Below are 288,358 nucleotides of genomic sequence, written 5' to 3'. Positions count from 1 at the left end.
ATCCTTTGACCTTTATCCTATGTGTATCCCCTCGTTTCAAATGTGTTTCTTGTAAGCAGCATATTGTTGGATTATGGCTTTTAATCCATTCTGCTATCCGTCTCCGTTTTATGGGAGAGTTCATTCCATTCACATTCACAGTTATGATTACAATCTGTGTATTTCCCTCCAACCTCTTTCCCACCATTTGTGCTTTTAGCTCTCCCGTCTCCCTTCCCCTCCTCAATAGTATTCACTTTTCTCCCCCTCCTCCTGCAGCCTTCCCCTCCTTCTTTTAACCCCCCTCCCTTTTACTCCCCTTTACTCTTATTGCTTCTTTCCTCCCTTTTAGCCACCCTCCCCTTTCTTCCCCCTTCCCCTCCTACTACCTATAGAGCTAGTTAGGATTATCTACTTAAGATTATTGTTCCCTCCTTTGAACAAATCAGATGAGAGTACCTCTCAAACAATGCTCATCTCCCTCCCCTCCTTCCCTCTACTATAGTTTTGTACTTCTTCCTGTGATATAATTTGCCATTTTCTGCTTCCCCCTTTCCACACCTCCTATTACATTCCCTTCTCATACTTAAATCATATTTTTGACATGACATCATTTACTTTATGCCCGTTCCCTCTACATATATCCCTTTTATCATAATAGCTGCACAGTTCTCAAGATTAACAGGTATCATCTTCCCTTATAGGGAGGTAAACAGTTTGCCCTAATTGAGTAGCAAGTTTTTGTTTTTGTTTTTTCCCCCCGTTTACCTTTTTATGATTCTCTGGAGACCTGCATTTGAAGATCAAATTGTCTATTGAGTTCTGGTGTTTTGGTCAGGAAGCTCTGGAAATCCCTTATTTCATTGAATGACTTTCTCCTTGCCTGAAATGTTATGCTGATCTTTGCTGGGTAGTTGATCCTTGGTTGAAGTCCCAACTCCTTTGCCTTACGGAATATTGGGTTCCAATTCTTTCGATCTTTTAATGTAGAAGCTGCAAGGTCCTGTGTGATCCTGACTGTGTGTCCTTGATATTTGAATTGTTTCTTTCTGGCTGCTTGTAGTATTTTCTCCTTCACTTGATAGCTCTGGAATTTGGCAACTATATTTCTTGAGGTTTTGAGTTTGGGATCCCTTTCGGGAGGGGAACGGTGGATTCTTTCAATGACTATTTTGCCCTCTGAGTCTAGTACTTCTGGGCAGTTTTCCTTGATGATTTCCTGGAAGATATTGTCCAGACTCTTTTCTTCATCATGGGTTTCTGGCAGGCCAATAATTCTTAAATTTTCTCTCCTGGATCTATTTTCCAGGTCAGTTGTTTTTCCAATTAAATATTTTACATTTTCTTCTATCTTTTCATTCTTTAGATTTTGTTTGACTGATTCTTGTTGCCTCATTGAGTCATTAGTTTCTACTTGCCCAATTCTAATCTTCATCATATTGTTTTCTTCAGTTAGCTTTTGCATCTCCTTTTCCATCTGACCAATTTTTCCCTTTAAGGAGCTATTTTCTCCATTTAATTTTTTGTACTTCTTTTTCCATTCGACCAATTTTCCCAGTTAGGTTTTGGGTTTCCTTTTCCATCTGATCAATTTTCCCAATTAGGTTTTAGGTTTCCTTTTCCATTTGATTAACTCTTCCTTTTAGGGAATTATTCTCTCCAGTTAATTTTTGAACTTCCTTTTCCATTTCTTCAATTTTCTTTTTCAGGGTGATGTTCTCATCAGTGAATTCTTTTTTTATAATTTTAAAATCATTGGCCAGTTTTTCTTTTATATCCTTCTTCAGATGTTCCAGGTAATCTAGTTGTGCTTGCGAGAAATTCATAGTCCCATCTGAGGTTTCAGATGGAAGTACAGTCTCAGCTCTGACCTCTTTGGTGTTTGTGTTTTGGTCCTTATCCCCATAGAAAGATTCTATGGTTTTTTCACTTTTCGTCTGCTTTTTCCGATTCATGATGTTGGCTGAGTGTTGTAGCTTTTGGTTCTTTCAGTCAGAAGATACAGATCTTTTAAGTTGAGTTGATGTGTGTCTAGGCTGAAAGCAGGCCTTTTTAAGGGAAATATCTTTATCATTGTTTACCAGTGTTCCTTGGTGCACTAAAAGTTTAAGGGACCTGTCCATGGTCACTAGTCAGTAGGTACCAGAGGAAGGACTTAAATTCAGGTCTTCCTAGACCCAGAACTGGCTCTCTGTCCATCATACCAGGCTATGTCTCATAGGAAATTTTTAAAGTTAGCATGTTGTTTGGTGGTTAATTATGTTCTCTTGAGTGTCTTTTTATTATCGATGTTCTATATACTTTTCTCCACTATTTTGGTAACTCCTTGAGTTATTTCATAAAATAATCTTTCTTTGGTATTGATCCTGTATTAATCTCTGTAATCTTTATTTGTGCTATATTCCCCCAAATATATACTCTGGCAAATTAGGGGCCAATTCTTATCTAATAATCCAACATTTATTCAGTGCTTAGCACACAATAGGTCCCTCAAAAAAGGTTGTGGCTTTGACTTAAATAGTATAGATACCACTGGAGCCAGTCATTAAATCTATCATCTATTACTTCAGGATTTTTTTCATAATCATATGTAACAGTGTCAAAACTATAGGTCATTGTTCAACTACTACCCCACTAACTACAAGGAAGATGAGATGAATAGCAAGGGGAAAATCATTAATGACTTCTTTGCCAGTCACAAACCAAGAAGTACAGTCCCTAATAAAAGATCGTCATTAATGAAGAAAATGGCCCCTAGTATACATGGCTATAGCCTCATGGTAATTGTTATTTTATATACAATTTGTCAGTCATTTCAGTCATGTCCAACTCTTTGTGACCTCATTTGAGGTTTTCTTGGCAAAGATACTAAAGTAATTTGCCATTTCCTCCTCTAGCTCATTTTATACAAGAGGAAACTAAGATAAACAGTGTTAAGTGACTTGCCCAGAGTCATGTAGCTAAGAAGTATCTGAGTTCAGATTTGAACTCATGAAAATGAATCTTCCTGATGCCAAGCTCAGTGCTCTATCCATTGTGAAAACTAGCTGCCCTTATACAGAGTACTCAAATAATTATTTTAAGACATCTGTGATATATGTGATGTGATTATTGCCTCCTGTTACACCTCACAATATCTCCACCTGTTAAAAGTGACTCTTTAAAAGTCATTGTAGCCAGAACAAACCTTCGCCATATGACTAGTCTCTGAAGGTAAGTCAAGTCTCCCTAAAGCTGTGTTGGCACTGATGGAAATGTAAGTCCATTACTAGGCCCATACTCAAAGCATTTTCAGCTTGGTGAGACCCAAGAGAACTTATATTCTGCTGCCACAAACTTAAAGAAACCTGGAGTCCTTTTATGTTCCTAATAAAGAGTAAATATATATGGACTACAGTGTGTGTGTGTGTGTATACGTGTGTGTATGCATATATGTATGTATGCATATATATGTATATGTATGTATATATAGTGTATTTATATACATATATACATACATACACATATACATATGGGGTGGGGTATGCATGTACATGTGTGAGCACATACACATATGTATATATACAAATGTGTGTATATATGTTACACATACATATATACATATATGTACAGTAAATATTTCAAGTATTTGTATTTTTTGAGTATGGAAAGTCCCTCTAACCCTGCAGAGAGCAACTTGTCTATAACTTACTGTACTAAAAAGTTACCTAAGATTCACAGGGGTTGTTACCTGCACATGGTCACACAGCTCATTAGTATCAGTTGTTGAATTTGAAGTTATGTCTTCTGGTTGCAAGTCCAATATCCTATCCTACCAGTTGCTATTTATAAATAAACAGCAAGAATTAAATTAAATTTTATGTAGGAAAGTGTTTTACATTTCATGTTAAATCCAATATCACAGTCATCTTTTTTTTATTTTTTAGAAATATTTTTAATTGGAAAAAAACTTATTTTATTTCTTTAAAATTACAAACATCCTTTAATTTCTATTATTAATTCTGGAGGTGCTCTTGACTCATTTTGAATTGCCTGAAACCTTTGACAAGATAAATAAGGAGGAAATTTTGGATAAAACAGCATTTATCTTCTTGTGAAGATTTGTCTTACAATGTTCTTAGAATATTTTAAACATACATACACACACACACACACACATGTGCACACACACACACACACTAGCACCACCAGGACCAATTTGCCAGAGTCACACTTTTTCTCAAATGAATGTGTAATATATCATCTTCAAAGTCTCTCTGTGAAAACAAACACTTTCTGTTCCATAAAGGCTTTCCTCTAAGGCACAGAGAATCACAACAATTTTCAGAAGATCTAAAAAATGCATTATCAATCTTTATCAAATATCCCCTGGGTTGCAATAATATCAGGAAAGTAGAGACATATAAAAGTGCTCTAATTGCCCTAAGCACTGATGATTACACTCAAGCCCTGGGAGCCAAGACAGGGCAGGAGTGGTTAGAAAGAACCAACAAGTCAAGGCAAGTGGCTTCCAAAAAAGCCATTCCCCATAAAATAAAACAACAAAAGACTTCTGGGAGCTATCCTCTTCCACCAATACTGAGACTTGGCAGAGCAGTTATGACAACTTGAGAGTGGTAGCCTCAGTACCCAACCTCATTAGTGCTAAATGAAGCAAGCGGTACCCACTGTTGTGTCTGTGCAGAGAGGTGTGACCTAGCAGAGAATCTTACTGGGAAGACTTTGATCAGGACATCTGCAGCCAAATCACATAGATCCAGATGGAACAAGTGCAGATAGGAAGTATCCATTGTGTCACATTTCTTGAAATGGTCAGATTTAGGGCTGAAAGACATGCTCTGTTGTGAGCTCCTTCATCATTCTGTAACTGAATATTATCCAGCTGGTATTCAGTGTTCTTGAAAAGTTGAGTCTTCAGGTAGTATATTTATTAGTCTGCATTTTTTGAACATCAAGTATTGAACACATTTGGATGCTACACAAAGATATTGAGAAATAAATAAAAGACCATCAGAGGTTTTGAGGAGTTACAGTCAAATGTAGTAGACTTTGGAATAAGACAGGTTCACAGTCATGTCATCTTTAACTTCTCTATTAAACACACAGGCAGTATTTTGTAAATAACAGAGAGGTGTCAGTGTTTTGTACAGTTATTCCTTCCACATCATGACTTTCCCCATCGTGATTTCAATATACCACCAATCAGCATAATTAATTAAATGGGAGATTTGGGGGAGTTTTACAGAAGCCACAGATGATCCATAAAGGCCAGAAGATGACACAGAAAAGGTTTAGGAACTCTGAAATGCAGAATTATTTTTCTATATACATTGAATCTTTATTTCTTCTCTCTTTGACTTCCCCAGGGGTATATGCCCAGCAGTGTGATCACTGGGTCAAAAGGTTGAGATAGATGAACAACTTTCCTTGCATGATAAAATAGATACCCTAAACAGTGGGACATACTCAAACTCCACTAACTCAAAACTCTGCTGTGTTTGTCTTATACTAGCCCCTCCAACATTTACTATGCCTTTCTTTTGTCATCTTTGCCAATCTGTAAGGTATGAGGTGAAACATTTGACTGTTCTATAGTTTGCAAATTTTCCTTTCTGAAAAATCTAGACATTTCCCTTTCTCTAGTCCTGAGGTTACCCTTTTGTTCTCTGTGGCCTTTCTAAGATTAGTAAAAGTGGCCTAGTAATACATTCACCAGTATCCTGAAATATATGTCATCTGGGCCTGGAGATTTGAATTTATGACTGTTTTCTTTGATCTCTGTGTATGTTGGGCTTCAAATTCATTTTCCCCGTATCATTTCATATCCAAAGATCATTCTCTTAGAGAGGGCAAAAGGCAAATAAGAATTAAGTAGCCTTATTTTTTGCCTTGCATCCATCACCAACATCCCATCTATCCTGGGAAAGGTCCTATCCCTCCTTTAATCTCCTTTTCCCCAGTCTGGAAAAATAACAACTCATTTTGTTATTCTAAGTTTTCACCATCAGCCTTTACTCATTCTGAGCTTTGGTTTTCCCAAGAATATTCTTTTTATTTATTTAGAAATTTTAAGAATTTATTTATTCATTTATTTGTTTGTTTGTTTGTTTGTTTGTTTATTTATTTATTTATTTTTAGTTTTCAACATTCATTTCCACAAAATTTTGAGTTCCAAATTTTCTCCCTATCTCTCCCCACCCCAAGATACCATACATTCTGATTCCCTTCCCCCTTCCCCCAATCTGCACTCCCTTCTATCACATCCCTCCCTTCCCTTATCCCCATCTCCTCTATTTTCTTGTAGGGCAAGATAGATTTCTATATCTCATTACCTGTATTTTTTATTTCCCAGTTGAATGTAAAAACAATTTTTAACACTTGTTTTTAAAACTTTGAGCTCCAACTTCTCTCACTTCCTCTCTCCCCACCCATCCCCTCTGAGAAGGCAAGCAATTCAATATAGGTTATACATGTGTAGTTATGCAAAAGACTTCCATAATAGTCATGTTGTGAAAGACTAACTATATTTCCCTCCATCCTATCCAGCCCCCCATTTATTCTATTCTCTCCTTTGACCTTGTCCCTCCCCAAAAGTATTTACTTCTAATTACCTCCTCCTCCCATTTGTCCTCCCTTCTATCATCCCTGCATACCCCACTTATCCACTTCTCCTCTACTTTCCTGTAGTGTAAGATAGATTTTCATACCAAATTGAATGTGCATGTTATTCCCTCCTTAAGCCAAATGTGATGAGAGTAAGTTTCACTTTCCCCTCCCCATCTCCCCCCCTTTTCCCTTCCATTGAAAAAGCTTTTTCTTTCCTCTTTTATGAGAGATAATTTGCCCCATTCCATTTCTCCCTTTCCCCTCCCAATATATTCCTCTCTCACCCCTTATTTTATTTTTTTACATATCATCACTTCTTATTCAACTCACCCTGTGCCCTCTGTGTATATGTATATAATCCTTCCAACTACCCAAATAGTGAGAAAAGTCTCAAGAGTTACAAATATGATCTTTCCATGTAGGAATGTAAACAGTTCAACTTTAGTAAGTTCCTTATGATTTCTCTTTCCTGTTTATCTTTTCATGCTTCTCTTGATTCTTGTGTTTGAAAGTCAAATTTTCTTTTCATCAAAAATGCTTGAAAGTCCTCTGTTTCGCTGAATGACCATTTCTTCTCCTGAAGTACTATACTGTTTTGCAGGGTAGGTGATTCTTGTTTTTAACCTTAGCTCCTTTGACTTCTGGAATATCATATTCCAAGCCCTTTCATCCCTTAATGTAGAAGCTGCTGAGATATTTCACATTGTCTGCTATTTTTTTGTTCCTTTGGTTTTATTTTATAATTTCTTGATTTTTCATAAAGTCATTAGCTTCCATCTGCTCCATTCTAACGTTTAAGAAATTATTTTCTTCAGTTAGCTTTTGGATCTCCTTTTCTATCTGGCCAATTCTGCTTTTCAGGTCACTCTTCTCCTCATTGGCTTTTTGGATTTCTTTGCCATTTGGGTTAGTCAGTTTTTTAAAGTGTTATTTTCTTCAGCATTTTTTTGAGTCTCCTTTAGCAAGTAGTTGACCGTTTTTCATGATTTTCTTGTATCACTCTCCTTTCTCTTCCCAATTTTTGCTCTACTTATCTTACTTGATTATCAAGGCCTACTCAGTTCCTGTCTGTGCTGGCTCAACCCACACTGGACTGCGCTCTGCTCCTAGCATGGTGTGATAGACACTTTCTGGTGACCTTCCAGGCTGTCTTGGGCTGGAGATTTCCTTCACTCCGTCATTATGTGGGTTCTGCAGCTCCAGAATTTGTTTAGAGCCATTTTTTTATAGGTATTTAGCTGGGTTTGCTGAGAGCACTCTAGAAAGTCCATGCTGTCATCTTGGCTCCACTCCTCAGGATTATTTTTTTAAAAAGATATTCCAGTAGATTTTGGCATCATACAAGAAAAGGCTATGTTCTTACATGATTTCCTAAAGGAAAATGAAGGTCAAGGGTCTACAAATATGAATTTTATGCACATTTTCCAGATCACGAGGGCACTGCACCCCTAATCTCTGAGATGTGAAGGGATAACTTTAGTGCTTAGAAACATACCCTTGATGCCCCCAAAGACTTGAGTTCAAGTTCAACCTTTGACACATACTAACTGGGTGATCCTAGTCCAATCCTTTAATCTCTCAGTGTGCTAGACAATCCTCTAGTACTATAAGTTGCTGGGTAAATGTCATCCTGCTTTGGTAGAGTGAATTTACTTACACTGGAATTACCTGTTCCAATGAAATCACAGATTCGGTCCCTCTTTCTATCCCTTGCTAGAGCAGATCACATCTTTATGGTTGTACAAGTAACTGAAAGGAACAGAGAATATAAAGTTCTTCTTTATGCATTTTTGTTTTCTATAAACAACTTTGACTTGGTAGAAAAAATGCACAGAATTGACCTTAAAAGGTATAACATACTTGACAATTCTCTTATTATTGACATAAAAAAAAACACAACACAAGGAGATCAGCGATGAGCAAAGGCATCTACTGTAGTTGTGGAAATTGTTCATTGAGAAGCCCAAAGGGATGAAGGATTCCCAATAGATGATAAGATATTACAGATGCTCTTGTTTGTGGGTGACATTGGACTTGTCACTTCTAGAACTGGAACAAAACAGAGTTTCCTAAATGAGATCTATAATTACTGAAGAATTTGGATAGACTATCCACACAGGTGAAAACAAATGGAGGAAGAATTCTTTTATTCAATCATATTAAATTATATGGATAACCCATAAAATATCAGTACTTAACATCTCAGACTGACATGCCATATGGACAATGAACTGAACTCCAAAATGAATAGGAGGAGAATAGGCTAGATTGTATTTGGAAAGTTATAATTCTTTTAATTATCCAAAACTTCTCCTTGAAACAAAGATCCATCTTTCTGACATGAATGTTCTCTCAGTGATTCTATATAGCTACAAATATGATATATCATGATCTTCAAAATGGTAAAGATTTCCCTTACTCATTGGCAAAGGAGAGGCACATAGTAGGTATGAGTAGGTTGTAAAAATAAAAAATTGCCCAGAAGACTTAGCCTAAAAGACACTAAGAAATTAATGCCAAGAAAAAGGAAGTGGGATAGTCCTAAAATTAAAGTGATGAATAACTGAGGGATGGTATATGTATTTCTATGCAATATCAAAAGATTTAGAGAAAGGTCACTAGCACAAAAAGTGGACTCCCATGGATGATTTATAAAAGAATATGGAGGAGAGTTGTACAAAAAGAGAAGGTATGGAGAGGTTACAATGTATAACGTTGGAGCAATCAAATACTTCATTGAGATCACTGATCCATCTAAGTATCCAAGCATGGTGTACATAAGAATGTATAAATTCAGTTCTCTGCCAGATGGCTACAGTTATAATCTTTGCAATAATTCCAAAGGAGACATATATTGCTTGATGAGTTACTAATATCTTCCCTGGATATACACTAGGTTCTTTGGGGAGTTCATTAACCATTTTCCACAATGACCTTGTTCTGAGGGTTAGAGAATCAAAACAACCCCCTACATATCTGACCATTATATTGAAAAGTGCAGTGTGAATCTGGCCATTATCCAGTTCTATACATAGCACAGAGAAGGACATTGGGTAATTCTGAGTAATTAGTAACTTGGTCACACACCGTGGGAAGCTTTGTAGTTAACAGGAGCAGTTATTCCTTTCAGAAATATTTTTAAGAGGCCAAGATCTTTTAAGAGCAAGAATTCTGACATTATTAAATAAAATCTATAATTCAGTTTTTTAATAATTATAGAGTTTATTTAATAATGTTAGTTTTATCATCTTATAGTACATGAAGAAACAGTAGAACTAGGTATGGTAAAAAGTTACCTAATAGAAGCATCATTTGTAATGATTAAAGAGGAATAAATAGTTTATTATAGGCACATAACAGGCATAACTTGCTTTTTCAGGATGCATAACTGTACGTGAATAGGACTTCACTCAGTCAATCAACAAATATTTATTAAATCCCTTATTATTCTCCAGCCTACTATATACTAAGCTCTGGGGACACAAAGAAAGCTTAAAAAAAATAGTCCCTGCTCATGCTCTAATGAGGGAGATAATATGCAAACCACTATGCACAAACCAAAGATATATAGGTTAACTTAATTACCAGGTGAGGTACTACTAATGCAGGTTTGCTGCTTCATTGCAACATCTAGTCTTACAGAAGAGCTAGAACCCTGGGACATGTCAGGGTCGTATGTGTCAGAGGCAGGAGGTTAACCTAGAACTTCCTGGTCTCAAGGCTGGCCTGGAGCAAAGTTTCTGCTATGAATAATAGCAGAACTTTAATCTTAGACTCTTAGCTATAGATGAAAACTGGATAGATTTCATTGAGTCAAATCTCTACATGAAACATGATCCCATTTTATAACATCCCACACAAGTGGTCACCTCACCTCTGCTTGAATGCTGCCGCTGCTCTCCCAAAGCGACCCATTCCACTTCTATGAGCCTCGTCTTCAAGCTGAAACTCAGTCTGCCTGCTTGTCATGTCTACCCCAGATGCTCTCTGAGGCCCAGAAGAATAAGACTAATGTAAAATCAATATAGTATTCAGTGCTTCATATATAGTATATCTATATGTATATATAATAATATAGTAATATATTCAATATAGTAATAATTCACCTATTGGAGATGGTGATTGTGTTTCCCCTGAGACTTCTATTCCTCACAATAAACATGGCTTCTCTCATCATCCTGATTGCTTCTTCTTGACCCATTTCAGCTCAGTGAGTCCATTGTCTTATTGTCTGGGACATTCCTACCAGCAGAACAGACCACATCTCCTCTGTGTCTGTTCATTCTGTCACTCTTGTTTGTATCTTTGTAGATATCCAAAGAGGATCTCCATTATATATTGAAGACTTTTTTATTCTCTTAATTTTTCTTAAAAACAGTACAGGATGTCTATTATTAATTTTCATTATATGATTGGTCCATATGCTTTACTAGTCATTAAGGGTAGTAGTAGTATAGTAACAGGAGCAGAAGTATAGTAACAGTAGTAGTAGTAATAGTGTAGTAGTGTAGTAGTAGTAGTAGTTGTAGTAAAGTAGTAATAGCAGTAGGAGTATAGTGGCAGTGGTAATCATAGCATAGTAGTAGTAATAGCAGGAGCAATGTAGCAGCAGCAGCAGTAGTCGCAGCAATAGTTGTAGTAACAGTAGTAGTAGAAGTAACAGTAGTAGTAGTAATAGTAGTAGTTGTAGTAGTAGTAGTAGTAGTTAGTACTAGCATCAATGATAATAGCTAGCATTTATAAGGTATTTTAAGGATTTTGAGGATACATTTTTATATTATTTCTTGCATGTCATCATTAGTAATATATTGCAGACTATATCCACCATGAGTCTTTCTCAAAGTCTCTTTGATCTATCAGATTGAGAGCTGGTCTTGAAGCCAGCAAGACCTGAGTTCAAATTCTACCTCTATCACATGCCAGCTATGGGAATACCCTGGGCAAGTCACAGAAACTCTTAGTGGTCTAGGCAGCTTCCTAAAACTAAATTGCAGAGAAAGTATTGATTCTTTTGGCAGAGGGAATTTTCTCACCTGAGAATTCCCTACAGAACAAAACCACAGTCCATTCTCTGTTCTATAAGTCTTTCTATTGTACTTTAGATCAGTCATAATTTAGATTCTTTGGAGAACATGCTGTCTCCTGATTCATAGTCCTATGTTGTCACCCATTTGTCAAATGCCCTCCCTAAGATGTGGGGCCCAGACTGAAGCAGAATACTATTTCCAACATGTCTGAGCGGTATGACTATTACCTCCCTCATTGTGGACACCATACTTTCTGTCAAAGATTACCTTAGCATTTTGGCAGTAAATATCACAACATTTGTAGTTTGGGAGCAGTGAGGTGACACAGTGAATAGAGCTCTGTACCTGGAGTCAGAAAGACTCATCTTTCTGAACTCAAATCTGGCCTCAGACATTTATTAACTGTGAAACCCTGGGCAAGTCACTTAACTCTGTTTGCCTCAGTTTTCTCATCTGTAAAATGGCAAATGGCAAACCATGTATCTATGGTAAAAAACCAAAACAAACCACTAAATGGGTCATGGAGATTTGGATATGACTGAAAAGTGACAACAACAGGATTTGGATTTGTTGTTATTTACTACCTATGTGACCTCTGACAAGCTCCTCTTCTCTAAGTTTCAATTTACTCATATGTAAAATGGGGATGAAAAGTGGGTGAATCTTTGCATTTCCTTGCTGATTCAAATTCCATGATTCTGTATCTATTAGGCAAGGTCAAAGGACAGAGCCTTCTGACCCTATATAGGGTGGATCTCACTCAAAGTGAGAGTGCTATAAGACCTTACCTTGAAAGGACCAGGGTCTCACATTGCATCCTGGGCCATCTCCAGCTGTCCTGATGAATACTATGCTACTGGATCCAGATGGCTCAGGAGAAGAAAGTAAGGTTATGACCTTGCACAGCCCTTCCTCACTCAAATCAAAGTCATCTTCAAGTCATAGCATCATCTTGATGTCATCATCTTCAAGAACAAAGGACAAACACAAGGCATCCTTTCAAGTTGATCCATTGATTTCCACTGTGGGCCTCTGGTCATTCATCTAGTTCCAAATTCATCTAACTGTATTATTATCTAGCCTACATCTTGCCCACAAGGATATCCTGAGAAACAATCATGAAATGCTTTGATGAAATCCAGATAAATTATCTCCACAACATTTCTCTCATCTACCAGTCTAGCAGCTCTGACAAAAAGGAAAATGAAGTTAGTCTGGCATAACATGTCCTTGATACACTCCTGCTGATACTTCCTTTTCTAAGTGCTCCCAAGATATCCATTTAATAAACTATTCTAGAATTTTGCTTGGGATCAAGGTCAAGCTATGTCCAAACCCTGCCCTAGTCTGCAGTTTTAAAAAGTGATGCCCTTTTTCCATTTGAAAATTAAAACATTTGCCCACTTTTCCCATTCTCCTAATCCAATCGATTCCACCTTTACAACATCTCTCACCTTTCCCCCTCCTTTCTAGTCCCACTGGCATCCCCAGTTAATATCAACCCTTCCTTTCAAACTTCATGTAGCACTTTGTATTGGAACTGTTTAAGGCACACATCATATGCTTTGTCTTATGTAAGTAACTACATTTGTGTCTTATTGTCCTATCAGATTGTAAGACCAAGAAAGAAAATGGTCTTGTCTCATCTAAACTTTGATTACTGAAGTTGAAGTTGGAGGGCACTTTAGAGATTTTCTAGTCCAATCCACTTATCTAGCAAATGAAGAAACTGAGACCCAGAGTTGTTGTGACAATCAAGTTCATCCAGGTATCAAGTAGCAGAGCTGAGAATAACATGTCCCCCTATAGCTAGAATAGTGCTCTGTATACAATTGGCTGTTCAGTTGTTTTAGACTCTTCATGATCCCATTTGGAGTTTTCTTAGCAAGGATAATGGAACAACTTTTCGTATCCAGCTCATCTTGTTTCATTTCATTTTATTTTGGTAGGCAATCAGGGTTAAGTAACTTGCCCAGGGTCACACAGTTAGTAAAGATCACGTGTCTGAGACTGGATTTGAACTCAAGTTCTCCTGACTCTATCCACTTTGCTACCTAGCTGCCCCTCCAACTCATTTTACAGATGAGGAAACTGAGGCAAACAGAGTTAAGTGACTTGCCCAGGGTCACACAGCTAGTAAGTATTTGAGGCCAGATTTGAATTAAGGAAGATGAGTTATCCTGACTCCAGACCTGATACCCTTAGCTGCCCTTCTGTATGTAATTAGACTGAATAAGTGAATGATTGAAATTAGCGTTCCCTCAGAGATGGTGCTTAATGAATGGTGATTAAGCAACCATGTATTAAATTTGTTGTTGTTTTCTGTACCTTGGCATAAATTTGAACTAATTTAGAGGAGCTAGATGCTCTCTTTCCCTTGCCTTACCTATCTGGGATTTTAATTCTCATAACTATTTCTGATGTATTTCATTTTAGTCTAAAGATCTTTTGCCTTGAGATATAAAACTGAAACAAAACCAGAATCTAGTGGGGGTTTTTATTCTCTCTGCTATCCATAATCATTATTTCATACACTCCAAGTAGAGGACTTTAATTTTCTTCTTGCTCCTAACAGTCCTTCATAAAAATCACATTTTGCAATTCTCTGCATGTTTTAAAAAGCATTAGTTCATTCAGGTCTTTTTTCAGGATCCTAAAAGTTCTGATTGTCAGGAAGTACCTGTGACATTGGAACTCCCAAGAAAAGTGTAAAGGTCTCCTGTCAAGGAAGCATTCTCTTCCATTGTAATACAGGGCCATTGCTGCAGTCTGGTGTATGATATCCCAGATGACCTCCAGCAGCTGTACTGCATGAGAATCTCCACCATGACACCCTACAGAAGGGAATACTGACCCAGACCAACAAGGCAAAACAGCTAGGCAATTAGCCTTCTCAGCAGCACTGCTTTGCCACATAGAGGTACCACCTGCCTTTTCTGATGTCCTTCTGACACACAGCCTGTGTTGAAATATGAGAGCAGGTTTGGAAACACCAGTGTGGTAGCCTGAATTAGTTTGCCTTATATAGACTAACTACAGGAAGTTTCAGAGTGGGAAAGTTGATGCTTTCATTAGAGATGCTGGTAGTCCCTATAAGTCTACTTTCCTGATCTGCCACCCTACAGTCAACTTTTCTTATTATAGTAACATCAACAGACTTCCTTACATTATTGCTACAGGTTTGTGGCAAACTTTTGTATTCATCTTTGGGTAGATCTGAAGGCAAGAAGATTGGGATCTCAGGAGAAAGACTAGAGCCCCCTAACCACAGTTTTAGGCACTAGACTAACTACTGAAAGGATCTTGGCCTCAAATACCAGACCGTATTTAGGGCTAAAGGTATGCTCCACAGAAGGGAGGTATGCTGCACCTGAGGATGCAACTGCTGAGCTAGAAAAATATGAGTACAGTCCAATCTGGGTTAACCCAAATCTGGAGCCAATGCCTCTTACCATCACTATCTACAAATATTCTCAGCAGAGATACAATGCCACAACAGAGACCACAGAGAAAGGATGCACCAACAAAGATGGCATTGCTAGAGCATAATAGCAGATACAAGTGTAATATCCTCAGATATTGCATACATACAATAGCATCAGTCCTTCTGCAGAGTCAAAGGAATGAGTTTCTCTGATCATGTGTGTGATCTGGCCTCCTAGCTTTTCAACAAACAAGGCACTCCATGTCTTAGCTCAGGGCATTGTCTCTGCCTGCCCCCATACCTGCAATGTTCTCCCTCCTCCTCTCTGACTACTGACCTCTAATCGGCCCTCAAATCAATCACTAAAGTGATTTTCCTAAAGCTCAGGTATGATCATGCTCACACATACACACACACACACACACACACACACACACACACACACACACACTCCACATATTCAGTAAAGTCCAGTGGCTCCCTAATGTCTCCAGAATCAAAATCAAAATGTTTGACAGGAACTCTCTCCTTTCTCAATTCTGCTCACTGACTTCCCTGGTTTCTTTTAAGCATCAACCCTAATCTCAATCCCCTTTTAATAATCTTCCCTCTGTTAATTGTTTCCTACTTGTCTTATATATAACTTGTTTTGCATTATTTGCTTGTATGTTGTCTCTCCCATTGAGGGCAGGGACTCTTTTTTGCTTCTTTTTGTATCCCAGGTCCTTAGCACAGTGCCTGGCATATAATAGGTACTAAATAAATATTTATTGATTGATCTAACTTCAACTTACCTATCTAGATTTATAGTATGTCATTTCCCTTCACATGCTCTATACTCCAGACAAACTGGATGTCAACTCTATGTGTTTGTACCAATCAGTCGTTGTTTCTGACATGAATTTTCTTCTCTTAGAATTCTCTCTTCTTTCAAGTCTAAGCAAACACTCCACTTTTAAAGGAAGCCTTAACTGATCCCCCTGTTTGTTAGTACTCAATTCTACCTCTTACTTTTCATATTATGCCCTTCCAGAAAGTTAGCTCCTTGAGGGTATGGTCTTTTCTTTATCCCTGTCTTTGTATACCCAAAATCTAGCACAGTGCCTTGCTCATAGAAGATAATAAATATTTGTTGGAATGTATTAGATTAAAAGTCAAAGCCCATGAAGGCAAAATGGCTCATTCAAAGTCACAAAACCACTTAACTGATATGCCAGCCCTACAATCCAGTTTAGATGACCCCCTAGCACAGAACCTTTCAGACTACAACATGCAATGGAATTCCAGTCATAAGCAACATTAAATCAAAGAATCTGTATTAATTTAATGAGATTCAAAGTCTTGCACAAAGAATCACTTTTCTCAGGAAATAGCTTATGTAATAGTATTTTGAATAATAACCTTGGTCTTTGATCACGTTATGAAGTAACATTTGGGGGATAGGAAGCTTAAAAGTATAATTCCAGATATGAATTCTCCTTCCAGCTGAGCTTGAAAACTGTACAGAAATATAACATTGTCCTATGTCTGGCATGCTTTTAGCATTTCATATCAATGACCCAGAAGACAACTGAGGTTGAAATGATTATTTACAAAGCCTCCCCATCCTACTGTTCCATGCTAATGTACTGGATGACACTATGCCTGAATTCTCAAAGGCTCCTGGCTCAGGCAGTATAGATAGATATCTCTTTAGCCCATCTACCATCCCAAATTGAGGAGTTCTTTCATTGTCCTTTGGCTCTCTTTCGCCCTAGCTCTTTGTGCTCACTGGGGCAGCCACCATGGCCTCTGATCTCCACATCTCTCTTTCCTCTCCTCACTGCTTTTCTTTCTTCCTGTCTCTGCTTATCACCTGTTTCTTTTCTCACATTTCTCAGCCTCACCAAAAAAATGAGAAAAAAGATGCCAACCAATAACAGTACTGCTTTTTTTTTCCACACAATGAGTCACAGTATACTGGGTCTCAATCAAGTCCTTGTCTCTTCTTAACTGTGTTCACTTGTTATTGGGTCTTTGGGAACTGATATTTTTATGGCAAACAGACTTTGTTTTCGTTATTGTTCCCTCTACCAAAATCAAATCTCAAGTTGTTCCAGAAAACTGGAAGTTCTGGAAGCTTAGTATCTCTGTAGCTGAGTTTTTGCTATACTACTAGAAAACTTTAACATAGTTCTCAAAATAAATACCTCGTTCAACAATCTTATATACACTAGTTATTTTTTTTACTTGCTTAAGGAAATAAGTGAAATACTTAAGCACAAACCTATTTTGCCATTTAATAGGTGTATGTCTTTAAGTAAACCATGTAAGATGTTTATCTCTTTTGATTACCTGTTTCCTTCTCTGAAAATGAAGGGGGGGGTGAACAAAGTGATCACAGAATCTTAGAGTTAGAAGAGACCTCAGAGGTCAATCTCATCCAATCCTTCTCTGAACAAGAATCCCTGCTACAATATGACCCAATGCCACTCATCCTTCAACTGAAGTCCTTTATTGAGAGGGAATCTTTTAACTCTAAAGTCAAGCATTTTACTTTTGGACAGCTTTAAAACATCTTACTTTTTAAAATTGCTTAATTTGCCCTTCTCAAACTCCCACTTACTGCTCCTAGTTCTGACCAAAGAGAAAAACTTGAATCCTTCTTCTACGTGGTAGCATTTTAGTGTCTGAAGAATGCCATTATACTCTTCCACCTTCCAAATCTTTTCTTCTCCAAGCTTTCCAGGTCATTCAATTGAACCTTGTATCTTATGATCTTAAAGCAGTTCACTATCCTGTCACCTGTATCTAGATACTTTCCAATTTATTAATGGCCTGTCTAATGGAGGGAAATAGAGGAGTTTTGTGTTAGCAGAATGCATCTCAAATGCCAGGGATTTTATATTGGTGACAGAGAGATATATGTCTGTATAGATATCTATAGAAACACACACATATACACATACATACTTTTACATATAAATGTATATGTACATACACAATCATACATATACATATGTGCACATATAAATGTGTGTATATACATATACAGAGATAGATATGAAAACCAGGTATAGATATACGCATAGATAGATGTAGTTATGAATAGCTCCTATGTTGAAACTTATATAGCTAGGGTGCAGAGTGTGCTCAGGTAGGACCAGTACCTTTGGTGTAATGGCTACCAAGCCCTTTCTGAGGCTCTTTCCACCTTTGGTGTCCACCTCTTCCACTCAGCTCTCACCTGTGGCTCCAAGAAGCTGCAGCATGTGCAGTGGCCACAACCCAGTAAACCGTTTTGGCAGATAAGCCAAACCAGTTTGAGGATAGCCAAGGAGTCTCAAACCCATTGGTTTTGGAGAGTTAGCAGGGGTCTACCCCACGCACGTGAAGACTTTCTCTTCTGGTGGAAGAGAACAATTAGATGAGAACAATTTGTTCCAACGGCCATGAAGGTAGATGAAGCAGGTGATGTGGAGTGCTTAGAGCTTAGTTGGACACCGAAGACACCAAGGTCATCCATTGCGTCCTGAGCTGTCACCAGCTGTCTTGACACTGTCCTGCCACTGGATTATGATGACACCAAAGGAGAGAGTGAGGCTGATAACTTCGTGCAACTGTGCCCCACTTAAATCCAATTTACACGTGAATCAAAAGACATCACCCATACCATTCTACTATTATGCCTCAAAGATAAAGCAGCAGGTGTGGATAAACTGGGAGCTGTAGTCACAACCCTACACACAGGCAGCCCAGACCATAGGGTCATTTCTCACTGGAAGCAGCAGTGGGACATGGCACCCCCCTGGATGTCTGATCAGCCTTTTAAGGATCACACTGCTCACCTCCTGGTGTGAGGAAGGGAGCTAGAAAAGGTGCCTTAAACATTGTCTGCTTACCTAACCCTGGCCTGTTTACCACAGCAGGTGGGGAATCCCACTATGTGGTCAAAACACAAGAAAAGGTACAAAATGTACAAAAATATCTGTAAAGATGATTCCACTCACCACTGGCACATGGAACATATGTACGCTAATAGACAACACAAAATCCAGTAAACCTGAAAGAAAAACTGCCCTTGTTGCAAGAGAATGTAACAAGTATTGCATCTAAATAGCATCCCTGAGTGAAATAACATTGACAAATGAAGATCAGCTTACTGAAGTTGGAGCTAGATACACATTTTTCTGGCGTGGGCACAGTGAAGGGGAACACCATGAAGTTGGCATGGATTTTGCAATCAAAACTAATCTAAGCATCAAGCTGGCATGCCTGCCAAAAGGAATGAATGACAGGCTCATGACAATGCAATTGGCACTAGCAGGAAAATGCCATGCCACCATCATCAGTACCTGTGCTCTCACCATGACAAATCCTGATGAAGTCAAAGAAAAATTTTATGAAGACCTAGAGACCCTTATCATCAATGTGCCAAAATAGTACAAGTTTATAATTCTGGGTGACTTTAATGCTAGAGTAGGCGCAGACTTGGCAGGGAGGCCTAGGGAGTAATGCAGTTGGAAACAGCAACAGCAGTGGTCATTTACAGCTGAAGACTTGTACATCACATGACCTTCTCATCACCAACACTGTTTTGCATTTACCTAAATTCAATTAAACTTCATGGATGCACCCTTGCAGCAAACATTGGCATCTAATAGACTGTGATCATAAGGAGAAGAGACAGACAAGATGTAAGAGTGACAAAGGCAATGTATGGTGCAGAGTGCTGGACTGATCACAGACTCACCCTTTACAAGCTAAATATTTGCATTCATCAAAAGTGCTGCTTCCAAGGCAAAATGACTGCCAGAAGAATTAATGTCAACAAATTAGAGCTCTTCTCTGAGTGTGAACAGTTTGCTGCTGACTTGGAGGGAAAGTTGAGCCAACACACACTTGGCAACAGTGGAGCAGAAAAGGTGTGGGCAGCTCTGAGAGATTTGGTGTACAGCATTGCATTTGCTCATCTGGGTCAGAATGCTCATAAACCCCAAGACTGGTTTGATGAAAATGATGAGGAAATTCAGAAGATGCTAAAAGAAAAACGTGAACTCCCCAGGATTTACCAGCAGGATAGTGCATCCACCTCTAAGAAGGCAGCATTTAATTCCATCAAAAGCAAAGTACAAGCAAAGTTTAGAGAGATGCAGGATTCCTGGATCAGTAAGAAGGCAGATGAAATTCAGTTTTATGCTGATAGTGACCATCCAAAGCACTTTTATGATTCCCTGAAAGCTATTTATGGACCAAAAACCTATGGTGTATCACAACTACTCAATGCTGATGGAGTCACATTTATTAGTGATAAGGACATGATCCTAGAGAGAGATGGGCTGAACACTTTTATAGTGTCCTCAACAGACCATCATCAAATCAACGATGAGGCCATTGACCATTTACCTCAGGTTGAGGTCAATCCCTCCTTAGCTGAACTTGCAACTGAAGAAGAGGTTTTGAGGGCCATTAGGCACCTTTCATGTGGCTAAGCAGCTGGTGCTGATTCTATTCCAGCTGAAATTTGCAATGTAGGGGGGGCCATTGCTCATACGAAAACTGACTGAAATTTTCCACGTTATATGGCAAGAGGAGGTTATCCCCCAGGAGTTCAAGGATGACTCCATTGCCCATCTCTATAAAAGTAAAGGGAGTAGATTGTCCTGCAACAATTATGGGGGTGGCGGGTCCTCTCTCTTAGTCATTACTAGCAAAATTCTTGCTAGATTCCTCCTTAATAGGCTGATTCTTCATCTGGAAGATGGTCATATATCTGAGAGCCAGTGGGACTTTTGGAAGGGCCAAGGAACAATTGATATGGTGTTTGTTGCCCGACAACTCCAGGAGAAATGCCAAGAGCAGAACAGAGGTTTGTGCTCAACATTTGTAGATCTGACCAAGGCCTTTGCCACTGTTAGTCATGAGGGCTTAAGGAAAATTATGTGAAAATTTGGTTGTCTGAAGAAATTCATCAATATTGTATGTCAATTTCATGATAGCATGTTTGCTTGGGTTCTGGATAGTGGACAATGCTCTCCTGCTTTGCCAGTCACCAATGGAGTGAAACAGGATTGTGTGCTTGCTCCCATGCTTTTTAGCATGATGTTTTCAGCCATGTTGTCAAATGCTTTCAATGAGGATGAACTTGGCATCAAGGTCAACTACCATACTGATGGTAAGTTCTTAAATTTGAAAAGGCTACAAGCCAAAACCAAAGTGGAGGAAGTGTTGGTGCATCATTTTCTGTTTGCAGATCATTGTGCACTCAATGCAGCCTCTGAAGCTGAGATGTCACAAAGTATGGATCAATTCTCTGCTCCTTGTGCTAATTTTGGCCTAAAAATTTACACCAAGGAAACATAGTTGCTCCATCAGCCACCACCACACCATCCATGCATGAAACCATTGGTTACAACAAATGGAGAAGTTTTGAATGCTGTGGATAAATTGACTTACCTTGGTAGTGTGCTTTCCAGGGATGTACACATTGACAATGAGGTTGGTGCATGCATTTCCAAAGCTAACTCAGTGTTTGGGAGGCTCTGAAGAAAAGTTTCGGAGAGAAGAGGTATTAGACTGATTACCAAACTAAAGGTCTACAGAGCTGTTGTGCTGACCTCATTATTGTAAGCCTATGAAACATGGACAGTCTACCAGTACCATGCCAGGAAACTGAATGGCTTCCATTTGAACTGTTTTGGGAAGATTCTGAGCATCACCTGGCAGGATAAGGTACTAGATAGTGAAGTCCTTGCTTGAGCTGAACTGCCAAGCATTCAAACTATGCTTCAGAGAACATAACACAACGGGATAGCCACATTGTTTGAATACAAAATGTACACTTGCCAAAAAGACTATTTTATGGAGAACTCATATAGGGCAGGCAATCACAAGGAGGTCAGAAGAAGCAGTACAAGGACACTCTAAAGGTCTTTCTCTAGAACTTTAGATTTGATTGTGCAATGTGGGAGACACTGGCACAGGACCGTTCAGCATGGCATGCCTACATCCGAAAGGGTGCTGTGCTCTATGAGCAAAACAAAACTGAGACAGCGCAATGGAAATGTAGTATGTGCAATTTTGGAATATCCACCCCAAATTTACACATAGACTATCTGCACCCAATCTGTGGTAGAGCATTCTTAGTTCATATTAGTCTGATCAGTCACAGTTGGATACACTGAAATTTCACTTTATCATGGTGATATTTTTGGTCTTCTTGGAGAATGAAGGACAACCAATTTGAAGTCTACATAGCTAGGAATGTGGGTTGGGAAGATGGCAGGCAATGATCTTGTTTTCTTTGATTAGCTTTCTTCTTGCTCAATATTATTTTCACTCCAATAATTGGGGATCTTAGGAGCGATGTAGGCTTTGTAGCCCCAACCTCCCCATAACTACTCTGTGTTTACTGGAGCAAGGAACCACAGGAGATGGACAGATTTCCTGAAATGACTTCAAATGACAAGGTTATCCATCAAGGGTTAAATAGGACTTACAAGGCCTTTCTTCACACTAAGTCAAATATTTGTCTAGGAACACAGACTTTGAATAAACACCAGACACTATAGCTCACAAGAATAGACTTAATTTTAGCCTGTGATACTCTGAATTGTTTGGTTTTTTATTTGTTTTACTGCAGTTCTTAGCTAGGTGTGATTGTTCTTAGTCTTGGTTGTGGACTGAAGACATATATGCTTTGTCAAGGATAAACTTTCTAGTTAAAAATCCTAGCAGTTGGGATCTAAGAGCTAAGGGCCCAGGAGGCAGTAGTGTAAGAAAAGCTAATGATAAGAAAAGTACTATAGATGATATGTTCAGTGGAGAGCAGAAGAGAACAGTGTAATGATACTGCCAAAAGACATTGGTAGCTCTATTGAGATGGCAGTGTAAATTGCCCTGGTTACACTTGCTCCCTACATCAGTGCTTTCCATGGATGCACTCTGGCCACATGACCACAGGATGTACTCTTTTGCTTATAGTCCTTGGCTACGCATGTTCCCTATACATGTGTTCCACATATATTCCTTGGTTATATATATTTGCGTGCACATGGTACTGTGAGAATGTATCCCATATTGATGTGGGGGTGGAATTTATTTTGTCACTTTGGTCATTTTAATTACTATGTAGTTTGATTAAAAATCTTTTTTTATTTTAGATTAATGTATCCTCTGACTCAATGATAAAAGTAAGCAGATCATTAAGGACTCATGAGTTATGATTTCAAGAGATGGTGACTCTCTGAGTATCTCAAATCTGAGGTAGATTCTCTGGGAACTCTTATGCTTGAAAGCACCTACAATAGCTACAATAATAGTTCCTACAATAAAATATGAACTGATGATAATGGTCTAGAAGTGATCTGACCATGGCAGTTTATTGAGATATTACTAACTTTTGCATTAAAGTCTAATATCGCGTTATTGTTTTGTTTTGTTTTTTGTTTGTGGATGTTATGTTATACCCTTGTTACATTTTGAATTTGCAGTCCATTAAAACTTCCAGACCTTTTTTTCACATACATGGTTATCTAGCCAAACTTTTCCCAACTTGTTTGGTGAAGTTATTTTTCTGGACCTCTTTGTAGGACTTAACATTTATCACTACTGAGCAGAAAATTCCTAGTGTACCCTGACGCTAGTAAAACATTAGTCCTTAAAATTCTCACTCATAAATCACTAAACAGCAGTGACTAACCAGAGTTACATACATACATTGGCAAATTCAGTTGGATTCCTAAAGTGTTAGAGCTGAAACTTTAGGGATTCTTAACACCACCTCTGTTTTATAGCTGAGAAAAATGAGACCAAGAAAATTTTACTTGGTTGTCTAAGTAATTGGTAAATTGTTACAAAATCTGGAACTAGACTTCAGGTTTTTAGGCTTCCTAGATCCAATGCATTTCTGTTATAGTGTATTCTCCCAATTCAATTCAGCAAAGAACTTTTCTCAGCTAATAATGAAAGGGTTTATTTAGACAAAGTTGTAGATAAGAAATATGAGCAAGAAAAATGATTTGCAAATGGCTTAAAGATAGTGTTTCACTTAAGGTTTTGTTTTTCATTCTTGTTTCAAATTTAAGAATTAAGAACCTTTGGTTCAAATAAAGAGGAATCAAGGAGCTAGTATAACCCTAGGTCATTACTCATATTTACTCACAGAGATAGAAGCAAAGTGAGGAGAGGCAGGCTTTCTCTATTTAGATAAGGGAAGGACAGTTAATGTGAGATAACAGAATCCAGGTTGGAAGATTAAGAAGTAAGAACCTGGTTTTTCCTCTTTCCCAAAATTAGTCAGTGGGAGACAGCTGCTTTTCTTTCAATACAACTTTGTCTGTCTGGCAAAGATAAATTCATGCTATTTAGAAAAACTTTGGTCTATACTTTGGCTGATGTTACAAAACACGGAGGGAAAAAGTGGTGGAAGGAGGTGAAGAGGAAAGATAATTTTCTTTTTCCTAAAGATAAAAACAAAAAACAGGTGAAAGAAACATGAGAGAACTGCATCAGGAAAATATAAATTAATTAGACTTTACTGCATTGAAACATGGCTGAAGATGGACTTGGAGAACTTAGTCAAGGACAAAAGGTAGCTACGATAAGCAGGAAATGACATCACTCCAGGGCTTTGGAGAACTATCGTTCTTTCTGTTCTGACCAACAACGATTATTCTAACAGGCATTTATGCACTTCCCATGAAGACACAGAGTCAGTACAGCCTTGAGCTGTACTAAGGAAAGGGACAATCGCATATTTCATTGTGTGGCTCTCTCTGACATGACATTTTCTTTGGGGGGAAATTTCATGATTACATTTGATGATTGCCTCCATTTTCCTCTTAGCCATTGTGTTTCTTGCAGCCATTCATCAGAGTGATATCCAAAAGAGACTTTACCTAAAATAGCAGAAAAACACTACAGTCTATCAGTTACCTTCTGTCAACAGTCCAATTTGAAACTCACTGTTTTCTAAGAGGCCAGAATGAATTGCTAATATTTTTAAGGAACATGATGGATTACAGAGAGCATCCTAACAAAAGGTAACCTAAATAAAACATTCACTTCATTTCCATTTCTGGGTCTGAGAGAAAGAGAATAGAATAGTACTATGAACAGTTCTACCTCAACCTTATTTAGCCTTCATTTTGGAAGGAGAAAGAGGCCGGTCAGAATAAATTCCAATCTGTCACTTGAAAATATAGCTACAGGCATTTGTTACTGATATGTCATTGCATCGTGCTACATGATAAAATTTAAAACATATTTCTGTTTCCCTGAGCCTGAGTTAAGGTTGTCTGCCCAGAACTCCTCCAGGGCAGCTCCCTCAAATGGGACTTTTTCTTTCAGTCTTCATTTTTCAAGGAGTGTGAAGTTGACACTTAAATTGCACAAAATTTGGCCTTGAATACACAGGCAGAAGAAAATGGATAGTATCTGCAATTAATTTCCTCTCCTGTGTTCCCCATCCCAACAACTTTATACCAATTCTTTATCTCCTTGCCCCTCTGAGATTCAGAACTACTCTCTCTCAGAGACCTGACTCCTCAATGGCAAAGCTGACTATCACCTGTAGTTCTGTCTTATTCAATCAATCAAACCAATAAGCATTGGAAAAGGGCTTCCTGTCTGCCAGGCTCTGAGCAAGGTTTGCACTGTGTGGTGATGGAAAGTCTTTCTGTTGGTGGCTGAGCCAGAACTCTGTGGATACACTAAAAGGGGTGACCTTCCCACAACTCCTCTTCCTTTTCAGTTCTGAAGTGTGAGGATTACTCCCAGTTGTGTCTAGAAGAGTTGGGTGGGAGAAGAGAAGCATTATCCTCCACTTGGCCTCTTAAAACTTTGAGCACATATCCTATCCACGCAAGCCTGTGCCAAGGATGGTGCACATCTCTTTTCCCACATTTCCTTCCCCTACTAGTTAAGTAGCAAGACACCTGTGAGTCTCAGAAGATCCTGGGAAGCCAGAGAAGTACTAGTTGCAGTTGATTATGGTTATAGCAGCAGTAAGAGGAGTTGACTGGCACCAAAGAAGTGAAGAAAGAGAAATGTTCCCGGAAAAGAAGATCATATTTGGATTAGACTTTACATCTCATCAGACTGTGCTCAGTAGAGGTAGCATGTAAACCAGCTAATGAGCAACCTTGCAAAAACTGCTTATATCCCAACAAGCCTTGGATATTGGCTTCCCAACTGTTTATGTGAGTACTGATAAGTTAACTAATCATGCAATGAATCTTTATTGCTTAGAATTCCCTTTTCTCTGTGGGAAAAAAAAAAAACTATCTGTTCCATACCTAATTTGTGTTTTTACATTGTGTAAGTTTTTAAAATGTTCCCCTTATGCTAAGGACAACAGGACAACTCTTGGACTTTGAGCCCACAACCACTTTTATAAGTAACAATTTTCCCTAGCATAGTTGATGTGGTGGTATGGACCTGATAAATATCAAAGATGGAGCGTCTATTCCAGCGGTCATGCTCTCTGGAGAGGAATTTCATTTGTACTCTTAAATACATAATACATGTAAATTTCTTTTTTTTCTTTTTACTTCCCTCCCCCTATCCTGCCCTAGAAATGAGTTATTTTATACACATATATGCACATGTATATACACACTCATGTGTGTATATCTATTTTATATGTATACACATATGCATATTTATATATCCATATACACACACATATACTCACAGGTGGGCTTCTATGCGGTAGGATCTTTTAAGAACACTATAATATTATTAGCCTTGTCTGTCCCAAAATCTCTCTGCTACTGGCATTAATCCCCTTTACTGTGGCTTGAAATCCCTACTATTAAGACAATTAGAAAATTGATCTAGAGCTGAATGGTCCAATCCCTTCATTTTACAGGTGAGGGCCAAAAAGGTGAAGTAACCTACTTCCCTTCCTTCAGGTTAGAAATGTAGTCTTCAAGAGCATCCAGTGAAAATGCAGCTGTTGCTGACTGATGCTTTAGAATTCCTTCTGGCTATCCTGGCCCATTAATATAATGGAATAGCTAAGTAGCTGTGATGGCAGACAAAGGCTATAGATTGACAAACGTCACTAGCACAGGGGCCTCAGCAATGCAGTGCCCCTACCTTTTATGGTTGATATCTTGTCATGTGCTGATATATGAGAAAGCTGACATACCATTTTCAGATTCTGTGATGATGCCCTTGTACAACTAGACCTTAGGCAAGTCTGAAAGGTCTTTAAGGAGAGCTTCTTTAAAGGTTTTGGCCAGACTCTTGTCCTCTAAAAAAACACCTGTATGGTCACTCAGTCCATCTCATTGTTACAAGCAGTATGACATAATGAAAATATTATAAGATTTGGAACCAGAAGTTCAGTGTTGGAATCTTGACCCTGTTGCTTAATACCTCTTTGACCCTAACCAAGTCATTTAATGTGACAGGGCTTCAGTTTCCTTATTTGTAAAATGAAGGACTTGGATTGGATGACTCCTAAGGTTTTGTCATGCTTTCAATATAATTATCCATTTCAAGAAAAGAGATTGTCTCCTACAGCATGAATGGATGAATTTTTTCAACCTCCTCACTTCATGTTTCCAAATCTTGATGTTGACTAATTGATTCTTTCCTTTCTATTACAATTTAAGCCTAATTCCTACATACCCTTGAAGAAAGGAGAGAATAACCAGTTATCACACTCCCTATAACAACCCTGCATTAACATCAGATGCCTTCTTGATTTTCTCTTCTTTAGGCAACATATACCCCTTTCATCAACTTTTCATTTCAAATTTTTTTTGAAATCATTCTAAGAATTCTAATTCCACTGAGAGGTTTTATCATTACAAATCAAGGTGTTTCCCATTGTTTTGTAGATTTTAGTTTGCCAGGCTAGCATTTTAGAGGGCATTTCCTACTAGTTACTATGTTTACAATTCATGCGAATAGTGGTGCTTCATTTATGACCCTATGCACCATCCATATAGTCTTTTCCCAGGACTGAAAAAATGATTCAGTCAATTATATGTCTTCTATTTTTAAAAAACTTTATTAAGATAATTTACATTCTTAATAACTAATTTCATTATTAATTTTGCAAAATGTTTTTCAATAAGACCAGATTGTGCACATTTAAAGAAATACAAACACACATGAATTTTGGTGTTACAGTGCACTTTAGGTTTTGTGATGCTGTCTACTTTTCTGAATCTAGGTAGAGTTTGGTGCCTTCCTAATTAAATCTAATCTGTTAATAACTACTCTAACATTAATAACTAATCTTTAATTTAACTACATTTATTTATTATTCATTGAATAACCAAGTAAACTTGAATTTTTTCTTAAAGTAAAAAAAAAAATCTGTCATCCAACACATGAATTTCTGCCTCTTGGTGCAGTGTGTCAGAGAGTCTCCTGGTGAGAAAAGATTCAGTACCTTGATTCCTTTCTATCAGAGTATCCTCAGAGAAGATGTTAAGATTTTGCATAACACGTATCCTCCTATTCCTTTATACAGAACAGAAACAGACTTTCCGCTCAGTCTGACTTTCTGCTTCTGTTGGGATAAGATTCAAAAAAGGAAAATTATTACCTCATGTATATGAATGTTCCTATCATGTACCCCATGAAAATCTTTTTCTAATGAGTTTTTTTCTACATTAATCCTTTTATTTCTGATTCACATTCTAGAGCCCAGAAGTGATTTTAAAAGTTACTTTGAATTAAATATCAAAGATCTATTAACCAGTATAACAACCTCTTCCTTTCTTTCAAATACTTCTATTAGGGGTACATATCATTTGTCTTTGGAGGCTGTATTTTTTTTCAAATCCTTCACAAAAATTCCACTCTAATGCTTTGTTGTGTCATGAAGGTGACCTTGGATTCTTAAACACTACTCTGAAAAGTTCCAACAAGTTAGAATAGCTTTGAAAGTGGGTCCAAGGAAAGCCTATGTGTCTTTTCCAAGGGTCACCTAGAAAGTCAAAGTCTCATCATAAGATGGTTGGTCAATATGATAATGATGGGTTTTTTTGTTTTGTTTTGTTTTGTTTCTTTGGTCATAGCAAAGTGTTAGATAGATGTAAACACAAAATGGCTCTCAGTTTTATGCAGTCCCCTTCTGTTTCCTCAGCCACTTAGCAGCTGGATGACCTCGGGCAAATCATGGAACCTATTTTGACTTCAGTTACATTTATTACGTTCGTCTTTACATTTAAGATGATCTCGGAGGTGCCTTCCACATCCAGTACTCAATGATTCTGAGCTTATTGTGGAATGGCAGAAAAAGAACAAAAAATGAGAGATAAGAATATCTCCTTGGACAGTCTAGAAGCATTGCAAGTAATCTTGACCAAACAGCTCATAAATAGCTTTTAAATAGAGACATACAATGGCTTTCTCACACAAACCAGTCAAGTGAGCGTGGATAACTTTATAGCCAGACAACATGTCACTTTTAGGGGTTAATTAAAGGTGACAAGGAAACCTAAATATATTATGTCACTAATTACACAAATCTCTATCTTTCAGCACAAAGGATTTCAGGGATATAATGTTATTCTTACCAAGAAGGAAAAAAAAATCTCCCCTTCAGGACAAATCAATTGTTATTTTCATCTCATAAATAGGAAAAGAAAAAAGTCTTTTAGAGCATGGTATGTAACTCTGACATGGGTCACAAGGACTAAAACTTTGCATGTTTCATTTTTTTTATTCCATCTAGCCTAAAGCTGAGTCTTTACCAGAGGGCAAGCTTACTGTGCTTCTACAGAACATGTGCTCTTGGCAACATGTCACCTGATTTGTTCCTGATTCACCACTGTCTTTTCAATGGTGGGTTCAACAGCACATAACCTTCTTTGAGTTTTCTATTAAGTATTAGTGTTTTGTCAATTGTTTCTGAAACACTTTAAGAATCATAGAAAGAAGTGCTAAATACACAGGCCTCATGCTTAGCTCAGGTCCAACTTGACATCTCTTGATACTCTCAAACTTGTGAGACATGTCTGGCCAACGAAAATCTGTAGTGCCGGAGTTTGACAACATTCTGATAAAGATTACAACCTCTTTGTAGTTAACGTTGCCTATGTTACTGACCATTCATGAAGTATTTCTCTTATAGAGCCCTACCTTCACCAACTAGTCCTTAAATAACCCTGAGTACTAATAACTTCCTATGGACCTACCTTCAACCTAAAGACAAGATGTTCTCACAATCCACTAGGAAAGAGGGATTTGCTGTCCAGTGCTGAAAGTTACATTAAGTTGAAAAAGTCTTAAAATTTCTGACCTCTCGTTTCCCTTCCACACCCTCCTTTTGTCATCTATAGGGAATGAAGACTGAACTCACACCTTCTTATAAACTCCAAGTCATTGTTATAAGAGATTAGCATTTTGCAGGGATTTTTGTCAAAGCTTTCATTGTTGGTGTTGGTTTTAGTTATGTCTGACTCTTTGTGACCACTTTTGGTTTTTTTTGTTTGTTTGTTTTAGAAAAGGTATTAAAGTTGTTGGCCATTTGCTTCTCCATTTCATTTTACAAATGAAGGAACTGAGGAAAATAGGGTTACGTGACTTGCCCAGGATCACACAGCTAGTGAGTGTCTGAAACCAGATTTGAACTCAGATCTTCCAGACTCAATACTATCCACTGCACCACCCACCTGCCCTGGAAGCTGATGTAGCAAATGTACTCTAGGATTATACTCCCTGTGGAGCCTAGCCTTACTCCATTTTGGTGATTGACTTTTTTTTCAAATTGCTGCTTGAGTCAATTTGTCTTTTTCCTTTCTGGGGTAAATGTGTTATATGTATTTATGGGAGAATAAAGTTTCCCTAGTGTAGACCCACTTGCACATGTCTGTGTATATCTAGGAGAACCAAGAAATGATCTCTGGGTGAATTGCTATAGTGAGGCCTATGATCTTATCATTTTCATGTTCAAAATTCCTCAAAAATTCAGGTTGTGAATCTTATTTCTCTAAGACCCCACCACCCAATTTAAGAGAACATCCCAAAAGAGAAACAAGAGACGTGGGAGATATTTGACAAATGGTTCACAAATGGTTCCTGTATGCTATACATCCCATCACCAGTAAGCCTATTTGCCTACTATTCCAGAATCCTCTTCAATTCCAGATATTACTCTTCGACATCATCCTATATAACAGGTTACTCTCCTTTTCCTATTTTGGGACCATCTTGTTAATAGCTCTTCATGTCAAAATTCATTTTTGTACTGGATGTCAATCCTAGTCTAATGGATATATAGATCTTTTAGATTAACCTTTTCTGATGTGCTGGCTTATGTTATCAAAGAAGTTGAATGTCCTTGTATCGATCATATATCCCATAATATTTCCTTCTTCATGAAATATGGATTCTATCCCAAAGTGCTTTCCTGCCCCTATACTGCCCCTATAGATCACAATTTCAGTTGCTGATGAATAATTAGCGGGAACTTTAGGCTGAGCAGCACGTCATATGGACCACCTTAGAAGAATTATTCTACAACCAAGCAACTGATTATCACCAGACCCAGGGTAAAGGAACTAGCTCTCTCCAGAACCCTTGTTCTAACCATCCCTCTAGAAAATTATACCACTAGACCTTTCCCAATCACACAAATTGTAAATCTAGACTTCTACATTAAGTTCCTCACCTTCTTGTGTGTACTTTCAGTATTTCATCAGTCTCCATTATGTAAAGTATATCTAAATACTCATCTTCACCTACCATTTTCCAACCCATTTCAACTTCAAAGAGAGCACCAGAAGAAGTTCCTAATGATTTAAGTGTTAGATTCATGTCAGTAATGAAGTAACTCCAATTTTTCATGACATAGAATTGTCCAAATTTATGATTTGGACATCCATACTTAGAAGTACGTTAGTAACTTCCAAACCTCAACAGAAACTTGCAATCCTTTGTTAAAGGCATTGTTAGCAATATTCCCAAATAAGACTGTTCCTCAAACCTAGAGAGGATTAGTAGAGGAAGAATTGGGTAGTAACCCTGGTCAGATGACCTTTTGAGAACCAATGAGAACACTCACATAAAATAAGTATTAATTCAATTCAGAAACGGAAGCAGTCTTCATCCTTGAAAGCAACCCTTTGTAGTGCCAAGGCAATATTCACAACACTGGTGGTAACTATGAATGTACCAGTGTAGTTCTCAATCACCAAGTATAAAAGACTCCATGTAGAAGGCAGAAGAAAAACATTTATTTAAACACCAAAAGCCAAATCACAGAGCCAGAAAGAAAAGTCCGTCATGGTAACCAAGAAGTTAATAACCATGATCACAGCAGGGGGCAAAGCCATTCTCAAACCTCCCCTTCCCCAGCCAGGGCCTTCTCACTCTCAACTGTCACAATGTGTCAGTTGGCCTGTGTTCTTCCCTTCTGACCTGGCCCCACTCACTCACCCACTCCTGGTTCTGTTCCACCCTTCCTGTTCCGTCCCTTCAGCAAGCTCTTCCCACCACATGTGACCCAGGCTTCCAGGTGATTTAAGCAGATCATATGGGCCTATTAATTAATGAGAAAGATCTTTCCATTTAAATTACTATTACACTCCTGCAGATAATACTAATAATACTTAGCATTTCTGTAGTACATACAATGTGTTAGACGCTTTACAAATACTGCCTCATTCGATCCCTACAACAGCCCTGTGAGATAGATGCTATTATCATCTCCCTTTTATAGTTAAGGAAAATGAGACAAACAAAAGACTTTATCAAGGTTACACAGCCTGTCAGTGTGGGAGGTTGGATTTGAACATGAAGATGGGTCTTCCTGACTCCAGGCCCAGCCCTTTGTGCTCTATGGCACCACCTAGCTGCCTCTATGGTGATATAACCCGGCAACTATTCCAGTGCTCCAGCCACAGCTACTAAAAACCCAGAAAAGACAATTCTTCCCCCAAAATCCTTGATACCATCAAACAACTCAGCATCAGAATCTGTATGAATTTATTAGAGGAAATGACAATAAAGAAAAGACATTTTCCTCTACTTTGCACTAACCTAATGACTATGGGTTCTTTATCCCTCACTTGTAGCTGAGATCTTCCATATGTATTGTTTCCCCAGCTAGAATGCGAGTTCCACAAGAGCAGAAACTTCCATACTTTTCTTTTTGTACTCCAGTATTTAGCATGGTAGGGGCAGCTAGGTGGCACAACAAATAGAGTGCAGGGCCTGGAGTCCAAAAAACTCATTTTCCTTACTTCAAATCTGGTCTCAGACCCTTAGCTGTGTGACCCTGGACAAGTCACTTAACTGTTTTCCTCAGTTTCCTCATCTGTAAAATGAGCTGGAGAAGGAAATGCCAAACCATTCCAGGATCTCTGCCAAGAAAATCCAAACAGGGTCAATGAAGAGTCAGGCATGACTGAAACGGCTGAACAACAACAGAAATGTAGGAGGGGTTTATAAATAAGTACTTGATAAGAGTATTTTTATTCATTCATTTACTCCACAAGAATTGACTAAGAACCTATTTGATTGAACCCTTGTTTCTGGGGATACAAATTCAAAAACCAAACAAGCTCTCTCCTCAAGGACCTTGCATTACATCAGGCCACTTGGCCATAGATAAAAGCAACTTCCTTTTCCCTGGAATTAGCAATGCTCTTTAGTCATTGCCAACCCCAATGCTACAGCTGTTGCAGATCTCTGAGCCTCTCTGGTTTAATTCTTGTGAACTACCGTTCAAAGCACCCCTTCAAGTCCTTGGTTTATGGATTTCTCCTGTCCCTCACCCCCTGTAACTCCCCAGGAAGTTGGGATGTCTAGCTTGATTTTCATAGATGGCACTTTCCAATAACATCTTTGAATCTCAGTGTTTTGTTTGTATTGAATGACTGCTCCTACTCAGGTAACAGAATATATCTAGTATCTAAGAATTCTCAATCATAAAGAAAAAGAACCTGATTATTCCTAAAATTCTCTCCCTCAAACTTAATCCCCAAACATATCAAAAGTAATTTTATTCTTAGCCAGATGGAGGAGATTCTTGGGTGTGAAGGACTCATGGAAAAGAGATCTGTACTTTATCCCATTTGACTCTTATTTTCCCTCTAAAATGCCACTTCAATCAGAAAACAATCTCAGACACAGGTCTTCCACCAACAGCACATAATAGCAATATCTGTTATTCTTGGTCCCATCAATATCTGGTGGAAGATACTATGAATGAACCATTTTTCCATTGTTGTTCAAGTCATTTCAGTCATGTCCAACTCTTCATGACCCCATTTGGGGTTTTCTTGGCACAGATATAAGTGGTTTGCCATTTCCTCCTCCAGTTCATTTTACAGATGAGGAAAGTGAGGCAAACAGAGTTAAGTGACTTGCCCAGAGTCACATAGCTAATAAGTGTCTGAGGTCAGATTTGAACTCAAATCTTTTTGACTCTAGACCCACCACTCTATCCACTGTACCACTTACCTGCCCTGTGAATGATACCACTCACAAAAGAAAGATCTTATTCCATTCTTGATTTTCCATGTCTTGATTTATTCCATGTCTTGATTTTCAAGCATCAGTAGTTTGTAAAGCTTTTAGAACACAATTGGACCTTTTTGTGTTATAGATATATATACACCCTGTTAAGATCCAGATTTTTTCATAGCTTCCCTGAAATATGTATTTATTATTCAGATTCCATGTTCTTATTTTCCTTAGTGTTTTGAGCATATATCAAATACATTCATTTGCATAGATTAACGTGTTAGCCCTTGAGCAAACCCCCCCCACTTCCTTCAAGACTCACCTCATACAACACCTTCCCAGACTACCTAGTGTTTATATATGCATATACATATTATACATATACACATATATATTTATATACATAATACACACACATATAAACACACACATATATGGATAGATAGGTGGATGGATAAATAAGTACTGTTGTCTTCCCTGATTGAATGTAAACTCCTTGAGAGCAAGGATTATTTCATCTTTTTTCTTCTATAGCCCCAGAGCCTAGCATGTCAAAAAGCATTTGGTTAATAAATCATTATTGATTAATTTTCTCCTCCTTGGTTAATAATAGCTAGCGTTTACATAGGGTTTTAAAATTTGCCAAATGCATTTATGGCATGCCCTTATACTATCACAACAACCCTGTGAGGTAGGTGCTATTATTATCCTCATTTGCTAGTGAAGAAACTGAGTCTAAAAGAGAGTAAATGACTTGCCCAGAGTCACACAGCTACTAAGTGTCTGAGGCAGGATTCAAACATGGGTCATTGGGATGTCAAGTTTAGCACAACGTCCATTGGATCACCTCTCTCCTTCCCTCTCTCCCTCCCTTCCTTCCTTCATTCCTTCCTTCTTCTTTTCCTCCCTCCCCTCTTTCCTTTCTTTATTCTGTCCCTTCTTCCTTCCTGCCTGTCTCCTTTCTTCTTCCCTTCCTGCTTTCATTCCTATCTTCCTTCTTGGATGCTTGCCTACTTGTCTTCCTTTCTAAACATTGTTAGGCATCTGTAACATTCTATGAATGATTCTGGGCTAAAGGCCAAAGGCTATACAAAGGTAAATAAGACCTGGTTCCATCCTCCACTTCCCCACCCCACCTCTCAATGTATTTATCATTATCATGGACAGTACCATGATGATACAATAAGTGTTATCCTGGAAAAGTGGACTTTAGTCCAGACTCATATTAAATTGTATAATTTTAGACAAGTCATGACTTCTCTTATCCTATTTTCTTATTTGTAAAAGGAGAAAATTGGAGTTCTACCAACCTTTGGAGCACAGTAGACAGAATGCTAGACCTGGAGTCAGGACCTTTGTGACTCTGGACAAGTCAGTTAACATCCCTCAGCCTTATTTTCCTCAGTCGTAAAATGAGGATAACAGCACCACCTCTCTCCCAGGTTGCTGTGAAGGTCAAATAAGATAATATTTGTAAAGGTCTGGGTGCAGTCCTTGACACATAATAGGCACATAATGGCTTGTTTCCATTCTCCTTTCCTATTCCATGTATTCTGCTCTCCATCAGTAGTGTACAGTAGTTAGAAATCTGGAGTCCTTCAGCAAAGTTTCCAAAAGTTTCCTCCCCTTTTCATTTACTTGTAAAATAACCTCTTCTAACCATTCATTCTCATAGGACTGGCATTGGGGAAGCTGCTTGGGCATGCTTTTTCTTAAGAAGAAGGAAACAATTAGTAGGCACTTGCTCCCTTACTCTGACTCCAGCTTGCTCTCCATTGCCTTCTGCACTTCAGCCACACAGAGCCAAATAGGTAATTGCATATTCTACCTTGCCAACAACTAAGGAATTCAATGATATTGAACAATAGATGACTTTTTCACATTTTGAGGATTTATATGAAGTAAATATCATATCCAAACACAACCAAAGTCAAATGACTATAGATACTTGTTCACACACTTTTCTCCTAGAAGAGGCTAAAAACTTGAATGCCAGACTGCTGCAATAAGCAGCGTGAAACTTACCACCTTAACACTCTTTCCATCTGAGCATGGGGTAAGGGTGGAAAAGTTATTTTCATTGAATTCAATGGATCTGTCCTGTATCTTGGATGGCCTCAACAACATCAGAAAACCCATTCTTTACAGGATATTTTTCCTACTTGCTTGTTTTTTACCTCGTTATCCCTTCTTGATAAGAGTCAAAGCCATTGTATAAACATTCTCTTGTGTAAGCCGTCTTCTGGGTCTAGACCCATCTGGCCAGTTCCTGATGCAGAATGACCTGCCTTACCAATCCAATCCATTAAACATTTATTAAGCACTGATGATGTATCAAGTACTGTGCTAAGCACTGGGGATACAGTAATTAATTAATAATGGTAAAACTAATGGTTTTAATTAATTAAATTAATTATTATTTATCTGTAATTAATTATATTGTTAATTAGTTATAATTTTAATAATGTTTAATATTAATACTAATACATATTTAAATAAATAAGTGTTATTCATTATGCATTAAATTTATTTAAATTAATGAGAATATAATAAGCAAAAGTAATGAATAAAATAAATAAAAAGAATGAAAACCCCTGCTCTTAAGGAACTTACAATGAAAAGGGGAAAGAAAATACACAACAGAAGGGAGGAAAGAAAGGAGTGAATGGGGGTATCGTTCTGGGAAATTGAAACTAGGCAGAGCAGCAAACATAAAGTGGAAAGAGCTTAGAGTCCAGTTTCTGCTCTCTGTAAAGGGAGACACTGGGAAAAATTTGGTTCTCCATCCTCTAGCTCTCCAATCAGAACAAAAAGGAGGCCAAGGGAGGTAGAGTCAGCCAAGCCTAAAGTTAGCAGCTTGCTTTAGAAGCTCTGAGCTTATCCTAGGAGAAGCGCCTTGTTCCATGGACTTGAAACCAGGCAGACCAGGTGTTGCAACACAAAAAGCTTGTTGGGTCTCTCTATAGGACCCTAGGCCCTCATAAAGTTGTGTGACTATGAAGGACTGTGCCAGCCACTGAAGTCCTTCTCTGATGCTTGACAATGTTCTGGAGGTGACCCTGAGCTTATAAAATCTATACCAGCAGAGCCTAGGCTCTTGAAAGCCTTAAGTAAAGGTCCAGAGATATCTATCATCTAAGAATCAGTATACTTCTATTTAGAGAGGCTAAGCATCATGTTTGTCAGATGATCAGAGTTTTTGTTTGTTTGTTTGTTTGCTATAGCGACTCATCAAGACTTAACAAAGCATAGAAGAGTTGCTGTCTTCACCACTGAAGGGACAACTCACGTGATAGACTCTATCCCCAGTATCCCTGCTCTGCCCTCTCTCCCTACACACACACACACACACGTACACACACACACACACACACACATACACACACACACACACACACACACAGAATATAAATCCTCTGAAAGTTGGAATTGCTGTCTCTGTATCCCAACACCAAACAGTACCTAACACATGACAGATATTACTTGTGGATTAATTAATCCATTAATGAAATTATGCATCTTTTGAAAAAAAGTTTATGATACCAGGGGAAGGCCCACAGTGCCTTTCCTTTTTCATTGACTTCCTTAAAGAAGAAAGAACAGAGATGAAGTAGAAGTAAGTATACAAAGGGAATACTTAATTGTGGGTTTTCAGTTATGTAAATGTCAGAAAATATAAGTAATGGTTCCCAGAGCAAATATTGCTGAACATTTTGCACTTGTAGAATAGAATATTAATGTCATATATGTTAATGGAAATACTAACTATTTGCCAGGGTGTCTGACTGTAGTTGTATTGGGAACTGCAACTTTAAGTTCTTGCCTTTTGTGTGATTAAAATCTGTTTCATATTAATTTTGTCCACAATTCGCTCCCATCTTGTGAATTGTTCTAAAAATGAGCCATTGTTACCTGGGCTTAAAATACTGCAAAAAATTGCATGAAAGCATTATTGACTCAATTAGCATTCATAAAAGACTTAAAAACAGCTTAAAATAACAGGGAGATCGCACAGTAGGACTTTATGTTGTCAAACCCCAATTCACACCTGGTGTTAGACAGACATTTAAAATGGCATATTTAGCCATTTTGTTGAGTAATAAGAGTTTATCCTATTGCAGCTATTTTTTGGCAGCTTTGCTACCTAGGCAGATGTGCCATCCATCATAGTACTGATTAAACGCTCTTTCATTTGGTGTGGGAAAGCCACTGATAATAGTGCTTTGAAACTTCTCTATTATATTGACCCCTGGAATCCTGCAGCTTACTGATGGCAGATCTATGTCAGTCTTCTGCACCAAGAGAACACACTCAGTTTTCCATTCCTATATCAGAAACAACTGATTTCAACACACAAGTTGACCAAGTTGAGAAGTAAATAGACTTCTGGAAGAACCTTGGATATTTGCTCTTTCTGATGAAAAATGAGAGCCAGCACAGCCAGGCAGGCAGGCAGTCAACATTTATTGAACCCCTACAGTGCCATACAATGTTCTCAGCATTGATGATACAAAGAAAGGAGACAGTCCCTGCCCTGGAGGAGCTCACAATATAATAGGGGAAACGACATTTAAACCGTTAGGTACAAACAAACTATATGCAGGATAAATAGGAAACAAGCAACAAAGTGAAGTCACTAGCATTAAGAAGTTGGGAAAAGATACTTGTAGAAAGCAGTACTTGAAAGCCAGGGAAGCCAGGAAGGGAGATGAGGAAGGAGAATATTTTATTTATGAGAGAACAGGATGCGAAAATGACTAGTCTGGAGAAGAAATGTTCTGTTTGAAGACCTGCAAGGGAGCCAGTGTCACTGAATGTGTGTGTGTACATGTGTGTATGGAGCGGGGAGATGTAACAAGTAAGAAGACTGGAAAGGTGTGTGTGTAGTGGTGGGGTGAAATTCTAGGTTATAAAGTCTTTTGAATACTAAACAGAGGATTTTATATTTGATCTCAGAGGTGATAATGATGGCATAGTAGCTAGAGGGATGGCCTCGTGGTCAGGAAGTTCTGGGTTCAAATCCTCTGAAACAATATGTGAAGATGGGTAAGTTACCTAGTCTCTTGGTCCCCTAGAGAATTCTGTAAGATTACATATTATAGATGAGTCATCTCTCTGCTTTGGGGAAGAGAATTTCCACATGAGAATTTCCCTGCGCAGATGAAATCACAAGACTGGACAAATGAACTGATGAAAAAAATACATAGATTATCACCAGTTCCTATCGAGTTTGAAGGCTGTGAGATTTTCCAAGTATCCTCCCCATCATGTGGTCTTCTAATGTCCCAGGCTTGGTTTCATAATAGACGAGGAAGACAAGTAACAAAATAGGGACTGTATCTCAATGGTGCATGCTGGTAATTGATTTAATGAAGGTTTGACAGGTTTCTGTGGGTCCCCAGGAAACTTGGCAGAAGGGATTGTGTTTATAATCCTCTTTAATCAGCTTTAATCTGTCACCTCAGTTTCACCAAGAATTAAGTGATTGATTTTTTGGTCTCTTGAAAGGAAATAAGGACCTCCTGGGATGGATCTTGGCAGCTATCCAAAGACAAAAGGAAATTAAAGGCTAATGGTATTTCTGCTTGGAGGTAGGCAAACTTTCTTAGTTTGAAGCAGACACCTTTCCTCCCCCTCCCACTTGCCCACCTATGCTCTGGTGCAACTTAAATCCTGGCTGGCTAATAAGACTTCTTCATTTTGAGGAGACCTCAAGCCATATAGCTTACCTTGGCAGGGTCACAATGACCATTGTGAATTCAAGTTGCATTAAGAGTTTCAACTCACTGAGACACTTGCCCTGGACATTGTGGTAAAGCAAGTAACCCGTTTTGTTCAGCACCTGTTTTCATTTGTGGGGCTTTCACACTCAATCTTTCTTTCCTGGACTGATGCTGGCCTGGTGTTTTCATGCTTGCCTGCCTGGCAAGATCAAAACCTTCCTTCCTGTATCTCCTCTCTCCAGGGGCCCAAATGTGACCTAACTAATCAGATAAGCACAACTAGGTTAATGCATAAATGGAATAAGACTTTATTGTGCGTTAATAAGGAGGTACTTTAGAAACAATGTCTTCTTATTTATCCCATTGATGACACAAATGGTAGAATTTTTGATATCTGAAGAAGATATTTTGGAAAAGGTTGATCTTCCAATCTTCTTCAAATTTGCCGCTCCCCAAATTCTCCTGAAAATTACTCGTCAAATAAAGTCAAATCAAGGCAACAAGCCTTTTTTCAGTGTTTGCTATGTGAGAGGCACTGAGGTAAGCAATGGGAATACAAAAACAAGAAGCTATCCCTGCCCTACAGATACCTACATTCTAATGGGAGAAGAAGTCATATAAACAGAAGCTAAAAATGGGGAGAGATGCAGTTACCTGGTGAGAGAAGCTATGATAGAAAAAGTTCAGAAAGTGAAGCATGCATATAGCCTGAAGACGTGGCTGGCCAGGGACCCTCCTTGAATGGAGGTTCTGGGAGGAACTAGGCTGCAGTAGTGCTGGGTTGGGAGGGAAGGGAGGTGTATTTCCAATGAGAAGTCTTAGTGTAAAGTGAAGTTACTCTTTGCCCTCATCCTGACCTCCTCTTGTCTCTTGACTCTTTCTTAAGTTTCTAGTCCATCAGACCCATTTGGGTTTCACTTACTTGACTAACCAAACAGACCAGATAACTTGCCATTTCAATGGCGCCTTCTCCAACACAAAAAAATCATTCTCCTTTCCCTTTGTGACGTCATCTGTGTCAATATTCAAATCTAGATAACTGACATAATCCATTTTCTCTGCTCTTATGAAGTTCTAAGCATTGCACATGAAAATGTCACAAGCCTTGGAGCATTATATCCATTCTAATAATTTTACCTAATTTCACCTGAGTCCTCAATTCTGTTTAACTAACATTTTATCCACGAATAAATTTCCTGTGACATTTTCCATAGTATCTATATCAAATATCTTCTATTCCATTCCAATCCAGCTGCCATATTCAAACCATTAACTTTCAGCTAACAGTCCCAACTCCCTCCTATTCTACTTCCAAACCATAAGTCCTCTCTTTAAACCTTGTAACTGAGCTTTGGCCCTCACCACTCCACGGAATTTGTTCTCTCAATAACCTAGTCAGCAATATCTAAAGAATTTTTTCCTCTAGATATTCATGCTTGTTGACTCCTCTGTAGCCTTTGACACTATTTTTGTTCTTTTTTCAAATATTGACTGCATATTACATAATATGTGATTATCAATCTTAAGAATGAATTACGTTGATGCATTTTGCTTTGATACATTAAAAAGTATACTGATAAATAACCACTATCGTACATTCCCATTTAAAAATTTAAGCAAAATGGTCTAGTATAAATATGGAGATTATGACTGGCAGTACATATTTCTCTAATGGATCATTTGTTAAGAGAAGAAAGTAGGTTTAACCTCAGTCACTTGGAACCAGCACTGGCCATTGTATTTGACCTAAATTCTGCTACCTTTTATTGTTTATTTTTTTACATTATTGCTGTCATTTTGTATGTTGTTCTTTGGATTCTGTTTTCTTCCTTTTGCAACAGTGTCAGTGCAAGTCTTCTAATATATGTCATTCCCATATGGTGTATTATTTCATCACATTCATACAGTTATATTTGCTCAGTCCAATAATTGGGCTAATAGTTTCCATCTTATTTCTATTATGAATAGCAAATAGCAGCATTTGACTTTGTTGATCATCCTTTCATTATCAGAATTTTCCTCCTTTGTTTTCTCTGACACAACCACCTCATGGTTCAATTCTGTTGAGTTGAATAAATATCTGTTAAGTACTTTTTATATGCCAAGTATTGTGTTGGTTGCCGTGAATACAAAAAAAAAAAAACAAACAAACCAAACAAACATGCCAGACAGTCCTCCTGACCTGCTACGTTCTGTCATGGATGCAAAACACAAATAAGTAACACTGTTGAAACCCATAGTGTGTGCTAAATAAATGTTTTTTAAATGGATCAGTTAATGAGGATATGAAAGAGAGCAGGTATGTTTAATTTGGAGAAAAGAATATTTAGAAAGAACATGCTAGCTGTCTTCAAGTATATTTGAAGGACTATCTTGTGAAGGATGAGGAGCAATGGTTGAAATTTTCAGAGGTGATTTTAGGAACAATGTTGGGAAAAACTTCAAACTTCTTAACAGCTACTGTGTTGTTCAGTCATTTTCAGTTGTTTCTGACTCTTTGTGACCCTATTTGAGGTTTCTTTGGCAAAAAATACTGTAGTGGTTTGCCATTTCCTTCTCCAGCTCACTTTACAGATGAGACTGAGGCAAACAGAGTTAAGTGATTTATTCAGGGTCACACAGCTAGTAAGAATCTAACTCTATCAACTGGACTACCTGGCTCAAATAAAATTCATTCAAATGTCTTGTTTTAAGTATCATTGCAACTGATGGTCCAGATTCCAAGTTCTACATTTATACAGATTGAGTACAATCTCTGGGACTTCCACAACTTATTCTTTGATCTCCCCCTGGAGGATGGATGATTGCTACCCAGATAAGCACCTACTGCATACAAGACAATGTGCCAGGCACTGGAAATATGAGGCCCAACATGAAATAATCTTTGTCCCCAAGGAACTTAGATGCTGCCAAGGAGATGTAACAGTTATACAGGTAAGAAAATATGAAGTAATTTGAGGTGAGAGAGAAAACTAGAAACCTCAGGAAGCAAAGGAAGCTTCTTAGGGGAGGTAGCATCTGAACTAAGCCTAGAATGAATGAATGAGCATTTTTTAAGCATGTATTAGATATCCAGCTAAATGCTGGGGTTAGAAATTTGTAAAAAGTGAGCCACTTCATGTTCTCAAAGAGCTTGCACTCTGATTAGGAGAAGGCAGCACATCTAAGATGCAGTCACAGAGTCAATGGAAAGTCCAAGAATTACTAAAGTCTCTTCAGAAGAACAGATGGCAAAGCCCAGGCATTCTTCACCTATGTCAGCAGGTCAAACAGCAGTGCTTCAACTCTGCAACTTGCAAAGTCAGGACACGTTGGAAGGCCTGACAGATGTTAGAATGCAACTGCAGGACAAATAGTAAGGGCTAATGATTCGCAATGTTACTGGAATGAATGGGGTTGGTGATTCCCATCTCATCTGAGTCATGTGAGCAGTTAAGCAGACAGCACCAAACTAGGGGAAGAGAAGAGAAGGGAAGGCTTGGAGGGTGGTACTCTTAGTGACAATACATCTTTCAGCTTCCTAGCTACCTTGAAGGAATTTAGGGCAGAGGCAAAAAGAAGTACATTCAAGGTATAGGGATTATTGTTCATCCCCTGTTCTCAAAGAGGACCAATGACATCAGGAGGGTGCTATCTTGACTGGCAAGTGAATTGTATCTAAGTGAGGCAGAGCTGTGGAGGGTCATCAGCCTCACTCTCCTCCTGAATTATCTGAGTTTAATTCAAGACATAAGATGTCTTGATGACTAGAGATGCCCCCCTCCAAGGTATAGGAAATGATTTATGTGATTATACTGAGGTATGAAAAAGAATATCAAGTATGGAGGATGGCTGGTAAAATGTGTTTAGCTATAGAGTATGTAAAGGAAAATAATATGAAAGAAGGCTAAAAAGAAAAAAGTAGACTGTAGATTGTGGGGGTCTTAAACCAGGCTGAAAGGATTTTATCTCTTATCCTAAGGGTAATAGGGAGCAATTGAAGGTCTCTGAGCAAGAAAATCACATAGTCAGGAAGATTGTTTTGGCAACTCTGTGTAGAATAGATTGGTGGAATAAAGGAGAAACTAGAAGCAAGGGGGTGATTACAAAAATCCAGGAAAAAAGGGATAAGCCCCTGAAGTGTTTGAAATGTTGTCCTCTGGAGCACAGGACAAAGAAAGAGGGATCACACTTGCTCCCCTTGATTCTAGAGGGAAGAACTAGAAGCGATCAGTGGAAGTTGTCGAGAGACTGATTTTTGGCTCTTTGTGAGAGAAACAAATCTTTCTAACAATAACAGCTGTCTTGAAGTGGGATGAATTGTCTCATCTGTGAGCTTTCCCTCTTACTGGAGATTTTCAAGCAGAAGATATTATTAGTGATAGACTAGATGGCCTTTAAAGTTCACCCTAATTCTAAGATTGTATAATTCTGTGAATTAATGAGACAGGCTTTTGAAATCCTATTCAAGCCTGAGCATTTCTTCCTTCTCTACTTGATTCAGTCTTTCCCAAATGACACTCTCTTGGGTGGTAGCCTCTCTTGGGCAGGGAAGGGGGGGGGGGAGTGGGAGGGAACTTTCTTGCAGCCATGAGTCCCCTGTTCCTATTGGGGGGGATTCCCACTTTGTTCTGTTTAGCATGGCTGAGACATGTTCTGAGTCATTTACTATAATGGGAGGTGATAAATGCTTGTTGAATTGTTTTATATTGTGACATATGAAAAGTCCAAGAGATAACTTCTGGATAATTAATTATTTCATTTATTACAGCTAGTGAATAATTAATGAATAAAAGGATGATCATCTAACTTTCTCTCCTAAACGAAAAATGAATCATGGAGGTCTCCCAACGCTTGTTGTTGTCTATCCTTCATTCTTGAAGAGGATCATGGCATCAGGAAGGAGATGCCATGACTTGCAAGTGAATTGGATTTAAGTGAGAGAGAGCTGTGTAAAGTCACCAGCCTCACTTTCTCCTCCAGAGTCATCTGGGTCCAGAGGCAAGATATAGATGAGGATGACTGGAGATGGCCCTGGATGCAATGGGAGACCTTTAGCTTTTTAAGCTAAGGCCTTTCCCAGGTCTCAGTTTGACTGACTTCTTAATGTTTATATGCCCTTGGAAGAGTAGGTGTTCTCAACAGGCAGCAATCAACTCTGACTGTTTAACAATGAGAGAATGGTAATTATAGTGAGAGGTGGACCTATGGTAATGAGGGGCTAGGGGACAGTAACTTTGATTATGGCCCTCTTACACCTCTCTATACAGACCACCCTCAATAGCAATCTCCTTGAGAGACTGGATTTTGAATGAGGAAATAGGAAGAAAAAACACCTAGATTCCTCCCCTCCCTAGTATTAATTGGTTATTAATACAAAAGAGAATCATTTCTCTCATTCCCCTATTTGATTCTATTGAGAGACTCATTCTCCTCAACGAAAAAGCAAAAATTTATTGAGCACCTAAGGCAGCTATGTGGGATAGTGAATAGAATACCAGCCCTAGAGTCACAAGGACCTGAGTTCAAATCTGACTTCAAATACTTGACTATGTGGCCCTGGGCAAGTCATTTAACCCCAATTACCCTGCAAAAAAAATTATTCAATGACTACTATGTGCTAAGCATTGTGCTAGATGCAAAGGATACAAAGATAGAGAATGATTTAATCTGGATCTTCAGGGAATGTACATACTACTGAGCAAAACTTCCCCATGCTGAAGATACCTGTGTCTGTAAATATCATCTCCCAAAAGTCTAGTGCAACTTTAAGCTCTTAAAATTAAAAATGCACTAAGATTTTTGAGACACTTCATATAAGGGAACTATATATAATATTCCACCCTACTTCCACCTAACCAGCACTTAGACTTGGTCTTGCTAAGTTCCCAGCTGCCACTTTAAAAACCTGTAACATTTTCCTTCCAGCTATGCCTCCAACCCAGCTCCACTGTCTTTACATTTCAGATGTGGTTTTCTTCATGGTCCTTCCCATCCACTTCATGGGTTAGTTGTTACAAGTGCTATCAGTTCTCCAGATTGGCTACAATTTTGGCCATCAGTGATAAAGGAAGAATCTTTTTTTTTGACAAGTCCCAAATCCATTCCTTCAGTTCTAACTTTTTTTTCTCAAGTTGGCTCCAGACTCACTTTGTAAAAATTGTCTGCTGGAGACATTTACTGTGATATTCCACCAGAGAATAAAATTCAACAATTTTGAAATCAGGGCTGTGCTGGTAAATGCTTAACAACCAGCTCTCTGTATACATGACACATTTTTCAGTTTAGTCTGCATTTCTTCACCACTGTCTTAAGTCTACAACCAACAAAAACATAAATCAAGCCTTGATTTGTAATATTTGCCCATTTCTGAGTTGTAAATGCTAATACTGAAGATTTAACAATCAGCCAGTTCAAACCAGCTTTCTTTCATATCTCTAAAAAACCAACCTTATCATCTCTTTGCCTTCCTCCTTCCTTAGACTTCTTTATTTCTCACCACCAAAGTCCTTGGCAGTGTCGATTCATACAACATCAGAAAAGCATATGGTTTTATTAGTAAAAACAATGACAGTAAAGAATATGCATTACCACCTCTTTTGCCCCCATATCTTAAGAATTATGGTCCTTTTCCATCTAACTTGCGGCTAAAACCTGCTGTACATACTTTCTTCACCTATTAGAATGTGCACTTCTTAAAAGCAGAGATTTCCTAAGTTTTCTGTTAGCGTTAGTTCTTAGCAAAGTGTTTTGTACCTAGTAAGCATTCAGTAAAATTTTTTTCATTCATTCGTTCTCCATATAACTCCATCATTCTCCTAGTTCCCTCATACTTTTGTAAACAAACAAAAGCTTCCCTCTCTGATCAGAAAATGAGGCTCATTATTTTCTTATATCTAGTAATATTTCCCTTTCATAGGTATGGAGCAGAGTTGAGGTTCACCTAACAGAATGGAAATCGCTGACATTAGAATGCAGCTGAGGACATAGCATTCATAGCTTTCAGTTTCCTATTCTAAATGTTAGGCCAGATGGCCTGAGGAGGAGTGGGAAGGAAGTGGGAAGGGGGATAAGAAGAACACAGCCATAATAGCATTCTTTTTTTATTTGAGAGAATGGAAAATAATCAAAGGCCACGGTGTCTATTGCTTGTCGTAAAGCCCAGGGCCCATAGCCTGGGCATTGTCTTTATAAAAAAGGAGGACTGACCTATGTTATAGCATAATTCAAAGCAAAGAGAGCTGTTTTGTTACTGTGTCACCTCAGGTCTGGAAGTAGGCTGATCAAGTTTATGTCAGCAAGACTTAGAGGGCCAGCCTCAAGTGTATGGGCCCTGACAGGCCTTTGGTTTGTATGTGACATTTTAATGCTGAGAAGAAAGAAACATGCCAGAGTAGAAAAGTCAGAAGCAGGTGTTGTTTTAACAACTGCATAAACTGAAATGAATGAGAGTAAGCCCAAGGGAAGCATTCTACCCCTTTGCTATCAGACAGAGCATCCTCAGGCAGGCAAGTATTATCCACTCTGGGTTTATAATGCCAGCAAAAGTATTCAACCTCAGTCTGCTCCTACTTTCTTTTATAAAATCATTATTCTAGGCAAAGACTATTACTGGTCTTGTGGTTCCCATAGAGTTTCAAAATATTCCCTACACATGAACACTAACTTATTTAGGGACCCCTGCTGGCTATAGAACCCAGTCAAATCATGTCATCCATTGGAGATACCTTGTGACACAAGCACACTCTGATCACAGGCTCTTAGTTCCTGGGGAAGCAATAAGATGATGGTGACACAGGAGGCTTCCCGGGAAATCCAATATCTGGACACAATATGAGATTGGAGTCACAACTGAATGAGGACAGATTCATTTTGCTTTATGTCCCACTTTGTCACTTGCTTCTTGGGGAAAGAAAAAAACAAACCCTAAATATGATCAATTGGAATCTGTGGCCCAGCTCTGCATACAGACTGGCCAATATTCCTCTGAAGCTCTGCACCTTTCATTTGTTAGTTAGGTGAACTCGTTAGGAAGGAGGCTGTCTGCTGTCCTTTTCTTTTTATGCCATCCCCAACATAGACACCTTTTTTTTCAATACCCAGTATTTCTCAGATTTTAACAAAATATTTTATTGAGAACTTAATTGTGACTTCTTAAAAATCAACAAACAGATAGAATTCCTAGTAGATCAGAGCTATAGAACAGGAACAGACCTAAAAGGCACAACTCAATTTACAGATGAGGAAACTGAGACTCAGCTACCTGCCTAAGTTTCCCCAGGTAGTAAATAGCAGAGCTAGAATTTGAACCCACAAAATTAGTAGGAATTTGTATGATTACTCTATATGAGATAGATTTGCCCAGAAAAATCACAACCATCACTTAAAAAAGCTAAAAAGGGGGGAAAATAGCACAAATGCTATCAATATAATATAGGAGATACTCAATACATGCATATGAATGCCTCTCGTGCCTGTCTCTCTTAAGAAGCCTGATTTTTAGTAAGAACTTGTCTGATCCTGCATTGACTAAGATGGGGAGAATGACAATCCAAGAATTTTTTATTAGCAAATCAATGCACTCATTTTTCAATTTATTCATTGCCAAACCAACATTTTTTAGTTCTGTTACTTCTTCTTGTTGTTGAATTTGGTTTCGTTTAAGGTAGAGCTTTTTAAAAACTACTTTAAGAGATTAAAGAAAACTGAGCAAGCACTTCTTGTCAACCCAGTTGTATGAGGCTAAAATTAATTTACTGTGACATTGATTTTCAAAGAGCTGAAAAAGGCCTCCACAGTTTGGAAAAATACCTTTGGGATTTCAGAGTGCATCTACCAGAATGAAGATAATCTGTAGTTAATTTATTATAATTTTCTATTTTTCCCCCTACGCCTAGTTAACTAGTATATATGCCATCATCCATTTAACAAATATTTATTGTACCTACAATGTGCAAAGCATTGTGGAGAATACAAAGAATGAAGCATGGTGCTAGCACTCATGCAACTGACATGTATTGAGTGATCAAATTATCTTTAATTGAGTCATAAAATGATACAACTATAAGAGATGATAGAAATCACATAATCTAAACTCTTTCCTTCACCTATTAGAAAACTGAGTTTTAGAGAGGATATGACTTAAGCATCGCAATTAGTTGTTAAGCCAGAATTAGAACCTTGAACTCCTGGCTCCCAATTCAAACTTTCTTTGTTTCTGTATTTGACCTTTCCACAGCAAATAACATATTAAAAAAAAAACAACAAAATGTGCTTTTTCCAAGTTGCTGGTGCTCTAAACTCAAGTTTGTGCCTGGAAATCACTCTGACCACCTTCTGCTTTGTATGTCTCTACCAGCATTAAGGAATAGAATGTAGCTAGGCAATTTTGTTAATGATGGATGATGGGACCAAATAGAATACATCATTTTTCCATAGCTCTTTTGATTCTGCACAGTTGATAGGAGTGGGGAATAATAAAATCAAATTCTCTTTGATCAAGGAATAAAAGCATAAATTGAACAGAAAAGCATGTTTTTGCAAAATATTATTCTTATGACTTGAAAAACATATAAAACAGCATCATGCATTCATTATTCATTTATAAACTAGTAAAATGATACTCCCTTGCATCTGAGTATTGCTTTAGATGTAGATAGCACTTTACTTGGTTTCATAGAATGTGATTATTCAGGGTTGTCCCAAATGACTGAATTAACCTCCAGTAAAAATGTTTCTCATGCACTCTTCAGGAGAGTACACTTCACAATGACATTGTAATAATGACTTGTCAGGTTGGGAGGTCACCTTGTGTACTCTTGTATGTGGGTAGACAAAAATATAGGTATATGCATATGCATTAGCTCTCTTTCAGGTTCCAGCCATCAGTCGGCTTCTTCTCTCTTACTTCCATAGGAGACAGTGCCGTATCTGAAACTGTATAGGAAAGAAAAGTTTCCATTATCTGCTCCTGTTCCCCAGGGAGACAAATGCTCCCATTAATTATAACCTTCTGGTCGGGGGTTCTTAACCTAGAATTCATGGCCCTCCATCCATTAATAAATTTCAGAGGGTCAATGAATTTTGAAACTTGGATGAGGAAAAGAAATACATCTTAATTTTGACTAATCTTTAAATGAAGGCTAGTATTTCCTTAAAAAAACATGTATATGTATAAATATATATGTGTGTATGTACACATACATATGCGCACACATATATACACATATAAACATATATATACATGCATGCATATATACATGTACACATCGAATATATGTATAGGTGTACACACACACACAGACAAAACCCTTATTCTGAGAAGGGGTTCATAGGTCACCCTACAAAAGGAGTCTGTGACACAAAAAAGGTTAAGAACCTTGCTTTAGATGGTCTCCTCTTTTGAGTTAATAGCAATCAGACCTCTGAATGTGGGTCTTGGAGCTGAGTTCAGTGTTATTTCCTGTAATGGGTTCTCGAGGTCAGAAGGAGGTATGGTTCAGGGGTTCATCACGATGATGCCTTACATTAGTCTGCCACACTCTTTTGAGGATGTCTGCCTGGGTCAGTGGTTCTAAAAATGAGATGAAAGTGACTAAGGCTAGAATGCACAACATGAGGGCACTTGGTGATTTTGTTTGTTTTCAGTGATATCTTCAGTAGACAGCCGATGTGCCAAAGCCAAAAAAATGAATCGGCACAACTTAGCAGATAAAAAAACAGGATCGTCTCTACTAAAGAGTATAAAATCCCTTTTCAAATCTTCTCTCAATGGCTAATTCTTAACTGGGGCTTATCCACCTATCTTCTAGTGCCTTTCCTCTGAAATTATTGCATGTTTACCTTGCATTTATTTGCTATCAGGTTGTATGTGTGCATGCTGTTTTTTTTAGCTGTATGGAAGCTCCTTGAATTCAGAGATGATTTCATTTTCATCCTTCTATCCCTAGCACCTAGCACAGTGCCTGGCACATAGTAGCTACATATGTTAGTTGAGTGACCATGCACAAGTCATTGAACCTGTCTACCTTAACTTACTCAGTGATAACATGGGGATCATAATAGCAACTACCTTCTGGGATTGTTGTGAGAATCAAATGAGACAGTATCCCAGAAGTGCTTAGCGGGGTTCCTGGCACATCAATCTGCTTGATTTCTCCCTTCTTTAAAAGTCTCAGCCTTTAAGCAATTCACATTCTGTTATTCTAAGTTAACCACAAAATATGATGAAGACGTCCTCCAAATATGTTCACTTCAAAATAAGTTTGCAGCATTTTTTTTAAACCACAGCTGGGTTACAGTATTGAAAAGTGTGTCCAGGAAGTTATTATAAAAAATAAACTCTCAAACAACTAATAAATAACGATTTAGGCTAGTACTGAGCAGTAGTCCTTTGCTGAGTTTATTCAAATAGATAGAAAATTGGGTAGATCCTGGCCTGATTCTGACTTACCTAGGGACTTGGGTAAAGGATGTTTATCTGTAGGATCTTCCCGTAAGATGATTGCCTATTCTCAATGGGGGAGAGGGGAGAGAAAGGGGGAGGGAGAGAATTTGGAACTCAAAATTTGAAAATAGAATGTTAAAATCATTTTTACAGGTAGTTGGGGAAAAATAATTTTTTAAAGATGGTTGATTCTCTTGACAAATGCATTCTGAGGCAAAATCATTATGGAAAGCATTTAGGTAACACATGATAAAATCACAATCCCTAGGAAGTCAATAGGCAATACCCTCCATATCATTAGAATTTTTGACAATCTGTGACTCATGGTAGTAGGAAGCAAATCCTGCCAATGCCACCATGTGGATAATAGGATTATAAAATTAGAGTATAAATTATATACAATTATAAAATTAGAGTACAATTATAAAATTGTAGTACTGTCATACTACAAATGAGGAAACTGAGACCCAGGGAGGATAAATAATTTGTCCGAGAGAGTAAATGATAGAGGTGATTTGAACCCAGGTCCTTTGACATCAAATCTAGTTCTCTTTCCTCTCCAGTACATTGTCATGCTAGGATTTACAGTTTATTCACAAAGAACTTTTATACTCATCTCATTTGACCCTACTAATAACCCTGAAAGGTGGAAAGTTAAAGTATTATCCCTACCAGGCATGCTGATGAAGAAATTGCATCTCAAGGTCAAGTGGTGGGTGACAAGATTAGGTCTTCCACCTAGGTCTCATAACATAAATTCTAACACTGTCTTGCATAGTTTTGGGAGTGTTTTAGTTCAGGACTGGGATTTCATAAGTGTGGAAATTCCCCTCATCTATAATGATGAGAGTTGTTTGTGACACTAAGAGGTCAAGAGATTTGCTTGTGGACACATAACTAGCTTGCATCAGACACAGGACTTGAATCCAGGTCTTCCTGACTCCAAAGGCTAACCCTTTATGTGTTTTATATACGTAAGTACTCCTTTCCTTGCTTTATCGTTTTTAAATGTATCTCACCTCCTCAATTCAACTGCAGAACTCCTTAAGAATAGGGGTACTGTGTGTAAGGCATGGCACTAAAGTGCTGAAGAGAAGAGACTATTTAGAGATGGTCCTTGACCTCAAGAAGTCCAGAATCCAGCAAGTGAAGATGATGTATACTGTGCTTCAAGGCACTGATGATGCTACCCTGTCAGGATGTGGTTGAGAATAAGAGCTCAACAAACTGATATTCCTAAAGTGAAGGTCCTTGAATAGGTTTTGCCTCAGACAAACTGAGATCTGAGAAAGACCTTAGTTTAAAAAGTCCAGCGTCGCCCACTGCATCTTGGGCCATTGCCAGTCGTCTTGCCTTTTGTCTTGCTACTGGATTTCAATGACTCTGGAGAAGAGAGTGAGGTTGATGACTTTGCACAGCCCTGCCTCACTTAAATCCGATTCATGAGCAAGTCAAGACATGGCCCCTGTGAGGTCATTGGTTCTCTTCAAGAATGAAGGACAAGCAACATCAGCAACCATGTTACCCTCCTACTCAGGAAGTTCTAGTAGCACTCTCTTCCTTCTTGGCTAAAATATAAATTCCTGTTTGGTTGTTAGAGACCTTCACAAGCTAAATCCAGCCTACTTTTCCAGACTCGCTATATATTACTTTCATTTATATACTATGCATTCCAGTCAAGCTAAACCTACTTTCTGTTATTCACCCATGACATCCCATTTCCATGTCCTCGTGTAGGTTGTCCTTCATGCCTGGAATGTTCTCTGTGTCACCTCAGTCTCTTAGAGTCCTTGCTTCTTTTGAGGCTCAGCTCAAGTATCACCCCATATTTGAGGCTGGTCCCAATTAGTGCAAATAATGAATCCACCTGGAGGTAGCTAGTGGCATACTGGACAGAGTCCTGGGCTTCGAGTCAGAAAGACCTAAGTTCAAATCCACTCTCAGACACTTACTAGCAATGTGACCCTGGGCAAATCTTCTGCCTCTGCCTCAGTTTTCTCAACTGTAAAGTGGGAATAATAATGATGATAGAACATACCTTCGGGTTGTTTTAAGGATCAAATGAAATACTACTTGTAAAGTTCTTAGTACAGTGTCTGGCACATAGTAAATGCCCAACAAATACTCCTTTCCTTATCTGAAACATCATGTCATTTGAATATGAAATGCATATTTCCATTGGGCTAGAACCAATTACCAGATTTTACATACTTGTAAATTCGAATAGTGTGAATTTAAATTTATTCAGTAACTTAAAGGGTTTCATTATTTGCTCAAAACAGGTCCTGCCTGTGATTCTAATCCCTTCCACACTAAAAATTAATGTGTATTTATTTTACATGTATTTGGTATTTACCTCTAGCTGTACATATTGTTTCTCATACTAGACTGTGAGCTCTTTGAAGGGGGGCAATATTGTGTTTCTGTCTTCTTATATCTATTACCTAGCATAGAACCTGGTACATGGTAGACATTAACACATGACTGTTTATTGATTGATTGCCTTGTTGGAATGCAAAAACTTGAATAAGTAAAGTCGATTATCATTTTCATTAATTATTGATTTATGATTAAGCATCAAAGGCAGGCCTGTGAATGCCCTTTTTGCTCACTATGTTCAAATGTTATTTCTTTTTTCAGCTTCCTGTTTCTGGGCTTGTTCTCTTCTCCCTGGAGACAAGTGCATGGTGGTAGCATTTAAAGACATTTTGTCCAAAAAATACAATCATGGCTTGCCTAGAGCAGAAATTATGTGTGCTCTTGCTTCTCTTTGTAAATAATTGAATTTGTCTCTTAAGTTCAAGAAGTTCAAGATTCCTTTTTATATGTGGAGCTGACTGGTTCTGTTTTCTTCATATATGCACCAGACTGTAATCTAAGGCAGAAGAAATAATGTGAGACTGAAATTTTGGTGAACAGGAAGAATGATAGAGGAGATTGACATGTCTTCCTTAGAAAAGTTATTTTTAAACCTAGAGAATGCCTTTTCTCATGCTGAAAAGACCTTTAGAAAATACTACTGGGATTGAAAAGTCGGTGGGTGAAATTCCCATCACCTGGGATACTTGCGAGTGTGAGTTGTTGGTGCCATCTGCTGCTTGCAAACAGTTACTGAGGAGCTGCCATTTGAATTATGAAGAGGTAGAAACACACTGCATGTACAGGAGTTTGAAAAACTGGGCTACTAAAGAAGGCCCAGAGGCAGTATCCCATCATTCCAAGCCATGGACATTTCTAGGGATAGCAGATGATTGCCATTTTCTTCTTCACTCAACCCATACCTCTCTGCTTCACCAATGAGAAGGCCCCCCCCCCCCACCCCAAGTCTTTGCCTATAAATTACTGAGCAAATGTCTTTGATAGTCTAATGCTGATTAGAGACAGTCCTTGGTTTTTCTTTTTCTTTTCTTTTTTAATGAAAAATGAGTCTCAGGATTTTTTAACAGAAAGTTGGCTTTTTCCTTTTACTCAATTTTTCAGAATATTTTAAAAAACAGAATCATAGATTTGGACATTAGAGGTCATTGAACCCAACCCTCTCATTTTACAGATTAGGAAACTGAGGCTCAGAGAAGTTAAATGACTTCTCAGGATCACATCCTCTGACTCTGAGTCCAGAACTCAGCCCTCCTACTCCATATTGACTCATATTTTAAGGACTGGCCTAGCAGGGGTAGGGGAGAGACTGATGAAACTTAGATCTTGGTAGGTTTCTACTTTTGTGGATTCATCAAAAGCCAAAAAAACGTCGTTATCTCCAATTGATATAACATTATGAGGTTTATAAAGAGAATTTGGAGTTACTTTCTAAAACTATACATTGCAAAGTTTCAGAGAAATTGGCAATCTGCACTGGTAGGAGCTGGGTTGTTGTTTTGCGTTGCTGTGGTTTGTTTTATTTATTTGTTTTTTAGGTTTCAAAAATTCACTTTATTCCTATGGGAAATGAAAATGTGATGGCTTAAAAGTATGAAAAGCAAGTTCTTGATCAGCCTGTGGAGACAAACTCACACCCACTGTCTCCCAATTGTTCTCAACACACTGATTTTTGAAACAATGTGGTTGGATAAACTGGACCTGTTAAGACCCTTGGTCCTAGGGCTTCAAATGAGGAGGAAAAGGTAGCATTGCACATACTCAACCACCATCTTAACATACACATCCAATTTATAGGTCATTTTCCCAGCTCCCTTTAATGCTTCAATGGGAAGGAGGTAGGCAAGCAGGCTGCTAGGGAAAAACAGAGGGTGGCATTTGAGACTATGCAAATCACAGGCCTTGCCAAGGGGGAAAATAGCCAAACTGCTCAAAAGTGTAGCTTCATTAAAATGCCTGTTATTTTCAGATAGATTTGAAAAATAAATATGATTCTGTCAAAATTAGCCCAGCTTTTTTTTTAAAGCAGGTATAGGATTTTATTTGGAAAGATTATTCAAACAGTAAATGGAGACAAATATCTTCTTTTAGCCTATGACTTTGCTTACCTCCCATCCAAGCTTTTATCCCACTTGGAAAACTTAATAGAACTGTTGTGAACTGTCAAATTTTATTATCATTATTATTATTACTCACAATAATGATTATAATGTTAAAAATTAAACAAATACTAACAAACATACCAAGTACAGAGTAAATTGCCAAATAAAACCTAGCATTTGAACTATTTGTGTTTTATTTAAAATAAATATTACAGTCAATATTTTATACTCTGTAAAAAGGAGAGACTAAATTAGCCTAGAGGCTCCATGGAACACACTCAGAAGTGCCATTGTTGGTTCTGATGGGTAATACTGGGCATGCTCCGTGTAACGGTACCTATAGTACATCTCACTAGAGTCTAGAATTCCGATGGACCGATAATCTCATGGGTGCAAATATTCCTTTCAATGGTATCCGTATCTATTGCTTCTCAACATGAGAGATTCAGGTTCATGTTCTGCCAACTCTTATATGTTTTGTGAGCACTAGTCCACCTGTTATCCCTCATTTATACACAACCAGAAAGCCTCCTTTCCTGATCATCTGTTTCCTGAATGATATCTTCTGTGATACTTCTTTCCTGCCCATCATTATTGCCAATATGTTGCCCTTTACTAATGCCCAGTATGCATCTCCCCCATTACTCTTTGGATCACTCACAATTTAATTTTTTTCAGGTTTGTATTCCATGATCTGCCACCATATTTGAGAGCAGTTTTGGAGCAACAAGAGAAACATGCTCATCAACTGGGGCATGATTAAGCTAATTATGGTATATAAATGCAACAGGCTCCTGTCATGCAGAGGTGTCAAACACATGATGTATAAGTCACATGCAGGCCATAATACTCCTGAGACTAGCCTAACTCAGATTAAGATGTAATTGAAAAGTATTTAACAAAATAAGTAATAATGTGAGACATAGATAGTACTACATTTTAAAACTATGCCAATACATGGCCTGGAGGAATCTTTATGTAGTATTTCCCATTTCTATTTGAGTTTGACACTAGTGTTATAGTACTGTAAGCAATAAAGTGGGTCATTTCAAAGAAATCTGAGGTTTTATATGAACTGATGAAGAGCGGAGTGAGCAGAGCCAGGGGAACAATTTATTCTATAACATGAACATTGTAAAAATGAACAATTTTGAAAGACTTAAAAATTGTGATCAGTAAAATGATCAACTGTTCCACAGGACCAATGATTAAAAATACTATCCATTTTCTGAAAGAAAAGTGATGAACTAATATATAAGGTGAGATATACATTTTTGGATATGACCAATACAAGGATTTGTTTTGCTTGATGGCCAACTTATTTTTTTACAAGTGTTTTCTTTTTCTTTTTTTTCAGTTGGATTGGGGGAGGAGAAAAAAGCAATCCTTGATAACTGAAAAAAAAGAAGTTAATCTTAAAAATCACTGTGGGAGAAATATTGAATTAGTAGTCATAGAATCATAGAGTTTAGAACTGGAAGGGTCTTTAGGTTTTATCAGCTAGGCAAAGGTATCCATGACACAGGAAAGGATCAGAACTCCTGCTCTAGTCCCTCCTCTCCATCTTGCAGAAGAACAAGCTCAGAGAAGACTTGCCTAAGGGCACACATGGTAGTTACGTGGGTGGTATAGTGGATAGAGTGTCAGCCTGGAGTCAGGAAGACTCATCTTCCTGAATTCAGATCTGGCCTCAGACACTATATGACCCTGGGCAAATCACTTAACCCTGTTTGTCTCAGTTTCCTCATTTGTAAAATGAGAAGAAAATAGAAAGCCATTCTGTTATTTTTAGCAAGGAAACCCAAAATGGAGTCACCCAAAGCTGGATACAAGTGACCAACAACAAAGGGCACACAGCTAGTAAATCACAGAAACTCAAACACAAATCCAGGGTAAATTCATCCTCTTTTCTGCTTTTAAGAGAGCTGTGTCCTTCTCTGTGCAGCTGGGGAAGTCACTTCATTTTTCTGGGGTTGATTGTTTTCATCTTTTTAATAGCTGAATGAACTAGGTGATTCCTAAGGTCCCATCAAAATCTAACATTCTATATGCCTACTTAAAATTTGTATGAACAAGGAAACCCTTCTGTGGTAATACTAGTAGCCAGAGAGTATGAAGAAGAACCTGAGGATAATATTTGAACACTTGCTCTTTGGGGGCCGTATGATGGAGGCTTCATGCCATCCTTTCAGCCCTAGCTCATATTGTAGTCCTGATACATAAGATGGACAGACATCTCTTCACTTCCATTCTAGGAAGTGGAGTAGGGGGAGGAGGAATAATGTAGGATCAAGGGGAAAACTAACACAATTCAATTTGAAGGAACTCTTCCCATAGGATGAGAATTTCCATTAAATAGACCATGTCTAAATCTACAAAAAGGTAGTAGAAAGAGTGGTAGATTTGGAATCAGGACCTGAGTTAAAATCTCAATGCAGAAGCTTCCTACCTATATTAACATAGGCCCTTAACCTCTGATTTTTGTCTCTGCATTTTTATAGTGAGCATAATAAATTTGTACTATCTATTTCACAGAGCTGTATGGAGGAAAATTTTTTCAAACCTTTATGTTTTATATAAATAAAGGGTCTTATGACATCATCAGTATAAGGGTTTTTAGATGAGAAAACTAACTACTCTTGGTGTGGACTGGCAAATGTCACATGTCACAGACTGAGAGAACTGCTTGGGAGCCCTGAGAAGGTCATTCATGTGTCAATATTAGTCAAAGGAAGGAACTGAACCCAGGTCTTCCTGACTCTGCATCCATCTCTCTGTCCACTCTGCTATCCTGTCTTGCTTTACACTTCTCTATAAATATGAATTGCTATTATTTTTTGGACCAGAGTTGTGATTTCTTCAATATTGGAAACTCTAAATGAGGAAATTTCCTATATTGGAAGGTTAGCACAAATGTATATAAAATGCAATGCAACTGAGCATTAACTATTGACTTCCTTGCCCTCCATCAGGCATTGTGCTTGGTGCTGGAAACAAAAATGAAAGTCACTGCGTTCAGGCAGATTACATTCCATTGCATATATGTTGGGGGAAAGTCTCTAGCAATTCTTTCCTTCTGCAGGTGATTTGTTCTGTTAACCTTCCACTGGATTGAATTAATGCAACACTATACAGAAAAATTTTTGTTATGTAGCTATAAAGATAGCAGATTTACTTTTCAATTGTGTAATTCAGAAAAATTGGTTTTTGTAGAGTTTTTTGGTTTGTTAATTTGATAGCATAGCTAACAAATTGGATAGGTGATTTATTAATGGAAATATTATTGCACATAGATGACTTAAAAGAGACAATATAGCTCAATAACCACATGCCTATATTTTAGTTAAGAGAGTCATTATAAAATTGTTTTCCTGGATTTTGAAGAGGCTATACATAAACCTGGAAGCTAGATGGCACAGTGGATAGAGTGCCAGACCTAGAGTCAGGAAGACTCATTTTTCTGAGTTCAAATCTGACTTCAGACATGTACTAGCTGTGTGACCCTGAGCAAGTCCCTTAACCCATTTGCCTCAGTTTCTCCATCTGTAAAATTAGCTGGAGAAGGAAATGGCAAATCACTCCAGAATCTTTGCCAAGAAAATCCCAAATGAGGTTGCAAAGACCCAGACACCACTGAAAAATGACTGAACTATTTCAGGTAGTCCTACATCAGTTGATAATGACTCTAATGTCTTTTAAAAATTGGGGACAATTTTATCTTAAGTCACACAATGTCCAAATTTGAAAGGAGCAAAGGACTTGAGCATCTATTTAGTCCAACCCACAGAGCAAAGGAACCCTCATTACTGCATTCCCAAGTGGTTGTCCAGCCTCTGCTTAAAAACTAGCAGTCTCAAAGTAGCCAGTTCCACTTTGGTGCAGCTATAATTGTTAGAAATTTTTCCTGACATCAAGTTTAAATCTGCTTGTTTGCAACTTCCATTCATTTTACAATGTTTTGCTCCAGAAGGCCAAGGTGAATGTCTAAACCTTCTTCTGTATCATGACCCTTCAAATACCTGAAGAAACATATAGTAATATTTCTTTCACCACCCTCTCTAACCCTCATTTCCATCCACTCTACCTTCTCCAGTTTTCTGTTCTCTAGTCTAAGTATGCCCAGATGCTCTAAAAAAATTTTTAAATTAACATTTTTTCTCCTTTCTATCTCCCATCGAGGGAAAAAAAGAAAAAAACTTGTAATAAATTCTCATAGTCAAACAAAGGAAAAAAAAACCAACTATGTCTTATTCTGAGTCTTGAATCCATTACCTCTCTAACAAGGAAGGTGAAACAGAACAAGCATTTATTAAGTGCCTACTGTGTGCCAGACATTGTGTTGTATTTTATGGATATTATCTCTGATTCTTGCAACAAACCTTGGAGGCAGGTGCTATCATGATCCTTTTTTATACTTGAGGAGACAGGCAGACAGAGGTTAAGCAACTTGCCCAAGGTGGTACAACTAGTAACTGTCAGCGGCTGGATTTGAACTCAAATCTTTCTAACTCCATGTTTCTCACTCTAACTACTGTACCATCTAGCTGTCTGACAGGATATAGACAGCATGCTTTGTCATTAGTCTTCAGAATCATGGTTGGTCATGGCATTTATCAGATGGTTTCAGAGAAACCTGTTAAGACTTGAATAGACAGATGTAAAGTGAAGTGAGCAGAACCAGTAGAATAATTTTATATAGTAACAACATTGTAAAGACAAATGACTAATCTTCATGTGACATGAACTCAAAACCCTTCTACTTTCTGGTTCCTCTCCTATGGATATTATCCAGCTTGCCAATGTTTTTTTTAAATCATAACATCCGAAACTGAACACAATACTCCAGATGAGATCTGATGAGGGCAGAGTACAGTCTATTTCAAACTTGGTTTTGTTGAGTTAGTGACCCCCTTTGGGGGTTTTCTTGGCAGAGATACAGGAGTGGTTTGCCATTTCCTTCTCCAGCTCATTTTACATATGTGGAAGCTGAGGCAAATGGGTTAAGGGACTTGCCCAGGGTTAGTCACACAGTTAGCAAGTGTTGGAGGCTGCATTTGAACTCAGATCTTCTCGGCTCCAGCCCCGATTCTCTCTCCATTGTGCTTCCTGCCTACATTATTTTTTCACTGTTATTTCCCCATATTTTTTCTGCTGTCCACCAAGGACCCTGGATCCAGAACTGGAGTGGATTTTAAATGTTATCTAGTCCTACCTCCTCATTTTACAGATGAGGAAGCTGAGACGTAAAGAGATTAAATGACTTACCAGAGTAACCCAGGTAGAATGTGGCAGGGCTGGTATTTGGACTTCAAATTGAGCACTCTCTCTGCTATACTTTGCAACCTGTCTTTTCTCCCATTCCTTTGCCAGGAGCCATGTACCTTAGTGGCAAGAGTTCTAAATTTGAAGTCAGAAGATCTGAATTTGAAAGCTGGCTCAGTCACTTCCTGTCTTTGATACCCTGGATAAGCCATTTAATCCCCTTTGACTTCAGTTTTTCTAACTTTAAAATGTTAAAGCTTTTGCTCAGAAACCACTCTCGTCTTAGACAGCCACAGGCCTATCTAAGAGGATGTGTAGGAGTGGGGCAGGCTGGGGATTTCCGTTAAGTCTAATTTATATAATGGTCACTGCACGGTGACAGAGGCTAGACTTAGCTCTAGAAATTCTGCTCTATATTGACCACCAGCCAAGGAAGAACTATCTTTCTTGGCATAAAATGAGAATAATTTAGGAGAATGAATGAGAAAAGTAGAATGGAAAGTCTTCTAATCATTGCACTCTTGGCCAATTAATATGTTCCTACAAGAAGGGGGGAGGGTGGATGGGTGTAATCAAATCTATAAATCAGTCTACCATCTCTTGTTGCTAGCAGACTATTTCTTTGTAATTTTGTACCCTGTAGCACTAATGCATTTTAAAATTGGATTCTTTTAGCTCCTAGATATAGGAGCTATATTCATGATTTCATGGGTAGAGAGAACTGCCAGGTGAAGAAACTTCCCCTACCAATGCAAGTCAGCACCATTTCTACAAAAGTTACAGCTTTAGAATGTTGCCTAGAGCACTGAGAAGTTCAATAGCTCATCTAGAGCCGCATAGTCAGTGTGAAAAGAGACTGAATTTGAACCCGGGTTTTTCTTGGCTTTGTGTTTAGGTCTCAATCCATTATACCACACTGCCTTTCCTAAAGAAAAAAAAGTATGAAAAATCAAACTGGTTCAGTTACTATGCATGGTTTTCCTAGCTTATTCTTATTTCTTTATTATATTTATATTCTTATTTTCTAATTTCATGTTTTATTTAAATTATTATTAAATTGTAATATATATGTTATGTTATATCATATTTGTCTATTATATATGTCTTATTTATTTTTATTTATGCATTATTTTATTCTTATTCTTCCTATTCTTATTTTCTTGATTGTCTTCCTGGCTTAATTTTTAAGAAACTCCCTTCGCTGGAAAACTTTGTGTCTTTCTCCTACAGGAGAGAAATTCTGGACAACACCCAAAAACATACCCACAAGCTGACGAGCTCTTTCTCAAAAAGATTGTGACTTTTTAAAGTAATTTTTCCTTGTAACTTTTGTTTTTAGGTCACAATCCTTTCTGCATGCCTCTTCCCCCTCTCCAAAGTTGAACAAAGTAAAGTAGTGAAGTGAAAAATCAGCTGCAGTATTAAAGACTTTGGAGATGTCAGTCTTGCCCTGTAGACCAATGAGTGGAAGGACGTAAGACGAGGACTTTGATCACCCTCTTATGGAACCTTATGCTTTCACACTTACTAATAAGAAATAAACCTCAGCTACAAGCCACATAAGCTTCCTGTCTAGTGCTCATTTCCTGGAGCATTGCCAAATGATAAACAGCTTCTTACATGTCATGTACTTAAGGTATATTTTTCTTGTACGGAACAAATTATTTTAGTTTATTTCCTCTAGTGGAAATAACCAATTCACTCCTATTACCATAATGGAACTACTGATGTAGGCTGCTTCAGACACTATGGAGAAGAAATGGACATATGGAGTTATCTATTCATTCATCCAGATACATCTTGTCTGGGGTAAGCAGTACTTTGTTATCAGATGGCTATTTTTATTACATTTTTTAGGGCAAATGTTTATTTGCCTTTTACCTTTGTTTATTTTTTTAAATAACCTGTAAATGTCTATTAAAATAGGTCACTAAGAAGAAAACCATTATCAACATCTTTAAGAGTATATATTTTGTGGTGCAGTGGACAGTCTACTGGCCCAGGAGTTAGGAGGACTCCTCTTCCTGAGTTCAAACACTTACTAGCTGTGTGGCTCTGGGCAAATCACTTAGCCTTGCTTGCCTCAGTTTCCTCATCTGTAAAATTAGCTGAAAAAGGACATGTCAAACCATTCCAGTATCTTTGCCAAGAAAACCCCAAATGGGGTCACAGAGTCAGTCATGACTGAACAACATCTCCCATCTCAACTTATAGATGTCCTATCTCAATTTGAAAAAAGCACTTGCTTCCCTGCGTAAGATATTTTCACCTACCCTTTGCTAAGGAGAACTCCTAGAGTAATTTAAGAAATTATGTCTTTCATTGGCTGAAATACTCTCTGAATGATAGTCAAGATAACTCTAAAACACTAGGAAAAAAATCATGTTGCTGGAGATGCAGAGACTCCTTAACACCATTTCCTCTCCTAAGTATCTTTTTAATATGAAAAAGGCACTTCTCCAAATACAAGGGTCCTTGGGAGTTGAGCATATCTTGGACTTTAATGAGGTACGTGCTATAGTGGACCTGGGAGACAAAATAGAGCGTCCTTATAGAGGTAGGAACTTGAGACTCAAGAGCCACATTTGAAAATAGAAAGGAGAAGGAGAAAGATGAGTTTTCAGTCCAGACTATGTGTATATTAGAGAGTGCCCCAATATATCTGGAATTAACTGAATTACTCAGATAGACCATAATGATTAGGAAGCATTTAAGGATAATTTCCATATCAAAAAAACATTGCATAATAACTACTATAGAATAAAACAAAAAAATAAAAATGGGCATGTTATAAGGCACTCTCTGGGAGTAATATTACATTACAGTAACCTCTGGCTACCCCAATTTTTTCATCTATAAAAGTTCAACAATTCCTTTTTGCCAAAAACCCTCCCTTGATTTCTGTTACTTGATATCTTTAAAAAAGCCTTCTTTTGGGTCATGTTTGCCATAATATTTCAGTGCTCAGTGTTGAGTGCTAACCTAAGGCAAATACTATGATCTAGGGACCTGTGAAAAGTATCACTGTTTAAACTCACCACTTAAAACCACCCATTTAAAAAGTCCTCCCCGTCCCCATTCTTGAAGAAAATCTTTCTTTGATGTCTCATTTTGGTGTAAACATAGCCCTGGGTCCTCCAAGGTTATGTATTTCTGCTGAAAATAAGGTTGGTAGACCCTATGAAGCTGGAACAACTTTAAATAAGGAAGGAGCAGCCCCATTTTGTAAGGGAGCTTAAGAAATGAGGATTTTTTTTCTTTCTAAGACTTCAGACTGCTGAGCCAGAGTAGATAGTACTGGTCAATTGGATTTTTAAAATTTTCTCTTTATTGTGGATTTAACAATCCAAGTCATACTAATTGGATTCATTTTCAAGGCTAGCCTTTAAGCTAAATCTTTCCCTTCTTCCTCCTTAGTACCTTGAACAGGGATGATAGAACATGGAACACTATAATTATTGTTTTTGATAAAGATGATTTTATCCTCTCTAGAACAGGGTTCTTAACTTTTGCATATATGTGTTTGTGAGTATATGTATGTGTACGTGTATGTGTCCTAGACCCCTTTGGCAATCTAATGAAGGTCATAGACCCCTTCTCAAAATGATGTTTTCAAATACAGAAAATAATAAGGTTATAAAGGAAAACAATTATGTTGAAATAAATTTATTGATACAATTTTTAAAAGTTCAAAGGCCTCAAGTTAAGAACCCCTCCTCTGGATATTGTATTACCTATCCCAATCTTCTAAATGTTAGACTTTCATCTGAAATTTACTAAGTTGTATAATATTATATAATACATATATTTCATTTATATACAGTTAATATGCTGTATCATATGTAGGTCTAAAATTTAAACCAATCCAATTTAGTCCAACAAGCATTTATTGATAACATGTTTTGTGCTAAGCACTATGCAAAGTTCATGGGATTTGAAGACAAGACAAAAATGGTCCCCACCCTCCAGGTGCTGGCATTCTCCTGGAGGGGTGAGTTGGAAATAATGTGCTAAACAGCAAGTCTATATATGATGACTTAAGATAAAGAGCAAAATAAATAAATAATAGCATCAGGAAAGGTTTCCTGTAGGAGATGACACTCCAGCTGAGCTCTGAATAAAGCTCAGGATTCTAAGAATTGGGGGAAAGGTGGTAATGCATTCCAGGAAAGGGCAGAAAGCCTTTGATGTTTGCCCTTTCTTCTTGAAGAGGACCAGGATAGCAGGAAGGTGATATCTTGACTTGCAAGTGAATTGGATTTAACTTTCACTTCTGGAGCTATCTGGGTCCAGTGGCCAGCTATAGATCCAGGATGACTTGAGATGGCCCCAGATATAGTGGGAGACCTTGACCTGACAAAATTACAGAGGTAAAAGATGGAACATTGGATTCAAGCAAGTGCCAGCTCAAATGAAACTCAGAGTACATTAAGGGGAGTATTATGCAATGAGCCTTTAAACATATATAAGAACCAAATTATTTAGTGATTTAAATGTCAAATTGAGAAGTTTATATTTTCCTAGAGACATTAGAGAGCTATCGAAGTTTCTTTAGAAAAGGCTGGCATTAGTAGACTTCTGTTTTAGAATATTTTTAAAATTTAATTTTTTTCAATGAACAAAAATATTTTCTCTTCCTCCTATATTGCCTCCTTCACCAAATGAAAAAGAAAAATAATATTCTTGTAACAAATATGCATGATGAAGTGAAACAATTATTCCCTTGTCCATGTCTGAAAAGTACATCTCAATATGCACCCTAAATCCATCCCCTCTCTGACAGAGGGTGTGTAGCACGTCCCATCATCAGTCCTCTGGAAGCACAATCAGTCATTAAGAGATTATTTTGGCAGCTTGTGTGGAAGGTGGATTGGATCAAGAAGAAGCTAAGTACAATTATGTTTCTGTTGTAACAGATCATGAATCAGGTAATGTGGGCCTTAACTAGGATTGTAAACATATGAGTGGAACACCTCATAGGTGTTCCAGATATTGTGATGGTAGAATTGACAATACCAAGCAATTGAAAAACTGTAGGAAGAGAAGGTAAACAGGATGTCTGGAAGACATTATTAGACACATTAGTGTCTGGAAGGATTGTGTTTCTCTTAGTCGAGATAGAAACACATTATCGAACCAAGGAAATAAATCATCTTGAATTTTAAAATTCTCTTATCAAGAACTGTGCTGTTCTTATTTTCAAACAGGCTGAATTACAATTCAAAGGAAAATAATTTTACCAAACTACTCCTAGCTAAGTGGATGAGTTGGCTCAGCCTATCCTGATACTAAGTCCTCTGAGCCACCCAGGTTCCTCTCCACCACCATAAAAACAAGAAAGAGTCTTCATGCTGACTAGTTCTCCCAGTTTGATCAGCAATCCCAGAAACTAGTCCTGGTGGCCAAGGAAAAGTGAATCAGATGAACTGATGCTTTCTATTCTTTTCTTTTAGGCTCCTTAGAAGAAAGATTTGATGGAAGAAAAGTCATCTATGCTTCTCCTGGCACGGATGTGAACCTAACATGTCAGATTCAGAAGAGCGCCTCCTTGGTGCAGACACAATGGTCCAAGATCACCAATAGCATAGAAATGATAGCTCTCTACCACCCTCAGTACGGCTATTACTGTAGGGCTCAGACCTCCTGCCAGTCCTTAGTATCATTCACCAAATTGTCACTGGACATTTCAGAGTGGACTTTGCACTTGAGAAATGTATCTGCTGAAATGAGTGGGAAATATGAATGCAGCTTTACTTTATATCCAGAGGGCACTTGGACAAAGCTGCAGAACTTACTTGTGCAGACTGAAGGTAAGCAGTACAAATTAAGCATAAGTATGGGAGAGGTGATTGTGCCTTCTTGTATGATTTCAAAATAAGAAAAGAGCATGGTATAGTGGGTAGAGAGCTGGCTTTGTAGCTAGAAAGACCTGGGTTCAAATTCTGCCTCTGGTACTTACTATAAGTGTAACCCTATTCAAAGATATGACTTGGATGCTTGATATTCTTGGTCAATGGTGTCAAATTCAAATTGAAACAGATCCCTGCTGACAGCCTATTGACTCAAAAGTCTCAAAACAATATTTTCTAGATTGTATTGTTTTTTTATTTATTTTTAAATGTTTTCCTATTACATTTTGATCTAGTTTCAGAGCATCAAGGAGCCCACCAGCCAGGGTTTGACTCCTCTGCTCTAGGCAATTCTCTAGGTTGATAAGTTGCAGAGAAGGTGCTGACCTGCTTGAATAGACAGTGTTCTCATTCAGGAATTCCCTTTACTAATGAAATCACAGGTCCAGGCTTGGTCTTTATCCTTATGGAACAGTGGAGGGGGAAGGGAACCCTATCCCTTTAATCAGAAGACTTCGGTTCAAATTCTGCCTCTGATGGTGTGATTTGGGGCAAGTCATTTATTCTCCCAGGTTTCAGTGTCCTTTTCCATAACATGAGGATGTTAGACTAATGGCCTCTGAAATCTCTTATAACTCTGAATCTATTATCCTATGAAATTCCCAGTTAATCAGCTTTAGCTTTCTATTTGCCCCAAGGCTGTTTTTGAGGTCTGATATAGCCTATTCATTTTACAGGAAAGTGCCATGTGAATGATGCTGATTACTCAAGACTGTTGTTGTTTAATCTGTTAGTCATGTCCAGCTCTTCGTGATCCCATTAGGAGTTTTTTTGGCAAAGATACTGGAGTGATTTTCCATTTCCTTCTCCAGCTCATTTTGTGGATGAGGAAACTGAGGCAAACAGGGTGAAGTGACTTGTCCAAGATCACACAGTTACTGAATGTCTGAGGCCAGATTTGAACTCAGGAAGATAAAAGTCCTCTTGACTTCAAGCCTAGGGCTCTAAACACTGCACCACCTAGCCGCCCTATGAACTGCAGAGGAAAATGGCAAACCATTCCGGTATCTTTGCCAAGAAAATCCTAAATGGGGTAATGAAGAGTTGGAGATGGCTAATTGACTAAACAACAGGAAAACTGAATGGGTATGAGGCCAGGAATGCAGTCAGATGGACTTGCTCTTTGGCGGGGGGGGGGGGGAAGGGGGGAGTCAGGGGGAGAAGGAGACAGGATCAGTGGGAAGGAGAATGCCCCAACATGACATACAAAAGGGTAGGGAATGCTGAGAGGAAATATAGGAAGCCCATTTTCAGTCAAAGTAAGTAGACTTCCATAGAAAGAGTTAAAGGGCTTTCCACAGAAAGCTTCTTAATCCAAAGGATAGGGAGAGATTTCAAATCCTTCTTCTGACACTGTCACCTGTGTGACTTTAGGCAAATCACTTACTCTCTTGGCCTCAGTTTCCTTATCTGTAAAATGAGGGAACTGGACAGATGGCGCCTGAGGTCTCTTGCATGTCTAGATTTAGGATCCTTTAATGATAAGAAAAACAAGAAACTTTGCATTTAACTCTAGTTACTCACCTCATCTACAGCAGTTGCAAATGTCAGACAGACTGACAGCTACCTTTGTTGAGTCATTGGTATAAAGGAAGTCAATTGTTTTAGGATGGAAACAAAAGGGAGTCCTCTCTTTTAAGAACTAAAAATGAAAATGTCAGTTCACATGAGTGGCAGAGAGGAGAGAGAGAGAGAGAGAGAGAGAGAGAGAGAGAGAGAGAGAGAGAGAGAGAGAGAGAGAGAGAGAGAGAGAGAAAAGAAGAAGAAGAAGAAGAAGAAGAAGAAGAAGAAGAAGAAGAAGAAGGAGAAGAAGAAGAAGAAGAGAGGAGAGAGAAAAAAGAGAGACAGGAGAGAAAAACGAAAAAGAGCAAGAGAGGGAGAGAAGAAAGAAAAGACAAAAAAGAAGGAAAGAGAAGAAAGGAAGAGTGAGAGGAGAGAGAAAGAGAGGAGAGAGAAGAGAGAATAAAATAGGAGTTAATGAAGAGAGAGGAGAGAGAAGAAAGAAGAGAGAAAAGATAAAGAGAGAGAGAAGAAAGAATGAGAGAATAGAAAGAGGGGAAGAGAATAAAGAAAGAAGAGAGGGGGGGCGGAAATTAGAAGTATAGTACAGAACCTTGGATTTAGAATCAAAGGACCTGGGTTGGAATCCCTGTCTGGATTGCTTTGCTACCTGTGTGACCTTAGACAAATCAGCACTTCTTTAGATTTCAGTTTCCTTATCTGTAAAATGCGGAAATTATATTAAGGGCCATTCCATCTTAATATCTATGATCTATTAACTCTTCAGAGAGGGTTTATTCTAAAAGCAGAAAGTATTTGCTAGAACCAAGCACCAAAACAAAAAATATCTAACAGATAACAGAAGCAACCCTTGATTGGTCACATATAGTAATAATTATACAGTAATATAGTAATAATAACAGCTACCATTTAGATAGTGGTTACAATGTATCAAGCACTGTGCTAAGTTGTTTACAATTATTATCTCATTTGTTGTTCACAGCCTTCCCTGGTAGGTGCTATCATTGTCCCCATTTTATTGATGAGGAAACAGGCAGAGTTAAATGACTTACCCAGGGTCACACAACTATTAAGAGTCTGAGTCAAGATTTGAACTCAGCTGTTCCTGACTCCTGATTCCAGGTCTGGTGCTCTATTCACTATACCACTTAGATAAAAGTCAAAAAAAGATAGTAAGTCAGGGAGGAAGAATGAAGGATGAACAGGTCACATCATCTCCTTATCAGGCTTGCCAACTACAAAAATATTAGAATCTAAGATATATGTAATGCTTGAAGCTTTGCAAAGCACTTCACATATATTATCTCATAATTCACATAGGTGCCTTTTTAATCAAGTAGGTATGGGAAATTATTCTTATTTTACAGTCAAGTAAAGTTGTGGGGTTAAATGCTTTGCCTGTAGTCACACAGCCAGGAAGTGTCTGAGGTAGGATTCAAACTCATGGCTGGGTGACACCAAGCCCCCTGATCTATAATAGCTAGGTGGCACTGCAGATAGAACACTGGATCGAAAAATCAGAAAAACTTGATTACAAACATAGCCTTAGTCTGTGCTTAGCCTAGCTGTGTGACTCTGGGTGAGTCACTGAACCTGCCTCAGTTTCATCAACTGTAAAATGTCAATAGTAATAGCACGTACTTCTCCAAGTTGTTGGGAGGATCAAATGAGATAATACCTATTAAAACATTTAGGACAATACCTGGCACAGAGTAGGCACATAGTAAATGCTTGGGATTTTTTTCCTTCTTAGTCACTGAATCAGCAGTCTCTTAACAATTGAATCCACGATTAGGAATCAAGGTATCCAGGAACTTGATTGCTTTATTTGCCTGACCTTGCTCAAAGAAAAGTCTTTTATTGATTTGGCAGGTAATCAAAGAAGAGGAAGAATGTCTTAAGAATAGATCATCTGTAACTTTAATCAAGGAAGTCTAGCTGAACATTAAAGTTCTAGAGCCAACTTTTTTCTGACACTCTCTGCTACCTATGGGTAATTTGACGAGTCATTTGGCCTGTCATTCTCTTAACTTCCCTATTACTTTGTCCGTGGGGTCATTCATAGCATTTTCACTTGTTAATGTTAATCAGTCTCTGCAAGTAGGAAGTTTTGAGACTCTCCCTTAGATGAAACTACATAGGATGCCAAGCAAAATAGGAGCTCAAATGCCATTGAAAAATGCTGATTCCTCACAGCAGGATGGATGTGGGCCCTGAAAGGGGGCACAAGTCAATCCCAATATCCCAATGCAGAGACACCTCTCCAGCACAGCTGGTCTAGTGGACAAAGCTTTGACCTTGAAATCAGCAAGACATTGGTGTGCAACTTCCCTCATATCTTACTAATTGTGTAAGACTGGGAAGGCACTTCACCTCTACTCTCCTCAGTCTCCTTCCCTGTAAAATGAAGGCTTTGGATTAGATGACCTCTAAATGTCCTTCCAACTCTGTGTCTATAATGTATAATGACTAATAAATGTTAGTCAAAGATGTCCTCATGACTTTTCTCTTTTTTTGGAGAGGGGGGCTGGGCAGGGCAGGGTCTCCAAAAGCATATAGGCAGTGGGGTGGAAATTTCATAATCTAAGCAGGTTGTATGCATGTATTATTTATTTTAATGTTGCATACCTTCACATATCTATGCTAACTAGCTGTCTGAGGGCAGGTTATTTAGACTCTGTGATCTTAATTTCCTCATCTGTAAAATGGAGATAAAATCTGCTGTAGGTACCTACCTATCTTATAGAGTTCTTGTGAGGTTCAAGTAAGATAAAATATGTAAAATGCTTGGTGAAACTTAAAACCCCATATAAATTTCATTCTATCTATCCATCCATTTATCTATCTACATATATATACATATATATGTGTATGTGTGTATACATATGTATACACACAGGTATGTATGAATATATATGTATCAATTCATACATACACACATATGTATATGTGTGTCTATGGCTGTATGTGTAGATGTGTATATATGTGTGTGTGTAAATGTCTATGCATATATACATGTGTATATGTATGTATATATACACATACACACATATATATATATATTCTCCACATCTTTTGCCCACTAGTTCTATTACTGGATATGGTCCAAAAAAGGTAAGTAGCAGGCAAGAGATGTGAAGAAATCCCACAAGTATGCAGCTCTAGAATACCCTGGCTTCAAGTGCCATCCAAGTATTTTTAAAGTAATGCAATGGGAGCATCTCAGAGTGAGTGATTCCCAGTTCTACCAAGAATAAATATGACTACATTAGCCACATTGGGAGGAAGAGACAAATAGACATGCAGATAGAGACAGAGAGACAGAAAAAGACAGAGAAACAGAGGCAGACACAGAGATGGAGAGACAGAGACAGAAAAGTCAGAGAGGTAAAGACAGAAACAGAGAACGACTGAGACAGATGACCATAAACAGAAAAAGAGAGATGCAGAAGCAGAGACAGAGAGATGGGGAGAGCCAGAGAGACCCCACAGACAGAGAAAGATAGATATACAGAAAGACAGAGACAGAAAGATAGTATACTTACTGCTGTACTATAAATTGCTATAGATTTGGAGTCAAGAGAATCTAGATTTAAATCCTAGCTTTGCTATTTATTACCTCTCCAATCTTGGAGAGGTAGATCTCTCTAGACCTCTAGACCTCAGCTTTCTCATCTGTAAAATGGAGTGAAATTAGAAAACCCTTAAGATCTCTTCCAAATCTAAATACTATCATTCTAAATGGAAAATGCCTGACTAAAACGAAAATCTGGGAAATATAAGAAGATCTACTTTTACAACAAAAAGATATGAGCCTAAGAGATACTGTGACAGTATGTGGCTCCACCCCTTCCATCACAGCTGCATCTGGCTTTGTTCTAATGCCAGGCCTTGAGGCCTGTGGGTTACCCGAGTCTTCTTACCTCACCTCCCGAGGTCTTCGGTTGGCCAAACCGGATGCTCGTATGAGAGAAAGGACGTTCCAGAGTTGAACAAGGGTTGAGCTTTATTTCAGGGTCTAGTTACAAGTGCAGGGGATTCTTCCTTAGGAGGGATAGAAGAATCTCCCAAGGAGGCAAAGATCTTACAATAAGAGATTGGAAGTAGAAGTACAAGCGGGGAGAGAGGGGGAGGGGAGAGAAGGAGAAGAGGAAAAGCGGAGCCTTGTGTCCTCTTTGGCTCCTCACGTGCTAAGAGAGCTTTCAGGCTTCCCTGATCCTACTTAACTCTCCAGTCGCATAGTTTGCATCTGAATACCGTGCTGTTAGATAACAATAGTGTGCCCAGATCCGGGACAATCTCGAGGGCGGGGAGATCTCTCTCCCATCATGTTTCTCACGGGAAGAGGCAGAAATACACGAGATAGCTCGGTTCACCTCGATTCCCAGCCGTTTCCTGGGGGGGTCTCGTGAGAGCTCTAAGATTTAGAAGTTCCCACCTTTACCCGCCTGAGACTGTCCACACGGAATTGAGCTTCCAACCCCAACATTCTAAGGCCACAAGATTGGTACGAGCCTGCTACCATGGGTCACTCTTCCTCAACATTCTACTTATGGAATTCTGCTCTCATTGAATTCAAAGAGAGATGCTGGCATTTCATGAAGATTATCTGATGGGACAGGGAGGAGAGAGCGGATTACAACTCCTGCCATGGCCTTTCGTTTCTCAGTGTCTTTGATCATAAGACATAGTTCATAGAAGCGCAGATTCTGAGCTTGAAGAGAGCTTAGAGGTCATGCAATTCAATTCACCTCCTTTTACAGATGAGGAACTGAGGCCCATAGAAGTAATATGACTTTCAAAAGTCTCATGGGTAGTTAGTGTCAGAGCTGGGATTCAAACTCAGTCCCCTTTCTCCAAATCCACTGTTCTTCCTACTTATCAAAATCACAAAGAGAGATAACTTACATCTTACATAAGAGAATCAAGAGGACAAAAAATGATTTGTACTGTCTGGAATGAAGGTCAGCCTGAACAAGATGAATTTTAATAGTGATAAAGGGAAAGGCCTATATTTAAGTTTTAAAAAATAATTGTATCTGCACAGTATAAGTCAAGATGGCAGTACATTTGAGAAAAAAAGACCTGGGATTTATGGAACAGCAAACTCAATATGAATTAATTGTGTAACATCACAGTCAAAAAAAATTCCCCAAATCAAAAACAAATATGATCTTAAGCTGTATTGAAAGAAGTATAGCATCCAAAAAAGACAGGTGATAGTGCCATTATACTCTACCTTTGTTAGACCACATATAAACTATTGTGTTGAGTTCTAGAGGTCACAGTTTAAGAAGAACAAACCTCAGTGACTCCTGGCTAGGAGAGTGAGAGGATTTGAAACTGTTACCCAAGGATTGTTTTAAAGAACTGGGGATGTTTGTCCTGAAGAAGAGAAAAGGACTTAGAGCTAGGGGCAATATGATTCTTGCGTTTAAATATCTGAACAATTATCATCAGGAAAAGGGACTAAATATTTTTGCTTAAACTCAGAGAGCAAAACTCAAATCAATGGGTGCAAGTTATAAGAAATCAGTACACTTTTGATGCCATTTATGGAGGAACTTAATAAAAAATGCAGTGATCTAAAAATAGAATGGTCTTTCCTTGGAAGGGAGTGAGTTTTTTGTACTAGAAGTATTCAAGAAGAGACTGAATGATGCTCTATCATTAATTTTATAGAGGAATGTTGTATGCTTTAAGTAGACATTGAAGTAGATAACCTTTTAGGTATCTTCTGTCTTCATTAATCATAGTTTGGGAATTAGCCGTTCTTCTTTCATTTCCTGATAATGATTTACACAATTATTCTGAAGGTGGAAACCAGTGTATTCTGTCTTGTCTTCACTACTTCCACTTAAAAATCTGCAGTTCTAACCAAATTATGATACTATTTTATTTAGCATCAGTAACTTGAATCAATTCACCATCCAGAAAGGGGGCATGTGCTGGTTCAGATGAAAAGAGGCAATAGATCATGGCGTTAAAACGAAAGGAGAGGGGCAGTGAGGTGGTGCAGTGGATAGAATGCTCGTCCTGGAGTCAGGAGGACTTGAGTTCAAATCTGGCCTCAGACACTTATTAGCTCTGTAACCCTGGGCAAATCACTTAACCCTGATTGTCAGGAAGCAAGGCGGGAGAGTATCATATGCCTTTAAAGAAAGTACATTCTTGATTTAAAAAGAGACACAAGGTGAACCTATGTCTCTTAAGCTGATAGCTCTCCAAAACCTGCTCAAATCACCAGGGAGATAGAGGTCACTGACATGGAAACAGAACTAATTCCACACTTTTCTCACTGTAACTTTATAGTAGATCAGTTTCAAAGTCAAGGTCTGAACCTTTCTGAAATGGTTCTGCTTCCTGATTAGAGACAGGGCCAAACTACAGCAGACATGCACTCACCATTAGCTTGCAAGCTATGATATTGGCAAAGGGAGAAGATGTCAGCCAGCTGATTTGAGCCCTAGGTAGTAACACCATGGTACAGTAGAAAGCATATTGGATTTGGAATCAAAGGCGTCTAGGTTCACATTCACCCTTTGCCATTTAGTACCTTTGACTTCAGGGAGCTAGGTGGTATAGTGAATAAAGTGCCTGGCCTGAAGTCAGGAAGACTCATCTTCCTGAGTTCAAATCCAGCTTCAGGAGAGTTAACTTAACTAGCTATCTGGACAAGTCACTTAACCCTGCTCGCTTTGGTTTTCTCATCTGTAAAATGAGCTGGAGAAGGAAATGGCGAAACACTCCAGTGTTTGCCAAGAAAACTCAAAATGGAGTTACAAAGAATCAGACATGACTAAAAATGACTGAACAACAAGCTATTCTTTCATTTTTAGATAAAGAGTATGAATTACATATTAAAGATCACTTCCATATTTAAATCTATGATCCTACTATATGCCCCCAGAGGCCCTCATGTATTAGCTCACTTCTTACCAAAAGGGCTACTCTTTTCTTCCCTACTCCTTGTTCCCTTTAACTTCCCTTCCTTCCTTTTCTTCCACTTCATCAGGCAAAATAATCTCTGGGATTCAGTTTCCTCCACTGTAAAATGAGGGGAAAAAGAGACTAATCTGAAGTTGCATTTGACTCTACATCTATGAACCAGTGATTCTTTCTTTCACCTCTTTTATTCTCTATTTTTTCTAACCTGAACCTCAAGGTTTCCAAGTAAGAGATGTAACATCCCTGTCTCTATGACTTGTGACCCACGCGATTTCTGATTCCTGTACTAGACAGTGGCATAAAACAATCATTCACTTGGTTACCCACCTTCCTGGTGAGTCAAAAGTAGTTACTGAGCATTGACATACATGCTACCTTCTGGGAGTTTGCAAGCTAATTGGGTAGGTAAACCCTGTGTGGAGTGAAACTCTTCTAAAATACTTACATACAAATGTATATGCAAATGAATGTGAAAGTAGTGTACTACAAATGACACGCATCAGTGCTTAGGTGTTTGAAGTTAATCAGTATTTCCTGTTTGCTTTCCAAGTCATTTGCATCTCTCTTCCTCTCCTCTGTTCACAAAGCATTAATATGTGCCTAAGAGATCAGCCCTGGGTTCTCTCTTGGAGAAGTCATTCTGTTCTCTTCTGTCTCTCATGAGGCCTTCCAGATAGCATGTGATTTATGTTTGTTCTCTGTGCTATGGTGCTATAGGATTAGTGTGAAAATATGGAAGTCTGTACTTAGCAGAATGGATAGCTAGATGGTGTAGATGAGCCTAGAGCCAGGAAGACTCATTTTCCTGAGTTCGAGTCCAGTCTCAGACCACTAGCTACTTGACCCCGGGACAGTCACTTAACCCCGTTTGCCTGAGTTTCCTCATCTGTAAAATGAGCCAGAGAAGTTAACAACAAACTACTCCAGTGTCTTTGCCAAGAAAGCCCTAAATGTAGTCATGAAGATCAGACATGACTAAAAAGACTGAACAACAACACTTAGCACAATATCAAGGTGCTGAAAGCTTGGCATGTATGCTTTCTCAGGATTTCAAAAGGAAATTGTTTCTTTCTTTCCACCACACAGAAAAGTAATTTCTAAAATGATCCAAAGAGCTGCATTTCAGGTCGCATAGTTATGTATGGTTATGTACCAAAGCTTCTCTGATTTGCATCAAGACAAATTAGACTTTAAGGTTTATATATATGCATAGATAGAGATAAGGATGGAAATGGAGATAGTTGCAGTGAGATAGAGATAGATATGTACTTAAAGATATATGTACATATCCATATATATGTACTCAAACACACATATATACATTCTGAAAATTGGAGTAGAAGTTTTGTGGTTGTTGTAGTTTTTCCAATTATTACTAAAGCTTTAGAAATGTTTTCTATTCTTGGCCTCCCTCTCACCACGACTGAACTTCTTTCCTCCTTGATCTGTAAGCTACTAGGAATGCGAGGACAAGTCCTCCTGCTGCTTTTGCCCAAGAAGTATGCTTTGATGGATCTGTGATCTCATCCATGTGAAATATAAAAATTACAACTCTAAAAACAAAGACATCAATTTCCAAAGTTGTGAAGTCCTCATCTGGGATGGAGAGAGAGAGCAGAGACAGAGAGAGGAAGAGTCAGAAAGAAACAGAAACTGAGACAGAAAAAGAGGGATGGAGGTGGGGAACAAAAGGGGAGAGAGAGAGAGAGACAGAGACAGAGACAGAGAGAGACAGAGAGAGACAGAGAGAGGAAGAGTCAGAAAGAAACAGAAACTGAGACAGAAAAAGAGGGAGGGAGGTGGGGAACAAAAGGGGAGAGAGAGAGAGACAGAGACAGAGAGAGAGAGAGACAGAGAGACAGAGACAGAGAAACAGAGAGAGACAGAGAGAAAACAGTTGGGTAAGTAAAAAGAAAGAGGAGGAGAGAGAAAAGGAGAGGAGAAGGAAAGAAATGAGAGAAAGGGTATTTAAAATTTATTGTATGTTACTTGAATAGGAGGATATTTCCACACAGTTCCACAACATGGAAATTTCATGCTTTAAAAATATATTCTCAGTCATATCATCTAGGTAGAAAAAAACACCCAAAGCCTATGGGCCAGCTCAGCTTTATTTTTCCCTTACTACTTCTTAATGGTTGCGTATATGCCTGTAGACATTCACACATTTCATTATTGCTACTTTTCACTAAAGAGGCAAACTGTATACTGGGTTAACCAGTTGTGAACCAGGCAAATATGACCAGAGCCTTGATAATTAATTCAGGGTCAAGACTGAACAGAAAGTGCTGTTGAATTTCCACTTGGGTGCTGTTCTGTTGTGCCTATGATTTTCAGCCTTACATTTACAACCCGTTTTGCTTCTTGGCAGCTCAGTTTTATATTTGCAAAGTATGAGGTAATAGTCCTTGTTTCCCCTCTATTTTATAGGAGTGCTCTGAGGATTAATATATCACATTTTGTGAAAGTATCCACATTCTTTGGATGAAAGAAATTTTATAAGCTTAAAATATGACTGTCGACATTTTCTTTTTTCTTCTTTCACTTTGCTACAGTTGCACAAGATGAGACGGGAGGCAACTATACAATTGAAGTATTAGTCAACCATGCACTGGAAATCCCATGTTTTCAAAATATATCCTCAGTCGTTTCATCTGGGATTACTGTCGCCTGGCTGATGGTAAGCATTTCTGTTTCCAATGAAAAGCTAACCTGAAATGTACATATTTGATTGAGTTTTAAAAGAGTCAGTATAAATTGTAATATTCAATCAATCAGCCAGCATTTATTTTGTGCCTTCTATGAACTAGGCACAAAGGCCAAAAAAAATCCTGCCCTCTGGAAGCTTGCATGCTTTTTAGGAAGACAATGTGTATGTAAACATATGAAAAATACATTAAAAATGACTTCAATGTAGTTTAGGGGGAGGTAGGAAGAGAAGTGGGAGGACGCAGAAATGACTCATGCTTGAATTGAATCTTCAAGTAAACTAGAGATTCTCAGAGAATTGGGAAAGGAGGGAATAATAAATCCTAGACTTGGGGAGACAAGCAGAGCAAAGTCATGGAGATGAGAGATAAGATGTGATGTGTGAGGAACAGCAAAAATATGCATAAATTTAGTCATTTTCCTAATTATTCCAAATTTTGAATGGCTTGACTGTATGTTCATTTGTATTTGCTGCATCACTGCTTTGCAGTATTCTTCCCTTATGAGCATAGAGTAGGACTTCCCCAAATAAGGCTGCATTTTCATTTTGTTCCTAACACCTTCCCATCCCTTTCACCCCACAGAGTGACCCTTTACTGTGCTATATATAGTTGGAGAAGAATTAGTGTTTTGAATGAGCAAGAACTCACTGACTAGCTAACTCTTTTATCTAATACTTTAGGCCTTAGCTCAATATCCTGCTGAGACATCTGCTTAGATAAATGGAGGAGGTATGGAAAGATCAAATGACTTTCTGAAGGTCATACAGTGAAACGATGGGGGAAGCAAATTTCAGACTTCTGTCTTTCCTTGATTCTGCTACCAGACCAGAGAAGTGTGCCCCTGCACAAATAAATTTCTTTTAAAAAGAGAATGATACTGTAGCTTAGAGGAGTCTCTTTGGGAAAAAACCTCTGCTTTAAAGGATCGTTGCATTGACATATTTGGTAATTAGATGCCTTGTGTACTTCCTTGTGCCAAAAAAAGTCTGCTCTTATTTTAAGTCCTTGTTTCTAATTGATAGCTGTGGGATTGAGAGAGTCGAATGCAAAACAACTTATTCTGATTCTATCATACAGTAAAATGTGGCTTTTCATTTTATAGTAGTTAATCTTCCTCAAAAGACTTACAATCTCTAAAATATAACCTTGGGAGGCATTTTATTGCCAATTAAATTAATATTATTATGGGTTCAATATTAGTGACTATTATCCAAGCAAGTTGGGTAGATATTTTATGGAAGATTTGTGGGGTAGGGAGTGGGGAGAGAAGGGGGAGAGGGAAATACGGACAAGAATTGAATAAAATGAGAAGGTAATCTGCCCTGGTTGAAGGAATATGTGCAGCAAAGATGTCATGAATCATGTATATTGCCCCCCTGAGGATGACCCCAAGCTGAGACCTATTCACTGATTGCTCAGTCTCCAGTCTACTCTGACTCCACACTGGCTGCCCTGCCCCCCATTCTCAAGGAACTTCCCTCCCTCCCTCTCCTTTTCTTTCCCCTTCCAGCTCCCCTTTATGTTTTGTATCCCTGGCTTTTAGCACAGTGTTGGTACATAGTGAGTGCTTAATAAATGCTCACTCACTCACTCGTCTTATCTATTTATCTATCCATTTATCTATTGTCAAACTGGAAGTTTGGTTAAAAGAGGCAAACAGGCTAGGTGATATATAAATTCGTATTGTTTATACCCTTAAACCTAGCAGATACATGTACACAGAGTCAAAACTTAAATTTTGACTGACTGATGAAAGAATGAGAAGCCTTACATATGTTTTAGAACAATCTCAACTCAGAATGTCTACGTCATTCAAATTTATGATCTCCATATATGTTGAACCACAGGAATTTTCTTAATTGAACAGGTTGTAAATACAATAAAATAAAAGAGTTGATGAAGTGTTGATTGAAATTACAACTCAGGATGTCTGTATTTCCTTTATCATTAATATGATATAACATAGTATATATCCATAAAATATTATGTAAGAAAAGTCCCATTATTCAAGGTAGTAAGACTACCTTGGTTAAAACTCTTTATCCTTAAAGGCCATAAACAGAAGAAAATGCTCTTAGCTCCATCCAGCCTTCCAGTTGTTGACGCAGGAAGAAGCATTCTCTGCGTTTACTCAGAGAACAAAGAAGGGCATATGCCAAGGTTCTTCTTCTGACTGATTAATTCAGTCCCTTATTGGTGTTCAAATGATCTTAAATGATCATCTCCATCCATCCATCCATCCATCTACCCATCCATCTATCTATCTATCTATCTATCTATCTATCTATCTATCTATCTATCTATCTGTCTATCTGTCTATCATCTATATTATTATAGGCATCAGTGAGATCTAGCCTTGGAATCAGGTAGATTTAGGGTTCAAGATATACCTCTGACAAGTACTAGTAGTATGTCCAGGAGTAAGCCACTTCTGAACCTCTCAATAATTCAAGTGAGTCTCTAAGGATTATAAATTACAAAGGAGTTGCAGATCTGGTCCTGATAAAGGGATTTTTTAATATAGAGATTTCCCTAAAGATATCATAACTCTAGACAGGCACCAAGTGGAGCACAGTCCAGCATGGATCACACCATGGCAAGAACAAGACTGGAACAGGCTTCAAGGCTCCATGCCACCAACAGCAACTGTGGGTCCCAACTCACAAATTCCTCAACTCACAAATGACAAAGGTCAGTGAGAAAACTCTTTCACTTGAGTGAGAGGGGAAGGCAATGGTCTAGCCCATGCTCCAGGCAACCACAGCTTCCATTGTTGGAACGCTGGCCTAAAGCCCCTGAAGGAACTGAGCAGCTGATCTGGATCTCAGCCCTGAGTGGAGTCCTGGGGTAAGAAGGAGTGCAGGCAGGAGTAGTGGAGCTAGTGGAGGCTCTGGAGAGGTAATCCTGCTCACAGACCAGAGCACAAACCAGAAGAGGAATGAACTCCTCTCCCTTGATTGTGCTACCTTGGAGGAACTGGGGACTTACAAGTCCCCAGTGTATACCCTCCCCTTGACAAAGAACTCAAAAGTCAAGTAACTGGCTGGGAAAATGCCCAAAAAAGGGAAAAAGAATAAGACAATAGAAGGTTACTTTCTTGATGAGCAGGTATTTTCTTCCACCCTTTTGGATGAGGAGGAACAATTTAGGTCTCCAGAGGAAGACTTAAAAGTCAAGGCTTCAGCATGCAAAACCTCCAAAATAAATATGCAATGGTCTCAGGCCATGGAAGAGCTCAAAAAGGATTTTTAAAATCAAGTAAGAGAGGTGAAGGAAAAATTGGGAAGAGGAATGAGAGAGATGTGAAAAAAATCATGAAAAAAGAGTCAATAGCTTGCTAAAGGAGACCCAAAAAAATGCTGAAGAATTTAATACTTTTAAAAGTAGACTAACTCAAATGGCAAAAGAGGCCCAAAAAACCAATGAGGAGAAGAATGCTCTAAAGAACAGATTTAGCCAAATGGGGGAAGTTCAAAAGCTTGCTGAAGAAAATGGTTCTTTAAAAATTAGAATGGAGTAGATGGAAGCTAATGGCTTTATGAGAAACCAAGAAATTACAAAGCAAAACAAAAAGAATGAAAAGACTAGAAGACAATGTGGAATATCTGATTGGAAAAACAACTGACTTGAAAATAGATCCAGGAGAGACAATTTAAAAATTTTGGGACTACCTGAAAACCATGATCAAAAAAAGAGCCTACATTTCATCTTTCATGAATTCATCAAGGAAAACTGCCCTGATATTCTGGAACCAGAGGGTAAAATAAATACTGAAAAAATTCACCAATCACCTCCTGAAAGAGATCTCAAAAGAAAAACTCCTAGCAAAATTGTAGCCAAATTCCAGAGTTTGCTGGTCAAGGAGAAAATATTGCAAGCAGCCAGAAAGAAACAATTCAAGCATTTTGGAAATACAATCAGTATAACATAGGAGCTGGCAGCTTCTACATTGAGATAAAAGGGCTTAGAATATGATATTCCAAAAGTCGAAGGAACTAGAACTAAAGCCAAGAATCACTTATCCAGCAAAACTGAGTATAATACTTCAAGGGAAAAAAATGGTCATTCAATGAAATAGAGGACTTTCAAGCAATCTTGATGAAAACCAGAGCTCAATAGAAAATTTGACTTTCAAGCACAAGAATCAAGAGAAGCATGAAAAGGCAAACAAGAAATAGAAATCATAAGGGACTTACTAAAGCTGAACTGTTTGCATTCCCACGTGAAAATATAATATTTGTAACTTGAAACATTTCTCAGTATTTGGGTAGTTAGAGGGATTATATACACATATATAGACAGAGGGCACAGGGTGAGTTGAATAGGAAGGGATGATATATAAAAAAATAAAATTAAGGTGTGAGAGAAGAATATATTAGAAGGAGAAAGGGAGAAATGGAATGGGGCAAATTATCTCTCATAAAAGAGGCAAGAAAATGTTTTTTTCAGTGGAGGGAAAAAGGGAGGAGGTAAGAGGGAAAAAGTCAAACTTAACTCTCATCACATTTGACTTAAGGAGGGAATAACGTGCACACTCAGTTTGGTATGACAATCTATCTTACGCTACAGGAAAGTAGGGGAGAAGGGGATAAGTGGAGATTATGGAAGGGAGGGCAAATGAGAGGAGGGAAGTAATTAGAAGTAAACACTTTTGGGGAAGGATAAGGTCAAAAGAGAGAATAGAATAAATGAGGGGGGCAGTATAGGATGGAGGGAAATACAGGTAATCTTTCACAACATGACTATTATGGAAGTCTTTAGCAAAACTGCACATATATAGCCTATATTGAATTGCTTGCCTTATCAGTGGGGATGGGTGGGAGGGAGGAAGGGAGAGAAGTTGGAACTCAAAATTTTTGGCATAAATGTTGAGAATTGTTTTTGCATGTAACTGGGAAATGAGAAATACAAGTAATAGGGTATAAAAATCTATCTTGCCCTACAAGAAAAGAGAGATGGGGATGAGGGAAGGGAGGGATGTGACAGAAGGGAGGGTAGATTGGGGGAAGGGGCAATCAGAATGCATTGTGTTTGGGGGTGAGAGGAGGGGAGAGATGGGGAGGAAATTTGGAACTCAAAATTTTGTGGAAATGAATGTAGAAAACTAAAAATAAATAAATAAATTGGGGAAAAAAAGATATCATAGCTCTAGACTTTACCCTCATGCCCTATTCATCAATCAATCAACAAGCATTTATCGAGCATCTAAGTGCCAAGCACAATGCTAGAAACTTGGGATACAAATACAGACACCAGACAGTGTGCCTGCCTTGGACGATTCTGTCAGAGGGTGTGTGGAGAAAACTGCTCTTGTGGCTTACAAGTCATTCTTGTAAAGCAATATTGGCAACTAGCACCAAATCAATCAAGTATCTATTAAGTACCTACTGTATGCTGGGCACTGTGCACATAGTGAGTTTTAGAGATACCATACATTTCATTTTCTATGATCTTCCTCTCTTTTCTCCATTAGCTAAGGCAACTAAGAACTGGCTCATACTGAAGAGACAGCTGGATATTGGAAAGGAGCGGCATCGTTAGATGCTGAGGATACAAAAACAAAAGTCCTGTCTTTTGTCCCTGTCCCCAAGGAGCTATCAGGGGAAACAATGTGTACACATATAGACACATACAAGTAAATACAAAGTCATTCATGGTAGAGAGGCAACTAGCAAATTCAGGGATCAGGACAAGCCTCATGTAGAATTTAGCACAGTGCCTGGCAAAAATAGATACTAAAAATGTTTATTGATTGCTAGATACAGGAAGTGGTGCTTGAGCTGAGCTTTGAAGGAAGCTAGAAATTCTAAGAAGAGGAATTGAGAACAGCCCAGGTAGGGGGCTGGGGCAAGGTGGGTGAAGGGGCAGTCTATACAATGCAAAGGTGTGGAGACGAGAGACCTAACATCATCAATCAACCAACAGGCATTTGTTAAGCATCTGTTTGTTCTAAGCCCTGTGTGAGGAACAGCAAGAACCCACTTAGGCTGCATCTGAGACATGCTTAAAAGGAAGAAATGGATAAAACAGAAAAAATTGGAGGCAGGTTGTAAAGTGCTTTTAATGTCAGGGAAATCTGAATTGAAGCCTGAGGGAATAGAGAATTATGAGAATTTGTAGTGCAGAGTTGTAATTTGATCAGACATATATGTGCTTTAGAAATATCACTTTGAAAAGGAAAAGGACCTATGTGCACAAAAATGTTTGTAGCAACTGCTTTAGTGGTGACAAAGTATTGGCAATTGAGAGGATGTCCATCAGTTGTGGAATGGCTGAACAACTTGTATATGTTTATAATGAATATTATTGTGCTACCAGAAATGACAATCAGGATGTTCTCAGAAATCCTGGAAAGACTTACATGAACTGACACAAAGTGAAATGAGCAGAACCAGGAGAATAATATTGTATGGTGATCAGTTGTGAATAACTCAGCTATTCATAGCAGCATAATCACCCTAGACAGTTCTGAAGGACTTATGATGACAAATGCTATCCATCTCCAGAGAAAGAATCGATGGAGTCTGGATGCAGATCAAAGCAGATTTTTTTCTTTATTTACTTTATTTTTCTTAGGGTTTTTTTTTTGCCTATGTTTTCTTTCACAATAGGACTTACAAGAAAATATGTTTTTTATGACTGCACATCTATAACCTGCATCAAATTGCTTACCTTCTCAATGAGTGGGGCAGGAAAAGAGAGAATTTGGATCTCAAAATTTGAAAAAAAAAAAGTTAAAATTGTTATTACATGTCATTGGGGGAAAGTAAAATATTACTTTGGCAGCTATGTGAAGGATCGAACAACTTGATGCATATTATGCTATCAAAATAATTATTATTCATAATAATAAATTAACTTTTAAATAAACATGATATAGCACAGCTTTCAGATAGATGTTTACTTACTGGTTCAAAATATGGATTGAAAAAAAATTGTAGACCTGTAATTTAAGGCCTTCAGAATGCCTTGTAATAAATGTCAGATAGACAATGATACCTTACTGGTTTGAAAAAGTGAGCTCCCCTTCCAAGTGCCTTATTTGTAATTTAGGTATAGTTTCCAAACTGAAAACATCCAGACTTAGAGAAAAAACAACATCTTGTTTTTTATGTTGTCCTCTGAATGTCAATTAATCTTATAGCACCCATTTACTAGTTTAGGAGGCTTTAATCCATATTCCCTAGTAGGAAAGGCATGTACCATCAGCTATTCAGACTCTTCCTAGGCATAAGTAATGGCCCTCATGCCAGAAGTTTCTCCCAGCCACTGACCACCCCCTAAAATCCCTGGCGGAAGACTATACCAAGAGATGTCAAAAGTACAGTTTTGTTCATTCAGCCCTCCTTTAGGGTTTAAAAATATTTCCCTTACAGAATGCTGTGGGCCAGCTCAGCATTGGAACAATATCCTGCAGTTCACTGAAATCTTTGAAAGAAAGAACCCATGGTGTATCATAGAGTGCAGGAAGCTAAGGTCTGATGCTACCTGTGCTCAAAGGGAGCTACCTTTCCAGGGATATAGAAAAAGGGTGATAAAACCCCTGACTCCTACCTAATCCTATACACCCGAGGTGTCAAACACTTTTGGCATAAAACACTGCTGAATGTAGTTCAAACCAGATTAAAATGAAATTGGAAAATATTTAACATAAAAATACAATAGAACATAGAAAATGTTAATGTGTGGTTTTCTAAATCAATATGCAGTCCATGGGGATCTTTCTGTATGATTTAGTGGTTCCTCTTTCTTACTTGAATCTCACAGGTTGTTGTGTACATCCTTCGTTTTCAAAGAGGACCATGGTATCAGAGACACTGCTACATCCTATTCAATAAATATTTCTAGGTTAATAATTCTTTTGTATATGCTGGTCTGCTAGGGTAATATGCCTTTACAAGAGTAAGAGGCTTGAGGCTAGGTGCAGTGTCTTATTCATATTTGTGAATTGATAATTTTCACCCCTATTTGTAAAAGTAGATAGGAAAGGTAGAGAGTAGACTCTGACTACAGGACCCTGACTACAGCTAGCCCCCTATCTTGCCTCAAGTTTCTTCAAGTTCAGTTACAATCGATTTTTTAATTAGATTTTGTTGATGTATTTTGTTTTTATATCACCTAGGCTGCCTCCCCACACTGTATCCCTCCTCCCATTCTAAAGATCTATCCTTTCTAATGAAGAATTCAAAAAGAAAAAAAAAGTGGAATATATGGAAGCAGGGAGAGGTGGAATCCAAAATGTCTTATTTTAGGTGGTTCTTTTGTGATGGATAAATTTGAAAATTCAGTGAAATAACAATACTATAACAATACTATATTTTAATGTAAAATAATCATTCACATATGTCTCATAAACACATCATCCATTCAAATTTAACAAAGCTGAAATTTATTGTAAGAAAATTTCCCTTGTTTATGTATAGGTTGTATCTCATTTCTCATTTACATACTTATCTCTTTCCCCAATATCTGTGACTCACAAAGAAATACGCATGCATTAAAGCTTAGTATATTTTAAATGACTGAAACAGAAAAATAATAAAATGCAATACTAGGACTCCCCAAGTGGCTGTATCTTTATGACCATTTGAAGTCACTGGCCCATTAGTGTCTGAATTCATACATATATCCATCACCAAAAGTACTGTGTGAAGTAGCACATTCTGGATTGCCTGTTTCCCCATTCTCCTGTGTTCAAGAAATAATCAGGGAAACCTGAAGGATTTTCTTAGATAAAGGTCCTCAGGATCTGAGTTCAAAGTACCAGTGAGAAAAAAATGAGCAACCATCTCAACACTATCTAATTCAGCTCCTCTGCTTAAAACCCCCCAAAATCCCACTGCAGGCTGGAATGATGTTCTCTACACTCTCTTTCCCTGGCAAGTACTGTAAAGCTGCTTGAAAATCTCTACACATGCCCTAGAGTTATTGTTCAGTCGTATACAACCGTTCTTGGCAAAGATACTGAAGAGGTTTGCCATTTCCTTCTCCAGCTCATTTTACAGATGAGGAAAACTGAGGTCAACATAATTAAGTTACTTGCTCAAGGTGACACAGCTAGTAAGTGTCTGAGGCTGGGTTTGAACTCCAAAAGATGAGTTTCCCTCACTCTAGGGTCAGAATTCAATCCACTGCACCACCTAACTACCCACCCTAGAACTAATCCTCAAGAAAGAGAGTGAATAGGAGGAGTAGAGTGAAGGTGGAGAAGGATTCCTCTACTTCTGCACTATCCATGCCTCTCTCCAGAGTCCTAGGCGGCCTGGCTAAGTGTGATACCTGACTTTACTTCAGCATCTCCTGTCAAATAGTTCAGTCCCTCTTCCTCAGCCTAACAATTCATGACTTTGAGAGCAAGAACCATGTTTTTGTCTTTCTTAGTATCCCCAGTACTTAGCACAATATAAATGATTACTGACTGACTAATGGATGATATGACCACTGCTTTCAGTTGCAGACACAACCTCTCAATCCTCAGTACTGTTACACAAGTCCAGGCATCTACTGAGGAAATATGAAAGCAAGTTCTGCCCTTACAGCTGAGTTCTAAAGCTGGAACTATATTTTACACCTGACCCATACTAACTACAAGTGTGCTAAATTAAATTGTAAATGATCAAATCTAAGAATTAAATAAATAATATTTGCCATCTTGACTTTATTTGATTAGCATGGTTGACTTAATTAGTCATTTATGTGGAAGGATCCAGAGGATAATCTTGTTTAGTTGGGCCAGAATGAAAAGGAGATTATTGTGAGCAGATGAGGACAGAGGGTAGTGGTCTCATTTTATATACTAAAGTAGAGAACAATCAAATATTCTCTCCAGGCTTACTCAAGGAGTCATTGAGAAAGTCAGAAATAGACAATGGAGATTCCTAATGTTGTCCCCTACTGATTGTCATTTCCCACAGGATAACAGTTTTAAATATTGCTTCTAATTACTCTCTACAGTTGATGATGGACAAGAACTCATAAAAATATGGGTAAATGCATTCTATTTTTAGGTTCTCAATAGGCTTCTAGTTCTGGATTCTCCCTGCAGAGAAAGTGAGAGAGTAGAAAATGGAATATGGTTACCTTTACAAGGTGAACATCCGGTTTGTGGATTTTCTTGTGTTGCCCCTTCCTTCTTGCCCCTTGTTGGTCCTTTCATTGCTGGTGAACTCGTCTATAAATTGATCAATCAGCAAGAAATTTTTAAGTACCTACCATGTACCGGACATCATGCTAATCTCTGGTGATACAAATACAAAGGTATGACAATACCTGCTCTTGAGAATTCTGTTAGAGGATTTGTAGAAACAATCAGTTGTTTTGCTTGCTGGCAACTCTTGTAAAAGACTGTAGTTTGGGACAAACAAACCAGTCAACAAGCTCTTATTAAGCACCTACTTTGTGCTGAATACTGTGAGCATAGTGAATGAAATTTATAAATGCTATACATTTAATTTTACTTACTACCACTTTCCCTAGCTGAGACAAGTAAGAACTATCTTGTTCTGAAAAGTGAGAGCTTGTAGGGAAAAGGAAAAGGATATCCTTTTCAGTCACCAAACAACCTTCAAAGATGAAGAATTTTGTAGGCAGCAGCCAAAGCCAGGCACAAGTAGACCAAAGTCTAATGAAAAACATCTTGAGAGGTCACAGAAAAGTAAGTCTTTCTCATCATATAGGAAATTGTTTGAGAGGCAGTGTGGCATATTATAAAGTGAATTGGACTTGGAAATCTACTCTGATATTTCCTAGCTCTGTTGTGATTATAGCCAAGTTCATCAATCAATGAGCATTTATTAAGTTCCTATTATATACCAGGCACTGTCTTAGGTGCCGAGGATACAAATACAGCATGTCAAAAACTGAAGTCATTATCTTTCCCTCTTTCAAACTTCACTATTTATGTCAGACAGGGGTGTGTTGGTGCCTACTCTAACCTGGCTTGAAGAGAAATTATTAAAATTTTAAGGAGAGCATTTATGGCTCAGAAATAGAAGACATTTATTTCAAATCAAGGTTTCTTTTGTTATTTTGTTGATTATCTAGACTTTAGAAAATGAGGAAGAGAATGTTAATAACGCAGATTATACTTGTAAGTGGTGTATGTGCATACATTTTCCTCCCCACCCCAGAAAGCCTAGAAACATTTTCTATTGTTAAACATTTACCCACACACCCCTGTATTTGGGTATACACCCAAATCACTCTGACTTTCATTGATTGGCCAATAAGGATTCAGAGTGAATGTTAATAGCCAATGTTTCTGTTTCTGCCAGAAACCCTGACAGTGTTTCCCTCCCAGATTGATTTTTTTCCCACTAGGTAAAAGAAGCTATTCTTTGCCTCATTTCTTACCTAGGCTCAATTAGTGAGTGTTGCCTCAGTCAATCTGAGATCTGAGAAAGACCTTAACTTAGAATAAGCCAAGGTCTCCCATTGAGTCCTGGGCCATCTCCAGTTGTCCTGATCTATGTCTGGCTACTGGACTCAGATGACTCTGGAGAAGAAAGTGAGGCTGGTGACTTTTCACAGCCCTCCCTCACTTTAATCCAATTCACTCGCAAGTCATGGCATCACCTCCCTGATGTCATGGTGCTCTTTGAGAACAAGGGATGAACAACAGCAACCTTCATCCCACACCGTTCTCCATCTGCCAAAGTGATCTTCCTAAAGCTCACCACTCAATAAAAAAGCGGCTCCATATCACCTTCAGGATCAAATATATATCCTCTGTTTACCATCTAAAGTTCTTCATAGCCTTCATTACCTATACCTCATACCTTTCAATATTTTTTTACATCTTGTTTTCCCTTCTCACACTCTGTAGCTCAGTGTCATCAGCCTACCTTCTGTTCTTTGCACAAGAAGCTCCATCACCTAACTCTGAACATGTTAGCTCACTCTTCCCTATCACTGGAATTCTCTCCCTCCTCATCACAACCTCCTGGTTCCCTGGTTTCCTTCAAATCCCAGCTACAATTCTGCCTTCCATGGGCAATCCTTCCTAAAACACACACACACACACACACACACACACACACACACACACCCTCAATTCTCCCTCAATTCTAATGCCTTCCCCATGTTGATCATTTCAGATTTATTCTGTATATAGCTTATGTGTGGATGGATAGGCAGACAGATAATGTATATGTGTGCGTGTTTATATCCTATACGTACATACATATTTGTTGTTTTTGTGTTATCTCTCCCATTAGACTGTGAGCTCCTCCAAAGCAGGGACTATCTTTTATCTATTTTTGTATCTCCATTGCTTGGGACAGAGTCTGGCACTGAGTAGGTGCTTATTCAATATTTACTGACTGCCTGACTGATCATATGCTTATGGAACAAAAAGCTTGGGAGACATGTCTGCTGTTTTCAGACAGAGGTTTCTCAGGGTCTCCTCCTCAATTGCTTGGGGAGTTTTACCTTTAACCTTTGGAACTACTGGGGCCTGACTATAACAGATTAGATCCTTTCATTCTAAGGCATCGTAGGGGGAACGAAGAAAGCCTTGGACTTAAGAGGGTCAGTGGCATACTGTAGGGACCCTGAATAGGGGAAAACATGAAGGGAAGTCCTCATTAGTTAGTTATTTCCAGATTCTAGGACTGAGTCAGTGTGGGTGTATTGTGCACTGGATATATTTGGGCTAACCTTTGGCTTCAGATAAATTCTCTTTGGCTTGTGGGTGGAGCCTGGTGAGTTTCATTCTTCCCCCTCAGACTCTCTCTCCCCACTTTTTCCCTTGCTTTTCAGAGATATGAGACTATATCTTTGAGTTTTGATACCTCTCTTTGGAAAGAGATGCTCCCTTCTGTGTTTAAATGCTTTCTTTTTCTCCTCAATTTAGCAGTTGTGCTAAATGCTGCCAATCTATGTTACGTTATTATTGTTATTGTTGTTCAAATGTAGCAGCAATTGGGGAGCCCAGGAAGAGAGAGAGAAAGAGAAAACAAGAACATTTTGCCTTATTGAGGTCTCTGGATGGAGGTTCAGGGCTGAAAGAATACTTATACTGGGGTTCCCCTAGGCCATGATTCATGCAATAGTAACTGTTGTGATTAGCTAGATAGAAAGAGGGCCTCTGCTACCTTGTTGGCCTAAATTTGAAAGTCAAGTCACTTCTTGAGGAGAGGATCTGAGAGAATGGCTTAGGAAAATCATGGTAAAAGGAGTGGTACAGCTCACAAAAAGGTAGGGGAAAAAATGAGTTCAAGTGATTGACAGCTTTGCCTGCCTGCTAACCTGCATAACCATTACACCAACACCATTGATGAACTTAGATGATCTCCCTTGAAATGATGAACACTCATGGTGGGTAAAGACTGCTACATTTTTGTATTTGTATTCTTAGCAGTCTAGCATGATGCCTGACAAATATCAGGCTCAATTGATGCTTGTTGATAGACTTGATAACTGATCTAATGATATTCTCAACAGGAGGAAAATGGAACGCAAGAAACTCTTGCCATCCAAAACAACACCTTTCTGAAGAACAGAATTGTCTTACTTAAAGACAATGGACTCTACCTGTCATCAGTCGAAATCTTTGATGATGACAGAAAGTTTTCCTGTCATGTTACCTTACAATCTGGCAAAATCCTGAAGAATGTCACCAGAATTAAAGTTTTTGGTAAGAACTTTCTGGTTCTCCTTTCAACCTCACAGGTATTTTCAAGTGGATCTCCTGTGTTTACCTTTGCCTTGCATTATAGAGGTCAAGATTTGGTTCTGAGTCGTCCAATCAAACACTATTTCATTTTTCCTGTTCTCTATTTTGGATCAGGAAGTTAATAACAACAACCAAAAACTCAGTTAACAAAATAGAATACAATAAAAAGCTGCAGTATTTACTTGTTAGCTGGCTGGTGATGAATGACTCATTTTTAACTCTACTTTTCCCCCAATAGTACTGGAAATCACTTTTACTGGAATTGCTAAAAACCTAATCATATGGCATTGCTTGCTGGAGCTCCAAGGCATAGCACTAGAAAGAGACCATTGCTTTACCTCCCTCTATCCCCAGCCCCAAGCAACCCTTGCAGGACCAATTCCAGATGTCCTGGAATGAATAAATACCCAAGTTCTTCTGGAAAAGTGATTGGCCAAGATTCCCATTTTATCATCTCTGGAGTCTGAGAAATATGTAATTCAACTCTAACCATTCACTGTAGCCTGACTTACAATGCAAAGGTTTAGCAAGGAACAATTTCAGAAGACAAGGAGAAAATTCTGTTTGACCACCTTGCCCAGTGGTGCAAGGAAAAATTAAATAAACAGAAGACCTTGGTTTTGATTTCTCTCCATGCCTATGTTAACAAGAAATTGAATTTTAAAATGTGAATGTCGGGAGAGATAGAGTGGAGAGTAAAGTAAAACAGCAATGTGAAATATCACTTATTTTAAAAGATTGGGAAAGAAATGAAAATCTACTTCTGTAATTGCAAATATTGTTAGAGAGCTTTGCTTTCTTTTGGCCCTATGGGTGACAGAGCTGGCCCAAAACTCCTTACCTTTATTTAGAATCTTATTCATTTCATGTTCTATATTCCCAAGGTGGTGTGATGGATAGAGTGTTGGGCCTGGAGTCAGGAAGACTTTTCTTTCAAAATCTGGCCCCAGACACCTAATATCTATGTAACCATTGGCAAGTCACTTAACCTTGTTTGCCTCAGTTTCCTCATCTATAAAATGAGCTGGAAAAGAAAATGACAAATCACTCCAGTATCTTTGTCAAGCAAACCTGAAATGGGGTCATGAAGAGTCAAACACAACTGGAACTACTGAAAGAAGGTTCTGAGCAGCCCAATCAAAAACTTTCATTTCTCCTGTTCTCTCTTTTGGATTGGGAAGTTAACAACAACCAAAAACTCAGTTAACAAAATAGAATAAAACAAAAATTTTTAAATAGAATAAAAAAATAAAATAAAGAAACTTCTTGAAAGAAGGAAAAAGCAATCACAGGTTTAGAAAGGGGTGGGGAGGAGCCAAGTTGTAGTTATATCTCAAATTGCTTTACCTTTTTTCAGAGCAGTAACTAGTGTGTGAAAGTTGGGGCTTTGTCCAGGCAAGAAATTTATAATGAATTGAGCTCATCCCGCTTGTTCTGCCCCTGATGTCAGTGGATCTGGTTTTGTCCATTATTACCCTTTCTCCTCATCCTCTCAACTCTGTTCTCCTTAGCAGTATCATCTGTTCTCCTTTTTATGGCTGTACTTTCAACAATATGAAAACTTTAGACTGTTTTGGAATACATCTTCTTTGCCTGAATAACTGTTATCCTACCACTTGTGTTAGATAAAAACAATTGTGATGCATTGTGTGTGTGTGCACGTGCACGCGCGCACACACGCACATACACACTTTTTTTCTTTCCTCACATTATCTCAAATCATTGGCTTAAGAGTAGTGGCATGTGTCAGGTCTCTGAGGAGCTAGAAAGTGTTTGTTTTGTGTTTTGTTTTTAAACAAAAAAAAAAACTGTTCAGGATTGCCACCATTTCAAAATTATCATTGATTTATTTACGCAACAGTCTGTCAGGATCCTGAAATGAAGTTTTATCCCAAAACAACGTTCCCTGCATTTTTGCAAATAGACTAAAGCAACCATTCAGAATATGGATAAAATCTAAATTCTTGGCTTTGGCAGCATAATCTTCAATAGCTGAAGTTCCTCTGGCTATAGCTCAAAGTAGTAATACTTCTGACATTTAAATCTCCTATTTTTGTTTTTGTTTTGTAAAGATACCTTTACGTCATTGCTAATGTTTTCCATCAGTTTTTACTATGCTTTATCTCTCTACTTTTATTGTTTGTCTCCACAGCATCCTCATTGTCTTTATAAAATATTGTATCAGGCCAATCTATGCCTGACATTTTAATTTGTATTTGTATCTGGCTTTGCCCATTTGCATTTAGGCAAGCCAAATTATGATCATTCAAGGATTCCCATCTGGCTCCATCACATATCCATCCATGCATGTAAATTCCCTGAATCCACTTTGACAAGCCAAATCTCCAGTGGAAATTTGTTGGTGAAGGTGGGCTGGTGACAAAAAGATGTGAATGATGAAGATTGTAAGAGGAGAGTAATACAAGGATGTCCCTTGGAGGATGTGTGTGTGTGTTTGTGTGTGTGTCTGTGTGTTTAGTTAAATATTAAAATAACCATTGCACGGTAATGACTGGAATACTTTGGTGAAAACCTAGTCTACATACTGTGGTACATTAGAGAGAATGCTAAATTTGACACTGCCAATACCCTAATGAAGGCCCTCGTCACTTCACAACTAGATGATTTCAGTAGCCTGCTGGTGAGTCCCTGCCTCAAGTCTCTCCCCATTTCAATCCATCCTCCATTCAGTCGCTAAAATGATTTTTCTCAAAAACAAGTCTGATTATATCGCACCTAACAGCTATGACACCCCACCCCATTCAGTAATCTTCGCTGGCTTCCTATTACCTCCAGGATCAAATAACAATGATCTCGTAGGCATTTGAAGTCTTATGAAACCAAGCCCCCACCTACCTTTGCCAGTTGTTCTTACATCTTTCTCACCCAAGCATACTCTCGGACACTCACTGGCCTCTTGGCTGTTCTGTGAACAAGATACTCCATATCTTGACTGCATTTTCTCTGACTGTTCCCCATGCCAGACATGCTCTCCCTTCTCTGCTTCAACACTGATTTCCTTGGTTGCCTTTTAAGTCCTACTAAAATTTTACCTTCTACAGGAAATCTTTCCCAACCCTTTCTAATTCTAGTACCTTCCCTCTGCCCATTGCTTCCCATTTATCCCATATAGAGTTTGCTTTGTATATATTTGTTTGCATATGGTCTTTCCCCATTAGACTGTTACCTCCTTGACAGCAGGGATTGTCTTCTATCTCTTTTTGTACCCTCAGCACTTAGCACATGTTGTTATCAGTCCTTCTGTCCCAACTCTTAGTGATTCATAGTCAGGCAAATACTGTCCATAGGGCTTTCTTGGAAATATACTGGAATGGTTTGCCATTTCCATGTCCAGTTCATTTTACGCATGAGGAAACTGAGTCAAATAGAATTAAATGACTTTCTCAGGGACACATAGCTAGTGTATGAGGCCACATTTGAACTCAGGCTTTCCTGACACCTAGCACTCTATCCACTGATCCACTTAGCTGCCTTCTGGCATGTTTATCTGGGTATTTATTGATTGGTTAACTGATGGATCTGTTTGGAGACAAAGGATCTAGGTTCAATTTTTGAGTTTCTTTGGTTTTGGTTGTTTTGGGTTGTTTTTTGTTTTTTTTTTGCCTCTGTCATTCATTAACCCTAAGACCTTGGGCAAATTATTTTACCTCAACTCCCTCCTCTGTAAAGTGAGGCATTTAACCTAACTGAATTCTGAGCTTCCTTTAGTTCTTTTTTTCCATATTAAATATATTTCCACATTGTGTTCATTCTTCATTGCCGAAGAAGACCATGCCATCAGAGAAATGATGACATGACTTGCACTTGACTTTATTTTGAGTGAGGGAAGGCTGTGCAGCTCACCAACCTCACTTCTCCTCCAGAGCCATCTGAATCCAGTGACCAGATATTCATCAGGATGACTGCAGATGACCCAGGATGCACTGGGAGACCTATTTACACATTAATCATGTTGTGAAGGAAGGATCCAAACAAAAGGGAAAAACCAGGAGAAAGAAAAAAAAGAGAAAATAATGTTTTTCAATCTGTATTCAGACTCAGTAGTTCTTTCTCTGGATGTGGATAGCATATTCCATCTTGGGTCTTTAAGAATTGTTTTAAATCATTGTATTACTGAGAAGAGCCAAGTCTATGAAAGTTAGTCATCACACAATGTTGCTGTTACTGTGTATAATGTTCTCCTGGTTCTGCTCACTTCACTCAGCATCAGTTCCTGTAAATCTTTCCAGGTTTCTCTAAAACATGGCAGCTCATCATTTCTTATAGCACAATAGTATTCCATTACCTTCATATGCCACAACTTGTTCAGCCATTCCCCTGGCCATTCCTTCAATTCCCAATTCTTTGCCACCACAAAAAAAAAGGGTCCTTTTCCCTTTTTTATGATCTCATTTGGATACAGACCTAGTAGTGGTATTACTGGATCAAAGGGTATGTACAGTTTTATAGCCCTTTAGGCATAAGTTCCAAATTGCTCTTCAGAATGGCTGGATCAGTTCACAACTCCATCAACAATGCATTAGTGTTCCTATTGTCCCATATCTTCTCCAACATTCATCATTTTCTTTTTTTGTCATATTAACCAATCTGATAGGTATGAGGTGGTACCTCAGCATTGTTTTAATTTGCATTTCTCTAATCAATTGTGATTTAGAACATTTTTTTCATAGGATGATAGCTACTTTTAAATTCTTCATCAGAAAACTGCCTGTTCATATCTATTGATCATGTATTAACTGGGGGATGATTTGTATTCTTATAAATTTGTCTCAGTTCTCTATATATTTTAGAAATGAGACCTTTATCAGAAAAACTGACTGTAAAAATTGTTACCCAGCTTTGTGCTTCCCTTTTGATCTTGGTTGCATTGTTTTTTTTTCTGTGCTTTCCTCCAAGTCCTTCCATCCACTAAACTTAATCCTCTAGTGATCCCCTAAAGATCAAGGGGGCAGTCCAATTCTCTCCAACTGTATTGACCTGGAGGAGATCTTGATTCCTTGTGCAGTGACCTAATACATTAAAATAAATATGTAAACTCTGTCACTACCCACTCTTATCATTTCTAAACCTCTGGTGTTTACTCATCCTTTACCTGATCTCTTACCAGGCTTTCGCTGATTTCAGCCTCCTCAGATCTTAGTCTCACAAGTGAGAGACAAAGCGGTCCATAAGTCCTCTTACAACACTTTCTTTGATACCACTGTACCTTTTGTCTCTTGATTCAAGAGTCTGTAACCTCTCAGACTTTGCAAAGGAGTTACCTGTCCATCACAGGTTCAGCCCTTGAGCTCCAAATGAAGTCAATCTTAGCCCAGGGACAGTCTGCCTCATTGATAATCCTGATCCCTTTTAGCTTTGTACAATGGTCCCATTCTCTGGTCAGTCATTGGACCTTTGATTCTACCAGTGGTCCTTTGCCAATGGACATATTCAGAGATAGGCCCTTCTCTCATGTCTTTTTAAACCAGATACTAATATTAATCTCTGTATCAGCTTCATTCATGCAAATTAATCCTTAATTAAGTAAAATACTAAGATACCCCCTAAATTTTTATGGCACCATGTTGTCAAGTCATGACTTATAACAAAGTATGTAGTTCTAGTTTTTAAAATTCCCTAACTCTCACAACTGAAAGAATTCTGTCATCTCTTATCTTGTCCTGGGTCCATTATATGATACATTATGTCCTTGGAACTTTGATGGGCCTTTGACAGGCCTTTCTCCTCAGGATTTTTGAATTTGCTCTGGGTTTAAACCAGAGTTCTTAACCTGGGGTCTGGGAACTTACGAGAGATAAAGACATGGATGTGGATAGGGATAATTAATATAATTCATTTCCTTTTTAATCTTAAGTACATTATTTTATACATTCAAGGACCTAAGAAGAGATTCATAAGCTTCACTAGAGGTCCAAAGGGACCCATGACACACACAAAAAATTATGAACTCTTCCTCTAAAGTGAGCTGTACTCCTGGGGGACTTCCAAGTTATACTAGAGCTAGACTCATCCATAAGGTCTAAAATCAATCCAGTCCCCAGACCCCTAAAGGGCAGAGGGATTCAAGCCAACCCAAGTTCTGTAGTTAGTTGAGTGAAGGTTGATCTGAACCAGACCTAGGCTCCAGATAGCTATCTGCTTATAGAGAGTTTAGAAATTTAGAGTTTAGATTTGCCTCAGAGACATCTGCTTCTCTGTAGGATTTATTCTGTAAGACTTCATCCGATTAACTTAATTTCAATATTGTTATCCTGTGGTCTTTAAATATGGTTTCCATTGTTTTCAAAGATGTTTTGAGGTTTGGTTTTTTGTTGTTTGTTTTTGTGGCTAATTCTGCTGTTTTTGCCAATTGTGGCAATGGTTATATATTCAGACTCACTCACGGAAGTTTCCTTGGTTCATATTTTCAAAATGATTGGTCGGGACTGGGAGTACATTCTAAGAGTAAAGAATATGCACACACATACATACATATATACATAATGAAAGGGGAAAAGAATTTAGGTCGCACCTGTATGCCAGGCACTGTGCTAAGTACTTTTACAAATAATATTTCATTTGATCTTCAATTGATGAATCAATCCTTAATTCTGGGAGGTAGGTTCTTTTATTATCCCCCTTTTACAAATAAAGAAACCAAGGTAAATAGAAGTTTAGTGACTTGTCCAGGATCATACAGCTAGTGTCTGAGACTAGATTTGAACTCAGGTCTTCTTGACTCCAGGTCCAGTCTGCTCTACCAGCTAGCTGCCTCATACATGCATATGTATATCATGTACATATATGCATATGTGTACACATGAATACATGTGCATAGACTTATATGTACATATATGTATATTGCAGGTTGAAAGGAAACTTGTTTGGGTTTTCACTCTGATTTACGAGCCAAAACACAGGACAAAGAGAACTAAAAGGAGTTTATCAAAGTATGTCAAGTACATCGACAGGTTAATTAATCACTGGAGATTCAGATCCATGATGGTTTCAAGATGGGACCCGCTTTGACTGATAAATTTTGTAATGAGATGAAGACGATTCAAATAGGTCCACGTCAGCAAAGAGGGTGGCCCTTTGAATTTCAGTTCTTCCCCAAAGCAGATGTACAGTTTCCAGGTACAGGTATGGGGTCATGTAACAAATATTAGGAAATGTAATGCTATAGATTTCATGATGCCTCCCCCAAACACTGATTGACAGGCAGATCTGGGAACAGTGGGTCACTGAGTCAGCATAACCAAGCATTTTGAAAATATGAAACAAGGAGACTTCGGTGAGAGAGTTTGAATATATAATAACCATCACCACAACTGGCAAAAACAACAACATTAACAACAAAAACAACAAAAAATCAAACCTCAAAACATCTTTGAAAACAATGGAAACCATACTAATAAAAACACAGAATAACAATATTAAAATTAAACTAGTTGACTGAAGTCCTACAGAATAAATCCTACAGAGGAACAGATGCCCCTGAGGCAAATGAGATTTCATCTACATATACATATATGTGTATGTGTATATGAATGTATGTGTATATACATGTGTATCCATATATAAATGTGTATCCATATATAAATTTTACATGAAATTAATCTTATCAAGCATTAACCTAACCTAAGATCTTGGCTCCTTTACCTCACCTTCTGAGTGAACTTACCAACTGAGTTGAAAAGTCTAAGGGAATGGAATCTTTCTCTAAGAGTCAGTAAGAACAACAGTTAAAAATATCACTTAACATCTCTAAGCCTGAGTGACCTCATCTTTAAAAGTAAGATGTTGGACAAGATCAAGAATAAAACTTTTGATCTGTGAACTTCTTACTTTTATAATTGTATATTAATTTTTCTTTATAATCTTATATAGTTTATTTTGTGCACTTAAACACATTATTTTGAGGAAGTGTTCATAAATTTTTCAGTCAACTCAACTAACATTTCTTAAGCATTTACCATGTGCTAAGCATTGTACAAACCTGGGAACATAAATACAAATAGAAAGACATTCTTTAACCACAAGGAACTCATATTCTAATGGCAAAAGATAAGACATAAATAGAAGCTGAAGGAGGGTAAGAGAAAAGGTATCAGAAGAAGGGGATACAGTCTGAAGACGAATGATACATGAGTATCCTGAAATGGGAGATCTGAGGAAAACCATAAGATAGGAGGGGGAGGTCACAGAGATACCAGAATGCCAAAGATGCTTTTGACACAGAAAAAGTTAAGAATTCCTGGACTAGGTGATCTTTACAAAATCTCTTCTAGCTCTAAATTCTATAATCACTTGTACCATGAATATCTTTGAACTAGAGCCTCAGCCTAAAACTCACTTCTTGAGTACTGAGACCTCAGGAAATCTCTTTCCTGCCCAGCACCATCACTATTTAGGATCCCCCTTCCTTTCTCCCTGCTCTTCCTTCTTGCAGCCTATTGTCAAAGCTCCTATTGTCTGTTTTGCTACTAGTAGCTGAGAACAAAAGATTCTTAACTAAAATAATTTAGAAGAAAATTTACTGTCACCCACCTGAAAAAGGGTGACCTCACTGTTCCCAGAGTCTGTAGGTTACACATCATATAGGATTTGAACAAATGAACAAGAGAAGAATAATGGATTGGCCAACACACAGGCAGTTTCCAGATAAAACACATGGGTTGCTCAAGATGTAGAATGGGAGAAAACTCTATACATTCCTTGTATCAATCTTTGATACTGACTGGGTTTCTGACCAGCATAATCAAGGTTCTAAGTTAAGCATTAAACAAACTTGGTCTCTGAGCAACAGGTCTGGTTTCTCAGCTTTGCATGGTGAAGTCCAAACAATGGCATAAAGTTTCTCCACCACCTTCTAGGACTTCCACCAAAACTCACTTTTCTTCCCCAAATGGTAGATTCCAGTTTCAGTTCCTCATCCCTGCAAACTCTCAGTCCTTCCTCACCACTTCTTCACTCCCCTAGAGTCTTTCTTCTCTATCCTCCCTCCCATTCTATTCCTTATCCCCCACTGCACCCCAACCCCAAAGTTTCTATTCCATCTTCTGACCCCAGATAGAACCTGGGATGCAACCATCAGCCAGGTGTTGAAATTCTCTAGGAAGGTGAAGATCTGGAGAAGGAGAGAGAAAATAAACAATATGAAATAAGGTATTGTAAGAGTGGTTGGAGTAATTGCCAGCTAATCACTAAGCAGAGAGAAAGTGGCAGTTTCCGGAATGGAAGGCGTAGGAGCTCAGAATTAGAGGAGTCTTCATATTTATGGCAAACCACATTCACTTTTGTAACAGGAACTTTTACAAAGTAATATTTACCTCTAAAAAATATAATCACAAATTTACAGGCTTATTCTCACAAAGGAGACACAATTCCACTCATCCCTTGCACCTCTTTATTCTCTAGGAAAGGGAAGAGGATTAGGAGCATAACTTAGCATGGTTCCCATAGAGCACAGTCCCATTTCAAGTCCAAAGCCTCCTTTGGGCTTTGAATCCCAGGCACCCTGGCTTCTTAGGGCTTCCATAATAGGCTGGCTGCACCATCCCACCTGTAATCCTGGCACCAGGGTTGCCATGGTTCTTGGGTCCTATAAGGATCACCTCTGGCACCAGAAATTGAGAACAAGCACCATAGAGGAGAAACAAACACCCCAGGCCTATTTCTCAGAGATTTCTTTCTTTAAAGAATTTGTGGCATACGAATGTGATGGAACGCTACTGTGCTATAAGAAATAATGAGCTCAGTGATCTTAGAAAAACATGGAAAGAACTGCATGAAATAATGATGAGTAAAATGAGCAGAACCAGAAGAATATTGTATACAATAACAGCAATATTATTTTAAGAGTGACTTTGAGGGAATGTCATTCTGATTATTATAAATACACAAATTAGCTATAAAAAACTCATGAAGAAAGACACAATCTGCATCCAGACAAAGAACTGATAAATAGAAGTATGTATAGAATAATTATATATACACATATGTATATATACATATATGTGTGTATGTATATATATATATATATATACATAATGTGTATACATACACTTATTTGTGTCTAGTGGCAGCCATATTGGGGAGGAGAAGGAAGAAAAAAAAGCAAAAAAAGAAATTTACCCGATGATTTTATTATATATTTAAAAGGAATAGCAAGTTGTACATAATAGATTTACAGCTTCATGTGCAATCATCTTTTTCATTACACTATGTTATGGAAATGCTTATTTTATTTCATAAATTAAAAACAAAATAAGAAAGAAAAAAAGAGGGAAGGAATTTCCTTCCCTTCTCGCCACTGCAGTTCATGTATTCCATGCTGGGTTTGACAGATAGGAGATGTCAATAAGAAATCAGCCAAAAGATGGAAGAGAAGATATGGCTCAATCTTTCTATTTTTAAAGACACAGGCAATGGATTCCATGTTAGGAAACCTGAGAATGCTCAAAAGTCCCCTCAAAACTGTCTCTGGTTAGAACTGAATGCTTGAGAAGCTTGAGTTAAACTTTAATACCCTATAATTCCACTGGTATGGAATCTCCCTCCATGGCTGCAGACTGAAACCCTCTCCACACCCTGGTAAACTGTCTTTGTGAGTTACAGTAGTTGAAATAATTCATTCCTTGGCAGTGAACTCTGTGGAGATGAGCCTCTCCAAATTTAGCTAGGCTGAGACTCTCAGGACTGGTATAAGGTGGGTCACTAGGGTCATGCTCCAAACCTTTCCAGCTTCGGAAAGTTTTCCAGGGTTTTTCCTCAATTGTCATAGCCTTCAAGAACTAGAAGATAATCATTACACCATGATGAGACACTGGAAGAAGACTTTAGTAAAGCACAGAAAACTTAAGTTCTAGATTTCCCAGAATAAGAATAAATCATACACTTTTAATGAAATTTTACAAAATAAATATCTGTTGTCAAACTATGCTTCCTAATTTGGGTTGACATTGTGGTTACTGTTCCTGTGCAGGTAGGGGGTGAGTTTATGCTGAGGTAAATTAGATAGAAGCCAGAAGCAATGGATAAATAGTATAATAGTATAAAAGGGAATTCATCCAATGACTACACCAGAGAGGGATAGTAGTGAGATGACTGAAGAGCATTTGTATAGGAAGGAGAGAGTATGTGTGGGATGCATTGAGATTAAATGGAATGGGAATTCAAGTGGAGGCAGCAATTAAATTAGATTTAAAAATATGTATGAAGTTCATATGCTGGGTAATTGGAATACAACACTGAAAAATCAAATAACTCTATTCTCAAAGAATTTATATTCCATTTATTTTTACTAAATTGGGCATTATCACTCCTACAGAACTTGTTTGTATCAGGAAAAGGTAGGTAAAATAAAGATAGAAGATATAATGGATCTAGAAGCCAAAATCACCACATGTGGGACAGCAAGAAAAAGATTATGAGAGAAAGGGAAAAATTAAAATACTATGTCTCCTGGGAAAAGGGAAATCAAGGAAGCCTGAACAAAGGTCATGAACAGAGCATATTGGGAGATGGGATGGAAGATGCAAAGGTGGAGGATATAGTCCATAGAAGGTATACTCTCACATACACATACATACATTTGGGGTCTGGCCGTAACAAGCTGTAAGAAATGATCTTCAATACAACTAACCATGTTTGTATTTTCCTTTCAAGCTAAACCAGAAATCTCTATGAACATGCAGGAAAGCTCCATTGATATCTTGGAAGAGGTAAGTAATCTAAAAGCCTTAGAAAACCTTAACGACTACAATAGGCCAAGATTTATGTTCATCAATCAAGAGTATTGCCATCAAAGGATTTTACAGAGGAAAAACTGCTTTCCCCTCTAGGATCTTACTTTCTCCTGGAGAGATAAAGCATCTTTGGATAAGTAAAGACAGAATAATTTGAAGAGGGAGGAAATATAAAAACTGGGGTGATCAGGAAAAGCTTTCCATGGAAGGTGCTACATCAGTCATGCTCAGAAGGATCCTAAGAAACAGAAGTAAGGAAGGAGTTCATTTCAGGCAAAGGGGCATTTTATATAAAGGCTAAGAATGAACAACACTGAGTAGCCTGATATCATTGGAATAGAAAGTACTTTAAGGAGAGTGATGCAAAATCAATCAGGAAAGGTTGACTGGATTGAGATGATGAAGGGCTTTATGTGTTAAGGGGAAATTTGTGTTTTGTCCTAAAGAAAATAGTGAACCTCTGAAGACTTTTGAGCTGGGGAATGACATGATCAGAATTGTTTTATAAAGATTTTTGGAGCAGTTGTATGGAGGAAAAATTGGAAAGCAGAGCGACTGAAACGGGAAAAACAATTAGATGGCTACTATGAAAGAAAACTGAGAAGTAATGGGGATCTGAAGTACCTGATAGCTGTATATGAGTGGGGAGACAGGGGCACATGAGTCATGTGATACAGATTCATTTGACAAGATGTAGCAACTTGTCACTAACTTGTCACTCAAATGTGGCAGTGGTCTTTCATCTATTACAGTTTTTTTCTCTGCCCTTTAACTTTTCATTGATTTCTTAAGTCCAACAGAGAGTTTTTAAATCTCTAAAGTAGTAGTCTAAAGGTAAAGTATGGACTTCTTCCCTAATTATATTTGGCTTGAAGCATTAAGCAATATCAACTTTTGCTTGTTCGCACATTTTTTAAAAATAATGTCTCTGGTATAAACAGTCTGACAGTTATACTGCATATGTTTTGTATACCTAAGTATGTATTCTAATATCCACCCAATAAAAAGGTATAATATATGCTTAGATGTATATACATAGAGATATATAGATCTAGACATATATATGTGTATATGCATATATATGTATGCATATCTAAGTATATAATCTAATATCTCCTGCCCTCCAATAAAATTTAAGCTACTTGAGATCAGAGGCTCTTTTACATAGTAACTTTTACAGAATAATTCCTCAATAAATGTTTGCTCAACTAATTGAATCATCATTTGATTTTATTACTCATGTGGTGTGTGAAGAGCTTAGATGGTAGAGTAAACCAATGGTATCAAAATAAAATAGAAATTGGGAACCACTAAACTGGACATAAGGATTCCTACAGCTGTATGTTGATGTAGAAAATCACATATTAACCTTGTTGTTGTTCAGTCACGTCTGACTCTCTGTGACTATCTTTAGGGGTTTTCTTGGCAAAGATACTGGAGTGGTTTGCCATTTCCTTCTCCCGCTCATTTTACAGATGAGGAAACTGAGTCAAGCAAGGTTAAATGATTTATTCAGTTTCACATAACTAGTAAGTGTCTGAGGCCAGATTTGCACTCAGAAAGATGAGTCTTCTTGACTCTATCCACTATCCACTACGCCACCTAGCTGCCCTCTTTTTGTTTTATCTGTTTGTGTTCCTAGAACTGTGCTATAGTAATCACATAATAAATACTTGTTGATTTCACATAAGATTTTTTTAATACAACACTTTTGCTGAGTGTCTGATTTGAACCCAGGCCCTCCTGACTCCAGGTCCAACACTCTATCCACTGTGCCACCTATCTGCTACCCCTCCCCCCTACTCAAAGTCTTTATAACTTGTATGGGACCAGAGTTTGCACTCCAGTGACATATACTTCAAGAGCCCAGTGTTACTTCCTGACTAGTGTGAGTCATCAAAATAGGGTTTTGTAGGTAGACTGTTTAAAGTCTTTCACTCGAAAAAGAAAGAAAGAGGAAAACAAAGAGAAGCAGAGTTCAGGGGTGTTTAGAAGTGGTGAATGTTCAGCCCTCACAGACCCAATACAGAGTGACCTCCTATTCCTGTTCTTCCAATGTATTCCAGATCTGATCCAAAGAGGCTGCATCTGAGGGTGAACAGATGGCATTCCCCCATGACTTAGTCAAACTTTCATTTTTTTTCCTTGTTAATCACTGTGTGGTTCATGAATGACAGACAACAAATTAAACTAAAGTCACAGGCTCTATGCTCCTGGACCACTTAGTTGGTCCTCCCCAACCTAGACACAAACTGTTTTTCAACAGGCAAAATATATCATCTCCCGATACCAATAATGCTTAGAGTCAAGCACAATGAATCCTTGATAGGGAAAGAAGTTCACATGTCTTAGTTCACTGATGGCAGCTAGGTAGTACAGGGGATATTAACATCCATCATGGAGTCAGAAAGACTTGGGTTGAAATTCATTCTCAAGCACTTACTAGCTATGTGACCCAGTCAAGTCACTTAAAATTTATCTGTGTCAGTGTTCTCAACTTTTAAAATGAGGATCATAACAGTATCTGTCTCCCAAGGAGCATTATGAGAATCAAATGAGACATTTCTAAAGTGTTTGGCACATAGTAGCTGCTGTAGAAATGCTTGCTCCCTCTTCCCTGGTCTATTGTATGGAGAAGCAGACAATTAGAAGACCTAGGTTCTGTCAGTAGTTCTGCTATTGAATTACAAACCTTAAGTGTCTTGGGCAGGTCTTCTAATTCCAGTATAATATCCTATAAAAATCTTCCTAAAAATTTGAGCTATCCAGAAGTGAAATGGGTTACCTCAGGAGGTGGTGAAGGGGAGTGGGATAGGGGGAGTTCCTCTCATCCAAAGTCTTCAGGCAATGGCTTTGTGGGACTAAGACACTTTGACTATTATAAATACACAAATTAAAAATAAATGACATAAGAAGAAAGACACTATCTGCATCCGGGGGAAGAATGATAAAGGGAAGTATGTATAGAATAATTTTATGTACATACACGCACCTATTTGAATTTAATGGTAGCCATTTCTAGGACAGGGGAGGGTGAGAAGAAAAAAAGGGAAAGAAAGAAATTTACACGATCATTTTGTTGTAAATTTGGAGGGACTAGCAAGTTGTCTTATTGTTATGAAAATGCTTGTTTTGTTCTGTGAATTAAAAAAATACATTTAAAACCAAAAGAAAGAAAAAAAGAAAAAAACAAAGTCTTCAGGCAAAGGCTGGTTGGTGATTTACAGAGTAAGTCTGTTAGTCAATTTGTAAGTGCTGGGCACTTCCTTGTCCCTGCTGCAAAAGTGACTGTTAGTAAAAGAAAATATGAAGGTGTTAGTGAATATATGGATTTAGAAGTGGAGGAAGAGGGAAGAAAAACATGAAAAGCAGAAATATTTTAATGGAGTTCATTCTTCGTACAGATTCCTGGGCAGAGATCTGACCCTCCTACCAAAAATCTCTCCTCCTATAACAGCTGGATTTTTTCACTTCACTTAGTAACATTGCCCCAAGACCCTTTATTAGAGATCTACTTGGGTTCAAGAGAGTGAAGAAAACTTCCAGGGCACTGGGTGGACCCTCTTGGGTGAACATAGACAGTAGCACAAGATGGGTGCAACACCATGTGTTGTGGTTTCATGGTGTGTTGTGGCAGAACCACCTCTAATCCAAGTACAGACAGTTTATTGACAATTGATGCCCCTCAGAAGCAGGCTAGGTTCCAAGAGGAACCAGCAACTTAGTAAAATAACACAGGCAAATTTGTGGTGTAATGATGCTAATTACAAAGCAGAAATTATGAATATTAAAAGGCAGGAGGGATTTGTTAAGGGATTAGGTAATGGGGGAGGGTCCCTTCTATAGCTCATTGGTCAGACACCCTGGTTGTGACGCTTCTGATTGGTTAGATATTGTGGTCCTGTCCAGTCAAGATGGATAATTCAGTACTGTGGTCCTGTCTTGCCTTAAAATGGATGATGTGATGGTGGTTGAGTGCAAGGACACATCTGTTCAAATATGTGAATTGGGTCTGGGGGCAGTGGCTAGCGAGGGACAGTGAGCACGCTGTTCAGTAAGTCTTGTGATTGCATTTGGGGGCTTGTGATGTGGTTAAAGCCAGATTGTGTGGCTAGATTAGGACATGCCTGTTGTTCAGTGAGGCCCATAAGGAAGTTAGAATACTGGAGCAGGGGGGCACCTTTATTAGGTGCCTATGAGCTGGTTGTGAACTTGCTTCATTAGGGAAAGGATTTCCAAATTTATGAGATCGCAGACCCATTTGGGAAGAATATTTAAGAGGCAAACACATTTATGAGAAAACTGGGCATTCTTACCTTAGTGTGCATTCATGTGCTCAGATTACCTTCAGGCTAACTTTCCTACTAACACCTAGCTAAGATCTAATGCTCTGATTATTCGCCCTTCCCTGCCCCCAGCTAACCCTTCTCCTACCCCCAAGCACAGCAACTACAGTGAGGGGTTTAAGGATATATCAAGATGGGATGAGGTGCACAAGAAGGAAGAGAAATTCAGACAGGGAAGTGGTAGGGGTTCTGTTTGGTTTGCCATGCTAAAACGAACCATTTATTTTGGCATAATACTATCAAATCCTGAAATAAATCAAACTCATCACTGGAAGAATAAGGCATCTTTAATCAAGATAACAGGGTAGCAAACCTGCCACCCTGGGGGATATCCCACCAGGACAGCTGCAGGGAAAGTTCTTAAACATTTAGAAGAAAAGGTGGAAGGGGCATGGAGGGTACGGGGGAAGGGGATGGTCACATTAGGTAGCAAGGCCTGATCATGAGATACCTGCTGCCCTTGGGAATCTGAGCAAGAAAGACAACTTCATTCTGGTTGTTTTGCCCTTCACACCATGAATCCCAGGGAAAGGGGGTTAGGACATCAGAAGCTTCTTTGAAAGATGGTCTGGCTCAAACGAACTTTGTTTACAAGGAAAGGTGCTGGGGTGGGGACTTAGGGGCCCAATTCAACCTAATCTAGAGTAGTAGAAATGCAAGAACATTACTGGAATTCTGATATTATGTGGATCATTAAGCAGGAGTGGCAGGTGATATTGCAATTGATATTAACAATTTTTCTGTCAATACCTAGGGATGACCCTGGACCAGGGGAAAAATTGGCAAAATTTCCTTTTTTTTTCTTTATATGGGATCTTCAAACTAATACTGTTAGTATATTTTAGCCACTTTTACTTGCAGCAGATAAAATAAAGAACTGGAATTGTAGTCAAGAAAATCATGAGTTTCAATCCAATCTCAGACATTTGCTATCTCTCTGAGACGTTCCTCATCTGAAAGGGTGAGACAAATAGCCCCTACTTTATAGTATTGTCTTGTGGATCAAATGAGATAATGCATGTCCAGGACTTGCAAAACTACTATTTTTGGCTATACAAATATTATTTCTTATTTCAATGATATGACTATGCTGATTGATTGAATATGGATTAAATATGCTTTTATGAGAGACAGTACATTATAATGGAAAGAGGAGCCAAAACAAGTGCCCAGTCTTAACTTTAATACTTGACTGGGTGATAGGTCTTCAGGTCATCATTGACCTCTTACCTCAACTTCTTCCTCTGTAAAATGGGTTGAATAGATTACTGGAATTTTCTCTGGATTGTTGTGAGAAAAAGAGTATGACTAATTACAAAATAACCAACTTAAAAGCAAACATTTGAACACCCAAATGATCTATAAGTTGGGGATTGTCTCTATAGGGTGTCCCAAAAGTCAACTAGGTGTCACAGTGGATAGAATGCTGGCCCGAGAATCAGGAAGACTCATCTTCCTGAGTTCAAATCTGGCCTTGGGAGCTTACTAGCTGTGTGACCCTGGGCAAGCCACTTAACCCCTTTCACCTCAGTCTCCTCATCTGTAAAATGAGCTGGAAAAGGAAATGGCAAATCTCTCTAGTATCTTTGCCAAGAAAACGCCAAATGGAGTCACAGAGCTGGACATGACTGAAGCAAATGAACGATAGGAACAGCGTGGACTTATGGTACATCCAATATTTATTAGACAGGATGTTAGGAAGAAGTCTATTAGCTGTAGAAGTGCCAGGTGTCTGAGCGTTGTTACCGGAAAAGAACAAGAAGTCCCAAACCCCCACATAATCAGAACATATCAATGATTATCTCTCTGTTCCCTCTCTGCCGCAGAAAAAATTTAGCTGTTTGGTGAGGAATGTATTCCCCACAGCAAACCTCTCGTGGTATATAGATGGAGAGCTTCTTCTAAACGGAAAAGGTAAGAAAACGACTCAATGAAAATGTTTGCAGAAGACAGATGGGCTAGAGTAAGAGCCAATGTCATTGGCTAACTTGCTCTTGGCATTTCAAGGATCATTCTGATTCCAAGAAAAACATATTATTGCCTGCCAGATGCTTTTTGGTACCTCAGCTTACTCCTTACAAGGAGGAAGAAAACATTTCCTAAAACCAAAGAAAGATGGTTGAATTAATTAAACTCCAGGCAAATATGCTAATCTATTTTTTATTTGTTTGTTTGTTTAACTCTAAATAAAGAGAAACCTCATTCACAGACATACAGAATTTCCTCAGGGTGATGATATTCAATTAAATAAGTGTTCATTGAATAATTACATTATTTATATTTCAATTAATTATTGATGGCTTTAAACAAAACAACAAAAAAAGAGAACCCCATTTTCTCCTATCAAAGAGTTAGGAAGTCTGGGGAGGTGTAAGGGACTCCATGCTCCAAAGAGAAGGGTATGATTTGGAGCTACTGCTGGGACAAGGAACATTTCAACCAAAAGGATTAAAAGGAGGGGCAGTTAGGTGGCCCAATGAATAGAACACCAGCCCTCAAGTCTGGAGGACCTAAGCTCAAATCCAGCCTCAGACACTTGCTGGTTGTGGGCAAGTTACTTAGCCTGGGTTGCCTCTCCCCAGACCCCCCAAAAAGGATTAAAAGGTACTAAAAAGGTACGTTGAACTCATATTCAGCTGATGAGCAAGGAAGGCTTGTTTTCCATGGGTGGCCCAACATAATAGGCTATTATAGGAAGTATCTTGTTTCAGCTACTTCAAAGCATAATTCTTCTACCTGTGATAGTAATATCCCCTTCTACTAATACATTTTTGTCACAATGTCTAAAGTACCTTATTGGCAACCATCTCCATCCCTGCCATTTAAATATTTTATGTGTGTATGTATATATGTCCTCACATATATACATATAGGTATGTTGTATTTGTGTGCATACACATATACATACATATGCATATATAAATTACATTTTGTTTAGTTTTACAAAATAAACAAGGCCAGGCAGTATGCATAATGGGTAGAGTGTTCTACCTGTTAATCAGGAAGACCTGGATTCAAATTCTCTTCCAGACACTTATTAACTATGTGACCCTGGGTTAAATCACTTAATTTTTCTAGGACTCAGTTTCTTCATCTATAGGAATGAGAGATTGAATTTGGCGACCTCTAGGATCCCATGCAGCTCTTTATCTGTGATCTTATAAGTTACTGTGAATGGCTCTCAAAGCATTTCCCTACCATTACTAGCTGTATAATTACTCAACATTAAAAAAATCAGCTATAGCAGTGTTTCCCTAGATTCTGCAATGAAAAGAAATGCTTTCATGGCCTATAATGGTTCTCTTCAAATCAGGAGTTCTTAAGGTATGTGGTGTGTGTGTGTGTGTGTGTGTGTGTGTGTGTGTGTGTGTGTGTAAGAGACAAAGAGATGGAGACAGAGACATAGAAAGACAAAGAGAGAGAGACAGAGAGAGAGAGAGACCTCTTTGGCAATCTAGTGAAGCCTATACACCACATTTCAGAATAGTGTTTTTAAAAGCATAAATTAAAATACATAAAGCTACAAAGAAAACTCATATATTAAAATATAGTTACCAAAATATGTTTGTTTTTTTTTAATTTCCAGCCCCCATGAAATCTCCTTAGGGGTTCTATGTTCCTCAGCTTAAGAACCCATGCTTTAAGCAAATCCTATGAATAAAAATGTTCCATTGTCTATATTTTACCTTCAGCCATTATTCATTTTTAGGGTCTATAATTGTGACTAAATGGCTATAGGCATGCACCTCCTCTATTCCCTGCCTCCCCTAAATCCAGGCAAAATGTGACAAAACTGCAGGAAGCAAAGGTCTACTAGTTTTTCATGGCCAAACTAGCTTTAGGTACTCTCTGTCTAAAGAAGTGTTTTTCCTGGTGTCAGAAAGTGTTGGCCTATGGTGAGAGGACACTCTCCCACTCCCCTATTGGCAGTGGATAGTTTATGGTTTGACCACCTCTGGTATTTCTCCTGTCCCCATACTTGAGATAGTTTTAATTTTTATTTTTTTTTTATTTATTTTTTTTTTATTTTTTTTTTTATTATTAAATTTATTTATTTAACTTTTAACATTCATTTTCACAAAATTTTGGGTTACAAATTTTCTCCCCTTTTATCCCCTCCCCCCCCAAACACCAAGCATTCTAATTGCCCCTATGACCAATCTGCTCTCTCTTCTATCATCCCTCTCTGCCCTTGTCTCCATCTTCTCTTTTGTCCTGTAGGGGCAGATAGCTTTCTATACCCCTTTACCTGTTTTTCTTATTTCCTAGTGGCAAGAACATTACTTGACAGTTGATCCTAACACTTTGAGTTCCAACTTCTCTTCCTCCCTCCCTCCCCACCCCTTCCCTTTGGAAGGCAAGCAATTCAATATAGGCCATATCTGTGCAGTTTTGCAAATGACTTCCATAATAGTTGTGTTGTATAGGACTAACTATATTTCCCTCCATCCTATCCTGTCCCCCATTACTTCTATTCTCTTTTGATCCTATCCCTCCCCATGAGTGTCGACCTCGAATTGCACTCTCCTCCTCATGCCCTGCCTTCTATCATCCCCCCCACCCTGCTTGTCCCCTTATCCCCCACTTTCCTGTATTGTGAGATAGGTTTTCCTACCAAAATGAGTGTGCACTTTATTCTTTTCTTTAGTGGAATGTGATGAGAGTAGACTTCATGTTTTTCTCTCACCTCCCCTCTTTATCCCTCCACTAATGAGTCTTTTGATTGCCTCTTTTATGAGAGATAATTTGCCCCATTCAATTTCTCCCTTTCTCTTCCCAATATATTTCTCTCTCACTGCTTGATTTCATTTTGTTTTAAAGATATGATCCCAACCTATTCAATTCACTCTGTGCACTCTGTCTCTATGTATGTGAGCGTGTGTGCATGTGTAATCCCACCCAGTACCCAGATACTGAAATGTTTCAAGAGTTACAAATATTGTCTTTCCATGTAGGAATGTAAACAGTTCAGCTTTAGTAAGTCCCTTATGACTTCACTTTGCTGTTCACCTTTTCATGGTTCTCTTCATTCTTGTGTTTGAAAGTCAAATTTTCTTTTCAGCTCTGGTCTTTTCATCAAGAATACTTGAAAATCCTCTATTTCATTGAAAGACCATTTTTTCCCCTGAAGTATTATACTCAGTTTTGCTGGGTAGGTGATTCTTGGTTTTAGTCCTAGTTCCTTTGACTTCTGGAATATACTGTTCCATGCCCTTCGATCCCTTAATGTAGAGGCTGCTAGATCTTGTGTTATCCTGATTGTATTTCCACAATACTTGAATTGTTTCTTTCTAGCTGCCTGCAGTATTTTCTCCTTGACCTGGGAACTCTGGAATTTGGCCACAATGTTCCTAGGAGTTTCTCTTTTTGGATCTCTTTCAGGCGGTGTTCTGTGGATTCCTTGAATATTTATTTTGCCCTCTGGTTCTAGAATCTCAGGGCAGTTTTCCTTGATAATTTCATGAAGGATGATGTCTAGGCTCTTCTTTTGATCATGGCTTTCAGGTAGGCCCATAATTTTTAAATTGTCTCTCCTGGATCTATTTTCCAGGTCTGTTGTTTTTCCAATGAGATATTTCACATTATCTTCCATTTTTCCATTCTTCTCTCTTTGTTCTGTGATTTCTTGGTTTTGCATAAAGTCATTAGCCTCCATCTGTGCCATTCTAATTTTGAAAGAACTATTTTCTTCAGTGAGCTTTTGAATCTCCTTTTCCATTTGGCTAATTCTGCTTTTGAAAGCATTCTTCTCCTCATTGGCTTTTTGAACCTCTTTTGCCAATTGAGTTAGGCTAGTTTTTAAGGTGTTAATTTCTTCAACATTTTTTTGGGTCTCCCTTAGCAGGGAGCTGATCTGCTGTTCATGCTTTGACTTCATGTCTCTCATTTCTCTTCCCAGCTTTTCCTCCACCTCTCTAACTTGATTTTCAAAATTCTTTTTGAGCTCTTCCATGGCCTGAGCCCATTGGGTGGGCTGGGACACAGAAGCCTTGATTTCTGTGTCTTTGCCTGATGGTAAGCATTGTTCTTCCTCATCAGAAAGGAAGGGAGGAAATGCCTGTTCGCCAAGAAAGTAACCTTCTATAGTCTTATTTCTTTTCCCTTTTCTGGGCATTTTCCCAGCCAGTGACTTGACCTCTGAATATTTTCCTCACACCCACCTCACCTCCTGATCCTCCCAGCCCGTGTTTGTGGTCTGAGATTCAAATGCTGCTTCCAGCCTCAGGGCTTTTGGCGGGGGCAGGGCTGCTATTCAGTATGAGATTATGATCTGGAGCTGAGATCGGGGCAGGGCCACCTCTCAGGCTCAGTTCCCTCAGGGGGTTTATGCGCAGACCTTCCGCAATGGATTCAAGCTCCCACCCGCTTGGGGAGCCCCTGTCTGCAGCCGCCTCTCAGCTTCTACCTCCCGGGGGGGGCCTGAATTATGGGCACCCCACTCCCCTCTCGACCCGCCAAAGAGACTCTCTCACCCACCCCTGTCACCTGTGGGTGGAGGGACTTGTGCGGCCGCTGGAGATCCCGTCCCTGAAGCCTGCTCGGATCTGTTTCTCTCGGTGCCGCAGCCGTGGCCGCAGCAGGTCTGGGCTGGGCTTTGTGTCTGCAGCGCGACGGACCTTTTGCGAGAGGTTTGCAGATCCCTCTGTGGGTGGAGGGACCCGCGTGGCCACTGGAGATCCTGTCTGTGAAGCCTGCTCGGATCTTTTCCTCTCGGTGCCGCGGCCGCGGCAGGGCTGCACTCAGCTCCCAGTCCCGGCGCCCAGTCCGCAGCGCGAAGGACCCCCCCGCGAGAGGTTTGCAGGTCTCTCTGGAACAGAAATCTCCCTCGCTCCAATGTTCCGTGGCCTCTGGGTGCGGAATTCGCCGTGAGTTACTTCCCTGTAGCCATTCTATGGGTTGTGGGTTCAGAGCTATGTGTATATGCGTCTTTCTACTCCGCCATCTTGGCTCCGCCCCGATAGTTTTAATTTTATAGCACATATATTAAATGATACTGGCTAACTAATTTCCTTGTTCTTTTCTAGGAGTATACATAACCCCTGGAAAGAGGAAAAGTGATGAAGGCTTTTATGAATTAACATCTAAGTTGAGGGTTCTGAAGCCTAACCAGACAATTCAACCTAATAATTTGACAATTTGGTGCATGACTCTGTTTCCTGTCCCCAGCAATGAAGTGTGGAATATCTCATCCAGAAAAATAGCTTTTTCCTTTGGTGAGTTACCTATTTAACAAAACCAATAAATATTTTTCCCCATCCAAAACATGTCTCTTTGGGCCTGTCAGGTTATGCAAGATGCTTAGAATAGGTCATCATGAATAATTCATCTTTTTTAAATTTCAATTTGACTCTGATTCAACACAAAAATTTACTGGCAAGTATAATTCTGTGAAGAAAAATCCCTCCAAATTGGAGGGTTTCCATGCAGAGAGGGCTACAGTACTTGCAGCTGAACCCCATGGAATAATCCATGAGGTTTCCATTACTCTCTAATTGGCCTGTGGGTGATCTGTCTCTGCTCTCTCTGCCCATGTTTGTCTGTTTATCTCTCTTTCCTACTCTCCTCAACACATCTTCAACATTATTACCTGACTTTGGGGAAGCTCTGATCCTACCAGATCTCCTGGACCAGATGTCATCGAGGGTCCCTTCTTACTCTAAATCTATGATACTATGAGTTACAGAGCATGGAAATCTCATCTTAGTGTGTGTCCATATGCGTGTCCACGTGGATTATCTACATGCAGTTTGTGAATGGCATGAATAGACATGATCTGAGATCTGGTCTGGAAGGCTTCATGCTCTTTTCTCCATCTCTAAGAGAAATTTTGGGCTAGAATTAGGTCTCTCTTTCCCCTTCAAACATCTCTATTCTAGTATGAATTTGAGTTCAGATGGACAACTACTTCCTTGGTTGCTCTAAAGGGAGAAGAAACCCTTAGTTTACATTTGCCATTTTAGTTCCTTACCACTACAAACTAATTATGTAAAAGATATGTTGGGTACACATGTAGCAGATGTAGAGGAAGCCTATTTATCCAAACAAAACAGCAAACAAAAATTTGAGAAGTTCTACCCATTAAAACATACCAGGAAATATATGTAACCCCATTTCTGAAGCCCAGTGATTTGAGATCCTCTCCTTACTGGTGTTACATATATAAGAATGAAGAAACTCTTCGGATGAGACTTAGATAATATCTCAGCTCAAAGAGATAGTGCTCAGTCTCACTCAAAGTGGCCCATTCTAGCTAGGGAGGCAAACTGGAAATCTGGAATAGTTGAAGGGCCAGTTTCCCCACATGAATCCTATGTCTCTTTCCACACGTCTTTCCCAAAGAGCATTTGGATCCAATTTCTCACTAAAATATTCTGGAACCCACTCAGCAAGACTCTTACGGTGGTGATCCTATTGCCCATGGAGAAATACTGAGAGGGGCTGAAGAGCCTCTTTGAAAAGAGTTTACAGACTGCCAGCCATTTTTATCACATCAAACTTTTCCTTCTAAAAAATACCAACCACATGGTCTCGGAATTTTCTCTGTTGCAAAGTCTTATCTTCTTTCTTTCTTTTTAAATCGTTCAACAAACATTTATTACACACTTCCTGTGTGCAAAACAGTGTGGTAAGCACTACAGGAGATACAAAGACATTTGAGACATAGTCCCTAGCCTCAAGAAATTTATATTCTAGTTGAGAAGACAAATGTAAACAGAGGAAAAATCAAACAAGACAAGATATAAATAATGACAGCCAATAAATGATCATAAAATGTTACCTTTAAGCATATTCTTCAGCTTTTGTAGCAGCACAGAAAACATCCAAGACTGGAGCTTATTCTGAAGGAGCTTACATTCTAATGGAGGAAGACAACACATAAAAGGGAACTAGAAAGAAGTGGTGGGGTAAAGGGAAGAGAATACAACACAGGGTGGAGGTTAGAAGATAGAGAAGTAAATACATATATATTTGCTGTTATTATTGTAGCTTATGTGAATACTCCAACAGATCCATCTAACATCACGGCATCAACTTCCTCCACTTTTCCATCTCCCATGAGCAGCGCAGACACAACAGGTAAGAAGGCTTTCACACCATTTTTCTTTAAGAGAAAGCACTACTATTTATTATTTAGCCATATATAAACAAATATTGGGCAGCTAGGTGGTACAGTGGATAGAGAGCCAGGCTTGGAGTCAGGAAGATGAATCTTCCTAACTTCAAATCTGACTTCAGACCCCTCACTAGTTGTGTGACCCTGGGCAAGTCACTTAACCCTGTTTGCCTCAGTTTTCTCATCTGTAAAATGAGTTGGAGAAGGAAGTGGCAAACCACTCCAGTATCTTTGCCCAGAAAACCCCAAATGAGGTCACAAAGAGTCAGATACAACTGAACAACAACAACGAACAACAATATATTGCTATGTATATTATATACAAGTATATTTTATACATGTATTACATATACTATACATTCATGTATGTTAATTAATACTGTGCCAGTACCATCAAATGTGAGAATATATGTAAATCATTTCTGATTTCTAGTAGTATGGGGAGATAGATTTTCATCGGTTCTTTTATACTCATTTTGCTTGGTAAGACCGAGCATCAGTGTTTATACTACAGCTAGTAAGAACTTGAAAGTCTAATGAGTGGCCAACAGCAAAAAAACAAAACAAAACAAAATAAAAACATAAACAATAACACCAAAGTATAAATACTCAAAGGAAGATGGGAGAGATATCAGTAAACATTAAAGCACATTTCTATAAACATATATACATTCTCAGTTTAAAATATACAGACCAACAAACCTCAAAAGGAAAGTCTTCTGCATCCTAGCAGTGACAATAAGAACATTTTAACACTACAAGGGTCAAAAATGTCCTACCTTCCTTCCTCCCTCTTTTTTCTTTTCTTTTCTTTTCTTTTCCTTCCTTCCTTTCTTCCTTCCTTTCATTCTTCCTTCCTTCCTTCCTTCCTTCTTTTCTTTCTTTCTTTCTTTCTTTTTCTTTCTTTCTTTCTTTTTCTTTCTTTCTTTCTTTCTTTCTTTCTTTCTTTCTTTCTTTCTTTCTTTCTTTCTTTCTTTCTTTCTTTCTTTCTTTCTTTCTTTCTTCATTTCTTAGAAGTATAGGAGATAGAGCATTGGATCTGTAGTCAAGAAGACCTGAATTCAAAATTTGCCTCAGACTCTTACTAGGGTAAATCTCTTAGCTTTTGTCAGCCTCAGTTTCCTTTAATTAATACTTAATAATAGCACATACCTTGCAGGGTTTATTGTGAGAGTCAAAATGAAATAATATACATGAAGTACTTTGTAAGCCTTAAAATAAAAATAAATGCTAGCTACGATTATTCATCAATCAGTCAACATTTTATTGAAAGCCTACTACGTGCCAGGCATGATGATGATGATGACAATGATGATGACGGTGTGAGCACTTCCTCTGCTAATGTTCTTCACAACACTGCTGTACCTTAGTTAATGGTCTTCTAGCGTTGCTATGACCAAAAAAATCACCATATGGCCAACTGGTCACTGAACTTTTCCAGTCTTAGCTAGTTGTATCCTTGGGAAGTAGGCATTAGCTTATCATCAGTTGTATATGAGAAACCATTTCAGAGGAGTAGAAAATATAAGCTTATACTCCTTCGGGATAAACCCTGAGTCACCTCCATGATACCAATGAGGCAATGGAATAGAACATTACTAGAGGAGTAACAGTAATGACCAGCATTCATATAGTATGTCAGGGACTATAAAATACTTTTTTAAAAACTGGTGCGATCATTGTGATTCTCATATTGTTTGATGTGATAGTTATAATAATAGAGCTCTGTTAGGAAAGCATTTAGGCTAAGTGGTCCCAAAGTGCATAAAGCAGATAGGCAGAAACAGTCAAGTGTTACTTTTCCACTGTTCTGACCTATGTTAACTTTCTGTCAAGCAGCTAATGTTAGCAGCTTCTAATTATACAAACTCTTGACTAACTACAATGGTCTCTGAGTCATTTCGCTCCTGTTGCCTCACACAGTCAATTCAAATATTTTCCCAATTTCTGATCCCAAGAAAGAAACTCCCCTTACTCAAACTCACATAATCCTGGTATCAGTAAGTGACCCTCAAAACTTCTGTACCACATCTAGATCTAATTAGGAATGCCCCTTCCCACATCTGGCACTGATTACCTAATTTTCCACCAAGTCAACTTTTAGGGGACTGTGTATAACTACCTAGCTTAAACCTCAACTTTAAGCATGTTGTCTCCCAATACAACCCCCTCCCCTTCTCAGTGGTTGAGCTTCCTGTATTTCTGGGGTCCAACCTCTGTATAGAGGTTGTAGGATGTGTGCATACATGTGCATGGGGGGGGGGGGATGGACTGAGGGAATAGGTGTGTGGGGGCAGATGTATTTTTCTTTGGTGTGCTTGTTGCTCTATATAATAATAAAGTTCTTGTTGGTACTAACTTCAGAATACTAATTTCTTGTAAATTCCCCAACTCAGATCTTTGTTTTAAATTGAACCATGAGGCCAATTGGGTTTCCTGATAAAACCTGATGGGAGTGCAGCAGCCCCTCAGTGGCCCAATCCTACACCTGATCAGTACCCAAACTTTTACCTGCTCCATCTCCAACCTGGACCAGTTCATCCTGCTGTCACCTCATGTACCCAGTAGCTTACCACATTGGTTCCAGACTTAATGTGGACACCTGTCCAACTTAGCCTACTGTAGTTCAGAACTGCCAAGTTCAAGTCATCCACCAGCCTCAGCCTCCCCAGGAGCAGGGATTACAGGAATATGTCACCAGTTAAGCATTCTTCATACATTATTTCATTTGAAACATAGGATGACCTATGAATAGGTAAAAATAATTCACATTTATATAAAGCTTTAAGGTTCACAAAACACTTTACTCACAACATCCATGTAAAGTAGATAGTTATCCCCATTTGACAGATCCCCAAGTCGCAGAGCTAGTAATTGGCAGAGGAATGATTCAAACCCAAGTCTTCTAATGTAAAATCCAATGCTTTCTTCTACTTTTGTCCAGAAATACTCTTTCTATACAATAGAAGAGATAGAAATGCTCTGTTTGCTGTTTTCATTGCAGATTACGTGAATACTCCAACAGACCCATCCAATATCACTGGACCTACTGCTCCCATCATTACCCCTTCTCTCAGGAGCACAAGGGCAGGTAAGAAAGTTTCTACAACACTGTTTTTATTTAGGAGGAAGAATTAGAGACAGCTAAGTGTATATAGAGGCTTGTCATAGGAAAGAAGGACCTTAGAACTATCTAGTCCAGGAGTGGGGATCCTGCAGCCTTAAGGCCACATGTAACCTTCTAGGTCCTCAACTGCTGCCATTTGGATTCATTTAAAGGGCTGCACTTGAGAACCTAGAGGGCCACTCGTGGCCCCGGGGCCGCAGATTCCTCACTCCTGAATTCTAGTCCTAAAGATATTAGGAAATATCCTGATATATTTATTAAATAAAGGAAAGAGTGCCATGCTTGGAGTCAAATGGCCTGACCTATTATTCACTATCCTCATGAGTTTGGGCTAGTCATGAACTTTCTAGCATCAGTTTTATTGACCAGCCAATTGAATCCAATTGATCCAATCCAATTGAATCCAACAGGGCAGCTAGGTGGTCCAGTGGATAGAATACTGGACCTGAAGTCAAGAAAACCTGAGTTCAAATCCAGCCTCAGATACTTATTAGCTGTGTGACCCTCGGCAAGTCACTTAACCCCATTCCATTTTGGATGTATTGAACTTGAGATGCCTACAGGACATCTAGCTGCAAGTATATAATTTGCAGATGGTGATGTGGGAATGGAACTCAGAAGAGAGATTAAGACTGGATATATAACACTAGGAATCATTTGCATAAACATAATCATTGAAACCATGGAAACTGATGACACTACTAAGAGAAAGGATACAAAAAGAGAAGAAAACACATGCACACATACACACACAACCTTAGGGGACACTGATGATTAAGGGCTAGGCATGAACAATACCTAGCCAAACAGATTGAGAAGGCACAGTCAGGAGGAGGACAAGGAGAAAGCAGTATGATGAAAACTATGGGAAAGACAGTGCAAGGAAAAGCAATTATTAACATTTTTAAATGGTACAGAAAGGTCAAGAAGGTGAGAATTGAGAAAAAGGTCTTTGGATTTCGCCATCAATATATCATTGGGAACCTTAGAAAAAAACAGCTTCAGTTGAGTGGTGAGGTCTGATGCTAGATTGCCAGGGGTGGAGAAGTAAGGGGGAGGAGAGGAAGTGGAAACTGAGAGTGTAGACCTCTTTTCTTCTGAGAATTCGGGTGAAACAAAGAGGAGAGATATAGGACTAGGACTTGAGGGATGGTAGCATCAAGTAAATGTTTTTAGAAGGTAGAGGACCTGGGCATATTTGTAGACAGCATGAAGGAAGACCAGGGAGAGGAAGATATTGGGGATCAGTGACAGAGGATTAGATAGATAAGTGAACTAAAGGTGTAAGTTCCTGGAGAAGTCAAGAAGGAAGAGGATCATGGCTACAACTAGAAGGGGTAACCCTGGTAGGGAGGAAAGCAACTTCTTATTTAGAGATTGGAGCAAAGGAGGACATGAAAGGGGGCAAGGTTGAGAGGCTTTGAGGTGTGGAAGAGGAGTATAGGGAAGTTCATTCCAGCCTTTTGTTGATAAAGTAGGAGGCAAGCTACTCTTCAGAGAGAGAAGAGGGAAAGAAGAGGGCAGTGCAGGAGGATTGAGGAGGGAAAAGATCTACAGCAGTTACTGTGGGGGGTGAGATAGTCAATTAGGGAAAAATAAAAGAATTGCCATGTTGTAATGAAGACCAGTAGAGATTAGGTAACATAAACACCTGGATTCAGTTGTCATACTTGTGTAACTGTTCAGTAGTATTCAGTAGCCTGGGGACTCTAAGTGGCCCAGTGGGTAGAGAACTGGGTCTGGAGTCAGGAAGACTCATCTTCCTGAGTTCAAATCTGGTCTCAAACATTAATTAACCTGTGTAACCCTGGGCAAATCACTTAACATTGTTTGCCTCAGTTTCCTCATCTGTGAACTGAAGAATGAAATGGCCAAATACTCCCATATCTTTGCAAAGAAAACCCTAGATGGTATCATGAAGAGTAGTACACAATTGAAATGACTGAAAAACAACAACATTCAGCAGGCTGGGGTCAAAACAAAGAAGGTAGTCGGTAATCCAGGGCCATTCATCTTTACAAAAGATGAATAGGAATAGGAGGAGAGTAAATGACTCAAATACAGAAGGTAGTGTGAAGTTGAAATACATAACTAGAGCTGGGGGTTGGGGGGGTGGCGAGGTACGGTGACCAGAGAACTGAGCCTGGAGACAGAAAGATCTGACTTCAAATCTTGCCTCAGATATAGCCTAGCTGTGTGACCTTAGGCAAGTCATTTAACTACTACCAGCCTCAGTTTCTTCATCTGTAAATAATAGCACTTTACCTCTCAAGGCTGTTATGAAGACAAAATGCAATATTAATAAAGCACTTTGCAAATCTTAAGGCACTAGATAAATGTTATTTATTTTGAGGGTCAAGACTGTCAATGAGTAAAAGTGAAACATGAGGATGGGGTGGTGATGATGTCTTGGGAGAAAACTGAGAAATAGACTGGAGGTTCTAGTGAGGATTTAGAATGGATGAAAAGAGAAGAGAGAGGAACGTTCACCTCCAACTTTTCTCTTTGTTCCTTCCCTCTGCATTTTCTTCAACTTCACTGCTCTGGTTCTTAAGGCACTCAGCTTTTAGAGCCCCTTGGCTTTTTTGATGTCCAGTCACAATGCTTCCTTCTCATCATCTTTTCGCTTCATTGATCACCATTTGACTTTTGAGTCATTTAAGGAGTATCAAGTCTCCCTCTGTTTAGCCTAAATTTTTGACATTTAAAACCTTGAGTGTCCTATTAAGCTGGTTACAAATTAATTGAGGCTTCAGCATATTTCTAAGTCAAATTAAAAATAAATGTCACCTTGTTTCCTTGAAGAATGAATTGTTAGTATTTTGGAAAGAGAACATTTTAATGTGACCTCTCATTGTGTGTTTCTATGGTACCTGTACCCATAGTTGCCCAGGTTTCTTGACAAATGTGGCATTCCACTTTATTGAGTCTTTCTGGGGTACAAAAAGCCATTAGGATAGCAGTGACATTAGCTGAAGAATTGTACTTCAAAAATATAGACCATTGACTTCTTTTTAAAAACACTGTAGAAGTAGCCTCATTAATCCCAATTGTCCGAAGATTGATAGTGACCTTCAGCCTCCAAGGAAAGGAAATATGCGATGTGAATGCTTAATTCCTCCTTCACACTCTACATTCAAATGTGAGAAGTTACCGAATGTAATACAAGGAAAAGAATGCTGGATTTGGAGCCAGAGGAACTTGGGTTTGAAGTTTTACCATTTACTACTTGGGGGACCTTAGATAAATCATTTCACCAATCTGGGTCTCATTTACTTCCCCTGTAAAAGGAAGAGAGTGAACTAAGTGACTCTGAGGTCCCTTCTACCTATGATTTTATGAATTGGGATAAATATGTTTCCTAAATGGTTGAAGATATATATGTGACTCGTTCAGAAGGAATTTTTAGAACTCTTCTAGAGAAAATATAGTAAATGTTACAAGACTTTAAGCATAGTACTATAGGCCCTACAAATTAATTTGAAAAATAAAGTACCTGGTTGTTTCTATCTTTTGGGATCTCATCATAGGAAGGAGTTCAGATTCATAAATTCTGAATCAACAAACACTCATGAAATACTCTTGAGATTAACTATACAAAATATAGAAATGAAAGGAAGGACAAAATTTATTGGACCAGTCTAATTTGGAGAGACTGAGGGAGAGGAAAGGACCATGTATTTAGGAAAAACCAAACCCAGTTTTCCCTCTAGGATAAATCACTGCCCTCATCCCACTGATCCATGTCTTGTGGGAAACACTGTTCTCACCTTGAAGCGGGGGAGGGACTAGGGATGTGTGGTTAACTATGGGAGGCAGTTATGCCAGGCAGAGAAGAGATCACTTATGTCAAAGAAATAAAGAAATGTCCCACTGCCTGGTACATGAAAGTATGAGGAAAAGGAGGTTAATTCTTATCACTTCTTCACAGACGTCATTGATTCCTCTCACGGAATTGGATCGCTGCATGCAGCGAGTCTGGCTAATAGGTGGTGTGGGAGATAGAATGCTAGACTTGGAGTTGGGAAGGCCTGAGTTCAAGTCCAGTCTTAGACACTTCCTAGCTGCGTGGCCCTAAGTCAATTACCTCTGTTTGCCTCAGTTGCCTCATCTGTAAAATGAGGATTACAGTAGCATCCACTTCCCAGAGTTGTTGTGAGGATCAAAGGAGATAAGGATTATTAAAAGCTTACCAAGGTGCCATAAGCACAATGTAAAGACAAACTACACATAGATACACACATTTAAAATATAGATAACATTTATTGTACGTACATAAGCATACTTCATATATCAATATATATGCACATTTATGTAATGGCATATTTATATATGGGCAATAAGTACATTGCGCTTATATTTACATACATTTTATGTTAATATAACAGACATTTGCATATTAACTATATATAAAATATGCAGATATAATATTTACATTGTGCTTATAATATATAAATATATATACATAGCCATATATTAATATACAATATATCCATATATTAAAATATATGTATGTTTCTATGTACGTAACACTTACCTTGTACTTATTATGTATGCATATACTATATATACACATATACGTAGCTAACATTGATATTGTAACATGTATATGCTATAAAACACAACACAAACATATGTATATGTAACTAACATGTACACAGTGCTTAATATAGGAATAGCTTCTGTGTGTGTATATACATATACACCTATCACTAACTGTCCACCTTATGTTCACCTTATATTCTATATTGTCTCCCCTTTCCCCCATATTTATTCTGTAACTAAATTCTATTTGCTGATTCATCTTTCATTCTTTTTCACACATTTCTTCTTTCCTCTCTATTTCTAAGCCATCAATCACCCCGGCCATGATTTTCATCACTCAAACTAGGTCTTACGGAATGTTTTCTCAACTACTGCCCCTCCCTAAGTCTTATCCTGTTGCAGGTTATCTAGCAGCTAACTTTGCTTTCTTCAGCCTATGAGGCCCATCCTTACCTGGTCCTGGGGAAATCACTTGACCTCTCTCAGGCTCAGTGTCCACGTCTGGCATGATAATAAATAACATCTGCTTCACAGGATTGTGGTCAGGATCAAATGAAATAACATGTAAAACACTTTTAAACCTTAAGGGCTTATACAGATGTTCCCAAAACCTTAGTACCCTGTGTAAATGCTAGCTGCCGCTGCTATTACTAGAGTACAATAACAAACGACCACTACCACAACTTACAACTACTACTACTCCATCACCACCACCATACTACTACTACTACTATTTCTACAACTGCTACTACTGCGACAATACTGCTACTACTATCGCCACCACCACCATACCACTACTACTATTACTGCCAAAAAAATTGCCACCACCACACACTACTGCTTCTGCTAACAATGCTGCTGCTCTTACTGTCACCACCAATTATCATCCATAATTAGGAATTCTTGTACCTGGGGCAAATTCAAATGGGAGAAGAAAGGTGGAGAGCATTTGTATTGGGAAAAGGGCCATCCTTTCTCCCAGACAGTCTGACACATTCCCTCAAAGCATATTTGGTGACTGCCAAATCCTTCAACTACTAGGAGAAACTGGACAAATGTAGCAGTAAGGGAGGGTAGACCCAGGGACAGGGATGCATCAAAATAGGACTCTGAGTGTTCATGGCCCTAGAAGAGGTGAATGTTGGTTGCAGGAAAACAGAGGATCACATCCCAGAGCAGCACCATGGGGAGAAGCCCCAGTTCTAGAACTAGTTTGACCCTTTCTAAGAAGCTTTTGCTAATTAACCACACCTATCCTTGATCTTTCTCTTACTTCTCATATCTTGTAATACTAATGTATCTGGGCTGTAGACGGTATGAGGCAATAGAATGTGGACTGACCTCAGAACCAAGAAGACCTCATTTGGCATCCTAGCTCTGTCATGGGCTGTCTCAGTCCCTTTGAACCTCAGTTTTCTCATCTGTTTTTGTTTTTTTTTTAAAAAAAACAGCAACAGTAATAGAACACTTACCTGACTACCTCACAAGCTTGCTCTGGGGATCAAATGAACAGTATTTGCGAAAGCATAGTGTACCTATAAAATGCAATATAAATGTAAACTTTTATTATTATTATTATTACCTGCAACTGTTTTAAATTATTTCAGTTAGGCTTTTCTTATTTACTATGTCTTCTAACTTTTCTAATATAATCACTCATTATGATAATTAGTCGTCATAACAGTCCATGTTTACATAGCACTTAATTTAAGGCTTGTGAAGTGTTTTTGTACACCTTATATCATTGTGTCCTCACAGCAGCTCCGTTAGGTGGGTCTTATTAATATCCCCATTTTACAGGTGAGGCTAAAAGAACTTAATAATAATGACATGTCCAGTGTCACATAGCCAGTAAATATCTGTTGTTGTTGTTCAGTCGTTTTCAATTGTGTCTGACTCTGTGTGACCCCCTCTCAGGTTATCTGGTCAATGATGCTAAAGTGGTTTGCCGTTTCCTTCTCCAGCTTACAGATAAAGAAACTAAGGCAAACAGGGTTAAGTGACTTGCCCAGGTTACACAGCTAGTAAGTGTCTGAGGCTGGATTTGAACTCAGAAAGATGAGTCTTCCTGACTCCAGTCCTGGCAAGCTATCTGTGCCACCTAACTTCTCCAGTAAATATCTAGTAATGTAGAATATAGTAAATATAGGAAGGATTTGACTTCAGGTCTTCCTGGCTCTTAATCCAACACTCTATCTAAATTATACTGCTTCCCAGCGATGATGATGATGATGGTAGTGGTGGTGGCAGTGGCGGTGGTAGTGGTAATGACCACTAGTATAGTACAGTTAGGAATACAGTATATGGATTCATTATATATATATATATATGTATATATATGTGTGTGTGTGTGTGTATGTATATACATGTATGAATATATGTAAAATATATGTATATATGTGTTTGTGTATATAAAATATCTTTACTTGAACCAGGTGCCCCATGTAATTTTTCCTTCACTTTACAAACTCAATTTCCATTGCTTTCTGTATTTTGACAAATCCTTCCCCAGAGAGAGAGTGAACAAAGGCTAGATATTTGTAACTTGATGTAGCTATGTCTAAATTATAGAGCACTGGTCCTCTGAGTCCAGAACAGAAGCAGAAGTCTTTGAAGGCGATGACTGACTATGGTGTTTTCCATCTTGTAGCCTTTTGCTTAAAGAACTTTCAAGGATGGAGCTTATTTGCTTTTTGATTCAGTAATGACACTTTAAGACCACAGAGTCAAATCCAAGATTTTTTAATTCCTGTAGCAATTCTGTGAGTAGACTTAAAGGCTAAAATATATATAATTAGCCACTGATTTATGTAAGTTTCAACCCATAAAAATAACACTGAAGAAGTTTTCACGAGTCTGTTCTTGACATCTTGACAACAGGTTATAACTTCTAAAATTTGAAAACTATTTAATTGGAGTCTTGCTCTAATGATGTCCTTGGGTTGATTGCAGTAAGACCCTGCCAGAGTAGAGATCTTGTTATAATGAAGTTCTTCCAAAACTTCAAGAAAGTGCCATGACATATCAACTTCCCTTTTATAGTGAATCAGGAAGCAAGGCTTAAAATCATTTAATACAGAGCTGGAAGAGACATAAAGACCATCTAATCTTTGTATCTAACTCTTGCATTTCATAGATGAGCAAACTGAGTCATATAGAGGTTAAGCAATATCCAAATGAGTTAGTGATTTTGCTACATAGACCCATTCCCACAAATATTGTTCATATTCAACATCTCTCACTTTTAACTATCAGATCCATAGTAGACTGTAATTGTTTTAAAGGCGATGGCAGTGCATTTGTAATACATCATAGCACCTAGTGTAGTGCTCCGTCCCTGGTCCAGCGCTTATTATCATATCTGGTGTACAGCAGGCTTTTAATACATGTTTGTCAACTGACTATTGACTGGTCAATGCTGAGTAAATGTTTACTTCAGAGGCAGAAAACTCAGATGCAAGAGGCTAATTCATTATACCTTTGTTTTGTCAGGACTATTTACTTTCCTCCCTCTGAGCTATGTGATTTATTGCTCATTAATTACTACATGCCATTTTCTCCATTTATTTCTTTTATATTGACTTTCTGTGGTATCTTTTTTTAATATCAGCTTCATTTCTGAATATATCCTCTCCTCTCACCAGCCAGAATTGCTAAAATACTTTTAATGATTTTTTATTACTTATACACACAAAAACCAAACTCTTGGGACTGATATCTCCATAATCTAGCCCCAAATGATTCCTAATCTCATGTTTCTCCCCTCTATGAACTTTTCTGCTTTAAAGAGAATAATCCTCCTCTGGAGTCACTGTCTACACTTCTCATTTGGCGCTTATCATAACACTGTCTTGTGCTATCACTTATATTGTCTTGTATATTGTTATCTGCATGTTTAATTTGCTCAACTAGGTTGTAAAGTTTTGAGAGTAGGGACCATATGGTTGTCTGTGTTCTAGCATAGAACTATGTACATTATTTTGTACATAGGGATAGAAAGGAGGAAAGGAGGTAGATGGGAACCTTGCTTCCTTGCTTCTTTGTTATTGCTAGACAAAAAATCAGTAAGCAAAACCAAAACCAAACCCAAAACCCAAGTCTCAAACTAAATCTCTATAACCAGAGTAGGACAAGGCTAAAAACTGAATGCATGTTCATAGACACCAGTGGGTTTGCAGCATATAGTAATGAGGCTGTCATCAAGACAAAGAAAAGGGACAAAACAATTGACTCTGATTACCTAGTTCTCTGACTTTTCCCTAGTTCGTTGTTTATCCTCAAATGAATAAGTTTAATTAAATAGGGAATGAAAATCACCTCTTTTTTTTTTGCTTTGCCTCAAACACATTTGTGAGTATTAAAGAAATTACCATAATGCTTTACTGATTATAAAAGAAATAAAAAGATAGCTTTGATGAGCTTTTTAACTCATTTGTACCAAAGAGAAATGCTTGAAAATTTTTGTTACCTTTGCAATGCTTATTCAGACTTAAGCCCTTCCTGGAGGCCCCTGGCAAAACTGAACCAAATAGAATTATTTTGAAAATTAATTTGAAATAGATTGATTTGAATAAAATTTTCCTATTGATCCACAGTACCCTTGATTCATTTACAGAACATTTTCATAAAGATTTTATAGTGGGAAAAAGCCATGTGAATCCACAATTATTGTTGTCTTTTCAATCACTTTTTAAAATCACAATAATGCTAATCCATGATTTTCCCCAGTTTTTTACAGTCTCTTTCCCTTGATTATCTTGAAAATTGATCATCAATATGAATTATTACCTTTAACACAAATTTTTTTTTTCTGTTTAAACTTGGTTTGGTCCAACTATTCTTCTAACAGGTTATTTCCCATGTAAATGATAATAAGATCACGCAAGATTGCTTAATGGATGTAACCATAGTGATAACTTTGTTTAATCTGATTGTTGACATCTAGTGAAACATTAAAAATGGAAAATTATGCTCCCCAGAGCAGTTCTCTGCTGTCATGGAGGATAACAGGGCCTCTGTATGATATTATGCTAACTGCATCAAACTTAAGAATACCACAGAGCATTTCTAGTGGGATCCAAAGTCTCTCTCTTTTTTTTAAATGTGGCTAACAACTTGCACAGATATAATCTGTGTGTTATTTTGGATACAGAATACCTACTGTCTACACAATGGCATGCATTCAACTTCATGCCTTAGCCTACCAAGTGGGGAACCTGTGACCTCGAGGCCACACATAGCCCTCTAGGTCCTCAAGTGCAGTCCTTTGACTGAATCCAGACTTCACAGAACAAATCACTTCCAGGGCATTAGCATTCTGCATGCTATTGTCTAGACTATGGCATGCAGTTGGACAGATGGCCCATTGAGTTAGGTCATCAGTTCACCCATCTTGGACAGGTGTCATATATGGACCAAAAAAATGGGCCTAAGCTGAATAGGAAGAAGAGAACAGCCATATGGGAAAATATACAGAACTTTTCATCATTCTAAACTGAGCTCTGATGAAAAAAGATATGCCTTTGAATCTCAACCATCTACCACAATATTATGGGGCTATAAATAACAAGGTGCCACAATCTATGTAGAATCTGCTACTGCTGTTGATGCACAAAGGATAAAGTTCTGTAGTAGAATACGGTCAACATTGACTTGTATGAGAAAAGTCATATAAAAGAGTTCATCCAGGAGGTGACTGATTGAAAAAAGAGATTCATGTAGTGAGAGTAAGAGATCACTCGTAGCTAACCCAAGTGCTATCCTGGTACACAGAGAACATTAAATGACCTAGGGATATATTTCCTATCTATCCTGAATATAACTTGTTTATACATATTGTTTGCTTGTTGTCTACCCGGTTAGATTGTAATCTTGAGGGCAGGGATTGGTTTTTGCCTCTTCTTGCATCCTCAGTGTTTAGCCTAGTGCCTGACATATAATAGGTACTTAATAACTATGACCATGACTAAATCATTTAACTTCTCCTTGCTGCCAGAAAACTCTAAAATAACAAATTACAGTTATTAAATAATAATAATAATGGCAGTAGTAGCTAGCATTTATATGTGTGTCAAACACTATGCTAAACACATTACAAATATTATCTCATTTGATCCTCAGTGGGAGTAGGTGCTATTATCATACCCATTTTACAGAAAAGGCAAGCAGAAGTTAAGTGACTTGCCCAAGGTCACACAGCTAGTCCATATATAAAGTCAGATTGAAAGTCAGGTCTTCTTGACTCCAGGCTAGAACTCAATCCACTCGGCCACCTAGCTGCTGATGTGTTGATTATCTGCATTAGATTTCTATACTGATGCAATCAATAACAGGTCCAGATTCCTTTTCCCTCATCTTTTTCCTTTTTTGAAGCAAGTATCCACTCTAGAAAAATAATCAATAAACCAGGCTATTTAATGTCAAGGCATATCCAAGCATATCTCATATAAAGTTAATCCAATCAACATGACAGTAACTTTGCTAATGCATGATAAACAAGTACCACTCTCTAGTGAGTATAGCCATCATAAAATCCTTCAGTAAATCCCAGAGACAAGCTCAGTCAAGCTGTTCAGTTTTAGTCTTTGTTTTTCCCACTCTAATTATTGAAAATTACACAGGGAAGGGAGTACTTCATATGTAAACAGCTTGTCATTTAGACTATTGCCTTTAGTAGCAGTATGTGTATACACAGCAAAGAGTTGCATGGTCCCTTATAAATGCTTTTAGACCGCAAAGGAAAAGAGAACAAGAAAAATGATATTGATGTTTTGATGTTTGCTTTTTTTTTTTAATTTTAGCCCAGTTTCTGCAAGTTCAGAGTCACCTTCACCTTGGTTCAATGAATCAATTGCACAAAAATAGGAAAGAGAAGGCATAGCTAGACAATAGTGGGAGGGAAGGTGTGCAATGGGTGCAGTGGAACCTGTGACATGCAGAGGACTGTAAGCTCAAGATGAGTCAGCACTGTGACTTGACAACCAAGAAAATTAACTTTAATTTGGTTTACATTAGGAGAAGTTCAATATCAAAAACAAGGGATGTCCTATTCCCATTGAATTTTGCCCTAGGCAGAACATATCTGAAGTATTAAATTCAATTTATTAAGCATTTAATAATTATAGCTAGCATTGATATAGTGCTATAAGGCTTGCAAAGCTCTTTACATATTTTATACCACTTAATCCTTACAACATCTGTGTGAGGTAAGTGCTGTCATTAATCTCCATTTTACAGATGAGGAAACTGAGATTGAGAGGTAAAGTGATTTAGCTGGTGCTCACAGCTTACAAGCTGTATGCTTTTATTCTTAACAGGAGTGGGGAACCTGCATCCTCAAGGCCACATGTGGCCCTCTAGGTCCTCAAGTGTGGTCCTTTGACTGAATCCAAACTACACAGAACAAATCCCCTTAATAAAAGGATTTGTTCTGTAAAGCTTGGACTCAGGAGGTCGCACCCAAGTACTAGAAGACCACACATGACCTTAAGGCCCCAGGTTCCACACCCTTGGCTCTATACTTAATTAGTTTAATTAGACTGAGTGCATTGTGGATTCAAACTCAGATCTTCCAAACTCCAAAGTTCAGTAGTGAACCTAGGACCTACAAGGAAACAATCAGTCAGTCAGTCAACAAGTATACATTAACCACTTACCATTTGCCAAGCATTATGTTAATTTCTGGAGATATAAAGAAAGGCCAAAAAAAGGCACTTTATCCTCAGTGAATGTACATTCTAATGGGGAAGATAGTTTGTAAATATCTAGGTATGTATATGATATAGAGAGAATAGATACAGGTGATATGGAAAGAAGAAAGCATAAACTTATGGGTTAGTGGATTGAGAACTTGCCTCAGAATGAGGAAGACAGGTTCCAATTCCTTTTCTGATACAAACTGACTGTAGGACTGGTCAAGACACATAATATCTCAGTTCCCCCAGGCAGTTTTCTAAGACTATAATTTACAGAAATTTTGTCAAGCTGCATGTATGGAAAAAGGTTCCTTATTAGAATTTCTATGCAAGTGAGATCACAGATTCAAGAACTCCCACAGCCTAGTCTGATGACAGTGTCCAATCTCTATAAAGATTTGTGTTTTAAGTTTTCATTGTTTGCATTCATGCTGCCCAGGAACATATCTTACATTTAGAACACTTATTTTTATCATGGGACCAGCTGTTCCCTACAACATCGTTCTTAATTTTTTTTTTTTAATTTGTGGGGAGAAGGGGAGGCAGCAAGATGGTGTAGTGGATTGAATGCTAGACCTGGAATGAGAAAGACGAGTTCAAATGTGACTCTCACACTTACTGACTGACTCTGGGCATGCAATCTCTCTCAACTTTAGTTTCTTTAACAACAAAAACTTTTACTTATAATAATAATTTCTAATATTTACTAACAAACTTTAAGGTTTGCAAAACGCTTTATATGTTTTATTTAATTAGATCCTTACAAGATCCCTATGAGATATGTTTATTATCAGCCCCATTTTACATATGAAAAAACTGAGACTGACAGAAGTGATTTTCCCAGGATCACCCAGTTAGTAAATGTCAGAGACTGATTTTGAATTCAGGTGTTTTGGTTTTTTTTTTCATTCCAGGTCTAGAAATATATTCACTATACTTCCTAACTATATCCTCTTCTCCCTAAATAAAAATAAAATAAAATAAAATAAAAAGAATAATACTATACTATCTCACAGAGCTATAGGTTGTAAGAACTTTGTAAACTTTGAAGTGCTATGTCAATATTAGCTATTTTGATTAGAGTTATTGTTGTTTCACCAAAGGTTTTATTTTTACAGCATTAATGTTATTAAGTAGGGATCATCTTATATAACTCTGGATTTAAAAATACCATATGACACATTCCCCACATTATTTTATGCATGATGAACTTTTCAGGTTACCTGGGAAATATCATCTATTCAAAGCCTTGAAACTGACCATTCAGGGATAAATTCATGGAATCCTAGATTTGGAGCTGCAAGTCACCTTAAAGGCCATGTTGTGCACACCCCACACAACTTCATTTTAAGAGATGAGAAAAGTGAGACCCAGAGAATTAAGGTGACATGCCCTCATCATACAGGTGGCAGAGCCAGGATTTGAGACATCCTCTAAATCCAAGCCTATTGCCTTTCCCACTGTATCACACTGCCTTCTTGTTTACCTCTATTTCCAAAACCTGGAATTCTGAAGAGAGTTGGATTTGGGGATTTTTAGGAAGGGAGGGTTGGTCAAAGTTGAGGACCTCTAAGAAAGGTTGACAGCAATTTCCTTTAAAAGTTATAGGGAAAATAAATTCATTTCTTAAATATTTGCTAATAAAAGGCCTATCTGCTTACTATGGATTGAGATGGAGACACAAAGCAAGTTACAGAAATACCTGTCCATCCTCATCCATGGAATGAATCTCCCTTGAGACTTGCAGTCAAGCTTAGCAAGTACAGTAAAGAGAATAGCAGACTGCAGAAATATCCCAGCCTGGGAACAGACATGAGCAACCTGGACAGATCCCTGCTTCTCTTTACTGCATCTAAATATTATTTGGAGATGTAGAATATCTGTAAAATACTCTCTTGTTGGAAGGTCAAGAAACTTAACAAAGAAGCTAGAGGAAATGTTTTCCCTCTCTAAGTATTTCATAGTATTTGTGGCCTATAGATCATTGAGTATCTGCTTGATAGAAGGTTTATACAGTCAAATAGAGGGCAACTGGTATAGACTGTATTTTCTTTCATTTCTCTATGCCCTCTCTCTCAATCTCATCTACTCCCTTGGTTTCAAATGTTAGCTTTATGCAGATGACTCACAAGTCTATATATCCAGTCTTAATCTCAATCTCTTTCTTGAATGCCAGTCTTGTACTTGCCACTTGCTAGGTAGTCATTTCTACCTAAATATCTCAATAACATATCAAACACATTGTATCCTGAATAATCTTCTTCTCCCCCCAAACTTTGCTTTCCAAATATTGCTGTTTCTTTTGGGAATACTACTTCCCTTTCCAATTCCCCAGGTTCACAACTTTGGACTCATCCTTGAGTCTTCCATGATACCTCATGTAGAGTTGTCAAGTTTCATCAATTCTATCTCCACAAAACTCTTGCTTGCATTTCCTCCTCTCTGCTTGAGGCCTCTGGTTTGGGCCTTCATCCTCTCTTACCTGTGCATTCACAATAGCCTCCTACCTGGTCTTTCTGCTTTCCATCTATCTCTTCTCTCATCCATCTTTCATACAGATGCCAAAATTATTCTAATACACAAGTCTGATCATTTAATCCCCTATTCAGAAGTCTTCAGTGGTTTCCTATTTCTGTTAGGATAAAGTACAAAGTCCTCACAGCCTACTAGTTGCTACTAGTCCACTAGGTTTATCAACTGTTCCCCTAACTCAGTATTCTACTTCTCATCTCTAATACCGTGAAAAAGAGAATGTGCCTAGAATGTGCTCCCTCCTTTGAAGCAGAGAATCATCTCTCAGAATCAGGTACAGTTATTCCTTCCTTATTGAAGAAGTTAGAGGCACAGTGCCCCCATGATCTGGAAAATATGCATAAAATTTTTTGCCCCTCCCTTGATACCAGAGAAGAATTCTGAATTTTTTCTTTTTCTTTTATGGGGTGTCTACAATACCTTATTGTAAAATTTGGGTTGATATTATATAATATTATACATACATTTTATGTTTTTCTGAGTTTCTAAACTTTTTTCTATATCATCTGCTGTCCTTCATGTGTCAGCAGTGGCTTCCAGAAAGCTCCCCCCAAATTCCTATTTAATTTCTTATGCTAAACCTCCATATATCAAAACTGCAATGGGGAAAGTCGCAATGTGGAAAGGATGCCTGTTCTTGATTTTCATGCAACATTTCTTATACCACTATTGTTTGTCCTTGTGTTTATATATGTATGTATATTTTACATACATACTGTGTATGTATCTTTGTATGTATGTATAAGTGGATGGATGGATGGATGTGTATATGTATGTATGTATGTATGTATGTGTGTGTATGTATATATGTATGACCCAGTAGAATATAAGCTCCTCAAAGGCAGAAATTATCTCCTTGTTTTGGTTTGTTTTTCCCTTGTGACTCTGTATCCCCAAAACCTAGCACAGGTATATAGAAAAATAAGCAAAACATTTATTAAGCATGTACTATGTGCCAGGACCTGCACATAGTACTGAGAATACAAAAACAAGCAATAAGACAGACGATCCCAAGCTTCTAGGAGCCACATTCTAATGGGGGAAGATACCACATAAAAGGGAACTGGAAAGGGGGGGAAGGTACACACTTGACAACAATGTGGAAAAGCAGCCCAAAGCTTCCAGGACCCAGAGTTTAATCAATCAGTCATCAAGTATTTGTTAAGTGCGGACTATATACTAGGCACATCATCATGAGCGAGTGAAACTGAGACACGGTAAAAACAAAGTTCTAAGACTTTTCTTACAAGAGGAAACACTGTTGCCTACTAGAGGAATTTAGGGAAATGAGAAAAATCAATTTTTCATTTTGAATTTGATACAGTATTTGCCACATCCTGGGATAGCCACTGGATGCAAATGGGTTTTCATGTTTTGTGAGATTAAAAATAGATTTTGAATCAGCAAGATACAAAAGTAGTAAGTTTCACTGTTCATGGGTTAAAATATGCTATCAAGAAGATAGATAGATAGATAGACAGATAAATAGAGAGATAGATAGATAGATAGATGATAGATAGATAGATAGCACATGAGAGATAGCTATAGAGATATAGAGATAGATACAGGTAGACAGAGAGATTATAGATATGTATCTAGATGAATATATAGTTTCTTGGTAGTATGTATATATATATGTATACTTGCATGCATATTTATGTAATTATTGACAGAAAACGTGTGAATATTGTGTATATACATGCACACACAGTATCTATATATGAGAAGCTAACAGTGATAGAGAGCTAGCCTGAGAGTCAGGAAAAACTTAGTTCAAATTCTGTCATTTGTTTCATTTCTGGCAGGATTTCAATGTTACCTAGAAGCAGTGGGCCTCCAGAAACCCTACTGAGAGATTCTTTTCCTAAGAGAATAGCAGAGTAATAGCACAATAAATTCACATTATATTATTTTATCATATCATATTATTTTCCTTCCAATTTTGTCATGTTTTACACACACACACACACACACACACACACACACATATACACACATACATACACATGACAAAATTAGGAAAAAAACAACCACCAGATGGGGAGTTCAGGAAACCTAGGTTTTTAATCCTAGCTCTGTCCCTAGTTTACTGTGCGACTTTAGAAAAAACATATTTGACCTCTCAGAGCCTATGTTTCTTTTTATGTAAAATGAGGGGGTTGGACTAGATAATCCTTCTAAAATCCTCCTAATCCTCATCACTCACCAGCAAAATGTATATAATACTTTCACTACTTACCTTACAGGGTTCTTCTAAATGATAACTTTATGTTTGCAACTCTGCCATTCTGTGATTCTTGGTTTACCAATGCCTAGGTGGTATGATCCTTCAGACAGCTTCTTAATCACACCCAGTGATCCTCTAAGCCTCCTTTCTTCTTTCCTTTGAACCTGGGTGAGGCCCCAATATAATGAAATCATCCTTTTGAAGAAATTGTGCAATATTGTACAGACCACAGACCTGGAAAAAAAAAGTATGATCTCCAAAGAAAGCCAGCTGTGGACAAATAATAAATTCCTCTGCCCACAATTTTACTGCCCTATATTCCAACGTGTGAAGCAGAAAATTGTGCTAATCAAATGTTAGTAACAGCAAAACTCCTATTCTCATTACCTGTATTGTACCTCAGGTGTCTGGTGCCTGCAGCCTGAATCAGATCAGATGCAGAATCACTAAGGCATTGATCAGTGTGAGAAGCCTTGGGGGAAATTTCGCCAGCTGGATAAAATGTCTATTGTATGACACATATGATACTTTTATACCTGGCTGCCAGTAATCTCTAAATTCATTGAAATTGCCTGACAAAGGTAATGTTCTATATGTAAATGCAAAGGACTATGAATATAATCTTCTATTCATCATCATCACCACCACCACCACCACCATCATCATCATCATCATCACCACCATCCTCCTCCTCATCATCATCATTACCATCTCATTGCTTCTGACTGTTCATTTGTGCCTTCATTCACCCACTGGCTCAGAGCAGTACCTCTATCTAGACCAGGACAAAGCTTTTTTCACAAACTACTCAAAAAGCTTGAAAATTGCTCTGTCCTCATTGCCCTGTGCCAGAAGATTGCACCTCTCTGTTATTGTTCACCAGAGGCTTTGAGAAATCCCGATAGTACAAGTTACTTAACTGTTCACAAAATAAATACCATCATGGTATGGAGAGTGTGATTTTCTGGCTTTAGAAAATAAATGTATTCATTTTTTAAAAAAGTAATATTTTCAAAAACAAGATACACTTATTTTTTTTTTGCAGTACATCACTGTTCCTCTTTTAATCTTGCTCTCCAGACAGATGTCTACCCTGCCTAGTCTTGGCACTGAATAAAATGAACATAGAAATTCTGGGAAAGAGACAAAGGCCACCTGTCTTCCTGCATCACTACAAAAGATTCAGGGAGTCATCACCAGTCATCCTCGTCTATATCTCACTATGGGACTGTGATGGCTCAGGAGGAGAAAGTGAGGCTGATGACATTGCACATCCCTCCCTCACCTAAATCCAATTCCCTTGCAAGTCATGGCATCACTTCCCTGATATCATGGTCCTCTTTAAGAATAAACAAGCAACAATAACTACGATAAACAATAACAAAAGATTCAGCTTTCTGCAAGATGAAACATTTTGAGACTGAGAAATTGGACTTACACATTTTTACCTTTCCAATAAACATACAGAAATGCAACTTAAATACCATCTTAGAAAAGGCTGAAAATTTTCACTTCCTCAAGAAGTGAATCTAACTTCCAAATGTGTCCCTTTGTGAGTATGAGTAGTCTAACTTCACAACTTTCTATGAGATGATGTCATCTATAATCTTTAGTTAACAGTGTCTAATACAAATAATGCAATTTTAGTTAATAGTAAAGAAGATTCATCTGCAAGCAGTTACTGATAGGCTACTTTTCTATCAACAGAGATGAAATTTTTGGTGCAATCCAAACAGTCTGTGCCCTGCGTGTTTGTAAATCATGAATAATACAATAGGTTGCCTCCCAATATTGCCTAGGTTTTTCTGGGTTCTAGGAGATGATTTCAGAGGCTATCATTCAGCACAAATGCTTGCTAAATGTATGTACATGTATTGTGGCATGATCATGCTTCTTTTTATCCTTTCTTCTTAATCTCATATCACTCAGATGTCTTCTGCCACTATCTCTTTTACTTTGAAGAAGTAGCCTTTCTCTTTACCAAACCCACTCTCTCTACCTGCATAAGCAATCCCATCTTTTCTATCTCCTCCAAAAGACTGCACCTTAATCATCCCCACTGTATCCCTTATGTTCAATCCTTCTCTATCTACTGACCCCTTCCTTATTATCTACAAACATGTCTGTGTCTCCTCATCCTCAAAAAAGGCTCACTTTGATCTTTCCATGTCCACTAACTGTAGTTCTTTTGTGACTAATATCCTTGGGAAAGCCATCTATATGCCTCCACTTCTCTCCTCTCATTCCTTAACCCTTTGAAATCTGACTTTTAACTTCATCAATCCACTGGAACTGCTCTCTCCAAAGTTACCAATGATCTCTTAATTGCCAAATCCAATGACCTTTTGTTCTTGAATTCTCTTCAGCCTTTGATACTTGATTCCCCCTCTCCCCTCTCCTCCTTATTACTCTCTTCCCTTTAGTTTTTCTCAACACCACTCTCTCCTGGTTTGCATAACCACCTGACTGCTCCTCAATATCCTTTGTTGGATCCTCATCCATATCATGGCCCATAGTGTTTTGTCCTGAGCCCTCTTCTCTTTCCCTCTGTACTTTTTGACTTGGTTGATCCCATTAGCCTCTTTGGATTTAATTGTCATCTATATGGCTATGATAATTTCAAATCTGCCTATGCTACCCTAATGTCTCTAAAAACCTCCAATCTAATAACTCCAACGGCATTTCAGACATCTTCAACTAGATTTCCAGTAGACATCTTAAGCTTAATGTGCCCAAAATGGAATTCATTTAGTTTCCCCAATAACCTTTTCTGCCCTTGTATCTTCCCTATTACTGTAGAGAACAACACCATCCTCTTTCCTAGGCCTTCAGGTTATTAATGAAGATTTCATCCTTGACTCCACACTATCTGTCATACCATATTCAATCTGTTGCCAAGACCTCTCAGATTCACCTTTGCAATTCTCTTGAATATATTCCCTTCTCTCTTCTCCACCCTGCTGAAAGCCTTCATCACTTGACATACTTAGACTATTTCAGTAAACTGCCGGTGGGTCTGCATGTCTCAAATATCTCCTCACTTCAACCCATCATCCATTCCATCACTAAAATGTATGTCTGACCATATCACAGCTCCCCCTTCCTCCCACTATGTTCAATAAATTTCAGTGGCTCCCTGTCACCTCCAAGATCAAATATAAAGTCTTCTTTTTTGGTGTTCAAAGACTTCATAACCTGGTCTCTTCCCATCTGTACCTTCCCTTTTTTCTTACTCTTTTATCTCCATCATGTACTCTTCAATTCAGTACAGTTGGCACATGACAGGTGCTTAATAAATGCTTATTGACTGATTGATTCAAGCCAGTATCATTAGACTCCTTGCAGTTTCACAAACAAAGCACTCCATTTCTCAGCTCCAGCCATGTTTTTCTACCTTGCCTCCACACCTGGAATTCTCTCCCTTTTCATCTCTGCCTACAAGTTTCCCTGGCTTCTTTTAAATCCCAACTAAAATCTCATTTTCTACAGGAAACCTTTCCCGACCTCTTTTAATACTAGTGTCTTCCTTCTGTTGTTTCCTATTTATCCGGTATATGACTTATGACATAGATATCTATATATATACATATATATGTGCGTATATATGTATATAAGTATGTCTATATATTTACCTCCCTTCCCCAATTAAATTGTGAGCTCCTTGAATACTTAATCTTTTGCCCCCCTTTAATCTTTAATCTTATCACAATTCCTGGCATTTAGTGGGTATTTAATAAACATTTACCAACTGACAGTATTTTTTGCAGATTCATCATCCATGTCTTATCCCAGAGCTGTATGCCAGGGTTCTGCCTTAAGACCTTTTCTCTTTTTTTTCTACACTACCTTCTCTGCACTCAGGTCCCATGGATTCAACAATCTTCTCTACACGTGTGATAGTCATCTCATGTCTGGCCCTCATCTCTTGTTTGAGTTCTAGACCCACATTTTCAACTGCCTGCAGGCTATTTCCAGCTGATTATCTTCTTGGGTATCTCAAACTTGACATGTTCAAAGTAGAATTCACTATCTTTCCTCCTAAACTTTCTGACAAGGACACTGAATCTTGCCTTTATACCTGCTATTCAACAGCCAAATTGGTTCAACCCAACATGCATTCTCCCATCTTTGTATTTTTGCAAAGGATGTCCTCCATGTCTGGAATACTCTCCCTCCTAACTTTTGACTTGAAACTCCTTCAAGACTCAACTCAAATGCCACTTCTTTCAAAAGGCTATTCCTGTTTCCCCAATTGTTCATTTTTTCCACCCTGTAACTCAATGTTTGTCTTGTATACATAAACTCAGTCCCAAAGCCCATTGGTATGGGACTATCCTCATTGGTGGACATCAGTGCTCTTCACCTGTATGAGCTCTTTAGTTTTGTTCCAAGACACATCTCTTCAGACTCTGGAGACACTTTGCGTGGCTTTAGGAGAAAAGGTGGAAGATGCCAATCCCACTTCAGATTGCTGAAAGAAAGACTCTGAGAAGTAAGCACTATGAGAAGAGATGGCAGTCAGTGCCATGTCCCTCTCCAGCTTGCTACACTAGAGATTTCAGGAAACCCCTCCTTGTCTGAGATCTAGGACTTTCTCTCTTGGTTGACTTTGCCTCCAGTTGAAGAACTCCCTCATTCTGTATTATCTGGTATATATTCTCAAATGTATATTTTTAAAAATTTCTATTCAACTATTGAATTGGATAAATGGGTTTCTTTATTAATTACTATGCTTGTCTATTGTCAAACTGACATTTTTGTAGAAAAGGGGTCAAATCTTAGATGTAGAGCTTAGGATCCTGCTTCACTCATTAAGGAAACAATGGCCAGAAGTTATATTGAACCTGAAAATCACATTGCCCTAGCCAAATAATATTTAAGGGAGGAAATAGATATTATTCTAGCCTGGTACCCTTTTTGCTAGGGAGGGCAGAGGGGCCAAGTTTCTGGTCCCAACCTTCTGCTTCCATTTCTAGCAAGAATTAAAATCCCCTTTGGTTGAATGGTAGGAAGAAAAGAAACTAGAGGTGTTATTGCATTTTCCTTTGAGCCATACAGTATCTTTGTATTGCATAGGAGACAATCATCATCACATCTATATTCTGAATTTTCTGTGCACATATGGTATCTCCCTATAGACTCATAAGCTCTTTGAAGACAGGAATTATTTCACTTTTGTGAAATCTCAAGTACCTGGGACGTAGTTAAAAACAAATGTTTGCTTTATTCTTTACTCTTTTCCTTTTTTTCCTTTCACTTAGAGATTAAGTCTTAGAAGAGTCTTTTGGGGTCATCTGTTAGAACCCCCACATTTTTCCTATTTTTATTAATTTATTTTTAATTTCAACATTCACTTACATAAGTTTTAAATTCCCCTCCTTCCCAAGACTGCATACAATCTGATATAGGCTGTACACATACATTCCTATTAAACACATTTTCACAATAGTCCTGTTGCATAGAAGAATTATAACAAATGGGATAAACCATGAGAAAGAAAAACAAAGTAAAAAAGAAAATAGTCTACTTTGCTCTGCATTCTGACTCCATAATTCTTTCCCTGAATGTGGATGGCATTTTCCACCAAGAGTCCTTTGGAATTGTTTTAGGTCCTTGCATTGCTGAGAAAGGCTAAGTCTATCAAAATCAGTCATTACACACTGTGATTGTTACTGTGTGCAATGTTCTCCCGCTCATTTCACTCAGCATCAGTTCATTTACGTCTTTCCAGGTATTCCTGAAGTCCTCTTGTTTGTCATTTCTTATAGCAGGAAACTATTCTATTACATTCATATACCATAACTTGTTCAGCCATTCCCCAATTGATGGACACCCCCTCAATTTCCAGTTCTTGGCCTCCATAAAAGGAGCTACTATAAGTATTTTTGTGCATGTGGGTCCTTTTCTCATTTTTATGATCTCTTTGGGATACAGACCTAGTAGTGGCATTGCTGCGTCAGCAGGTATGCACATTTTTATAGCCCTTTAGACTTAGTTCCAAATTGCTCTCCAGAATAGAACCTCCCACATATTACAAAAGAGAATATCGGTCCTGAAAAGTGAAATGTCTTGCCAAGGCTGCAAAAAGGGGTAGAGCACAGAGAAAAACTTGGATTTCTTGATGTCCCCAGTTGAGTACACTTCTTACCATTTGCCTGTATAAAGTCATTTGGGTTTTCTCTGTTTCAACTTAGATGGTTTTATTAGCTTCCTTTTGAACTTAAAAAGTATAAAGAGCACTGGAATGGGATTCAGAAGATCTTTGCTCTAGATTCATGCCTTCCACTGCTTTAGTATGTGAATAACAACCTCTCTGAGACTATTTCCTCAACTGAAAAGTGAGGGAATTGAATTAGGAAGTTTTTAAGGTCCCTTCTGGTTCTCAAAGTCCTAAGTTCCTTCTTTCTTTAACTTTCTTTTTATCCTCACCACTGATATTTTAAATCAAAACACTATATTTCACTTGGAGCAAAAGATCAATTCAATGAAAACCTTCAGGCTTTCTTGATGAAATTATTTTTTAATAAAGGTTCCCCCCAAGTTTTATCAATATACAAATAAATTACTTGAAATTATTATTTTGAAACTAAATAAATGCATCAAAGTTATCATCCATTAGCTTAATTAGTAAAAATAACAAATTGTTTAGAGAAAATTCCCATGTGCATCTATCTGACTAGTCTTTTTCAAAATCACTTCTTTTCTGTCTTTGGGTTGGTTGACAATTCTCTGTGGTTCAGAGAATTTAAAACTTTAAAACTTTTTCTCAATTCTTTTAATAAACATCACAAATACGAACATTTCAATAAACAAATGAAAGAGCATTAATATGAACTTCTATTATATACAGTTTTAAGTGCATATTAAATTTAACTCATAGTTTAAAAACACTTTCTTGTTTATCTGCGTTCTCTTCCATATTTCTATCTGCTGTCTTGTATTTTTTGAAATTCTTTATTAATGGCATTTCCTTTCTTTCTTTCCTCTTTTTCTTTTCTTCATCTTTTGTGTGTGACTATTACTAATAAATAATGAACAAATCACTCATAACTCCTCTCCTGATAGAAGCCCTATTGTATAACAGATGAGTATAGTCAAGCAAAACACATTGACCACGTCAGAAAATGCATGTCTCTGCCAACGGGTGGGAAACATCATTCATCATTGGTCTTTTGAAGTTCCTATTGGTCTTTGCAATGATCAGAGACCTTAAGTCTTTCAAAAGTGCTTTCTTTTGATAGGAATTTCGGGGCAAAGACAGCAAGACGCATATCAATCAGGTGCATAGTTATCAGGAATAGCACAGTTTTCTTTGAAACAGTTGTACCGCAAGTCTGAGACATAGAGATGAAAGCAATAGCACCTTCTGAAGGTAGCTAGTAAAGTTGTAAAGCAGATTTTTTCTAGTCTGGTTTGGTTCTAAAGCTGTCCCTGGTTCCCTAAGCAGGTCAACTTTTGTATAGTTGACTCACGGTAGACTTTTGCCAACTGTATACTGTATTAGATAGAAAAGACTCCATCCCCATCTTCACAAACTTGGTAGTGGTAGGAGAAGGCAAACTTTGCTGGATCCTTCATTGGTTCTAGGGCAGGACTCATAGAACCTTCAACAGATTATTGCCTCCTTTTGCATCATGTGTCCAAGCTTTCTTGCCTGTTGAGTACAGTATTTCACCTTATCTCATTTATAAGATTGGTTTTCAGTGACCACAGCCCAGGCCTTCTGGCTCGGTTATGGAGTGATGGATCATGAATTTAGAATCTTCATCTACCTGCTGAGAATTGGAACAGAAGAGGAGCAGCATGGACTGGAAATTTGATTCCAGTACTAGCTCTATCACTAATGAGCTATGTGACCCCATGATGGTCAAGTTAACTCTCTGGGCTTTAGTTTCCTTGTCTGTAAAATGAAGATGTTTGCCTAGGTAATCTCTAATGTCCCTTTGAGCTATATTATTCTGTGTCATGTATTCTAAACCCCACCCCCCAACAAGTCTATATAAAAATAATAACAAGCATAAACATAAAAAGATCTAACAGTTTGGAAATTCTGTTTTGAAAGCAGAGTATCTCAGTACAGCTTCACCAACCCTGGAAGAGATGAGTTCCACACTATCAAATCCAGACTCCACCTCCCATAGTAAGTATAACCAAGGCTCATTACTTGGCTCTGAATATTTAACACACCCACCAGGTCTATAAGGAAAACAATGCTGAGATCTGGGCAAAAAGCCCATATAAATAGAACCCTTCATTGACTATTGATATTTCTTGGGTTTCAATTTGGAGTTACAGTCAGTAATCTGATGCTCTCTATACTGACATAAACACCATATTTAAAAAAAAAGTTTGTTGTCCTATAGTATTTTCTATCTGCCTAAGGAATTTAATGTTATTTCTAATTACTCCTCACAATACTTCCAGGATCTGGGCTGATGACAAGAGCAATTTCTCCTTCATTCTCCAGCAAAACAGGCTAGCATTAAAACTTAAAGCTATATACTCTAAACCTTCTGAATGTGTACACCAACTGGCTCCAGGGATGTCTCTTGTTTCAGCATAAGGCACCTTTATAAAAGGCTGTTATCAGTTCTTTCTAAATTTATTAAAATCTCCAGATAGAGCTCTTTATCCCAAATACCAAAAAAAAAAAAAAACCCTCAAGATTATGATCTTACATTCTTCATCGTCACCGTCATCTTCATCTTGCTACTGATTCTGACGGTTCATCTGTGATTTACTCAGTGGCTCAAAGCAACAACTCAGATTTCTCCTGAATCAGTAGTATAGGATGAAAAGTTTAAATAGGAAAACTTCATAAAATAAACTTTGGGAACACTTGTTTGTTTCCTTGTTTTTTTTTTGTACTTTCAGCCCACCAATTCAATTCCAATGTAACTACGCAGAGCTACCCAGACCAGAGCAAAATGGAAACAGAACCAAGTAAGTGCAATGATCAGTCTCTCTAAGCTCATTAAGTCACGCAGTGGTCCATACTCTAAAGAAACTTAAACAAGAAATGAAAGGAAATCATGTAGCTTCTTCCTGTAGCTGTGTGTGTATGGGGGGTAGGGGGGAGTGTATTTTGAATGGGAATGAGTATGAAGATGTGTGAGGGCTTTGTTGACACCCCTGGAACTTCTACCAAGGTCTATCCAAATAAAAGAGTAACCAATGAAATAATGACCAATTGTTCACTATGTACAAAGGTTGAATGTGTGCTGCCTCCTGGTGGTTCAAGTCAATACCTGAGACAGAGAAGTTGTATAGAAAATAAGGCAGATCTTTGCATAGAGTATAAGGAAGGGTTGCACATGCCCCAGATCCAGAGCTCTAATTGTCTCAGAAGCATAAATGGGAATTTTGAGTTTGTTGAAAGTTCCACAAACCTCCCAAGGCAAATGTTTTCTTGAGAAACAGCAACTCAGAATTTTGCTGCTATTTTCACTAATCTAATACAGTACAAAGACAACAACTCAAATTTCTCCTGAAATAGGTGCATAGAATGAAAGGCTTAAGTAACAAAACTTCATAAAATAGACAGGGAAGTTTTCTGTTTCCTTGTTTTGTTTTTTTGTACTTTCAGCCCACCAGTTCAATTCCAGTGTAACTACACAAAACTACCCAGACCATAGCAAGAAGGAAACAGACCCAAGTGAATGCAATGATCCGTCTTTCTAAGCTCGTTACTTTGCACAGAGTGGTCTATACTCTAGACAAAATGGAACAGGAAATCAAAGGAAATCACGTAACCCTCCCAGGACGGCTCTAGGGGAAGGGCAGAATTAGGGAGTGAGGGCAGTGTTTGGATGGGTCTGGACCTGAGGATGTGTGGGGGATTTGCTAGCACCCCTGGAATTTCTACCAAAGCCTAGCCAAATAAAAGAGTGACCTATAAAATAGTGACCCACTGGTCATTATGTACAAAGGTTGAATGTGTGCTACCCCCTGGTGGCTCAAGTCAATTTCCCAGACAGAAAAGAAGTATGGAAAGAAGACAGATCTTTGAGTAGAGAATAAAGGAGAGTTGCAAATGCCCCAATATAGAACTCTGATTCTACCCTTTTCAGAAGCATAAATGGGAATTTTGAGTTTGTTGCAAGTTCCACAAACCTCCTTGGGCAAATGGTATACTGAGAAGCAGAAACAGGATTTTACTGTTATTTTCACTAATTTAATACAGTACAAATACAATCTAATACAGTACAAAAGCAACAAGTCAAATTTCTCCTGAATTAGTTCTATAGACTGAAAGATTTAAATAGGAAAACTTCATAAAATACACTTAAGGAACAGTTTTTTGTTTTTTTGGTCTTTCAGCCCACCAGTTCAATTCCAGTGTATCTACACAAAACTACTCAGATCATAGCAAGAAGGAAACAGAACCAAGTAAGTGTAATGACCAGTCATTATAATCACCTTAACTTGCTCACAGTGATCTGCACTCTAGGTAAACTAAGCCAAAAAATAAAATGAAATCATGTGACTCCTATGCCTACTAGACTCAGAGTTGGGAACACTTGAGTTTGAATTCCATCTCAGAATTTAGTATTGTGTGACCTTGGGCAAGTCTCTTCACCTTCTGATCCTCTGTCTTCACATCTATAAAAATGAGAGGTTGGACTTGCTGACCTCTAAGGTCCCTTCTAATTTCAAATTTATGACCCTAGATGTTCCCTCGGTTGAATTTGTGAAAAGGAAAAGAGTATGGTAGGGGAGGAACTCACCTCAATCGGACATCTGAGTTAACTTATTATTCTTACTAACTACAATAGGTGTAAAGCTCTATTATTTCTACCTGGTAATGGATTCCAGTTACAATCAGTACACTCTTTAAATTCAATGCCCAGGACAAAGCCCCAGCCTCATCACCCTCCTCAAAACACCAACCAGGTTTTGTTTTCCATCAGTGACCCTGGCAAAATGGAGGAACCACATCAGTAGCTATGCCCAGCCCAGTTATTTCCTTGCACTAATATCCTTTTCAAAATCTGAGACTGTGATTACATGATTGATTCTTACCTGTCCTAGAGGCTGTGAGACTCCTGTCTAAAATGCTTTAAAAATCACTGTGGTCACTCTTGGCATTTTCAAAATATTTTAGATTTAAAAAAGTTATAAACTCTTCCTTTTTGTCTCTTCTTCCACCTGAAAGCTGATTGAGTGGCATGGTAAGTAGAAAAAGTAGTGGATTTGAACTGAGGAGATCTAGGTGCCAGTCCTGGCTCTTTCACTTGTTAACTGTGTGACACAGGACAAATCCCTTCACCTCTATGACCTCCAGTTTCTTCATGTGTAAAATAACATTTGCACTACCCATCTGTGAGGCAAACATCCCATAGTTTATAAACTGCTACGTAAATGTGAGTGATTATTATGAGCTACTATTAATTTGAACTCAGAAAAATCGATCTCCTACTTGTGAATAAATCCATTGCTGCAGTAATAGCTTCCACTAAGTGACTTTGGAGACAAATAAGTTCCATTGGCAATACAGGCAATATTCCCAGGGCTTTACTTATTCAAGAATAGGAAAGTCTACTTCCTAACTCATGGTCATCTTTTTTTTTTTTTTTCTGACAAGCTTTGAGGAAAAATTCCCTACTGCAAGCTGAGCTATTTGTAACAGTTCACAAAAACAAATTAGGATCCAACAAGCTAATATTGATTGCTCCCTCTCAAACTGTTTTTGAAACATGTTCTACTTGTTAGATAGGACTGTAATGTGGCATCTGATATTAGATGACACATTTGGCAAGATTCATGACAGGCATTGGTAATTGGATTTTTTCCCTCATAGTATGTTTATTTCGATAGGTTTTTGAAATGCGAAGCAGCAAGAAAAAGAGTAATAACAAGCAGATTTCCAGTGAACAAACTCAATAATAATGTTTAAGGAGCATTTTTATGTGCTAACCAGCATGCTGCATGTAACATTTAGTATTCATATGTTATTAATAATTTATATTTAAAGCACTTGAAAGCATTCAAACCATGTCCCCCACAATCACCCTATGAAAAAGGTAATATGAGTATTATTATCCACATTTTGCAAAGGAGGAAACTGTGGCAGAGAAAATTTAAGTGTCTTGTTCTTGGTCACATGGTTAATAAATGATTGATGCAAGACTAGAAGTCACATCTACGGATTTCAAGCTAGTGAAATGGAGAAAAAGACTTTGCAGCACTCCCAGAAAACCAACCTAAAGGTGATCATGTCTAGGCAATGCACCTTGAATCCATTTTCTCATATGTGAAAAATAGAAGATCAACCTGGCACAGCATGAAGAGAATTGGTCTTGAGGCAGAAAGAGACCTGGCTTTAAGTCTTGCCTCTGATGCATATTGTCTGGGTGACTGATAGCATGCCACATTTTCTCTCTGTGTCTGAGGCAACTCTGTGAGATTGTAAGTGGCAAAAATATGTTCCATTATCCATTGGCAGAAGAAACTCTCCATCTGGAGCTCTCTACACCCATGAGACCATAGGTCTGCTAAAAATAAAATAAAATAAAGGTAAAAGTAATGTTAACCAAAAGACACAACTCCACAAGATATGGGTAGTCACTTGATTTATTACAAAAGAAAGGGACATGCTTATACCAAGGAGTCTCCCCTATAAACAATGCTTTGGATATTTATAGGTATCACAAAAAGGGACAGTAACATGGGAGGAGTAGACTTCAATCCCCTCCCAAATGGGAGTGGCATGAGACAAAGAAGGGAGCAATGGAGGGAGCAAGAGAGCTGAGGAACTTCGAACCATAAAGCAGGACTATTCTTCTTGTCTGAAAGGGTCCCAGCTGCACAATTTATGAGTCTGAGTCAGGTTGACTAGAGTCAGGATTGTAACTGACTCGACTTCAAGGCCATCAAGAGTTTAATAGAGTTCAGTTGCAAATGATCACTGTTAAGTTGGTTCAGGAGGGCTTCATTTCTGGAAAACAGGGCAATTCAAGAAAACAAATTCAGGAGGCCCCTTCAAAATAAAAAATTCTGAATCTTACCCCTTTCTGTCCTAAGCTCTAGAGCATACGTTTTCTCCAACAGACTACACAAGAAGTTGTTTTTTTTTTTCTTTCATTCTTGGTTCTATCCTCCTTTGCGTAAAATAAAATGAATCTTCCCCTCAATAATCTTTGTCTTCTGAAAAGGCAAGTAGCTCCCATCTCTAAGCCAGATTCCATTTCTGGATTCAGGCTGAACTCAGTACTAGTTAGGAACTCTCCATGCTGGTCTCCACTTCTCCTGAAATCTCCAACTCTCTTAGCTAGAATCAGTTTCATGCTTCAAAGAAAGTCATTCCATCATTTCTCTGACGTCATGGTCTTCTTCAAAAATGAAGGACGAACACAGAGTGCCTATAAGATGCAACGATTTTGCTAGGTGCTGGGAATAAGAACATGAATGACACAGATTTTGCTCTCAAGAAGCTTATAGCCTAATTAATATGGAACAGGGAGAAAGGGAAGACATATAAAAGAATATTTTAGTATAAATAGAACAAATGTATGTGATATTGGGCAAGTCTCTTAACAGAGCTCAATCTCAATTGCATTGTCTATAAATGAGCACAAAAATATATGTGATAATATATATGAAGTTCTTTGAAAACCTCAAAGTGCTGTATAAATGTTAGTTAACATCCACCATCGTCATATTATAAGGGGAAGTATGATAAGTGTTAAAGAGTCATTTGAGCAATACCACTCTTTCTTGAGGGGTAGAAAGAGAAGTCAGGGAAGATTTCAAGAGGAGAAACCAGAATTGAAAACTGAATGAAGGGACTCCAAAAAACTAAAATTGGATTGACTAGGTAGAGGAGAGGCATAGTGGATAATGTGTTATAACCTTTGACAAATAACCAGAGTACTGAAAGGTGCCTAAGACTCTTGCCTAGGGTCATATAGACAATGCAAGATAGAAAGCTATTGATCCGCTGGAGGGATCACACATATCCCCAAAGCATAGTCATTGATCTAAACCCTTCAATCACTGAGAGAAGGCTGGAAGGGGTGAGTGGAAGGGAGAAGCAATTTTGAGAAAAGGTGGACTCTGAAAAAGAGTCATTACAACAATAAGATACTCAGTAATCTAGAGCTGAGTGAGAGAATTAGGCTGCTAATACAGGACAACAAAGTAAAGGAATCCACCATGGGAAGAAATGCCTCCTAGATGTCAGTGCCCTGGACCAAAACTCCAGATGCTTCATCCTAGGGGGCTGCCCAAAGATGAATGGAATCTATTTTTGAAATCTATTTCATTAAGTTCTTTCTCGAGTATTTTTTCAAATATTTCTATGGTTCTATTACTTTATTTCACTCTATGGCTATTTATATAGCCCCAATATCTACCATCTCAATCTGGAAAATGCATTTTCCGCACAAATCCAGCTTGTATAAAAGCTGCATATTGCCTACAAATGTTATTTTTCCATATATACATATTATATGAGGTCATCACCAGTCTTAACCTTTGTCTTGCCACTGAACTTCGATGATTGTGGAGGAGAGAGTGAGACTGACAACTTTTTGCAACTCTGCCCCACTCATATCCAATTCATGTGCAAGTCATTACCTTCAGATGCCATTGGTTCCCTGAGGAAAAAAAGGAACAACAATTGTATACATACATAAATACGTTTATTCTTTAATGAAATTACAATCTCAGAGATATGGGTACTATCTACAATAGTAACAATTCATAAATTACACATGCTTTCTCATTCTATATAACTCTTTTTCTACCTTTTCCTAAAAATCCTCCATAGAATAGATATATAAAGCACTGGAAACCTTCCTATGGGTCTTGTAGCATTTTGTGTGTAGGTGTGTATCACCAGAGTTTTTCATCCATATTCCTCTTTTCATACATTTCTTTGATATTATCTTTTATCATTGCCATCAGTAATATATTACAGATTTCTTATACCCCATGATAAAGCTCTTTATTATCCTTTAGGTAACTTGCAGTTTTGATTCCTTCAAGATCTTACTATTCCATGAATCTTAGCCAAATATTACTGCCAGAATATTGATACAAAAAGTTTATATTTGCATGCCAAGTCGCAGCTTGAGTTCTTTGAAAGTACTACATAATTTCTCAAATGCCCATTTTCTTTCTCCTATTAAATTCTGAGTCCAAGTCATTATCCATCCGCAATATCTGTCAAGGAAATATATACTGATTGGCAAATTCAGTGAACTACCCATCCAATTGCTTGTTAGAATCTAGGCAAAATGCCTTCTTACTCAGTTTGGTTTTCTTTCATTTTAATTTGTTTTGTTTTGGTAAAACAATTGTTGGGTTTTTCTCTTTGGAATATTTGTGAATCTCATGAGTCGGTCCCACATTATTCTGGGACTCTCAATTATCAACCCAATGATATCCATAGATAGGATTATCTGGGGGTATGTTGTCATCTATTCCCTAACTCTCTTCTATTTGAAGTCTGAGAAGAACAGTCCATGATAGTGGTTAAGCTTATGTCTCTGGTTATAACTTTGTTATAACTCTGATAGGTATGTATGTATGTATGTGTATGTATATATGTATATGCATGTGTATTTGCATATACATATATACACATGCATAAATATACATATGCATATACATAATTATATATAACAGTTATAACTCTGGTTAAGCTTATATCTCCCTAGGTTGTTTTTTTTTTTATACATCACTTGATGTTGATAATTAGAAGATCATTGAACAGTATTCTTCCTATAATTGCCTCTACAAAGGAATCTTTTAGGATCTTAACATATGTCTGAAAAATACCCTTTTGGAAGAGAATCTATTAAGGATACATATGTCAATACATGAAATATATGTACCTTTTTCTTTTATCTCTCTCTCTCTCTCCATATACATACATACATATATATATATATATGTATATATATATATATATATATTTGTATATATATAGTCTACAATGACAAATGGGTACAAACAACATAAGATTCTTTAGGGTACAAGACAGTTTTCCCATTTGTGTTTTTGTGGGATCTAGTAGCAAAGCCCTCTCCCACATGGATCCCCTTCAGTCATGGCTATGGCAATTCAAAGGATTCTGTAGGTCTGTGTCCACTCAAAAACAAAAGCTCAAGATATCCTAATTATATCTTTACTTTTGCTTATCATATAGAGGGCACCTCAATGTTCTGGTCATCAAAAGAAGAAAGAAAAAAAGATCAGAGAATAATTAGTTCAAATAATGACATTTTAGTAAAGTTCTTTTTTAAAGTAACAATTAAATATTCCTCCCCTAAACCTGAGATATTCTCTCACAAATAACATGTGATTAATGGAAAGATAATGCTTTTGAAGAGGAATATAAAGTAAGCACATGTGACCAGGACACACACATGGTCTCATATTCCATGAAGTATCTGCCAGAGTATAATATTTCCTAAATATATGAGCATAATGTGTAATCTCTAGTGGGCCTTGGTCCCTGCTGGTGGGGAACCTGTGGCCTTCTAGGTCCTTGGGTGAGGCCTTTTGACTAAGTCCAAGTTTTATAGAATGATTTCTTCTGTGAAGTTTGGATTCAAAGGACTGAATTTGAGGACCTAGAGAGCCTCAAGGTCACAGGTTTAGCGATAGTGCTCTGCTGATCCCAAGGTAGAAGTCTATGGGGCTTCTTTCTGCTTTCAGTTTCTGGTTTATATAATGCAGTCTCCATTTGAGGTACTATTCATTTCCCCATCAGAGGAAGAGTGGGCTTTTCTATTTCCTTTTTATAGCTTGAAGACCAGATGTTCTTTATTGTTACATTTTCTTTAGAAAGATAGAAACTTTATAAACCTTATCATTATATTAGGAAAAATTCTCAGTGATTTTTCCCTTGGAGATAGATAGATATATGGTTAATAAAAGATAGATAAATCTAGAGATAGATAGACAGACAGATAGATAAGCATTCACTAAGTACCTACTATGTGTAAGGCACTGTGCTAAGCCCTTTACAAATATTATCTTTTTTGATCCTTACAACAATTCTGAAAGGTTAGCGCTGTTATTAACCCCATTTTACAGCTGAGGAAACTGAGTCAGTCAGGGATTAAATGATTTGCCTAGGGTCACACAGCTAGTAAGTATCTGAGGATGGATCTAAACTCAGATCGTCCCCACTCCAAGTCCAGGGCTCTATACAGTATACTACCTATGCCTTATGCAGGGTGTATGTGTGGTAGGGGGAGGGGAGAAGGAAGTTGTCTACCTGTGGAATAAATATTTTCTCTTTCAAAAGAAACTCCAGCTCACAGATGCTAAGCTCTTTAGGGTGTATATACTACTTCTCTCCACAGAATGTGTATTCCTCAAGTACATGGACTGTTTTGGTTTTGGTTTTGTGTCCTAGTGTTTAATAGAGTACTTAATGCAGTGTAGATGCTTAATGAACACTTATTGATTTGGAATACAAAGTTAACCTCTATCCTTAGGCTTAACTATTTTATTTTTACCTCAGCTCCTTGGTTACTAAGGACAGTGTCTTTATTAGAGGCCTCACATTCTGACTTAATGTAAGAAATTCCTTGTGACTGCCTGATTAATTTCAGACTTAAATTTCACTGCATCAACATCTTTTTAGAGTCTTCTCTTCTGGAAAATTGTCAAGGGCTTTCTGGGTTGAAGGCCTCCTCAGTTTTTCAAATCTAATACTTTTCTTTTAATCTTCCATGCAAATGAATGGAAAGGAGAATAGGAAAGCAAAGAAAGAGAAAACCAAGATCATTATCTTTCAACTACCTTTAATATGTATATGTGACTAAGAACCAACTTTACTATCTATATACTTTGCATCTAACAAGCACAGTACTTTGTACATAATAGGCACCTAACAAATATTTGCTTTTGAGGAGAGAGAGAGAGAGAGAGAGAGAGAGCAAGAGAGCTCTCATTTTCAGGGTAATTTCTATTTCTGAACTATTATAGTATCTTCCTTGCCAAATGCAGGCAGTAGGCACAGTGAGCCTTTACATGTTGAAAGATGAATCTAAAAGCCATATTCTCTACTGAGTTCCATGATATCCTGTCAGAGGAGAGTCTATTACTAATATCTCTAAAAGTTTTATGCAACAGCTAATGCTATAACTGAAGACCATGCGCTAATGTCTTTTCTAGCCCTAACAGCCTCTGATTCTATGACCACACAAGTTAAGTTCTAGACTACACAAACGAAGTTATAGTTAGCATAGTAGCATTTGCAGAAATAAAATCAGTGGTATGAGTAGCTCCTTAACTAAACATACACATCTCCTAAATAAAAGTAATCCTTTTCCCCCACTTTAGTGAATGATAGTTTTATTTTAGAGGAGTCAAAGAATCTTAGCTCAAATCCTGCCTCTCTCCTAACCTTACTGAGCCTTGATTTCCTCATCTGTAAAATGGAATGGTTAGAAATTGTTCTAGATGCCCTTTGAGGTCCCTTCCAGATCAAAATCCATGATCATATGATCCTAATCATGCCCTATTATTACAGTCAACTCTCCATACCAGCTTAAATTTTCACTCTCTCTTTGTGTGTCAGCTCACACTTCTAAAGTGACAGACGGAATCCCTCACTATAAATTTGACTTCCAGTTCTGTAGCTCTCCCTGCTGTTCTCATATTTTAGAGGATTTTTAAAAAGCTGGATCTGATTCATTCATTCATGCAACGAAGATCTATTGAGCATTTACTATGTTCTAGGTGCTGGTAGAGATGCAGTTTGGAGAATAAACATGGTAAAATTTGCAGAAATAAAATTAGTGGTATGAGCAATTCATCAACCAAATATAAATGGGCAACAATCTAGTGAGTCAGGTAATACAACTGTTATTATCTCCATTTTATAGATGAAAAAGTGGAAGATCAGAGGGATTAAATGATCTGACCAAGATAACACAGAAAATGTTTCTTCTCAGGATTTGAAACTAGGACTCTTGATTCCAGGTTCAGTGGTTTCTATACTTTGTCAAACTGTCTCACTTAAGACTCTTCCTGGTGAGAAAATAAATTTAGTTAAGAAACTTTTTTTTCCCTTAAGAAAACATAATTAAAAAATCTTTTTCTTACAAAAAAATTTAGATTAAGTTTCCTGTCCTGTTTTTCCTTGAATAGATCTGGGAGTGTTCACTTTGCGCTACAACTCAACCCCTTCAGGAGCAGACACAACATTGAATGGTAAGCACTCTACAAGGACTTGGGGGAGGGTGTGGTCCATTCAAGGTAAGTATAGTTGAAAGTAGCAAAAAGCTACTGGTGGCACCATGAGAAGCAATTTGCACATAAGCACTTGAATATGTTTTTAATGGTGGTGGTGGCAGTGAAGAAGATGCTTATGGATGAATATTAAGAAGAAAAAACAAAAATACTCCTCAACTACTGATAATGAAGTGTCAGAATCATCCTAAGATTTGAGATTACCTAGGGCTTTTAAAAAATTATTTTATTTTTATTATTATTTTTATTTTATTTATTAATTAACTTATTTTTATAATTTAATTTATGTGCAATATATAATAATTTTCAATTATTATATATCATATGTTATAAATTATAACATATATTATGTATTCAATTAATAATCATTAATATTAATATCATTTGTTATTAATTATTAATATATTATTTAACTTATTATTTTTAAAGTTATCTTAAATAATAACATTTTCCCCATCCCCCTTGTTATGTGTGTGGAAAACAAATTTTAACTCTTCAAAAAGAGCAAATCAAAAATTATTTGCTTACTTTGGTGCTCTCTATTTGGTTTGGAGGATCCCAGTGTTTCATTAAGCCTAGCCATCTCTTAAACCTGACCTCTCTTGTTTGAATTATGATATAGAAGCTTCTGTCAGGCATGCCTAAGGGCTGGTGCTTCCACAAGAATCCCCTAGAGCTGTCAAAATTCTGATGAAGATTCTTTAGGTACAATGTCTCTGTTGCTTCATCCTTTTTTCCTACTTTGGAATTAAAGGATATTGTCAGTGTTAGCCCAAAACACTGGTCAGCTCACTTTTTCCATTCTGCAAATCTTTTGGCATAGTTCATAGGTTATCTTATAACAAAGAATACATACAATAGTTTTAGAATGGGGAGAGAGAAAGAAAGAGAGAGAGAGGAAGAGAGAGAGAGAGAGAGAAACAAATCTGGGTATAATTTTGATTTTATAACTTGATCATATTACAGTTGAGATTGTCAATCAGATCCCTATGATCTCGGAGGCTAAAAAAGAATATTACTTATTATTCCCTTCAGTAGAACCAGTGAATTGCCTGCAGGGACCACATATGCCAATCTGTTTACTGAAAATTATTAGTCCCATGTCAGTAGTAGGTCTCACACCATATATTTTCCTGCCTTAATGTTTAAATATGGTTTTGGTTTTGGTTTTGGTTTTAAAGTCATATTATCCAACTAGGGTATCAAAAATATTGGACAAAAAATTGTTTTTACAAGGGTGATATAGGCCTATGGGCTCTGTTGGGAAAACAAAGACCCTTGGTGTCAGAAACTGACTGTGAGGAACCATTTCATTTTTGCGTAGGAGTATCTGTATGGCATTCTTTTTCTTAGAGTATTCATTTTAGCTACTAATCACTTAGGTCTTAAGGAGGGAAGTTAGGTATTTTCATTTCAAAGATTTAGAAGGGACTTTAAAAATTTTCTACTCCAACAGATTCATATATTACAAATGATAAGACATGAGTCCAGAAAGGTAAAATCACTTGCCCAGTCATATTTGAATTTAAACCCTCCTGACTCCAAGCCCAGAATTCTTTCCACTGCCTCTGCTTTATTACTAGACCATTTAATTCACTATAAAGGCCTAGGGGACCTCAAGAACTGATTGCTACTAAGACTCAGAGAAGCAGATTACTGGCAGAGAGGGAAATATGTTCCCCCAAGTTCAAGACTCAATTCAACAAACATTTGATCAGAAATGATGAGTTTAATGATCTTAGACAAATATGGAACATTGAATGCATGAAATAATGAAAAGCAAAATGAGCAGAATCAGGAGAACATTGTATACAGTAACACCAATATTGTTTTAAGAATAACTTTGAGCAAATAAGTCATTTTGAGTATTAGAAATATTCATATTAATTACAAAGGATGTATGAAGGAAGATGCTACCTGAAATCCAGAGAAAGAACTGATAAATAGAAGTATGTATAGAATGATTTTTCATATATATGCATATTTATATCTAATGGTAGTTATCTCTAGAATGGCAGAAAAGAAAAAAATTACATGATTATTACATCTCTAAAAGGAATAGCAAATTGTACATAATAGGTTTGCAGTTTCATATTCAATCATCTTTTTTATTATACTGTTATGGAAATGCTTGTTTTATTCTATAAATAAAATAACTAAAAATTTTTAAAAATTCCTGCTATGGGTAAGAAATTTTGACAGGCAGTAGAGATAGAGACAGAAACAAAACAGTTCCTTCCCTCAAAGAACTTATATTCTACTGGGGTGGTAGAGAGCTGATATTTTATAGAGAGGTAGATACAAAATAAAATAAAGTTGATTCAAAAGCAAAAAAAACACATAACTTGGGGAGGGGATTGGAGATCAGAAAAAGGTCTCTTGAAGACAGTGTCTTCTGAGCTGTGATTTCGATAAATCAACAAGAATTACATTAAATATCTATGTGTCAGGTACTATGGCAGGCACTAGATATAGACTGAAAAAAAAAATCATTCCCTGCCTTTTTAAGGAGCTTATGGAGATCATAGCTTTTAGAGCAGGTAAAGAATTTAGAAACCAAAGTGCAACTCCCTCATTTTATTAAGGTTAAGTGACTTGTTCAGAGTCATCCAATCAGTAAGCGTCTGAAAAGGGATTTGAATCCCAAGAGTAGCACGCTAACCACTATACCATGTTGTCACTCATGCTATAGCAAAGATGGAATGTCCAAATGTGATTACATACAAAATCTATTCAAAATCCATACAGGGCATTTTGGGTGGGAAAGTTTCTAGCTGCTAGAAGAATCGGGAACCTCACACCGAAGGTAATGCTTAGACTTAGCTTAGAAGGAAAGCAGGGATTCTAAGAGACAGACATGAGAGGGAGCACATTCTGGGCATGAGGACTAACTTGTGGAAAACACAGAGATGGGAGATGAAATGTTATGTGTGAAGTTCCAAGAAAACTACTTTGATTGGACTATGGAGTGTGTGAAAGGGAATGATGCACAGTAAGCTTGTAAAGGGCTTTAAATTACAAACAGAGGAGTTTGTTCTTGCTCCTAGAGGTAATACAGAACCATTGGAATTTCTTGAGCAGAGAATTGACACGATCAAATTTTGGCTTTAAGAACATCACTTTGGCAGCTGTGTGGAAGATGGATTGAAGGTGGGAGAGTTGAGTCAAAGCAAGACGGCAAACATTTATTTAATGTTTACTGTGTGCAAAGACTATAGTAAATGCTAGGGATACAGATAGAAGTAAACATAAAGATGATGTCCTTATTTCTAATATGGGAGGTAATATACAAAATGGAGTTGAAAGTGGGCAGGGAATGAAGGTACTTGCCAGGGACCCAGTAAGTCCTGAATCTCAACTGGAAGAAAATGAAAGGAACCTTGAGTTCCTCTGCAAAATGGAGACCCTGAGAGGAACTTACTGGTAAGATAGCCCAGGAAAGGGATGGCAATAGTCTAGGCAAGATGTGATGAGGGCCTTTGACAGAAGCCAGGTGTAAGGAAGGCATGCATTCTAGACATGAAGGATCATCTGCTCAGAGGTCTGGAGGCAGAAGATATATTATACTATACTATACCATACCATACCATATATACTATGCCATATCATACCATACCATACCATACTCTATCATATCATACTATACTATACTATACCATACTGTATTGTACTGTACTATACTATACTATTTCATACCATACCATACCATAACATATCATACCATACTATACCATGCCATACCATACCATACTATACTATACTACACTACACTATATCATACCATACCATACCATTGCATACCATATCATACCATACTATACCATACCATGCCATGTCATGCCATGCCATACCATATTAAACCATACTATAAGAAGATATAGGAAATACAGATAGAAAACTAGTTTGACCGGAATGAAGAGTGTGGGAAGGGTAGTAATGGAAAGGTAAGTGGAAGCCAAATTGGAAGGTGGGGGGCCATGGAGAATTTAAATGCCAAATAGAGAAGTTTGTACTTTTTCCTAGTGTCAATAGGCTATTTGTTACTAAAGATTTCAAGTAAGAGAGTGTTTTGAGAATATGAGTCTGGCAGCTTGGAAAGAAGAAAGATTGATGGCAAGAAGACAATTTTGGAAGATATTGCAATAATGTTGGCAAGAAGCAATGAAGTCATGAGCTATAGGGTGGAGTTGGTGAGACTAGAGAGAAAAGAATAGATGCAACATACAATGTGAAGGGAAGACCAACAAGGCTCGCCCTCTTATTTAATATGGGATCTAAGGGAGAGAGAAGAAGCAAGGATAATTTCAAAGCTGAGAATAGGGCAAGGCTAGAACACTTCCTTTTCATTAACTTCTGAATGGGCTATTTAAACACTCCAGCAAATTATGTTGACTGTGGTATACTGTGGTGGTGGACTTTAGAACTTGAAAAGAGCCAATGTTCTTCCAATAATGGTGATGATTAGCTTGTTCTTGTCTCCTTACTGATATTTCCACATTGTTTTTGAGTCATTTTTCAGGTGTGTCCAATTCTTCATGACCCGTTTGGGGTTTTCTTGGCAAAGACACTGGAGAGGTTTGTCATTTCTTTCTCCAGTTCATTTTACAGAGGAGGAAACTGAGGCAAAGAGGCTTAACTGACTTGCCACATAGCTAGTAAAAGTGTCTAAGGCCAGATTTGAACTCATGAAGAAGAGTCTTCCTGACTCCAGGTCTAGCACTCTACACTGTACCACCTCACTGCCCTTACCTTCAGTAATAACAATTGGTAAATGGTCCACCGACTAGAGAGAAGTTTTGGGGATCTACTTTTTAAAAATTCTATTTATATAGTGTGTAATTGTATTGTGCCTTGATAAAGCATTGTGAGAGTTATGAAAGAAATACAAGGTCCCATTCTCTACCTTGCTAGAACTTATAATCTAGCAAAAATAACCAAAGAAAATTAATTTAGACACTGATCTTTTTTTTTAATTATATTATTGGGTCAGTTACATAATATAAATTAACTGGAAATTATAAACATTGATCATCTCCAATACCCAGGTAAGAAGTGGCTATGTGACCATTGCCTTCGAGACTCTAAGTTACCTCAGGTCTAAAACAATGGAGCTAGAATGGGTGGTGTCTAATGCCCCATTATAGCTTTAAATTCTCTGATTCTAATCAATTTCCTTGACTTTATGCTGTATATACTTATATTTTCAGAGATAGTCTTCTGTCCTGTATCCTTACTCTTATGGAGGGAGGGGTAATCTCCCTATGCATACATACATACATACATACATACATACATACATACATATATATATGTATGTATATATATATTGCATTTAAGTATTTTATACTGAGAAGAGATCCATAAGTTTATCCAGACTGTCAAAGAGATCCAGGACACAGAAAAAGGTTAAGAAGCCCTGGGTTAGATCATCCGTACTTGAGGTAATGGGACCCTGGATAACCAAGAAATGACTGGGAAAAAAATCTTTACTAGAACAATAGTCTTTGGGTCTCAGGAGATCTTTTCCTTGTAGTCGATAGGATGTCTATTGGACTTTTCAAGTTCTTTAACTTTTGTGACCTTTCTCCTAACAACAATAGAGGATATTGAGGACATCCTGAAACATTAGGAAGTCTTTACTAGTGATCATATCTCTCAGAGCTGTCATTAATTTTTGTCAAGTTTCATCCTTAGTGATGGCATTTTTAGACACATTCTTAGACCTTTAGAAGTCCTCCAACCTAAATCTCCAACTACCTTTCTGTACTGATTTCACCTCTCTCCAAATTTTCTATCAGAAAGTCAAACCCACTTTTCTCCAAGCCATCTTTTCCTCTTCCACCCACCATGACATATTTTGTTATTTTTATTTTATTATTTCATATTTTATTATTTCCAGAATTCCCTGTTCCCACTCCTGATTTTTTAAATCCTTCTATTTTTCAAGACCCTCCTCAAACACCACCCTTCTATGAAATCTCCTCATCTTCCATGAAATTGTCCTATTTAGAAAGGATCTCTCTTGTTACAGAACTCAAAGTCCCACTCCTATTTATTTGTCATTTAACTTAGTTCAATAAGTGTTTATTGAGAACCTACTGTGTAACAGATATTAGGTAAAACATAAGGAATAAAAAAAATCAAAATCTACTTTCAAACACTATGTTGTATTCGAGGAGGGGCAATGGAAACACAGCATATATATACAAGTGGTTAAGTAAAACAAATTCACAGTTATTCAAAGTAATTTCTTTTTAAAATGATCAAATTTAATTGATGCTTCATTTTTATGCTACCTTTTTCCCAGGTATATGTTATTTTATATTGATCTAAGTATATATGTATATATTTCATATGTATTTCCAAGTATATATTTGATATTTTACATATACCCATAAAACACATACATATATCTTTGTTATTAGGAATAGTTTGCTGCATAAGGGAGTGGGTCTTACCCACTTGGATATGTGTGTATGTGTTTTGTGTATATATAATATATATGAAATATGTACTGTGTATATATGTATATTTACATATGTGTATATATTACATATTTATATGTCTGTATATATGTGTATGTATCTCTATATACATATGTGTATACATACACATATACATGCATGCATATGTATGTGTGTGTGTGTATATATGTATATATATACACACATATACATATAAAATGTCCAAGTGGGTTAGGATCTACTCTCCTATTTAGCAAACTATCCCTCATAACAAAGATCTTAAAAAGAGAAAAGAAAAAGTTTAACTAACTTAATTAAAATATCAACTATGTCTTCACAGTGTATGTACTAGTTACAGACCTATAGTCTTTTATATTTGCAAAGTAGGAAGGGGGATGCATTTCCTAAACTTTTAACCAATACCAAGCTTGGCCATTATTGTTACTGGTTTTTAATTTCCCTTTGTTCTTTGTTATTGTTGTTTTTCTAAAATTATTGTGCAGATGATCATAATATCATTTCAGGAAGCAGAGAGTAGTAGTGACTGAGGGAATCAGTAAAATTTCCTGAAGGAGGCAGAACCTAAGCTGTGCTTTGAAAGAAAATGAGGATTCTAAGAGGTAGATGTTCCTGTTCTAGTCTGTCCAGGCTTGGCACTGGAATGTGTGTGCTTGTTGACAGAGACCTAGCCTAGTTAAAGACTGAGAGGCACAAATTTTCAGCACTAGGGGTGGGCTCAAGTCAGCTCTTATTGATTTAAGAGCTAATTGTCCTATCTTTAGCGTGAGCATTTACATTTCTGGAATCCGCAATGGCTACAAATCGAGGCTTGATTTGTTGCTTTGTTGATTGTCTAGATTTAAGGAAATGAAGATTAAACTTAAAAGTTTTGTACATACTTCCCTCTTCCCCACCCTAGAGCCTAGGTGTTAAACATTGCCAGCACACCCCTGTTTTGCTCTATAAATTTTGTCTGAGCTCAGTAAGAGCTTAATGAAGTTATCACCAGACTGGAGGTCTGGTGTCTGAGTAATAAATAATGAGGAGGAGGAGGAAGGAGGAAGCAGAGGAGGAGGAGGAGGAGGAGGAGGAGGAGGAGGAGGAGGAGGAGGAGGAGGAGGAGGAAGAAAAGGAGAAAAGAGGAGGAAGGAGGGAGAGGAGGCAGAAAAGGAGGAGGATGAGAAAGAAAAGGAAGAAAGAGAAAGAGGAGGAGGAAGGAGAGGAGGAGGCAAAGGAGAAAGGAGAGAAGAAAGAGAAAAAGAGGAGGTAGAAAAAGAAGAGGAGGAGGCGTGGAAGGGGAGGGGGAGGATGGCAATAGGCATTTATATAATGTATTATTATAAGATATTATATTATAATTTTATATGATATATTTATACTATATTTTAATTATAAGATTTGCAAAGTGCTCTCCTCTGGACTTCATCATGCCCCAGAAACCTCTCTGTCCTCAAAGACAGCTTCTTCCCTAGACCTCACACTCCCACAGTACTCTTGGTCCTGGGGGCTCCTACCTTCCCCTGATCAGAAGCCAAAGACCTCTCTTTCAGAACCTTTATTTAAGGAGTGAACTCAGGGCAACAAAGTCTTCATTTCCCACCCACTGCTTTTCTGTTTCCTTTTGTACATCTTCTCTCCCATTAGACCATGAGCTCCCTGAAGGCAGGGACTCCTTTTGTCCTTTTTTCTGTATCCCCAGAACTTAACACAGTGCCTGGAACATAGTGGATGCTTAATAAATGTTTCTTGATTTACTGAATTTAAATCCATCATCTCATATGAGCCTCACAACTCCCTTGGCTGCAGCCATTCCTGAAGACTATCTTGTTCAGTTGTTTCAGTCATATCTGACTCTTTGTGATCCTATTTGGGGTTTTCTTGGCCAAAATCCTGGTTTGCCATTTCCTTCTCCAGCTCATTTTATAGGTGAGGAAACTGAACAGGATGAAGTGATTTGTCCAGGGTCACACTGTCTGTAGAATAAGAAAGAGGTCTCGATCTGTCACTAAAAAAATCCAAGTTCTTTGAAGTATTATACTGTAGTTATGTGCAATTCCTCTCCCTTATGAAAAGATCCGTAAGGACAAGTTCTGCCCCTTATTTGCCTTCATTTCTGCCCCCCTATCTAACACAGTGCCTTGCTCATTCTTTACCATTTCTTGACTAGAATCAAATGGAATTTGATTGTCCTGAAGGAGAAAAAAAATTGAAGAGAAGCCAGAGAAAACATTTATTTTCATGTTTCCCACGGGGGAGTCTTTTGAGTCACCTTGAACACTGAAGATAATGTGTCTGTATGTCTTTCTCAGGTACTGTGTCTAATAAGCCAAAGAGTGGAGCACCTTGGGCAGTGATGGTGGCAGGTTTGATTTTTATATGCATCTTTCTATTTGGCCTTGGAATAAGAAAGTGGTGTCAGTACTGGAAAGAAATGTGAGTATTCTGTCAGAAAATGGAGATGGAAAATGCTCCTCAAGTGGAGGGTGGTCATACTTTTCACTTTCTATTTTCAAGATTCTTTTAAATTCACACTCAGTGGAGTACTTAGATGTTATTGTTATTCAATTGTTTCAGTCATGTTCAACTCTTTGTGATCCTGTTCTGGGGTTTTCTTGATAAAGATACTAGAGTGCTTTGCTATTTAATTCTCCAGCTCATTTTACAGATGAAGAAACTGAGGCAAACAGGGTTAAGTGACTCGCCCAGGGTCACACCAGTAGGTGTTTGAGGCCAGATTTGAACTCAGGAGGATGAGTCTTCCTGACTTCAGGCCTGTCACTCTATCCATTGTGTCACCTAGTTGTCCATTTTATTAATAAGAAAAAGAAACCCGAACCCTGATACACAGAGAGACAATATAAATTGCTCAGAGTCACAGAGTTAGGAATAAAGGAAGCTAGGATTCAGAGTTGGAAGCAACTGTAGATATCACCAAGTCTAGCCCATTTTCCCATGCACAACTTTCTTTCACAGTTGGGAAATTAGAGGCCCAGAAAGATAAATGAATTGCCCGATGTCACATTAGAAGGACATGAACCTAATGCCCCTGCCTTCAGACTGAGTTCTTCTTCCTATATGCCGCTATTAATAATTACCAGCCCTAATATGAAGAATCCCCGTCACAACATCACTAACAGTGGAAACTAAAAGTCCTACTATCACAAATTTAGAGATGATGAAGCTTCTTTTTAGAGACTTAGCCAGGACAACAAAATCACTAAGGGTCAGAGCTGAGATCTGAACCAAAGTGCGCTAATTCTGAGAGCCGTGTGTGTTCCACTATTCTACACAGTCTCCTAAGACTGTTCTTCATTTACTTGGCTAAGTCTTAGCAGTCATTCATTCAGGCTGAACAAATCAGTGTGCATGAAATGAGAAATGAACCTCACCTCTGTCTAAAACCTAAACTGGGTTTTCTTTTAAATCTTCATTATTTTTCATTTTCATGCATCTCTGAACAGTCTAGGTCCAGCTGGGCCTGGATGTCGAAGTGTGAAATTAGGAGAAAAAGTAATTTCAAGAAAAATTTTCAGCATTTTTTCAACAAAGTAAGCTTCTAGGGGATTTTTTTTTGAAGATGTGGAAGGAGGGAGAGGTAGAGAAAGGGTGGACTGATATGCCCTCTTCTATACCTAAGAGATATTTCATAGCATATTGGTGACAGCACAGAATTTGGAGGTAGAGCTTGGGTTCAAATCCTACCTCAGACACACTTACTAGTTGGGTGGTCCTTGGCAAGTCACTGAAACTGTTTCCTCCTCTGCAAAATGGTGATCATAAGAATACTTGCCCTCCAGAGTCACAGAACATTTAGAAAGGGCTCTGAAAACTTCAAGCACTATCATGTGACATTTTATCCTTATGTTTTGGGGAAAATTTTCCAAAGCCCCTCCAACCCTATCTTTGTCACTTATTAGAGATCCAGACTGAGGGACGCTGTCTTTGGATTCAGAACTCTGAAGCTCAGCATCCAGTCTCTAACCCTTGCTTCCCATGTGAGCATGTCACTTAATCTCTGTGGGACTCAGCTTCTTCATCTGTAAAATGAAAGTATTGGGCTGGGTGACCTCAGATTGATGTCCTTTGCATCTCTAGGTCTAACATCTAGCAAACTTCCTGCTCTTCAGTTTTATCATTTATCAACTGAGAATAATAAAAACTGCCTTTCACATCTGAAAGGGTTGTTGTGGGGATGGTGTCAAGTAATAATTTCTATAAAGTAATAGTATTATATGTTGTTTGTTGTTGTTGAGTCATGTCTACTTTTCGTGATCCCATTTTGGATTTTCTTTTCTGTTTTTTTTTTTAAAAGCAAACATTTATTAGAACCAACACAAGAGTATGAAAAGAGGGAGAAAAAGAGGAAGGTGGTGGAAGGGGAGAGAATGAAGTCTGTATTGGATTTCATTTAGGGTTTTCTTGGCGAAGATACTAGAGTAGTTTGCCATTTCCTTCTCCAGTTCATTTTACAGATGAGGAAACTGAGGCAAAAAGGATTAAGTTACTTGCCTAGGGTCACAGACCTAGTAAGTGAGGCTATATTTGAACTCAGGAAGAGGAATCATCCTGACTCCAGGCCTGGCAGTCTGTGCACTATGGTGCCACCTACTGTCCAGTGGAAAATGGACAGAGGCACAACTAGCACAGTGTAGTTGGGGCTCTTTCCCAGGTACTAACTAACATGGGAGAGGATGAAGAGTATTTCTTTCATAGAGTGTCCTTCCCTTGCCTGGTCCCCAGGCACTCACTCCTTACAGGCTCTCATAGTCATTACTTCCCTTACCTGAAGCCTCTTGTGACAAATAACATTTATTTGGGGTCAAGCGGGGTCAAAGAAGAGGTCAGTGAAGGCAAATGAAGCTGAAAGCCCCTATCCCTTTAATAAACTTAGCCCTCATCCTATGCAGTTCCACTCTCCCTCATCTCCCTAGGATCCATCTTCTTTAGTTAACAAAATCCCCTTCATCATAGACTTTTCCACTCATATTCTTTCCACCTTCCTCATTAAAATCTAGCTTTCTCCTGAAGAAATCTTGCCTCTTGGCACCCTCTCTGAGACTAACTGTTCCTACTCTAACACCAGCTTATACACAAGACCAGAAACTGACACACTCCCTGCTCTTCATCTTCATATTCAGCCCTTTTTTTCTGCCAATATCAGTCAGCAACCACTTCTCCCTTAAATTCTGGACTTTTGTAATTATCATCTATGGAATTCTAGGACACTGTCTCCTCTCCAGTAAACTCAATGTCTGGCTCCCAGTCTTCCTCCCCATCCCAATCCACTTCAAAATCCTAGACATTCTAGTTCTTCAAACTGTTCAGATCTCAGTCTCTATTTCTAGTCTAGTAATCCACCTCAACCACACAAGGAAATGTCATACCTTAGTACAGTCAAACAAACAAAAGGGGCCATTAAACTGCATATAAGAATCTTACTGACAAGAAAACCACATGTTAACATTACTTATAATGCTTATAATACTTCTAACATACATACTTATAACAATAACATACTTCTAATTTATAACATAATACTTATAGCAGTACTTACAATACTTATAACATTACTTAGGTTATATCGCATTTTTATTTATTTTGTTAAATATTTCCCAATTACTTTTTAATTTAATTTTGGCAGTGTCCTAGGCTGCATATAGCCTCAGGCTGTATGTTTGACACTTATGCTTTAGACCACAGGTCCTTAGCCTATATTCTCTCAGTGGAAAGATACCAGGGGGCCTGTGAAATTGTATGGGAAAAAATACATTATTATTTCTACTTACCTCTAAATAAAATTTAACATTTCCTTCAGTTACTTAAAAACTTTATTCTGAGGAGACCACAACTTTCACCAGACTGCAGAAGAGGTCCATGAAATAGATCAAGTTAAGAACTCTTGACTTAGAGGCTTCCCCACACCCCCAACTCAACTGACTTTTCTTCAGGTATCAGAATTTCTAGTTATATTTATCAGTGTTCATGTCAGCTATCACTGTCATCATCATCAGTGACAGCAGCTCGTTGACAATAGTACTCCCTAATATAATTCTACTTTTCCAAGTAAAAAGTTCATATTAGTTTGAAAAATAACCCACACTTAGTTCGAATTAGTTAATGCATATCAAAGTTCTTCCATATCACATGTTGCTATGAGAGTAGATGGCAGTCCTTTGCTCGTAAGATCTCAAAGGACTTTTTACACACTTGTAAAGCTAGCATAATCCAAAAACCTAGGTTTTATGCCTCCTCTTGCCATAACTGAATGACCTTGAGGAAATCATTGAAATTTTCTGAGCCTCAGTTCCCTAACTTACAAAATAGAGAAGATAACCATTGCCTCCCTCACGATGTTGTGAGAATCAAGTGAGAGTGTAATTTGTGAAAGTGGTTTTCAAGATTGTCCTCTACAGCATGCAATGTCCTCTATCCCTGTGTTACTACTCTGATGCTACATTATGTTGAGGGAGTGGTTTCAGGCTGATGTCTTAGAGGATCATAGAGGTACAGAAGTTTGGTCAGATGACTCTTAGGTTACCTAGTCCAAGCCATGCTTGAACAGCAATGACTTCTACAGAAGTCCTTATAACTGGTCTTCTTGAAAATTGCCAGAGGGGACATTACTCTAATGGCAGCCAATTGCACCTTGGGACAGAACTATTTGTTAGAAGTTTTCAATATTTTGAGAGAAAATCTAACTGTAAATCCCACCCATTGTTCCTATTCCTTTCTTCTAGGATCAAGCAAACCAATAGTAATTCTTCAAACAATTACCATGGTTCAAATATTTGAAGATAATTCTCATGTGCTGGCTATGTCTTTCCTTTTTCATGATAAAAAACCTTATTTTCTCTGTGGATCTTTTTATGCCATGACATTCAATTCCACAATAACCCTGCTCACCATACTCTAGACATGCTGTAGTTTGTCGATGCCCTTTCTAAAATTTGTTGCTTAGAACAAAGTATAATACTGCAGAGATTTTGTCCAACCAGAGCAAATGATAGTTTAACATCTGCAGCCCTCATTCTGGACTTAGGCTTATATTACCAAAGCCTAAGAAAGACCACATGAACTTTTCTGACTTCCATTGTTGAATTGTTTTAGATTTGCAGTCCATCCAAAGTCATAGATCTTATTTTTCATATTAATGGGTCATGCTTTTTCTATCCTGTATTGTCCAGTTTATTTTTACTTTAATCTAAGTGTGTGCCTTTACTTTTATCCCTATCAAATTGCATCATGTTGTATTTTGGTCTATTGTAATTGCCTCCTGAAATTTTTTAAGATCCAGATTTTGTCATGTAACTTGTTAATTACTCCTTCTAGTTGGCATGGCAGTTAGAAAACTAGACTTGGAGTCAGACAGATCTGAAGTGGAATCCTACTTCAGACGTACTAGCTGTGTAGCCCTACACAATTCACTCAGCCTCAGTTTTCTCATTTGTGAAATCACGTGCCTCATGGGGTTTTTGTGAGGATCAAATGAGATATCAAATATGTAAAGTGTTTTGCAAACAATAAAGTGCTCTATAAATTCTAGCTATTATAATGTCATATGCAGATAGGTTCAATTCCTGTTGATAATGACATAAAGTGGTAGCATATATTCAGACTCACATTATGTGAGGTTATAACTATGTAAATTATGGTAATAGGTTTCAAAGTGATGAAAATTTCAAGTGTAAATTTGAATGATGTGATCATTTCTCCAGTTTCATAAATTGTACTGATTGGGATCTAACCGTATAAATTTGATAAGCTTGCCATCAATGTCTTCATGCCAGGCACTGATATGAATCCTGAACAGAACCAAAGACAAGGACTTAGTATATAGAGCATTCTCTTACAGTCATCATTCCAATTGATATTTATCACTTCTCTTTGGGTCTGAACATTCGATCATTTCCAAACCTACCTAAATATAAACTCAGGTCATCAACATCCTTCTGTCTTGTCAAGGATATCCAGTTGAGTAACCCTGTCAAGATTATAGAACTCCTCACATTCTTCATAATTTTTCAAAGATTATTAATATATTCTTCAGAAATCACATTTGCAAGTTCCATCAGTATCCTGGAGGTAATACATCTGGGATTAGTGATCTGGGGTGTTATGGATGATTAATTGGACCCCTATTTTATTGGTCCTTTATTTTATTCCAATCAGTATTAATTAGTTTAATATGATTCCATAGGAATAGGAATTATAAGTTCTGATAGGCCTCAGAGCTATGAACTATAGTTTTAAGTTCACTTGCTTAATTGTAGGAAACTAACTAGAGAAACTCTGCTGTTGTTTTTCCTTATTGTGATAACCAAGCCCAGTATGGCAGAGGTGACTCAATTACATGGAACACCCCGCCCCCAGCGATTTTTGTTGCCTCTCCATCCCTTGTCATCCTTCTATTGCCCAACATGAGGAGATGACCATGGTCAATGGGTGACCCTGGTTGCTGCCCTGCAGCCTGCTTTTCTATTAGCCCATTGGCCCATGTGGATATTTTGACATCTGTTTATTAGCTCAACCCATGGATGTGCTCTTCAGATTGGTAGGACCTACTGAAAGGTGAAGATAGGTCTGTTAAGGTCTTCTCAGTAGCCTATTTGACACCCAATGGGATTTTGTATTTTGCGTAGCCCCTCCTAGAGGGTCATGAGCAAGGTCTATCAACCAATGAGTTTATTTGTATTTTTTTAGTCTTCTCTACCTGGATTGTCTGAGTAACAAACATTATAAAACTAAGGCCCTGGAGGAAGGGGATATATCAGATTGTGAGGAAGATCTGAGGTTCAATTTAGATGTTAGGAGATTATTTACCTCAAAAAATTAACTATATATGAGTTAGTGATATATTATTTTTCTCATCTTAGATTCAATATGGTTTAATGGAGTTGTTTCCGTTCATTCACATATTCTGGGTTTATACTCCCTATTAACACTTTTGTCCTATTATTTCCAATCTAAAGACCATCCTCTTTGGTCATGAGTCAATAGGCAAAATGATAATCAAATAATTCTGCCTTTTCTTCAACATCTGTTATCAGCATAATTTATCTTTCTCTTAACCTTATCCTATCTATAATAATAATAATAACAAATCATGTTTCCTTGGCATTTGTTGCCAGCTTCAGCTTGTCCAAAGTTTTAATATTTCTGATATTAATTTTATCATGCTATAATACTAATACTAAGTTGTCCTGTATAATCAAAGAAGGGTCTCTCACTTATTCATTGTGAGAAAGATTCTTGCCAGAATCCTTATTAATAGGCTGATTCTTCACTTGGAAGATGGACATCTACCTGAGAGCCAATGTGGCTTCAGAAAGGGCCAAGAAGTAGTTGATATGGTGTTTGCTATCCAATAACTCTGGGAGAAATGTCAGGAACAGAACAGAGATCTGTATACAACATTAGCCAGTCTGACAAAGGCCTCTGATACTGTCAGTCATGAGGGCTTGTGGAAGATCATGGCAGAATTTGGTTGCTTGGAGAAGTTCATCAGTATTGTCATGCCATTCTCATGATGAAACCCTTCCACCAGTTCCCACTCACCCAAGGAGTGAAGCAGGGCTGCATGTTTGCTCCCATGCTTTTTAGCATAATGTTCTCTGATGCCTTCAATGAGATAAAAATGACATCAAGGCCAGTTACTGCATTGATGGCATGTTATTTAACTTGAAAAAGCTATAAGTCAAGGATAAAATAGAAGAAGAGCGGCTTTGTGACTTTTTCTTCATATATAATTGTAGATTCAATGCAGTCTCTGAGTCTAAGATGCAATGGAGCACAGATTGATTCTCTTCCACTTGTACTAATTTTGACATCTCAGTTAACACCAAGAACAAAGAGGTTTTCCATTAGCTAGCACTGTAGCATTCATATGTGGAACCATCAGTTATTACAAATGGAGAAATTTTGAATGGATAAGTTCACTTCTTTTGGCAATACACTTTCCAGGGATGTACACATAGTTGATGAAGTTGATACATGCATTGCCAGAGCTAGCTCAGTGTGTGGGAGGCTCCAAAGAAAAATATGGAAGAGAAGAGGTATTAGGCTGCCTACCAGACTTAAGGTCTACAGAGCCTTTGTGCTGACCATATTGTTGTATGTCTGTGAAACCTGGGCAGTCCACCAGTGGCATGCAAAGAAACTAAATTGCTTCCATTTGAATTGTCTTAGAAAGACTCTGATGATCATTTGGCAAGATAAGATATTGGACGCTGATGTCCTTTCTTGAGCTGAACTGCCATGCATTCAAATTCTACTGCACAAAGTTCAAGTCTGATGGTCTGGTCATGTTGTTGAATGCCAAATATCCATTTCCTTAAGCAACTATTATTCAGAGAACTCACACACAACAAAGCACTCACATGGTGGTCAGAAGAAGTGCTACAAGGACACTCTTAAAGTCTCTCTAAAGAACTTGAAAATCAGTTGTGAGACATGGGAGACACTGGCACAAGACGGCCTGGTATGGTGTACTCACATCATGTGGACTATTTGTACCTGACCTGTGGTAAGACCTTCTAAACTCATATTAGTCTTATCAGACATAGTTGGAAACACTGTCCCTGGACCCCAACATAGATACGTCATTTTGGTCTTCTTTGAGCACAAAGGATAACAACCAACTCTACTCTTCTTGTGTATTTCTCAATAATTTGCCCTTCTGTTCATCTCCAGTCATTTTCATCTTCCTCTTTTCTCCAAAAAGAAAAAAAAGTTCATCAATGTATTTTCTGTGTATCCACATTTGTCTTCTTTAGACAATTTCCCCTTTTCTTCTTTATCTAAATATTTTATGCTTGTCTTGTCAGCATTTTATTCTTATGCACATCCATTATTTTGGTCTGACTTCCTTCATGTGATTGCAGTCCATGAGATACTAAATATTTTCTTTTTTAAGTCTTTGAAAATTTTTCTTTTAAAAGCTTAAGGTGTACTAATTTTCTATCACAAAATCTAAGATGAAATGATCATTTCTTCCCAAGATTTGTTTCATTTCTGCTTTGACAACAAATTCCGTCTTTGTCAGTACCATGTAGAATATCAGTATTCTTTATTGTTTCCTACAGTTTTTGAAGAATAAAATAATTATTACGGAAAATTAAGAATATATCAATTGTCCTGTTCTAGCAGAAAGAGAGTTCAAATATGTGTGTATATCATGGAATCCCTCATAATTTTTGTTGTTATATTGTTCCTCCATGATAGATTTGTTGCCTGAATTTATCATCTATTTCTTCCTCCTAGACAGGAAGTCTATAATATGTTCTTACCACTCTTTTTCCAAGATTATCCCTTAAGTGACCCTTGCCTCTTTATTATGCTTCCCCATTCTGACTCATGGGATTTTTTCATTTGTTATATCTTCTTCATGTATAGTGATACTCTACCTCCTCGATTAACCTTTAATCATGTTTAACTTATATAACCAATCATAGGTTTTCAAAAACTATACTTGCTAAATATAAGCTCTGGAAGCCGCTTCTAAGTTGGAAAGGCTGTAAGTATTGGCCTAATTTCAGACTAAGTGTATACCTGCCATTGGAGGTTATACCTACCTAAATTCAAAGAGGTGTGTCGCCTAGACATATGACAACCAGATGTTTTATGGCCACAATAACTATGTCATTTAGTGTATTTGATGTATAGTAGTAAGAGTACTCAAATAAATGAAACTATGTATTCATGAAAGAAGTACTATAATAAAGTTAGGAGTTGGAGTCTGAAACTCTTAATTCCCCTGGACTCCCATTTGATAGATAAGGGAATCAAAGCCCATGGGGGTTAAGTGACTTCCCCAAGGTCACCAAGAATAAAGTTTAAGTCTCTTGACTCCATAGCCAAAATTAGCATGGAATAATTGGGGACTTTGCCCCAGGCACCAACATGGGGAAAGAAGATGCTTTGTTATTCCAGGTGGAATACTGAGCGCCCAATCAACTGACTATCTCATTATTCAAACTCCTGCCCCACTAGTATCCAGAGTCCATTATGTCCCTTCCCTGAGGTCTTTCTAACCAGAAGAGCTGATGCCTGTGCTAACTTGACCAGGGACACTCATGATAAGTAGCTACCCTCTCCAGCAGTGAACTAGCTCTAGTCCTCCCTAGTCCTTCTTCTCATTCATTCTCCTTTTGCATTATTCCCTCTAAATAGTTTAATAATTATTGTTATTATTATAATGATAGTCCTGATGATTAAACTCCCTTTCATTTTAGACCTCTTCCTCTCTTATTCCCTCTCTTCTGATCTTCATGAGAACCTAGACTTTTTTTTCTGTAGATACTATATCTGCTAGTTACCTCTCCAAGACTGATTGCTTCTTCTCTAATATCCCTTGATTCCTAGAGTCAGGAAGAGGAGTTGGCATCCTCCTTGCTCCCCACTGCTACTCTCAGACCATTGTCTCTGCCATTGTCACCCAACTGCCACAATAACTTCAAAAATCTGATCCTTAACCCCCCCAAATTCTTTTGCTTCACAGCTCCTTAACCTTCTCCTCTCACAACTTGTGCCAAGGCAACCTCAACCATGTACAGGGATTTTGCAATATTCCATATTACAAAGTGTCTGTTCTATTAGAATATAACCCATATAGAGCCAAGCTGTAGCTTTAATTTTTTTAAAATTAAAAGAATAAACTTTATTAATATCTTTGTTTTTATGACATAATCATTTCCCCGTACATACTCTTCCATCCACTCTCAAAATCCTCCCTTGTAGCAAAGAGTAACAGTCAAGGGAAAAAAATAACAATTCTACAAAGTATGTCAGTCTGCATCTACCAAATGTGGTCTTCACAGTCATTTGTTCTCTAGATTCAATGTTGGTCAGTAGAATTATCCTGAATTTAGTTGCCAGTTTCTGTGTATGTATATGTTTTAAAATTTTGCATGTTTATAATTGTTGTATATATTATTCTTCTCCTGTGCTTATTTTATTCTACAAATCCATGTTTCTCTACGTTCCTCATGTTTATAGTCTTTTTTCGGCACAATAACTTTCCTTCATATTTATATGTTCCAAATTGTTCAACTATCTCCAATAAATGGATACCCAATTTTGTTTCCAGTCTTTTACTATCACACTCACACACACACAAATGTTTCTCTAAATATTTTGGTATATATGGGACCTTTCTTTTTGTCTTTCATTTCTTTGCCTCTCCATTTGATAAAAAAATGTACTTTAACCTTCTCACCCACCCATCATGCAGTCAGGATTTAAAAAATGAAACTTTTTTCTTTTCTGTAGAATGGAGAGACCACCACCATTTAAGCCTCCACCACCGCCAATCAAGTACACTTGCATTGGAGAACCAGTTGCAGGTGATCTGCCGTGTCATGAGATGGAAACTCTCTAATCTTTCCTCTTGGGACTTTGCTGAATAGCAGTACCTGGCCTCTATCCTGTTGAGAAGATAAGAGAGTTGGTGTTTTACATTACTCTGGCCCATCTGTCAGACTTACACCACTGCAAAAATAGATGTCAGATGTGAATCACCTCTTTATACAGTTGCTAAGCGTGCCATCTGCATATGCCTCAAATTGAAACAGGATGCTTGGAAATGTCTCTAGGATCAACAGTACTCATTCCAAAACATTGTCATCTTCAGAGATTTTTATTGGCTTAATATGGCATATAATTTAAAGGATATATCCTTTCAACTTCCTACTGCAGCTGAAAAATGTTGGTGTTTTTCATTTTAACTGTGATTAATATGACAGCAATGGCTATAAGCATATGGCACACCCAGATCGACCCTCACATTTTTTTTTCTGCCAGAATTCTGAGCTATTTACTCACACAATAATCATGTTTGAATTTTTGCTGGTTTACTACAAAAACTGAAAAAGAAAAAAAGTAAAAATACCTAGCAACGAGGCAGAATAATGAAGAGGTGAGGATGGCTTCAGCAACAGCATTCCAAGTGGTTATTTTCACCCCCAAAATTGGCATCTGATTCACAAAGGGCAAAAATCACAAAACAACTTTTTTTCCCCTTTCCTCCTTCATGCACTCTTCATTTTTTCTTTCTTTTCTCCTTCCTTTTTTGTTTCTTTCTTTTGATTTTCCTTCCTTCCTTTCTTTCTTTGTTTCTTTCTTCTTTCTTTCTTTCTTCCCTCCTTTCTTTTTCTTATACTTTTTCTTATACTTTTTTTCTTATACTTTTTCTTATACTTTTCTTATACTTTATCCATCCACCAGTATTTGAAGTATTTGAGAAAGTGCATAGCAGGCAGACAGGCAGAATAAAGACTGTTCTGGGCTTTAGAATTATACTGTCCTCAATGTTCCCAAGCAAAGAATAGCTTTCTACTTGTCCTTCTTGGTGCCTCAAAACATTTAATTACTAAACTGTTGGTTAGCAAATAACCAGTCTTACCCAAATCTAGTCCATTACATTTCACTCATTCCATTTTTAAATCCAGAGACCTTCTATTCATTCCATCAACTTGTTTTGACCTATTATGGAACAGGTCAAAGGATTGAGGCAAACTAGCCTGAAGAAATTAACCCTTCTCTCACCATTCTTTTACTTTGCATCTAAACCAGAATATTATACATCAAAGATTGCACAGGTAATGAAGGAAAATATGGCAGAGAGGTTTGCTATTGGTTTTCCAGGGTGCTGGTGACATTTTTCTCCCTCTCTCCCAAAAGATGGGGAGGAACAGATGTTAGACATTCATCAAATGGTTAGCATTTCCTGTGAGTTCTGTGGTCTGAGAAAGAATCTTTTAGCTAATGATCCATCTTTACTCTTTAGAATTCTTAGTGAGGTGTTTATCTCTATAAAAGGAATAAAAGCTACTGTTTCCTTCCTTAATCATTCCTTCTTCCTCCTCTGTTTTAAAACAGCAGCAAGGGCAATTTGTTGTAGATGCTCCCTATGGAAAAAAAACATTTACATTTAACACAGAAATAAAGCCTGGATTATCACTGACTTGCAGAAAGGTCATTGTGTCCTCTCCTCCTTCCCTCCCACCTCTTCTCTTTCCTCTCTCTCTCCTCTCTCTCTCTCTCTCTCTCTCTCTCTCCCTCTCCCTCTCCCTCTCCCTCTCCCTCTCCCTCTCCCTCTCCCTCTCCCTCTGTCTCTGTCTCTCTCTCTCTCTCTCTCTCTCTCTCTCTCTCTCTCTCTCTCTCTCTCTCTCCTGTCTGTCTCTCTACCTCTTTTCCTTTTTTTTCATGAAAAGTGTCCTCTGAAAGTCAGTGTACAGACATAGAAGATACAGCACAGCTGAGAGATTAATATTACTTCCTGTAGCCATTTCTTTCAGTGACATTTCTCAAGGCTATTAAGATGTGGGTGATTTTTACCAAGCATCAGAAGACATGGAATTTTTCCACTGTAAGGTCTTTTAAGATGTAAAGCTGTTTTCCTGCATTGTCTGTCCTTTTGATACCATCTCTAACATATGCACTGGAGCTCTCACACACACACACACTTTTCTTTTGTACATAAAAATGCCCCCTAAGCAGGCCATTAAGGATATTCACAGCAGCTTGCAAACTAGGATAAATCCAGCAGTGGCTTACAAAGCAAGGTGACTTAACCCATTACTTTGGTATAGTAAGGAAGGGAGACAGGGAGAGGATGTGCCAATCCTTATCTTCAAGAGTCTTCAGAACAAAGGTTTTCACACTACCTTCCAAGGAGCATGATCATAGAATGAGGATGGAACTATAGATTTAGAGTTGTAAGTGACCTCAGAGGGCATCAAGTCCAACCTCATCATTTGACAGATGAGGGAATTGTGTCACAGAGCAGTTAAGTGACTTACTAATGTCACACAGCTAATAAATATCTTAGATATGCTCCAAATCCAAGTCTTCCTGAGTACAGGTTCCATGCCCTATCCGTAATCCCAAGAGAAATGACCATTCAGCCTGGACCTGCTAGTTGTAGAGAAGTTCATGCAACCTAAAACATGGAAGTCTCATGCCTTCCTCTCACAAAAAGAATGGACTCATTCTTACCCTAAAGAAGAATATCACTCAGAATCCCTATTTGTCTTTTTATCATCTCTTCCTCAACTAAACAAAGAGGCTAAGGAACATTTCAATTTACTTGGGGAAAAAAGTGTAAGAAATAGATACGCATACGGCATAGTATACAATTGCTTGCCCTTTGACTCAGCTATTCATCCCACTGTTAGGCCTATACCCAGAGGAAATCAAAGAAAAAGGAAAAAGTCCCATAAGTGCAAAAATATTTGTATCATCTCTTTTTGTGGTGGCGAAAACCTGGAAACTAAGAGGATGTCCATCAGTTGGAGAATTGCTGAAAAAATTCTGGTATTTGAATATGATAGATTATTATTCTATAAGAAATGAGGGAATAAACGATTTCAAAGAGACATGGAATGACTCATATGAAGTAATGCAGAATGAAGTAAGCAGGACTAGAAGAGAAATTTATACTATAACATTAATATTGTAAAAAATAAATATTTTTGAAGACTTTTATAAACTGATGAAGAATGAAATCAGCATAACCAAGAGAACAAGTTATGCAAGAAGAACATTATAAAGACAACTTGGAAAGCTATGAAATTACAGTCAACACGATAACTATCCATGATTCTAAAAGATCAGTGATAAAGTATTCTATCCATGTCTTGACAGAGAGGTGAGAGATTTAGGACACAGAAGGAGATACATCTATTTTTATATACAACCAAGAAGGGAATTTATTTTGCTTGACAATGCATATTTGTTATAAGAAATTTGTTTTTGTTTTCTTTTCAATGGAATATTGAAATAGAGGGGAGAGAAAATATATTTCTGCTATTTTTTTTTTAAATAAAGAAGTTGCTATCCACATCCAGAGAAAGAAATGACAAAGTCTAAGTGCAGATGAAAGTATACATTTTTGGCTTTATTTATTTATTTTTTTGGTTTGATTTTTGGTCTGTATTTTCTTTCACAACATGCCTAATATGGAAATTTATTTTATATGACCACAAATGTATAATCTATATCAAATTCTTTGCCTTCTCAAGGAGGGAGAGAGAAGGTAAGGAGGGAGAGAATTTGGAACTAAATTTTTTTAATACATATATTAAGGATTTTTATTACATGTAATGGCATATATATGTACATATATAATTATTTTTTTCCCAGAAATAGAGAAGTAAGGGTAGTGCTAGGGAGTGTTGTGTATGCTAGCTGCTGTGGTCATACCTTAAATCAGTTGAACTTTCCTCTGGGTCCAGACTTCCTACTTAGTGCTCTGTTTAAAAGGCCTGGGGAATCTAATCCCATATCACTAGTAGACAGTCATGGGCACAAATAGAAGTAGCAGGAAGTCCCAAGCAATTAGCTCAGTTCTTGGAAAATAACACAAGTGTAAACAGAAGTCCTCTTGATGCTACAGATTTTGCATTGAAAATCATGTCCTCTTTATACTCCAATAATGGTGGTCTTCCTCTAAAGACAGAGATGGTAGCCAAGTAATTTTCTTAGTTTGGAGGCTCTATTCTTGATGGGTTAGAATTTCATATACTTATCTTTAAGGTAGAGAGAGGAATCTAATTTTTACTTAGCAAAATAGGTTAAAACAGTAAAGAAGTTGTGTGAGCTGTAACTGAGTAATAACAGTTAAAAGTGAATGAGTTATTAAAATGAAATTCTTCTAGAATTTCTCACAGTGTTGAAATAAAATATGTTACTTTTATACCATTGTGTAAAAAGTCTGCATTACATGCAATTTGAAGTTTTGTAAATAAAATGCTGTATATACTCTCCATGCTTATGATTCAGTCAATTAATAAACAATTATTAAGCATCTACTAAATGTCAGATACTATCCTAAGCAAGAGGTATGTAAATAACAAATAAAAAGAAAGACTCAAATAGCTTACAATCTAGCGGGGTAAAACAATGCACAAAAAACGCTGAAAGGGTAGGTGGAGGAAGAAAATACCAGTCAACGGAGCATTATGAAGAAGCCCATAGGAATGCTAAAGCAGTACAGCTGGGAAATGAGGAGTTGATTGTCCTGGGATTCCCTCCTTAAATGGAGGTTTGGGAGCTCAACTCTCTGACCTCCAGAGGCCGTAAGGTAAAGGTAAGTGCCAAGGCTGCTTCAGTTGATGAAACTTCCCAATGATGAGTTTCCTAGGGCATGATGACATAACTGATAAGTCAAGTGCTTCTCTTAGTTTTCTAATTATTGTCTAATATGAAAATTAAGGAAATATCTGGAATTCAATTTTCAAATTCCAATCTGTATCTTTGTTCTGGCCTAGGTATTGACCGAGATCCATCAAAATTTTAATCAGTATCTTTATTAGGGTAATGAAAGCAAGCCTTTCCTTTTCTCAGACTCCTAAGAAAAAAATTTTTTTTACCATTGAGCTATTTCATTTTGAGATTGATTAATTTGTGTTTCTCATGACTTCATACACAGAGAAAGTCTGATTCTTCACATGTCCATTGGGTAGTATATTTCCACCCCTCACATTTAGTAGAAACCATGCTAAGAATATATTATTCAGAATTCAGATGAACTCCAAAGGCAGTGACAGAATAGAGTTCATGAATGCCAACTAGTGGTTTTATTTAACAGGAGTTTCTGAGTCACAATCTTGGATAATCATTTTCTTTTTTATACATGGGTAAGTTTTGTTTTTGTAGCCCCAACAACTAGTTCAATGGCTGGTACATGTCAGGTACTCAAAAACTGATTGTTGATTGATTGATGTTACTACAAATATAGGTTGGTCAAGAATATCAAGTTCTGGAGAGGTCAGAGGATGATTACTGAGAATTGACCTTTGAACATGCACAAAAGGAAGTGGCAGAGGTAAGTGGGAGAGGAGCACATTATAATTAGACATTCCACTCATGATGCTAGTTATTCAGGGGATGCCCCTTTGGGATGCCCTAATACTCATGATCTAAATCACAGAATTATAGAAGCTCAGAATTACAATGAACCTACAAAACCAAGTTTCTGTAATTCTGTAATTTAGATCACTAGAATCTACTTCAGGATATAAATAATTCTGTTCTTTCTACATGATATTTATGGCACTGAATCTAGCATGACTGATACTACAGAGAATATACAGAACTTTTGGATCAGAAATGCATGCAATGAAAAGTATGATTGGTACTGATATATCCCCCTTGGAACCAAACCATTAAAATCTAGATCTAGGGAAGACTCATAATCTGAGCATTCTTGCAAGACAGACTACTATGGAGGGACCCTCTTAGTCTGTTCCTAACAATGAATAATGGGAAGAAATCAGAGAATTAACCAGAGGCAGCTAAGTGATACAGTAAAGAAAATGTTGGGCCTGGATTCAGGAAGGACTGAGTTCATTTCTGGCTTCAGACACTTACTGTGTGAATCTGGGCAAGTGATTTAACTTCTGCTTGCCTTAGTATCCTCAACCATAAAATAAGGATAATTTTGGCACCTAATAATGTTTTTAAAAACACAGCCCAGTGCTTGGCAGAAGAAGAGTTTAATAAATGATTGATTCCTTACTTCCCTTTGTGTGGAGTAAGCCCTGCCTTACTCAGATTGACTGCTCAGAGGCATCTCAAAGTAAAAACAGAAACTCTCCTTCACCAGTAAAGATGGAGTTGGGAGGCAACTTGTAGAAGCAGAATGGAAATTTATATAGATCCTGACACGAAAATCCCCCTCCCACCACTGACCATTATTCTCATTGGCTGAGAAGCAAGGTCTTACACACTAGGCGCGAAATCTAACCAATCCCTTTTGGAACCCGGTTCAAATTTCTGAAAACACACGTCATTTTATGCAAATTAGGCACTGAAAATATATGCAAATGAAGCATTGACAACTCAAGCAAATTGGGCATTGAGAACTTATGCAAATCAGGTGGACCTATGTGAGGACTGCAGACTGCATGTGCATATGCAAATTAGGTATTGAGGAGTTAGTGAGTCATATCCAATCATTTATCCTAATGCACTACATAGCCTTCTATGGAAATCACCTGACTCTGGAGGAATCGAAACCTGGGCTTAAGGTCTCTTTTTACTCCAGAGAGAAGATTCCATATCCCTGAGAAGTCTTCACTAAATCTGTTCCCATTCACCTTCCTATCTCCCTTCCTTCCTATAGTAGTCACATTGATATTGGAAATTCACTCCTGAATTACCTCAACTAGGTCCATGTCTGAGACCACATCTATGAGGGGCTTACCATCTTCATTCCTTCATACTCTCATGTATGTATGTAGAAAAACATTGAGAGTGAAGCAACCTTAGAAACACAGATGCGCGGGAACAAATCACCCAAAAGAACTTAAGATTCAAGGTGAAACATTGAAGATTAGTGAGAATCTTTATTGTATCTAGACATTTAAAACTTTTACTTTAAAGGAGACTTTAAACCATACTTTAAAGGAACTTCCTGATTTACTGCTTCAAGCTAAGTTTTGCTAATTTTTTTTATTTAAGTTTTCAACATTCATTTCCACAAAATTTTGAGTTCCAAATTTTCTCCCCATCTCTCCCCTCCCCCTACCCCAAAACTCCAGGCATTCTAATTACCCCTATCACCAATGTGCTCTCCTTTCTAACATCCCTCCCTTCCCTTATCCCCATCTTCTCTTTTGTGCTGTAGGGCAAAATAACTTTCTATACCCCATTACCTGTTTTTCTTATTTCCCAGTTGTATGCAAGAACAATACTCAACAGCTGTTCCTAAAACTTTGAGTTCCAACTTCTCTTCCTTCCTCCCTCCCCACCCATGCCCATTGGGAAGACAAGCAATTCAATATAGGCCATATATGTGTAGTTTTGCAAATGACTTCCATAATAGTCATGTTGTGTAAGACTAACTATATTTCCATCCATCCTATCCTGCCCCTCATTTCTTCTATTCTTTCTTTTGACCTTGTCCCTCCCCAAGAGTGTTGACTTCTAATTTCTCCCTCCTCTCATTGCCCTCCCTTCCATCATCCCCCCCTCCCTGCTTATCCTGTTCTCCCCCACTTTCCTGTATTGTAAGATAGATTTTCATACCAAAATGAGTGTACATTTTATTCCTTTCTTCAGTCAAATGTGATGAGAGTAAGCTTCATGTTTTCTCTCACCTCCCCCCTTTCTCCCTCCACAGAAAAGTCTTTTACTTGCCTCTTTTATGAGAGATAATTTGTCCCATTCCATTTCTCCCTTTCTCCTCCCAATATATTCTTCTCTCAACCCTTAATTTCATTTTTTTAGATATGATCCCATCCTATTCAAATCACCCTGTGTTCTTTGTCTCTCTCTCTCTCTCTCTCTCTCTCTCTCTCTCTCTCTCTCTATGTTGTGTGTGTGTGTGTGTGTGTGTGCATGTGTGTAATCCCACCAACTACCCAGATACTGAAAAAAGTTGCAAGAGTTACAAATATTGTCTTTCCATGTAGGAATGTGAACAGTTCAACTTTAGTAAGTCCCTTATGATTTCTCCTTCCTGTTTACCTTTTCATGTTTCTCTTGATTCTTATGTTTGAAAGTCAAATTTTCTTTTCAGCTCTGGTCATTTCATCAAGAATGCTTGAAAGTTCTCTATTTCATTGAATGACCATTTTCCCCCTGAAGTATTATACTCAGTTTTGCTGGGTAGGTGATTCTTGGTTTTAGTCCTAGTTCCTTTAACTTCTGGAATATCATATTCCATGCCCTTCGATTCCTTAATGTTGAAGCTGCTAGATCTTGTGTTAACATGATTGCATTTCCACAGTACTCAAATTGTTTCCTTCTAGCTGATTGCAATATTTTTCTCCTTGACCTGGGAAACTCTGGAATTTGGCTATAATGTTCCTAGGAGTTTCTCTTTTTGGATCTCTTTCAAGAAGCAATTGGTGGATTCTCTCAATATTTATTTTTCCCCCTGGTTCTAGAATATCAGGGCAGTTTTCCTGGATAATTTCATGAAAGATGATGTCTAGGCTCTTTTTCTGATCATGGCTTTCAGGTAGTCCCATAATTTTTAAATTGTCTCTCCTGGATCTATTTTCCAGGTCAGTGGTTTTTCCAATGAGATATTTCACATTATCTTCCATTTTTTCATTCTTTTGGTTTTGTTTTGTGATTTCTTGGTTTCTCATAAAGTCATTAGCCTCCATCTGTTCCATTCTAATTTTGAAAGAACTATTTTCTTCAGTGAGCTTTTGAACCTCCTTTTCCATTTGGCTAATTCTACTTTTTAAAGCATTCTTCTCCTCAATGGCTTTTTGAACCTCTTTTGCCAATTGAGTTAGCCTATTTTTAAAGGTGTTATTTTCTTCAGCATTTTCTTGGGGGTCTCCTTTAGCAAGGTGTTGACCTGCTTTTCATGCATTTCTCTCTCATTTCTCTTCCCAGTTTTTCCTCCACCTCTTACTTGATTTTCAAAATCCTTTTTGAGCTCTTCCATGGTCTGAGACCATTGAATATTTATTTTGGATGTTTGGGATACAGAAGCCTTTCCCTGATGGTAAGCATTGTTCTTCCTCATCAGAAAGGATGGGAGAAGATATCTGTTCACCAAGAAAGTAACCTTATATAGTCTTATTTTTTTTCCCTTTTTGGGGTATTTTCCCAACCAGTTACTTGCCTTTTGGGTCCTTTGTCAAGAGTAGGGTATACTCTGGGGATCTGTAAGAACTTAGTTCCTCAAGGTGGCACAATCAAGAGTATACACTGGTCTGGGAGCAAGAAGAGATTTTTGTGCCCAGAGTCTTGGCAGAGTTTCCTCTTCACCACCACCTCTCCTCCAATTCTGCCAAGCCAGCACTGGGGGCTGAGATTCAGATAAGCTGCAGGGGCAGGTCAGCCATTCAGTGTGAGATAAAGATCAGCTGCTGCAGGGCCTCTACACAGGGCTGAGGTAAGAATCAGCTGCTCAGTGCCCCCAGGGGTTTTATGATCCAACAATGGATGTGGGTTGCTGTAGGGGCTGCTGTGGGAACTGCTGCTGCCTGCCCGATGTGGCCTCTGCAGCTGCTGCCTGAGGCCAGAGCTATGGGAAGGCCCTTCTCCCTTCTCAGCCAGCTGAAAAAACCCTGTCACTGACCTTTGGCACCTGTAGGCTGAGGGATCTGTGAACCGCTGCTATTGCCCTGAAGCCTGCTTGTGTCCTCCTCCCAGAGCCATGCCTCCAAGGCTGGGCTGGGCTCTGGTCCGTGTCTGGTGCAACAGACATTTCCCGGTGGCCTTTCAGGTCGTCCTGGGTTGAAAATCTCCTCCACTCTGTTGTTCTCCACTTCTGCTGCTCTAGAATTTGTTGAGAGTCTTTCTTTACATGTATTTTATGGGCTATGTGGGAAGAGCTAGTTTTATATATATATATGTCTTTCTACTCCGCCCCCCTAAGTTTTACTATTCTGATATGCATTTTTCATTTTTTAAAGGGGGACAATGATGCAAATCATTTTGCTGAGTTCAACACTTCTATATCCTATAATTTATGCCCTATACCCTACCTTTTCTTGCACAATATAGTTGAAAAAGCACTTACCCTGTATTTGGCAAAGTGAGGTTCAAATCACACCACTGTGAGCTTTGTAACTCTATTTAAGTCACTACACTTCCCTGGGCCTCAGTTTCCTCATCTGCAATATTAGGGGGCAATGTTCTCTGAGGTCCCTCTATAATCCTCCTTAGATCTTAGGGCTGCATCTCAATAGTGCCACCTAGTGATAGTATGCTTAAATTGCTGGGTCAGATTGCTGGATTTTGGTTTTGTTTGTATTTATTATATTTGTTTTGGAGGCAAATAAATCCCTCCAAAAGCCACTTTGATTTGTGAAAAGAGTGCGAGATTTGAAATCCCAAGAGCTGAGTTAGAAGTTCATCTCAGTCATTTAGTATCTTTAATCGCTGGTAAAATGCAGATGATGATAATACCTAAAGCATGTCACCTGTGGGGTGGTTGTGAAGGTCACATGTATGACATATTTAAAGCATTTCATAAGCTATAAAGCTATATAAATGTGGGTTATAAAGTAGTATACAAAGCCAAAACTGGGAAGAGACAGTAAATGTCAAGCAGAACATTCTCAAAAGTTCAAAGTTTCTGAATACAGAAACATTGGGCCATTGGGTTTCCTTTATTAGTAGCCTTAGGGGGAATGGCATGACCTCTGCTGACCCCTTCCCTGGTTAAGCCCTCCATTGCTAGACATACAATTAGACACTCAGAGTATATTCCAGAACTGGACCCTATGGACTAAGTTGAAATTCTCTCTCCTCAGTAAGTGCCAACTTCAGGTAAACTAACCAGGTCAGAACCCATTTCTGACTCAGTTCAGCCTGGCATGCACACACACACATACACACACACACACACACACACACACATACACACACACACACACACACACACATATATGGACAAGTAGAAGTCTATAGACAGACTCACCTTTCCTGGAACAGAATCCAAGGCACTGATCTAAAAGGAAATACAGACTCACAACACATGGAAAAAGTGGGCCAAGAACTAGATATCTTATAATAGAGTTCCATAGTAAAAATGGATTGAAACACAAGTTTGTCTTACATTTTATCTCCTGAAGGCTCAATTTTGCAATAACTCTCCAGTACTCCATATTGGGCCAGATTTGTTGTAATCAACACAAAGGAATACCTTGTGTTGATTCTTACAGTTGCACTCTACAATTGATTTCAGTTGTGAATAAGTTGTGGCATGTGAATAGGATGGAATATTACTGAGCTGTAAGAAATGAAGAAACAGATTATTTCAGAGACATCTTTATCTGTAGGGGGCCAGTACTGATGGAGTCCAGAATGTGAAGTACTGTCCAGGTTTCACTTGAGACCTGTACTAACATTCCCACGATAATTGGCTCACCGTCCCACTCTTGATATGCAAGGATGAGAACATCCTGACCCTGCCTGTGTACTCTGAGATTGTCTCACCAGAGGAACTAAGATTAGGAAGTATGAGAAGTAACTAAAAATGTTCTCATAGGAATAACCTTGCTTGCCTGTAGAAAATCCATATAAACCCTCACCCTCAGAATAATAAATAAATGGATTGCTTGCTTGCATCCCACCTGCCCCATGACTTTCTTTTTCACCAGGCACTGAAGCACTCTGTGTATGCTGGCCGCCCACGGCATTTATCATAGCTAACATTTACATAGTACCCACTATACCCCAGGCACGGTGCTAAGTGCTTTACAATTATTATATCATTTGATCCTCACAACAACCCTGGGAGGCAGGCAATATTATTATTCTCATTTTACAGATGAGGAAAGTGGGGCAAACAGGTTAAATGACTTACCAAAGATCACACAGCTGGTCTAAGTATCTGACTCCAGGTCTAGTACTTTATCCACTCTATCACCTAGCTGCCTCTAGAAAAATCTGTATGAATTTATGCCAAGCAAAGTGAGCAGAGCCATAAACATGACTTATACAATAACATCAATATTATAAAAATGAACAGTTGCAAAGACTTTTATAAATTAATAAAGAATGATATGAGTAGAACCACAGGTACAAGCTATATAATCAAACTATAAAGATAAACTGTTAGAACTATGATTAATACAATGATGATCCATAATTCCAGAGGATCATTAATGAAACATATTATCTCCCTCCTGATAGGCAGGTTATAAATTTGGGGTTCAGAATGAGACAGAGCTATTTTTGTATAAGAAATAAGAATAAGAAATGTGTCTTATTTGACTATGCATATTTCTTAAGAGGAATACATTTTTCCTTTTTCTACATGCGATGGAGAGGGAGAGGAAATAGGCTTTTTTAATTAAAAAAAATAAATAGAGATGTCAGGGTGGTGCTACAGGTGGGGAATGTTCCATGTATTCCAAATGAGGTCACAGTATCGTTAGTTTTGTTTAACTGTTTTACCTTTCCATAAGAAGCTTCTCATTGGACAAGATGGTCTGAAAATGGAATTTAAATGAATGAATTTTTTTTTTAAAGGAGAGCAGTTTTATTGTTGCATAGACACAATCTAAGCCTGTACTAACAGAATCACAGTGTATAGGACTCAGGAGGTCTCATTGTACTCTGCCCAGGTCATACCACATTTGGAATATTATGTAACACATTCTGCATCACATATATGCATCACATTCTGGGAATGACATTGGCAAACTGGGTAATATCCAGAGAAGGGTAACTAGGTTGATGAAGGACCTTGAAGTCACATCATACAATAAACTGTTAAAAGCAGTAAGGATGTTCATTTAGGAGACGAGAAAACTGAAGTGGGATATGAGAGTTGTCTTGAAGCTCTCGAAGGACTATTTTTGTGGAGAAAGGATTAGACACATTTTACTTAGCTCCAGAGAGCAGCCCTATAAGTAGGTGGAGAGAATTGTTCAAAAGTAGAATGGCCTGCCATGAAAAGTGGTCACTGGAGATCTTTAAATAAAGCCTTAATGGCCACTTACCAGGGATATCCTAGAAGAGATTTCTATTCAGTAGAAGCTTTGATGGTCTTAACAATCTCTACATGACTCACCTCTGAAGTTCTGTCCAACTCTAAGGTACTACAGTTTTTAATCATTCTGTCATGTTCAATTTTAGAAAGTGGATAAATGTAATGTGTGCAAATTTCTTCATAAATGATGTCTGAGATCAGGTAACACATGATATTTTCTGATACCAGGAAGTAACAATATTTCTCTGCTTCATTTAAAATGAAGAAGTCATAGGCTTGAGAACTGAAAAAAACCCTCAGAGATCATCTAATTCAAGGCAATTAGAGGCAGTGTACTACAATGGAAAGTGTGCTAGATCTGGAGTCCAGACACCTGGGTTCAAATCCAGGCTCTGCCACTTAACAGCCATGTGATCTTTGGAAAGTCAGCCTCTCATCTGTAAAATAAAAGGGTGGGACTAATAAGTGTTCTATGTCTCAGTTACCCTCATGGTTCTAAGTTTATGGCATTCTACAGATGAGGAAACATAGACCCGGAGAAGGGAACTGACTTAGCCATGAGAAGTAAGTAATAAGTAAAAAAGCACAGAGCAACTCAGGGGAAGGAAAGAATGTTGTATTTGGAGACAAAGGACCTGGGTTTGAATCCTGCTCTACCACTTACGACCTGTGTGACTTGATGGGCCTCAGTTTCCTTATCTGTAAAATGAGGGGAATGTACTAGATGACTGACAAGTTCCATTATTTATATAAATCTAGGTTCATATGAATCTATTACTCCAAATCTAGACCTTTTCCCCCATGCCATGCTGCTCCATAGAGTAACTTCAGAGTTGAGCAGGATTTTCAAAGGTCTTTGAGGAAGAGGAGTAAGCAGACTGAAATAGTAGGCAAGGACATTCTTTCTATATCCTACAGGAATCTATCAAGCATAGAGTACCTACTTCTCAGTTGATCTGAAGCATCAGAGGGGGACAGGGGAAAGTCCCCAAATATGTTGTTGGGCAGCTAGGTGGCGCAATGCAGAGAGTCCCCGGCCTGGAGTTCAGGAAGACTTTTTATCTTCCTAAATTCAAATCTGGCCTCCGACCCTTAAAATCTGTGTGGCACTGGGCCAATTCCTTAACTCTGTTTGCCTCAGTTTTCTCACCTGGAAAATGATCTGGAGAAGGAAATGACAAATCAGTCCAATATCTTTCTCTAGAAAATCCCCAATGGGGTCACGAAGAGTCAGATATGAGTGAAAAAAAACTGAACAATAAAAATGCGTCATTGAGGGGAATTTATTCTAAAACTGTAGTGAACCTGATATACCAGAAGGTGGCCTCATGACATTTTAAATCAGGCATTCTGAAGTTACAGAGCAACTGAATCTATTTTTCTCACTGTAATTTTAATTTTCTGTTGCTTGGAACATGGACATGGAACGTGCTTAGAAATACAAATAGTTGCCTATGCCCAAAAGAACAGAAATAGATTACGTATGAAACTTTGAAGCTCTGATACATACAGCTTGTGGTCATTATTGTTGTTTTAAGTATATAAGAAACCCAACACATTAGTTTAAAAGTTGTCATACTTATCCTTATCTCCACTTTGCCCTTAGTCTGTTGTCTTCGGAACATTTTTTTTAGATGTTTCATTGACACTTCATTTTGTCTCATCTTTTTTCTCTTTTCTCCTTTTAGTTTTCCTCCTCTATCAAACAGGTTTGGAGAGCCTGCAGCCTCAAGGCTTCGTGTTGCCATTAGGTCCTCAAGTGTGGTCCTTTGACTGAATCCAAACTTCATTCAGTCAAAGGGCCACACTTGAGGACCTAGAGGGCCACATATGACCTTGAGGCCACAGGTTCCCCATTCCTGTGTGACTAGCCTCTTGTGAACATGGGCTCTGTAATTCTTGTACTAACCAATTAAATATGTTAGAGCTTCCCTTTTTCACAGGGGAATCAGACAATAGAATAACACATCAACTAGTCAGAAGGACTTCTGATGCACAAGGCTGCTTGACATACTGACATTCCTTTACAGTGAAACCCCAGCTTTGACTCAGACCCTGAGCCATTTAGTGATTTATGGACCTTCAAGAATATCCTTATCTTCGAAGACTTTCCTGTCTATAGGTTATGAGACTACTGATACATCATGTTTTATGGGAATATTTTTTGAAAACAACCTTATCTCCAGAGATTCCCCTAAGTTTGGTTATGGGGCTTCTAGAATATCCTGTTTTTGGAGACATGTCCATATCAAGCCTTGAACTATGGACTACTTATTACCAAGAATGTCTTCTGATTTGTGTATTAAAGGCCCCCAACTCTGATATCTGTAATTCCTCATTTCTCTTGTTTCCTGGGACTTTCTTCCTAGCATCTGCCCAAATTCTCTCCTTTTCTCCTTTTTTGGTTCAAAAATTATATAAATATTCACTCTTTCCAACTTGGCTTTAAACATGTCAGAACAAACATTATTCCAGCTTACAAGTTTTTCCTTCTCAGGTAATAAAAAGCATTTATAATATGTGTAAACTATGATCAGACTCTAGTTCATTCCAGGTCCCCCTTTTGGGGCCTGGGGACTCTTCCATTTAACAGCTCACCATCTCTCCTTGCCTAGGAGAGTTCCATTTAACAGCTCACCATCTCTCCTTGCCTAGGAGAGTTCCATTTAACAGCTCACCATCTCTCCTTGCCTAGGAGAGTTCCATTTAACAGCTCACCATCTCTCCTTGCCTAGGAGAGTTCCATTTAACAGCTCACCATCTCTCCTTGCCTAGGAGAGTTCCATTTAACAGCTCACCATCTCTCCTTGCCTAGGAGAGTTCCATTTAACAGCTCACCATCTCTCCTTGCCTAGGAGAGTTCCATTTAACAGCTCACCATCTCTCCTTGCCTAGGAGAGTTCCATTTAACAGTTCGCCATCTTTCCTTCCTAGTTAAAAAAAATTAAAATAACAAATATACATATGTATATATATTGAAGGAAAACAAATTCACACATTTGCCATTTCTGAAAGTCTATATCTTTCTGTCTTCTCTAGCCTACCACCTCTCTGTCAAGAGGTGGGGATCACGCTTCATCAACGACCCTATGGAGTTGTGATTGGTCATTGTGTTGGACAGAGTTCTCAAGTCTTTCAAAATTGTTTTTCTTTATGATGCTGTAGTCATTGTATAAATTGTTTTCTTGGTTCTAGAGCAACTGAATCTTCATTTTGTGAATAACCACCAATGAAAAATTGAGAATAAACATGAAAAAAATTGTTGATAAAGAAAAAATTTCAATCAAGTAGAAATATTATTCATACAAAAATAAATTTCACATACAGATGGACATATGGATGAATGGGGTAAGAACTTGTGGACTCTGTTCAGCATAAAAAATAAACTAGCTATAAAAAGTATGAAATGAAAATTAATTCTGTCCAGGCAGTAATTCCAATGTATAGTTATCTCCTGCTCTATAAGTAAACAATCCCAGAGTACTACTCTCTGATACTTCTTTAAATACTCTAGTATATTTTCAATATTGAACATTTCCATATTCCAAAGTTCCACCCACACATTTATATATATATATGTACATATATCTGTATATACGCACACATACACACATATGTAGTTATGTGGCATGTTTATATATGTATGTATGCATGCACATAAATACTACACAACTTTATACACTCTTTTAAGTGGAAGAGAGGTGTCACCAAATCAAGCAAAGGATAAGCTTTCATGCGAGAACAACCCTAAAGATATTCTGCTAGTGAGAGAGCCAAGCTGCCTACTCTGCTTCTCATTGATACATTTGGAATAATGGTGAGAATACAAGTTCCTTTACCCCACATTGGAGACAATCATGCTCACTTTTTCCATTACTGTCTGAGGTAACTTCATCTTCTTGGATCTTTCTTTCCTTATCTATAAAATGACCTCTAAATTCTCTTCTAGGTCTAGATCTATGATTCCACATTCCTGTAACTATAAGAGTGACTTCTTATTCAACCATCTGTGTGGTCCCTTGGGATTTTAATTCACATTTATTAAAAGTCTTCCCCGCAGATTTAGTCTCTAATATAGTTCTTATGTGCTTTCTTCAAGCAGCCGTTATAAAAGCTACTTTATTTAGTTCCTCAACTATTGTATGGATTAAACAACTTACAATGAATTTCTCAGTTTTAGAGTCCCTAGAATGTTTCCTCTGATAAAGTGATTCAGTATCATTAACCCCACTGTACAGAAAGCCAGTGACCAGTTAGTGTAGTAACTTCTGTCAAAGCAGGGCCTGCAGGTATAAAAATGAAAACACTGGTTAACATCTAGGCCTTGCTTTAAAAATGGCAGTCTATGCCATATCAGTTGTTAATGGTCAATGTTGGATGGTTTAAAGGAATAAAGATACACTATTGTGAATTGGTCTGATTATTCTGAAAAAGCAGTTTGGACATGCTGACTAAAATATCTCTGCCCTTTGACCTACAGATGCTACTACAGAGTATATAACCCAAGAAGGTCAAAGACAGAAGGAAAGGCCTCACTTATACAAATACATTCACAGTAATACATTTTGGATAGCAAAGAACTAGAAACCAAGTAGGTATCCACAGATTGAGGAATGGCTAAATAAATTGTGATGCATGAATGAACAGGAATATTGCTGAACCATAAGAGAGCACAAGTATGAAGAATTCAGAGGTTTATATAAAGTCTCATGAGAAGTAATGCAGAGAGAAGGAAGCAGAACAAAAAAACAGTGCCCATAATGAGAGCAGAATTAAACAAAAAGAACAATAAAATTAAACTGACTTGAAACTGAACTCTATGGAATCACCACTATCAGGAGGCTCTAGAAAAGAATTGAGAAAATGAACCTTCCTCCCTTCATTACAGAGGTGGAAGACTATGGGTACGGAATAGTACATATACTCTCCAACACAGTTGCTATCTTGGTTGGCTTTGCTGAACTCACCTCCCCTTTTTTATGCAAATCATTTCAAGAACTATTTCACTGCTTACAGAACAAAAGAGATACATATTCAGAAATGCATTGTTATTACAAAAGGCATCAAAAAATAAAAGGGAAAAATTAAAAGACAATATTCTTATTGCTTTGTCCTTGTTTCTAAACTGCATGCCACAATATATTATTTTTTCAAAAAGTCTATTGTGATTTAAAATGATATTTTTGTGTTTGAAAATTAACCCACCATTTCCCACTGAAGGTTTATGCAATTATATGGCATTTTTTCAATATTCTAGTTTTAAGTACATCATCTAGGGTAAAAAAACCCTCTTTTTTTTAGTTGAAAAGAACCAAGCAGTGATTTGGAGGAGCATTCCAAATGCTGGGCCAGACACAATGTCCACAAGAAAAAGTAAATCTTAACTTTTATCCTCAACATACCAGAATTTTTCACTCTGTTGAGGAATATTTGATGCTGTCAAAAAGGGCAGATTCTGTATTTCACTTGGTATGAACATAATTTGAGATGATAATGCACTAAGGCAGACCAATACTTCCTTCAGTCTAACATCTGTTTCTGACAGTCCAAAGGGATGTTTTGTGAGAGAGAGCAATTGTCCTTGACAGCATCAGACAAGGACTGCTGTGGAGGAAAAATGAACTCAGTTTGTCCACCTTACAATATATGTTTCTTTTCTATTCAAACACTTATTTCCATAGAATTTTCAATTCCATTCATTTTAACAGACATCTATTTATTAAATACCTACAGTTTGCTGGTTAGGATTGAGGGGAGATTGAAAGTCAAAGAATTCCATCCCTGTTGTCACGGATACTTAGAATCAATTGGGAGGAAGGATAATGAAACAAGTATGTAGTATGCATTTACTTTATATGCCAGGTATGATGCCAAGGGTTGGGAATACAAAACAAGAGAAGAAGAAGAAAAAGAAGGAGGAGGAGGAGGAAGAGGAGGAGGAGAAGAAGAGGAAGAAGAGGAAAAAGGAGGAGGAGAAGGAGAAGAAAGAGAAGGAGAAGGAGAAGAAAAAGAAAAAGTTTCTATACCTCTTACCCTCTGGGATAGACAAAAGTGAGCTAAAAAGTTGAGGACAGCGAAACAGTGCCCACATAGGAACGCATTGTCAAAGTTAGTAAAGTTGGAAGCAGAGCTATAAGGGATTGAAGCATAGGCCCCAATATGGAAGCCCATGGAAGGAGTTCACCAATGAGAGAAGCGGACCAGCTTGACAAAAGGATATATCAGGGTGCAATGGCCCCAGATTCTTAGAGAAGTTTCAGAGTGAAAGATAGCACGTGAGAAAGCATGAAAGCAAAGTGTAGCAAGTCAGGAGCAGTGCCCAGAGAAGAATGAAGGGGGATAAGACAAATGAATAGACCATGACAGACTTTAGTTAAGTGCAAAGGGTCTGGATCTTTTGCAATAATCTGGTATTCACAGAATGCTTTAAATTTTATCCTGGATGTGTAAAATCCAGAGATAAACCTCAAATTCTGCTTTCACAAATAATTTCTAACTTCCCTACCAATATTTGATCAAAACTGCTGACAAGTTCAAAACAACTCTCAGTCAAATACAGCCCCTTTCTGTATCTACAGTTGCAGGAAAGAGAACAATGGGTGTTAAGAATTAAATAATTCTTAGACTACCTATAAACAAATTGTAACAGTTGGTAGTCTTTGTGGGTAATCTTTGTCCAACGACGAATGAGTTGTCACACCACTGGTCAAAGTCACATTCAAATGGAGATACTCCTTGTTAGACGCCAGATAGGGACTGTGCAGTGTGGCTCCCAGTTGGCAGCCAGAAAACCTGGTTTTCAAGTTATTCCTATCACTTGTAACAATAATAGCTGATATTTACAAAGGACTTTTCAAAGTTTTGCATAAGGTTATCCACTTTGATACAATTACTATCTGAGAGAGTTACTTTTTATTATTTTCACTTACAAATAAGGAAACTATTCCTCAAAGAGGTTAAGTGGGTCATGTAGCTAGTGTCTGCGATGGAATATGAGCACTGATCATCCCTAACTCCAAATATAATACTGTTTACTACACTGAGCTGCCTGACCTACTGAGGTATCTCAGTGTGACCAAGCTGCTATGTCCCTCTGTTTCTCATTTTCTTCCCCTTTTACACGAAGGGATTGGACTAGATGATTTCCCAGATCCCATGAAATTCTAATGTTTTATGCTATTTTTTTTTAAAGAGAAAAGAAAATAAGGCTCTTCTCCCTGGCTTGCCAGGATCTACCACAATGAGAAAGATAGCTGTCCCCTGAATGAATGAGAAGAGAATTTAAATTCAATCTGCTATCTGATAGTCTTTGTTGAGGTAATGAGTGGAAACATTGGCTTCCCCCCTTTTTCCCCCCTTAGATAAATCTAAGATTGGGAATGAGAAGAAAGGAAAGTATTGACTCTACAGAGGCCTTCTAACTGCCTCAGTCTGAGGTCTTCAGCTTGAATTTATAAACAACAATGTGTTTGAGCCTATAGAATCTGTTCTTTTCTTCAAAGACATTCCCAGAAAGAGGAGAAAACAAGATGGAATAAATAAGAGGCAGAGAAATGAATAATAGCAGAATTTAAGCTATAACACAGGGTGGTTTTGCCCTTTAAGAAACTTTCATTCACTGTAAGATTTGAAGATTTGTTGAAGAAAATATGTATAAGTTTGAGTCCATGGGAAAACAAGAGAGGACACATTTCAAGAGCCAATCCTGTAAGATTTTTTCCTGTTTGAGTGATTTTTTCCTGGGGGCAAGAATGTATGTGTTGGAGCCAACTAATACAGGCTCATGATAGTTGATGGTTAAATTTTCAGGATGAATATTTACACATCAGAAATCAGCAAATGTTACAAATCAGGGCTTGATTTATTGTCCTGTTGGTTATCACTCTAGACTTAAGAAAGTGATAGAAAAAACAATAACAATGCAGATTAAAAGTGTGACAAAGAGCCAGATAGTCAACATTTACTGATGGGAGGAAAAATAATATTTATCCAACTCATATATCAAGGTGTGTATACCTAAGAACAACAATCCAAGGATAGCTTCCGAAAGAGGGCTTCCTTTTTATTGAAATAGGAAACTTTTGTTTTCACAAGGATGGATGTTATTTAGAATTCAGTTACCTTACCTGACCTGTGTACATTGCCTGCCTTCATTCTTTTTGCCAACAGGGCCATAACCCTGGGGATGTAGAACCAGGCTAAATAATACTCCATGCATGCCTTAGGATCACAGATTGAGAGTTATAAGGAGCCTTTAAAATCATCTGGTATAACTATTTTATAATGCAGGAAGCAGAGGAGAAAAAAAGGAAAATAATTTACCCAGGGCCACAGTGGTAGTAAGTAGAAAAACCAGGATTCGAATACAACAGATCATTTGACTCCTGGGCCAGTGTTCTTCTCACGTTCACTTTTTTTTTGAATGAGTAAAATAGGTAAAATGAACTGTTTAAAACAAATGATTAAGGTCAGATTTGAAGGATAAAAGGAGTGTTGTCACAAAATAGAGCAAAAAGTAAAGGGCAGATGGGAGGACTTAGGGAAGTGGGAATGAGGAGCACTGTTGCCTGGCAGCCCTCATTGCCTTGGTGATGGGGTGGGTTATGTGCTAATTATGTGTATATAAGCACCTCAGTTGTTTTGTTTAGAAGTGTCAACTGGTGGTGTCACCTTCTCCACCCACCTGGGGCTCTCTGAGTTACTAACAAGCTACAGCTTACTGATCCTAAAAACATTGGTGCAGAGGTAATGAATGGCACTGTCAAGATTGAAGATCTCTACTTTTTTGAGACTGATAAGGAAATGAATTCAAAAGTCACATTTCTATAGAAGTGCCATGCTTATTCTTGATGAGAAGAGATACTTCTGCTGAATAGAGAACAGTGAATAAGGAAACCTGGGTTTTGTGGCTAAGGAGCTCTAGTGTTCTGTGTTACATTCCAAGCTGAGCTGTCATCCATGTCAAGGTCAGTACCAGGGGCCACTCATCTGTGTGACTTTGAGCAAGTCATTTGACCTCTCTGGGCCTCAGTTTCCACATCTGTAAAATGAAGGGATTGGACTAGTGTATCTCCAAATTCCATACTAGCTCTAAATTCTATTATTATACTGTATTACTCTTGGACTTCCATTTCCTCTCAAAATGGACCCGTAATAATACCTGATTCTATATACCCCACAGAGGTGCTGCGAGGTTCTTCACTCTAGAGCTGCATGAGACCTTAGAAGTCAGGTAGTCCTATCTCCTCATTTCACAGATGAAAAAACTAACATACAGCCCAAGGTCGCACAGAAAATGTTACTATCAATGGCAGACCAGGGGCGTTCGAACTCATTTAACAAATCCAGGTTCAGTACTCCAAATTCAGTGTTCTTTGCACTGCGCCACACAAATGAGATAATGTGCTTGGAATCACTCTGAATTCTGTAAACCTTGGTACCTAGGTGAAGGATTATTATGTCTCTCGTCTATAAAATAGAGAGGAAAGCACTGAACTGCTGCTCGGTGCTGTGACTGTGAATCTTAATTCGGTAATGTTTGTCAACAACAGGTTGCAGAATTCCGAGCCATCCTGATTGTCGTTATTAGTATCCGGGGATACGTGACTCTCTTGCCCTCTTCCCCAGTTTGCCTAAAACACAAGATTCATTTGTAGCACTAGACTATGAGAGCAGTGGGGTGCGGTAGGGGGTGGGGGTGGGTGTAAAATACCCTGATTCTGGAGCTTCACAGACATATTCCCGGGCATGTTGAATATTTAACTGTCGACAGTACGTAAGTCCAAGAGAAAAAAGATTTGGGTATGATAGAGCAAGTAAACAGCCTCTTAGTCTGGGGCAACTGCAACCCAACTGGTTTGTGGAAAGGGGAAAGAAAGGGGGAGAGAGGGAGGAGCCAAGCAATTGAAGTGACAGACAGCCCAAGAGGAAGCCAGCCAATCGCAGCTCCCTTTGGCTTGGACCAATAGCTGCCTGACTTGCCATGCAAACCTGCCCAGCAGAGAAGCCGGCAGAAAATAGGGGCTGGGCGTAGTAGGGGAGGGGCTGCTGGGGAATTGGGTTGCTCTCTATGACACTCCTGGATGCCTTTCAGGAAGCTGCAGCACCGGAATTCTTCGCTGAGTAGCTGTGGGAATGATTTGCGTCCAGGGAGAACAGATGTAGCAACAGTCTAGTGGCACATTCACGAGCATACTTCGGGCTGCATAGGGTGCCCGCACACCCGGGTATACAGATTATGCGTATGCTGCCTGGGCACCTGCCCTGTGCGTGCCTCTGGGTGAAGGTGCTGCTTGGGCATTCCTTTGCTCAGGCCTACCTTCCCCTGCTTGTGAGGGCATGTAAGAAGTTTAACCAAGCTGGAGCTGAGAAGATTAAGCGCCTGGAGCGTCTGGGCTAGAATAGAAAGGGCAAGGGATTTCGGGGACAGAGTGCTGGGAGTCACAGATTCCCACTCCACTAGTTCAAACCAGAAGGGCATTTTTGGAGGCTGGGATGACGAAGAAGAGTGACCCTGAAATAACTACAAAGCTTGGGGCGATGCTCACTGAGTGAGTGACTGAGGGGTGAGAACAGATGGTTTGTTGAAGACAGGAATGCTAGCATTTAGGAAAGCAAGGAAGAAACTCAGAATGGGGACTATATGCTCCCCCAACTCAGGAGGGACAAAGACCGTGGAAGTCTGCAATGCCGACTGGATGGGCTCGCTCTCCCCTCGCCTCAGCACATTCCCCCTTTCCAATCTGGCTATCCCAGGTATTCTTCTGATTTCCTACTTATTCTTAGGATGTATCTGTGCCTTCACAATGTTTGGGGGTTTGACTATGTTTTCTATCATGTAAAGAAAAAAAAAACAATTGCCTGAACTTAACCTTATTTTTTAAGCCCAAACTTAACAATAGAATAGTTCTTCTGGAGAGAGATTTGTGATTACATTGCAGAGGGAACAGGTGAGGAGTGAAAAAAAACAACAAACTTGCTTGCTGTTGGTTTGACACCATAATTTTAAGACTTGGTTACCGTTGTTGTGAAGTTGAAAGTGATAGGTGGGAATGGGAGGGGGATTTGCTTACTTGTTTCTTTAAAAGAAAAAGAGTGGCTGCTGAGCATCTCACTGAAAACTCCCAAAGCGTGTTAAGTCTGGTACTGGGAAATGTTTCCTTTTTAATTGGTTGTCAGACCTTGTTTCTTTGACAAGCAAACCATAAATAGCTCCACATCAGAGAACAGATGCAGAGCTGGGAACTGATATAGAGCACATCTGTTTCACTTGTTGGAAAAAGACAGAAATAGAGAATGTAAGCACTCATCACAAACAGACACAAGTAGTCATCAGATGTGATGAGCTGGTGTTATTTCAGGCACAGTCTCTTACTTGGAACTCTGGGCAATCTTGAACTGGGACCTTGAGATTTTTGGTCTAGCCACTATCAACCACTCTGCTGAGGGACTTTGTACTTTGACTCATCAAGAGTGTAATAAAAGGGGTCTCCCCTTTTTTTAACCTCCAGATCAGTGAGGGTATTCATTCTAAAGTGGGGCTATTTAGAATAAAACAAATTTCTGAGAAATAAAGGTGAGCAAATTCCTATGATGCCCTTCCACTGAGCGTTGTTTCTAAGGCTGGGGACAAGATCCCCACTATTCTTTTCTTTGATTTGAAAAAAATCCAAACGACTACTGTAGGCTAGCCCTGCACACAGAGGCCATCATGCCAATGTCCAACTGCCCTTGGAGTAGCCTGACCTCAGTGATAACTAGTCAGAGAATCCTTAGTCAACTCTGAATTTAAATTATCTTCCTTTGCTGTCCAAGTATGAGAAGTAGAAGCTGCCTTCATCTTCTCACTTCCTTCCCTGGTCACGGGACTTACTTAATAGTGAGGCCACAACCTCTCCTGCTCTTGAATGGGAAAAGTAATGTTATATTGACTGGTTTGGCAAAAAACAAAAAATCCATCTATCTGTTTATTTACACACCCACAAGCATATATACATCTATATACACACACATAATATACAGTTATAGTTATATGTGCTTGGAATTTACAAGCTATTGACTCTAGCTACTTAGAAAATGCCTAGTTGTCATACTTTAGAACTGTTTTAAAATGTTGGAGTGGAGAGTGGGGAAAACCTTTGATCCTTACTAGAACACCTCCTAGCTGTGTGATCATGGGTTGTACCTATCTGAACCTCAGATTCCTCATCTATGAAATGACCTACCTAGTAATAGTACCTGTTTCACAGAGTTCCAGGATAGGGCCTTGGATGCAGGATCAGGAAGTCCTGAGTTCAAATCCTACCTCAAAGAAGCTGTGTGATCATGTGCAAATCTTTTTTTTGGCCTCAGTTTCCTCATCTGTAAAATGGGACTAATAATAGCATCAACCTCAGAAGACTGATGTGAGGATAAAATGAAATAATATGTGTAAAGCACTTGATTAACCTTGAAGTGTTATATATAAATGTTAGCCCTTATTGTTATAATGTATTGGCAGTGCTTTCTAGACCTTAAAGTGCTTTATGTGAAACGTGAATGTTGGTTATTCTTACAATTGCTATTATATTTAATTACAATTTACAGAGTCAACACAAGATTATCTCTGTCACATCCAGTATTAGTCATTACTCCAGAGAGCATTATTATAGTAGAGTTACTACATGGTTTGGTATGGCTAGCATATGATTGTTATTTAGAAAGGAATCTTAGGCAGGGCCTGCATAGCTCTACAATTCAGGATATGTAAATACGTTGTTGTTTCTTCCCATCTTATTATATTTTGGTCTGACCTGAGATTGGCACCATAACTGTTGGTATAGCCCTGCAGCTCAGTAGCCAAAGTAGTCTGGGGGAGCATTGGGGAGCAATCAAGCATTTGCTATGAATCTTTCAGGATAATTTCATTTCTGCCCTTTTCTAGAAGGGAGGGAGAGTGACTTGCTGCTACTGGTAATTCTGTCTAATGCCCTTGGCATCATGGGAATTCACCCATCTTGTTTTGTGGAGACAAGGAAATCTTGTTAAGAAGTATTCCCACTTCTAAGATCCTGTTCATCACAGAATCTGTATGGTCATAAATTAGATCACTGTCCTGCAAGATTACTTTCCTAACGATGAACCAATAAAAGGTATTCAAGCTGATCAATCATCCCAGAGAGGCAAAGAGGCTCCTAGGAGGGCTTGTTATTTCCTTTTTTTACTCCTCCAAAGTACCCTGAAAATATAATGCCCCCTAGAAAAGGACTAGGCAGTAATGGCCATGTTTTATTAATTCTTTCTGAAATTCCATCCTAGTAGCTAATTATTGAAACCCAGATGACCTATAGAGGGTACAGAGTAAAGGAATCTTAAAAGAGTTAACAATATCCCAGGGAGGTGTTGTGGTGGCAGTGAGAAAGATCTCTATATGGAATTTCCTCTCATAAATTATACTTTCTAAGTGAGCTAGATTTTTTGTGTGGGGGAAGAAAGAGAGGAAAGAAGGGAGGGGAAGTGAGGGAGGAGAAGAAAAGAAGAGGGATTAATAGAAAGGAGGAGAAGAGAGAAAAAGAAGAGAAATGGAGAAACAGATAGACAGACAGACAGAGACAGAGAGAGGTGTCATTTTTATCCTTGGGAAAATGTACCTTTAGTGTTGGGACAAAGTTGGTCTGTAATTTTAAACTCAGTGATTGAATCTCATGGTTTTTTTTCCATGCTAATCTGTCCTTCAGAATTGGACTGGCATCTGCAGGGAAGGATCAGACCTGTCAGGCTGAGGAAAGCAAGGAAAGAGGATTCAAGAGATTCGGACAGTAACAGGTTAAGATGGATTCTATCTAGGTTGAGTCTTGGATGCACCTGCTCTATCTGCCTAAGACCATGATAGGCATGAACATATGTTCATATATCCTTAACATAGCTTTGTCATATTATGTCACTTCTGCAACTGTTGAGAACACCTGTTAATGACTACTGTCACTATAAGGCATAGAAATGCTTAAGGGAAAGCATCTCTCTGATATTACACAATAGCACAGAATGTGATGCCTTAAACCTATAAGAATCAGAGGTAACAAAGATTAGATTTTTTAAAAAATTAAACACGAAATGCTTTTAAAACTTCTAGGCATTATTTTAAATAACAGTAGAGAAAAGTGTGACATCTTTTGTTGTCCATGGGTTTGTGAAAGGACTTTTTTCATGTAATATACACTTCTTTATATCTACCCCTTTCATAGTGAATTCCTTGGTTTTTTAACAGTGAGTGTGTTCCTTAGTGTTTTCCCCTCTACAAAAACTGGGCTGTCGTGGGCAGGTCACTGGACTAAGTCAAACCTCTTAGTTTTTAATACCAGCTCTGACTCCAGTTAACTACCATGAGCATCAATTCACTTCACCCTGAGTCTCAGTTTCCTCATTTTGAGTCAATAATTTAATGCAAAACAATTTAAATTCCTATGATGTGTTCATTTTTCAGTCATGTCTGACCCTTCTTCATGACCCCATTTGGGGTTTTCTTGGCAGTGATATTGGAAGAGTTTGCCATTTCCTGCTCCAATGGTGTGCAAGGAACTGATACCAAAACCAGCCCCTGCCCTCAAGAAACTTGTACTTTAACATTCTACTGGTGAGACAAAACATATACATAAGTCAATGCAAGGTAATTTAAGGAGAGGAAAGATACCAGTAGCTAGTTGGAGCTGGAAAGACTTCTCATAGGAGGTGGTATCTTAGCTGAGTCTCTAAGGAAACTAAGAATTCTAAGAGAAAGTAGTGAAGAGGGAATTCATGTCAGGAATGGGGAGTGAGCCTGTGCAAAGTGAGAGAGAAGAACTCTCTCTGAGCTCAGAACAGCAAGAAAGGCCAATTTGGCCGGACCACAGAGTGCACAGACAGAATGGCATAAGCAGTACCTGAAGTCATGATGAACTGAATTTGAATCCCTCCTAAGATAGTAGAGCAAGTCATTTACATTCTCTGATCCTCAGTTTCCTCATCTGCAGATTTTAATGATGGTAGTACCTACTTCCCAGGGTTTGTGGGAAGGGTCAAATGTAAAAATTTGGGGGCAACTAGGTGGTGCGGTGGATAGAACACACCAGCTCTAGATTCAGATGTACCCGAATTCAAATTTGGCCTCAAACACTTACTAGCTGTGTGACCCTGGGCAAGTCACTTAACTACAATTACCTCCCCAAAAATGTATACAGTGTTTTGAAAACCCAATGCATAAATCATCCAGTGATGAAGATGATGATGGTGGTGATGAAAGGGAGCAATGTGAAATTAGTTTAAAAGGATGAGTTGGAGGTAGATTATGATGGGCTCTTAGTACCAAGCTGGGTAGTATGTATTTTATTCTAGAGACTACAGGGGGCCACTGAAAATTTTTGAACAGAGGAGCAACATTTTTGGAAAGTTATTTTGTCAGCTGTTTGGACTATGGATTGGAAAAGAGAGAGAATGAAAACAGAAGGACTAACTAGGAGACTAATACAGTATCCCAGGCAAAAGGTGTCAAGGATCTAAACTGAATGAGAATTATGTTCCAAGAGAAATTTTTTGACCTCTGAAGGACATGACTGATTGAGATTAGCCCTAACCCTCAGGGAACATGCCCTTTGATCCTGGACCAGACCCCACTCAATTAGGAGACCTCAAGTTCTTAACTCCTCCATTAGAGTTTTGGGTGGCCATCTCCTGATGAAGAAAACTAACCAGAGTGGTCTGGGTAGAGATGGATTCCCATGTCCAGATTTCTGGAGGCAGCTGAGTCTCATGATCAAGCCATGTTCTCCACAGAAGGAGCTGAAGACTCCTAGTCAAGCTCCTCATTAAATGTCTACCAGTCAGGGTTGATTTTTGGTCATCAAGGGAATTCCCTTTCAAGAATCATTTAAAGCTTTGAGGCTCTCCATGTCTTTTGTCTTTAGCTGCTGAAACCATTGACCATCCATTTATTGATTATTAGCTAGCCTAATTAATAAAATTGTTATTAATTACCCGGAAACTCTGTTTCATGGTTTTTCATTCATCACAGTGTGGAGCAAAAAAAAAAAAAAACCAGAAGAAATAAAAGAGATGTTGTAGAAGTGAGATAACAGTGGTGATGTGATGGTAAAAACAGCATAGCACAGCATATTGATCTAGAATCAGAAAGCCAGGTTCAAATCCTAGTTCTGCTATTTTTTGCCTACATGACCTTAGACAATTCACTGACCTCTCTGGGCCTAATATTTCTCATCTGTAAAATGAAGCGATTTGACTTTATGGCCTCTGAAGTCTGTTCCTACTCCAGATCTAAGATGCTATGATTGGATAAACAATGTGAAGGGGAACAAAGAGTCAAGGATGACTCCCAGCTTGTAAACTTAGATTCATTCTAAAATGAACTAGATAAACTCTAGGATCCCTACCAGAATTAACAATCTTTATATACATCTACATTTAAAAGTTTTTTATCCCAACATTACAGTGTAGTAGGGGGAAGGTTAGAAGGATGAATCAGATCAGTGATGTCCTGGTAAATATTTAACAACCGTCTTTTGGCTTGGGGGGTGGGGTGGGGAGATGTATACATAATACAAATAAGACAATAAGACAATAATACAAATTAAAATTTAATCTATATTATTAACATTTTCTCTAATACTTTATTAAATCTAGACAACCAATAAAACAATAAAGCAAGCCATGATTTATAGTTCTTTGGTTTGATTTGGGTTTGGGGGTTTTTTTTTGCTGATTTCTAATATGAAAACGTCCACACTAAAAATTTGACAGTGGACTCTCATGAGCCAATATGAGCTGGCTCTAGCATATTTGAATAGGACCATTCTCTGTCTATAAGAAATTTCTCAATTTCTCTTGCAAATAAAAGTTTTGTAAGAGCTTCAAGGCATGATGAAATGGGGGAAAAAGTGCTGCATTTATAATCGCATTTATACTCTGAAGCCTTGATACTTTGTGTCACTTGAGTGACCATGTAAAAGTCATTTAATATCTCTATACCAGTTTCCTGACCATGAAATGAAAGGTATGGACCAAATGCTGTATAATAATTATAATAATAGCTAGCATTTACATAGGACTTTAAGGTTTTCAAAGACCTCTGTGACTATTACCTCACTTGATTCTTAATAATTCTGGGAGATAAGTGCTATTATTATTCCCATTTTACACATGAGGAAACCAAGGCAGGCAGGAATTAGGTGACTTGCCCAGGATAATAAGTGTCTGAGGCAGCATTTGAATTCAGGTGTTCTTGCCTCCAAGTCTTATGTTCTGTCTATTGTACCACCTAGCAGTCAAATCTAAACCTCTGTTTTGCTGATTACCACCAGAGACCAGACAGAGAAGTCATATTCCTATGTAAGCTGTGGTCTTTAAGGTCACTTATACGATTCACTTATTCTGTCTACAATCAATTTGCCGATAGTCATCACTGACTACTATGAAGAGAACTATGTTGTTGTTGTTCAGTTGTGTTTGACTCTCTGTGACCCCATTTAGGGTTTTCCTGACAAAGATACTGGAGTACTTTACCTTTTCCAGCTCATTTTACAGATGAGGAAAATGAGGCAAATAAGATTATGTGACTTACTCCAGGTCACACAGCTAGTAAGTATCTGAGACCAGATTTGAACTGAGGAAGATGAGTAGTCCTGACTCCAGGCCCAGCACTCTATCTACTTTGCCACCTAGTTGCCCAAAGTGAGGTATGCTCAGCAAATACACTGTTCCTTTCATGTCTCTTCCTTCACTGCATACAACTACAAGTTTTAGTCAAACCAAAGATCGTTTGTGTTCCTTCCTTATTTATTCAATACAGTATCTCCATCACTATGCTCAATTTATCACACTAGCCATTATACAGATGAGGACACTGAATCACCACATATCACATCAAAATAAACTGGTGCTCATTAGACATGTATAAGAGACAGAAATAGACCTCTTAGGAGAAATCAGGACTGCTAGTACCACTTTCTTTTTAACACTAAACCCTTTTCAGATTTGGCTCCTTCCTTTACTCCTCAAATTTGAGCTTCTCATCTTCCCTGTCAGGCATCTGTCTTATCCAGCTCTCATTTCATATTGCCCTTGTCTCATCCATTGGCCTTGCCAATAATCTAACCCATCCCATTACAGACTTAACTTTTCCTATAATTTCTTTCCTTCCAGGCCTTCCCATGAAGCCTTTTCTTTCCCACAGCATTTTCTTTTATCCTTTGGCAGATTAGTTCATTCTCTTCTTTCCTATCTTTGCCTTTTCTTATAAAACACTTGATGTTTGTCCTTCATTTTTGAGGAGGTCCATGACATCAGGAAGGTGATTATATTATATTATATGTATTTATTTTACTAATATTGTAAAACACAAATGCTTTATTTAGAACTAGATTATTGAATAATACTAAAAATTGGTACAATATCATGTCTGTTGTTGACTTGGTCATACTCATACAATGGATTCCAGAAATGGACTTTGACATAAAAATATCTGGGGAGAGCCTTAAAATCAGCAGGGCTTTCAAAACTGTCAACATGGTTTTCCTAAAACATGTCTGACCATGTCAGCCCCATATTTAATAAATTTCAGTGGTTCCATATCATGTCCTGGGTCAAATAAAAAATTCTCTGTCACTCAAAACCCTTCATAATCTGTCCCTCCCATATCTTTCCCAATCTTCATACATCTTACCACTCCTCACATCCCCGCATACACAATGACCCTGGCCTCCTTTCTGCTCAACAAACAGGACACTCCCATCTCTAGGCTCCAGACATTTTCTTTTTCCCACTTAACAGTATTTTATTTTTTCCAATTACATGTAAAGATAATTTTCCCAAGATTTTGAGTTCCATTTTTTACTCCTTCCCTCTCTCCTTTCCCCCTTCTGCAAGCAATCTGATCTAGGTTATACATGTATAATCTTGTTAAACATATTTCCAGATTAGTCATGTTTAAAAGAAGAATCAGAACAAAAAGAAAAGTATGTAAGAAACAAAACCGAAAACCAAAAAAAAATGAAAATAATATACTTCAATCTGCCTTCAGATTGCATAGTTCTTTGTCTGTATGTGGATAGTATCATGAGTCTTTTGGAATTATCTTAGATCATTATATTGTTAAGAAAAGCTAAGTCTATCATAGTTGATCATTGCGCAATGTTGCTGTTAACGTGTACAATGTTCCCCTCGTTCTGCTCACTTTATTTTGCATCAATTCATGTAAGTCTTTCCAGGTTTTTTCTGAAATTAGCCTGCTCATCATTTCTGATAGTGCAGTAGGATTCCACTATGATCATATACCATAATTTGTGGTGGCTGACCATTCCCTAGTTAATGGATATCTCTTCAATTTCCAATTCTTGGTCACTACATAAAGAGTTGCTACAAATATTTTTGTTCAATTAGGTCCTTCCCCTAACTTCCTTAATTTTTTTTTTCTTTGGGATATAGATCTAGTAGTGGCATGGCTGGACTGCAAAATTTTATAGCCCTTTGGGTTATATGCTCTCCAGAGTGGTTGGACCAATTCACAATTCCACCAAAAATGCAGTAGTGTTCCAATTTTCCCACATTTTCTCCAATATTTACCATTTTCCTTTTCTGTCTTATTAGCCTGTCTGATATGTGAGAGGTGGTACCTCATAGTTGTTTTAATTTACATTCCTCTAGTCAGTAATGATTTAGAGCATTTTTTTCATATGACTATAAATAACTTGAATTTGTTCATCTAAAAACTGCCCATTTATATCTTTGACCACTTATAAATTGGAGAATGACTTATATTCTTATAAATTTGACTCTGTTCTCTACATATTTGAGAAATGAGGCCTTTATCAGAAACACTGGCTATAAAAATTTGTTCCCGGTCTTCTGATTTCCTTCTAATCTTGGTTGCACTGGCTTTGTTTGTACAAAATCTTTTTGATTGAATATAACCAAAATTACTCATTTTGCATTTCCTAATGTTCTCTTTCTCTTTTTTTGGTCATAAATTCTTCCCTTCTCCATATATCTGACAGGTAAACTATTTCTTGCTCTCCTAGTTTGCTTATAGTATCAGTCTTTATATCTAAAGCATGTACCCATTTTGACCTTATCTTGCTATATGGTATGAGACATTGGTCTCTGCCTAGTTTCTGCCATACTGTTTTTCAGTTTTCCTAGCAGTTTTTGTAAAATAGTAAGTTCTTTTTCCAGAAACTAGAGTCTTTGGATTGTGTACCTAATCTATTCCACTGAGCCACCACTCTTTTTCTTAGCTAATACCAAATAGCTTTGATGATTGCTGCTTTAAAATATAGTTTTAGATCTATTACAGCTAGACATTTTTTTCTCATTAATTCCTTTGATATTCTTAACATTTGTTCTTCCAGATGAATTTTGTTACTATTTTTTCTAGCTCTATAAAATAATTTTTGGTAGTTTGATTGATATGGCACTGGATAAGTAAATTAATTTAGGTAGAATTGCCATTTTTATTATATTGACTCAACTCATCCATGAGCAGTTGATGTTTTTCCAATTATTTAGCTCTGATTTTATTTGTATGAAAAGTGTTTTATAGTTGCATTCATATAATTCCTGGGTTTGTCTTGGCTGTAGACTCCCACATATTTCATATTGTCTACAGCTATTTTAAAAGAAATTTATCTTTCTGTCTCTCACTGCTGAGTTTTATTGGTAATATATAGAAATGCTGATAATTTTATTTATATAGGTTTATTTTATATTCTGCAACTTTGCTAAAGTTAATTATTTCAAGTAGTTTTTTTTACTTGATTCTCTAGGATTCTCTTGCCATACCATCTACAGAGAGAGTGATAGTTTTGTTTCCTCATTGCCTTTTCTAATCCCATTGATTTCTTTTTCTTCTCTTATTTCTAATGCTAGCCTTTCTAGTACAATAACGAATAATAGTGGTGATAATGGTCATTCTTGTTTCACCCCTGATCTTACTGGGAATATTTCTAGCTTATCCCCACTACAGATAATGCTTGCTCATGCTTTTAGTAAACATTCCTCCTAGATGTCTCCCAGGCCTGGAATACCTTTCCTCCTCATCTCCACGTCATGATTTCCCTGGCTTCCTTCAAGTCTCAACCGAAATCCCACTTTGTATAGGAAATTTTTCTCAGTTCTGAATTCTAGTACCTTTCCTCCATTGACTATTTCCTACTTGAACTGTTTTTTTTAATGTGGTCTCCCCATTACATTGTTAGCTCCCCAAGGGCAGAGACCATTTCTCATCTTCCTTTGTATCGCTAGCATTCAGCACACTTTCTGGAGCACAGCAAGTGCCTGATAAATGCCTGTAGATTGATTTGTCCAAGGTTGCACAGATAGTAAGTGCCAGAGGAAGGATGGTTCTCTGAGTTTAAATAAAATTTTCTTTCTATAGTACCATGCCACTTCCTTCAAGGTCAGTAAGGTGGGTGGACAGTTTTTCAACACATTACCTGAATTATCAAAGGAAAAGGAATGAGTAGAATTAGAAGCTCAAATGGTTCCAGAGAGAAATAAGCAGAGAAACTTTCAGCTCTAATGCTGGAGAACAGAGATAAGAAATACATAATAATTTTCCCTCCTACCTCAGTGTGTGCTGTGAGGAGAGAATAGGGCAAGACAGAAGACTTGACATGAATCCAGAAAGATTAGGTAGATTTTGTCTGTCCCGCAGGCAAAGGGTATTTTTTAAAAATTATTTTATGTTTAATTCACAAGTAAAGCAAGTATTTTCATAATATCATGCAATAAAAAAGATGATTGCCCATAAAACTGCAAATCTACTATATACAGCTTACTATTCCTTTCAAATATACAACAAAATTATCATGTTAATTTGTTTTTTCCTTTTTTTTCCTCCCCAGCCTAGCTCAATGATCTTAGAAAAACATGAAAAGATGTGCAGAGTATTTTTAAAGTTTTTGGTTTTGGTTTTTGTTGTTGTTACATGTTACCTCCACATACACAGACAAATGTGTATGTGAACCTTCTGTTTAAATATACATACCCAGTAGTGTTAGGACTTAATTTGGGCTGAGAAGTACCGTTGCTCTATCAAGCTGTCAAGTATAAAACACTATGAGGGAAAAATATTATCAAGATTCTGACTAGGAGGGCAGAGAGACAGGGAAGAACAAGGGCAAGATAATGCTTGCTGATGCTTTTAGCAAACATTTTCCCTAGATTTTCCTCATCTAACTTATGTAAGGAATGAGTTTCAAAAATACAGAATTCTTAAATTGTAGTCCTAAATTCTTTGAAGTTGGCAATTAAACTTAATAAAAGCAATATCTTATAAAATTTTAAATGACATATCTATCTGACCAGCATTGGGCAATAAATTTTAAGCACAAAAGTAATTGTGAAAGGTCTCATGAATTTAGTAGCTGTGTCTGTACATAAAAATGAATTGGTCTATGTGAAGAATTTTTCCCTGCACAGTGAAGCCAAGGCCATCAGAATTGTGATTTCAGTTGAAAGCATCACTTGGTAAACATCATCACAGTCATCATTTTAAAAACTGTGGATTTGGTACAAGTTATAATGGAATGGAAAAAGATAAAGCAATAATTGCCAACTGTTGATGACTGTAAGAAAACTGCCTCAAATCACTAATAATAAAAGAAATGCTAATGAAAACAAAAGAAGTTTTACCTCAAACCCAGCAAACTGACGTAGATGATATAATATAGTAAGAGTCCATGTGGGCAGAGCTGAAGAAAGGTGAATTTGTCCAACTATTATGGAATTCTATGAGAATGTTATGTCCAGAAATGAATATATAAAAATAAAAAGCATCAGCACCTTATTTTACAAAACAACAACATTATATTGGAATAGAAACTAGGTTTTCAAATGATTCTATTTAGAGCTAATTTCATAATATATTTGCATATATTCACTTGCATATTGAATGGATTGTCACTGATAGGAATTGTAGTCTCACCTTTTTGAGGGAAGCATACCTTAAATTTCATGCTTTTCTCTGTAGTGGGTTGCTGAATGCATCCACCATGGACTGCAGAACTGCAGAATACCAGCATTGCACATGAATGAGGCACATAGTCATTGTGCCTTGTATCATAGGGTGCTTTTAGGTTTTTACAAAACATGTACAATATTATTATTATATTATCATTATGTATGATATTTTATTTGACCTTCACAATAGCCCCATGAGGTAGGTACTACTATTATTCTTATTTTACAGAGAAGGAAAAAGGTTCAGAGAGGGCTTGCCCAGAGTCATGGAGCTAGTAAGGGTCTGAGATTGAATTCAAATTTAGATCTTCCTTACTCCAAGTCCAAAGCTCTCTGTCATCCAATCTATCTGTGTCATCCTTCATCCAGACTGCAATAAAACTTCAGAAGAGGCCTATTTATTCTGGCCTAGATCATATACAAGAGTGCAACTATACTTTTCAGTCTGTCTCTTTAGACTGAGAGACCTTGATTAAATTCCTGCTTTTGATGCCTACTAGCTGTACGACCATAGGAAAGTCATTTTGCCTGCCTAGGTCTTACTGTTCTGTAAATTGTTGATAATATTTCCTATAGTGTTTATCTCTTAGGGTTCTTGTGGTGATTGAGGGAGATGATATATGTAATAATTTTCATTTATAGAACACTTTAAGATTTATAAAACTCTCTTTTTAACATATATGTAAAGTTAAATTTTAGTTCTTCAAGAATAGGGATTGTTTCATTGTTTATAATTGTAAGTCTGGTATCTAGCACAGTCCTTGGCATATAGTAGGTGCTTAATAAATGCTTGTTGATGTGTAATGGGTATCATATTGTTTGCCTTCTCAGTGGGTGGGAGAGGGGTGGGGGGTGGGAGAGAATTTGGGTAGGAGAAATTTTTGGAAAGGAATGTTAAATTAAATTTTAAAATAAATAAATGCTTGGTGATTGGTTTGCAACTCTGTGAAGTAAGCAATTCAAGTATTGTTGTTTCCATTTTGCAAATGAGGAAACTGAGTTTCTGAGAGGTTAATTTACAAAGTAGATACTTGCGTTGAGATCTGAACTTAATTCAACTCCTAGTCTATCTTCCTATCCACTGTATTACAGTTCCCCCCCCCAAAATGTATTTTATAAAAGTGTTTTGTAAACATTTTATGAAATGTGTTACATGTTGACACACTATTTCAAGAACAGCTTTTGTAGTTACTCCTATTTTTCTTTCCCTTGCTTGAATGACCATGTCTGTAATTTGCATTGTGTTGAAAGTTACATGTTAAGATAAGACTAGAGGGTCCTCCAGCTGCCTGAGTGAATGTAGCATTTGAGCAGCCATAAGTCAGGGGTTCCATGAGATGCTAGTGTGACAATTTTCACTCATTCCCTGCTGTACATTCTTCACCAAGGAGAACCATCCCTGCTGCCTCCTGGTGAGTTACTAGGGTTTTATGTGGCCCAGTGTCCACCGTTGAAGGTCTTAAACAGTGTACCCTCACAAAATCAGCTTGCTTCTCTCATCTCTGTGCCTCTGTCTGGAAATGCACCCCTCAGAATTCTTAGCTTCCTTTTTAAGGTTCCACTATGGTGTTACATCCTGTGGGGAGCCTTCCCTGATCTCCCTTGTTAATGTTGCTCTTTCCTTCATCAAATTAGCTTGCATCTGTTTCACTTTGTCCATGTTACATGTACCCCATTCCCACCCCAACCCTCACTAGACTATAATACAAACTGCTTGAAGGTGGAGAGTATTTTCCTTTCTAATTTTGGATCCCCAACCCCAAGCAGGTTATAACCTGGATGTAACAGATGCTTACTAAATGTTTGTTGAATTGAATCTAATTTATTTTTCACCATGGGTGCCATGGAAGATTGCCTTCAATCAGAGCGTTTTAGTCACATGGTCTGAGGATATCCCAACACCTGTTCAGAAGAAACAGACTTCGTTCTAAGATGGAAGATGATATAATGTTTTTATTGCCTAGTAATGGTCCCCATTTCTCTGGCATGTCTCTCCCTTCTGGGACAGTCTGTCATTTGAACAGTTGGCCTTCCCTGTGGGCATTTGGCCCAATCATGTCTAAATGATGAGGAAACAGGAGAGAAAGGAATGGAGGGAGTGTAATTTTTTTTTTACTAGATTTTATCAGTATAAAAAATTCCCAGAGAAAAATCTCCTCTCCCATCAATGCAGAATAGTATTTTCTCTGTCCCTTAGTCTCAGAGAGTTGGCTGAAGTACCACAAAGTGACTTGTCCAGTCACACGGCCAGAATGTGTCAGAGAGAGTACTTGAATCCAGGTTTTCCTGCTTCCACAACTAACATTCTATCCATTGTGTTATTTGTTGCTGTTCAGTTATATCCAATTCTGTGACCGCATTTGGGATTTTCTTGGCAATAATACTGAAGTGGTTTGCCATTTCTCCAGTTCATTTTACAGATCAGGAAACCGAGGCAAACAGGGTTAAGTGATTTTCTCAGAGTCACATGACTATTAAGTATCTGAGGCCAGATTTGAACTCAGGCCTTCCTGACTCCAATCCCAGAGCTCTATCCACTGTGCCACCTAGCTGCCCTTCCACAATGTTATAGCGTCTCTCTATTATTCGGCAAATATCTTTTCCTGCTTCCTCAAACCAGAATGAGAGCTAGAACTTGGTTCCCTTTAGAGAGCCCTGCTTACTTCTGAGAGTGGTGAAACATTAGGACTAAATGTCTTAGAAAATAGACCAAGACTAGGCAATGTTGTTGAACAGACAAAACAATGGGCAACCACTAACCTCATCTAGGTACCATCTACAGAGTCTGAATAGGCCTGGCCTAGTAGCCCAGGGAATGGGTCATCAGCTGGAGAAAAGTCATTGACCCCTAGAATAGGCCAGGCTTGCTTCAGGTTGCTCTGGAAGTTCAGCTTTGAGGATGAAATGAAAGGAGACATTCATAGAAAATCTAACATTTAACAAAAGGAGGTTTACTTAACCTTAGAAGGGAAAAGGTACCCAACAAGGATGTAGCATTGTAGTTTCTCTCTTATATTGTCCATGCTGGTCAGAAGTCTGAGGTAGGAATTACTCACTCTTCTTATGTAAGCTTTTGAACTTAGGCCACCAGGAAATTATATAAATGGCTTAAGCCTTGGTCCCTTGAGACAATTAAGTCTTAGTGACAGTTTTAATATCTCCCAAAGGAAAAAAAAAATAGCCTAGCCTAAGACCTGAGTTCAAATCCTACCTCAGATGCTAACTAGCTGTGTGACCCTAGGTAAGTCATTTATTTACCTTCCATTTGCCCCAATTTCTTCATCTGTAAAATAGGATAATATGAGCCAAGACTGTTGTGAGAAGAAAATAAGATTATCTTTGTGAAGCTTTTTCAAACCTTAAAGGGCTATATAAATGCTAACTATAGATATTGTTCTACCACAACCCTAAATGATACAGAAGAGATTAATGATGCAAAATGTAAGGGATACTCCTATTTGAGTGGCAGGAAAGGAATCCTTCTATATAATTCTGTATAATTGAGTGACAGGGGGATCATGGGGATCATATGGGAAAAACATTTGAAATTTTCAGAAACTACCTAGAAGATTAGTAGGACATTTGGGTAGTAAATCTGCCTTTCTTTGCCTTGGCCCATTGCTGAGGTAATGTTCTGTCTTTTGAGCTATTAAAACATCTTTCAGGTAAAAGTCTCAATTTGGCACTTGACCTGGCAAAGGCTCACACATAAGACTGAGAAAACTGAATTGTGCAAGCCACAAAGAAATATAGCCGGAAATAAGGGAAGAATCTTCTAAACACCTGAGAATTAGGGAACTGAGGGTGTCATGTGGAATGAAGCCAGGTAACAGAATACTCAGGTGGCCTGGCCAGGTGAGGCCCTCATGGTTACCTCTGCAAGGGAGCAAAGGCAACAGAGTGAACTGATCAAGATGGAGAATATAATAAGGACCTTAATAACAATAATAGTTCACATTTATGACAGTATCTTTTGCAGAAAGCTTTACATATGTTGTTTTATTTAATTCTCACAACAACCCTGTGAAGTAGATGCATAATAACAGTTATGCCCATCTTACAAATGAGGAAAACCAAGTCTGAAAGATGTTAAGTGACTTGCCCAAGGTCACACAAGTAAATGTCTGAGTCATGTTTCAACTCTGGTCTACCTGACTCCAAGTTCATCACTCTAGCTACTGACTGGGTAAGCATGTGCTATAAGGATCCTGGGTAATGCCAAGTCATCCAGGCTAACCTCTTGGAGTTCTCCTGATCATTAGACAAAGATCTGGGATGTTCTGTGAGGTCTTCTCCTTCCCCTTCTTGGGTTTCCAAAGGAAACCTGGGATTGAACATGACTTAATGGTCACCATAAAGCTAGATGTTCGGGCCTGTTTTTAGCCCAGCAAAGGAAGAGGGAAGGAAAAGTGTGGGAACAAGAATTAGTGACCACTGATTGCATCTGTATAGTCTAGAGGAAGAAACACTCACCCTGGAGTCAGTTTAATCCCTACCTCTGATATGACCTCTGTGACCTTGGGCTTTTGTGAACTTCATTTCCTGTTCTGTAAAATAAGGAGGTTTGACAAGATCTCACCTGGTATCTCTTTCCATTCTTCATCTATATTCCTATGGTACTGGGGAAAATGATTGTCATGATAGTAGCTGAGTCCCAGTGTCCATGTGCACTCCTCCAATGGCACTGATGGATGGAAAAATAAAAAGGGATAAAGGAAGGATCCTCCAAGCACATCCTTATCTCGGATATATTACTGCCACATAGGCATAGAAGCAGCTCCACCCTTTAGGTGAGTCCGGCTGGCCTTTCTATCACCACTGCCCTTTCTATCATCATATCATTAAAGGATAATAGACACCTTATACCTGTTATGGAGAATTGTTCTAGGCCTTGTTTTGCTGGCAATAAGAACCTACATGGTCAATTATGTAGTAGTAATCAGGGGTTCTTAATCTGGGGTCCATAAACTTGTATTTAAAATATGTTGATAACTGAATTTCAGTATATTTGACTCCCTTGTCATCTTATGGATTTTGTTTTATATGTTGAAAAACATTATTCTGAAGAGTGCATAGGCTTCATCAGGGACCCCCAGTACAAAAACAAGTTAAAAACCCCTGCTATCTAGGAAATAAAGGCAATGACATAGCTTTAAGGGCCTAACAATAAACTCAGAATCCTAAGACTCGTATTAGGGACTTATTTCTAGGCTCTCTCCACCTACCAGTCACCTGGGGAAACATATTAGGTCTATAGCAGTGTAAAGGATCTGAGGCCTTGCTTCTCACAAATTGTCTCTCTTTTAAAGACTTAGCACACTCCCTTTCATGCCCCCACCCTGCCAGCTCTTGGACTTGCTTCTTTCTTGTGGTTGCCTCCAACATCTGGCATAGATAGGAACTCACACCCCTAAGCAAATGGTGTTTGATGGGATGGCCTATCCTGCCAGAGCCACCATGGGTTATAATTCTATACTTTGTTTCATATGGAGCATGACTATAAGAGCCTGTTCTTGTTTGAGAGAGAGCATTTGATAGTTCTAAAATGTTTGCCTATGAATGAGATAATATTTGCAATGAGCTTAGTGCAGCAGTTGGCATATAATAAGTATTTAATAAATGTTTGTTATTTTCCACTTATTGAAACACTCTATCATGCTTTGCTGAGAACTAAACAAAGCTAATTGGTTCAAGACTCTTTTGCTGGTTTATACCAAAAGGCTGCTGTCTCTCTCATGCTGTGCCTCAAACAAAAGCAAGCGCTTGTAAGCATACCAGCCAGGGTACAGAACTATAACCCATGATGTCCATGGCTGGGTAGTCTAGAGTCAGGGGTGCAGTATAAGAAAAGAAATTGCATTAGATATACTCACTGCAGTTCAGTCATGTCCTACTCTTCAGGACCATATCACTGACAAACCCCATTTCTAATGCCTCAGGGAATATAACCCTGATCAATTAACTCAGGTCTCAGGATTTTTGAAGCTCACATCTCTAGTTCATTTAGTTTATAGAGTATTTTTCTCACATCACCTTGTGAAATGAGTAGCGATAATACTGTTATCACCATTTTACAGATGGGCAAACTAAGTCTTGAGGAGGTCAAGTAGGTTCACACAGTCAGTAAGTAGAAGAATTGGGTATTCTAGGTGCCAGGACACTACTCTTTATGCTATACATGCTGCTTTCTCATGACAGTGTTACTATTATTATTTTATCTGTCATTTATATTGAGTGTAATTCCTTTTTTCATCTATGAACTGTTTATTTCAAAGTTCCTAGCTTTGAAGGGTCATGTAGAGCCAAGGAGTAGATTTTCAACATATAACCAGAACTGGCTTATACTCATTTATGGAAGACAATCTTCAAGTCTGGCCTGAACCATTAACATAACCTTGTCAGTCTCAGAGGTCAGAAGTGCTAATGGTGGCATTCGTGAAATACCCTACGCAATTACACTTTTGCTCTTCTGAAAAAAACTCATGCCTTTTTGCAGATACTGACTAAAACATCAAACCAGACCTGAGGAGGAGCGATTATTTTTACCCAGATTAATAATTGGGGGGGTGTGTATGAAAAATATCTGTGTCAATAATAAACCAAATTTAGATTGAGGAAAGCTATGACTAAAATGGTTTGAATATTTGCATGTATAATTGGGCAGACCAGTTTCCATTTGCCTATTTGGGAAGGTACAATGTCCATGGGAATTTGCTTTAGACATTTGCCAAAGAGTCATAGAGGGACTAGGTACCACTTGGGACTCCATTAGAAAGCCTCAGGATGTTTTGTGTTACTGAGATCTGCAACTCTAATAAAGATAAAGTTGTAGAGTCACCATATTAAGCTGTTATAATTTTCAAGGGTCAACAAGGGCATTTATCTCCTTTTTAGTTTGGAATTAATGCTTGTAAAGCATTCATTCATACACACCCCCACCCCCAACATTACTCCCAATATTCTTCCAGTTCCAAGGACTACAGGTTGAGGATTATTCACTGAAGAGATCTGAGGAGCCTAAAATGGGGTTGGAGGGGGAGAAGGAGGCAAACGATTCTGTGCACACCACAGTGAAGTTTAGAATAGCAACCCCCCCAGATTCCATCGCACAGAAGTGAATAGGTTGTGATTTGCTTATGTGCCATATTAGAGTTTATAAATAGACTGACAATAATTTAAACAACTAGGTTGTGATGATGAACAAAGCAGGTTGAACAGTTCATCTGGAGCCAGGGAAACTAACTGCCCTCTTAAGGGAACTAACTTGGTCCTCCCTTTGGGGGGGGGGGGGGTGTGGAGCTTTCCTAACAGCTCACTCCACTTCTGAGGCATAGATTTACTTCGGGTCACAGAGGTAAGTAAGTATGGGGCAGGATTTAAATCCAGGGGCTCCTGGCTCTAAATTCAGCGTTCTATCCACTATACTACAGTGCCTTCATGATATATTTAGCACTTCTGGTGTACCTAATGCACTCTCTCCTCACTTCAGATGCCTTCCTGTTAGTATAAGCCAGCAAAGGAGTCCTGATAATCATCTCTGTTGAATATATGGTTCTCCAACTTCTAGTTCAAGTTAGTTAAAGTCAATAGTACTCTGGATTGTCTGTCCCCAGGTCAAGTGCAAGGCCACTAGCATTTAGGAAAAAAAGTTCTCCAATAACAGGAAGATTCCTGACTCCACATAGCAGTCTATGGACAAGTCTGTTTGGATAAAATTCCCCCCAAAATTACAATAGTATTTTTAAGGTCCATTAAAAAATAAACCTGAACAGATGTGGGAAAGGATAATACTCTTATTCCCTCATGCCTGGCCTTGTATTCTGGTGAAGCCCATTTGGAACCTCATAGGCATTATAAACAGCACAGTGTCAGGGTGTTGAGTTAGATATAGAAATAAACTTTTAGTTCATTACTTTTGGTTTTTCAGTATTAATAAGAAAGAATATTTCTTTTCCCGGGAAATTGGAACTAAGCTATGATGAAAAGAAGAGGCTTTCATTTAATTTAGTAAGGCTTTGTACTTAAGCAGGGTAGAGACAGGTCTCAGGAAAGTAAGGAAAGGAGAAGTAAAAGTATCAGAAGGAACATTTGAGAATGGGCTAGAAACTAAGAAAAGGAGAGAACGTAGCATTTAGCAGAGATCTTTCTGAACAATGACCTTTTTTTCTCTCCTTTAACACCTAGATCCTGCCAATGTTATTAGAAAAGTGTAGTATGGAGGAATAATTTAAATCTTTATTTTTAGTCAGAAGAGAAAAAGCTCATTGACGCTAGCCTCAGAGGCTCTTACTTTCTGTTTGATGTCAAGCAATTCATTTTCCTACTTAGCACCTCAGTTTTCCATCTATAAAATGGTTAGACTAGGTAGCCTCTCAGGTCCCTTTCATATCTAAATCTATAATCCTGTAACCTTAGGTAAGTCACTTTGTATCTCAAGAATTAGCTTCTTCATCTGTAAAATGAGAATTGTATTAGATGGTAGAACTGACAAATCAGTACCAAAGTTATGGTTTTGTTGATTGTCTAGACTTAAGTAAGTTAGGGAGAAAATGTTAATAATTCAGATCAAACTTAAAAGTGTGCTGTATGTGCATTTTTTTTTCTGGAGAGCTGGTTGTTAAACATCTACCAGCATACCCTTGATTACATTCCAACTGCACCTGTGATCTAAGATCAAAGAAATTATAGAAAAATATACACTGGCCTCCACTGTAAGAGAAGTTTGTAATATACTCACATCTTGGATTCAGCCAGATAATGTTATGTAGTACCACACACCATATGTCAAAAGAAGACTCTAAATCATTGCTCGTCACCACCCTTGATTAATCTTTGTCAAGAGATCTAATATTCATATAGCTTCAAAGGGTTTCACCTAGAGGAATATTTCTCAGATTGCTTTTTCTTCTTCCCTAGAAAAAATTTTCACAAAATTCCTACAATATATCATTTGAGTAGTGTAATATATTTGTACTCAATTTAATATTATGTACTCAATACATTTGAATGTATTTCATGTGCAATGAAGCATAAATATGCTCATTGGGTAGCAAGGGCTTTAGTGTCTCACTCTTATTCGTCAAGGAATAGAGGAACTCAGGAAATACCATGAAAAGCAAATGCTCCTTGCTTCCTCCTGTTTCCATTCCTATAGCTATGGGGCACGGTGAATAAAGCACCGAGCCTGGAGACTGGAAGACTCGGTTCAAATCAGACCTTGACACTTACTAGCTATGTGACCCTGGGCAAGTCATTTAACCCTGTTTGCCTCAGTTTCCTCTTCTGTAAAATGAGCTGGAGAAGGAAATGGCAAAACTACTGCAGTATCTTTGCCAAGAAAACCTCAAATGGGGTCATGAAGAGTCAGACAGTAACAACTAGGCTTCTAATGCTGGGTTCATGTTCTGCTGGGGATAGGGGGATGAATGCAGGTTCAGTGGTAACATCCATTTTCATCTTTACTTCTTCCATTTATGACATAGGGTTGACTTAAAACTCAGTGGGTGCTAGCAGAGGCTTTCCCTACTGATTTAGCCCCAGGGGATGGCCCCTACCTAGCACTGAGTGGCCCTATTCTGTTCATCCCAAAGTAACTTCAGCTCTCCCCCACAAAATCTCATAGCCAAGTCTAGTGTGCTAAAAATCGTTTGGATGAATTGGAACATAAAACAGGGGAAACTGAGCAAAATGATCAATGAGATTAACAGGGAGCAGGGAGCAGCTCATCATCAGCACAGTGAAAACTAGAGGTTCGGCTGACTGCAAAGAGCAGGGCGGGCTTCCTGCCTGGATACTCGAGGGGGCCGTTCATTGGTACTTTCTCTTCTGTGTGGCAGCTGGGGAAAAGAAATCATGTTTATGGAGGTTCTCTTACCCAACTGCACGTAGTCCACTTGCACGCTGCCAGAAGCATCTCTGCAGTCATCAGTTCTGTCTTAGCCAGGTGGTCCAGGGGATACAGCTTGGAGGGAGGAAGAATTGAGTTCACATGTGACCTCAGACTCACTTTGTGACCTTGAGTGCTCATTTAATGTCTGTCAAGCTCGGTTTCCTCATCTGGACAATAAGGATAATATTATCACTTACCTCCAGGAATGTTATGAGGTTCAAATTTGTAAAGAATTTAATACAGTTTTTGGAACGTTGTTGTCATTCATTAGTTTTTCAGTTGTGTCTGACTCTTCCTAGCCCCCTTTTGGGGTATGGCAAAGCTACTGGAGTGAATCACCATTTCCTTCTCCAGCTCATTTTATATATGAGAAAATGGAGGCAAACAAGGTTAAGTGACTTGCCCAGGGTCACACAGCTAGTAAATATCTGAGGCTGGAATTGAATTCATGTCTTCCTGGCACCCAACACTCTATCCACTATGCCACCTAGCTGCTGTATACCATTTTATAGATTGGGGAATTGAGACAGGTAGAGGTTAAATGACTTGCCCAGGGTCATACAGCTAATTAACTTCTGAGGCTGAATTTGAACTTAGGTTTCCTGACTACAGATCCAGTATTCTATCCACTGCACCATCCACTTGCTTCTAAATGAGAATAAAAGGAGCATCAGCCTCCTCTTCAGCTCAGCCCAGGCACTCTTGAAGGGGCCAAGGAGGAAGCCCATGTTGCATGCTCATTCTCCTGCCCTGCCTTATTCAAGTGAGTGAGCACATAGTAGATGATTAATAAATCCTTCCTTCCTTTCTTCTTCCCATCCATCCTTCCTTCTTTCCTTCCTTCTTTCTATCCTTCCATCCTTCCTATAGATATAGGCTTCATTGAGGACATAAGTCAATTCACTCCTCTTGAAATCCATGCCAGTCTCCCCCTTCTTAGAATTTTCCATGACACAATCCCAGTTACACACACACACACACACACACACACACACACACACACACACGGTTTTCTGAAGTTTTTCTTAAAAATATCCTTGCTGTAAAAATATATATATATATACACAAATCCCAAATCCTTGCTGTGCTTTATGGAATTGCTATGTCTTAAGTCAGGTTACATGAATTATGGAAAAATTAATATGACTATCCTGGAGAAAAGAAACCTAAGGAGTGACCCTTCAAGTATGCAAAGTGATTTCATTAGTGTAGGGACTTTTGCACTATGGAAACTCTTATCGCCTACACAAATTAGCCACTCATCTGTGGATACTTAGCTTTATAAGCTGTCTGAGGTGCTGAGAAGGTGATGTGCCTATGGTCATATAGGCATAATGCATCAGTTCAGATTTTCCTAACTCCAAAGTTAGCCTTCTATCTACTAGTGGCGACCTTAATGTCTCATATAAATGGTTAATATGCCAAAAAAAAAGAAATCATACCCATTTCTCCTTTTTCTCCTTTGATGGGAGCATGGGGGTTGGAGGAGAGAGAGAGAAGCTTAATTTTTGGCCTGAGTTTACTTTGCTTCATATATAGGGAAGAATATCATAACCATGAGGATTGTTAGAAGAAGTTTATAAATGACTGGTTGGTAGTATGTTTTGGGGATGGGAAACATTTTAAAATAAAATAGGCAGCCATATGTCTGGACTAGCATAGATCCATTTCTGCCAAAACACCAAGGGACAGGCCTTGTGCTTATGGGAAGATAGGATCCTTTTGATCAACAGAAAAGAATTTTGAGACAACCGAAAGTATCTATTCTCTAAAGCACTGCAGGGATGCTTTTAGTGAATAATTAAGAATTTAATAGGTAACTGATTTAAAATGTACACAGTCGTGTGGCCCTGTGAGTGACTGCAGTTAGCTTGTGGTTGAGGGTTTTCATTAGCATTCTCTTCACTCTCCAAGATGAGAGAAAATTAGATCTGATAAGTTTATCCCTTTAGATCAGCAGAAATATTTTTAAGATGTTAATCTTCTGGCTAGGAAGTCTGGATGCTGGAAACCCAGATCTTGAACCCTTGGGGGGTATTCATCAAATGGAGTTTGTTTATCCTCAAGACATCTCATAGACTCTGAGCTTTCCAAATGAGCAGTGCTAGGACCTAGAGTAATAGTGTATTCATGTTGGAGTTTCCCTAAGGACTACATCCAATTAGGGAGCATTAAATAGAAAGGACACAAGCATGTTTACAGCCCGTCATTTAAATGTGATTCTCACATGCATAGACGGTATACAGTAGACTCCAGGCAATTTTCCCTTTACACTTTTCAAATTAACATTTTATCACAGGTATTGCTTCAGTTTTATCACTTCCTGTTGTGTTTTTTTTTTTCAATCTATATTACACATTCATCTTCACTGGTACGGACCCTGCCTATGAGAAGTGTTTATCAAAGGGAAGGCATGAACTCAGAGCTGAGGTGGAAGCAAAGGCTGAACAAAGATAGCACGTTCTTTGGACAAGGGCCAAGAGTCTTGTTCCAACTTAGGACCATTCTCTAAGGAACTGGAAGATAATTCCAAGTGCTTTAGGGAAATAGAAATTAGTACAGTTACAAAGGACAATTAGACTATCCTCAGGTATTGTACTTGTAAGGAATTTTTAACAGAATTCCAGTTATGTTACTAACTTAGCCTTGCAGAGTTCAATGCACAAACTGGTCAGCCCATGGGAAATTTTTATTGCCCTATAATTTAATCAATGGCTTGCCCCAAATTTGATGAAATTTTAGCAGTGGAGCTAATAAAGGTGAACATCTGAAATATGATGTGAGTGCTTCTCCATTTCCTTTAAATTTCTAATCAAAAATGTATACCTTTCACATAGTGAGCATTTAATACTACTGTTGAATTGAATTAATTGTGATCAGAAGCAGCAGGACCATACAAATTTGCATGATTCTCTTGCCTGTATTTTATTTTAAGTCTGTTCTTGTTTTAGGAATGACTTGATTTTGTAACGTGGGATACAGTGTAATACAGACAGTGCTAGATTTGTCCTCAGAAACCTGACTCCGACACAACTGCATGTGTGACTTCAGTCAAATTACTTCACTTTTCTGAGGCTATTTCCTCATTTGCAAGGTGAAGGCATTGGATTACATCACTTCTAAGGTTCCTTTTAGCTCTAAAGCTGTGATCCTATAATCTTTCTTTTGAAAAAATTTTTATTCTGAATTTAACAACAATTAAAACCCAAATGTTAGTCATTTTTCAGTCATGTCCTACTCTTCCAGACCTCATTTGGGTTTTCTTTGCAAAGATATTGGAGTGGTTTGTCATTTCCTTCTCCAGCTCATTTTACAGATGAGGAAACTGAGGCAAACAGGGTTAAATGACTTGGCCAGAGTCACACAGTTAGGAAATATCTGAAGCCAAATTTGAATTCAGGAAGAGGAATCTTCCTGACTCTAGGTCCAGTGCCCTACCACTGCATCACCTAGTTGCCCTAAAACCCAAATATCTCAGTATGTTTTTTAAAGGCTTTTTTTTTCTTAAATTGAGAAAAACTCAAATATCTTAATATAGAAAGAAAACAGAATATATGTGAAATTATGGCTATATTTAAACATATCACGATAGTAACAAAATTACCAGGTTGGTGTTCCTTTCTGAACTTTTTATTTTCATCTGTATATTCTAAAATATTTGTTGATGATCTTTTCTTTAAAAAAAATTACCATCTCTCTGGCTACTGTTGTACACAGCCCTCCTTTGTAACAATCAGTGTGGTAGTATTATACTTTATGGACTTCAGGGATCTTTATAATGCCCACTAGGGAATCATATAGTATGTAAGGATAGTTATCCCCAATTCACAAGAGGAGAAATTGAGAATGACTGGAGTTAGACCACAGTGGTATAGTTACAGAGAAGACAGGCCAAAAGAGACAACAGCTAAAGGCCAAAAAGCAATGTCAGGAATGAACTAGGCCTTTCTCACCCCACTGCAACGTTAGAGGATATTTGTAGACTCAAAGATTGCCCTGGTACCTTAGATGCCACTGGTTTGTGTTTACAGTAATGAAAATAAGCCTTTTTTTCAGAATATTGACCTGGGTCTGAAGAGTGTTTTCAGCAAATTCTTTCACTGGATGTAGTTTCTGAATGTTTCTACTCCTCCAGATAGCAGTTGACCGCTCACCTGCTCCAGCTGAACAATGCCTATTTTTCTGAAATGAGACAATTAGAAGGATTTTTATTGACTCAAAGTCAGAATAGGACCACATAGTAATTACCCAGTATGATTCCAACATAGAATATATCTTTATGCCTATGATCAGAAATATTAGCATGAGGCTTCTAGCAATTATGTCTAGCTTGTCAAAATGCCAGTCTTTCTCTGTGTGTATATGTATGTACATTTTAATTCACTTTTCCCATTGTGTATGATGTAAAATTTTCCTCAAACCCCTCCTCCCCCATCATTTTGAGCTATTTAGACCATTGCTTCCTGGAACTTTCTTTTCATCTTTTGTAACTAGCACCTGACTTACTCTTCTATTAACAAATAAGAAAGAGAAGATGTTTGGCAAAATAACTTAGTGCTCTAAAAGATTCCAGTCAAGCAGAATGAGTATGGAGATGCCCTCCTCAACTCATGGAAAAATTCTACAATCTAATCTTAATATAATTAATCCCCACAAAACAATGAAATAGCACTTAGTATAATGTGATTTTCTCTTAATCCTAATTATTTTTTGATTTTAAAATTTCACTGATATTTTTTCATCACAAATATATCCTTCCTCCTCCCCTCTCCATTAAGGCATCTCTTGTAATTAAAAAAAATAGGCAGAGAAAAAGAGTTTAGCAAAACTGACACATCAACAGATTCTGACAATATATGCAGTATTTCACATCCATAGTCTACCCCCTCCAAAACAAAGGAAAGGGGATTCATTTGCTCTTCTTCTCTTAGGGACAAACTTGTCTACCCTAATTCTTAACAAGGAAAGTTAAAAATCGAAGTTAATGAGGAATAGAAACTTAAACAGGAAGGAACTAAAGCAACATGAAAGTCTCAGTCTGAATCTATACTAATCTGAATTTTTGTCCTTAATCTGAATATTTACTATGTTTTCCTATCCCTTTGCAATTGCTCGCATGATTTCAAAATTCAATTCAATTAAATAAATGTATTCAAGTTATGTTTCTTCTCTCTTCCATATCTGTTCTCCTAGAAAGTGTTTTCTATTCTGGTTGCCTCCACTTTCTTACCTCCCACTCACTTCTCAATCCCTTGCAATCTGGCTTACTATATATATTTCACTGAAACTGCTCTCTTCCAGGTTACTGTTGATCTCCTATGGCTGATTAAATATGGTGATCTTTTCTCAGTCCTAATCCTTCTTGACCTGCATGTAGCTTTTGATGTGGTTAACCACCTCTTCTTCCTGGAAACTCCATTCGTTCTTGGGTTCTATGGTACGGTTCTCTTACTCATTTTCTGCACTTTGCTGAATTATCCTCCTCCCACTAAATGTAGGCATCTTCCAAAACTCTGGCCTGGACTCTTGTCAGCTTCCTCAGAATCAATTATCATCTCTGTATAAATGACTCCCCGATCCATATGTCCTGCCACAATTTTTCTACTGAATGTTACTGACAGTTACTCCAATTACTGACACCTGAAGTAATATATACTTTGTCCCATAGGCATCTCAGAATCTACCTGTCCAAAATGGAACTCATTCTAAGTTTCTCATTTACCCATTCTTCTCCAAATTTTCCCATTTCTGTTGGTAGCACCACCATCTTTCTAGTCATCCAGTTTTACAGACAAGGAATCATTCTTGACATTTTTTTTTCCTTCAAACCCTCATACCCAATCAGTTGCCAAGCCTTGGCAATGCTATCTCTACAACATCTCATATCTATCCCCTTCTCTTCACCCAGACATATATCCCAGTTTAGTCTTCTTTCTCTTAGCTATTTTAAATCCTTTCTAATTGGTCTCACTACCTTTAGTTTGTCATTTTGACAATTCATCTTCTACACAGCTGCCAAATTAATGGTCCTAAAACACAGATTTCACCAAGTCACCATCTCCTCCTGTCAAAAATCTTCAGTTGGCTTATATTTTCCCTAGGATAAAATTAAAATCCTGGCATTGAAAATTTCTTATAATCTACTTTCTGTATACATCTCCAGTCATTTTATTCCTTTTCACTTACTTTTTGTTCTAGCTAAACTGGACTGTTGTTTTTATTAAGTCATTTTTCAGTCATTTCCAACTCTTTATAATCTCCATTTGGGGTTTTCTTGACAAAGATACTGGAGTAGTTTGCCATTTCCTTTTCTAGCTCATTTGACAGAAGAGGAAACTGAAGCAGACAGGGTTAAGTGACTTGCTCAGGATCCCACAGCTAGGAAGTGTCTGAGGCCTTATTTGAACTCAGGAAGATAAAATCCTCTATCCACTGCACCACCTAGCTGCCCCCCTTTTTTTGGCCTACCCAGCTAATCCCTGTAAAAGACTTTTCATCTTCTCCCTTTGTAGGCTCTCACAAGTTATCCTTCCTTTTACCTGTCTGACTACTCTTTCTCAGTCCCCTTTTCTGCATTCCCTTCTCACCTCCACCCATAGAATCTGCTTTCAAAGTATAGCTCATTTATCAGTTCTTAGATGTCCTTCATTCTTGAGGAGGACCAAAATGACTTTACTATGCTAGAGTCAAGTTTCAACGTGTTTGACCGCAGTTAATCAGACCAATATGAGCTTGGAATTCTCTACCACAGGTCAGGCACACATAGTCCTGAGGCCTGTCCTGACCCCTCCAATTATTTAGCTGTCTGTATGTCTTAAAATTGCTTTGTTTTTCTTCGTTTGTACTATGTATTCATTATTAATTTATTTTTGTGCACAGGGTGTATCTACCTCATATCAGATTGTAAACTCCTTCAGGGTAGAGACTCGAGCTTTTGTGTTTTTATTTCTGTTGTCTTGAGCACAACCGTGAGTTAGTAAATCTGTGCTTAGTTGTTCACTTTGCTTAGAATAAATTCCCTCATCTTTCCTGTTCCTACACTGTGTAGATTTGCAGACTTCCTCTCACAGTCCTGGTCATCTTTAAAACCCCACCTCCCCATGAAGGCTCCTTTAAGACCCCATTTGGTGATCATGGTTCTTGACAGTAAACAATAGAAGTCAACGCACAGATGGTGAGGCAGCGATAGAGCTCTGCATTTGGAATCAGAGAGTAGAGGTGTAAATAAGCATTCTGTTGCTTACTACCTTGGCCCACTCACATATAACTTCTCTGGGTCTCATTTTCCTCATCTGTAAAATGAGAAGGTTGGGCTCAATGGTCTCCTAGATACCGTTCAGCTCTGAATCCTACAATTTCTCACCACTGTGAACCATAGGTCACTTTTTTGGGGATTATGCTTATGTCCTTCTAATATTCTATTTATATTAACATCATCTATCCCTATCTTATCTGAAAGTGCCCTAAAGATGACCTAATCCTATTTTGAAGATGAGGAAGGGGAAGCTCAGAGTTTAATGTCTTGTTTAGAGTCACACAGTTAATAAGTAGCAAAGGCAGCCTTTTAACCCCAATCCTTGGACACCTACTGCAGTCTTCTACTATGACACACGGCTTCACCATTTTGCCTCAGACTTATCTTTGCATTTCTCACTTAACACAAGGTTTTATCTGTATTGGGTGTTTCATCCATGTTTGTGGTATGAACGAATGAAGTGAGTAAGATTTCTCCTGCAGTCTCCTTAAAGACATAGGCAAAACAAAGGATCACATACATCTATTCTGCAAAGCTTTTTTTTTTTTACTTCTATGAGGCAGACTCTTGTAATATATAGGCTTGTCTTAAATATATTAAATTTTGAAAGGATATATTGTATTTATGTGCAATGATGGATGACATCATTTAGTCTTTGTTAGCCAAAGACTAAGACTAACAACGATTAAGAATCAATATCATTGGAAAGAAGTTGTCTTTTGCTTTTAAAAAGAAAATTAATTTGCTGGTATCAATGTCTCTATTGACAGTTAGAGCTCCCTCATGTATTTTAATGTCAAATTTTACAGCATGCAAGTTATATCTTATATATAATATATATTTTATATCTTATATATGTCATACATTTTAATATCATATTAGGACTTTTTAAAAAGATGTTTGTAGAATCCCATAGGTAAAGTAGTTCATTATATGCACACATATACTAAGTATTAAATGTATACATACGTGTATATACCTACACACACATATGTATATACATTTATATGTGTGTATACATATATGCATATATACATACATGTACACATACATATATACATATATGTGTGTATACATATTCTTCAAGATTCCACATGAAGTTATGAAGAAATTGAGGAATAGGGCCATACGGTGACCATTCCCTCTTATCTAGGTATACAAGGATTTTGGACCTGGAAAATATAATTAGAGAGGATAATAATAATATCCCTAGTGCAAGAGGCTACAGTGATAATCTGGAGGTTAATGATTAAGAAGCAGGGCCATAGGCTTTTAAAGGGCAACCAGAGCTCTGCTATCTGCTATCTGCTATCTGTTAATGGGAAGCCTTATATAAGCAGATGAATTTGAACGTTTTAGAATTTCTCAATGAATATGTGATTTTTGTAAAATATATTCATCTTATTAATGGGAAAGTTTAAATAGAACTAGACCAGATGAGTTGGTAATATGAGTTCTAACAGCTTATCACCTCCATGTTTCTGAGGTGTTCATATTACAAAATAGAACAAAACAAAATTCTCTACAACAAGATAAGGGAAAAATCAGACTCTTTAGAGAGAAATCTAAATTCATCAAAATAAAAATCTATCTAAATATGTGTTGAACTGAGTTCCATTTAACTGAATCTGTTGAATTGAAATCTATGTAATTGATATAAAAGCCTATCAGTCTTTGAAAGTGTAATTTTTTAAAAGTTCAAGAGACTTAATTTTGGGGTAATTATTCATTTTGTTAATCATGCCAGCATGTAATTAATAAAAGGAGTCAGTGACTCTCTTGAATGCCAAAGACCCCTCATGAAACCCACTCAATGAGTACATGCTCTTGGAAAAGCAGGTGTTCCTGAGGGTGGCAATCAACTGTGATTGGTTAACATGTAATGAGAGAGAATGAATATTATGATGAAAGGTGGACCTATTCTAATGAGGGTCTGGGGTGTGTGACTGATCACTCAGTCTTGTTCAAAGAGATTTATCTATTGACTATCCATATTTTCCCAGAATTGTAAAAGTAAAACACAACAAGCTTCCCCACCTGAGTGGGGTCCGAACAAGATTGAGGAGAAAATTAATCCAATCTCATTATCAGCAATGTCTTTCAGATGCTGGCTTGGCCTAGTAGAGAATTAGACTGCAGAAAAGAGATAAATCCTGTGCCTCCCCAATATTAACAATTAGTGATTTAATAATCATTTCTCTCAGAAGCCTTAGTTTATAGATCAAACACATTAAAACCAATAAAAATAAAACACTAATACTAGGTCATCAATGCTTAGTACTCATAAATCAGCAGCCTTGGATTTAGAAAATCTGACGATAGCTATTGGCAGGGCAAAAAATCAGAGAGAAAAAAGAGAGCTGGCCATTTTAACCTTTACTTTTAGTTTTTAATAACTTCCTATTTTCTGAGTTAAACATTAAAGGTCACTGCAGAGATTATCAAAGCCATTTAAAATTGATTAAGCCTCTGTGAAACATGAGGCAGCTAGTTGGTGAAGTATATATTGCTCTGGACCCTGGAGTCAGGAAGACCTAAATTCAAATCTGTCCTCAGACACTTCCTAGCTGTGTGACCCCTGGACAAATCACTAAATCTCTGTTTCCCTCGGTTGCCTTAACTGTAAAATGGGTATGATTAATAGCACTTTCCTTGCAGGTTTTCTGGTAGGATTAAGAAAGATAATATTTGTAAGGCATAGTGCCTAGATTCCCTAGAACACTCAGTTAGTTCCATATTACGAGACTTCCTCCATCATGATTTTGATATATTTCAGGTTGGCATAAGAAATTAAATGGGAATTTTGGGGGAGTTTTGCTGAAGCTGCAGATGACATACAAAGGTCAACAAATGACACAGAGCCTAAGACCAAACACTTAATCCAGATTTTAAAATAAAGCACTGTAAAAACCCTGTAAAAGAAAAAGAAAAAAAATTAAGATTTCTTCTCTGGTACAAAGAGAGGGTCAAAAATTTTACATGGATTTTCCAGGGTCACAAAGTTGGTAAGTTTCTAAGGCAGGATTTGATCTCAGGACTTCTTGACTACATGCCCAGCACCACCTAACTGGTTTAGGGAGATAGAAAAAAGAAAAAGAAAAAGAAAAGGAAAGAAGGAAGGAAGGAAGGGAAGGAGGGAGGGAGGAAGGAAGAGAGGAAGATATGTTGTCTGTGGGAGAAAAGACCTTGCCAACTATGGGGATCAGGGAAGTCTTGGCATTCCTCCAAGGCACCTGAAGGAGAAACATTTGAATTGAGCTTAAAAGGATGGGTAGAAATTCAAAGAACAAAGAAACGAAAGAACAGGGATCCAACCATAGGGAACAGTGTGAGTAAAGACAGAGAATGGTAATAGCACTCTACATTTTCAAGGTTGTTAGAAAGATGTCTAATTTTGCTGAAGTGTAGAGTACCTGGAGAAAGGAGATAAAGCTACAAAGATAGGGTTGTATCAGGTTGTGAGGGCTCTGGATGGCAGACAGAAGTTTAAATCTTCCTTGATAGACAATAGGGAGCTTCTCAAGGCTCCTGAGCAAGAGAGTTATAAGACAGGAATTGTGCATAAGAAAAATTATTTTGGCAGTTCTATAGAACAGAGATGTCATACTTACAGATAGTGGAGCAGAACCAGATTAAAATATAATTAGCTAGTGTTTAACAAAATAAATAAAAGTACAATACAGTGTTTCCTATGTCCACATATAGCCCACAGGTATCTTTCTATCTGAGTTTGATACTAGTGGTATAGAGGAGAAATTGGAGATAGGAGAGAAGATTTGAAAGTAAGTTACGGCAGCAGCCCAGACAAATAGTGAGAAGACCTTGAACTAGAATAGTAATAGAGAGAATAGAAAGGAGAGAACAGATGAAAAATTTATGATAGAATGAAGAGTATTTGTCTGTTGGTTAGATGTGAGTGTGAGAGAGGAAAAAGTCAAAAATAGTATCATTATTTGAAACATGAATGATGGTACACCCATGAATTCAGAAGGATTAGGTTTTGAGGGAAGGACGCTTGGTTTTGGACAGGTTGATTTTGATGTGCTGATGGGAGGAGGGGAGATAACCAGTCTGGAGCTCAGTTTCAGAGATAGAGATGGAGGTTTATGACTAGTCCACATAATTAAAACACTGGGAATACTTGACAGCCATTCTTTCCCCCCTCCAAGTGTATGTTGGTAAATATATAACAATTGTCTCTCTAGGGGGAAGGAGGGAAAGTATGCATTCAATTTAATCTACATTATTGTCTAGACAAGCAGCAAAACAGTAAATCAAGGCCTGATTGGTAGTATTTGCCAATTTCCAAGATACAAATTTTCACCCTGAAAATTTAACTCTTCTCCTTCCTGAGCCTGTTTTGAGTTGGGTTCAGCACACCTTTGTATCCAGTTCATCCTATACCAATATCCAGACGAACAGTAGCCAGAGAGAAAATGGCCCGATGTAGAATCTTAGGGGTGGGAGAGTGGAAAAACCACTGCCTTTAGAGCCCAAGAACCTCAGTTCATATGCTGCAATTGAGAATTGCTACCCATTTGACATTGAGTAAATCACTTAACCCTATCTGGGTCTCAGTTTCTTCATGTATAAAGTGAGGATCCTGAACCTCAGAGCTCTCTTCTAAGCAGTAGATCTATAAAAAGGAAAAATAGCTAGTAAAGTTGTCAGAAACTTAAGTCCCTTTAGAGAGGGGCAAAAAAACCAGGAGACTGGGGTCATAGAAGTAAGGGGAAAATAGAGTGAGGAGGAAGAGAGTGGGCCTTGTTTTCCAAATGTTTCAGAGAGGTCAAGAAAGATCATCGAGAAAAGGCTATTGGATTTCTCCCTCAGAAGTCTTTTGGTGACTTCTTGTAAAGCATTTCAGCAGAATGGTATAGACAGAAACCAGATTGAAAGGAGCTGAGGAGTAAATGGGTATGAAGAAAGTGAAAGCACTAGGTATCAATAACTCTTTCACGAAGTTCATCTGAAAAAGGAAGGAGGAAGATAAAAGAAATTTGAAGTGAGGTTTAAAAAAGTCAAGGAAGGGATATTTTTAGGATTATGGAGATATGAGCATGTTTATAGACAGGTGGGAAGAGACCAGAAGAAAGGGAAAGATGAACATGAATGAAGAAGAGAAAGGAGATGGTAAAGAACCAAAGCATGTTAAATGGAGACAAGAGGAAAAAAGAATCAAGATGGAGAGATTAGCCTGGGAAAAGAACGAGGACCCTCCTTCTGTGGGTTAAAAATAAAGGACAAGTGAAGACACCACAAAGAATTGAGGGAATTTATATAGAATGACTTTGAACACCTACAAAAGGGAGGTAGATAGTATTAGAGCCTGGGGGGGGGGGGGGATTGGAATTTGTGGATTTTGGATGCTATTTGTCACCTAAACTGAACAGATGGGGGAGGAGGGGGAATGGTACATTTTAATCTCCACTGGTCTGTTACTGCTACACAGAAATCCTTTCATCCTTCCTTCATTGACATACTCCCTCCTACTTCAATCAGCAGCTGTTGCATGCTTCCTCTTCTCTCCCCAAGCCCCCCTGAACTTTCCCTCTCTCTGTAGATGCCTACTTCCTACGTTACTAAGACAATAGAGGCTATATTTCATGATCTTCCTTATCTATCCATACCTTACAACTCTTCTTCACATTCACTCATCTTGTTCCTCCTCTTTTATTTCAGTCTCTGAAAAGAATGGTCCCTGTGTTCCTTCTCCGCAACAAGGTCAACTACTATACTTTTTTGAGATCTCATTGTTTGACTTTTTTTGCAAGTATTTGTTTTCTCTCTGTCTCTACTACACCCTGCCATGAACAATTGAAAAAGAAAAAAATGAATATTCAGTCAAGCATAACAAATTCCCATATTATCTGTGTCTCAAAATATGTCTCATTCCATATAAGTCCATCACCTCTCTAGCAGGAGGTGGTCAACAAACGTAGAAGGAATCATCATTTGATGTTTCTTTGAACAGTTTTGCTTTTGCCCTCAATCCCATAACTTAGTATTTAATCTAGGAGTTTTTCTTAACAATACCCTTTCTCTTTCATGTTCAATTTTTCCCTAGCTGCTATTTCCTTCCCCCACTCCAAATATACAGTTACGTCTATGCCATCCTTAAATCTACCCCTAGAGGCTGCTAGGTGGAACCTTGGGTTGAAACCCTGGGCCTGGAGGTAGGAAGACCTGAGTTCAAACTTGATCTCAGGCACTTGCTGCCTAGTTATGAGCTGTATTGGGTATGTGCAATGACAACCTGGGTGACAAACCTTGCTTAAACTTTGCATATGTAAGCAGTCAACCTACAGGAGACAGTGGCCAAGAAATACCCTTATGCAAGAGTACTTTAGACATGGAAAAAGCTGAACCATCACAAAACGTATCTCCTTGTGAGATATATACAAATTGGCTTTTGTTCTTTGTCCTTATATCAAAATTATTTACTTCTGTCTATAAAAGCTGCAGGTGGTCTGAAATCGGGGCCAGCTGCACTCCAACTGCTCAATGCCTTGGTCTACTAATAAACTATCTTTACCTTATTTCCTGAGTTTCCTTCACTGACCAGGGCAAGGTCTGAATCAGGATTTTTCTTGACAAATGACCCTAGGCAAGTCACTTAACTCCTGTTTGCCATAGATTCCTCAACTATGAAGATTAGGATCATAATTGCACTTTTCCCCAGTATTGTTGTAAGGATCAAATGATATATTTGTAAATGAAATCCCTGTTTTCTTACTTCCTTAAAAAAATTCTCACTGGAACCTGATATCCCTTCAGATTTGTCATGTCTCTTCTCTCTTTCAGTTTAAAAATCTTTGAAAGAGTAATCTTCCTCATTGATTTCACTTTCTCATCAGTCACTCACTTCTCAGACCCTTGTAATATGGCTTCCAAACCCACCCCTCTACTGAAACATCTTTCTCCAAGATCATCAATAGTCTCTTAACTGCTAAATCCAATAGCCATTCCTTGGTCCTCCCCCTTGACCTCTCTGCAACTTTTGGTACTGTTAACCATTCCTCCCTCCTGAATATTCTATCCTTTTACGTGTTTCCTGCGGTTCTCATCTCTCCTCTTCACGTCCTTACCTGACTACTCCTTTTCATTCATCTTTATCACCTCCCATCTTAGAGTGGGTACTCCTCAGGTCTAGATCTTGGGTCCTCTTATCTTTTCTCTCTACATTCTTTATCACAACGATTTGATCTACTTCCATTAGTTCAAGTATCTTCTCCATGTAGGTGATTCCCCAATCTATAAATACTGCTCTAACCTCTTTTTCTGAAATCCATTGTCTACTGCCAGCTGTTCGTCTCCTCCTGGGCGTCCTCTAGACACCTCAAACTTACTATGATAAATTAAAATGCAAATGAAACCACTCTGTGATATTACTTCATCATCTCTCAAATCAGTAAAGATTAAAAAAGATGAAAAAATGGAAAAATTCAGCATTGTAAGGGCTATAGAAAAACAAAGTATGCTAATTCACTACTGATGAAGCTGAGAATTGGACCTATTATTTTAGAAGGCAATGTGGAATTATATAAGAAAAGTTCCAAACTTCTTCATAGTTTTTTTCAAAATTCACTGGCTCCATACCATGGGCATGGGCAGGTTTATTGCCAGCCAGAAAAAAACCTCAAAATGTCAATAGTAGCTTTATTTTTTATAGCACAAATTTGGAAGCTATGTAATCCATGACTGGAGATGGCTGAACAAATTGTGGTATATGGCTCTAATAGAATGCTACTGAACTGTAAGGAATAATCAATAAAAATTCAAAGAAACATGGGTAAACTTGTATGACGTGATGCAGAGTAAAAGAAGCAAAACTAAAATAATGAGAAACCACTGAATACGGTGATACAAATCAAGATAACATTAAATGGCAGCACTTCAGGTCAAATAGATTGGAAAATATTGATACTAAGTTACCAGGATGTTTGCAGCAGAATACATCTAGAGAAGTAAACTTAAGAAGACCTGGATTCAGATATAGGCTCTGATCATTTTTAGCTGTGTGAACATGAGCAGATCACTTCTCTCTGGCCTTCAGCTTTTTCATTTGTAAGATGGGGGATAATAATATCCAAAGTAATTAAAAGAAATCATGCATGTAATATGCTGAGCAAACTTTCAGAATTGCCATATAAATCAGTTATCAAAGTTAAAGGCGTATGCCTTTTTAACAAACTTTTTATCAAAGTGTAATATCAGTCGCAAATACTCATTTATGGTCTTTTGTTTAAATGTTTTCTGGGAGAATATACTTTGCTGGAGATTTGTCAGAATGCTCATGTTTCTCTGCTGTGTCAAAATGTATCAGCAAAAATAACAGACAGAACTAGTTGCCTTCCTCACTAGATTGATTTCACCATCTACCTTCCTTGTTTCTGTTCTGGACCTCAGCCTCTTCTGACTCACCCAGCTACATAACTATAAGTCAACTCAGGTCAAGACAACAAACATTTTTTTTCTTCATAATATGCTATGTTTTGTTTAATGTATTTGAAAACGTATCAAGAAACCTCCTTAGGTTTCACCAGATTGCCAAAGGGGTCTATAACACAAAAAAAGGTCAAGCTTGTCCATGATTTTACAGCTAATAATAATATCTAATAATAGTGTTTTCAATTTTACAAAATGCTTTACACATTTTATCTCATTTAATCCCCTACAACCTTGTAATGTAAGTGATATTATTACTCCCACTTTAGAGACAAGGAAACTTAGACAGAAAGTAATTGTCATATGGTTATAATAAGTGCCTGAATCTGGATTTGAACTAAGCTCTTCTAGATTCCAGGTCCAGTATTACATCCGCTGAGCAGTTTAGCTGTTTCTGATAAGTATAAGAAGAAGAATTTAAAACTGACTCCATTTACTAAGTGCCGTGCACTCACCTGAACATTGGTAATAGAAATACAAGTGGAAAGAAAACAAATTCTTCCCTTATACATTCTAATGGGAAAAGACAACAAATGAAATGAATCTGGAAAATGAGGGGAGAAATGGGGAAAAGATGAAAGTATCCAGTGAAGGGAGTATTGTAGAGGAAATCTGGGAGAGTCAAGTACGCAGCTTGGAGAGGATTGAAGGCATGGCTGTTCTGGTCATCCTCCTTAAGATGAAGGTTCTGGAAGAACAAAGTCAATCAGAAGGAGAGACAGCACCGTGAGAGAGTACTTCCAGTGTGTTAAGTCCAGAGTTGGAGTGAACTTCTAGGGCGAAGAGGTTTCTGGAGCATTAAAAGGAAAGTTGTGGAGAGTCAGGAGTGTGGCCTAGAGAGGAATGAAGTCCTTGACTCTTCCTTTTGCAAATGAAGAAGGTATCTAAATGCAATCAGCTGTTTAGTACTGTTGATTCTCTCTCCACAACATCTCTCACATATCCACCATCCTACTTCAGGCCCTGATCAGATATCACCTAAACAGCTGTAATCCGCTCCTAATTGCTGTACCTGCTTTCAGTCTCTTTACACTCCCATCCCATCTTTCAGATAGCTGCCAAAATAATCTTGCTGGGGCTCAGGTCTGGCCGTGTCACTACACTATTCAAAATATTCAATAATTTCCCATTGCCTCTGGGAGAAAATACAAACTTCTGAATCTAGCACTGAAGTCCCTCCCCAGTCTAGCACCCATCTACCTTTCCAACTTTATTTTATACTTTTACAAAGTCCAAATTCCACTCAACCTGAAGTCCAGAGTGACGTTGATATGATGTTCCCTGAACTTACCATCTAATTCTAGTATCCATATGCATTTAAATCATCCCATGCCTTGGGATGCATTCATTCCATATTTAAACCTGGCAGAGTCTTTGACATTCTGCAAGCCTCAGCCCAGATGCCAACCCTTCCCCAGTTATGAGGGTTTTCTTCCTCATTCAGTTACTTTATCTAACACTTATTTGCATAAATCTTGTATTCCCCTAGTAGAAAGTAAACTTCTTGAGGAAGTAACTATTTTGTTTTGACCTTGTTCCACCAGTGCTTAACAGTGTCTGATACCTGGTAAATGTTTAAAATTGATAAATGAATTGATATAGTGGTCACAAATCAAAGCCCGTTCTTCAACGATTCTTCAGATTTTGTGTCCTTAACTAATTCTCACAGCCACCTCTGTGTTTGTCACTTTACACGGTGTTTGTCATGTAGCGAGCACTTAATAAATTCTTACTGGCTGATTGATTGATTGGTATTATGGGGAGGCATTTATAAGATGCTGTGCTGACATGTATGAGGAACATGAAGTAGAAAATCCTAGCAACTCAGGTTGTGCATTTATATGTGCAAATTTGAAATTCTGAAAAGCATGCAGATAATTCCAATTTAAAAAAAAAATCCAACCTTAGCATATAAGAAATGTTTTTACTTGACTTATTTGCATTTTTCGGGTGATAACTGGGGATAGTATGAGATGGCTCCAGTAATAATAGTGATAATACTCCTCTACTTTATTCTTTCAATGCTTTCCTTCATTACTTGAATAAGTAAAGCCATATCAGGCTTCCTAATTCTTGGATCCTTCCTCCCCGTAATTTGCCAGTCTTTTCTTGTAACATTACCTTGAATGGAGTTAGAGGCTGATTTATTATTTATAGATGGCCAATAATAAAGCTCATTTGTGATTGTTGAAAAGGGTGGTGAGGTTGGTTTTTTTTTTTTTCTGAGACACAGTGGCAAAAGCCTATAACATTTTATAGCATTTTACGTTCATATTTTTCATAATTGTTGATCTCCTGCCTCCTTTCTGTAAGGCTCCAATTTGTGCCTACAGGTTGGAACAATAATCCCCTCATGTCCTTCTGCTAAGTTGAAGAGTATTTTAAAAACCCTTTCACCATTCATAGAATTCATTCTATTTTCCAAGCCATAACTTCATTTATTACTTTGCTCTCTTTTGAATGACCTCAGTGTCCAGACTTGTAATTTTTATTTGACAGTGATGGATGCATGAAGGCTGCATGAAGTAATTTAGAAAAGGCTCCCCTTTGGTTTGTTGCAAAAGAAGTAGATCTCCAAAAGAGAGAGACCTTCCCACAGTGTGCCTCTCCACCAACCCTACCCCAGTACAAGTCATTTAATCAATATCCGTACCCACAGGTTCAGTGCCAGGCTGTGGTCACAAGTGGGAAATAGACTAAGGAGTAAGGAGATGAAGGTGGGCACCTAGGTAGTGCAGAAGAGAGTAACAGACCTATTGTCAGGCAGACTCATCTTCCTATGTTCAAATCTGGCCTCAGATACTTACTGGCTGTGTGACCCTGGGTAAGTCACTTAAAGTGGATTGCCTCAGGTTCCTCATCTGTAAAATAAGATAGTCACTTCAGTATCCTTGTTAAGAAAATGCCAAATATGGTCATGAAGAGTCAGACATGATTGAAAACAATTGAACAATAAGATGGAGCTGAAACGAGGATAGCCAAAGCAAAACAAGGAAGTCTACCTCAAAGTAAGCACAGGAGTAGCCAATACCCAGGTTAGGCCTAACTAGTGGGTATAGACTGAAACTGGTGAAATCTTGAAAACTGAAAGCCAGAGTTAGAGGGAGAGGATTATATGAGTAGGCAAAAGCCTGAAGGATCATGATAGGTATCTCAGGTTAGAATCAGGAAATAGGGCAGAAGTGCAGAAACTTCAGAGATCAGGGACCCAAGCCAAAAGACCAGACGACCAACAATAAGAAACTTGATTAAATACCAAAGGCTATTATCTCTGTACTTTTTCCAGTAAGGTAGAAAATGTACTCAGAGTACAAGTCAACTTGAGTCATCATATAAAAATAAATTATTTAGTCTGGACAAAATAAGTATCATAGACATTTTTTTTGAAGCAATCAGGGTTAAGTGACTTGCTCAGAGTCACACAGTCAAGTGTCTGAGACTGAATTTGAATTCAGGTTCTCTGGACACCAGGGCCAGCGTTCTATTTACTGCAGCACCTAGCTAGCCTAGGATTGTAGACTTTTTATAGACTTGGAAGAGATGTTTGAGATCTAGGCTACTTCCCCCATTTTTAGAGGTGGGAAAACTGAGTACAAGATTCTTCCAGATATGGATTATCAGGGGTTCTTAACCTGGGACCCACAAACTCGTTTTGTTTAATATTTTTTCTAATCCTACATATTTTATCTTGTGCATTTTAAAACATTATTCTAAGGAATTACATAGACTTTAGTAGTCTGCAAAAAGCTTCAATGACACCAAAAAGGTTAAGAACTCCTAATCTAGGCCTGTTATTGCAAACTCCCACAACAACCCCAACTTTTCTGAGATACACACACACACACACACACACACACACACACACACACTTTTATTTTTATCTAAAATTAATTAATCTCTCAGACCATAAAGAGAAACTAATCAGAGTTGGGCCAAAATAAGCACAATTCATTTTAGCTTCACCTGCATTTGATTTTTTTTTTATCATTTGGTTTTTGATTCATCCAGTACTTAAATGTATGTAACTTCAAACATCTTTAATAAGGTGATTTGTTTGAGGTTTTGAATGTAATTTCATACCTCTAGGTTAAAGAAAATTGTGCTGTGCCAAATTTATTATGTATATTCCAAGAAGCCAGGAGCTTGGAGTACATATACATGTACATGTATGTGGGTGGATGTGGGTGTGTGGGTGGATGTAGTGGGTGTGGGAACCCCCACACACACCAATTGTAGACAAAGAACCCATTATTTTCCGACCAAAAGTTAAACTTTTTTAATGGAAAAAAGTAAAAAGGACCATTCTTTTCAGAGCTACTAAGGATTAGATAAGGAAGAGTGAATCTCTATCCTGCATTAAGAGACTTTTAGGATTACTCCTCTTCCTTCCTCACCCTCTTCCTTTCTTGTGCCTTCTCTACCTTCTTCATACCTCATCCTCTTTTCCTCTTCCTCCTTTTAACTTCTCCCTTAATCAGAGAATTCACCTATGAACACTCTCTTTAATTCCTTCTCTATCTCTCTTCTCCTTCCTGTTTTTTCTCTTTTTCTTCTTTTCTCCATATTTCTGTTTCTCTCTCTCCTTCTCTTCTTTGTCTTCCTCCCTTTTTTCTCTCCCTCTCCATTTCCCCTCCCCTTTCTCATATCTTTTCCCCTCTTCCTTCCCTTCTCCTTTCCTCTCCCCTTTTGTCCCTCTCCTCTCTCTCTCCTTCTCCCTCTCACCCCCATCTCTCTCTCTCTCTCTCTCTCTCTCTCTCTCTCTCTCTCTCTCTCTCTCTCTCTCTCTCTCTCTCTCTCCCTCTCTCTCTGTCTCTCTCTCTTTCTCTCTCTCTCTCTCTTAGTGTCTCTGTCTCTTTATGTTTCTGTTTATCTCTATCTGTGTCTCTCTGTGTCTGTGTCTCTTTTCTCTCTGTGAATCTGTGTCTGTCTCTTCTCTGTCTCTCTGTCTTTGTCCCTGTCTCTCTCTCATTCCTTTTTCTGGTTTCTTGCTAAGTGGGTTCCATCTCTCCTGTTGCACTTTACATAGGCTTTACACAGGACCTCACTAACTTAATTTCTATTATTCTGCCACTAAACGTTGTGTAATCTAACTATGTTTGTGACTTGTTTTAATTAAGATTGGACCTCAGCAAGAATCTAGCACTTCTGTATTTTAGCATCTGTAATAGTGAATAGTACTTGTCTGTTTATATTTTTGGCTTCGCATCTCAGATTCTGTTAGTTTGTGTAATTAAAATGCTCACACTTTTTTTTTTCTCAACCCAAGAATCAAAGAATTTAGAACAGGAAGGAACCTTTAATATCATCTTGTCCAGACTCCTTATTTTATAGATCAGGACCAAAAAGGTAGTGGCTTGCAGATGGTCACATAACTAGTTAATGTCAAGACTAAAATCAGAACCCACATCTGCCTACTCTCATAGTCTCATATTCATTCAGCTATACCAGTGATTCTTAAAGTGTGATCCAGGTACCTCTGGGAGATTCTGCAAGTCTTTCAAGGAGTCCACAGGGTCAGAACCGTTTTCATAATAATACGAAGATGTTTTCATTTCTGATGCAGTAAACACTGATAGATAAAATTTCCATAAATGAACGCTTTTTGGGATATTCTTAGTAATTTTTTAAAGTATTAAGGTGTCCTGAAACCAAAAAGTTTGAGAACAGTTATACCCTATGAGGCTTTCTTCTTTATCTCATAGTGGATTATATTTTCAACTCTAAGAACTGATAGACTGAGAAGTCTTTTATTTCTAGGAAGCTGGTTGACTCTAGGCATATTTAATTATTAGAAGTTTTTAATTTATTAACAGATTGTATTCCAAAGCCCATACATAAATTGTTTGTTTGGAACTTGGAATGCATTTCCCTTTAGGAATAGCATTACAGATGGTGATAATAGTTTCCAGCCCACAAAGTCTTTTCAGTCCATAAAGTCCCTACACTATAATATTAAAAGTAATATAAAACCTAGCCATCATGATTAGATCTTGTGGTGGAGTGGGTTGGAAATACGGATATCTGTGGTAGGAAAGGCCTAGACTACCTTCTGAATTTTTATATTCCTCCTCTTTCAAGTCCTTATCCAGAAACCTTGGGAAATCCCTTCATGGGACTAACCAGATGGCTGGTACGAGCTTTTCACTTACAAATATGACTGGATTTGATGAGGCAGGTGAAAGTTTTGTTGAAAGAAAAGAAAATCAACATTGTATATGCTGTAAAAAAAAAAAAAAAGTATTTGTTGCTCAGTTGTATCTGACTTTTCGTGACTCTGTTTGGGGTTTTCTTGGTATGTACTGCCATTTCCCTCTCCAGCATATTTAACAGATGAGGAAACTGAAGCAAACAAAAGTTAAGTGACTTGCCCCAGGGTCACACAGTTACTAAGTGTCTGACGACAGATTTGAACTCTGGAAGCTGTCTTCCTCACTGCAAGCCTGGTGCTTTATCCACTGCATCACTTAGTTGCCCTGTGTAAAAAGGAACTTACAGTTACAGTAACTGTGAATCCCAAAGATCTTGGTATGCCAATCTCCCAGTTTCACTTGTAATCCCTGAATGAAGAATCCCAGAATTTCAGAGCTTTGAAGGGACCTCAGAGGTCATTTAGTTCCATTTATACCAGAACCAAACTACCCTCAATAGTATACAAGACATTGTTATCCAGTCTTCATTTGAGGACTTCTAGATCTAAGAAAACCACTCCCTCCTAAAGCAATCCATGCCACTTTTGAACAGATCTAATCATTACACTTTTTCCCCTTATGTTGAGCAAAAATCTGCCTTTCCACAGTTCCCACCTGCTGCTTATTCTACAAGCAAAACTAAATTAATCCCTTTTTCATTGTATAGCCCTTTAAATGATTAAAGAAAGTGATGATGTTTCAGTAAATCTTTCCTCAACTTATTAATCATTCCCAGTATCTTCAAATGATTCTTACATGTCATTTTCCTCAGTTGTCCCACTAACCTGCCCACTCATTTATCAGAATGTCCTATAGTTTATCAGTAATCTTTCCCTAATACAGCATCCCTGCAAATGTAGTGGTTGTTGTTGTTCAGTTATGTCTGACTCTTTGTGACCCTATTTGGCATTTTCTTGGCAAAGATACTGGAATAGTTTGCCATTTCCTTCTGTAGCTCATTTTATAGAAAAAAACTGAGGCAAATAGGTTTAAGTGACTTGCCCAGGGTCACATAGCTAGTAAATGTCTGAGGCTGGATTTGAACTCAAGAAGATGAATCTTCCTGACTTCAGGCCCAGTGCTCTATGCCCTGTGCCACCTAGCTGCCCCTCATGTAGTGGTACATGCCTACAATCTCTGCTACTGTGGGAGCATGGTGGAGTGCTTGATTCTGGGGATTCTGAGCTGAAGTGAGGCTAAAGCCAGGCAAGTGCCCATACTAAGTCCAGTGACAATATAATAATTCTTGGGGAACTAGAGCTACTACATCACCTAAGGAGGGGCAGGGTTTGGCTTTGGAATTGAGCCCATAAGTGGCCACTCTACTTTGAGTCCACTTTCCACAGGGATACCCAGTCTCAAAAAAATGGCACGCAAACTGTTTCTATTACTTCTAGATCTAATCTAACTAAGGGGTACAGAAGGACTGTTTATCTTTGTTGTTCTGGGGACCGTCCTATCTTAATGAAACCCAAGTTTGTATTAGCATTTAGGTCGAAAGCCATTGAAACTTCCACATCTACTTTATATAATCTGTTACCTAGCTATGTGCCTTTTGTCTTGTAATTATGTAGTCAATTATAAGGCATTATGCTTATCCTTCTTGCATTTCATCTTACTGGAATTGGCCTACCACTGTAGCCAAAGATATTTTTGGATCTTTATTTTGCTAGGGAAAAAAATATACGATTCATAATTCTGTAGATTTTCTTTTAAAGGAAGTAACACAAAGATGATATTAGGACTTCCATCCCTGCCTTCTCTAGTTTTAAAGTATATCATTTTTTCTCTGAGTTCCAATAATTACAATACATTAGAAACCACTTTTCAGTTTAGTTCAATTTGACAAATATTTGTTAGGTTTCTACTTTGTTTAAGACACTGTGCTGAATGTTGGGAAGAAGGTTTGAAAGACAATAGATTCCTTTAGACTCATAGTGATTTGGGTCCCAGCTCCTTTCCTGGTATTAACCCCCACCTTGAGGAATCTCCTGACTTCTTTTTGTTAGTAACCTGTGTGACTGTGGACAATGCTTAACATTGTGAGGACTCAATTGCCTTATTTCTATGTAGAGGTCAGTGTGTGCATGTGGTGCTTTACCCATACAAATTATATTTATTCACATGGGCTTGTCACAGAGAGATATCTCTAGAGTCTCCTCCACTCATCCTTCTCCAAGGAATACTTTTGAGTCCTGCCAGAAGGAGAAGCAAGAGATTGACATCAGAGACTGGACAATCTGTTCTCCTAAGAGAAAGGATGTTGGACTAAGTTATATATTTTACCCTCTCCCCCTCCCAAATATTGTTAGTCTAGGGGAAATAATTTCTAGGTTCAAGTTGAGTTCCTGATTGCTATCCCTTAGTGGAGTGTCCCAAGCTATTTATTCAAAGCTTGACTCTCTTCCCACCACAAAAACCACTTCCACAAATAGGAAACAGTCATTTATCCTAGCTGATAGCAAGCAAAACTCAAAGAAGGTATATACAGTGGAGAGTGTACCAGACAATGCACAGAGTAAATGAGCCCTCCTATTGGGAGTGAAATATCTCAGTTCAACCAGCTCTCACCCAAGAAGAAATTCCCTAAAGTCTTTGAAGTAGTAACCTGGAAATAAGAAGACAATTGAGGTATGGCTCTTCTACAGGTTGTTTTCTTCCCAGCCTTTCCCTTCCAAATCTTGAAAAGATTCTGGAACCCTTTATCTTCTTTCTCAGATCTGGAAGCCAGAAGACCAGGTTCTCTCTTTTTCTAAACTCTTTCCTCATGGAGGTGTGGAGCATTGAGTAATCAGTCTGTATCTATGAGGAGAGTCTTATGCAAATGAACTTTGAGCCCCAGGTAACATGTAAAATTAAGGTGTTAGCTAGATGGATGTATTATTTTTACAGCATTTTCTTTTTCTACTGTTCTCTTAACCCTGTTGGGAAAAAGAAAAAATGAAAAATGTGACATATTTATTATGACTTGCTTTTAATGAGCTCATGATGGTCCCTAATGATCCCTGAATTTCCTTTGTAGTGTATACAATCATCAATTTGTTAACCTCTCCTAGAACATTTCTGCAGATAGACATCAAGATTAGTTGTTACTGTTCAGTCATATTTGACTCTGCATGACCCTGTATGGGCTTTTCTTGATGAAGATACTGGAGTGGTTTACCATTTCCTTCTCCAGTGGATTAAGGCAAATAGAAGTCAATAACTTGCCTAGGGACACACAGCTAGTGAGTGTCTTGGGGGCAGATATGAAATCAGGTCGTCCTGACTCCAGGCCCAGTACTCTCTATCCACTGAACCACCTAACTGCCTCCATTAAGATTAGTGGTTCAGAGTTTTAGAATACATCTTTTAATATTTGTCTGTTTCTAGTTCTGTAACACCTCTCTGAGAGACTGTCTGAGCTTCCTTAAAGATATAGTCCATCAATTATAATTTCAAATTATTTTAGCATCCTGGAATGCAATTAATCTGAACCAAGCAATCTAAATTTATTTAAATATTCACAGTATCTTGTTATCTCTCTTGGGTTTTAGTCTTCTCTTAACCAATGGGTAATCATTTTTTTAGTTCTGTTGATTTTTTGTTTTGGTAAGGAGAATGAAATAGAGAGCAAAATGGATTTTGAGTTCTTCCACTTTTTCTCCATTAACATCATCTGCGTTAAGCAGGTCCTGACATAGATGAAAACAACAATAACAACAAATCTTTTTTTTATTGTCCACATATTGCCACTTGATCTGTGTTTTGGTGTTTCTGATACTATTCTTTCAGTTCTTTGTCTTTCTCTTACAGTGCCCTTGGTTTTATATGATCTAAATACAGTATGTTCCAAAAGTCTTAATGCAGTTTAAAAATCTTAAAACTGCACTAACACTTTTGGCACATCTCATATAAGATACCAATTCTCAAACTAGATTTCCTCAGTGGAGATTGTCCCAGTGATTCCCATAATATTTCCCAAGATATTTTAATTAACAGAGTAATTGTAATGCTTCACTATTTGTCAGTATCCTGACTTTGAAAATGCCCTCAGATCCTGACCTTGGAACTGTTGGACATAGAAAAGCCTTTGGAGTATTTAGGTTTCTTGGTTGGGGTAGAATGTAATGGGAATAGTTTGAAGATAAATTTAAGAAGGAAACAAGATTGGCTGCCATTCTTCAGTAATGGCCCAGGCGAGGGGAGAGCATAGAAACTTGTCTAGCATGTCACATGGTAAATGTGGTCCCTCACAGGGGTAATAGAAAAAGTGTAATGAGAAAAGCTTTAGATTTATAGTTAGCAAACCAGTTTTGTGTTTCTCTTTTTCCATTTAGTAGCTGTATGATGCTTAATCTCGTGTCTCAGTTTCCTTCTCTGTATATTTCAGTGTTTCTATGGATTTGAAATACCATTGATATATACTACCTCCATCTGTGAAGGTTCCCATCCATATTTCTCATCCTGTAATATTCTTGGTCATGTCCTTTCATACATTCTCCATAGAGGATCTTTCCAATGTGCTAAATATTTTAACATCCTGGAATAGCCATAAAGCACTTATAATTGTCCATCTGTTAATTCTTCATTATATACTTGTCCACCTCCTTTTCCAATCATACATTTCCTGGACAATATATTTCATGCTACTTCTTCTTACATGCATTTCATTCTTGGGAATATGCAATAGGACATTTACACCTATCATAAATCTTCCCATTGTTCTATGGATAACTTGTAATTTGATACTTTAGAGATTTTGGTGTAACATCAGTCATAACTTTCTAGATCTAGTATCTTCTGGCTAAATGAATGATTAGTATTAAAAACAGAACTTTTGTTTGTGGGAGCAGTGTGTGAGGTCATTGAAAGAGCTCCATGATTTCAATCATGCATGTAAAGTCATGCAAAATATATTTCCATACTGAGGCTTGAAATTTATGAACACAACCTATGCATTTCAGTTTGGATTATATAGGATTATAGGTTACTCCCACTCTCCCCTACTTCACCCCTCCCCCATTATAAAGGAGGTCAAGAAAATTGTGAAGAAAAGAAAAATGAATTAAACCTATTTTCACACTGAAAAGTAGTAACCATACTAAGTATTTTTGATGCACATGTAATTTCATGTTTAATATTTAAAAGAGGCAAATAATACTGACATTAAATTTTTTCAAGGAGATTGATAGTCTCATCCTGGGAAAGCCTAGGGCTCCATGTAAGAGTTTGGAAAAAACTGCTTGACAAACTAAACATTATTTGCCAAAAGTATTGCTATCTGATAGGATCTACAACGCATCACACAGCGGTAAGCAAAGGTCTTGCTAATGTCTTTCTATGTAAAATTCTCTTCCTTCAAATTCTTCTTGCTTTATTCTTATTTAATAAATGCTAATTGAATATTGGACATTGTTACTGAATTTCATGCTCTCTAGCCTGGCCCAGCCCAACCCAGATGCCGAAAGCATTAATCAACCTCAAGTAAAAGGAATAATAAGGAAAGCTAGACTTTCTGATTTGCCTTACCTATAACCAAGCCTTGGTGACTTAACCCAGGGTTGGAAACGTGCAGCTTCCAGGACACATATGGCCCTTTATGTCTTCATGTGAGGCCCTTTGACTGAATCCAAACTTCACAGAACAAATCCCCTTAATTAAAGGATTAACCAGTTGTTAAGTCTTAATCAAGTGACAAGAGACATTCCTAAGACATTACTTTGCCTAGCACATAACAAATGTGTCAGAAGTGTCTTTTTCATTCATTCACGTAGGGGGATGGTAGAGAGGACTTTTACTTAAATATAACATAGACAAGTTTCTGACACATGCTAGATGATTTCAAGATCAAAAGAATATACCTCTGAAGATTTGAGATAGTATTGGCAGACTAAACAAAGACCTGGAAGGGGACAAGGACATATCTGAAAGTAGTAAAAAAAAAAAAATTAGATAAAGCTAGGGTTTGAGACAGAAAAAAATAACACCTAGTTTGAAATATCCAAGAGTCATTCAGGCAGAAAAGCTACAGTGGACCTTGAGAAATGTATAAGACGACAAAGGCAAGTCAAAGGCAAGACTTGGAAAGGCAGAGTAGCACATGCGACCTGACCAGGATGGTGTGCTCCAGAAAGAAAGATTAATTAAAGGAGATTTGTGTGGAGATCAGGTAGTCCTCTAGCAACAGGAATATTAATACACCCCTGAAATGCAGTCCAATCTGAACTAGCTAATACCTATAAAACCAAGACAGAAAGTATCTAGCTATCTTTGTTATGGTGAGTGCTTAAGTGCTTAATCAGTGTTTGCTGAATTGAATTGGTAACCAGGAAAACTGAGAGAGAGTATCATCATTTCAACCAAAGATAAATGCAAGAAAAGAATCTGAAAGTGAAACTGAATTGAGATGATTGTAAAAACTTCATACTGCATTAACATATATCCAATTGAATTTGACAAGCAGGACTTCGGATCTTTAATCTAACTACTTATATATAGTTTATGTCTTGGTATTTTAGGAAATCATAGAATCCTAGTCATTGAAGAGACGTTAGCTATCATCATTTTCTATCATTTTTCAGGTGAGATAATTGAGATACAAAAAGAAACTGACTTTCCCTTTAAAAGTTCATATGTCCAGTCAGTGGCTCACCTGAGACTAAAACTCAGATATTCTGACTTTCACTCCCTATAGTTTCCATTCCAATTTGTTTGGAGGTGGTGTGGTAAAGTGGTAGCTAGAGTGCCATACTTAACCTCAGAAAAGATCAGGATTCAAATCTCACCTCTGACACTTACTAGAACTGTGATGTTGTATAAGTCACTTAGTCTCTCTGAGTCTCAGTTTCCCCATCTATAATATATGAATAAATAATACCTGTAGTGTTCACAGACTTATGAAAATTAAATAAAATAATGCATGTTGATAGGCTTTACAAAGCCTAAAAAGAACTGTATAAATGTCAGTTGTCATTATATCATGTCCCTCACAGTACAGACTTTTTTGGTACCATAAAGAGATAATTAAACTTGAGTTACAGTGGAGCAAATATATAAGAGAGAAGTAAAGAAAGACTCAGGGTCTTAAATTTGAGGATAAGGTGTTTGGAAAAGAACCTCTGGAAAGGTCTTTTGAAGATAGAATGCTGGGGTGATCATTTTGGAGGGAAGTAAGGCTGATTGGGCAGCTAGGTGAGGCAGTGAATTGAGTGAGGGGCTTAGAGTGAAGAATACTCATCTTCCTGAGGTGAAATCTGTCCTCTGATTCTTACTAGCTGTGTGACTCAGGGCAAGTCACATAACTTTATTACCCTCAGTTCTTCATCTTTACAATGAGCTAGAAAAGGAAATGGCAAACCACTTCAATATCTTTACCAAGAAAAGTCCAAATGGGGTCATGAAGAGTCGGTAATGACCGAAAAACAACTGACTAACAGCAAAGGCTGATCTCATCACACAATTGTCAGGTACTTTGCATTTTGAAATACTGTTCCCTGAGCCACTTTTAAGGAAAACTGTGTGGCTGGAAACATGCAGGCCTCCAGCCAAAAAGAAGTGGTTCCTTCCTGGAGTAAAATAATACATTAATGCATAGGAGGAGAAAATGTAGAAGGAAGGTTTTGTCCTGTCTCATGTAGGAGAAAGTATTGCTTTCATATTCCTAGATCAGAGAAATTCAATACCCACATAAAATATCTTTAAAAAGGAAAACATCTTGGGGAAATGTTGAAACTGTTGATGTTAATCCTAACAGCTCATTAGATATTGATTACAAATTCTTAGGTTTAGATGTGTGTCTGTCTGCCCAAAATCTGTCAGAATGGGAACAGAAAAGTGTTAAGGCCAGTGGGGTGGGAAGTTTGTGCCCACCAGCAATCAAAATTCCAAGATGTCATCATCTGGAGATCTCCCCTTTTGTTCTCATTCTGTCTCTGATGAAAAGAGCTGTGGATAGAATAAGGGAGAAAATGGAGTCATGGTCTGAACAACACTTTAGTAAGGTCACTTTGGTAGCTGAGTAGAGACTATAGTGGAAGTTGTAGACACTTGAGACAGGAGGACCTAAAAGAAAGACCCACTAGGTGGGAGGTAACAAAAGCCTACACCAGGGTGTTAGTTACACTATACCAGGTAAGTGAAAGGAAGGGGACTTATATGAGAAATGTTGTAAAGGAAGAAATGATAAGACTCAGCAACAAATTGGATATGTGGGGTGAATAAGAGTAGGGAAGAGTATAGGAAATTAATTTTATGCCTCGATTTACCCTGTAAGAAATGATTAAAGATATTAATAAACAAAAAGCAACTTAAACTTTTTCCCTTTTAGACCAAGGACAAGCTTCAGACAGATCAATCAATAATGATTGATTTAAAGTGCCAGAGGCTTACAAAGCACAGCCACTTAGAACCTGTTTAATATTTGAAAACATGTGGCTGGATTGTCCAGCCCATAAGTCAGGGATGGGGCTCCCGTAAATCTACTTCTGGAGATTACTTCCTTGGTATAGGGGTAAAGAGGGAGGAGAAGAACAGTTCTCCTTCCCTCCCCCACTGCTGTGAATGATTATACTCATCACCCTTCATTTCCTATATCCTGTTCATTTTACACAGAGTATCACGTGCTGTCCCTGAGCATTCAGAACAGGTCCCGAGAGTCTCATTGTGTCACATTTTAGTGCATGACTCAGACACTTAGAAAAAGTGTTGAAGGTCATCAACAGTTCTCTCTCCCTGGGGAGGAGTATGGGCACAGCTCCAAGAGAAAATACCAGCGGGGACTTCCTCTACTCTCTGTGCTGGGGCAATGTGTGTTCCCTGATGCCCAAGGAATGACTCCCTTCAATAATAAATGCTGATTAAATTGAATTGAACAGAATATTACTTCCTGTATTGTATGGCTGCACTATTAATAAAATCCATAAAGGAGAAGTGAGACCTGGTTGTTCATGGAAGTTTTAATGTAATGATAATGTATTATATATTACACACACATATATATGTGTGTGTATTTATATACACATATGTATACACACACATACATACACACACACACACACACACACACACACACATATATACACAATGTATTAATAATGTATCTCTGGGTGAGAAAGTATAACAGTTTCCCATCATCCTGTTAACCTCAAGCTCTTCTCTGTCACCACCAATTCTTCTTGAGAGAATGGCCTCACCCCTGCCATCCTTACCTCTGCCATAATTGTACTCTGGCCCTTCCCTCTTTCCCTTCTGCAATTAAATATACCATTCACCTGGGATCTGTGACAGATATTTCACTTCCATTTTTTAATTAGAATTTTGAGGCTGATTTGTTTCTCCATCTCCTTCCTATTTCTTTTACCCCCTTCCTGCTGCGTGGGTAGTAAATTCCAGCCTCCTGCTTCCCTAGTCCCTGTTATTAAGAATACTTTGTATAATTCACCCTTTTCTATACTATTATCCCCATGCCTACCCTTATCTAATCTTTATCCTCTTCCTCCTCTCCCCACTTCATTGGACCTTTGGAAAACTCTTCTCTATTGTTACTAAACTTCCCTTCATCCTTGAATTCATCCAACCTTGTAGCAAAAACACTCCATCCTCACAACCATCCCCAATGCCATCTGTTTTCTCATGGCGCCATATTTACAGCACCAAGACTTCACTGTCTATGGTGTTTCCCCTGCCAGGAGGTGTGCCTCTAAAGGACACCAATGTTTTTGCATTGTGGTAACAGAGAGAAAGATGATCTTAGAGTTAGGAAGAGTTGGGTTTTGCTTCTGGCATATGATGGCTGCACAGTCCTGGACAAATCAACTTAACCTCTCAGTGGCTGAGGTAACTCTAAGACTATAAATTATAGGGAAAGGACTGATCTGCATTAGCTAAAGATGTTTCTTGCTGAGATGCTTCCTACAAAAAGGAAATCACAGGTTTTATTTGTATATTTTTTTAAATATCCACTGCCTGACATATAGTAAATGCTTAGTAAATGTTTGTTGGGCGTTAATTGGTTACCACTTTGAGATCTTTGATATTCCAGTTCTATACCAATAGTGAATCAATACCTCTCTTCTTCAAAGTTCTTACCATCCGATTATATCATTCTGTCTAAATCTTTGTTGATGCGACAACTTCACTTTCCTCGTTGACTAAATCTTTTAGCTGATATCTAAATTATATTTCTCTACCCTTGCCATTATTACCTATGGTGTCTTTAATATTCATGTACTAAATACTCTAGTCCAGGGATGGGGAGCCTTTGATCTTGAGGCCACATATGACCTTTTAGGTCCTTGGGGGAAGCCTTTTGATTGAGTCCAAATTTTACAAAACAAATTCTTTTATTAAGGGGATTTGTTCTGTGAAGTTTGAATTCAGTCAAAGGGCAGCACTTGAGGACATAGAGGGCCACATGTGGCCTCAAGGCGTCAGGTTCCCCACCCTTGCTCTGGTCCCTTCTAATATCTTGGACTTTCAATTTAACAACCTCTTTAATTTCCATACCCTTCATCTTCACTCTGCTTTAGCCACCTCAAACCTCAATAATACCCTAAATTATTCCCCCTTCAATTTCTTGGAATCGGAAATTCCCCTTTGATCATAGCCTCCTATCCTTCCACTTCTACTTCCTCTTGTACCCCCAATTTGTTCTTCACCTTCGTAATGATCCAAAGTACCTTTTAAAACCCATCCCTTCTGCTTAACCTTTACTTCTTCCCTTCACAACTAATGGACATAGTGTGCTAGCAATGAGACATTGTCCACCTCTGAACCACCCGACTGTTTGTTTTAACATTTTTCACATCCTGCAGTCCCTAAGCCTGGGTTGACCCCACCTTACTCATTTCTATTTCTATTTTCAAGCTCCAGGACACTTTTGGAAAATTCACTTATAGGTGGTCCTTTATTGGCAAATGATTCTTTTGTTCATTTCTGATTTGTTCTCACAGATTGATTGCAATGAACCTTTTTTCTCGAGCCCCCAGTTTTGCCCTGACAGCCTGGGATGCTGAGATCACATAACACTGAACTCTCTTATCTCCCCCTCTTCGATACCTCTCTATGTCCTCCCTCCTCACTCTCACCTTTCCAGTTGCAGAGGAGGTGGCCTTTTCCTTGCCAAAGCTTACCCTTCCACTTTTATTCTTGACTCCATTATGCTTATTCTCCTAGGGATCCCTATTACCTCCAAAATCAAATATAAAATCCTCTGTTTGGCTTTTAAAGCACTTTGTAACCTGACCCCTTCTTACTTTTCCAATCTTTTTTATACGTTAATCCCCTCTACATACTCTGTGATGCAGAGATATTGGCCTCTCTGTGGTCCCTTGCATGATACTCCATTTCCCAATTTGGCATATTTTCAGAGGCTCTTCCTCCTATCTGACATCCTCTTACCCCTCATTTTCGTCTCCTGGATTCCTTCAGATCCCATCTAAAATCCTGCTTTGCAAGAAATCTTTCCCAACACCTTTTACTTTTAGTGCTTCATGTCTAAGATTATCTCCAACTTATCATGGATATATCTTGTTTGTACATAGTTTGCACGTTGTCTGCCCCCATTAGAACAGGAGTTCCTTGAGAGCAGGAGCTATTAGATTTTTTTTACCTTTCTTAATAGTCACTTAATACTTATTTATTGACTGAATGATAGATTTTTATGAGGTCTTGTTCTATCTTCAATATCTTCTTGACTGTAGGCTATTCCCCCTCTGTCTACCAACGTACTTAGTACCCCTCAGCCTAAAAGCAAACAAACAAACAAACAAAAGCAGTACCACCTTCCTTTGACCCAAACATCACCAGCTGTTGGCCTATATCTCTTCTTCCCTTCACAGTTAAACTTATAGAAAGAATAGTTTATCCTTGCGGACTTTATTAACTGCCTCATTAGCTACTCACTCTTCAAACGCCTGTAGTTTGGATATTATACCTACCACTCTCCTCAAATTGCTCTCTCCAAGGTCACCAAATGCCTCTTAATTAGCAAATCCAATACTTTTTTTTCTCACTCCTCATACTCCTTGACCTCTCTTAAATAGTTAGCACAATTATTGATTTTTTTCATCTTAATGCTCTCTTCCCTTTGCTTCTAAGATATGGCTATCCCTGGTTTTCCCCCTCTTTGTTCCACATCTGTTTCTTTTCTGATTCATCTTCTTCCTCCTGCCCCTCCCTGAAGGGCTGGTGTCAGTCCTCTTGTTTTGTGCCTCTACCCTACACTCTTTGTGACTCATTTGCTTCCATAACTTCCATAACTTTATGCAGATGGATTCCAAAGCCACATCTCAAAATTGAAGCTCTTCTCTGAGTCCTTCTCCTACATTTCTAGCTTCTTGTTGGTATTAGACATTGCCTTCTAAATGTCTCAGTATTAATTCGTGATCTTCTCTCCAAAACTTCTATCTCCCCTCAGTTTCCCTTTTTCTCTTGACAGCCATCTTCTCAGTTAAGCTAAGTTTGGAACTTATGAGTTATTTTTAACTCTTTCCTTTCTCATTGTGGTATAGTAGGAGTGGCTCAGGTCAGTCTGGTTGTTCTGGTTCAGAAGAGGAATGAGATAAGATTCATAAATCATGTTACAATTGACAAAAAGAGTTTTACTTCACCATAGGATGGAAAGAAGATTCATCAAAGATGTATCACTGATTCAGTTAAATATAGATTCCTTATCTCTTCATTGGAAACACAGGTCAAATCTGAGGACAGTTTCTGACTGCTTAAGGGCTGACTTTCTCAGTTTAGGTACCAAGAAGATATGACAGTGGTCTTTGGGACCCTGGACCAATGGTTTCAAAACCATTTAAGGAAAAACCAGTCTAGTCTGATAGGTGTCAGATAGATGTCATTCCTATAACACCTACAACATCTAGTCAATGACCAAAGTTGTAAGAGCTCTACCTCCATAATACCTCTTCATTCATACTACCATCATCCTAGATCATCTTCTTGTCACCTCTCACATGAACCATTGGAATAGCTTTTCTTAAGATAGCTCCACCTCCAGTATCTCCTTTCTCTAGTCCATCGTCTAGTCCATAACATAGTTGTTAAGATATTCTTCCTAATTCCCAAGTCTGACACTTTCTTTCTTCTTCCTCAAAACTTTCAGTGGCTGTCTCCCTATCACATACAGAATAAAATTTAAATGTATTACTCTAGCATTTAAGATCCTCTACAATTTCCCTTACATTTATCCAATATTATCTCATAATACCATCCTTCATTTCTACATTCAAGCCAAAAGACTACTACTAGATTTACCTTATACTCCGTACCTAAGAACATATCCAGTTCATATCTTTTTTCACATTGGAATCCTCTTCTTTCAAGGCCCAGCATAGCCAATATTTCCTCCATGAAGTACCCTAACCCCCTGCCTAAAAGTTATCTCTCCCTCCCCATGTTTTCTGATCCATCTTCCTAGAATCTCTCCTTTTCATTTATTACACTCTACTTTATATTGTGCTCATTTGTGAACAGGCCATATTTCCTCTATTCAGTTATAAATTTCTTGTGAGAAATGACCATTGAAACTGTTACCTTTATTGTTTAAGAACTTAACATGATTTCTTGCAAATGGTAGATATCTCTGTTGAAAATTGAATGCAAGTTTTCACTAGTAGAAACAAGAAGTCTAGAACAACCAAATAAAGCCTCCATTTTTCCATTAATATTTTATTTAAATATATAATGTATATTTTATTTATTAATATCTTCTGATTTTATGTCAACTATATTTACCAATATATCCCTTCTATCCCTTGCCCAGAGAGCTATCTCTTATGAAAAGTTTAAAAAGAGAGCACTAAAAAGATAAAAAATTCTATGTCTTCTTACTTCAAGTCCAGTATTATTCCAGGTCCTCTTATCTATAAGAATAAGAGCTCTGACTGATTTAAACAAAGGTACTCTATCACTACAAATTCCCCTCCAATCCCTCTAGGAATGTTCAAAACAATATAACCTTTATTAACAAAATACCTTTTGGAATTCTGGCATTTGCAACAGTACCCATACTGGAGAGCAGAGATTTTGAAAGACCTACTCCCAATAGGGGCTCTATTTCCCTTTCTCCCCCTCCCTTAGCTGCCCAGAATTCACTGGGCTGTTTAACTGCTTGCATGATTTGGATAAGATGAGAGTCCCCAGCTCCATTCCTTCCATTGAGATGGAAGACCACCAGGCCTTACCACCTCCCCTTCCATTACCTCCTAAGATCCTCTAGGCTTTATAATCTGCCCTGCCTCTATGCTCTGCAGAAATCTGGTACTATCTTCTTCCCTCCCATAGTAACCTAAGGATCTCTGATCTTGGCCATTAGCTCTACCATTGCACTGTTAAGATTTCTGGACTTTTCAGTCTACACGTGAAGAAGCAGCTTTTTTTTTTTTAATGTGTTGTCTCCCCAATAAGCGTGGGAGCTCCTTGAGAACAGGAACTACCCTACTTTTTCTATCCCCAGAGGCAGTTGGTGGGCCAGTGAATAAAGTCTTAGACCTGGATCAGGAAGAACTGAGTCCTAATCCAACCTTAGAGACTTCCTAGGAGTGACATTGGACAAGCCTCTTAACCAACATTTGCTTTAGTTTCCTTGAGTATAAAATGAGGATGAGAATGGCACCTCCCATGCAGGATTGTTGTAAGAATCAAATGAGAGAGTATTTGTAAAAATGCTTAGTACAATTCCCAGCGCATTAGTAGGTGTCACATAAATGATTATCACCTTCCTTTCTCCCAGTGTTAGCACAATGTTTGGCACATAGTAAGCACTTAAAAAATGCTCTTTCATTGATTCATTGTAGAAAGGTCAATATATTTGGAGTCAAAGGTTATTTATCCTATGTCAGATCTGCTACATATTGCCTAAGTGACTTGGTTAAAGTGAACTTCACTCCTTAGTTTCTTCATATGTAAAGTGACAGGGTTCAACTAGATCATCTCTGAAGTTCTTTCCAACTCTAGATCCTATGACTGGAGGTGGGTGAGGGGAATAAGAAAAGATTGCTTTTTGTTGTTGCTCAGTCATGTCTAACTTGCTGTGATCCAATTGGGGTTTTCTTGGATACTAGATACTAGATACTAGAGCAGTTTGTCATTTCTTTCTGCAGCTCATTTTACAGATGAGGAAACTGAGGCAAACAGGGTTACCCAGGGTCACACAGCTAGTAAGTATTGGAGGATTTGAACACAGGTCTTCCTGACTCCAGGGCCAGTCCTCTATCCATTGTACCACTTAACTGCCCCTAAGGAAAGATTTGTATGCTAGATAATGCCAGTACCTTTTATCTCAGGAGACAAGGGTGGGGGGAAGGTGGGGAGGTTGAGGGGGGAATGGGGACAGGGAAGCACATTAACTCTGAGAAGTACATGTCTGCTGCTTTCAACATTTATCACCTGTTTTATTCTTTCTTTCCGTAGGGTCCCATGATTCTTTCAGCTACTGGGTAGATGAAAAGTCTCCCGTGGGACCAGACCAAACCCCAGCAATCAAGCGTCTTGCCAGGATCTCCTTTGTAAAAAAGCTGATGAAGAAATGGTCTGTGACACAGAACCTGACTTTCAGGGAGCAGTTAGAGGCAGGGATTCGCTACTTTGACCTGCGTGTGTCATCCAAGCCCGGTGATGCTGATCGGGAGATCTACTTCATCCATGGTCTTTTTGGCATCAGAGTCTGGGAGGGACTGATGGAAATCGACTCTTTCCTCGCACAACACCCTAAAGAAGTTGTCTTCCTGGATTTCAACCACTTCTATGCCATGGATGATACCCACCATGAACACCTGATTCAGCGGATCCAGGAGGCATTTGGACCCAAACTCTTCCCATCTGAGAGAGTAGAGAATGTGACCCTGCATACTCTGTGGGAGAAGAAATGCCAGGTGAGTAGAAGACACTGAGTGGCATTTAGAGGAGTATAGTATCTATCTTGCACCAGGCCTGCAGGAAAAATCAGCTATTCCTATTGTTAATCAGAAGAGCAAACCCCAAAATCTGAAATAGGTTTAGTAAGAAATTTATTTGGTCATTTGGCAGAAGAGAAGAACAGAAGCAGGGGCAGCTCTCTGCTGAATCTTTGTGAGATTGCATTATATAAGGTTCAGACATTTGCCTGATTGGTCTCGTGTAGGCAGTAGGGGCTGTCCTGAGAAGGGCAATTAGAGATGTATATCAACAGATGTGTTGATATAAATTGGGGAATCTAAAACAAGACATAAGCAGACCCCAAATAAGCACTAGATAGACTCTAGCCATCTGGCTTCCCTTGAATCTCTCTGAGGTCACTGGTCTCTATGCTACACTTTTGAGTTAGTTTTTTTTAGCTATATAGAGCTAGGCTCAAAGAATATTAACAAATGATAAATAATAAAGTATTTTTCCATACTATCTCACCCACTTATAGACATTGCACCAGTTAACCACCTTTCAAGAGTGCTCTAGTCCCTTAGGGCTACCCCATGAGAAGGGTGAGAGAAAGGAATAAGCATTTATATAGCACCTACTATGTGCTAGACACTGTGCTAAACATTTTTGCAAATATTGTCTCATTTGAGCTTCTCATCAACCATGCAAGGTAGATGCTATTCTTATCCACATTTTACAGTTCAGGAGACTGAGGTAAATAGAGGTTAAATGACCCACCAAGAGTAACACAGCTAGTAAGTATCTGAGGCCAGATTTAATTCATGTGTTCTTCAGCACAGACCCCAGCGCTCAATCCACTGAGTCCCCACCAGCTTCCCTATACCAATTCACAGGTCAGTCCAACACATACCTGTTTGCTCATAGGTTTGGACATGTTTAGGATATTGAGTTTAAGTGATATGCAACCTAGGGTAGATTTAGGTTAACATAAGGTCATTGATAGAATGATGTAATGAGACTGAAAACAGTGATATTCAGAGAGGATTTAATTTTCTAGCCTTTCCTCTTCCTTTTGAAATAAAGAACATATGCCAAGTGTTGTCCCCTTCTGGCAGATGGTTTAATATAAACATCAAAGTAAATAATGGTCAAAAAAAATTTGAAAAGAGCAATTATAAATTATTCATAATCATTTGAAAAAATGTATCTCACTAATAACAACAGTAGAAACAGAATCAAAAAAGATGCTAATTAAAACAACCTTGAAATTCTACCTCATACCAATCAAATTGTTGAAAAAACATTAATGATAAAGAAATCCCGTTCTGACAGGGTTGTGCCAGGTTCCCTCATTCATTCCTAGAGGCATCACAAACAGAATTTCTTTGGCAAGTAATCTAGCAATACATAATAGAAATTGCAAAAACAATCATACTCTTTGACCTAATAATTCCATTATTGGGAACATATCCTAGTAATGTGATCAAAAACAAAAATAAAAAATAGCTATATTTTCAAAGAGTTTCCTACTATCATTATTTGTAATTGAAAAAAAAAATAACTTATAGGCCAGTGCAACACATAGTACAGTTATTTGGCGCAGCAGATTGCAGTAGGCCTGGAGTCAGGAAGACATAAGTTCAAATCCAGCCTTAGATACTAGTTGTGTGACCCTAGACAAGTCACTTAACCCTGTTTGCCTCTGTTTCCTCATCTGTAACGTGAGCTGGAGAAGGAAATGGCAAACTACCCCGAGTATCTCTGCCAAGAAAACCCCAAATAGGATCAATGAAGAGGCAAATATGACTAAAATGACAGAACAACAACAAAGCCACATAGACATGCTTGCCCAACATAAATGATTGGCACTCTAGAGCCGCTTTATGGATCCCCTTGGACTATAAATTATGATAGAGACCAGGGTGAACAACTCCCAGAATAGCTAACCTGTTTATTATTCCAAATAAATTTGAGCAACATAGCCAGCAACAGCCATAGATGAAGTTTATCTCTGGTGCCCTCTCACCTTCCCCCATCAGTATTCCTTCTGCCTCCCAACTTGTGCAGCTGACCATTCTCCTCGTCTCTGCCCATCACCATCGGAACAAACTCAATAGCCACCATATGTCTCAATATCAACAACATCTAGAAGCCAAGTAATCTTTATCAGGATGCTGTTAATTACAGTAGTAACTGATAAGGACCGAATCTATCATCTAGTCAATAGTTTTTTTAAGTATTCTTTACATGCTCTGTAACATGGTTGGCATGGGAGTTGGGGGAAAGTGGAGAGACAAACAAAGAAGAAAAGCCCATTCCGCAGAAACCCAAGACTAGAAGGACATAATAATAGCTAACATTTACGTTGTTGTTGAGTCATTTCAGTCATGTCTGACTCTTTTGTGACCCAATTTGGGGTTTTCTTGCAAACATACTGGAGTGGTTTGCCATTTTCTTCTCCAGCTCATTTTACAAATGAAGAAAGTAAGGCAAAAAGGATTAAGTGACTTGCCCAGGATCACACAGCTATAAGTGTCTGAGACCAGATTTCAACTCAGGTCTTCCTGACTCTAGGACTGGTGCTCTATCTACTGTTCCACCTAGCTGCCCCAAAATTTATATAGCATTTAATGTTTACAAAGCTCTTTTCATGTATTTTCTCATTTGATCGCCACAACATGTGAAATGCTAGTATGAACTACATTTTACAGATGGGGAAACTAAGGCTAAAAGAAGCTAAATGACTTTCCCAGGGAGGTAGCTATTAAATGTCTGAAGGACAATTCAAACTTGACTCTAATTCTAAGCACTGCATGCTATCTACCCCGCCACCTAGTGGTTTCATTCAGATTGTTCCTGATTTGCCCAGCTAAGGACTCAGTCCTGCCACTTCATACCCAGAGGCTTTCCAGGATGCTCTATCCCCATGACAATGAAGAAATGTAATTGCCACCATCATTTTGCCCCTCTACTACCTCCATTGTCAAAGGAAAACAAATGTAAAACATTTATTAATAACTATAATAATAAATATTTTACGCTTGTTTATTTCTTTTCATCATACAAAGTGTTTTTATTCACAATACCTTTGAGATCATCAAAACAGAAGGCATTATTTTTGCTCTTGAGAGATAAAGCTGCTGAGATTTAGAGGGGTTAAGTGCTTTTTTTCAAAGTCTCAAAGGTAATAAGTCACAGAGTCAGTATTAGGTACTTTTTGAAAATACTGCCACCTGAAAGATTGTGTATCCCTGACCTAAAAGTACAGCTGAAGTAAGAATACATTGAGACTTCTCTTGGGTTTCGGGTAGTTTCAAAGGAATCCCTATAGAGAAGGGATTTTTTTCCTTTATCTAGGAATGGTCATCAGCAGAGAAAGCCCAGTCCACCGAGAAACCTGTCTAACTATATGTCCTTACCCAGGTCTGGATCTTGCTGTCTTCAGAAGAGGAAAGCAGGCCTAATGAAGAGTTGCTTTAATTGGATAGGTTGATATCAGAATATTGTGAAGGAGACATTCAGACCGAACATAGATTACCTAGCCTATCCTCATCTTTTTGAGATTACATACGCCAGCGATTGTTCATTTGTTCACAGATGGATTAACAGAAATAAATGCTCCAAGAATATAAGCAAACAATTTTCAAGAGAGAAAAGACAAATTGTTCCTAATCATTGAAAAAATGTTCAATCTCTTTAATAATACTAATAATAATTAGAGATCTAAATAAGAATAACTTTGTGATACTACCTCATGCCAATTAAGTTTAAAGAGACTAAAGTCAATGTACCTTATTGGTGACAGGGCTATGGAGAAATAGATAGACATTCATTCCTACCAGTATGGCAAATTAGTAGAATTTTTAAAAAAACAGACTAACAATACACCATAAAAGACACAAAAATTATCATGCATGTTGACCTAATAATTCCATTACTGAGAACATACCTTAAATATGTCATTAAAAAAAGAAGGAGATACTATTTAGCCAACGATTTTCATAGCAGATTTGCTTATTATAATTGAGGGAAAAAAATAAGCACTCTCAATGTCCAATAATAGAGTAAAGGTTAAATAAGTTGTCATATATTAATGTAATGGAATAATACAATGCAATTAAGATGGAAAAATATAAAGATTATTTAAAAAATTTGGAAATTTTAAAAAATAATGCAAAGTAAAAAAAATGAACTCTAAGAACAAAATATTCACTACTCTGACCATATATGAAATAAGAATATTATTGAGATGTTTTTATTTGTGTCATTAATAAGACTTTTTTTTACTTATTAAAATTATTTATTACCCAAGTTTCTCCAAACCCATGTATACATATAATTTTTATTAATTTCATTCAACATGCATTTAATAAGTCCCAAATATGTGCCAGGTTCTATAATGGCTAATGCCAATGGCTAACATTTGTATATCACTTTAAGATGTATAAGTTACTTTAAGTAAATAACCTTAGGTGATCTTCTCAATAAGTAGCTAAGTGACTCATTGGAGAGAGTGCTGGACCTGGAGTCAGGAAGATCTGAGCTCAAATCCAGTCTCCAACACTCACTAGCTGTGGGACTTTTAGCAAATCATTTAACCCTGTTTGTTTTAATCCACTGGAGAAGGAACGGCAAACCACTGCAGTATCTGTGCCAAGAAATCTCTACGCTAGGTCTTGAAGATTGGATAGAATTGAATAACAACAATCATCTCTTCACGATAGCCTGTGAGATAAATACTGTAGGTAACATTATCCTTATTATACAGATGTGAAACAGATGTGTTTAAAATAATAATAAATAATAATAATGTAAACGCATTCTCAGATGTGTTCAGATATTCACATAGCTAATAAATCATGTCTGAGACAAGATTTGAACCCAGTTACCTCCTTGCCTCAGGGACAACAGTCTTCCTATTGTACTAGCACTAGCAATATGAGGAAGTGGTGAGAACTTACAATACTATGTTATTTGGAAATCTTGATTATTTCCACACTTATAAAGTCCCATAGAGGTGACCTTCATAGTCATACAAAGAGTTTTTCCTCACAATAACTTTGAGATAATCAAAGCATAAGGCATTAGTATGTTAGGTACTGTATTTCATTCTAAATTGAACAGAAATCTGTTAAGAGTGAAGAATTAGGAGCAGCAGCCAGTATGGACTGTGAATATACAGGAACAGGGGGAACCTGCCCTCTGCAGGAGTTTTAGAGTATAGTCTTTATCTTGGGAAAAGTGTGGTTTTTACAATTTTTTTAAAAGCAGCGTGGTTTGTAGTATTTGCAAGGTGCGCCTTGATACTGTATTTCTTTTAATGTATCGAAAAAGGAAAATTATTTGTTGGTGAATGTCATCACTTTAAATTCTGCCCCCTTCCCCCATTTTTTCCCTGAAAGACTTCTCCTTCCTTTTAGGTTTCTCCCTCATTAATTTCTTGTTTTAATTATGAAATTTGTTCACTTCAGAAAAAACAATTATTTCTCTTTGCTGTCCAACCAAAAAGTAGACTGGAGGTTGCTATGGCAGGATTGTCCTTATGTTGGTCAACAAAGTAAAAACTGTTTGGTAGTAAGGAGTATTCTCCATTCAGTTATCTTTCACTCTTCCAACAAGCAAGCCCCTATTATATAGTTAGAGAGTAGTGTACTTGGGAGGTACTTGGGTTGGGATAGTTAGAATTTAATTAGAAGACTCATCCTTGTCTCAAGGGAGTTTTTAGTCTACTTGGAGAGACATAGGAAATAACTAAAGAACTATTACAGAGCAATACACCAACAGTTTATAGATGGTGAAGATGGGCTTACTCATAAAAGAAAGGAAAATTATTTGTTGGCGTCATCGCTTTAAATTCTGATCCTTGTTCCATTTTTTCCTCCAGAAAGACCTCTCCTTCCCTTCTTGCTTCTCTTCCATTTATTTCTTTAGAAAGTTTCTAGAGAAAATTTCTTAGAATAAGTGATTTTAAACTATATCTAAAAGGAAATTATAGATGAGAAAAAGATTTATGTATAAGCAAAGACAAAGAAACAGGAACAAGCTATATATATACATATGTATGTATATATATATTTGCTAATAATGAAGTATAGGTAGAGTCAGTAAGTCAATAAAGAAGGTAAAAGGTAGTTCCTTCTTTTTTAAAAAAAAATTATTTATTTTTAGTTTTTAACATTCATTTCCACAAGATTTTAAATTCCAAATTTTCTTCCCATTTCTCCCCTCCCCCCAAGCCTGAGATGGCATGCATTCTGATTACCCCTTCTCTCAGTCTGCCCTCCCTTCTATCACCCCCCCCCCCATCCCCTTCCCTCTTATTTGCTTGTAGGGCAAGATAGATGTCTATATCTTCTAGGTTGTCTTGGGCTGGAGATTTGTTTCACTCTGTCATTTTGTGGATTCTTTAGCTCTAGAATTTGTTTAGAGTCACTTTTTACAGGTAGTAGAGGGCTTTGGGGGAAAAGCTTAAGGAAGGTCCTTGCTTTTGTTGTTATGTTTGTTCTTCGTTCTCGAAGAGGACCATGACATCAAGGTGATGACATGACTTGCAGTTGACTTTGATTTGAGTGAGGGAGGGCTGTGCAAGGTCACCCACCTCACTTTCTTGTCCAGAGCCATCTGGGTCCAGTGTCCTGATATTTATCAGGATGACTGGAGATGGCCCAGGATGCAATGTGAGACCCTGGCCTTTCAGGATAAGGTCTTATCACATTCTCACTTTGAGTGCGATACACCCAGTCAATGAATAACCTTCTTTAAGTAGTTACTCAATGGATGGCCCCTTTAATCAAAAAAAAAAAAAATCAAACTGAGAAGGGAAAGGGAAGACCCTCAGGGTTCCTGGGTAAAAGAGAAACAAGATATACATAAAAAACAGAATAAGACAATATACAATGAGACAATAAAATTGTGTGACAGTAAGTGCAAAAAGTAGAGAGAAAAGATGAATATGGGTTGAAATAATTAGGGAAGGCTTCAATGAGGTGAAACTTGGATTGTACCTTGTTGGATGGGAATAGGGTTTGAAAAAGTAGAAGGGAAATTAGGTTTTAAAATATTACATCTTCTTTTTGATTCAGTCTAAAACAGACTAATATTCCAAGTGATAGGAAGATAGCAATATCTCCTTTAAAAAGACAAAACAACCTTTAACTGGTAGACTTTGGACTGGTTTATAAGTTACTTATTAAGATTCACATTTAAAAAAGCTTAAATTATTAGAAACAAAATTAAGAATATTCAACAAATATTTGTTAAACATCTACTGTGTTGGGCACTGGAAATACAATTCCCGAAAACCCTTAATCCTTGAGCTCAAGAAGCCTATGTTATATCAAGGGAAATACTAGATACAAAGCAGGAATTGGGAGGAGGGGGGCAGTAAATACAAGATAATTCTTTTTAGCTAGTGTCTGAATCTGGATTTGAACTCAGGTCTTCCCGACTCCAGGACTGACATTCTATTCACTGTGCTACCTAGCTACCCTACAAGATAATTTTGGGGAGGAGGTACCAGCAAGTTATCAGTAAAAGCTTCCTGGAGGAGAAAGGACTTGAACTGAGCTTGGAGGATGCTAAGGATTTTAAGATGTAGGGTTAAAGAGGGAATGTATCCCAGCCAAAGTAGCAGCCTCTGCTAAGGCACCCAGAGGGGAGATGCGAAGTTGCATGTAAGAGCTAGTAAAGAGGCAGTTTTAGGTAGACTGTGGAGCACACAAAGGGCGATAACGAAAGAAAGGTGCTTAAGACCTCATCCAGGACAGTGCCTGTGAATGAAGAGGAGATGAGTGTGAGAGATTCAGTCAGGCTAAAATTGACAAGATGTGGCAGTGGGGGAGAGTAGATCATCAATAGTGGCTGGGCAACAGTGGTACCCTTGATAGAAGCAGACTCCACCATCTTGACTCCACCCCCAATAGTTCCTTCTTTCAAGGAATTTATGCTTCAATAAGAAAGACAATATGCAAACAATTAAATACAAATAAGATATAGACAAATAGCTATAGATATATAGATATCTGTTTAAATCAGGGGTGGGTAACCTGCAGCCTTGAGGCCACCTGCAACCCCCTAGATCCTCAGCTTAACCCAAGATTCAGGCAAAAGGCTGCACTTGAGGACAACTAGGTACAAAAAAGATAGATACAGATATCTATCTACCTAATAACCTATCTCTATATCTGGCTATCTAGACATCTACTCTAATCTATATCAATAACTTACTTGTTTATCATTAGTTCTTTGCAAATATATGTATCTATATATGCATACATATATATACATATAATTATCACATATGATAACTGGCTAATGATCAATTGGAAATAATCAACAGAGGGAAAGCACTAGAATTGAGGGGGATAGAGAAAGGCTTTCCTGTAGAAGATAGATACAGTGGTAGAGATGAAAGGACCTTAAAGGTTATTTAGTCCAATCTCCTCACTTTATGGATGAAGAAATTATTCATTAAACTTAATAAATTTATTATAAATTATATATTATTGGGCAGGTTATATAACCTGCCCAAAATCACACAGCTGGCAGGTTGGCAGAACCAGGCATAGAATTTGAGAGTGCAAAGGGACCTCAGCAGTCAACTAGGCTAACTGTTGTGGTAAAGGAATCCCCACTAGTACAACTTAATACATGATCACCTAATTCCTATTTGAAGACCCCCAGGGAGGAAGGATGGATCCCCTGTCAAAGCAGTCCTTTTCACTTTTGGACTTTTCTGACTATTGAGAGGTTTATCCTGACATCAATCCTAAATCAACCTTGTTCTACTTCTACTTAGTGCTCCATTCGGTTCCCTGAGGCCAAACAGAACAATTCTAGTCCATATTACAGGCCTTCAAATATTTAGACCTACAGCCTCCTTCCCTCTCAACCCCCGACCCCAGTCAACCAGATCTTCTTTTCTCCAGGCTGAACAGGCCCAATTCCTTCAACCAGTCCTCATGGAATATGGATTCAAAGCTTTCTGCTATCCTGATTGACATCATTTGGAAACTCTCCCACTTCTTAACTCATTTCTTAAATCTCAGCACCCAGAATTAAGTATAATATTTCCAAAGAGAATGGATGAGAGCTTCATAACACCCTGTTCTTGTGCTTGTAAAGCTGATTTTTTGTAACCAAGTGGACGACTTTACTTTTATTCTTATGAGATTTCATTAGATTCAGTCTGATGCTCTCCTTTGCTAAGATCCTTTCGGAATCCAACTCTCCCTCCTAGCTTTGTGTCATCTGTAAACATGATGAACATGCCATCTGTACCTTTGTCCACGTCATTGATAAAACGTTAAATAACACAGGGTCAAGCACAGATTCCTGGGGTTTTCCACTGGAAATCTCCTGCCATATTGGTGTTGAAGTGTTAACAATTACTCTTTGAGTATGGCCATCCAACCAATTCTGAATCTATATGCTAATTGTCCAGTTTATTTTCTCAGTGCCGCATAGGAAGGATCATTTTATTTTTCTTTTTCAACCAGTCATTTAATATTAAGGGCCTACTATGTGCCAGATACCATACTAAATTCTATAGGATATAAAAAAAAAAGCAAAAGGTAGTACCTGGCCTCCAGGAACTCACAATCTAATGGGAGAAGAGGATGCTTAACAGTAATCTGAAAGAGGGTGAGAGGAAGAGGATAAAATCAGTGGGGTATGATAAAGTCAGGAGCCCATCTGGAGAGAAATGAAATGACCGCTCTGGCTCTCCTTAAGTGGAGAATCTAGGGAGAGCCCCCCATTTTTTCCCATCAGAAGGAGGGAGGAACCTCAGGGGATGGGAGTCCTAAAGAATTTTAGGGTTTTGACCTTGTAGGATGATGAGATTCTAATAAAGTCCAGGAGAGTGAAGCCTAATGGGAAATGTCTATATTTCCAATGATGTGTACATTATCTGTCACATAGTGGACAATAAATCAATTTTAAATTGAATTTATTTGTAGAGCAGAAGAAACAGCTGTAGACCTGTCACTCCTAGAACCCCTAGCTAGCAAGCTAGACAGTAATGCTAACATTATATGGCAATTAGGATCAGAGCTCTAGAACCAGAAGGAACCTCAGAGGATATGGTCCAAAGCCTTTATTTTTTGTTGTTGTTCAGTTGTTTTAGTTGTGTCTGCCTCCTTGTAACCCCATTCAGGGTTTTCTTGGCAAAGATGCTGGAGTGATTTACTTCTACAGCTCATTTGACACATGAGGAAACAGGCAAGCAGGGTTAAGTAACTTACCTAGGGTCACACAGCTAGTGAATGTCTGAGCCCAGATTTGAACTCAGGAAAATGGGTCTCCTGGTGCTCTGGCCAATGAACCACTACCGATGAGGAAACTGAGGCCTAAGTAAATTAAATGGTTGCTCAAGGTCATACAAATCAAGATTAAAAAGTAAATGTTCTGGTCCATTCCTACATTATGAGGAAAACATTTTGCAAACCTTAAAGCGTTATGTAGACATTAGTTATTATTATTCTGAGAATCTGTAACAAGGTCTTATATAAAGGAATTCAGCATACGTTTATTAAGTACTTACCCTATGTAAGGCACAATCCTCCTCTGATCTCTGATACTTTTTCCAGTATTCTGTTTAAAAAAATAATTTTCTTTTAATTAATTATGCTAAAAGTATCTGACCCTTGAGCAAATGACTCTTTGGAGAAAGAAACCCCACCCAGACTCTAGATCAAAATGCTACCTACGATGATCATGTGGTTAGCCTAATTAAAATGCATATTTACCACAGATGTTATTAGCAATCAATTATTCAAAAACATTTTTTGAAAAGCATTTCCAGTCTAATTGACCTCCTGGTGTAATGAAGTATCTCCTCTTCAAGGATCTTCTGTACTTAACATTCAGAACAGTATACTCAAGCACCTTAATCATTAGCTTAATGCCCAGACAGTCAAATCAATCAGAACATTCTTACTTCCACACCTGGAAGATTATTCTCTCAACCAAGCTAGCTGGGATTTGGAGAGCAAGCCACGTAAACGGATTTGCATTCCTTCCAGGAGAGGGCATTGCTGCTGTTACAAGCATACCAATGGGACTCTTGGCATTCCCAGTAGGTTTTTAGGGACAAGCTCTTTCTTGAGAACATATTTGGTTGACCTCACCCTGCCCCCACTCCACCCCCATTTTTCCATAAAGAGCAATCTTTCTAGAAAACTATGACAAAATTGTTTTAGCCAGAACAAATCCTAGTATACCTATATAAGAGTATAAGCCCTTAAGTAAGTCTGCTAGCAACTACACTATGGGACCTGGAGTAAGCCAGTTAATCTTTCCAGGCCTCAGTTTTGTTTGCTTTGAGTTTTTTTCCTTTTTTTTCATCCATGTATTACAATAGACCCATTGGCTGAGGGGGGATAGGGACCCCCCTCCCATCAAAGGGCCTCAGATGAGAGATCACACAAACGGATCAGTCTTGGGGGAGCCTGGACCCAAATAAGAAAGTCACCTTTCTCATCGTCTCTGGTTCATTACATCAGCACTGGGCAGAACTCTGGGAATAATCACTTTAAACAAAGCTTAGGTTTGTCTCCTTTCTTTTTTGTCTCAAAGAGGACCAGGATATCAAGAAGGTGATGCCATAACTTGCAAGTGAATTGGATTTAGGTGAGGAGGGCTCTGCAAAGTCTCACTTTCTCCTCCAGAGCCATCTGGGTCCAGTGGCAAGATATAGATCAGGACAACTGTAGGTAGCCCCCTGTTTCATTTCTACGATCTCTCTCAAAGAGTTTCTTTCAGAAATATTCTTAAGGTACAAAGTAGAGAACAGCTATTTATTTCCTCCACCATGAAAGAAATTCTTAAAACACAAATTATAACAAATAAATTTTTAAAAAAACACGAAAGATTCAGAAGTTCACATTGGCAAGGACTTGAAACACAAATGCTTTGGTCCTCTTGGAGAACGAAGGACAAACACAACAAATGCTTTGGGGAAGGTGGCTGCTCAAACCATCAAAACATGAAACACTTTGTGAGACTGTAGAACAGATATTCCACTTTCATGTGTTGTCTTGGAGATGGTTACCTTCTTCTCTAAAAAACATTGCTCCAGGAAGCACCTTACATAGGGAGGCCAGCATCAACTGAGAAAACCCAGAATCTCCCAAATTCCCAAGGTGAATTCATATCAATCAGTTTTTCATAACATATGTCCACAGAACAGCTAGATGGTAGAGTAAATAGAGTGCTGGGCCTGGAGTCAGGAAGGCCCAAGTTCAAATCTGGCTTCAGATAATTACTAGTTGTGTGACTCTGGGCAAGTCACTTAATCCTGTTTGCCTCAGTTTCCTCATCTGTAAAATGAGTGATAGCAGGAAATAACAAACCACTTGAGTATCTTTGCCTAAATCAAGTCACAAAGAACGGGACACAACTGAACAACAAATGTCCTTAGAAAGAAACATGAAGGGTAGTTTAGGTTTTGAAATCCAGGCACAGGATCTCTGAGTGAGCACATGTTCTTCAAGTAATATTTGGGCCACCACCATTGCTTTCCTGGGAAGAGAGGAAGGAGAAATTCCCTTTGCCCTTTTCTCACAGGAAGTCCAAGGGAGAGCTGTTGGATTTTCAAGTCACAGTCAGAAAAGAAGAGAAAAGAAAATAAGACTGAAGCTGTCTCCCACTTCAAAGTCTTCTGAAAGGGCAGTTCATATTGCTCAGTGACCAAATCTCTTTGATGCAGCCCCCTGTTATGGGAGAAGACTACCACCAGGGAAGGGATGTAGCTACAAACCAGAAGTCTCTAGCTGCAGAAGAGGCCCAAGCCTAGGTTTGCCAGGAGCACCCAGGGTATAATCTCACCACTGAGCACATTTTACAGGAGTCTTCACCCTGTGTCCCAAGTCTGACCCCAGGCCCATCCCCAAACACCTTCCATGGAGGGGACTACAATGCAACCCTAGCCCCTACAACTAGATCACTCAGTGGCTAGAGAGTGAGGCTTGGAGTCAGAAAGACCTGAATTCAAATTCCACTCTCAGATTATCTTTGTGGTCTTGGGCAAGTGATTCAATATCTGTTTCCATAACTGTAAAATGGGAATAATACAAGTATCTCCCTCCCAGAATTGTGAGGAACAAGTGAGATATTTTTGAAACTCTTAGCACAGTGCTTGGCACAGAGTGGTGCTTAATAAATATTTTTCCCCTTATCCCTCCCAATACATAAAAATGAAGTTCTTAATGACTTCATGCTAAGAACTGTTGTGCTATCATGTTATCTACACCGTCCCCCTTTCCCGAGACACATATTCCCTAAAAATTAACTTGGCTGACAAGTCAAGGTCACTAGTTGGCTAGCTAATTTTATGAATAATAATGCTAAAAGTTATACATGTGCTTGTACTTAACTATGGGCCTTATCTAGTGCTTTCCTTTCCCCATCAGCTTTAGTGTCAAACCAAAGTAATGATTTCAATTTTCATAATAGTTGCTTTATATAACTGGAATTTATAGTGTTTTAAGAACAAAGTGCTTTACACTTAGATATCTCATTTTATTCTCACTACAATTTTACAGATGAGGAAACTGAGGCAGGCAGTGGTTAAATGACTTGTCCAAGGTCATACAGCTGGGAGCTGTCTGAACCCAGATTTGAACTCAGGAATATTCCTAACGCCAGGTCCTCTGCTCTATCCATTGTGCCACCTCATTGTCAATTCTCACACTCATTTCTCTCATTTTTCTTTCTCTCTTTTCTCTGTTTCTATATATTTCAGGTTCTTATTTTCTACCATTCTCCACTCGCCATGCAGTACCCCTTCCTGTGGCCAGGACACAGAATTCCAGCACCATGGGCCAATACAACATGCGTGAGGAAACTCTTACTTTTCTTAGACACAACTCTTGGTGAAAGAGCTCCCCATGGAGCTTTCCACGTCTCCCAAGCTATTCTCACACCTAGGGTGAAGACCATTGCCCGAGGCCTGGTGGGTGGCCTCAAGAACACACTGGTGCACAGGTAGGCATCTGCTTTGGTTCCACAGGTGAAGCTTTTCCACCACCCTATTTATGCTTTGGCTTGTACTATACAAAGCAGAGCATTACCCATGCTACTTTATGAATTCTTTCTTTGTAAATGTAAATCTCTCATATCTGAGCCAGGGTCACCCTGTTTGAAGAAACTCCAAAACCTGACTAAAACATGTTCATGGTGTGGAATCTTTTAGAGTCCTTTGACTGATACCTTAAGCAAATATTCTGTGCCCATCTGATGAATGGCCCAGTTAATATCTGGCCCCTGCTCCCGTGGCCTATGACTGACCACACAACAAAAAAATCTTCCTCCCTTCCATGGTGACAAGGCCTAAGGACAAGCTGTAATAATTCCCTCAGCAATTCCCACTCATTCTTCATAGATGTAGGGAATGCAAAGTTTTACAACTATAACTTGAAAGTGATGGTCTATTACAGTGGAAAGATAATGGACTCTTGAAGGTGAATCTTGGGTTCAAATCCTAGCTCAGGTAACTTTTTACTTGTAGTAGCATTTAGAAATCTCCCTAGGACTCAACTTCGTCATCACTAAAATGAAGAGTTGGACTAGATTAATCAATTAATTAACCAATTAACAATCATTTTTAAGCATCCATTTTGTGCTGGGCACTGTGCTGGAGACACATGCTACATGTGTGTGTATGTGTATATGTATGTATATAGAGATATACATATATACACATGTACATATATATAATATCTCTCTGGGTATGTATATGTATATGTGTGTGCATGAACAAATGAGACAATAAGGGCATAAGTAAGTATATACAGTATAACTATGAAGATAATTTGTTGGGGTTCTGTCATTTTTTTTTTCAATTGTGACCTCATCTGGGGCATTATTGGCAAAGATACTGGAGCAGTTTGCCATTTCCCCCTCCAGCTGTTTTTACAGATGAGGAAACTGAGGCAAACAGAGTTAAGTGACTTACACAGGGTCACACAGCTAGTAAGCCTCTGAGACCAGATTTGAACTCAGGAAGATGAGTCTTCCAGATTCCAGGTCTGGTGCTCTGTGCACTATGGTGCCACCTAGCCACCCCTACTTGTAGCACCATAAATAAATCACTTAAACTCCCTAGGATTCAACTTCCTCATCTCTAAAATGAAAGAACTGGACTAAATTAACAATCATTTTAAAGTAGGCAGTGTGTGCCGTGCACTGTACTAGAAATATAAATACTATAATTTTCTTTTAATAAATGAGACAAGGACACATATAAGTATATGTAGTAGAACTATGAAGATAATTTGTTGTTTTTCAGTGATTAAGTAGAAGATGATTTAAGAGGGAAAGATTGAGGTAAAAAGGAAGGTTCCGTACCTGGGGGGTCCTATGAGGTGAAAAGGGGGTCAATTTTAGGCATGAGGAGATCAGGTACATAGCCAGGGAACTTGGGAGAGAGAATGGCATGTGTGAGGAACAGAGAAAAGTTCAATTTAGCTCTACTGAAGCATTCACAAGTAGAAGGGGAGGTGGGGTGGATGATGTACAACAAGGGTGGCACAAACCCATGATTCCATGACAAAGATTGGGCTCCATGATCTCACGGTCCCTTTTCAGCTCTGAATTCTCAGTCCCGCATCATCCAAATGTTTTCTAAATAGCACAGTTATCCTGATCACAGGACACAACACCAAAATGCAGGATACTCTTGTCCATGGGACAGATTGCTTCATGTTAGTGCCCTGAAGATGGATACCTCAGGTCCCCATTGATCATAAGGGCTATTATGTTATAAGAATTATACTATTGACACAAAACAGGAAGCCATGTTGAGCACAAGTTAGAGGCCTCTAAGGAAGCATATGTAGTTCTGGAAAAGAACTCATTCCAAATAGTTAAGTGTAGTATGAGACTAGTCCTCTGGGCATAGAGACTGGAAGCATTGACCTTCCACTCACCTTCCCTTAAAGGCATAGCACAGTCCCTCATATCAGATAAGGAATACAATAATGCTATAAAACTGGAACTGGGCACTGTTTTCCTGACCAAATCCAACAGGGAAAAACTCTAAAGTGGGTTTACTCAGTATTAAGTTGTTAACTTCCAGAGTCCTTAGATAAACAAGGCCACTGGCCACACACTCTTTGGTCTGGGCAAAAACCACTAGAAATACAGTCTTTTTGGCTGAATTTCTAAGGTAATTTGTACCAGACTCCCAGGAGGTAGGACTTCCTGTTGGCAAAGGCAAAATGAGACATTTGTGCACCCTAACTACAAACAAAATCATGCCCTCTTCCATTCCACTGTGGAAAATTTTGCCTTTTGTGTATTTTATCTACCAATCTCTGCTGATAGATAATGGAAGGGATTTGACTCACCATGTGCTCCAAGAATGGAATTCACAACATCTATGATTTAGTAGATAAGTATTAGGCAGCTGATTGGGGCACATAGACTAGCCCAGACTTATACAGTGAGCAAATTTCAGAGGCGAGATCTGAATCCAGTGTTTCCTGATTACAAAACCAAGACCCTGTCCACTATCCACAGTGCCTCTCTTGAACTTAGCACAAAAGATGTCTATGAGACATCTAGAAATGAATTTTCTGGCATTTATAAAAAATTAAATGTGTGCACATTTTAGAAGTAATATTTAGCACTTTATTGTGTGCCATTCCTCCCCACTAATCCACATTGTGCCCTAGTATCTAACTTTGTTTCCTACCTCTTATCTACCTCTGCTCTCTAGAATAAAAAGGAGTCATGGTTTTGCTTGAAACTATGAGCAAAGCATCCTGGGAGCAATGAAAAGGCCCTCCATTCCTACTGAAAGCATTGTTTAAGGTCAGGTTCCTCCAGTAACTTTCAAGATCATTGGCAAATCTTCACCTCCCTACCTTAGAGTCTTTGAACTGAAGTTCATTGTTATTGATTTATTTTAAAATCAAAATGCATCCTTCTCTCTTACCTCAAGATCCCAGATCTTAATATTGACAGATGGGGGGAGGAGGGGAAAGGAGGGGAAAAGAAAAGAGTCAAGAAAGGGTCTGAGATATTTCTTTATTTCACTTTCCTTTCCTTCTTTGTAATCCAAGCTTTGGGGACAAGTTGACATATGCAGCCTGAAACCTGAAACAGTTCTTTGTCTCCGGCGATCACAAAGAAATACAATACTTTCCTCTCACTGCTTGACCTCTTCAGATCTTAGCTCCAGGGGTCTGGGATTTTGCCACTGAGATGGTTTACTTGCATTTTCTTGTGCTGAACAGGAAGGGGCGCTTGTGTTTCAGTTTTTAAAGTCTGCCACTTCAGAAAGTGGATAGAGCTATGAAATTTCTCCTGATGCTCAGTATTGCTGCATCTTTTCAGTAGGTGGAGTTTCAATGCCCCCTTTTCTACAAACCAGTAGAGTTTACTTTTCCCATCATCACTGTCTCCTCAGGCCTGCCAAAGTCATCCAGATCTTGGAGGCAGCCTTGTAATACAATGAAAAGAACTGAAGCTGGGAGACCCAAAATCTTGTCCAGGCTTTTTCATTAATTTATTGTGGACCCTAAAATTCTTTCTAGCACTAACATTCTATACCTGGGATGCTTAAGTACATTTGACTGGCCTTGGGATTGGCCAGCACTTTTGACCTGAGGGGTTCAGTGTTGGCTCTCCCAACAGAAAGAGCCTTAAGTTCAACTTTAGAGCACTGTGTCTGACCAGATTCCTCAGTAGCCTTGAGGATCACAGGCTGATGTTCCCCACAAGCCTACCACTGATATGTCCAATTCTGCCATTTATTCATCTGAGAGGTTATGTGATATAGTAGATAGAGAGGCTGGCCTCAAAGTCAGGAAAACCAGGCTGCAAACAGAGCCTCTGATACAAACTGGTTGTGTAACACTAGGCAAATCATCTAACCTCTAATTGGCTATGAATTGCACAACACATTATTGATAGATGGAATTTCCTCACTAGAAGTTACCCGTAAAATTATAGGTCTAGTCCAAAAAAATTTATTTGAACTAAAGCATTGTTTCAAAATATCATAGGGTCACAAGCTTCAAGCTGAAAGGGATCTTAGAGAACGTGATCCTACTACTTCATTTTACTGATGAGGAAACTAAGGCCCAAGAAGGTTCAATTATTTCCCAAATTCTTACAGGTATTTTAGCAGGGATGAAAGTTGAACCTAGGTCCTCTGATTTCAATGCCAGGGGCCAATGCTCTCTGTACCACTGCTGCGGAAAGATTATCATACCACATCATTAACAGCTAATTGTAAATTGATTTCTGAGATTTCTTTTTCTGCAAAGAACCAAGTGATTGGGGTCTCATGGGAACAAGACACAAAAGTAGATTTTAATTACCAAGATGGTAGAGGAAAGGTTATGTTCACAGAATAGATGCAGACTTGTAGATCAGAGCCTGCTACAACAGTGGGAGATTGATACTTGTAGATAAAACCAAAAATCAGTACAGTGTTGGGGTGGAAGGAATGAAAGGTAAATCACAGAAGGTGAGAGGGTTGACATATTTCAATTTTGCATCTCTAAATTTTGCCTAGGGCTGATTATAAGATTATAATAATTATAAGATTACCCTATCACAAAACCTTAAATTAGGGGCAAACTGTGAACTCATTTTTATGAGAGTACAGTATTATAATAACCCTTTGTTAGTCAGTATTGAATATCACCTGAATGGGAGATCTGGGTCCATGAATTAATAGAATGTGTTTTCCATCAGTTTACCAATAGGCGAGGTTTCTACTTTGAGCCCATTATATTCCTGGTATCTGTTATGGAATTTCCTGGTGCCAATCAATTGTATGGTAGCCTTGTTCACTGTAAAGCTATGGCTAAACTCTGGGAGATTTTCAATCATTCTCCTATTTGGAGAAGATCACTGAAGCATAAAAGCCCCTGAAAATAGAATATAATGTCAACTCACTGGAGTCCATGACAAGATGTGCTATCTTTTGGTGGTGGTAGTGTTCATTTGTATCCGTCATGTCTCACTCTTTGTGACCCTCTTTGGGGCTTTCTTGGCAGAAATGCTGGTGTGGTTTGCCTTGTCCTTCTTTAGTTCATTTTACAGATGGGGAAACTAAGGCAAACAGAATTAAATGACTTGCCCAGGGTCACATAGTAAGTATCTGAGGTGCTATCCTTAGATCTTCTTTACTGAGTAGCCCTAATTTCTCCACTTTTTTTTTTTTTTTTTAAGGAACCTTCCTGTGATTCTGAGCTGGGTGAAGACACAGAAACCTGGAGTCCTGGGTGTCAACATCATCACGTCTGATTTTGTCGACCTGGTGGACTTTGCCACAACTGTCATTGAGCTGAATAACATCCTCCTACAAGAGGACAGAGATCTGGCTAAATGCTGATTCCCTTTTTATTTAACTCCGTATTGAATTCATTGATTCAGGGCAGAGTTTTGACAGGTGTCTTTGCAGTGGTAGTAGTCCCTGGGCAGATTTTTGGAAATGAATAAGAGGAGGCCTTTTTTTCTTTATTCAGAAGGCCTCTTGAGTAATGTTGACAATACTATCGATTTCAGTTTTCCAAATGAAGTTTTTGACATACTGGAAAGTCCAAGGGGAGAAATCCCACTTTAAATAATCAATGTCAGTTTCTTGTCACAGGATCATAGGATGTGATGTATTCATTGGTCAGGAATGTGGATAATGGGCTTCATTTTGGGTCCATTGTCTGGTTTCTTTCTCTATTATCTTTCAAGATGTTGTTTGTGCCAGTAAGAGGCCTGAAGCTCAAGTGGGCATTCCTGATCATAGAAGCATCCTATCCCAAGTGTTGTCTGTCCTGTGGTACATAGAGCACCAACACAGGACTCTGAATTCCCCCCCACTCCCACCCCTTCCAGAAGAGGAAGAGTTGGTGTTAGGAAGGGGTTTGGGCAACAACCCACTTCTTCTAAGAGCCTGCCAGTAGGACTTAGCATGGTGGTGTTAGTAAAAGGGCTGCCATTGTAATGCTTGCCCTTGTTACATGCTGACTGATTTCCTCAGAGAAATAGGGCCCAGAGGTTTAGGTAACAGGTGTATTTTACAGTCCCAAAACACTACTTCCTTTCCCTTTGTTTTGTTTGCATATGAGGGAAAGAAAGGGGGAAGAAATTTTAAACTTGGGATTGAGAATGGGTAGATTTGCATGCATTCTCATTTCTCTTTTTGTTTTCTTTTGGAATTATTTCCCAACGGATTTCCAGTTGAACTCTAAATCATTTTGGCAGAGGCCTCTTTGGAGCAGTGTCTTCAAGCCAGCTACTGAGGTCACAGTCAACTCTGGAGTACATCTGGGATTGGCATCTGTCTTTTGTGACATCATGCCAAGAGAATGTACCAAGTGGAAATGCCACAATAAACTGAGGCAAAAGAAAAGCTCAGCGGCATTACATAGGCATGTTCCAGTTGGGTTTGGAGCTATTCTGTGATTCTTTGGAAACAAGACTACCTCGGGGACATTTAGGATGGTTTGTGTGTCATCCAAAAAAAGAACAACCTAGTATTAGGAGAGTTTCATGTTAATTTCTCAATTTGATTAGCCTCCTGCAAGATGTTTGGAGTTAAGCTAATCATCAATGGATAAAGGGCTTTGAAATTCAAAAGAAAACTTTTATTGATTGACAAGAGGTGCTTATTTTAAGAGAGCTCTTTTCTCATTTTATTCATGTATTCATTTACTTGTTTATACACACTTTATTGACAGTGCTTCCTAGGTCAGAAGGGCTCATGATGGATCTTCCAGTACTCCTGCCTGCCCAGGACAGACAAGTTTGCAATTTTCCTAAGGATGGCAGGCCCACCTTTCTCGATACAGCTGTGTGTGACTCTTAGTCTGCTTTGACCTTCAGTCTCTGCTACCCTTTCTCTTATGCTGTCTAAGGACTTTGTGAACTGGGTCGGCTTTCCAGGACCATTCTTGCTGCACCAGTGCAACGACTGAATAGGAAATGGATGATGAGAACCATCGCTCCCATCCCATCTATATCTCATCTTGTTCCAGAACAAAACTGAAAAGTGAATGCTAGCAAGAGATAACAGGGAAAGGTAGTGTGCTTTCCTCCCCACCTGGAACTGGTTGCTGAGTACCTGGGAGCAGCAGGGAATACTCTGGGAATGACAGCCTCTGGACCCTGGGAGAGAAAGGAAAAAACCCAGATGCCAAATGTATGTGGGTTTTGGTGTGGAGGGAAGGGAGAAGTGTATACACACACACACACACACACACACACACACACACACGCACATACACACACACACACACTGTACAGTTGTATTGATCTTACTGGACCTCTCCTTCAATGACTTTCTGTTTTGTCCCTTTGTTGCTGGTAGCTGGAGTATTACATTTGTCTGCAATGGGAGCATCCAGCCAGCTGCTAAGAAGATGTCTCTTCGTTCTCCAGTTGTTATTTTCTCTGGCCTTGTTACAAATGCTGCTTCTTCAGAAAAAAGAAGTTCAGCTGCTCCGTCTACAGACCTGAGTCGGTCACACCTCGGTCCCTGTGGAAGGAATCTTTCTTTGTCCTGAAACCTTCCTTTAGCAGAAGTGGTATCGGGAATTATTCTGTTACCAAAAAAAAAAAAAGACAACAGCCAACCAAAAAAGGTATCGTTCCTTGGGATGAGGAGAGCACTGGAGCTCCCTTGCTAAATTCTGCTTCAGTACAACTAAGGTGAAGGGGAAGAAGAGAAAATGTCTAAGGCCCGCGTTTTCCATCTGGTTTGGAGAAGTTGCTGCTAATTCACTTTCTTATAACATGGGACAATGATAGAGAGGCTAAGGGAAGGACAGTTTGTTCTCCCATTTTATTAGAGCCTCAGCCACGTCAGTGCCACGGTGCTATGGGGACAGGTGTTCCTGGCAAGAAATAGAATGCCAGTGACACCCAAGGACTCCTTACTGATAAATGAAATGTTTACTTGATTTTTCCCTTTCACTGTTATGTTCTGCTTCATTTAAAACATGTCATTGAGTTTCATGTTAATCATTTCCTGCTGTGTTGACCAAGTGGACCTCAGGTTTTGGATGAATAAGAGAACAGTTCTCAAGCATGCTACCAAAGTTCAGAATCCAGCAGCTGCCCACATGTATATAGCAGGGTGCTGGAGATCATGCTTGCCGCTGTGGTTTGTCATCCTTGTTTACTTCTGGGAAGGATTCTGTCTTAGAGTCAGTAGGATGGGGGAAGGGGTTGTGATTTATAATTCTACTGTAAACACTGGACCCAGATTTGGCTTCTTCTCAGCCCCAGGAAAAGGTTAACACAGATGTTAACGGATATTTGCTCTCTCCCTTAACCCTGTTGCTAAGCAGCAGAGTGGAGGGAGAGGATGAGGAGAGGGCAGGAGGTTGGGGGTGGAGAGGGCCTTTGGTTTGGGTTAGTGACCCATCCTGTGTCTGCCGTAAGAGAAGTGGCCCAACCGCTTTACTTGCTCTTCCAAGTTGTGTGGTCTAAAAACCAAAACAGTACTTATGCTTGTTCAGAACTGGATATTGTTGACTCCACAATCAGCTAAACGTTTGCTTCTGAGCCAGACAGAAACCCAGTTTCCTAAGATCCGGGGCCACATTTCTTTCGAGATGTAACCTGAATATCCCTTGAGCTACCCGATCTAACTTCCCATTGGCAGATAAGGACAGTTGTCCTGGGTTGCCTATCATTGTTTACAAGATTGGATTTTTGATCCTACTGGGGTACCACAAGGGTCCATGAAGATTTCCCCAGGGCTAAGGAAGAGAGATGGGGATAAGGTTGGGGTGAGAGGGTAGTGAAAGGATCAGGCATTAACATTTAAATTAAGACAGCTGTCCGAGGCTCTTTGCACAGAACATTTGAAAAATCTTGCATCACTGTTTGAACCAATGCTTCTGAAGTTTTGTAGTCCCACACTGCAGACGTTCTTGGTGGTACCTTGGCCACCTTGGCCAAACCTAGAAGTTTGCATTAAACTCGAAGAAAAGCACAAGGAATCTGATATCAAGAAAGTTCAAGTTCCTTAGCATCCTACAGCTACCTCCTAATTTTCCTCTAATCAGAGTTATAACTTCATATTTAAGAAGCTTACGTTTCTATAGAAGAAGGACTTAATTGTTTCTAGGGTGTCACCAGGCCAAGCAATTAATTCTACATAAGAAACAAAGTCAATGTGTACCGTTGGGCCTGGCTAGTGAAGCATTGCAATGAAATGCTGTCATGATGTGGTCTTTGTCTTTGCTTCATTTGGATACAACCATTACAACGGGTTATGCAAAAGGATATTAAAACCATACCCCTTAGGGGGTGGGAGGAAGGAGGAGCATTATTAAGCATCCCTATTCAATGGAAGGGGAAGAAATTCCAATTCCAGCTGAATCCCTCCTTTTCCATCACCTTTTGAATTCTTAAGAGGGTTCCTCACAGCTAGTGGAAGACTTGGATGGATACCATATGGATATATTTCCAAGTTAAAAGGGGTTGAGAAATAGAACAAGCTAGTGAATGAAGCCCCTCGAACTGACCTTCCAGGTGTGTCTAGGCTCTCTTTTCACTGTGCTTCCTGTACTTAACATAATCCCTAGCATACAGCGGTCACTTAATATTGCATCTTGACCTGGTTTGGGGTTGAACCTTTGTCCAATAGTATCCCCCTCTCCCTCACCAATTTATAATGAGGGATGGCTACCAGATAGTTTGAGTACTTGAAGATCCTCAGATGGGAAGCAGATGAATAGATTTCAGGGAAGCTACAAAAACTTAGTGATTCACAGTGCCCAGTGTGTGAAATGCTTTTGGTAACCTAGGGGATAAATCTGAGTGAGGTAAAAATTGGCCTTCAGTAATGTAATAGGAGAACATCATGGAGTCAGTACACTTCCCCTAACATTTTTTAATTGTATGACTGATGATAAAGCATATATGGGTGTAGTACTTCCACAAAGTTCTGTAAAATATCCCCCAATCCCATCCCTGTGAGTTATTTAGAGAAAAGACTTTACATGAATTCCAGTGGACAGTCTATCATTAAAACATCTCTGGTCATTCCACCAGTGTGGCCAGTGTTTTGAGTCCTGGTTTAAGGTTTAAGTTATTTTCATTTCTCATGGGGCCAGTTGAAAAGCCAGAGACTGAATTTCATTTCAGGAAAATGGCAGAAGATAACAGGGAAGGACTCACCATAGGGTAGGGCTGGCTATTTTCCTAGCCCTGGGATGTAAAAGTGTGCAGATTCGAAGAGGACATACCATTGAAGAAATTCTTTTAACATAGTGAACATTATTATTCTACATTAAAACCATTAGAAAAGTGAAGGGTAGGGATGGACAACAGGGAGTGAAAAGGGCTGCTGAGATTTCCTCCATGATAGCCCTTCCGCCAGGTTGACTAATCACCTGACCAGCACAATTCCAGATGTGACTGGCCAGACTTTGGTCAAATATCAAAACTTGGCTCCTGTGACTACTGAGGAAGTCTTTGGATCCTCTATCAGAGTGACTCCCAGCCCTGAAGAAAATCCATGCCAATCTCTCTCTTTCCTTGCTGATCTCTCTCTTTACTCAGCTGTTGGTCTACCTCTTCCTCCCAATCTTTCAAGGACAGAAGGTTCTCTGGACAGAACCACTAGCTAGGCGGGTGACAGAGAAAGAGGGAGGGAATTGCCCAGAGCACTGTCAGCATGGGCATCAGCATCCACAATGGATACAGAATCCTGCATTGAGCTGCAGAATATTCTGTGCTGCAAGGAAGGGAGACAAGCTTGGAATAAAGCGAGAATGAACACTAGAACATACTTGGTAACATGAAACATCTCATGTGGAACTAAGTTTCTTTCTTTAAAATGTACTTGTCCCTGTAAAAAATCTGTTTATTTTCCAACAAGCTACTGAAGACTTTTTCTTTCCTCCCTGGTACTTGATATCAGGGACAAGTACATTGTGCATCACAGGACCAGTTGGAATAGCATAAGAAAAATAGGTTACTAGCTTGTTGCTCCACCCCCAAGTAAACTGGAACAATTCTTTTGCAGCCCCGTGAGTCCTCTCTTCAACTTACGGCTTTCCTAGTTTTCCTCCAGAGTGGCATCACAGCCCAATGATCCTGTGACATTTCTGAGCTGGCCCAAACCCAGAAGAATACAGTGTAGACACACACACACACACTTTTCTTCCTCCCTCTAACCCTCTCAAAGTTAAGTTTAAGATGACCCTGGGTGGCCCCATCCTATGGTATTTATTGTTTGACAATCTCGCCAAGAGAATTTGTTCACATGACTCTTTCAGCCTGTCTCCAGACCAAACTGGTTTTGATAAGGTTTTATAGTTCTTATCTGTTGGAACTTAATCTCTCAGTCCCTTGATATAGCTCTATCACTCTAAGAGTCCTATCTCATCACTTTCCTACAACACCATTTTCTGTTCTTTACTCTCATCTAACTTCCACTACCTGCCAAATACTCTGGGTCACGGGAGGTCAGGAAGAACATGTGTTAACCAAAAAGAAGGGCATGCACAACCTAAGCTATGTATGAGCACAATTTTCTTTTGATAGCAGTCATGTGGCCCTCACTCTTATTCTCATTTAACCCTTCTTCCCTGCCTCCCCCCACCCCCATTCAGTCTCCACACCTCCACCATACCTGGCAACAGTCCAGGACCTGGGGGTATGGAGGGAAGGGGAAAGGTTAATATCCAGTTTAAACAACAGGGGCTGGTTTATAAGTCTAGATAATTAAGAGACAGCACTTTTAGATGTCAAATGGAACTTATGTAGCTTTGTACATTTACAATTTACATTTCTAGAGCATTAAGAAATGCTTCCGTCATGGAACTACAGCATTCATGTGATAGCTTGTAGGGACAAATTGTGTTATCAGTGGTTGCTGCTAATATCCTCCTTACTACCTTATACCCTAATATTAATATGCATTGAATAAAATTATCTATACACAATTTGTACAAAGTGCATGCCTATTGTCATCTCAGTTAACCTTGCTGACCAGATATGAGTTTGAACATAAACAAGCTGTAATGGTGAAAATATGTGTTGGTCATTTTTTTTAATTTGTGAAATTAATTCTGTACTGTACTAGCTGTTGTAGTTTGTCCTGAATTGTCTGTATCACATTAAAGTGCATGAAACAAAAGGAATGCTACTTAATCTAATAATTAAAAGAAAAGTTTGTATATCTATGCACTTTCATGTCAAAAATGTAATTTGTGGCTTAACTGTACTGTATGACTACATTTCATTTGTTTTTGTTTTTCTTCAGGAAACAAATTGTTCAGTTCAGTTTATTCTCTTTTCCATTTCTTGACAGAATTATGTAATCTAACTTTGCATTGTTAAGCCAGAATACCTCATTTTAACTGTGAAGATTTTACTTTTAAAGGTCTATCATATAGCTTTTTTTTATTGGTTTGTGCTATGTTGTATTTTATTTGAATGACCCATAGAAGTTTTCAATTTTGACAATAAATATCACATTTTGGCACACAGCTCTTCTGTGTTGGTGCATCTTTAGTAACTGACCTATTACTTATCTTAACACAAAATTCATTACTGACTCAATTTTCAGGAAAATATGTACTATGATTATGCTAGGTTAATTTGGAGATTTATCTCTTTAGCATCTAGCACTAGGATCAACAGAGTATGTCCAGAATCTCCAGCATCAGCAGGAAAGGAAATATGTAGCTCACCTCCAAGTCGGAGACTAAAGAGGCACAGTATTTTGCCCCAAGGTGGAGAAATTGGACAGTTCTGACAGTATAGACCCAGGAGCATTTCTGGTTTGCCCCAGCATCCTCTGTCCTCCTTAATCCATCAGCAATTTTCTGAGTGAATTTGGACCGTAACACCTCCTACTCCCTGTATCCTCTACCCACTACTTGCCTTATCGATACTGATGGTTTTGGACCCCATGAGTTCTTCTAAGTTCCATATACTCTTCTAAACTTTTTCCTTTGTTAAGTTCTTGGCACTTTACAGGCATGCCTCATTTTACTGCGCTTTGCTTTGTTGCACTTCACAGATAATTGTGGGAGCTTTTTTTTTCTTTTTACAAATTGAAGGTTTTTGGCAATGTTGCAGTGACCAAGTCTATTGGAGTCATTTTTCCAACAGTATGTGCTCACATAAGTGTCTCTCTCACATTTTGGTAATTCTCACCATATTTCAAGATTTTTTTCATTATTATTATACCTGTTATAATAATTTTGATGTTACTATTATAATTGTTTGGAGCTCTACAAACCATTTTATAAGATGACAAGCTTTATCAATAAATATTATGTGTGTTCTGACTGCTACAGGAACCAGAGGTTCCTATCTCACTCCCTCTCCTCAGACCTCCCTATTCCCTGAGATATTGAAATTAGGCCAATTAATATACCAAAAATCACCTCTAAGTGTTCAAATGAAAGGAAGAGTACATCAATGTGGTAAATTCATTGTTGTTTTATTTTAAGAACTTGCCACAACCACCTTAATTTTCAGCAACCACCACCCTAGTCAGTCAGCAGTGATCAATACTGAGTAAGACCCTTTACCAACAAAAAGATTAGGACTCACTGAAGGCTCAGGTGATGTTTAGCATTTTTTAGCAATAAAGTATTTTTAATTAAGGTAAATACATGGATTTTTTTAGACGTAAAACTGTTGTACACTTAATAGACTACAATATAGTATAAATATAATTTTTATATGTTTTGGAAAATCAAAATGTTCATGTGACTCATTTTATTGCCATATCCACTGTATTGCAGTGGTCTGGAGCGGAACCTGAACTATATCCAAGTTATGCCTGTACTAACTTTACCATTCCTACAGCCTTCATGAAAGCCCTGACTCCACCTGACCACTCTCTCCCTCTGTCCCAGCCTGTGTCAGTTTCAAATGCCGAGGGGTAGTTGGGGATAATGGGTTTTGAGAAAACAAGAACACATTTTGGTAGAAGAAGAAATAAAATTGAGAATGTATTTCCTAGTCCAGTGGAGAGTCACTTAAGCAGCTATGGCTTCATAGCCCTTGGTAATTCTGTGAAAGATTAGAGAAGGAAAGGTCTAGGTAAAGAGGTGCTAAAAGGAAATGTGGGAGGATCCTGAATAGAAACTGAGAAGAATTGACCTACATGATCTCTTCCAATGCTTAAAAATTGTTACAATTCTATTTCACTATTTTATCTTAAAGCTTGACTGGGTTGGAGGTCAGACGACCAGAGCAGAAAGAACCTGGAATCAAAGGACCTGGCTTTG

The 288,358-nt window shown here is 38.2% G+C and overlaps 2 protein-coding genes across 6 annotated transcripts; both read left to right on the top strand.

The window, feature by feature from the left end:
* The first annotated feature begins 62,690 nt into the window (after positions 1-62,690).
* Positions 62,691-180,883, top strand: CD96 (CD96 molecule). The gene is made up of 15 exons (XM_072614042.1): positions 62,691-63,149; positions 66,794-67,150; positions 78,274-78,398; positions 91,873-92,065; positions 103,775-103,830; positions 110,027-110,114; positions 115,226-115,414; positions 117,189-117,278; positions 120,320-120,406; positions 145,506-145,580; positions 146,315-146,383; positions 147,761-147,829; positions 156,554-156,616; positions 165,429-165,552; positions 176,386-180,883. The coding sequence occupies exons 1-15, from the start codon at positions 63,089-63,091 to the stop codon at positions 176,492-176,494; spliced, it is 1,755 nt and encodes a 584-aa protein (XP_072470143.1). The 5' UTR covers positions 62,691-63,088; the 3' UTR covers positions 176,495-180,883.
* Positions 180,884-198,178: 17,295 nt separating this feature from the next.
* On the top strand, positions 198,179-286,600 carry PLCXD2 (phosphatidylinositol specific phospholipase C X domain containing 2). 5 transcript variants are annotated; one of them, XM_072614041.1, is made up of 7 exons: positions 198,179-198,495; positions 199,623-200,284; positions 259,695-260,155; positions 273,883-274,124; positions 279,327-279,546; positions 280,832-281,292; positions 281,461-286,600. In XM_072614041.1, the coding sequence occupies exons 2-5, from the start codon at positions 200,125-200,127 to the stop codon at positions 279,487-279,489; spliced, it is 1,026 nt and encodes a 341-aa protein (XP_072470142.1). In that variant the 5' UTR covers positions 198,179-198,495; positions 199,623-200,124; the 3' UTR covers positions 279,490-279,546; positions 280,832-281,292; positions 281,461-286,600. The 5 variants fall into 5 exon arrangements, with proteins under 5 accessions (XP_072470142.1, XP_072470140.1, XP_072470139.1 ...); XM_072614039.1 differs by having other exon boundaries at positions 280,356-281,292; XM_072614038.1 differs by having other exon boundaries at positions 280,332-281,292.
* The last annotated feature ends 1,758 nt before the right edge of the window (positions 286,601-288,358 follow it).

The sequence above is a fragment of the Notamacropus eugenii genome, chromosome 5 (genome assembly GCF_028372415.1).
Source record: "Notamacropus eugenii isolate mMacEug1 chromosome 5, mMacEug1.pri_v2, whole genome shotgun sequence".
Taxonomy (NCBI): Eukaryota; Metazoa; Chordata; class Mammalia; order Diprotodontia; family Macropodidae; genus Notamacropus; species Notamacropus eugenii.
Note: the sequence above shows the minus strand (reverse complement) of the source record. Positions and strands in the feature narration are given on the sequence as shown.

Coding starts and splice junctions, on each gene's coding strand:
- CD96 (XM_072614042.1), top strand. CDS start 63,089: ATGGAGAAGAAATGGACATATGGAGTTATCTATTCATTCATCCAGATA. Junction 103,831..110,026: donor CCATTGATATCTTGGAAGAG/GTAAGTAATCTA, acceptor TCTCTGCCGCAG/AAAAAATTTAGCTGTTTGGT. Junction 156,617..165,428: donor AGCAGACACAACATTGAATG/GTAAGCACTCTA, acceptor TGTCTTTCTCAG/GTACTGTGTCTAATAAGCCA.
- PLCXD2 (XM_072614041.1), top strand. CDS start 200,125: ATGCTAGCATTTAGGAAAGCAAGGAAGAAACTCAGAATGGGGACTATA. Junction 200,285..259,694: donor TTCCAATCTGGCTATCCCAG/GTATTCTTCTGA, acceptor TTCTTTCCGTAG/GGTCCCATGATTCTTTCAGC. Junction 260,156..273,882: donor TGTGGGAGAAGAAATGCCAG/GTGAGTAGAAGA, acceptor TATATATTTCAG/GTTCTTATTTTCTACCATTC.